This window comes from Panthera pardus, unplaced genomic scaffold (genome assembly GCF_024362965.1).
Source record: "Panthera pardus isolate Hobbes unplaced genomic scaffold, ASM2436296v1 HiC_scaffold_12, whole genome shotgun sequence".
In the NCBI taxonomy this organism is placed as follows: Eukaryota; Metazoa; Chordata; class Mammalia; order Carnivora; family Felidae; genus Panthera; species Panthera pardus.
The window spans coordinates 33,274,192-33,562,549 of NW_026526677.1; the positions used below are offsets into that span (position 1 = coordinate 33,274,192).

The 288,358-nt window shown below is 39.9% G+C and overlaps 3 protein-coding genes and 2 long non-coding RNA genes across 10 annotated transcripts; 4 read left to right on the forward strand and 1 right to left on the reverse strand.

Annotated features, from left to right (window-relative positions):
- Positions 1-12,896: 12,896 nt before the first annotated feature.
- Positions 12,897-23,814, forward strand: LIN7C (lin-7 homolog C, crumbs cell polarity complex component). The gene is made up of 5 exons (XM_019456576.2): positions 12,897-12,983; positions 16,137-16,255; positions 17,264-17,335; positions 19,531-19,740; positions 20,327-23,814. Exons 1-5 carry the CDS (start codon positions 12,947-12,949, stop codon positions 20,480-20,482), a joined length of 594 nt encoding a protein of 197 aa, XP_019312121.1. The 5' UTR covers positions 12,897-12,946; the 3' UTR covers positions 20,483-23,814.
- A 12,447-nt stretch (positions 23,815-36,261) lies between these two features.
- Positions 36,262-138,565, forward strand: LGR4 (leucine rich repeat containing G protein-coupled receptor 4). 2 transcript variants are annotated; one of them, XM_053899876.1, is made up of 18 exons: positions 36,262-36,320; positions 91,614-91,685; positions 110,712-110,783; positions 112,047-112,118; positions 120,337-120,552; positions 121,861-121,932; positions 123,673-123,741; positions 124,719-124,790; positions 124,977-125,048; positions 125,660-125,728; positions 127,253-127,324; positions 128,414-128,479; positions 129,198-129,269; positions 130,896-130,967; positions 131,262-131,387; positions 132,233-132,348; positions 132,604-132,687; positions 135,545-138,565. In XM_053899876.1, exons 1-18 carry the CDS (start codon positions 36,277-36,279, stop codon positions 136,819-136,821), a joined length of 2,715 nt encoding a protein of 904 aa, XP_053755851.1. In that variant the 5' UTR covers positions 36,262-36,276; the 3' UTR covers positions 136,822-138,565. The 2 variants fall into 2 exon arrangements, with proteins under 2 accessions (XP_053755851.1, XP_019312115.1); XM_019456570.2 differs by lacking the exon at positions 36,262-36,320 and adding an exon at positions 36,357-37,062.
- A 3,276-nt stretch (positions 138,566-141,841) lies between these two features.
- CCDC34 (coiled-coil domain containing 34) lies at positions 141,842-165,782 on the forward strand. 5 transcript variants are annotated; one of them, XM_053899879.1, is made up of 7 exons: positions 141,842-142,230; positions 147,795-147,930; positions 154,267-154,374; positions 162,379-162,537; positions 163,608-163,749; positions 164,853-164,906; positions 165,247-165,356. In XM_053899879.1, the coding sequence occupies exons 1-6, from the start codon at positions 141,890-141,892 to the stop codon at positions 164,855-164,857; spliced, it is 891 nt and encodes a 296-aa protein (XP_053755854.1). In that variant the 5' UTR covers positions 141,842-141,889; the 3' UTR covers positions 164,858-164,906; positions 165,247-165,356. The 5 variants fall into 5 exon arrangements, with proteins under 5 accessions (XP_053755854.1, XP_019312120.2, XP_053755853.1 ...); XM_019456575.2 differs by lacking the exon at positions 164,853-164,906 and having other exon boundaries at positions 165,247-165,782; XM_053899878.1 differs by lacking the exon at positions 164,853-164,906 and having other exon boundaries at positions 154,282-154,374; positions 165,247-165,782.
- Positions 165,783-275,729: 109,947 nt separating this feature from the next.
- Positions 275,730-278,399, forward strand: LOC109271277 (uncharacterized). The gene is made up of 2 exons (XR_002081909.2): positions 275,730-276,004; positions 276,306-278,399. It is a non-coding gene; the product is annotated as an uncharacterized LOC109271277 (long non-coding RNA).
- Positions 276,961-277,884, reverse strand: LOC109271276 (uncharacterized). Its single transcript, XR_002081908.2, has 2 exons — positions 277,542-277,884; positions 276,961-277,415 (listed from the first exon to the last, which is right to left on the reverse strand). It is a non-coding gene; the product is annotated as an uncharacterized LOC109271276 (long non-coding RNA).
- Positions 278,400-288,358: the final 9,959 nt, after the last annotated feature.

Sequence of the window (288,358 nt, forward strand, 5' to 3'; positions counted from 1 at the left end):
GCAGAAAGATGTCCTTAATGAAGGATTTGGATGATAGATTATGGTCCCATGGTGATCAAACCATTTCAGCCATTCCCACACAGAGGGATCACATCACTGTCAATGGAAGCAGGCCAGCCCTAGGCCAAATTAAAAAGTAGGACAAATTGGTGGTCCTAGGACAACAGGACAAGTAGGACAATAGGTCTTGGTGTGCTCAAAGCTGGGTGTTCCTACCCGCCTCCCTTCTTTCAACATGCCCCACCTTCTTTGCCTTCTCCCTACTTTCCACTCCAGCAAGGTCCAAACCCTCCTCACTGCCTCTGGTTATCCAAAGATCCCTCTCAGTAAACCGATTATCTAAAGGGAGGCCTTGCCTCACCCCAACAAACATTGTTTAAGTCTTAACTATGGGACAAGCAAAATATGATATATAAGAAAGACAAATATATGAAAAATGCTCCTGACCCTCAATGAGAACAGCCTTATAAATTCACTCAACAACATGTACTGAGTTTCCTACCGTGAGCAGGAGATAGTGTGTACAGCTAGGCACGCAGGGGGATATGGGGATGATGAATATGCATTTTCTTCCCTCAGAAATCCCTTGAACTCAAGAAAAGACTTAAGAGACAAGATGGGTAGAGCCCAGTCACTGTCAAAGCTTCTAACTGCTCTCTCTTCTTCTGCTCCTATCTCCTGGAATAATAAAAACAACAATAATATAATATAATATGATATAATATAATATAATATAATATAATATATATGTGTGTATATAGTATAATACACATATACACATACACACACACACACACATATATATAGTACAGTATAATACTATATATTAGCTGCATATATATAGCATAATATAATATAATATAATATAATATAATATAAATCTACCCACCACTCAGGAAGCAGAGTTTTCTTTGTAAAACATAAATCAGATCATGCCATGTCTACTTTAAAACTTCCCAACAGCTTCTCAGGGCACATAAAATAGAATGCAAACTCCTTCTCCATGACTGGCATAATCCTTGCCTACCTTTCCTTCATACTCACTGCAGACACATTGACTGCTTTTCTGTTCTTCAGACATTCCTGCCTCAGGGCTTTTAGCTTTGTAGTACCCTCTGACTGAAATGCTCTTCTAGATTGTGTGTGGCTGGCCTCATTTCATCACTCAGGACTCAGTTTAAATGCCCCTTTTCAGAGATGCTTTTACTGACAAGTCTGTCTAAGGAGCACTTCCCCAGTTCCTCCACAGCTATTTTCTTTTCTTCATGACAAATGTCACCAGCTGAAACTATATTATTTTTTTTAATTTGTCTAACAGAAAACTCAAACTTCAGAAATCCCAAATCAATCTGCTGATCTGCCATCTGGAAACCTGCTCTACTCACTGTCTTCCTTGTCTCTCATAAAAAGTAGCTCCACTCTTGGGGCACCTGGGTGGCTCAGTTAGTTAAGCATCTGACTTTGGATCAGGTCATGACCTCATGGTTTGTGAGTTTGAGCCCCACATTGGGCTCTCTGCTGTCAGCACAGAGTCTGCTTCAGATCCTCTGTCCCCCTCTCTCTCTGCCCCTCCCCTGCTCATGCTCTCTCCCTCAAAAATAAAAAAATAAACATTAAAAAAAAAAGAAGTAGCTCCCCTCTTCCAGTTATTCTGGTGGCACAGATAAAAACCTAGGATCACCCTGGGCTCCTTCTTTCCTTGACTATCCATCTGGAAACCCTGTTCATTCTATCTTCACTTGTTATATTTCTTACACTATAACTCCTTTATTATCTCTCTCTCTTTTCACCTGCATTAACCTCCTTCCTGAGTTTTCTGCTTCCTCCTTTCTCCCACTTAGTCTATTTTCAATACCGCAGCCAGATTAACCTTTTTAAGATGGTTCAGGGGAGAGCATGGAAAGAAGACATGAAGACTACAGATATGAACAATCTTTAGAGGAGTTCTGCTCTAGAAATGATAAGAAAAATGGGAAGGTAGCTGGAAGGAAGCATGGCATCAAGGGGAGTATTTCGCTATGAGAAATATAGCATGTTTATATGCTGATGGAAATAAACTGATAAAGAAGAAGACCACCTCTCTAAAATAGCTGGACTAAACTTGCTTGAGTAATCTCCTTGAGTAGATGTGAGGTTCTGGGACCTAGTGCATAAGAGGAGAGCTGTGCCTTAGATAGGAACATGAACAGTTGTTCATGCAAGATGGAACATGGGTATTAATAGAGGTAGGTTGGTAGAAGTGATGGAAGCACTATGTGGAAGGTCTCTTCTGTTCGCTTCCATTTTCTCAGTGAAAAAGAATCAAGGTCAATCAGCTGAAAATGATGAAGGAAGAAAAGGTGTTGAAAGTTCTAGGAGATTGAAGAAAATATTAAATAAGAATCAATAGATTAGGGAAAGAGAATTGTTGAGTCCACTTGAGTGTAGTGAGTTTCAAGGAAGGTCATTTTGGGTATTTTCTTCCAGCCAAGTTCAGCAAACAGAAAACAGGTGCAGAGGAACAAAGAAGTGAGAGAAGCTCCAGGGTGTTATGGGTGTGATAAGTGAATGATTATTAGGACAGACAATAAAATCTAGGATGGATAAAGAGGTATGTAAGGACATGTGGGGTAGGAAGGACAGTGAAAAGATGGTAAGACAAATTCATTGTCTGGTCAACAAATGTTAAAGTCAGAGTGCCAGAGACATTGCACTGGAAAGATATGGTCTGGATGTGGTCCTAGAGTACAATGCTTACGATTATGGACGGGTAGCTGTTACTGACAAAGATAAGGTCTACAGTAGGGAGTGAGTGGCCCAACTGTGGGGATGAGTAGCTGAGGTTGGGAGAGAAGGAGATCATTAGAGAAGAAGAGGCCAAGGAAGTCAGATCCCAGAATATTGAAATGATCATCAATATGGAGCTTGAAATTGCCAAGAATTGTGACAGGCATTTTGTTGGAAAGAGTGAGGTTGAGTTTGGAGCTTAAATCCTAAAGAAATGTGGAAGAGTGACTCAAAGTCAACAGACGACTGCCATAATAATGAATTGCTGGTAGTAAGGTTGTAAGCTTCATGCCAAAGTGCTTTAAGAAAGAAAAGAACTTGATCTGGTAGATGCAGTAGAAACCAGAGACATCCTCCCCATCCCAGGTCCAGAATTCTATTCCAAATTCACATTCCAGTTATAGGTTTTTGATGCCACCAGAGTTATCCTCTGTTTCCAAAGAAGCTAGTGTGATTAGAAGCTTCATGCTTTCATTCAAAGGAAACACTTACTAATTGCTGAGACTAGAGGCATTGCACACCACCAGTGTGGGAAAGATGTTTTGGAAAAGGGTCTTTAAACCATCCCTGGGCATTGTCCCATATATACAGCTGTTCCTGTAGAAAACCTTCTTCAGATCAACAGGAACAACAATAAAAACACATAAAAATCAGCCTATTAATCATTTATTAATGATTACAAGAATAAAATTTTACCTGATACTCTCAATGAGGGATGTTCATGTCAAATGAATTGAAAACCAGCAGGATGAGTCAGTGGTTAAAATCTGTAGAAGTGCTCTTAATGATTTTTACAATTGTTTCCTTAATAATGGAATCTTAATAAGCAGGTCGATGTTAAATTAATAACATGCAGGCATTCTAAAAAGCATACCGAAACATGATTTTAGCCCATTCACTCAAGGCTTAAAGCCATACTCTGGGTTTTTTTCTTCCTGATAGAATATCATCTATCAGAAGGAAAATTTTAAACTACAAGATGAAGTTTAAAACATAAAATTAATAAGAAGGAAAGGTGTAGTTTTAACAATAGCCATGCAAAGGCATTGTAGGCCCAGAGCTACAATCTTTCTGCCACCTACTGACCTCACTCCACTTCATTCAATGAATGATCACTGAGCATGGGGAATATGCCAGATACGTTGCTACCTACTGAAGAATTGGAGAAGAATAAAATACTATCCATACCCTTCCAGCAAATCTAAGGGTAAGAGGGTTCATCTAAGGGCTCATTATCTGATTGGAGAAAATAAACACTTGAGTAAACACAATACAATATTGGTAATTTGTGTAAAGTGCAGCACAAAGAATGGAACATTTGAAGAGGAAGAAGAAATTTACTAAATGGAGAAGAAAAGCACTTTGCCAGGTGGAAAGAAGGGCAGGTAAGTGTGCAATATTTGGGAAGCATGAGCAGTCCTGGGGGCAGGGCTTATAGGACCTGAAAGGAGGGTATGGGAAGTAAAATTACTTACTATGAAGCTTCCAAATCCTTTGCCCCACTTCTAGCCATGATTGCCCCTTTCTCACTGCCCTCCTCCTCTCAACATCCTGTCAACCAAAATATAGTCCTCTTCCCCAAGAAATCCAAATACAAGTATGTTGTGATGTCTGAAAACATGACTGCAGATTTAGAGGCCAGCAGGAAGAATCTCACAGTATAACATTCAATGATGCACTGTCTCTCACCCCCTTACCCTTCCTCACCTCCTTACTACCCATCCCACAGCAGTCCACACCATCATCACCACACCTGGTCCAAGTACAGAGAATTTCTCCTTCTCTGATGTTCTGGTGCTTTCCAACAATCAGAGCTTAACGACAGACAACACCCAAACAAATATGACTCTCTCCCTGAAAGGAATTTTCTTACTATCTGCTTAAATAATCAACGCTTCTCCCTTGGACTATAGTTCTAAAATAGAGTTCTAATCTAGTGCTTCAATTTTTAAAATCCTTTGGTGGCTCACTCTAGCCCAAAAAATAAATCCAAGCATCCAGGAGCCTCTACAGTCCACCTCAACCAAAATGTTAGGCTCCGTTTTCTGCCACACTTTCGCCATCCCCAGATGCACAACCTCCACCCCACTGAAGCCCTCCTCATTTCCTAAACAAGACATACATTTTCTTCCTGCATGGCTCTATTCACATAGCCCTTTCTCTGGCATTTCTGTTCCCCACTTACCCAATTGTTAAAATTCTAATCATCCCTGTGAAAATGTTTCCTCCTGGCTGAAGCCAGGTTTATCAACCTTGGTGCTACTGGCATTTTGTGATGTATAATTATTTCTTGGAGGGTGGGCAGCTGTCCTGTGCAACATGAGGTGTTTAGCAGCATCCCTGGTCTCTACCCACTAGATGCCAGTAGCAACTCTCACCCCCAACCCACTATCTGACAATTAAAAATGTCTCCAGACATTGTCAAATGTTCTCTTGGCTTCAAAATCACCCCGGGTTGAGAACCACTGCTCTTTAAAGCTTTCTCTGGTTACTCCAATGAGAAATCGTTGCACCCCACTCTACTCCACACCACTTTAGTGAAACCCTTGCAACTAAAGCAACAACAAGAGTATCAACAATAACAACAGTTAGCACTATCTCTGTTTTGTTCCTATGATTGCTTATATGTCTGTTCTCTTTTGTAGATCTGTGAGCTGAGACCAGAGTATCTTCCCTGTATCTCTAGGACCCAGCACAATGCCTTACTATAGTGTGTAATCATGACAAATTTGCTGAGTCAATGTGGTAACGCTGTTGTCATTGTCTGTCTTCTGACTAGCCATTTGGTGACCACATCACTTGCAAGATTGAGAAGCTAATAATTCCAATGGTGTTTCGCAAGATTCTGTCTAAATCTGGCAAGTGATAAAAAGCATTAAGAACAATGGATCCTGGAAAGTTTGTTTTTTGTTATTTAATATTTACATTTTGGAATGGTTTATAGTTGAGTAAAGATTAATTTTCGGATTCAGTTTAGGTTAGCAAAGTAATGTGGTTCGTTTCAGTATTTTAGTTTGAGTAAGTTTGCACACTGCAAGATTTTCTTTTTAAGTTTAAGATGTAAATATAAAGTGGTGGTCCAAACCATAAAACATAGTACTTCAATAGATGCTGGTGGATAGCAGTCTGGATTGATTCACTTATATAGGTTTCATTCGCCCAAATCACTTGGAAGTTCCTTGGGGGTAGGAACACATCCAGCATTTCTCCTATCCCTATAGCACATGCTAAGTGGATACTTTTGAGTTAACTGGCGGAAATTTTCCAATGGGGGTAAGTAAATGTATTGACCTAGAACGCCCTAAGAACTAAGTCTTGAGATAAGTTTTAGCAGCTATGATAAGGTATGGCAAAGATTCCTAGAGGACTATGTCAGCATCCATTTCCCTCTTCTTCTCGAGGGATAGAGTTGAGATTTTGCAGCTTGGCACTTTGTTGTTCAAAATGAAAGACTTTATTTACTGGTTCCACTGCAGCAAGATGGAGCCATGTAACTGAGTTCTGACCAATGACATATAGGTCAAAATATTACGTGGGACCTCTTGGAAAGCTGGCTTAAAATATGCTGACTTGAGCGGAACCTGGATGACTCAGTTGGCTGAGCAGCCAACTCTTGGTATTGACTCTGGTCATGATCTCGTGGTCAGGGGATCGCTGAGCATGGAGCCTGCTTGGGATCCTCTCTCCCTCTCTCTCTGCCTCTCCCCTGCTTGTGTGTGCATGCCCATACTCTCTCCCTAGAGAGAGAAAATAAATAAACAAATAAATAAACTTTAAGAAGAAAAAGATGCTGACTTGATTGGGAAGGGTGATTGTTACTTTTATGCAAAAACTTACTCTTTTTTTCTGGCTTGCAACTCACACATAATAACTGGAAGTCCTGCAGTTTTCTTAAATTGTGAGTAAATTTTATGATCAAAGCCATCGAGGATGGTGGTACATAATGACAGAAGCTGGGATCTCTAATGAAACTGTGGCACTGTCACACTTGCCCCAGATTATCTATCTCTGGATTTCTTTTAGTTATAAATTATTATTTATAATAATATTATTTTGGACTTTCATGCTTTAAATTTTTTTAATGTTTATTCATTTTTGAGAGAGAGAGAGAGGGAGAGAGACAGAGCATGAATTGGGGAGAGGCAGAGAGAGAGAGAGGGAGACACAGAATCCCAAGCAGGCCCCAGGCTCTGAGCTGTCAGCACATAGCCCGACGTGCGGCTCAAACTCATAGAATGCAAGATCATGACCTGAGCTGAAGTGGACACTTAAACAACTGAGCCACCCAGGTGCCCCTGGACTTTCATGTTTTTATGAAGCTGCATCCAATATTGACTGATACATAAATACTTCATTGTAATTCAACAATATTTTTGAATGACTCATATGTGCTAGGTCAGTAGTTCTCAACAAAAGAGCACATCACAATACCTTCATAATTTTCAGAAAATGAAAATGTTCATGTCATACTCAAGACTTTCTGAATCAAAATTTACATGGTGGACTTTGGCATGAACAAAATTAAATATATACACACACTATTATATATGTCAACAAATTATATAAATATATGAATATAGATAGTTGTATGTAATATATAATTATATATAATATATATTACATTTAGTATACATTATATATAACATATATGTATGTGTATATATACACGTATATAATTTTTCATACTATTCCCTTATATTCCTTTTTATTTCTGTAAGGTTGGTAGTAATTCTTGACTTTAGTAGTTTGAATTTTCACTCATTATTTCCTGGTCAGTTAGGCTAAAGTTTTGCCAACTTTGTTGATCTTTTCAAGAAACCCAGTTTTAGTTTCATTTATTTTCTTACTTGTTTTTATGTCTATTCTTTTTTCTATTCTATACTGGTTTTTGTTCTTTAATTCTATTTCTTGCTTGAAATGTTATTTTTCCTTCTTTCTACTTGCTTTGGGTTAGTTTACTCCTTCTTGAGTGTCTTAAGATAAAAGTTTAGGTTATTGATTTGAGGTCTTTCTTCTTTTCCAATATAGGCATTTTTTAGCTATAAATTTCCCTCTAAACACTGCTTTAGCTGCATCATGAATGTAATTTCAAAGTTCTGCAGAGAATTCTTGTGTATATACTTGGTGAGAATATGCTGTACTTTTTCACAATCACAACATTTTGGAGGCTGTGCGTGTGTGTGTGTGTGTGTTTCCAATTTCCAATGTGGTGCTAAACTTTTGAGTAGACAAAGCTTTTCTTACAAAGCAAAATGCCTTGGCTTGGGTTTGGTTGGATTTGCAGAAATGCCCTTGCTTGTAGCTCAAAGATTCCTTTCACAGCCTAATGTAAAAAGCAAGGGCATGTTTGTTTTTACTTGATTTTCTCTGTGAAGTGAAGATTTCCTAGGCTATATGGGCCCTTCTTAAAGGGCCCTTTCAGTTGGAAGTTTCCTTCACTGTCTGTATTTCTACCAAGCATATTTTTTGGCAGCCCTGACACAATGTTTGTGTCCTGTGAGTAGAGGTCAGCTAGGAGTGAAAACTTCCTGTGCTACCATCAGTGCTTTCCCTTGGTCTGTGTACTTTGCTATTTGCCATGCTTTGTCCACAATTTGGCAGCACTATTACCCACTCTACGTGACAAATGACATCATTGCTATAATGAGAATTCCAAGCAGCACCACTGGATCAAAGCCCATCTGTGTGCCTGCTCCCACACTTGACAAAACAAATTCCAAATTCATTCAGCATGCCGGTGCCATTTAGTCACTGTGACATATCCCAAATTTTGGACTCTGTGCAAAAACCAATCTGTGCCCACAAAATTAATCATGGAACACATTTTATGACGTTTGACAACAACTTAAAAGGTTCTCATCTCTGGCAGGTGGCTCTGCCAATCTGCAAGTATGTGCATGACAAATTCTGAACAATATATTATGTGGCTGAAAATATATCATGCAGGATGCACACCCTGGAGAGAACCAGAGTGAGTCCAAACAATCCTGAGGTCTCAGGGACACATAAGCCAGACTGCTGTCTTGTGAAGGAAGGATGATGGCCCCAGGTACACACAGAAAGCCAAAGAAAAGGCAACAGCTCGTGTGCCAGTAAATGCTGAGAACATTGGCACAATTGCCTGTGTTGGCAGGACCAAGAGTTTGAGATGGCTAATTTAAGCGACAAGATCCTGGCAAACAGATTTATTTAGGGCAAGGGTGCGTCAGAAAGATGCCAGAAAAATACATCAATCTGTGCCTTTACATGTACTGTGGAGTGATGATGAAACAGTTGACATTAAAAAAGTAAACCCTTACACTTTAATATAATCCGCAGCTCATCTTCACAACAAGTAGGGTTTACTTTAGATCTCTGGTACTCCAGGATGGGATTTTATGTTCTCATCTGAGATCTTCAACCAAGAGAATTTCTCTTCAACAGGTGTTCTTGAAGAGATCTTCCCATATGGCTGGGTTGAATTGATTAGATTCGTGTTTTTATATATTGTTTAATTTATTTAAAAATGTAGGCTATTTGGCATTTGACAATATCATTCCCTTCAAATTAAGGAAGCCAATTATCTAAAATTTTACTTTACTGAGGAGCATATGACAGGATCTCCATTAGAAAAAGAAAATTCAGACTTTAATTGTTCTGATAGAACCCTTTCCTTAAGAGTAATATTTTACTCTGTAATAAGACATACTAACTGTTTTAAACATCTATCCTGTATAGTGGTGCATATTTGTGCACTAAAATGATAAAATAGCAATAAAACAGTAAGATGCAAAAAAAGAAAAACCCAAAAAGCAAAATGTTCCACTTGGGGGTGTCTGGCTTCCTCATATTACTTTCCATTTTCCACTTTCCTTCTCTAGACAGCTTCCTACCCCCAATTTTCCCCACCTACTCCCCTTTTTTTTTTTCCTCTTACTGGATGCTGGCTTAGTACATTGTATTTGCAACATCTTGGGTTAGGAGAGCTTTCACAACCTGACAGCCTACTTAGGACTTTCATTCCTCATTCGAAGACAAAATTTGCCTAATTTAGCTTTCATGGGGATTTGCCTCAGCATTCCTATTCTGAGTCTTCCTTTCCATCTCCGAGGCAGGGAGTAATATGAGGAAGCAAAAGGTGAAGAGTTCTTCCATAGGAAGAACAATTCTTGATTAGGAAGTGAGTCCTAATAACCTGGTGAGTCAATAACCTGATGGAGGCATAAAACTAAAAGCAGCACTTCCTTATTTGTGCTCACAATTGCCTCCTTTGAGACTTAGGGCAGCAATCTGTCCCCTCTTCTGGAAAATGAAGGAGCTGGACTCTAGTCTCTCTCAACTCCAGTAGTCAGGGATTTGTGACTGATGGAGTGATGTTTTAGGGGATCTCTCCTTACACAAAAACTGATTCTTCTCTTTTGTGCATTGAATACAAATGGGTTGTTAATTGGCTCATATTTTCCCTTCTCAGTAGCTCCTAAAACTTTTTTTCTTCCTTTCCTCTGCTTAAATAATGATCTGTAACTGTTGTGATTCCCAATTCTTAGAATGTGACTTTTTAATCTTTCTATTTTCTCTGAAAACTTTTAGGATCTTCTACTTACCCCTGGAATTTTGAAATTTTATGATGATTATGTATGTTAAGAAACTACCAAGGACAAGGAAAGGATCACTCAAAAGGAGCAAACAATCTATAGTCTCAGTTACAGAGAATTGTTCCTGTTCCTGCCAGTCAAAATAGAATCACATAATTTATGGGGAAGGGGTAAAGAACTTAGAAGGGTATTGACTCAGTAGTGGGACATAATTAGCCATACACAAAGGCTGAACTGGTTCTACCTAACAAAGCTTAAAATGAAGCCTCAAAGGACAAATTTTTTTTCAAGTATCCCATCTGCATTTCAAAAAAAATTTCAAAAATATTCATAGGGATACAAAAATATCAAGCACCCAAAAAAGTAAATTTCACAATGCCTGGCATGATTATATATATATATATATATATGATATATTATACATATATATCATATATATATGATATATATATATATGATATATATATATATCACGGGTCATGCGAGAAACAGGAAATTATGATCTGTAATGAAGAGAAAAATCAATCTATAGAAACAGTGCCAGAAATAGCACAGGTGGTAGAATTAAGATAAAAACATTAAAATTGTCAACATAATAGCATTCTACATGTCCAAGAAGCTGTGGGAAAGGTTGGGCATGGTAAATAAGGACATGGAAGATTTAGAAACACACACACACCTCCTTAAATCTAACTGCCACAAATAAAAACTATAGCCTCTGAGATGAAAAGTGAACTATTGGGATTAAAAGAATATTAGATTTCAAAAAAAGGAAACACAGGGAAAGGCTTGAAAAAACAAAATGAATAGAGCACTAGGGAGCTGTAAGACAGCATTAGGCAATAGAACGTACATGAAAGTGGGGTCATCAAAGGAGAGGAGCTGGAGGATAGGGGAAGAGAAAATATTTGAAGAAATAAGGGCAATGTCTGCATTTGTCTTGTTATGGTATTCTCAGTGCCTAGCAAAACACCTGGTAGGTATTAGACATTTAGCAAACATTGAAAATATTTGTGGCATAACCATAAGTAAAAGAGAAGCACATGAGTGCTATTGCAGGGTATAAGGACCATCAGGGACCAAGGGACAACAGTTTGAAAAAAAGGGAAGCTTATTAGGGGCACCTGGGTGGCTCAGTGGGTTAAGTGTCCGACTTCGGCTCAGGTCATGATCTCTCAGTCTGTGAGTTAGAGCCCTACGTAGGGCTCTGTGCTGACAGTTCAGAGCCTGGAGCCTGCTTCCGATTCTGGGTCTCCCTCTCTCTCTGTCCCTCCCCTGCTTGCTCTCTGTCTCTCAAAAAAACAAAAAAACAAAAAAAAAAAAAGGGAAGCTTAGAAGTGGCACTTCTTTAGCAGACCTGGGGATGGGTTCAATTTGAAGGTGTATATGGTTTGAAGAATTGGAGGAGATGAACAAGGATATTCCACATGAGAACAACATGAATGAAGACTTGGAAGCAAGAATAAACATGGTTTTGAATATATCACCTCAACTAGAGAGGTGGTTGCACTTGAGGAATAATGAGAAATGAAGTTAAATGGGTAACTTAAGGGTCAGAGTATGCAAGCCTTTAGAAATAGGAAATGGTGGGGGAGAAACAATTGAAAGTTTCTAAACAGAAACTTTTGCTAATGAAATCAGGGTTCAAGGGGGAAAGAGTATAATCATGACATTCATGATGGCTTAGAAAAAATACTAGAAAGAGTGGGCTGAGGACAATCAGGAAGTTAAAACGTTCCTATCATGAGGTGTTTAAACTGTATAGGAAACCATCTAACACACTATCAGCAGAGACTAGTGCTTGAATGAATGTCAGTGGAATCTATATACTGGACAAATTAATATTCCATTTAAATTAAGTACTAAAATTTTTCTTGGTTCATTAATTTTCAGAAGTGGCCCTAAGAAATCTGTAATGCATTAAGCAAATTTGCTTCATATCTCATTTACATAAGATTTTGGATCATCTTTTTAAAATTGTTCTCTGTGGTGCAATTGTTCCTTGTTCTCTTGCTTACCCAGGTGTTTCATGTTTTTTGTACTTTCCATCCTTAACTCTCAAACAGATTGGCAGAGGAGGCTCGTGCCTTGATTTTTAAAGTTAAAACGATGCCGCCACAAAAAGAGACTGTATTCCGTTACCTATTTGTCACAGAATCCCAGAATTTAAGAGTGAAAAAGACCTCGGAGATAGGACCCGTCATCGCACAGATAGGGAAACTGAGGACGAAAGGGGTTAAGGGAGCATTCCAGACTCAGAACCATTAATGGTCAAGCCCGGAGAAAAATCCAGACTTCCACTTGGAGCCAAGGGTTCTAAGCGAGTGGGACAAGGCTTGAATCTGAGGCAGGGAGCAAGAATCGGGAAAGGCGCTTTTTCCACCTTCCGAAGCCGGTGCATTCGCCACCCTCGGTACCGCGGGAGACGCTGCGTAAGACTAACCTTGAGGGCATAGAGCCCAGGTAGCTTCCACCACTCTCTAAGCCACAGGTCCTACTCTCGCGATACTTGGCAGGCCGTTTCCCTGCCAGCTCCTACTAAGCCCCGCCCCTCCACCGCAGCCCTATGTCGTCATTTCCTGTGGGTCTGCAGGCAAAGGGAGAAGATGGCGGCGCTGGGGGAACCTGTGCGGCTGGAGAGGGGTGAGTGCGGCCGAAGCCGGGACCGAGGTGGGCGGAGGGGGTGGAGGAGTGCCGTGTGGCCGGAGGGGAGGAGGAGCGACCCAGGCTCCGAGATCCGGATCCAGGTGCCCCTCGCGCCGAAGTCGCTGCTCCTGGCCCTTGGGAGGGCGCTTGCTGTCCCCTGACTGATACTCAGACCCCTGCTCTCTTCACATGGACTGTGCCGGTGCACAGCACAGTTAAATACTAGCTGTCCGCCTTCGTAGACACACGCCGCAGACGCGCTCCCTAGGTGCGCACGGCAGACCCGGCGGCCTGAGACATGTCAACCCCAGAAGCAAACATCACACGCCCAGTTCGGAGAGACTACATGCACTGCCCTTACTTACGCGCGCACAAATCCGGTGTCCCCGCTCTCACCCCCACACATTGCAGACATCTCGGACACAACAGCACATTCACCACAGAGTCGTCCTTATTTATGCACAAACTCCGTCATTACTTTAACCACAACCTCACTTGTGTTTGTTTTGGGCTGTTTCCTGGCTTTGGTGCCCCTCCCAGGTACCGAGAAGGTGCTTTAAATACCATCCTACTGATTTGGTCCCCGGAAGAATGTTATATAACTATTTGGAATAGTGAGCGGTAGGTTGTAAAATACTTGAACGTATAGTCTTATTCCATCTTTACAAACCTTACAACTGCTAACTGTGGCTGGTTGCTTGCTTTTTAGAGCAGACTGTCAAGGAAAGTAAAATCTGTTCTGCTGAGTAATTAGATACCGAAGAGCCAGTGAAAATATATGACTGTGCTCCTGTCAGGGTCCTGTTACAGAGTTTCAGCATTCCACCCTTCCCTTCCCAAAACCTTTATTTCAAGGCAATTGCAAGCATGCTTTTGACACATCAGTATTAGATGTCATTGGTAAGTCAAAAACAAACAACATTTTGAGTGCTGGTGGTAAACAAAATATAGGGTGGAGATTGTAGATATCTTCCGAGTATTAACTCTTGCGGTTACAGCCTGAGTATTAAGTAACTTCCGCTCCAAAAAGGAAATATATTTTTGGAATTATTGTATTTAAAGAAACCTCTTTCCTCATACCTTCACACAAATAAATGCTCACTTAACATTATTTTTTCCTGATGGTGTTCACTATTTGTAAGCCTCTTTATAAATGACATTGCTTCCCTCCAGCCCACCAGACCATTAATTAAAGCATCATTTTTGACAGAGGAGTAGCTACTCTGGGAAGAATTACTAAGTTAGGCTTAAGACTGTGACATCTCCCTCCTGAGCACAATGGCACTGTGCTTTGTAGATGGGAACAAATCTGTTCGTTGTTAACAGGAGTAGGAGTTTTTTTTTTTTTGAAAGCCAGTCGTAGGATTCTAACATGTTGGCAGTCTTTTGTGTTTTTAAGCGCAGCACAAAATGTGAAACTTCACCTCTGGCATTTAGGTTTGGTAGTCATGGCTTTTTTTGCTTTTTCAGAGTTCTTTACAGTTCCACAGTAGAATGCTCAGCAACTTAGTAGGATGAATTACTAGAGGTTGCCATTTAGCTGGATAAGAAAGATTACATCACCTGTTTCTTATTTAGGATTCTCTTTAACAAATTCTATTAACAAACACTTCCAATAACCCTACAATTTAAAATTAGTGCATATGATCAAGATCGTGAATGTTTTCTAAATCATCCAAATATGATTCAGTGGAATAGCTTTGAGCACATGTTAGGTACAGTTTAGGTTCAGTAAAGAGTTTTTTTCATTTCGTTTCAATTTTTTGTTAATTGGAAATATTTATATAGCTTACATATTGTAACTTTGTAAGTCAAAATAATCAATGAACCAAAAGCTCCCATTCATCAGTCATTCATTCTAGTGGTGCAATAATCAGAAGGGGGAAAGTCGGATTCCATTGCATTTGATTAATATCAGTTTAAGCTTTTATGATCTGAAGTTGAAAAATCTACTTCTTTCTTCACTATATTTATTGCTAGTTTTGTAGTATTATACACAAAGAAGGCCATATTAATTCTATAAAGAAAAAGTTCCAGACTTGTGGTATAATATAAAGTTCAGAACTTCTTCCATTTTAAAAGGAGGCAAAGAATAATAAAATAATAGGTACTGTAGCCCTCTGGGGTACAAAAACAGTTAAGAAAAAAAAGTCAAAATACAGAAAATTACAGTGTTTTAACATGACTCGGAATCTTACAAAATATCTTAATTTATAAAATACATTTCCCAATATGCCTAATATATTTGTACAAACATGTACCACCTCTTAAGATTTCTTAGGATTAATTGGTGCCAAGGGAACATAATATTTATGCTTGCTACATACCAGACCCTTTTCCATGCTTTTTTTGGTTTAGTTGTAAAGTAATTCTCATAAGGAAGGTACTGTTACTTCCATTTTACAGTGGAGAAACTGAGACATGCACATTAAGTAACATGCCCAAGATCACACAGCTAATATTGAGACCAGATTGGCAAAACTTTTTATTTTTCTGTTTTGTAAATGTATGTGTTTGGTTGAACTTGTCTTAATTAAAACAGTGTGTTAATGATCCTGAGTTGAAAAGAGGCCACAGTTAATTTATTCCTTTATACCATTGTTACTGTGTCCCTGCCACTAAGTGCATCTGTTATTGAAAGTTCATATCTACTTATAAATTGTGATTTTCTTTGGAAAATGAAAAAGGATTTCACTAGCACACAGTGTTTTGTACTACTCAAAGCTTTGATTACTAATCATGATAGGTAACTTTTTTTGACTACTTTCAGATAGAACTGTCTGCTTTTTGAAGCAGTACAATGTTCATGTGTCTATCACATTTGAACCCGTCTTTTCCTGTGACATTTAGTATTTTATATTCAGTTTTCCTGTGTCTCAAAGATACTATTTTCTAGATCTTGCATGTGTGCAACATTAATATTTGATCCTAATCTACATAAAAGCATTCTCAGATTTTACATTCCCTCTCTCATATGTGTATTCATGTAACCCCCACCCCCAACACACACACAAGCTCACACTCTTACACATTTTTCCCCTCCATATTCTACATATTTCTAGTTAATCCTTAAGGATTGTATCCTGTTACAAGGCATTTAGAGAATATTCAGAGAAAATTATTTATCAGTGTGTGTGTGTTTAATTCTAGATATTTGTAGAGCGATTGAATTGTTGGAAAAACTGCAAAGGAGTGGAGAGGTCCCACCACAGAAACTTCAGGCTTTACAAAGAGTCCTTCAAAGTGAATTCTGCAATGCTGTAAGAGAGGTGAGTGAATGGGATTAAATTTACTAAAAACGTGAGTTAATTAGGTAAGATAGTACTCTGAAATTTGGGTTTAGAAGTTTTTAAGAAAACAAACTTTAGAAAAATACTAGAACTGGGGCACCTGGGTGGCTCAGTTGGTTATGCATCCAACTCTTGATTTCAGCTCAGGTCATGATCTCATGGTTTGTGAATTCGAGCCCCACGTTGGACTCTGTGCTGACAGCATGGAGCCTGCTTGGGATTCTCTCTCCCTCTCTCTCTGCCCCTCCCCTGCTTACACTTTCTTTCTCTCAAAATAAATAAATAAATTTAAAAAGGAGAAAAAAAATATTAGACCCTATCTCTCTCTCTCTTGAAAAAAGTATATTGTTAAATATATTTAAAAAAAGCATATATGTTAAGTATAACATACAATGTTATATTAGTTTCAGGTGTACAGCATATTATCCACCAGTTCTATTTATTATTCAGTGCTCACCACAATAAGTGTAGTCACCATCCATCATCAAACATGTTGTTACAATACTAACACTATATACCCTATGCTATACTTTTCATGTCTATGACTTATTTTATAACTGAAATTTTGTACCTCTTCATTTGTGGGGATTTTGAGTAGAAAAACATTTTACTGGATGCCTGAGGGGCTCAGTTGGTTATACGTCTGACTTCAGCTCAGGTCATGATCTCATGGCTTATGAGTTTGAGCCCCGCATCGGCTCTGTACTGACAGCTCAGAGGCTGCAGCCTGCTTCAGATTCTGTGTCTTCCTCTCTCTCTCTCTGCCCTTCCCCTGCTCGCACTCAGTGTCTGTCTGTCTGTCTGTCTCTCACTCACCTCACTCCCTCTCTCAAAAATAAACATTAAAAAAATATATTAATAATAATAATATTTTACCGGGATGCATAACTTTGCCTAAAACTTTAACACACTCCTTAACTTGACTTAGAACTCAAACGTGGTATATTCTGAGATTTTAAATCATGATGATAACTTTGGGTTTCACAGGTATATGAACATGTCTATGAGACTGTGGACATCAGTAGCAGTCCTGAAGTGAGAGCTAATGCAACTGCAAAGGTAGTTGTTTTTTTTTTTTTTTTTCATTTACTAAAAGAGACTTCATTATAAATGAGAGGTTTAGGGGCACCTGGGTGGCTCAGTCAGTTAAGTGTCCAATTCTGTCTCCCTCTCTCTGTGCCTTCCCCACTCGTGTGTACCCGTATTCTCACTCGCTCTCTCAAAAATAAAATAAAAAAACATAAGTGAAAGGTTTAAAATGTGGAGTTACTAGATATTTGATAGGCTAATTTTGAAAACTAACATGTAGTATTTTTTGAGCCACACTAAACTTCTCAAGTACTAAGACAAGACATTTTTTATTGGCTTTACAGGAGATATTTTATCATGCAGTTTAGATAATGCATTAAAAATACACTTGCAGGGGCGCCTGGGTGGCTCTGTTGGTTAAATGTCCGACTTAGGCTCAGGTCATGATCTCGCAGTTTGTGAGTTCAAGCCCCGCGTCGGGCTCTGTGCTGACAGCTCAGAGCCTGGAGCCTGCTTCGGATTCTGTGTCTCCCTCCCTCTCTGCCCCTCCCCTGTTCATGCTCTGTCTCTCAATAATAAATAAATGTTAAAAAAGTTTAAAAAAAACCACACTTGCACACAAATAATAATATACCTGTTGGTGCGCCTGGGTGGCTCAGTCAATTAAGTGTCCAACTCTTGGTTTTGACTCAGGTCATGATCTCATAGTTCATGAGTTCAAGTCCACCTTAGGCTCTGCTCTGACAGGAGCCTGCTTGGAATTCTCTCTCTTCCTTGCTCTCTGCCCCTCCCGCATGTCTCTGAAAATGAATAAATATTAAAAAAATATACATGTAATACATATTTGTTATATATGATATGCATATATCATGTAAATTTTCAAAAAAATTCTGAGGTATATGTTATCCTGACTTTATTGGTGAGGAAGCATTATATTAGGTTATTTTTCTCAAATCACACAAATAGTAAATGGTAGAACTGGGTACTCCCCTAGGTTGCTCTTTGCTTTTCTCCTTTGCCTGAACTCTGCAAATATAGGGGTAATGTCACTAATAGGTTAGCTCTTCAGAGCTGCATATGGCAAGTTTTATGTGCTTTTCTGTACCAGTGGTTTCCTCCAATATTTCCAGAATTGACCTCAGTGTCCATCATATCTTGTTTGAATAAACTAGTATCAGCAGTAAGTGACTTATACTAGAATTAGTCATTAGTAGGTAATTTTGCCTTGATAATTACCGATCCATAAAAGAAAATACTGGATTCTCTGTTGAATGTAAACACTTAAACATGTGAGTATAGTTTGGAAGAATATAAAAAAGACATGGAAACTTGGCTTGAAATTCTAGAGTTACATGACCTCACGACTTCCTGAATTTCTGAGCCTTAGTTCTATTTGTAAAATGGGGCTTCTTTCAGAGCTTGGAACCTAATGGTATTCAACAAATCTTGATTTCCTTCCTCTGCCCCTTCCCATTTTTGCTCATGCACCTTGATCTATTTATGAAAAATGGTACCAGATTACTTAATTACCTGCTTTTAAAAGCAGAAAAAAACCAAAAATCTCAACTTTGTGTTAGAATTAGTGTAGGTTAGTCTAAATTTGAAAGTTTTAAAGAAGATGTGATGTGACTCTGTTTTCATCTTCTGTGGGGTTTTAGGAGTAACTGGGTAGTTGACTAAAGCAACAAAAAAAGTTCACGTTGGTTATGTGTATCCCTCTTTTTCTCAATATTGAATTATTTCTTTAATTAGTTATTTAGTATATAGTACAGATAGTAACAGCAGCCCAAATGATTGCATATAAGGACACCTGCCTCCTTACAGGTTATTATGTAGATAGGTTGTGCCTTGCACAGACTCCTAAAGGAGCCAGGTTATCCAGCCCAAAGCCCAGGGCTGCTGGCATGCCAGGGAAGGGGTTTTCTCTGTAACATGCACCAGTGTTCATCTGCCAAGCAAGCCCGCACGCCAGTTGCTGCAGAGAAGTCCTGGGTACTGGGTGGACTGAGTGGCCTGAACAGTCTTAACACCTCCTGCGTAGGCCCAGGGTATGCTTTCTGGTCATCATCACCCCATCCACTCAGCTTACCTTCTCTTTCAAACTGCCAGTGAACTTGTGAGCATTCAAACATCAAAAGCGTGTACCTCAAAAGTAGTTTTAAAAGAGACAAAAGAACTGAAGCAAACAAAGATCATATTTGTAACTATGTGAAATTCTTTTCGAGGCTACTGTCGCTGCATTTGCTGCCAGCGAAGGACATTCTCATCCTCGAGTTGTTGAACTACCAAAAACAGAAGAAGGCCTTGGATTCAATATTATGGGAGGCAAAGAACAAAACTCTCCAATCTATATCTCTCGAATAATTCCAGGTGGAATTGCTGATAGACATGGGGGTCTCAAGCGAGGAGATCAACTTCTTTCTGTTAATGGAGTGGTATGGATGAATTTTATTTGTACTTGTAGTAATGCATTGTAACCACATGGGGGTATATTTGAGTTACAGAAACCAAAGATGTTGAGGGGAAAACCAAAGCCGCTTTGTAGTTTAGAAATCCCTTGAGGGAATCCTGGGCCGTACTATTTAGTACAGTGATACTTTTTAAAGCACTTTAAGTGTGTTTTGCTTCTTTTCCAATGTAAATTAGCAACGCTTAGTGTGATTTTTATGAAGTAATTAAGCTCTTTAGTAGTTACGGCAGTACATTAAATTAGAGAAGTCCGCCCTCATTTTCGTACAGAATGCCAGCTGCTTAATTTACTTGGGACCTAGTGAGGTAATAGGGCATATATATTGGTATCGGGAACAATTATTTGGAACTTAAAACCCAGTTGCTGGATTTGATTTGGCAGAGGATTTCACACCGATTAAAATGATAGAACCAGTTTATTTTGTAGACTTATAGTGTTGTGATGATACAACATTAAAATTCTTTTTACTTTTATGTTTTTTAAACATTTTTGCATTTTGAGCTGCTTACAAAACCTGGATACTAATTGTGTGTATGTCTGTTTTTCCCCAGAGTGTTGAAGGAGAACATCACGAAAAAGCTGTGGAACTGCTGAAAGCAGCTCAAGGAAAGGTTAAGTTAGTAGTACGGTACACACCCAAGGTCCTCGAAGAGATGGAGTCGCGCTTTGAAAAAATGAGGTCAGCAAAACGCAGGCAACAGACCTAATGCAATTCAGAACTTTATATTCCATTTTGCTTTTAGCTAGAAAAGTTTTACTTGTGACCTACTGATGGCCGCAGTGCCAACGATTGTAAAAAACAAACAGAAACTTCCCATGAGATCCTTCTTGCCATTTTATAAACACCTATTTTAACATCGTTTATGGTTCCAGAGATGCATACACTTTTTTCTGACAAGAAAAAGTGAAAGGTGATGAGGGCAATTCTGTCCTGCTGTTTTTACAGGCCTTTTTCAAATGCAGATTTTGTCATAAAGTTGTTATAGATTTTTAAAACTGCTTTTTTAATATTAAAATGTACTTTTACATTCTCAATCTTTTTTTAGAAAAAAAAGTTTTCTTCATTTGGCTGCTTATTTAAAAATAACAATTCTCCAATTCTTTTTTTGCTTACTCTGTTTTTTTTAACCTGTAAAAGTTCTTTACGGTTTTCCAAGAAATTAAACATAACAGTCTCAGCTACAGCAGTTCATTACACTATCAGTGTTAACACCACTGCTGCATTTTGTACTTTGAACACATGCATAATATATATAATCAATGGTAAATCATAACTCAACAGTGGAAATTTTTTACTTTTATTTAAACATAATGTATAATGAATATTCATTTATACTGATTTATAAAAGTTTTTAAACACTGAAACAATCATTGCTAAAATATATATTTCATAATATTTGAGCAGTGAGGCAAGAGGATGTAATTTGATTGTTGGCATTACTGATTACATCTTTTTATGTTCAACAATATATCATAAATTACAAATGCAAAAACAGGTTCAGGTTTCATTTTTTTGCAAATTTTTTTAATGCTATTCATTCTTATTTAAATATAGTTCTTATATTTTGGTTTTTCCATTCCTAGGGATGAGCCAGTTAGATTGTGTTGGGAAGTAGCAGAAGCAAAGACGAAAAAGTAATACCTTTAACCTCACTAGCCTCAAGAGTTACACACTCTGTACTAGCTCACCTTAAAGAGTTGATTTTAGAGATAGGAAGAAGATAGAAGGATATACTTAAAATATAGAGAAATTATGAGGCGATATATTCATAAGAATCTGCAGGCTCTTAGTCAAAATGAGTAGGAACTCATTCATATTGAAATGGTTGAATTTAGAGATGTAATCTTTGAAATGATGGGAATTCTGAGAGATGCTTTCATTTGTCCACTGGATGTCACTCTTACTGAAAGGCAGCTACTAGTGTAGGACTGTGACTGAGGTCTTTTTAAAGGTGGAAATTAAGAGTTGAGGTTCATTTTCAGTCACAATTTACAGGAACATTTGTACAATTTTTAAGAATTTTATGTGACAGATGCTAAAAAGAAGATAATGGGTTGAAATATATAAGGAATTTAGCCTAATTACTGACCCTGTGTAAAAAGTGGGCATTTTGTAACATTCCTTCAGGAAGAATAGAAATGTATACCTTTTCCTGCATGTTTGTGAGCACTGTGAGTCTTACAAGATTATTCCAGTTTTCAATGATTTTCAGAATAAAAGTCAATCAACATTGTTATTTATCATTTAGGTATTGAACACTGGATTGCATGGTCGAATGTGTCTTTAGTCCATTACAAAACGTGCTTGTATTGGTAGGATCATGTTGTTAAATTGTGTATTTTCAAAATTAATTGATGTTTTTAAAATGTTGAGACCAAAGTAGAGTAGAATTATGAATTTATTTTAATTTAATTGTAAAGTTATTAGAGGTATTTGTTGTAGAGCTTTACATATTAAAGAGAGATATTGGTGCATATAAAAACAGTAATATTATTATGCTCGTATTCTTGCATTACAGGGTAAGTAAATCCTGATGAAATCTTATTTTTAGTATAGCTACAGCTGTAGTAGCTTGCAAGGGTGTGTCAACATTTCATTATAAATTATAGCTTCCTGGTTCAGTATCTCCGCTGTTTCAGAACTTTCAGCCAAGTTCAGTCTTTTTTGGTGTTGAAACTTAGTAAGTTGAGTAAGCTATTTTTTTTCTCTTCTACAGTAATCCACAATCTGTTCTTTGTGTGGGTTGGCACTTATTTATAATTCTTAAAATAAGGATAGCTTAAAGGAGCCAAATACAGTAGTTTGCTTGCTACTGTTGAGCATGAGTAGCAGTAGTTTGTTTTCGTTAATGCAGTTTTCAGAGTGTATCCCAGAATTTTAAATCTCGACCATAGAAAAATTCGGTCATTTGGTGGCAGAGATGTACAGTACTGGTCTCGTATATAGTGAGGAGATGAAGGGAGGTGTCATCTTATAAATAAATGTATGACTCATGAACATAACTAGGCACATAGTAAGTATATAATAGGTGTTTGATTTGTAAATTATAAACTACTCAATTTCCATTTATTTTCTTGGTATTTCAAAATGGGTTGAGTCAGTGATTCTCAGCCTTAGCCGCACGTTAGAACCCCTGCAGAGCTTTAAAAACTATTAGTATATGAGTCCCATTCTGTATCAAGTTAGATGAGAATCTCTGAGGGTGGGGCCAGATACTTATTTTTTTAAAGCTTTCCAGTTGGTTCTAAAGGACATCTGGGTAGAGAACCACTTGTTTTCCCCTTTATAAAATGCTCTAATCACACTCCTGTCGTGAACTTAAATTCTAATGGGAAAAACACAGTTAAGTGCATAATATATTTGGAAGTATCAGAGTAGAAAGAATTTACAGCTACTGACTGTTAAGTAGTGGCAAATATAATAATCGGTTATCTTTTTTAGTAATTTCTTTAGGAATAAAAGGTACTTGGCATTCATTATTTGGGAAGTGATTATAGTTTACCTTTTATCTTTTTTTTTTTTTTTTTAATCTGCCAGTAGTTTAAATGTAAGATTTTAGTGTCTGTCATCTTTCTGCCCCCTTTGCATTTAAAACTTACAGAAATGAATGTGTATTAGTTGAGAAAGCATGTTTAAAAACTGCAGATGAGAAATAACTGTCATTGGTTATTATGTGCTGTTTTAATATGGCCACTTTATCCATTAGTATACTAGATTATAATGGCCTAGTTCTTTGGAGGTTGAGAATTCAGATGTGTTTTTAAAATCATTGTCTTCCTCTACTAAATTTTTTAGTTATTTTGTTCAAGTACTTAAGTAGTTTGGCTCAAGTACTTTGTTTACAATTAAAATGGATATTATAGCATTTAGTAGAAGAAACGGCTATGGCTTATCTGAAAAGAATGTCAGCATGACTTGGTGTAGACTTAAAAGAATACATGTTGTGAATATTTTATAATGTGGAATGATCACTGAAATATCAAGGACTCTGGTATTGTATTTCCTGAATAAATGTATGTTTATGACTTTTCTAACTTACATTTTGTTGTCTCTCCTAACAATCTGGTTTTACACTTTTTATTGTCCAAAATTTCACCAATTGTGTTTCTTCAACAGCTATTGCAGTTCTGTAATGGTTAAATAGTGGAAAAAACCCAAATTGCTTGTTCATTAATTTTCAAGAACTTGCAAACTAATTTGTATCTGGACATAGTTTTTAAAAATATTATCAAACAGTATGCTTCTACTTTAATTCCTGAGTGTGAAGCAAAGAAAAATACCCACATTGGATTTAACACTTTTTCAGTAGATGACTTCATTTATTACCAACTTAATTCTGATTCTAAGATATATTTGAAATAAACTTGTATTATATTCTTGTTATTTGGATTTGAAAAAAAATTGGTATAACTACACAATAAATGTGTTTCTGAAAACTCTGTATAAAATAACTTAAATAAGGTAAAAACACAATCTGTGGTGGTTACTGGAGTGAAACTTTGAATTCCTATATTTTGCTTTGTCTTTCATAAAATATAACTATAGAAAAAATTCTCTTGTGTTATTTTGGGAGAGGCAGTTTGACATGTGTTTGACAGCACAGCATCTGCAGGCCAACTATCCTAAGTGTGAATCCTAGATCCACCATTACTATGTAATCTTACATAAGTTACTCCTCTATGCCTTGGTACCCTCATCTGTCATGTGTAATAAGATCTTAGTAATTGTTAGGTCATTATCCGTAACACTCTTATTTAGAAAGGTGCCTGGCATAGTAAGTGCTACTTTTGTTTGCTATTATTTGCACGTAAAAGCTTCAGGGACCTTATTAGCTGAAGGAAGACATGTGGCCACATAATTAAACTTGCAACTTCTTATTTTTGATGCCTAGGAAACAGATAAATTATGCTTGAAAACTTTATAAGGAATAAGACTCAAGGAATTTTCAGATTTCTGTCCACTGAATCAAAGAAACTAATGAGATTCTAAAATTTGTCGTGTTTTGGGGTCAGAGGGTTGAGGCCATGTTGAGAATGAAAATCATACAAAGTTCAAGTGAGTGATTTGTTCAATCAGAAAAGCAATTTGTAGGAAGGATATGAGCTAGCTCTAGAGACAGTGGATTGCTGGAATGGGTGTCAGACAAATATAAGGCATGATTCATCATGAATTTTTTAAATGCATGAAAATGTACCAAGCCACAAGGAGTACAACAAAAAGCATTTATTGTTAGCACTCAGTTTCTTCAAAATGTTTGTAAGCCGGAATACCCATTCTCTGAATCTTTACATTCTGGTTTTGTTACATTCACTATCGTTAATTGTTCGGATTTTAATTAAAGAAGTGGTGACCCAGTTTTTTGTACATTTTATATATTTGGTGGCAGATAACCTCTACATGCTGGAATTTTTAAGACTTACTTTATATAGTAAGCAAAAGGTAAATTCATACAGAACCCATTTGTAAATTGTATTCCTTCAATTTTAATTTTTTTTTAAAGAGGGCAGTGCTTTATGTCAACAAGGTATGTGTGAGAGCTCTCCTGAGTCTTACCAATTACAGAAGTATATTTTGGACAGTCAAGATTTAGTCCTTTAAAAATGTGTGTGTGTGTGTGTGTGTGTGTGTGTGTGTGTGTGTGTGTGTTTAATGTTTTCTCTAGGGAAGGAAGTGTGGATGAATTCTAATTTGTTAAGAGTCTCCAGAATTGAAACCAACATGATAAAAAGAAAATGTAGCTATTGGCTGCTGCTAAGCTCCCCTTATTTGGCCCTTATTTGGCAGTTATAGAAAGTAATTCTAATCAGAGGATAACAAAAACCCAAACTTTAATTTTGTTTTTTATTTGGCAAAAAATGCAATCTGAAAGCATGAAATAGGGGCAGATTTTTATTTCTGGTATCTCTTACTTGACCTAGATTTGAGCCCAGAGTTTAGATGCTATCCAAGTTTGACTTTGGATTTTAAGGTGTTATAGACTGAATTGTGTGCCTCCCAAAAAAGATACCTTGGAGCCTAACCCCTGGTACCTCAGAATGTGACCTTTTTTGGAGATGGAGTCTTTACAGAGTTAATTCAGTTAAAGTGAAGTCATTAGGATGGAACCTAATCCAAAATGGCGAGTGTTCTCATTAAAAAAGAGAGAAATTTGAATACAGACACACAGGGAGAACACCATGGGAAAATGAATGGGGTGATGCCTCTACAGACCAAACAACACCAAAAAAAGCCAGCAAACCACCAGAAGCAAGGAGAAAGGCATCAACAGATTCTCCCTCTCAGTCTTTAGAAGGAAACAAACCTGTGGACATGTTGGTCTTGGATTTTAGTCTACAGAACTGTGAGAACAAACTTCTCTTATTTAAGCCACATAGTTTGTAGTACTTTATTACAGCAGCCCTAGAAAACGAATACGCAAGAGAATCCTTTGTTTTGGTGGCTTCACCACCAAAAATAGGTACAGAAGCAAAATTAAATGTGACTTCTCCCATGTGTGATAAAAAGGTGTCGAAGTGGTTTTGACTAAAAGAGAATGAGATTCCTCACCTTTGAGGGTGAGGGGAATGCTGAGTTTTCTGTATTTGAAACACTTCCTTAGACTCATATGCAGCTGTTATTGAGCTTGTATATCCAAATGGCCACCTGGCCTTAACTGGCCCCTCAGAACTTTGCTTTTTCCTTAGTTTAAGCTTGCCAGTTGTTACCTGGCTGCATCTTTCTCAATTGAAGGACTTTGTAGGAGTTGGCAGTGACAGGAGAAGATTTAGCACTGAGGAGAGACTTTGTGCACCAGCCCTTGCTCCACGTGGAATGTGAAGAGAATTTGCCCTTGGCCTGCGGTATTTCACCCTGTGAAGATTTGTGCTGGCTTCCTTAGTGTCTATGTGCCTGATACGAAGCATAAATTCAGCCAGAACCCATTGTGTTGCTCTCTCCTGAAAACTCTTTACTGTGCTTGGGATAGACTCTAAAAATTTTGCCATTATTGAAAAGGTTCTGCATAATCCATTCCCTACTTCCTCTCAAGCCTCATCTCATCCCACTGCTCCACTTGCTGTACCCCACACCAAATACCCCTTGCTGGAAGGTTCTCCCTCTGGCTCTCCCACTCGCTACTGCTCCTCACTCAGGTGTAAACTGAAGCCACCACCTCTGTTGAGGCTTCTGTTCACTCCATCTAAAGATAGGTTCCTCATCCTCTGTTAATACAGCCACACCTTGTTTATATCATGCACTTAATTTTGTTTCTCCCATTAGAATTTAAGTCCCGGGACAGCAAGAAGGATCACAACTGCGTCTTTACATTTGTACCCCTATCACGTAGCACGGTGATTTGTTCTACCTTGTTGAATTAGCTTACTTTCCGCAATTCCACAGGTGGATCAAGAACTTACACTGGAACTATATAAAAGCAACGGTTTGCCAGCTGATCTTGATGTTAAAACAAATAGTCCAGGAAGGACCAAGATACTAAAGGGATAGTATCTTCATCAATCTTTTATTACCTCAGTCCATTTAACATGCTGGGTCCCATTTGTGGAGGACAACAAATGTTGTTTACTCCTCTATCTTCACTCTTCGTGTGTCTCCAAACATGAGCAGCCTTTCCACTCGCTGCTCCCTCTGCTTGGAATCTCCTTTACCCTCCACTGATACATATTTGTCTATTTTGTCAGCTCCCTCTCTCCCTGACATCATAAATAACTTGAGGGCAGGCAGGACTTTGTTTTGTTCACTACTGTATATCCAGAGGTGAGAACAGTGTCTAGCATATAGCAGACAATGTTGAGAGAAAAAAAATGGAAGAATGCTATTTTAGCAAGTGAGGACAGGAAAGGTCTCTGAGGAGATGACATTTGAAGAGAAACCTGAATGGTGTGAACAGCAAGCCACCCCTGTGACTATCTGGGGAGGTGGATTTTTGACAGAGCCCAATAAATAGTATCTCTCTTCCCCACTATGGTTCTGAATATGGCAGGAAGTAAAACAAATGAGTTGGCAATCGGGGACCAAAATGTCCCCTTTATTAATTCTCCATACTACAAATGTTATTGAATGTCTGCCACGTGCCAATCATGTTCTAGGGGACAGGGATACAGAGAACAAAATGAAGCCCTTGTTTCATGGAGCTTCCTTTCTATTAGAGACTGGGCAGGTACACACATCTTAATCTTGAGAAACAAGTATCCTTCCTCAAGTTAGCCAGACTGACCCACCTAGTCTGGACCATGACTCAGTTCTCATCTTTCCATCCTGCAGTGGCAGAGTCTGCTCACTCCCTAGATGGATATGGGCCGAGCCAAGACATAAATGCTGCTGCTTCCCAGATGACAAACCGATCCTCACTCCATCTCCCATAGAGTGGGTGCTTCCATAAGTAGAAGCAGAATGAGCCACTGAGATTTAAGACCTAGAAAGTGTGGTATCCCCAGAGCAAAATCAAATCATGAACATAGAAATAATTTTATGAGAAGAATGGTTGGAAACAAAATTTTTAAATTTTTTAAAATTTGCAAATATTGGCAAAATTGGAATTTTATTATAACTATTTTCATTTTAAAACTTATTAAGGAGGGAAGGGGTCAACAGCACACACACCTTTCCCACCTCCCTCTTTCTGTAAATGCATAGAACCTCAAGGGTTAATTACTGTAGATGATCTTTTTCTCCTACCTTTTTATATTTTGCCACAAGATGGCACCAAAGTGCTGTTGTTTCTATTTTAGAAATTTCTAGCAGTTCTTGCTAAAGATCAAGCCAAAGACATTAAAATGTATCTGATCTGGCTCTCGGGTTGGGGAACAGGTGGAAATATGAGAAGACCAGCACCCCTAGAGAGGGCATGGAGTCTCCACACCCTTTCTCCATATGGTGCCCTCTGCATGCCTTCTGTCTGGCTGTTCCTGAGTTCTGTAATCTAGCCCGGCCTAAGCACTCCCCTTGCTGAGGTCTTCTGCCTCCAGACCACCCCGATGTTTTTCCTTGTGACCCTGTGTGGTCGTGCGATAACTCCCTCTCCGGAACCTAACTGCTGTTGTAGCCATGTGATTGCCTGAGGATGAAGCCAATACTGAAAAGAGCACAGAGAAGAAATGGAAAGAACCTCAGGTACTTGATGACATCACTGAGTGGCTAAATCAACCTGCCCTGAGGCCTGACCTCTCTGCAGACTTTGTGCAGTGAGATAATAACCTCTTTTATTGTTTTGGGGGGGCAAATGTACCTAATCTTTTCTTTTAAATTCAAAATTAATATTTAAATGTATTTCATAAAATGTAAAGCTTTGTAAATGTGGAAACTCTTTCCAACACACCCTAAAAGAAAACAAAACAAACCTATGCAAATTACCAAATTATACAAATATCTACCCTACCATTCAGTATATACGTTGCTAGGGATTGTGTGGACGGAGGATTCATTTAGTATTACTTTAGGGCTTCTACTAAGTATGAACAACTGTAGTTGACTGGAAATTATCTTTGGCTTTCTGCCTCTTGGTTATCTTCACCCGAGCCCAAACAGGATGTTTGATCAAGAGAAAAGTCCTTTCATAGAGGACATGGCACGTTCCTTAAATAAACCAACGACCATCTGAGGCATTGAGATTATCTTGCTTTGTCTGATACTAAATTTATGAAAAATTTTCTCTTTTCTATAAAAATTAAAAACACTAATTAAACCAATTCTAGAGTGGAAAGAGGAATTGACCTAGATATTAGTTCTAGATGTGCCACTTACTACATATGGGTAATTTAGCTGTCCTCTGTGGGTCTGATTTCTCACTGTTAAATGAGGGGATTTAACATATGCTCTCCAAATTTCTTTCTATTTCTGAGTATTTTAAAGTATCAAGGAGAAAGAGTTTGTCTCCACAGTCGATGGGACTTTCTAACAGCCCGAACTGCTCAAAGATGGACTCAGCTACCAGTGAGGATGTAAATATACTAACCCTTGATGTATCCAAGAGTGACAGGCATGTGTTACACATTCTTCAGCTTCAGGCAGGTGATTGCCTTCGGGTCCTTTATAATCCTAAATTTTCTAAATTCCATAAATTAAATTGGATTGGAAGCTGCTTGAAGGGTGGGACCCCCTGTCATACCTTCTTTTGTGAGTTTGCCAGGAAACATACCTCTGACTATAGGGAGGCTAACTGACTGACAGTCCTACTGGAATATCCTTCACCACATTTTTCCCAGGCTGGACCTAGTCAGTGACTGAGTACAACAGCAAAGGCACTAAGGCAATTGTGCTCAGGAGAGACATGGGACTCTTCTAATGGTGATTTTCTCTTGGGGTCTCCCCATTGGTCTTGCCAAACCTTGGAAGAACGCTACTTTTGTCTAAGACTCACCCAGGCTCTTGTCCTTCCTTCTCTCCTGACCTGGAGTCAAACCTGCATCTCAGTTTCATGGCTTTAAATATCTCCCTCCATCCCCTCCCCCATTTTCCCTCGGAAACATTTCCCCTAATCTCTTGTGTGAGCAATCCTGTTATCGGTGTTTGCTTCTCAAAGGATCCAAACTTGCACAGTCTCCTAGCAGAGAGTCATAAATTTGGGTGGAGGCTACATCAGAATCAGGAACTTTTTAAATCTTGAGAATCCAGGGCCTCATCCCAGACCTATGATTGAAGAATCAGTGGAGGTGGAATTTCTATTTTTAAAATCTTCCCCAGGTGATTTACATGTAGACTGACGCGCATTAATCTCACCCTTTTGTTCCCTAGCAGGGTAGATTCTGAGGAATAGGTACATGGTAAAAATTCCTCGAAAAAAAAATCCAGAAAATGTTGAAAAGCTTGACAAGTTTGTGCTATTTTGGTATAAAAGGAGCAAACTGGCAAAGTTACTATGTTTCTTTATCACCTCCAGGTCCTCCATTTGTTCTTTCATATTGCAAAATTTTTAAACTTTCCTCATTGTGTTCTACAAAATGAATTTGTATATTTCAACACTAACATGAGACCAAAAAAAAGAAAGAGAGAGAGAGAGAGTTTAGTAAATAGTACCAGATTTTGCCAACCAGACTCCAAGAAGAGCATTTTTGACATCACCCTAACTTTCAACACTGTTGATCTAGTTTCTGTGGTTTTCTTTGCTCCTTTCTCAGGTAATCTTGACGATTACAGATGGTTGGTAGTTTGCCTGTGTTTTTAAAAGCATTGCCTCTGATTTTTTTTTTACTTCAAAAAAGTTTTTAAAATCATTTTCAAAACCCCTAGGATTGTTAAAGTTTTCACCGCGACTGCCACTCCTTATTTTGAAGACAGTCATGGTAACCATCACTAGACAAAAAGAAAGGTTTTGAAATTACCTAGGAGGTGTTTAATAGTCTTTCTTGATACACAATATTAGGTGTCCAGGTCAGGAAAAAAAGAAACTACAGAATATGATATCTTCTCTCTCTGTCTACCCATAGCTTGTCTTTGAGTCTGAATTCTCTTACGGCCGTCTTCTCTAGATCTTTTTTAAGTTTATTTATTTATTTTGAGAGAAAGAGAAAGCATGAATTGGGGAGGGGCAGAGAAAGAGAAAGAGAGAGAATCCCAAGCAGGCTCTGCACTGTGAATACAGAGCCTGATGTGGGGCTTAAACTCATGAACCACGAGATCATGACCAGAGCCAAAGTCAGGCAGTTAACCAACTGAGCCACCAGGTGCCCCTTTCTCTAGGTTTCTTTTCAAATACATTCATGCAGACAAAGAAAAGCTTCCCAGGCTATGTCAGGATCCATAGCAGAGCTATCCCCAAGTTCTGGTCTTCTATAAGCACGTTTTATGGGACGCAGACATGTTGCATGAAGTTCTTTGAAATATTGTTTCATGCTAGAGTCTTCTTAAAATGTTCAAAGTTTTATCTGGAATTCTGAGAGAGTAAAAAGGAACCCAATTCTGTGACTGAACTTTGTGTTAATTCTTTGGTTTGAACAAATTCTCAGTGTGACTAGGAGATAATCTTTCTGGATTTCTATTCTGGTTTTTTTGTTTTTGTTTTTGTTTTTTGTTACTTTTACTTTTCTATCTGTTGCATTGTCTGGCTTCTGTCATGGGTTTGTGTTCCTCTTTGTAGTTTATGCGCTTAGGCCTTGGGATCCACGCGTGGTTCTGTCATTCAGAAATTGTTCCCTTGAGGGTCATTCACCTCTTGGGTTAGATCTGAAAGGGAAATTCAGGATAAGCAAATTAGATTTAGAAAGGATTGGGCATGGATAAGAAAACATTTCTGATATTTATTGAAATGTTTTGAAATTTGGGATCAATATGGGTCTTCAGAACTACCAGAAAGGACCTCTGACCCCAGGATATGCAACCAGGCCAAGAAACTAAGAACTCTTTAGCAATGTCCTGAAAAGGGGTGACTTCCAGAATGGCCGTCAGTCAGTCACACGGGAAGCCTTATGCCGGTCCTCACATCCCAAGATCTATCAGTTCTGCACATGTGGCAGTAGAGGAAAGGGGGTCAGAAGCCCACATTTGGTCACAAGTGCAACTTAAAAGGATGTTTTTAATTTGTCAACAATTTTACATTGTTGTTTTTGTGCTTCAAAATGATTGCCATTTTAAATTATCCCTAAAAACTAGGTCCTGTGCACAAGAGGACCACTCTAGGGACCTTGAAACACAGAAGAAAAGGACAAGTGGGTGAAAGCACCTATTTGAGACCAAGGTAGAAAGATTGTAAGCCTCTGAGCCCGTGTGGGAGCTCCTCCATCCTAAGGCCCCAGATGCAAATGTGGAAGAATCAGAGCATAGAAACAATAGCATTTATCTTGAGGATTCAAACTGGATACATACCAGATATCTGATGGGTGTGATATGTTTTCTTTATCCCCTGAATTGCTCACAGTTTGAAATGTTCATATATGTATACACACATAAAGATACCCATTCATATGTTTGTGTGTATATATAAACACATATATATTTTTAATATACATATTCAGCTTCTAACTTTGAGTGGCGGTTTGGCACCCTTGCTTTTATAAAGTCGGTAGCTATTTTTCATCAGCCATATGATTGTCTTAGGTCAAAAATATTTGGGGTGCCTTTTGGATGGAGAATTAGATAAACCCTAAGTGCCCCAGGACTCTTTCTGGCATTCATTCCAGAAAGAGGGTCATTTTTTTGCCTTGCAATTTGTTCTTTTTAGCTCATTCTGCAATATAATCATCAGCACGAGCTCACTCCAGAGACCAGAAATTATAGTGCTTGATCTCAACTTGCAAGAAAAGATGGTCACCTTTGAGGTATGTCCCTGTGAATTTTACATAATCCTACAAATGGTTTTCAAAAATAATCTGATCTCAATAAGGGATTAGCACCTATAAAACAGGGCTGGTAAACTATGGCCCATGGGCCAGAACTAGTCCAACATCTATTTTTGCCCAAAAATTTTTATTGGAACACAGCTATGTCTATTTGTTTATGTATTATTTATGGTGACTTTATGCTACAATGACAGAGTTGAATAGTTGTGACAGAGACCATATGGCTGACAAAGCCCAAAGTATTTACTATCTAGCCCTAAACAATAAAAGCAGATACGAAGGACCCAATAGAAAACAAACAGGCAAAGGAAATGAATAGGCAATGTACCGAAGAACACACTGGAACATTCAATAAATGCATGAAAAGATGCAGCTGTAATCAGGGGAATTCAAATTTAAAGTACACTGAGATTGCATTTCATATGCATCAGATCTGCAAATATTTAAGTCTTACAACATCAGGTGTTGGTAGGATATAGAGTAATGGGAATTTTTATTCTCTGCTGCCAGAAGCACAAGTAGGTACAATCACGTTTGAAAGCAATTTGACAACATCCGATAATGGTGAGTGCATATAATCCACCCCTAGACACACACACACATGCACACACATATAAAGGAAATGCATATTGGAGAAACTCTTGCAGGTATGAACAAAGGATACAAGAATATTCATGGTAGCGTTGTTAGAAAAAATAGAAATAAGCTTAATATTAACAATAGGATAGATATATACTGAGTACATTCTTTAAACGGAACACTGTATAGTAATAAAAATGAACTCATAATAGCCACATATTTCATAAAGATCACAGGCTGCATGAAAAAAAGCAAGTTGTACAGGAGTACAGAATATTATTTATATTTGCAAAACAATGCTATATGTTATTTAGGGATACACACATAAGAAAAGTATGAAAATGCTGAAAATATTCATGGGAATTAACTACAAAGTTTAGGAAAGTAGCCGACTTCTCAGGTGGAAAAAGATTGGAGAGAGATACAAAGGGAGCTTTGAATACATTTGTAACATTTTGTTTCTGTTTTTCTTTAATATTTATTTTAATGTTTGTTTATTTATTTATTTTGAGAGAGAGAATGTGCAAGCAGGGGAGGGGCAGATAGAGAGGGGTACAGAGGATCTGAGATGGGCCCTGTGCTGACAGCAGACAACCTGATGTGGGGCTTGAACTCACGAAGCAGAATGACCTGAGCCAAAGTCAGATGCTTAACCAACTGAGCCACCCAGGTGCCCCATGTAAGATTTTGTTTCTTAAGCTGATTGCTGTGAACTCTGATTTTTGTTCTTTTTGTAAATTAGAAGTAATTCACACACAAAAAAAATGAAATTCAATCATTATAGCATTATGGGGGAACCCCCACAATCTCCCTGTTTTTATTTCTGTAATGGGGCACCTTCGCCCAGCAGGCAGAGCCTCTGTATACCCTTATACAGTCTCCATATTTGGGCAAAAATCAATCAATCAATCAATCAATCAATCAATCAGTATAATATACAATTCTCATTTTAAAGCAGCAAAAGAAAGTGAAATCTTGGCAAGAAAAATTCTGTCATCTTTCCATGTTGTTATAAAAGAGCAATCTTGGGGCGCCTGGGTGGCTCAGTCAGTTGAGTGTCCTACTTCGGCTCAGGTCATAATCTCACGGTTCGAGAGTTCGAGCCCCGCATCAGGCTCTGTGCTGACAGCTCAGAGCCTGGAGCCTGCTTCGGATTCTGTGTCTCCCAATCTCTCTGCCCCTAACCCACTCTCATTCTGTCTGTCTCTCTCAAAAATAAATAAAAATAAAAAATAAATAAATAAAAGAGCGATCTTAAAAGAATCAACTAAAGAAACCAAATTTACAATTTTGCCTCACTTCACTTGCTCCTGAGAGCTGCTAGAAAATAATGGAAATGATTTAGACAATGGGCACCAATTTAGGGAAGGCTCCAAGGGCATCAGACAAGGACACAGGAGCCCAGGTTGTTCTGTGATGATCTTAGGCAGAGTACAATACCAGAGAGCTTCAGATGTCTTATCTATAAAACCAGAGGGTTGTCCATCTGTCTTTACGTTCTCTTTCAGACCCACAATTAGAGGAAATATGTCATTCCTAAAATCTTGAAGTCAAGGCATGTTTATATTTATTGACTTTCTAGCATATAAATAAATTTATTGTATATTAGTCGCGTGTCCAACTGGGCATTATTTTTTAAAGATAAACTCTCAAATGCAAAGATGATAGCAAGGTTTCATTTTAAACTTCTTAGGTCTGTTATCAATTTATTTCCATTTTCCTTAATTTTACTTAGGTGACATGAATGGTAAACTATAAACTAGTGGCATTTTAAACCCTGTCTGCCTTAAAGTATTCATGAAAAATGTCTCTAATGTAGAGTAAAATAACTTGAAGGCATAGTGGAAAGTAAGAAAGAAGGTGCCCACAAAGCAGAATTTGATGCAAATAATGATTCTATGGGGTCTATTAAGCCACAAAAGTCTACAAGAGAAAGGAATGCTGATAATTACCTGACACCAAAGTTGCTGCTGGCTTCTCAGTGGTAGTCATCTAGCACTCAAATGTTTTCTTGTCTGGAGAAAGTGTCCCGTGTTCAGAAACATCACCTCTTTTGCCCCTTACAAGATTCCTGGGTTTTAGGATTTTACAGTACGTGAGAAAGTCTGAATCGAGATCACCAAAACTTTGTAACGTCGCGGGTTAACCGCTCACATGTAGCCTCCCATACTAACGTGCATATCAACATAGGTATAAAGATCTCAGGTGAAGTGACAGGCTTGTGGGGGTACACTGCTTTAATTCAATACATAGCTAACACCTAACTCTGTCAGATTAAGGGAGGCTTGCCCCCTGCTCTTCAAAATCTTTTTTCCATTTCCACAGCTCCCAAAGTCCTCACCCTTTGGGAACAGTGGAGAGTCATTTGAAACTTAACTGAACGCTGGAGGCAAGTTCTAGTTTTCAGGTCGTCCAATTTAGGAGATCCAGTTTCTGCAGAGGGAAGAAGACGGGTGGGGGAGGGAAAAAAACAGAGTCTACATATTCAGATCCTTCTACCTTCCATTCACGACCTGCCACACACATCTGGCCAAACCAGGGATTTTTGCCTTGAACCACCACCACCACCACCACCACCTTGTCACTCACGCCCGATAAACACGCCCCTCTGGTCCTACTCTTGGCCTGTGGCGGCTCCCCTCCTTGCATAGTAATGAGCTCGAGACCTCCGCGGGCCAATGGCGCTCCGGGAGAAGGGTTAGTTTTGCATGTACCTAAGTGATTTGCATAACCCAGCGGCTGGGGGCTTGGGAACCCGAGCGTGCAACCCTAGAAGGGAAAAGGACGGGAGGAGATTGAGCCGCGGCGGCGAGAGAGCGAGCAGGAGCCTGGGTGTTTGTACGAGAGCCGGGCGGGGGCTGGGGCGAGGGGCCGGCATGGCTGAAGGCTGCGCTCCGCAACCTTGAAGAGCGGCTGCGGCGGGAGGCCGGGGACGGGGCGGCGGGTACGATGGCAGAGCGCGGCCCCCGCAGCTGCGCACGGCCGGGCCGGCTGGCCTGAGCCGCCGGACGAGCGGGGCTGCCTCTGCGCTTCCATGGAGCAGCGGGAAGGGCGAAACTCCGGAGCGCCGCGTCCCTGCGCTGCTGCCGCGGACTGTTGAAGGGGCCCAGCCCGCGCGACCGCCGAGAGGGGAGAGCCCCCGCCCCAGCCCTCAGGCCGGCCGCCCCGGGGCGGCGGGGGGCGTCGGAGGGCAGCGGAGGCGCGCCAAGCGAGCCGCGCCGCGGGAGAGGCCGGCGCAGGAGGCGGCCGCAGCAATGCCGGGCCCGCTGGGGCTACTCTGCTTCCTCGCCCTGGGGCTGCGCGGCTCGGCCGAGCCCAGCGGCGCGGCGCCGCCTCTCTGCGCGGCGCCCTGCAGCTGCGACGGCGACCGTCGGGTGGACTGCTCCGGGAAGGGGCTGACGGCCGTGCCCGAGGGGCTCAGCGCCTTCACCCAAGCGCTGTGAGTGCCGGGGTCCGGGTGCCGGGGAGGGGGGCAGACGGCTGCTGGGGGGGCGGAGCCGGTGGTCAATCCCACCCCACCCACAAGCGTCCCGAGGACTGGGGCGCGGGTCACCTGTGTGTGGGGTGCTGGGCACCCACTCCTGCACGGCGGGCTTTACAAACTGTGCCAGCCCGGGTCCGAGCCGCGAGTAGCTCTTTTTCCCAGACTTTTAGGGCACAGTCACCGTCCCCCCCCCCCCCCCCCCCCAAGTGCATCTGGGGCCAAGCCGGAGGGTGGAATCTGGAAACGCTTGCCCCTGTCAGCCTTTTCAGGAGACCTTCCCTTCTCACGCGGGGCCCCGCTCAGCTGGCGACAGCTTCGCAACAGGCAGGCTGAGGGCGCCTAGAACTTGGCCTGAGTCTGCAGACCTAGGCACGCTTCGTGGGGGAAACACCTGGAGCCTTCAGGGTTCCAGCATGAGGGGAGAAGACACACCTGTGCCAATGTACAGGGCGAATCCCCTTCCAGTTTGGCCTCATCCAGGTAGAGTGACTTGGCACCTCGGTCCAGTTCCGCTCTGGACTCACCGACTAACGCCCAGGGTTCTGGAGCGCGCGGGGGAACCGGGTAAAAACAAGACAGGAGGAGGGGGAGGAAACTGCAGGTTTCTTTTGGTGAAAATACTCTCCTCACCCAACTAGGCCTTTTAAAGAAGGAATGCTGACCTGAAGTACAGGCTGTGAAAGAAAATCAAAGTTCCGGAGCATAGAATCTGCCCAACCAGAATGGAAGGCAGCAGTTTTCTCTTGTACCTTTCTTTTGAGCTGCCTGAGGCTGGGAAGGCCACTCAGATGGTTCTGACTTCTAAAATCCCCACTCCTCAAAGGGGAACCTGAGGCTTTAGACATTCCCTTCAGAAAAGCAGAGGACTCTGAAATAGGTGTTGTAGGTGGTATTGGCAAATACCGCCAATAGAGAAAGAATAGGGTAATTGAATGCAGGGCTTGGTGTGCTCACTGGCTCTTGTGTTGTGTGGCCAGAGTGATTCAATCAAGAGCCGTGAAAGAGCCGTTTGAGAGAGGACGGGATTCTGAGAGGTCCTTGGGTGAAGGGAATTTCCTTTTACCTTACGACCAAGGAAAAGGAACTATGAGAAATAAACAATGTTAAAGGAATAACTGACCCTGTGAAGACATCCTTGCTGTGCAGGCCAAAGCATTGCTGTGTTTCCAGGTGGGTTCAGCTTATTGCTGTCTGCCAGTGGGGTTTTATTGAGGATTGCAGTCTGTTGCCTTAAACCTGTCTCATTCTTTGCCTCTCTTTATTTTTCCTCTTTATTTTTCCTGTGTCACGTGTTCGTTATGTATTTGAAGTCATTTTCCTCCAGTATGGTGGAGTTGAACTTTTCACTGAAAGCAATTAATTTTGCAGTGAAGAGCGGTGTGCCCACAAACAGGTACATTACACCGGCAGGTTTGCGTGGGACCCGGGAGCAGTGAGGGAAAGAAGATTGAGTAGAGGAGATAGGGCTGGTTTTCTTGTTGTTGTTTTTTTTTTTTTTTCCCCTGTTCTCTTGAAACTTAGGGAATTCATGCAGCAGAGATTCCTTACCTGAAACCTCTCAAGCCCCTCTATTCATAGAAAGCCATGTTTTTCCTATTTTGACCAGTAGTAAAGACCTTGTTTAGCAGATTTCCCCAGTTTTGATGGGTAGACTTGTCCCATAAGGAGAGAGACTGTTTTACATTAGTGCCTAAAACCACAAAGAAATGTTACATTTTTAAGAGAGCACGCTGCTGTGTAGAGCATCTTCCTTTAGAACTCACTGGAGGTGGTAAAATGCTCTCTTCTTGACGTGGAGCCTTTACAGAACTTACTGTTCAAGGCATGGGAAACAAAAATCATTGGCACCTGTCCCCCTTAGATCGTCTAAACTAGCACCATCATGGCACTTCCTGAGCTGCTGTGGTGAGCAAATGTGTAACATTTTCCTCTTCCACTTGTGACCTATAGCCAGAGTATACAGATAACTCATTTCATTCCCAGTACTCATCATTTCATCCTCAAAAGTATATATTGTGTGAGTACCCCATTTATAGGGCATTTCAAGGGCAGTGGGTTTGCATTTTGGGAAACCAGCTAGTCCAAGTGAATCTCAAAGGCCATGTTGAGCATGGGCAGGTACTGTCGGTTTGCACACTCCAATTGATTTGCGATCACCTGGGGTCTTTTCCCAAGTATGTCTGATCTGTTGTCCCACTGTAGCTTTAGTGAGCCACACACACCAAGGGATTAGATCCATGGTCCCAAACTTTTGTTTACCTATTCCTAATTTCTGGAGCATGTACACCCATAAAATTACACAGATACAAGTTAAAAAGATGAGAAAGATTGATTAATCAGAGTGATTTTATTTTCTTCTCCTGGCTCAATGGTGTAACATCCTCCCCTCTGCAGGGGAGAATGAATGCATCCCACGTTGGAGACCCTGGGCTGACAAAGAGCAGAGCTTTTATTTTACTTGGCTTGGAGTCCACAGAGCCTGGTACACAGCAGGCACTTAAAAATGTTGCAGTGATTAGAGAGGAACTTAACGCCACACTGAGGGAAGAGTCGGGGCTTGGGATTCAGACATCATTCCCACACAAGATTGCCAAATTCAGCATTCTCAGCATTTAGTCTTTTGTCCAGATTTGAGGAGGCCCCAGAGAGAGGATACCTGCGTCTTCTCCTTCAGGCTCGTTTAAACTTGTTCAGTCCAACAGTGTCTATTTCCTGCTGAAAGCTGCTTTATCCGAGTCTGGGGGCAGAGTCAGACATAATCTCAGTATTGTTGATGGGATTCCTGTGTTCACACTATTTGCTGCACCTGTAGTGATTATTTATGTTTTGCAATAGCAGTTCTCAATCCTGTGTCACAATGCACTGGCTTGTCACAATTCACCCCGAGGTGTTTTGAGGGAAGTAATCTTACTAGTATTAAAATTCCAAAGTTTATTTTATCAGAGGGATTCAAGGCAATTCCTATATTAATGGTAATAGGTCACTCTGAATCACCTACACTCCCAGAATCTAGACTGTGGTGAGAGAGGGATGAAATCACAGAGGTGGTGGGGAGGGGTTTGCATATGTGTGTCCTCTGGTTTATGTGTGGTTACCTTGACGTCTGGAAGCTGCAGACCCAGAGCACAGATTTCCACATCCTAGATTATGTCTGGTGACCAGTTTTAAGACCACACAGGCTGTTTGCGTGGCTTTGATCCCTTGGTTCGTCCTTACCATGCCACTAAATATTATGTGGCCTTGGGCAAGTCATTCTCCCTTCTTTTCTTTTCTTTTTTATTTAGTAACCATTTCCTTACCTGAAAAAATGAAATAATTGGATTCACTAGATTACATCTAAGGCTGCTTGTAGCTCCCAGAAGTTCTAATTTATAATTCTCACCTAATTTTAGGATGGCAAGCTGTCGATAATGTTATGATCCTCTCATAAAAGATCCCAGGAGCAGCAGGATTTTGTTCTATGTGAAGTTGCTCAAGCCTCTTCATTACCACTCACTTGGAGGAGGAGTTCTTTGTGTTTAGAAGTGTGTGTTAGGAAATTTGCCATGGAGACTTGCTGCAGAATGCATGACTGGCTAAGGCGCTTTGCTAGGGTAGAATAGCCTTGCTTGTTTCCTGTGGGTATGGCTTAACACTTGGAAAATAAAATCATTCGGTTTCAGTAATTTGGATACTGTACAAAAAGTTACTCAACGTCCTCACTTCCATATAATTAGTCATAATCTCTCCAACCTTCCCAGTGTGTGTACCCTGTACGTTGGGCAGGTTATCGAGCTTTCTGTACAGAATTCATGGTTACTGGAGAGGCTTTGAAGTGTTTTTAAAAATAACCTGTTGCTTTTTTTTCTGTTGGAAGCATCATCTCAGATTCTTCCTTAAGATGTGCTTTTTTTTTTTTCACTATGTGCTTTTTTTTTTTCACTACATCAAATACGTTTCTTCTTTTAATAGTATCACTTGAAAGTATTTTCTTATGCTTCCTCCGATGTCTACTGTATTCTCAGGCAGGTCAGTCATTAGTGGTAAATATTTGTATCTTTCTTGATGGTAGAGTTTTGATATCCCTCGATACCTGAATTATTTTAATGTTAGTTTGTGTGGTGGGTCTTTCTAGAGATGTATTATTATCTCGTACAATTGAACTTTCTGCTAAATGAGGCCAATGCATGAACATCTTTAAGTATAGATCCTTTATTTTTACAAACTAATGAACTACTGGGTTCTCTTTAAATACAAGAGAAGAAAGAGCATTCTGCTGGGCATATGGAGAGCCATTTCCAGACCTGCCCGCAAATCACACAAGTGACCTTGAGCTGGTGACATGCTTAACCCCTCAGGGCCTTGGTTTCTTCACCTGTAGAACAAGAAAATAAACAACTCTTAACTGCCAAGAGTTTTCTTTCTCTTGAATTTGATTATTATTTTTTATACATTTCTTGCATCCTGTCTGTTAAGGGAAGTAAATGGTCTAAATCATGGAATCTCTCACCCACCCAGGAAGCTTCTGCATTTGTCCCAACTCTCCTGGCGTATTTCCATTGAATGGGGAACTCACTGCCTTCTGGAGGCAACAATGTGCTGGGTGTGGTCTGAACAGTACCTAGGACTTGAACGCTAATTCTCATTGGGAGCCCCTAAAGGTTTTGTAGTAACCACTAATGTTTTATGATTTCTAGCCGAACCAAATGCTAGTGACAGTTATGGTATCAGGCATTTAAAGTCCAGGCACTTGGCTCTCAACATTAGAATTGTAAGGTAACATTTGACAACTTAATCTCTTAGGGAAGATCAAAGTTTTGTACTGGTAGGTGGATCCAGACAAGTTTAGGCATTTTCTTGGCCTCTGTCAGTTATCTCTCAAATTCTTATTTTAGTCATCTTTATAATAGCAAAAGTACTGACAGCCTGCAAGTTTGGAGTTTGGTTTCTGGTCTCCCTGTTTGCACCTATCCCTTCGTTCCCATTTTTCTGATCAGTAAATAGTGGATTTTGGATTAGATGATGGCACAGATCTCTGACTGCTTTGAATTTCTCTGAACCTGTGTCAACTATTAGGCAAGTTCTAGGAATCCTTTAGTGATTCATTGAAAAAATTCAATGTCTGTCTCTCACTTTTTCTCTCACTTTTTCTCTATAAAAAAGATAAATTTCCATAAAAGTACAATGTCTGTTGGTATACCTGGGTTAAAAGTTAAACCCTGCCAGATGTGCCTTTCACTCTGAAAAATGTAACTAATATAACTCAGAGTGTTCTTGATAAGACAGCTTTGCTCTTTTAATTTTTCAAGCTCGATCTCAAGGTTTTGGCTTTAGAAGGGTGTTATCCAGCTTGCCTTTAGCTGTCTTGGTCAGCCTTCAAGCTTTTGACAATGCTAACAACTTTTCACATATATAAAGAATATGGGTAACTCTTTCCTTTTTGCCCCCAACGTTGTTCAGTGAGCTGCAGGGTTTTTTTTAGAGCTTCACTAAGATGATAAAATCCTCTATTTTTAAGTCCTGCCAGGGAAGAATAAAATGCTAGGGCATTTAGCAAGTTAGTACTCTTACCAAATGGCTAATTTGTCTGCTTTTCTAGGCATTTATTTTGTGTTTAAGTACTTGACGGTCACACTGTAGGCCAGGTAGCAGCTCTATGGTCTGAAGCTGGGTGAGTTCTAAACTGAGTTTAGAAATCAGGCTTAGCAAGAGACAGATCGTGATTTTATAGTTCATAGACATTTAATAACCTCAATTTCTAAAGACTTTAGCAAGTTTGTACTCCAGTCCCCCTTTTAAATGGCAAGGTATAATTATGTGGTCGTCTACTCTGGATTTACCCACCCATAGACAAGTATTTGTTGTTAAACAGTGTAGATGCCTGGCACTCTGTTTAGCACGGTCCTTCCAGTGTAATGAAGTCAAAATTCTGAAAGTTTGGAGTGGTTGTTTTCAGTCTCTAAAGCGTGTTTTGATACCATTACATCTCTTAATTGTCAAAAGCACTCGCCCTCGGCACTGAGTCGACAGCAAGATTTGGCATTGGGTGTCTCTTTTTTTAGATGCAGGTGATTGAGGTTCAGGAATGCCCTTCTAAGAGTCCATGTCCAAGAAATGAACGTCTTTGAAAAATATTTTTTTCTGGGGGCGCCTGGGTGGCTCAGTTGATTGAGCGCCCGACTTCAGCTCAGGTCATGATCCATTGGTTTATGAGTTCGAGCCCCACATCGGCTCTGTGCTGACAGCTCAGAGTCTGGAGCCTGCTTCGGATCTTTGTCTCCCTCTCTCTCTGTCCCTAACCCACTTGCATTCTGTCTCTGTCTCTCTTAAAAATAAATAAACGTTAAAAAAAATTAAAAAAAAATATTTTTCTGGTTCTCCTAGCGTTACTGTACTGAAAGACCTTATGGGGAAGGCATCGAACCACCCCTCTGTGGCAACATGTTGGCCCATAACAATGTAAGAATAGCCTTGTAAGGAAATGTAAACCATAGATATTTTGGGAGGCGGCTGGGCCATGTATCCCAGGCTGGTCTGATGTCTGTGCTGGTGAGAAACTTGTGGAGGAAACATATCTAATATATTTCAAGTTATTTAATGACTCTTTACCCTTCATATTTAATTTGTTTTTACATATTCAGAATCAAGACAAGTAAAAGGTTGTGGAAGCCACATTGGCTGGTTTTTTCTTTTCCTCTATTTTGACAATAGAATGTAGCCTTTTATTTATTTTTTTTAGCAAAGTTTTAAATATAAAGTTGACCATTGAAAGAATGAAAATCTTAGTGCACCTTGACAACAAAATATTTTTTGATACTTGAATCAGATTTCAGAAGCCCATATCCAGAAAAATCATGAGTTAGAGTCTTCACAGTCCCATACATTTTTAAGGTTTTATTTGAGGAAAATTTTCCCTAAGAAGAGTGATGTAAATTTGGCTGGGAGATGATACCTTCAGCTTGGAGCTGTACTAGGCAGGGCTAAGGAATGAGTCTCACTTCTCCATTCCCCTCAGGCGGTGAAGTTCATCCAGGCAGTTTCTAGTAGGAACTGAAGACAGTAATTTAGTACAAATGGGTGACATCAATACATCCCTGAAGATCTTGATTGGAACTGTTTTCCCAGGAGGACGGGTAGATGTCCTCATTCTCACTCCTGTCAAGGTTCTTAGGTATAGGGGGTGTGCTTCTAAGTTGGCAGTCCTTTCTCTGAAACTCTAGAGACTGGGTGGTGCTGTTGATTAAATTCTGGGTTTCCCCTATTTTCCTAAGGGAAAATGCTAAGAGGCTCTTGGAGAAACTACATGGATCATAGGAGAAGGGCTCAGCAGATGAGATTTTTCCAGGAGGGAGGAGACCTGTGGTGGCCACTCTGTTCTATGTTGTCCCCCTTCCTGTGTGGTGGAAGCCATATCAGCTGCTTTCCTGTGGGAGAATTCTCCAGAGAAGGAGAACATGAGCTCTTGAATGATTTACACCTTAGGAACTCTGTTTTAAGGTCTACAGACTCTTGGGGCGCCTGGCTGGCTCACTCGGTAGACCGTGCGACTTTTGATCTCAGAGTTGTGAGTTCAAGCCCTACTTTGGGCATAGAATTTACTGTTTAAAAAAAAATCTACTGACTCTTTGGAGTTGGGGGGTGAGAAAAAACGTCAACTAACCTTTAGGTTTCTTACTGTTCTAGAAGACTTTTCAAACACTCTTCTGTTTTAGGCACTAGATCCACCTAGTCTTGGCATATTCCAAAGTGATAACTGCCCTTTAGTTCTCTTCAAACTTTCTTTATCTCACATAAATTGAAGCACAGACAGAATGTGTATACAATATGATCAGAATTAATTAGGAGATTTTAAGTGAATTTAATACACTTCAAATATTTTCGTATCATGTTTTAAAAAAATACACATTATGGGTTTACTGATATTTAGCAGTTTATAATAATCAGTTTTCATCCTTTCTCTGCTACTTCTGGTAGTTCATTTGATTAGTTTATTCAATTTTTATTTAATTATTTACTTTTTAAAATTTTTTTTCATTTCATTCTTTTTTTTTTTCTTTTTTTAAATCTTAGTATTTTCCTATCTTTGTAAGAAAGAAACTTTTCTTGTTGGCCTTCTGTTCTTTCCAAGGTCATTTTAAGTCCATGGTCACTAATCCAGCTCTTTATGTCACTATTCCAGAGTCTTCTTTTTATAGGCCTATCTTTATGAACAGGCCTTCAAAAATGACTTTGTTTTTGAGAGTATGGCACAAGGAATCATGACCTCGAGTTCCCAAATCAGTGTGGGCATGTCATGTAGCCACTTTGAATTGGCTTTTCCATCTGCAAAAAGAGGTAACTTCACTTTATCTTCGAGGGTGACATGTAGGAAACTTCAGCATGACCTGTTTGAGTGAGGGCGAGGACCCGATTTGTTGCCCTTTCTTTTGGGAGTGACTAAGCCATTGCATGTGTGTGTGAATCCTATTTCTCTTGTTCTTTGAATGTATACCAGGTCCACAGGCTGTTGTAGACTTCATAAGTGAGCTATTGTGCTGATGGAAAAAATGTCTACTTATCTGGCTGATCGTTTTCATTCAAAAAACTGTAAAGATCTTGGAGAGAAAGTAGTGTATACACTTTTGTCAAGATCTCCTCTCTTAGGTGGTGCTACTGCCTTTCTAACAAGAAAGCCTAATTTCTGGGGTGAGGGAAGGAGTTACAGTTTCTCCTGAGGAGAGAGCTGGGGGTGGAGGGTGGGAATCGTGTTGGCTCCCCTGGGTCTCTGTGATTCCGACAGCACTGGTCCAGTAGAAAGGTGCTGTCCTAACAGGGAACACAGTTTTTTCTCCTCACAGCCAATAGGCATGTAACCTTAGGCAGTGTCAGTGTGATCTTTAGATTCAAATTTTCTACTTCCAGACTTTGGAACACAGGATTTTCATTAAACCATGCCTAACTCTTTGGGAAGCTTCATGCCAAAGCATGCCTTCTGTAGTTTCTCAGATCATTTTCCATGTTGGGGATAGATGAGATTTACTCAGGATTGACACTTTTACTGCATTCTTTTTTCTTCATATCACGTTCTTTCTAGAAATATTCAGATGATGAGAGAACTTTTTAAGTACTTTGAAAATGGCATTTTATTGGTTATTTGGATACTTGTATATTCCTTTTTACATTTGAGATTAATGCTCGAGTTTTGTAGATAAAGAGAAGCTTATTATCTTAAAAGTAATTTTAGAGCCCATATCCATTCTTTAAGATCTTTTGCATTTCTAAAAAGTTAGATGGCATTCTTGTTAAGCAGCTAAATCATTCTCAGAAACTTTAAAAACTTTTCTAGGTTTTGATTCAGACCTGATCTGAAAATGAATGATAAAGCCAGAGCAGCAGCTAACATACGCAGCGGCGCTCACAACCTATTTAGATTGGCTGAGTGTTCCAAATACAGTTGTGCGTTTTCTACTCGGGATCTCTTTCTTTAAAAAAAAAAAAATGTTTGGGATGTTTTTCCCATTACCATCTTGACATCTGCCTGGTTACACATGAATAGCTTGACCCAGTCCCTCAGCAGGGAGACTACCGTGGCCTTGCTTTCAATAGTCATGTCACTGACAAAGAAAACATATGGAATATTTCATTCCTGGCCTTTGCAAACAGTCTGGGGCTGTGAGGGCATGCAGCAGAAGGCTTCGTACTTCATGGTAGGTTGGCAAGTTTGTGTGCTAACCACAGGCTGTGCTGCTAGCAATCAGATGTGTTTTCCAAAGCCCTGCTACATTCTGTGGAAAAGGAATCTTGTGTTTTGGATAAATCAGTTTCTACTATCAGTTTGAATTAAGTTTGTATGACCTGATTGCATGGTGGGTTTCCGACTTAATCGTATATTTCACCAAAGGAAACTTGTGTAAGTGAGTGTGTGTGTGTGGGTGTGTGTGTGCGTGTATGTGTGTGTGGGCATGCAGGACATTTGGGTGCTGTTCTCCCAGGTTTGATACGTGGTGGTGGGTTTAATGGATACACACATTGGGAATGAGGATGCTTGATTCCCAATAGAACATTCCTTGAGGACTGTCTGCCTCTATGTTTATCTTCTTGTCAGTTCAAGGTCAATTGGTCATTGTCTACTAGCTAAGTACTGCTGTATTGACCTTTATAGGTTTCTCTTGCAAAGTACCAGCCTTCTACTTGGGGACTGTGTTTCAGTTCAGCTAGCATTAGCAACTTTGCTTTGTGGCATCTGAATCTACAATGTGGAGGCTTATCCATGGGGTGGAAGTGTGGTGGGGGGGGGGGGGGGGCAGGAGAGGGCCAAGAATGTGAAGAAGAAGGGTAAATCAGTTGCCTTTTTCAAGTCTTCGGTGTTAAAAGAATTTGCCCTTGGCACAACCTTGGCTGAGGTGGCATTCCAGAAGGGGAAAATACAAAAACAAAACTCTATGACATCCCAGGATGAGAAGATTCATGACTTTGGTGAAGGAGATAATGACATACATTTCATCAGGGTCCTTTCTAACGAAGTTACCCCAGCCTGAAATTCTAGTTTTATTGTCTCCCAGACATGTGGGCTGGTTTTGACAGGAGTTGATTTATGGAAAAGGAAATGAGCTCCTGTATTATCCCAGATATAGCCAAATATTTAAATGTATGTATACATTTTTTTTTCCTGTAACGTATGTATACGTCTTATCTAGAAGCTATTTCTGATGGTTCTTGGTGTCATCACTAAACATTGCTGTAAAACAGTGTGCTGAGAGGAATTATTGCCTCTCACATTTTCTCATAAATATAATTCCCTTTTTAGTTCTTGAGTATCATAGATTTCTTTTAAATTTGTTGGCTCTTGGAAGGTTACATTTTTGAAAGCTTAGATTTTATGGTTCTTCACAAATGAGCCTATTTGAGGTCCTCCACTTCCTTTTAGTGCCTTCACATTTTTATCCTAAAATAACTAGTTTAATCTTGGGTGTTCCATCTTCTTTCTTCTACTGCTTAACTTTCATAGCTTTGAATTCATAAGGAAACTCCCCTCAAATCCCTCAATTCTAAAATGCACCCTTTTTTAGTGTATAGCATTGCCAGTGTTGAAGTGCATCCAGTAATGTGACTACTACCACTGTCCAGATCTAGAACATTTCTATCTCTTTGCCTCCACCCATGCCCTTTGTAGTCCTCCCCTGTCCCCACCCCTAGTCCTTGGCAGCTGGTGAACTGTTTTCTACCTTGGTTCTCTTCTATTGTTTTTCATTTACCAGAATGTCCTAGAAATTGAGTGAAACAGAATGTAGTCGTGTGCCTGGCTTCTTTTACTTACCATAATGCTTTTGAGATTCTACCGTATTGTTACACATGTTATTCTGTGATATTCCTTCTTATTGTTGAGGAGCAGTCCATAATGTGGATGTGCTACAATTGATTTGTCCATTTCCCAGTTGAGGAACACTTGCCTTCCTTTCAGTTTTTGGCAGTTATAAATAAAGCCAATATAATATTCACACAGAGGTTTTGTATGAATGTAGGTTTTCATTTCACTTTTGTAAACACCCAGGAGTGAGATCCTGTGTCATGTGGAAAGTGTAAATAAAATGTTGGTCTGGGTTTTAATGTCTTAGAGCTATAGTGAGGTTTGATATTACTAACTACTTATAGCCTCAATATATTATTAGCATGGTATATATTAGTAATAGCAAAAGCTGTTAAAAACAGATTTTGTTTAAATGGCTATACTTTTTAAAGGAGTGTAATTATTGTTATTATTATTATTTTAAGTAAGCTCTATGCCCAACGTGGGGCTTGAACTCATAACCCTGAGATCAAGAGTGCCACACTCTGCCAACTTAGCCAGCCAGGCACCCCAAAAGAGAATTCTTAGCCCCCTTTTTGGCATCTGACAGTTACTCTGATACCTCCAAGGACTTGTGGAGAAATGCTCCCAATGTGGAGCATTTTGCTTACAGGGACAAAATTTTGAATTTTTAGCGTGTCCATGTCTGGAAACTCTGATTCAAAAAAATGGAAATTTGGTGAGGAATTGCTGGGCTTACTTGTGTATCAGGCATGTTACATGTGTTAACTATAATTTCCACAGTAATCATCCTAGGTCCCTGACATGGTTCACATTTCATAGCTGTGTATCTGGAGACCTGAAAGGGTTCAGTAACTAGCCCAAACGTCCCACAGGTAGCGGGTGGTAGTTTGTGAAGCTCAGGTGTTCTCTGTTTGTACCTCCTGTAGTTTACTTGGGTAGTCGATAGTTTATTAGAAGAGGAGAAGGTACAATGAGAAACAAAATGGTGAGAAGCTGCAGGTTTTTACAGGGAGAGAAAAGATCAGAACCGAACATAAAGTATCCAGCAGAAGCACACAGACATCTACGTGTATGTGCACACGATCGGAGTCTGTGAGTTGATTTAGGAGTAATTTACATTAAACAATCTACTTACTGTGTAAAATTAAGTAATCTTTTATTCACAGCAGAATTTTTTGAAAAGTATGTCAGTCTCTTTACGTTTTGTATTTTGTTTGAAAGCTTTCACATCATTTTCTATGTTAATAGAGTTTTTCTGTGTCAGCAAAGTAAGTATCAGTTGTGTGCATTTTGGCTTGCTTTTTCTTTCTTTTGTGGAATTCACTTAGATGTTATATGAGGATCCATTAACATACTGACTTTACTGCTTCTTACAGAGCAAATTTCTGAATGTGCCTCTTTGAACCAAAACGATGAAGTAAATGAAAAAGCGAAGTGTGCACTATGATGGTTTCCATATAGCTGCTCCCTTTCACTCACTGGAATTTCCTGCCTCTCCTGTTGAAGATGTTTTTATAGGGAAGTCAGCATAAAAGTGCATCACCCATGAGCCTTTTTCCCCCCAAGGCATTTCATTTAGCCAACTTGGTATTAATTTAGTTGGTACTCTTTAGTTGACTTGAACACTGTGTTTGTTGATTGTGTGAGCTGATGTTTATTAAGCTGTTAATATTTTACAGACTCGATGGGCTCCTATTTGGATCTGTGTGCTCTTTTCTTTAGCAGCAGAGCTGTTCATGATTGAATCTGTGGCCACAGTTTTGACTTTGAATGGGGTGACAGCCAGCCCCATGCTGGAAGGTTATTTGGTGGCTCTAAAGGTTTTCTCCTGGAAGCATTTTCCTTTTTCATCTAATTCACATTGCGGTCTTGGTCTTCTTTATGGTCCGTCTTTCTCTACAGATAAACCATCATCATCATCTTGTTATTGACTTACATGCTAATAATAATAAATGTTATTGAGGGCCAGGCATTATGTGAAGTGCTTTACATGTGTTATCTATTTAATACTCTTAATAACCCTCTAAAGCACATGCTGTTATTCTCTCCATTTTAGAGATGAAGAAACCACAGCGGGGAAGGTCACACAGGTAATGAACGAGGTTTTGTAAATGGGGTATGAGATCTTGGTTTTTCAGATCAGCGTTGTTTGGTTGAGTGGGCGAGATGACAGTATTCTTCCCTGTGTCTCCTAGATGTAGGCATTCATCTGTCTTGCATATCGTGGATGTCGTGAGCTGCTCATTTTATAGGTGAGGAATTCGTTCTGGAGAGGTTAGATCTGTTTCGTTCTCTACTTGAAGTGTCCTCGGCCTCTTAAACTGTAGACTTGGACCCTTCCACATCTTAAAGGTCATCTGGTGCGGTGGTGCTAACACTCTTCTGTGCACTATGGGCCCCTCATTAAAGAGGCTAGGACTTTCTTTCCGTGGGGGAGACAAAAGTCCATTTTTCCCAAGGACATTTACATGTTTCTAGACCTGATATCTATTTATTATTTGCTAAACCTTTCAGTTACATAAACTGGGAACACCAGAGTCTTACATTTTTCAGACCTTCCCTCCCTTCTCAGCCCACTTCTTTTAAGACTGGTACAAAACAGTTGATCTGCTTTAAATTCTCCATCAACTGGGCAGAAGTCCAGTTACATTTATTCATATGACTTGCCCAGAACCATTGGTAGCCCTCCAGAGTATGTTAAAAACAAAACAAAGGAGGGGTGCCTGGGTAGGTAGCTCAGTCGGTTAGGCGCTGGACTTCAGCTCAGGTCATGATCTCACGGTTTGTGGGTTCGAGCTTACGTTGGGCTCTGGGCCGACAGCTCGGAGCCTGGAGCTTGCTTCAGATTCTGTGTCTCCCTCTCTCTCTGCACCCCTCCCCCTCAAAATAAACATTAAAAAACAAAACAGAGGAGAATAAAACACATTATCAGAAAAGATGGTCTTTTCTTTGATTATATAAACCTTTAACATTTAAAAAGACTTTTTTTTTTTTTAATTTTTTTTTTAACGTTTATTTATTTTTGAGACAGAGAGAGACAGAGCATGAACGGGGGAGGGTCAGAGAGAGGGAGACACAGAATCTGAAACAGGCTCCAGGCTCTGAGCTGTCAGCACAGAGCCTGACGCAGGGCTTGAACTCATGGACCACAAGATCATGACCTGAGCCGAAGTCAGCCGCTTAACTGACTGAGCCACCCAGGCGCCCCTAAAAAGACTTTTGACTTAAGTTGCTTGTGGCTTAAGCTTGTCAGATGCTAAGATTATCTGTGCTTTTTCCTGTGTTTTGTCCAATCTTTTATGGACCCAGTACTTTGTTGAAATTGTAGGAGATGTTTTGTGGAGGTGAATAAAAAGCTTTCACACAAAGTTCAAAACGATTTTTTGAGAGCTACTAATACTATATTTGTATAATGGTTCATGGAATCAGTAGTCTTTTTTTTTTTTATGTTTATTTATTTTTGAGAGAGTGCAAGTGCGGGGGGAGGCAGAGAGAGAGGGGGACAGAGGATCCAAAGTGGACTCTTGCTCTGACAGCCCTGAGCCTGATGTGGGGCTGAAATTCACAACTCCGCGAGAGCATGACCTGAGCCAAAGTCACACGCTCAACTGACTGAGCCACCCAGGTGCCTGGAATCTGTAGTCTTTCAACTTTAAAGTAATAATTATCGAGGCAATAAGTCAATACTTAAAAAATTAATTTAGCATTTATTAAGTGCTTTATGTGTTAGGAACTGTTTTTGGTGCTGGAGACAGAGTTATCAGAAAGCATCCCCGCCCTCACGTAATTTACCTGGCCTGGGATAGGGTAGGGGTGGTGGCAGACAGTATAAATACAATAAGGAGCACCTGTGTAGCTCAGGTGGTTAAGTATCTGACTTTGCCTCAGGTCATGATCTCTTGGTTCTTGAGTTCAAGCCCCATGTTGGGTTCTGGGAAGACAGCTCAGAGCCTGGGGCCTGCTTCAGATTCTGTATCTCCCTTCCCCTCCCCTCCTCACACCCTCTCTCTCTGTCTCTGTTTCTCTCTCTCTCAAAAATAAACATTAAAAGTTTAAAAAAATACAATAAACATGAGGTCAGGTAATAGGAACTGTGAAGAAAAAGAAAGCAGGGTGAAGGGGTCTCACTAAGCAGTGTAGTCAGAGAAGGTTTGAACGGGGTGATTAAGATAATTACTGATTAAAATAGTACCTATTGGAATATGAACCATCTTAATCAATGGTAAAACAAGATTTAAAAAGTTGCTCCTGGGGCACCTGGGTGGCTCATTTGGTTAAGTGTCCAACTTTGGCTCAGGTCATGATCTCACGGTTTGTGAGTTCGAGCCCCATGTTGGGCTCTGGGCTCTGTGCTGACAGCTCAGAACCTGGAGCCTGCTTCGGATTCTGTGTCCCCGCCCCTCCCCAGCTTCCTCCCTCCCTCTCTCTCTCTCTCTCTCAAAAATAAACATTAATATATATATATATATATAAAGTTTCTCCTTACCCCATAGTGATAATTAAAACATAAAAAGAATAAAATCAACATTCCATAATAACCTGGTATGTCAATGCAGTGGAATAGTACACAGCAATAAAAGATCAAATTATTGATACATGAAACAACATGGATAGATGACGTGGGTATTATACTTAGTGAAAAAGCCAATTTCAGTAGGTTCCATATCCTGTACGATTCCATTTAAAACACTCTAGAAATGATGAAATTATAGAAATGGGGAACAGGTCAGTGGCTGGTAGGGTTAAATAAAGGTGGGAGGACAGCAGTGTGACTTTGGATGGGTAGCAGGAGGGAGTGGTGGAGTAGCAGTGGCAAGGGGATGTCTTCATTTTATTTTGCTTCATTTTACATATAGGTGTAGTTGATCTAGCAAGGAATGGAGGGGAGAACAAAACTTTCCTTGAGAGTATTTTTTTTATTATTATTATTTCATGGCAACACACTATGGGAAGTTCCGCTTCATTTTCCAAGTAGTTTGTGGAACTGAAGGTGTCTTTTCTTCAAGGAATTGAAAATACTCTGCCAGGAGGAATTGGATGTATTAATTCCACCCAGGGCTTTATTTCAGGTAGAGTAATGTGCCCGTGTTTTTGTTGTTGTTGTTGTTGTTGTTTGTTTTTTGTGGTGATGGAGCAGTTTCTTATGATTGTAGTGGTGACTGCATGAATCTGTGCATGTGGTTAAAACATGAGTGCATGTAAAAAGTAGTGAAATCTCAGTAAGGTCTATAGTTAATAGTGCACCAAAAGTAAATATCCTGGTTTAGCTAATGTATTATGGTTATGTGAGGTGTTGCTGTTGGGAAAAACTGGGTCAAGAATGCATAGGAACTCTACTATTTTTGCAAATTTTGGTGAGTCCTAAGTTGTTTAAAAACAACAGATACACTAAATCAGTTTAAGGTCTTGAGAAATCTTTGTCTTGGCCTCACTCCTTAAATAAGATGGGGAGGGGCTCCTGGGTAGCTCAGCTGGTTAATAGGTTAAGCGTCTGACTCTTGATTTGGGCTCAGGTCATGATCTCATGGTTTGTGGGTTGGAGCCCCTGCATTGGGCTCCACGCTGGCAGTGTGGAGGCTGCTTGGGATTCTTTCCCTCTTTCTCTGCCTGTCCCCTGCTCATGTGCTCACTCTCTTGCGCTCTTTCTGTCTCAAAGTAAATAAACTTAAAAAAAGTTTTAAAAAATAATTTAAAAAATAAGATGGGGAAACTGAGTCTCTGAAGTGAGATGATAAACAGATTGCAGAGCCAAAGTCTGAATCTAGACTTTTTAACTTTTCAGGTCAACATTATTTTGCTCCCTTAGAACATAACCGGTTTTAATTGCTTTTAAACAGTTGTTGGGAGATCATGCTTGTGTTCTCTATCTTTCTCCCTCGCTTCCTTCCTCAAGTCCCCTCCACCTGTGTGTGTGTGTGTGTGTGTGTGTGTGTGTGTGAACTCTCTTCTATGTCTTGCAGCCTAGAAAAGTGTAAGATATAAAGTATGCACTGGGTTTATCATTTAAATGATTTTAACCATGTATTTGAATAGAACCCCTATGCCTCTTCTATTATGGAGGCATTTTGTTTCTGAGCACTTGGTATAATCTAAGTAGCATGGGGATGATGTTGGATCTCTGCCTGTGAATTAGTAGCTGAGTGGTGTTTTACTTCTGATGATTCAGTATATTTGCCTTAATTGCTGGATTAACCAATTTCTTGCCTCCCACAAAAAGCACACACATTTGTATAAAGAGAGGGTAAATGAATGAAGTTTTAGGGACTAATTTTTGTGGTATTTAAGCAACAATAGTCTAGATTACCCACAACCTTAATTTCCTTTCATGAGTCCTATAGATGGGCTTTGTCACCATTTACACTTGATTACTTCATTGTTAACCCCAGTGATGTGATTTAGCGTGCTAAGACTTAATTATTCCTTTCTGGCCTAGTGAGAAATTTCCTTCCAATAATTGCCTCCACTGTCCTTTAGCCTCTTAAGCATTTAGTTTGTTTGGAACAACATGGTTGTTCAGAAAGCATTTCCAAGCTCAGCAGTGCCTGGAGCTGTGTCTGGGCCATAATTTATACCTTTGACATAGGGACTGAGACCTCAGTTCTTGGGCAGTGTGACTGGTGGATGCTCTTCATTAGAGCAGTGAGGTGATGCATGTATCTGAAAGTTACAGGAAGAAAAGTTCATGACTGAACAGTACTGAAGAGTTCTCTTGTGGCCTCTCTTTCTCAGTTTAACATTTCCTTATTTTAACTGAACACTTATGCCAACTTCGGAAATAACATTAGGTTCCTAAAAAAAAAACAAAAAAAAAACCAACCCCCCCCCCCCCCCACCACCTATCGTGTTTTAAAGAAGTGTTTTTGTAAGGCAGTCATATGCAGTGATGGTTATAGTGTAGAAGAGGTCACTGGAGAAGGTGTCCCTGTCAACATGAGGATCAGACTTGCTGGATGAAATTGAAATTGATGAAATTTGCCAGGTTTGGCAAAGAGATGTCTTTGTTTTATTTCAGTTAGCTTTTAATATAGGCGTAGTTACATCTAGAACCCTAAAGCAAGGGATGGAGATGAGAGAAAAAATTTTCCGTGAGAGTATTTTTTTATTTCACGGCAACATCACGGGAAGTCCTGTTTCGTTTTCCAAATGGAAGTTTGTGGGATTGAAAGTGTCTGTTTTCTGCAAGGAATTGAAAATATTCTGCCAGGAGGAGTTGAAAGTATTAATTCTACACAGGGCTTTGTTTCAAGTACAGTAATATTCCCGTGTCTCTATAGGCAATTTATAAGGCATAGTTAACATTAGTTTTTGTGGGGAGGGGGGACAGCATAGTTTCAGCGCTTTACTCCTAAGCCCCCTGTCACCCAGCTTCAAAATTCTATCCCTTCCCATGTCCTTAAACAATATTAACTGCTCTGTTTTTCTCAGAGAAGGTCTAGAATAACAATGGTATCATAGGGTAATTGGATATTCTACAATAAAAATACTTACATGCCAGTCTGTTGGAGGTACAGCTACTTCATTAGGCAGTAGAATAATATCACATTCATCACACTAATAAAAATGTTTGGAGCACCTGGGTGGCTCAGTCAGCTAAGTGTCTGACTCTTGGTTTTGGTTCAGGTCATGATCTCCTGGCTTTGTGGGTTTGAGCCCCACATCAGGTTATGTGCTGGCAGCCCGGAGCCTGCTTGGGATTCTCTTTCTGAGGAGAATCTCTCTGCCCTTCCCCCCACTCGTGCTGTCTGTCTCTCAAAATAAGTAAACTTAAAGTGTTTTTATAGGAGGTGTCTTATGTAGCCAGATTCCACCTTTTAGCTGCTGTGCTTTACAGACATTTTTGCCTTAAATGACCAATTTTTAGGAGAAGCATCTCATTTTGTTAACATAAGAACTAAATGAAAGGAATACTTACTAAAGAGAGAGGTAGGTCAGAAAACAGTTGCAATTATTGAAGAATTGGTCAGAAAGCACAGCAGAAACAATTGAAACCCTTCTGTAATGTGTTTCCTATTTTTTAGAGTTTAAAATACTCAGCATAATCCACACATTTGCTATTTGATTTGATTTCTGTAAGTACTATCTCAAGTAACAGAATTTTGCTCATAAACAGTATTTTCAAAATTTCACACAATGACTGAAATAGATTTCGGTTAAACTTTATTCTGATACAATAATAAATTCAATATTATCCTTCTTAAACTCTCAGAGTTGTTTTAAAGATTCAGTATATTTAAGTAGGCATTGAGTATTTTACAGACAGCCAGTTAATATCTGGACAGTGTTCAGAGGATGGATACTACTTTCTCTTGAATGAATATTGGCTCTTGACATAGATTGATTTGTTGTTACCACTTAGTTAGATATTGTCACCTAGGTGAGATTTCCACCCTCCATTTGTGTACTTCCATGGAAAAAGAAGAAAAGCAGCCAAAATTTATCATGGTGGATTTTCTTGGTTTTGTTTGAATTTGAGATATCCATGAGGGCATGAGAAAAGGTGTCTGTTGGTGATCTAGACTGGTGAGAGGAGGTAAGAGGCAGGGAGCTTGCCTGCTTGCCTTCAGGGACCTTGCCCCAGCTGCTGGCTTAAGGAGCCAATTTCTATTGGTCTGTTGCTATTGTCTAAGGAGAAAGGTAGTAAATCTGCCTTGATGTTGTCAAATGCAAATATGTACAGATAGCTTTAACACGTTATTCAGATTTTCATGAAATTAGTGTTTTGTGACCAAAGGATTGGGGTCATGAACAAATGGGTAGCAAAATCATTTTGTTTCCATAACATTCTTTTCAGCTAAAGAACAACTGACACTCTGGATAATTTATTTTAAGTCAGTAAGGATTTTAAATTAGTTATGATTTCATTAAAGCAGGTCTGACTAAAATTGCAACATTTAAAAAAATAACTCTGTATTTAATGATAATAAAGTCTTTGAAAAGAGCATAATGGAAAGAGTGATTGTGCCACACATTTGTTCATGACCCAGATTTTAAGATTTCATGCATAAGTAGTTTTGACTCTCGCGGTGCTCCAGAGAGCAGTGACCATTATCACAGAACCAGAGGGCACGGACCTGGAACCGATGCACGCACTGTATCAATGTGGAGCATTCGTAAGAATTACAGGGTTCACTGAAGTATGTAAAATATAACATCTTTAAACTCTTATTCTCTCTTCCCTTAGCTAAATGAGACCCATTGGTTGTACATAGCTTTTTAAATATGTGATGAAACGTTTAAGGGCGCCTGGGTGGCTCGGTCGGTTGAGCGTCCGACTTCGGCTCAGGTCATGATCTCACGGTCTGTGGGTTCGAGCCCTGCGTCAGGCTCTGTGCTGACAGCAGAGCCTGGAGCCTGCTTCGGATTCTGTGTCTCCCTCTCTCTGCCCCTCCCCCACTTGTGTGCTCTCACAGGTGTGCGCTCTCTCTCAAAAATAAATAAATGTTTAAACGTGATGGCTTAATACACTGTTCAGGAAATGCACATTAGTCAAATATATTGTGAAACCTAATCAGCCATTAATGTAGTAGACATATATTTCCTGATGCCTCATGCTCAGAATTGCTTGTAAGCTCCCTGAGGGTAGTAATCAATTCTCACTCAACATGTTCTTAGCTCTTCCCTTACCTATGTTTGTGCTTTGCGTGAAACTTACTCTTAAATCGTTGAATAGATTGAAGGATATGAAACGATTACTTTTGGAAATAGTTTTTTAACTGGTGACATTTTATTAATAACTTGCTTAGCAAAAGTTGTTACCATGAACATGGAGCGCATGCCTATTATCCTTCCAGCCACGCTACTGTCTTCACTGGGGGAGAAAAGAGGAGGACTCTGCTTCCTGTTCTAACATTGGTCCTACTGTTGGTGTGCCAGGCATTGGGCAAAGAGCTTCATGTTTACATTGTTGCTGGATCATCACATCAACTGTAGGAGAAAGGTACTCTTCCTTCTCATTTTAAGCTGACAACACTGAGGCACAAAATGTTTCAGTAACAGGTCCAAGGTCATATGTTTTATAATCTCTAACCAGGATTGGAACCCAAGTAGTCTCTTCCAGAACCTGTGTCCTCCTCCACTCCACCATGGGGGCTCACAAGCGTCTATGGGGGATCTGCTTTGGTGGAGAAGACAGACCTAAACACAGAATACAGTGTGGGAGTGCCGTAAGGTGGGATGAACAAAGGCTGTGGGAGCAAAGAGGAAAGGAACTTACTCTGCTTTGAGAAGCTGGAAGACTTCGCAGCAGAGGTGACATTTGAGCTGGGTCATTCAGTCTTCTGTGGGGCAGCTGCCGGGAGTTCTGCCTTGTTTGAAATAAGCACATTTACAAGAGAATAGTGGAGCACATTCCGCTTGATGGATTGGATTGACAGTTTGGAAGTAACTCCCCAGAATGATGGCTTTGTTAGGTATTTATTCTCCAAGAACCCTACCTGCCACTCCCCTTTGGTGAATTGTGGCAAGAAAGCTGTCACATTAAGCTGTCACTCAGGATATTTGCGAGAGGGGGGAGGGAGGAACAAATTATGGGCACAACTAGATATTTTCAGAACAGCCTAAAACCCGGAAAGATTGTATTTCAGAGCATTTGAAAATGAACAGAACAGCCTTTTTTAAGTTGTGCAAAAAGAAAATCGAATAATGAAAAGTTAATTAGGCTATGGATATTTTTAAAGCTGGACATTCTGATTCTTATCCACCATAATTACTTGAAGCTTTGTGAAGGCCAAGATAGAGGGGAGAAGAAAACTTTAGAGGCAGGAATCTTACAGAACTGTACAAAGTTCTTACAGAAATTGTTTAATTGTGAAAATACTTTATCTTTTTCCATGAGATTTTTAAGGAATGTGTAAGGAGCAGATTCAGTTACGACTCATATTACCCTTTATCTCTGTTGTCTAGTTGTTTGCTTGAATAGCGTCTCACGAGTTTTGCTGTCTCTTTCAGTGTGTGTACGTTAAGCTATTGAAAGGCTTGAGAGATCAATCTAGATCTTTCTAAGTTATGTCTGCTAACAGTTTTATTTCTGGGGAGATGGTTTTGCGACCGCTTCTTCAACTTGGCACTTCCCTCTCCTCCCCCAGCTCCTGCTTTCTCCACCTCCCTTCTGAACAACCCCTCATTCACCGTCCACTCCCCAAGCCTGGAATGGGAAGAACTTGCTTTGTTACTGATGATAATATTTAAGCTCTAAAATTTTAACAGTATTTCAGTTGCAAATAAATGGAAATTGTGTATTCTGTTTAATGTGTTTCAGAAAATCCCTGCTATTTTTTTTTCTTTAAATACAAGAAAACAGGCGTGTAATGCCTCATTGAGAAAAGCCTGTGGGGGTGCTTTGTGCAGGTCTTAATTAAGGGCTTTGAAAGACCAAACAAAAGGAGAAAGGAAAATGCTACAGGGTTATTGTTATTCCACCCCCATTGGCTCAGCTAGCTGACCATCCATTGGAGCATTTTGTCCATTTTGAAACTGAATGACACTTTTGTTCGTGATTAACAGAGGTGAAAGAAGCCAATTATTGGGCCGTCTTTTTCCATAGAGCAGCTGCTGTTGGATTTAACTGCAGGCAAATATGGCCTTTTACTACCACAAGGATGTTGTGATGACAGTTTATTTTTATAGAACTATGTGGTGGAAAACAAAATCTGTCTGACTCCTGTTATGAATATGCCCTGGAATTTATCATGAAAGGATGATTTTAATGTTCAGGCTGTACCACAGTTTTCCTTTTAATAATAACGTGTGTGTGTGTGTGTAATACATATTTGTACACATTTCAAACAGTTCTTTATGGGATTCCAACACTAAAGTTATATATTTGTTAATGCGTACATTTGTAAGCTGCTTCAACTTTTCCCCAATTTTAAGTATACCACGTTCCATTACCTGTTAAAGTTGCAGAGTAAGTAATTTGGTAAGACGCAATGGTGTTGCCTGGGTCGCAAGCTATTTTGATATATAGACTATTTAGGTGGGACAAATGGGTCTCAGAGACCACCTACCCATTAGTGCAGACTTCTGGCCTGCCTCTCCAGCATTCAGTGGTAGGAATGTAACTGGAGAGGACGCTCCCATGTGCCTTGGTATTAAATGAATGTGTAATAATGGGGTGTAGCTGGAGGAGGGCCCAGGGGTCAGCTCTCAGGATTTACCCTACTCAGATATGCTTTTAGATAATAGGGCAGAAGGTGGGGTTTTAGGGGCCTGGGGGTCAGCCGTGACTTACCTCAGTAAAATTCTACCTTTTCCTTTTTATCTTTTGAGGCATGCTGGTGTAGTGGACAAAGCTCCGTGTCCGGTCTGCTTGGGCAAGTTTCTTAACCTTTCCGAGATTATTCCCTGAGTAGTGGAGTTTAAAATAGCTGTCTTCAGAATGGTCGTGAGGATTAAATGATTGAGCATGTAGGTGTCCAGCACCGTGCCTGGCACACAGAAAACGTCTGATCTGTGTGAACTCCCTTTCTCTTTGGCCGGGTGGCTCCTGATACCTAAATCCGAAGCCAAGGGGCAAGAGTGTGGCAATTTGGCTTCTTACCCAATTAATGTTTTCCTTACTAGATTTTCAAGTAGCAGAAGGTTGAGTTTCCAGGCATAAGTTAACGAGAATAAATGGTTTCCCTCCGCAGCCTTCTCTTCTTCAATGGCCTAGGATGGAACCACCATGACCCCTCTGTGCATTGTAGTGTCTGTCAACAGCCTGGAGTACTGACTTGGTCTTGAGAGCCATTGTTGCAGTTCATCTAAGAGTCTTCTCAGGCCTGGCTCCCTCTTGCTCCACAACCCTGGGAAAGCTCAATTTGTCTGTTTCTTTATTGGGAACATAGTGATAACCCTTAACTCCTTACCCACTTTCAGGTATGTCTTTGAAGATGGTTACATCCTAGGCAGTTTTTTTGTTTTTTTTTTTTTAACATTTATTTATTTTTGAGACAGAGAGAGACAGAGCATGAGCAGGGGAGGGGCAGAGAGAGAGGGAGACACAGAATCTGAAACAGGCTCCAGGCTCTGAGCGGTCAGCACAGAGCCCGATGCGGGGCTAGAACTCACAGACCGCGAGATCATGACCTGAGCCGAAGTTGGACGCTTAACCGACCGAGCCACCCAGGCGCCCCTACATCCTAGGCAGTTTTAAAGAACTCATTAGAAACCACTACATTAAAATGGAAAGGTGAGTTCCCCAAAATTGTAAAACAAAATAAATTTTTGTGACAAGCTAGGTAACTTAGTCGTGTAGCTGCATGGGATTCAGTTTCGGATGAACAAACGGTTTACAGATGTTCGATTTGTTAGGTACTAGAATCTTCGGGTAGCATTTTCATCCCCATGGGCAAGTGAGATTGCAGACTTCCCAGACGACGTGGTGTTGGACTGGGTTTTATGCCTCTTATCCTCTGATTTGATTTCCCACTCCTCCTCTCCATCCCCAGTCCTTGTGCCATGTTCTTTGGAGCTCTCCTCAGGTTGATACTCCTTCCTGCCTCCACAGCCTCTTTACTGGTTCTTCCTTGAGGACGGTGCTTGCCTGCAGCTTTTTGGTTTTCTGTTGCTCATCTTCCCACACCATTAAGATCTTAGCATTGAAGTTCTTGCCACTCCTCATTGCTGCCGGTGGGTCACTAGGCTTCGTTCTTCACTTACAACCCCTGTTCGTCCCATGCTGTGCAACCTTCAGTTCTGATGCCTTTCTGGTAACAGTCATCTATCGGCTTCTCTGTTGGTCCCTGTTAGAAAAGAATTAGGTGTTGAGCTCACGGTCTTTTCATTTCTGCCACCTCTACGCTACGACAAGTTGTATTATTTACCCCACGTGGGTAATCCTCTCAACGCCATTACCTCTCTCCATCATACTGGTGAGCCCTATTTCAATGCCATGTCAGCCATTCCTCATGGCTGCATCCTGGACCTTGCTAGTGCCCAAAACTGCCACATACCTGTTATTGTTGTTGTGGTGGTGGTGGTGGTCAGCTCAGTTTCTCCATGCCTGTCCCTAGGTGAAGTTTTCAACCTCATCATGTCCTCACATCCCTTGATTCATTTAGTTTCTCTCCATTTATTCATTTCTTTCTCTGGCAAGATTAAGGTTCACGGTCCATTCCTTCACTCTCTTGCCAGTATCCTTAATCTTCTTATCCTGTTGTCTTATCAAAGGTGACTTTTCTGATGATGAGAGCTACTTAGTCATCCTTGCTGCTTTTCTGTGAAAGATCTGGTAGGTCGCAAACTAAGTTCTTACCACACACGCCTCAGGGGAAGAAAAGCAACTCATATGGTTTAAGGAGGCACTTATTATCAGAGGCTCACTGCTCAGATGAAATGGTTTGTTGGAGAATGAGCTTTCCATTATGATGCCCTGTGATCTTATTCAGATCCTGGAGTCTTCTGGGGTTCTAGCTGCCCCATCTATGTAATGAAACTGCTTTTTTTTCTGACCCTACATGTAATACTAAAACTAATTTGTTCTAACTCTCCATTGCCTTAGCTTTGTCACTTTAGACAAAGTCCAGTGATCTGGGCCTCAGTTTCCCCATTTTTAAAAAGGGACACTACCTAGCCCTGCCTGCTTCACAAGGTCGTTGTGAAATGCAAATAATAGCAGGAGTGTGAAAGTGCTTTGTAAGGTCGAGGCAGCTGTGTTCCTTTAATGTGCATTTGAATCACCAGGAGGGAGGCTGAGTAAAACTTAGCCGCCCCCTCCCCAAGTTTTTTATTCAGTGGACCTGGGGTGGGACCCAATTATTGGCATGTCTAGTAAATTCCCAGGTGATATTGATGCTGCTTACCCTGAGAGCACACTTTGGGAACCACTGCTTTCAGGAGTTCTAGATTTGTGAAAGATTACCTCATTACCCTTTCCCCTTTTATGTAGTTATGTCTACCATACTTTTTAGTTAAAAATCAGGACAAGCCTAAAGGTCTTTGGAAAAAAAGTTATGTGTTAATTGGAATTCAGACTCTGTCTGAACATCTTGGACCTGTGGTGCCTTAGGTAAGTATGTCAAACTACAGTTCTTTAAGAATTAACTCCTGGAAATGACCGAATTTGGGTTGAATACTCAACAGTAGTACTGTGCCCTGTAAAACCAGAATCGTCAAGGTGCATGTAAATATGAAAGCTCAAAAATATTTTGACTCTTTTTCTCAAAGGAGGTGCCACATAGAAAACTCAAAATTATATGGGAATTATGTCTATAAGGTTTCACAGACTGGAGTCAGAGGTAGCTGTCAGAATGGGTTGGGGTGGTGTGCCTGGCTCGCTCAGTCAGTAGAACATGTGACTCTTGATCTTGGGTTGTAAGTTCTAGCCCCATGTTGGGTATAGAGATCAGTTAAAAATAAAATCTTTTTGGGGCGCCTGGGTGGCGCAGTCGGTTAAGCGTCCGACTTCAGCCAGGTCACGATCTCGCGGTCCGTGAGTTCGAGCCCCGCGTCAGGCTCTGGGCTGATGGCTCGGAGCCTGGAGCCTGTTTCCGATTCTGTGTCTCCCTCTCTCTCTGCCCCTCCCCCGTTCATGCTCTGTCTCTCTCTGTCCCAAAAATAAATAAAAAACGTTGGGAAAAAAAATTTAAAAAAAAAAATAAAAATAAATAAAATCTTTTTTATTTATTTACTTTTTAATGCTTATTTTTTGAGAAAGAGAAAGAGTGCAAGTGGGGAGGGTCAGAGAGAGAGGGAGAGAGACACAGAATCCAAAGCAGGTTCCAGGCTCTGAGTTGTTAGCACAGAGCCCGAAGCAGGGCTCAAACTCACGAACCGTGAGATCATGACCTGAGCTGAAGTCAAATGCTCAACTGCCTGAGCCACCCAGGCATCCCACTTAAAAATAAAACCTTAAAAAAAAAAATGGATTTGGAGAAGGGTCATCTACTGGGCATACAGATGTATTTCTTTTTGTTTTCCATGCCTTTTCACATCCCTTCACCCTGGTTAAGATGCATTGTAGAAATTGTACCTCAAGGAAAATGGACCGTGACTCTTCATAATTAAAACCTCATTCCCTCAGGTTTCTCTAATGGTACTCCAATTTAAAAAATATTGGTTCACTACCTGCTTCACAGAAGGGCCAAGGTACAGGAAGGAAGTAGAGCAGAGAGAGGTAAATAGAAGTAAACTTCAGAAATCGGTGGTCTTGACAATTCAAAATGCAATTGAAGGAATATAAAAAGGTGTAGCTACTATGGAAAATGGTATGATAGCTCCTCAAAAATTTATTTAAAGTTTATTTATTTTGAGAGAGAGAAAGAGTGTGCATGCATGTGAGCCAGGGAGAGGCAGAGAGAGAGAGAGGGAGGGAGATTGAGAATCCCAAGCAGGCTCCATGCTGTCAGCACAGAGCCTGATGCAGGGCTCGATCTCTTGAATCTTGAGATCATGACCTGAGCTGAAATCAAGAGTCTGTGCTTATCCGATTGAGCTACCCTGTTGCTCAAAAATTTTTAAATGAACCATAAGATCTAGCAGTTCTACTCCCAAGTATCTACCCAAAGATTTGGAAGCAGAGTCTTAAAGAGATATTTGCACACACGTATCATAGTAGCATTATTGACAATAGTGAAAAGCAGAAGCCACCAAAGTATCCATCAATATAGTTGGATAACGAAATATGAAAAAGGAAAGAGATCCTGACACAGGCTATAGCATGGATGAACTTGAAGACATTATGCTAAGTGAAATAAGCTAGTCACAAAAGGAGAAATATTGTATGATTCCATTCATATGGGGTACCTAGGACAGTCAGATTCATAGAGACTGAAAGTAGATGGTGGCCATCAGGGACTGGAGGCAGGGAAGTGGAGAAAGAAGAATTATTATTTAATGGGTATGGAGTTCCAGTTTTGAAAGATGAGAAAGAGTTTTGTGGTGGATTGTGGTAGTGGTTGCACAACATTGGGAATATGCTTAATGCCACAGGACTCTATACTAAAAAATGATTGAAATGATAAATTTTATGGTTTATATAACATAACATCTTTATTATAAAAATGTCAGTATTCTTATCAGAGTTTTTCAACCTTAGCATCTACAATTTGAGCTGGGTGATTTTTTTATTATGGGGGGGGGCGGTCTATATTATCTGAGTTCTCCGGAGAAATAACACAGTAGCATATATAGAAGACATTTCTTGTAAGGAACTGACTCCTGTGGTTATAGAGGCTGAGAAGTCCCAAGAGATGTGGTTGGCAAGCTAGAGACCCAGAAGAGCCGTTAGTATAGTTCCAGCCTAAGTCTGGATTCCAAGGCAGGAGAAGATTGGTGTCCCAGCCTTAAGATGGGCAGAAAGAACAGTTCCCCGGTACTCTACCTTTTTGTTCTATTCAGGCCTTCAACAGATCAGGCCAGGCTCACCCATATTGGGGAGAATAATCAACTTGACTCAGTCTGCAGATTCAAATGTTAATCTCATCCAGAAACATCCTCACAGACACATCTAGAATAATGTTTAACCAACTATTTGGGTACCCTGTAGCCCAGTCAAATTGACGCATAAAATTCACCATCACAGGGCCTGTCTGTATAGTATAGGAAGTTTAGCCCCATCCCTGGCCTCTGTTCACTAGATGCCAGTAACAACCCCCACCTCTCCAGTTGTGACAACTAAAAATATCTCCAGACATTGCCAAATGTCCCCCAGGGGACAAAATTACCCCTGTTTGAGAACCATTGCTATACATTCTTTAGTTCTTAGGTAAAGAAAATAGATAATCTTTATAGATTTGCATTTGTTTTGCTTTCTTCTATTTTTTTAGATTTACATTTTGTATGTTATACACATTAATTACCAGTTTGTATTTGGAAGAATGCAGGAAATGCTGAGACCTAGATTTTGTTTTGATTCTGGTTATGTGGCTTGGAAAAAAGCAATTGTCCCCTTTTTGGGCCTTAGATTTACTCATCAGTACAAGTTCTGGGGGCAGGGATGGGGATGGATGAACTAGATCATCTCTCTGGCTTATTTTAGCATCAACACACACAAACACACGACTCAGATGAGATTCAGGTAAAAATCTGTAGACTTGAGAAGCAGAAGCATCTTTTTTCCATGCTTAGCATGACAAGGATTGGAAGGACAGACCTAATTCCTGTCCTTTGTGGGAAATACCTGATCAGGTGGCACTCAGCAAAAATAGCCACTCCTCAATTTTAAGTCACTGTTTATTATAAAGCACTTTGCAGAAAGTGTATTATATGGAGATCATTGGCTTTAATGATTACTGCTAGGTACCATTTTGAAACGTTTTTTCATTTCTAGAAAATAGCATGTCATTGGTCTAACATCCATGGATGATTATGATTTCTTTTCAAAATAACAATTTATTAAAAAAAGGAAAAAAATTGGCCAAAACAGTAGGGTTCCTTGTCTATTTTTAAGGAAGAAATTACCAAGATGGAAAATAAGTTTTAAAATAAAAACGAGTGTGTGTATGTTTGTACTAACTTACATGTTTACATTGGTTGTCCTGGCTCAGCCACATAAGTGGCAGTTTGCACTCTGAGCCAAACATTTTAGCCTTGACATCCCCCAAATTTCAGATCCATTCCAACCTTTATGGCTCATGTTGCTGCTTAAATATTGGGTAGAAACAGCGGAAGAACAAAAATAAAATGGGGAGGGGGGCTGGTATTCGAAATTAAAGCTAGTCAGTAACCAAACAAAACAGGCAGATTGTGCGCCCAGTTTTTTAGTGTCTCCCCCTCAGCCTCCCCCTCAACACCTCCCCTCCTCCCATCACCCCCTGCTCCTGGTTTCAGTGCAAAGACTGGCTAAGGTACCGCCAAGCAAGAGGCCCATCCATCACACAGAGACAGGATTTGCAAACACACGATATTCAGGCCTGGAGTTACTTGCAAGTGTGGGATAGTCACATGAGAACATTGGGAACAAACAATATTAACACCTGTGACGAGGGTAAGTGATCTAGTGGTGATTTTCACCACCCTGTTGTAAACTATAATTGCCAGCATTGCAGGGCCCTTAGAAAACCTTCTAACTGCTATCGGACATTTTCCTGAGATTTTTCCTTTCTTTTTTTTTCCCCACATACTTGATGAAAAATTAAGGTGGAAAAACAATGCAATACATGTTTTAGTTACATAAATGGCTTCACTCTCCACCAAACCAAGTGAAGCTCCCATTCTTACAGGATAAATTTCCTGGGTAAGTGGATGGTGTTAGAACATTTCTGAAAATGATTTGTTAGTGCCTGACAGGTTTTTTGTTTTTTAAAGCATTATGGTGTAGTGATTATGGAGACAGCATTTGGAGATGGGCTGCCTGCGTGTTTGAATTCTGGCTTGACTGCTCTGCCGGGTCATTTTGATGCAGTTCCACTTCCAATTCTGTAAAATGAGAATAGCGATGGTGTCTACCTTTTCTGATTGTTGAGAAGATAAGGTATGTGAATCATTTGCTATCGTGCCTAGCGCTGAATGCCAGCTCTTTTTGTTATTGAAGGGGTAGTGTTGGTTAGTGGAAGAGGCATTTGGTCAAATGCTATCTAGAAGGGATAATTCTGTTATAGAATGATGGCTTAAGAGAAACTAAAAGAGTTTGTATCCAGTTGGAGCACCATAATCTCTTGAGTTTAAAAATTTTTAGTCATCTACTCCTGAAATCATTGTTGTACTGTATGCTAACTAATTTGGATGTAAATTAAAAAAAAATAAAAAATAAAATAACTAACATTTTTAGTCAGAAAAGCCATCAGATGGAAGGATGTTGCTTCCTACCTGCCTGTGTGATGAATTACAGGTGAAATATGAAAACGAGTGGCAATGTCATGATTTTAAGGAAGACTTCTTTTAGTCACCGAAAGGGCCATCTTTTATTCTAAGATGACGCCCTTTTGGCATTAAATCTTTCCTGCCTGCTTTTAAAATAGGTTGATGGATGATGATTGTAAATGTTCTCACATGTCAAAATAAAGAGTGGTCAGCCTTGCACTGGTTTCCCCGGTTGTGTGGGATTCAGGGCTGGGGGTTGGGTGCTTTGTTGATTTATGGTACCAGAATTCTGAGAGTCTTATCCATGGTAGGAATCTTGTCACGGGTCCTTGACAGAGGTCTTCTAGCCACTGCCTAAGTGTCTCCAGTGAGGATGTAGTGGCTTCTCCTACTGAACAGCTCTAAGGCATCGACAGTGTTCTTTTCTGTTCTATTTTGTAATATACTCTGCTGCCCAGCTCAGTATAGTGGAAAGACCACAAGCTTCTACTGCAAATATTATTTTACTTTGGGTATGGAAGGCCAGACTTCTAAATATTAAAAGGGGATGCAGATGTAAACACTGAGCATGTATGAGAGTCTTAGGGATTGTTAATTTCCTTTCTTCTTCCTTTCCCATCCGTAGCATCTTGTCACCATGCCTAACTGTTTCATCTGTGAGATGCATCTTCTCTGATTTACATGAGAGCTTCAGTTCCTTCCTTCAATCTCATCTTCTCCAGAACAGATTTCCCATATTTTTAGTGGCTCCTCTAGTCAGCATTTTGAGATCCCTTTATTTCCCAGCCTTCAGTTTTTGAGGCAGACTATGTGAATTTTCTAGGTACCAAGCCTTCTGTGTGGGCACCTAGTATGTGCAGAGAAGTAGTAATAACACCTCAAGTTCACAGAGGGCTTTATTGTTTTAAAAATGCCTTCCTGTCTTTCCCAGACCTGTGGCAGGGGCAGAGGCTTTTCTATTTGCCTGTGAGGAGCCTGGGAGTCTTCCTAAGAGCAGACAGACATCATTTAATTTTAGAATTGGGAAGACTTTGCATACCATGGCAGCCTCATATCCCAGAAGAGAAATTGGAAGCTCAAAAGAGTCAAGGGACTTATCTCAGGCCACATGGCCAGAGTTTGGCCAGGCCCCTGGGGAATTGGACTTCATTTTGAAGTTTGGTTTTAGTCCAGAAGTTGAACCATTGCACTGTGCTGCCTCTGTGTTGTGCAGTGGGTGAAGAGAAGTATAAAGCAAATAAAACAGGGCTCTTTGGCACAAGGAATTTGCACAGGAATAGGGTAAATGATTTGTTCTGCCATTCTGTTCTTAAAAAAAAAATTCAGCTGAAGTGATGATAGGTACACATTTTGGGAAGAAAGTCCACATTGAGTGCTATTGTTCAGGAAGGATTTTTTTTCTTTTAATTTTTATTTTAGGGAGAAAGTGTGTGAGCAGAGTAGAGGGGCAAAGAGAGAAAGAGAAAGAATCCTAAGTAGGCTCCCTGCTCAGCGTGGAGCCTGAGCCCATGACCCCAGGATCATGACTTGAGTGAAAATCAACAGTTGGATGCTCAACCTACTGAGATACCCAGGTGTCCTTCAGGAAGGATACTTTGTAGAGACTGTGAAGAAAATTAGATTTGGTTATGGTAGGAAACAGTAGAGAGATGTCCCATGTGAGGGGTGTAGGGCAGTATTTCCTAAAATACCTGTGGTGATGGACCAGTTTAATTTCTGATCCACAGTGGTTTGATACGTTTGTAAAACATAATAAAGATGAACTTTTCATAAAATGGAAAAAAAATACAGTGGAAAAATACCAACCCAGAGTTTTCATTATTTGATTTTAGACATAAAATGATTTTACCAAGTTGCTAGGATGTGAACTTTCAGTCTGGTCTCATTGTGGCATGTTAACGATTTATAGAACGACCCCACATTTTGAGTGGCAATGATCTAGTGTGAACAAAAGTGGGGAAAAGTGGGGTATGGTGGCAGGGAGTGGATGGATCACAGGTGGTCTGAAGGAGGTAGACCTACCCAGAGCAGGAGAGTGTAGGAAAAGCATAAGAAGAAAAAGTGAAGGTGATGGTAACTGAGAGAGTATTTCAACTTTGAGGGGGACGGGGAGCTTAAATTTGGCACCATGAGCAGTTGGGAGCCCCTGCAGGTTCTTGAGCAAGGGAATTGGCTTGTTAGTGCCATGCTGTATGATACTTTTAGATATTTGAGGTATTTGCTGCTGCTGTGTAAGCTCTGTGTATATCTAAAACTCCTTTTTTTCATGTAAAATACTCTTCCATGATTTCTGTCTTTCTTCATTTTCCTCTGTTTACATCATTCAACTAGCAGAAATGGCTGCCTTGTTTTTGCCGATGGGCCTTGTCTGTGATGGATGCTTCTTTCTGGAGCAGGTTGGCCATTTCCCCACACTCTCCCTCTCCTGTCGCTTTCCCACCTATGCAGTTGCATTCAACTGCAGGTGTCTTCCAGAAAACTTCCGACTTTTTAAACCAGTACAGTCGACCCTTGAACAATACCAGCTGTATTTTCATGAAAATGTATTTTCTCTTCCTTATAATTTTCTTAATGTTTTCTTTTCTCTGGTTTATTGTAATACAGTATTCTTACAATATAACGTATATATATTATAACATAAAATATGTGTTATGTTTATGTTATTGGTAAGGCTTCTGATCAACAGTAGGCTATTAGTCATTAAGTGGGGAGTCAAAAGTTTTAGTCGGAGTTTTGACTGTGCAGGGAATAGGTGGAATCGTCACCCCTAACCCCAGTGTTGTTTAAGGCTCAACTGTCCTTGTTTTGCTTGTGAGCATTTTGAAAGCAAGGTCAAAGATGGAGATTGTGGAGGGAGGTGGTGTTTAGGTGGAAAAAGCTCTGTGTGTGTGTGTGTGTTGCGGGGGGGGGGGGTTATTTAGGGAACTGTAAGGATAAAGTAAGATTGGTGTTCCTAATATATGGAATGCCTTTTGTATTCTTTATCCTAGAGGGAGTGGCAGTGCTTTGCTTTATAGACCAGGATTTGGGTTCTGAACTACCATGACCAAGAATTCGCCCAACACCTGAAGCCAATAACCAGTAGGACATGGACATGATGTTTTACGGCCCACATGTATGAAACAAATGGAGTCCTAAGAAGAGGCGTGGCATGGACTGTTCCATATTTGGGAAAGATTGGTGTGGGTGCTGAGTGCAGGTTGCATTGGAGAGGGACAGTCATGGAAGCAGGGAGACCACCTTGGGGGCTACTGTGGTGGTTCTTGGAGAGAGGGTGGTGGCTTGCATTAGGGAGTAGGGTGGGGGAGAATGGATGGAGCTGTTGTTTTGGCGCTTATAGCATTGGGGGCTCCTCATGGAGGCCCAGGAAACAGTTAAGTTATATTTAATATGTACCGTTAAAATTTTTTAAATTTTTATTTATTTTTGAGAAAGAGAGAGAGAGAGAGCACAAGCAGGGGAGGAGCAGAGAGAGAGAGAGAGAGAGACACAGTGTCCGAATAGGCTCCAAGCTGTCAGCACGGAGCCCATCGCGGGGCTCAAATTCAAAAACTGTGAGATCATGACCTGAACCGAAGCCAGACGTTCAACCGACTGAGCCACCCAGGCTCCCTTTTTCTTTTTTTTTTTAATTTTGTTTTAATGTTTACTTATTTATTTTTGAGAGAGAGAGAGCACAAGCAGGGGAGGAGCAGAGAGAGAGAGAGAGAGAATGTGCTGTTTGAGAAAGAGAAGGGCAAAGAGCGGTTTTTTACCAACAAAACAAAACAGCTGTTATCAAGAGGTACTTGAATGCCTGTACCTCCATTGCCCTGAGGGTGAGCCCTCAGCTATCTGGAAAACTCGGCTATCCAGGACAACTCGTTCTCTGAGAGCTCTGGTTTAGCTGTATTAATGTGGAGGATAATCTGTGTGTGTGTCATTGTTTAATTGTTGGCATGTAGTGACTCAACTGGTAATTTAAATTAATAGACTGTGCATATAAGCACCCTATTGTTCTTCTTAGATCTCTATGGAGCTTTGATTGGCACTTAAGTGATGGTGTATTTGAATTAATTACTGTAGCTGAGCAAGAGCTGGGAAAACACATTAGAAACAAAATAGATAGTTGTGATGTAGGGGTGGAAGGAATACACGCAAAGTGCGAGTGAGCCCAGAATAAACGCTCCTGGATGAAGAGAATGGAGGAGTGGAGGCCAGGTGCTCGCAGACATCAGGGGACCCGAAGGAAGCGTGCTCAGCCGGTAGCCTCAGCTGCTCACTGAAGGGGGAGCCACCCTCCTGCCCCTGCCACCCCTGCAGAACGAAGAGGCGCGGTGTGGGTCCCCCTTTCCCCATCCCTCAGGATCCCAGCCCAGCCATTTCCACCTCAGGCAGGCTCTTCCTCACATGTTTACACACATCCTCTTTAAACCTTGTGTTACTTTTCCTTCTCGCTTTTAAATCTTGCCCAGTTACCTCAGGAAATTCTCTCCCTTTCTTTGTTCTCTTCCCGGAGCCAAAATTAAGAGGGGCAGAAAAAAAAAAAAAATTCTAGTTCTGGTTAATATTCATGAGATTCATGCTGTAATAAACGTATTGACAAATGATCTAATTACCAAATCCCGTGGCTCTTATAGGTACTGATTACTTGACAGGGTAGTACTTCACCTTGAAGCTTCTTCAGATTCTTCCCTTACCTTCCTGATCATTCCTTCCTCTTTGTCTCTTAAACTGAGTTACTTCTGAGGTTTTTTTCTCAGGCATTTTCTTTATTACCCTGCACGTCCTCTTTGGGCGATGCCATTTGCTGCTGTGTCTTAATTCTCCATGTTCCCAGCTCGCACCCCCCCCCCCCCCCGCATCCCCCGCATGTCTCGGTTCTGGGCTTCAATTTACAACCACGTGTTGCATAACGCCACACAACCTGAGACCCAGTGCACGTTTCTCTCCTGTCACATCCCCAGCTCATGGTGGCATCACGGTCCCAGCTCTGTGGACGAAGCACCACGGGGCCGTCTCTAAGGTTCACCTTTACTTTTTTCTTGGCCTCTAATCACAAAGCTCTGCTGGTTCTGCCTCAGAGAGGGCTCTTCTCGTCCTTTTCTTCTCTGTCCCTTGTGCTGCCGTTTTGGTTTCCAGAGCTCATTTTCCTTCACAGGTGCCCTCCACCTCAGCCTTCTTGCCTCTGCAGTCACCCTTTCAGACCACCACCAGACACATTTGTACATTTGTCGGCCTATGCCAGGCACACAGGGGGTGCTCACAAAATGCTAGCACATTCCACTGTATTCCAAAAAAGAATTTAAGATTGCTTACAAAAACGTGTAACATAAACTACAGAAGAGGTGAACCCCAAACATAAATTGGGACAAAAAAAGATCACTTGCAGACAGGAATTACTGAAGCTACATACCTAATGTATACATTTGGGGAAAGGGGTTACAGTTTTAGCTTGGAGAAGCTTAGTGCCCACTAGGATGGGGGAGTGGTTCCATACTGTCCATAAGATAAAAAGGGCACATTGTGCAGGAGAAACACAGCTGTTCTTGGAACCAAGGTCAGAGAGAACTTTCCCCAAGGGGCTCTGGTAAAGGGAAAACTGTGTAGCTTCACAAATCATAACGTCATCTCGTTCTTAGAACACCCGTGGCGATCAGTTTCATGGGGCTTCTGCTCCCAGCTTCGCTCTGTGGAGGACGGTAGCAGAGTGCCGACACGGAATTTCAATAAAGGTATAGGGAATGGAAAAATTGTGCTCGTCCACCAGAATTTCTTTGTAAATCAGCCTTATTTATGTGCCTTTAAAAAATAGCCTCCCGTGGCTTCTTGTTTCTGTCCTCAAATTATTATGTGGGTAATCAGTGTCCTCTGTGATCTGAGTCTATATTGTCGTTCAAGGTTTGTCCCTGACCCCTGAACTCCATATGCCAGCCAGGCCAGTCTACTTGCAGTTTCATGACTGGTTCTGTCCTTTAGAATCCACCGTCCTGCAAGCTGTTCTTCTAGCTTTGGAGGACCTTCTCTTTCTGTACTTTTTTACCCAGTTTGCATTCAGCTGTCTTTTTTTTTTTTTTTTTTTTTTAAGATCAGAGGGAACACTTTATTCATCATGCCAATAAAGATTTGTCGAACAACAGCCACAAAAGGTGTAAGTTCTTTATGTACAACTGACATTATGCATCAAAGCACCCACATCTTATAAAGGTATCCAGAATTTCACTTCAGCAATTTTATTTCATTTTAAACTTACTGCTTCAAGTAAGAGACTTCTCATGCATTTACTTGGTTAAGTGCAGGTAGTATTGGTTTATTTGTTTCCATATTTTGGTTGTAACAGTTGTTCAGTAGTTGAATATATAGTGAGGGGCTCTGCCAAGCTTAGCCATTAACCTCGGAATCTAAGAACACATAGTTCCTGGGGAAGTTGTTTTCCCAAGTTCCAAAGCATATCACTGAAAACATCACTGCCACTTGCTCCGGTTTAAGACAGTAGAAAGATCCCTGGACTGTGATTTATCTTTTTGATTCTGACCTTGGTTCTTTAATTAATTATTTAACCCCTTTGGGCCTCAGTTGCCTCATTATTACAATGAGATGATGAGGTTAGATGGTGATCAGGCAGTGATAATAGTAAAAATAATAATTGGAGACTTTGATTCAGTTTTGGCTACGGGCTAGGTGCTGGGCTGGGCACTGGCTGGAAGTCACGTCATCTAATCCTCACAAGAGTGTTCTGAAGTCAGAAGTGTTATACCAATTTCGCTTGGGGAAACTGAGGCACAGATAGATGAAGGGACTTGTTATATAGCTATGTTATATAGCTGACAAGTGAGCAGAGCTGTATTCAAACCCAAGGCATTTGGTTTGGCTTCTGGGAGAAGCATTTAACCACTATGCTTTCTAGTTCAGTGGTTCTGTGAGATGCTATTTTTAGGACAAAGCCTGTATTTTAAAATTTTGAGGAAGAAAAATTAGTTTTACTGAAATCCAAATTTACATCATTCCTCCCAAACTATTTTTAAATCCAGGAACTTGTATTTAAATGAATGCTTTACTCTCTGTCTTGCTTTTCCCCAAATGTGTTTGCATGTAGGATTATTATTTGGTTATAGCAATAGACTTTGGGAGGAAATCTGTCATTAACACTCTTTGCTGTCCATAAGAAATGTTGTGTTCCTGACTGTTCCAGAAATGGGGCAGTTATAAAAATTTGTTTAAAAAAAAAAAAAGGATATTTTATGTGCCCTTTCTTTCTTTCCTCCCGCAACCAGGCCATTGACTTCCTTTAGACGACTGGAAAATTAAGCTTCTTTTGAATTTATTTTTTTGGAAATGTTAAGTATGTACTTGCTACCATGACCACTAAAGCATTTAACACAGTGTCTGGCATGCCATTCACTCAACTGTGGCCACACTGTATGCCACAGGCTTGGGACACAGTGGTGAACAAAACACACACTCCACCCTAATGGAGCATACGGTCTGGCTGGAGGAGCAGGAAGTTGATCAAAGTGATATTTGCAAATGCTACAGATGTTTGATAAGCTGTTTCTCATATTATTATTATCCATATAGTATTATACAGATGAGGAATTACAGCCTTTTATTTAAACCTTCCCAAGGCAATCCAAACCAAGATTTCCACTTTTTCCCATAACAACTAATTCACCATCATTCAGTCATTCCTCTTGCTGTTAACGGGATGATCATTTAACTTATCCTCCCAATGACTAAGAGGGAAAAGGAATGCCATTAATAATTATGCTGAGATAATAGATATGAACTGGGGTTGTCCCAGGCAGACTGCAGCTTATTGGCATCCTGCTTAATAGTATCCGAACTGACCTTCCAATCTTACAGTCTTTAATGATAGGTTAAATTCTTTTTGGAGAGAGAGAGAGAGGGAGGGAGAGAGAAAGTGTGTGTGTGTGTGTGTGTGTGTGTGTGTGTGTGTGTGTGTGTGTGTGTGTAAGTCAGGAGTGTGTATCTGGTTTCACTGGGGGTTAAGGTATTAAATACTTTCTTCCTTATAGGAGTTTATTTGCTAAGATATTATTTCTTCTCTGCTTACCAATTAATAACAAAACTGCCCCAATAAACACTGCCAAGTGCAGAATTGAGAGATTTTCTTAGATAAACATCCTAAGTCAATAAATCTGAATGTATTTTGGAGTTCCTAGAGTGTATTTGTCTCTCTTTTTTTAATAATCAAATTTCAGGGTAGCCCGTTATTTTTTGTCCAAGGTAAGAAACAAAGGACCATATGATCCATGTTGATTGCAAAAATTAAAAGGAATTAAAGTTTTTATTTCTGGAGCTTTTTGAACTTAAAGACTTGCTACAAATGGAGTTGTCCAGGAGTATTACAAAACCAAATTTGAGAGGTGCTTGGGTGGCTCAGTTGATTAAGTGTCCAACTCTTGATTTTGGCTCAGGTCATGATCTCACGGTTGTGAGATTGCCCAGCGCAGAGTCTGCTTAAGGGTCTCTCTCCCTCTCCCCTGCTCGTATGTGCACATGCTCTCTCTCAAAAACAAAACCAAAAACCAAAAAACAACAACGACAACAAAAAGACAAATCTGAGAATCTTTGCTCCCAAATACTCAGGACTATCTCAGATTTGATTGCATAGCTTATTCTATACTGAATAAGTCATTTGTGACTTTAGTGAGTTTAAGTTAAGTCATTCCCAAGGGAATATCTTGAATGATTTTTTTATAAACCATCATTATCAATGTCTGTTGTCTTATAATCAACAGAAATTGTTGAGTCATCTTGGTTACAATTTTGAGTCATTCCTTTAGGATAGAATATGTTTTATAAGCCTTTTTAAAAACGGCCATCTGAGAGAAGGGAGAGTGTGCGGTATGTGTGTTTGGAAGGGTTATTGCATGCCTCATAACCTGCAGGGAAGCAGTTGCTCTACAAAACCTGCATTAAGGGTTAGTGAAATCTCAGAAAGCCTGTCTCTCAGTTCAGGCCTTGACCTTATCATTAAGATTTTTCATCTTAATATAATGAGGTCAGTGCCTCAGTGTCTTAGACTTTGGAGGTTTTCTTGACTAGGATGATTATTGGATGTACAAACAGTGATTTATTATATACTTCTAGAAACCCCCATAGAAGAATGAATGAACATAGAACTTTAAGAAAGAGGTAAACAATATAAGAAAGTGCCAAACAGAGGGGCACCCTGGTGGCTCAGTCAGTTATGTGTCTGACTCTTGGTTTTAGCTCAGGTCATGATCTCACAGTTTTGTGTTTGAGCCCTGCACTGGGCTTGTGCTGACAGTGCATAGCCTGCTTGGGATTCTCTCTCTTTCTCTCTGCCCCTCTCCCACTTGCACTGTCTTTGTCTCTCTCAAAATAAATAAATAAACTTTTCAAAAAGGTGCCAATCAAAGCTGAAGAATACAATAACAGAAGTGAAAAATACACTAGAGGGAATAAATAGTTGGTTAGATGATACAGAAGCATGGATTAATGATCTGGAAGTCAGGGTAGTGGAAACCACTCAAACTGAACTTCAAAAAGAAATAATTTTTAAAAGTGAGGATAGTCTAAGGGATATCTGGGACAATATGAAGTGTACTAATATTCACACTATAGGGGCCCAGAAGGAGAAGAGAGAGAAAGAGAGAGAGAAAGGGGCAGAAAACTTATTTGGAGAAATAGTACCTCTGAAAACTTCCCCTGACCTGAGGAAGGAAACAGACATCAGGATCCAGGAAGCACAGAGTCCCAAATGAGATGAACCCAAAGAGATCTGCACCAAAATACATTATAATTGTAAAAAAGTTAAAGATACAGAACTTTGCAAACATCAAGAGAAAAGCAATTAGTTACATATAAGGGAACCCCCATAGACACAGCCAATTTTTCAGCAGAAACTTTGCAGACCAGAAGGAAGTGGCATGATATATTCAAAGTGCTGAAAGGGAAAAACTTATAGCCAAGAATACTCTGCCTGGCAAGGTTATCATTCAGAATTGAAGAGAAGATAAAAAGTTTCCCAGACAAATAAAAGCTAAAGGAGTTTATCACCACCAACCCAGCTTTACAAGAAATATTAAGGGGATTTCTTTAAGTGGAAAAGAAAAGGCTATAAATAGAAATAAGAAAATATATGAAAGAAAAATGTCTGGTAAATATAATGTAAAACTAGTATGTTTAAAAGACAAAATAGTAAAATTAACTATAATTACAACAAGTCATTAAGGGATAAACAAAAAGATGTAAAATGTGACTCTAAAACAAAACAAATAACAAATACACACACCTATCAATAATTATTTTAAGTGTAAGTGGACTAAATGCCTTTTTTAAAGTTTATTTTTTAAGTAATCTCTACACCCAACAAACTCATGGCCCCAGTATCAAGAATTGCATTCTCTTACAGCTGAGCCAGCCAGGCACTCGTCTCGTCTCGTCTTGTCTCGCCTCGTCTCTCTCTTCTCTCTTCTTCTCTTTTCTCTTTTTTCTTTTATTGTAAGTGGGGTAAGTGTTTTAATCAAAAGACATAGGGTAGCTGAGTGGATTTTAAAAAAAAAAACACAAAAACAAACAAAAAAACCCAAGACCCATTTATATGCTGTCCATCAGGGACTCACCTGAGATCTAAAGACACACACAGACTGAAAGTGAAGGTATAGAAAAAGGTGTATTTGCATGAAGGTATATTTCATGCAACTGGAAACAAAAATAAAGGTACAGTAGCAATACTGTATCAGACAAAATAGACTTTAAAAGGAAGTCTGTAGCAAGAGACAAAGAAGGGCATTGGATAATGATAAAGGGACTAATCCAACAAGAATATGTAACACTTGTAAATATACGCCCAATGTGTGTATATATATATATATATATATATATATATATATATATATATAAAGCGATATTAATAGAGACAAAGGGAGAAATTGACAGTAGTACAATAATAGTAGGAGACTTTAACACCCCATTTACATCAATAGATAGATCATCCAGACAAAATTAATAAGGAAACGTTTGCCTTAACATAGTTATTAGACTTAATATATACAGAACATACCATACAAAAACCAAATAGACATTCTTCTTGAATGCACATGAAGCATTTTCAGGATAGATCAGGTGTTAGGCCACAAAACAAGTCTCAATAAATTTAAGAAGCTTGAAATCCTATCAAGCATCTTTTCCTACCACAACAGAATGAAACTAGAAATCAATTACAAGAAGAAAACTGGAAGAGACACTAACACGCAGAGACTAAACAACATGCTGCTGAACAACCAGTTGGTCAATGAAGTTATCAGAGGAAATGAAAAAAAAATACCTTGAGGCCAAGGAAAATGAAAAGGCAGTGGTCCAAAATCTATGGGGTGCAGCAAAGCCATTCTAAGAGGGAAGTTTATAGATGAAGGAAGACTTTCAGGGTTACTACTAAATGCTTTGAGCCAAACTTGTGCTGGGAAAGCAGCTGTAGTTGTGACTCCATTCAGGTTGAAGAATAAGAAATATTTGGCTTTAATAGCCAAACCCTCGAATTCATGGTTCCGACTATATTTCACAGATAGTATATATGAACTTGAGACTTTGCAGTCAGTAAGACAGAAACACATGTATGCTGAACCAGAATTTCCTGAAACAGTACTTACTGTTACTACATTTGATGTGTTCCGATTTTTTCTATTCTATTCTTTCCTATTTAACTTTTGTTTTAAAAAAAAGTTGGCAATGACCCATTGAAATGATTTCACAACCCATTAATTGGTTGTGAGTTGAAGTTTAAAAAAATACGCGTCTAAATAGAAGTTTTCGTGGGTGTGCGTGTTTGAAGGCAAGAACCATGAAGTAATGTTTTCCTATCAGTGGTGTTAATAAGTGTAGCCATAATAAAGCATAAACCGTTTAGTTAATTAGAATATTTACCATAATAAATGCTGTTGGATTGATTTCTTTATGAATAGTGCATTTTGTCTGCTACGATGAAGTAATTGAGTGTTTCCAATCTGCCCAGCTGACAATCCTTACAATACTTCTTGTTGATGTTAAATGGACTATTGAAATACCATTCTGTCTGTGTGTCTTGGCTGGTAATGAGCACTGTTTTGTCATCGTTAGGGTTACCAGAACAGCTGTTGACACCCAAAGAATGCCTGAGAACACCCGTTAAGTAGCAAGAAAACAAGGAATATTAGAGTTTAACCCTTGTCTGTTCCATGGGATGCCAGAAGCTAGGGTACTTAATCAAACTATAGAAAGGAAAATAATGCTCTTTTTCTCTTTGGATTCATTTTTTCTTTGCCGTTTGATAATCATTACTCCAGATTTCAAGCATTTTATATTTTTCTCTTTAGAGCATGCCCCACACTGAAAAACTAGGCTGTTTAAAAAGACAAACAAACAAACAAAAAATCCTCCAAAAACAAGTGGAACTTATTTCAATGTTAGAAAATACTGAATTAGCCTAACTACTTTTATTTTTTCAAGTTACCCCTTTAAGGATGTATAACTTAAACCACACCTGCCTTTCGTTGTGGTATGGTATTTTCACACCAGTGTTTTGTTCTCTACCTTTTCTAACTTGTTGGGTTAGCATCTCCCTGAAGAACACACCCTTAAGTGTCTCCTTGGCCGTATTGCTTCATTGAGAGCATAAACAATTACAGCATAAAATATTACCTTTGGAAATGAAGTCATGCGTCTTTCTTAATTATGGAACCCTTGTAATTCTGAAGGGGGTATGTTTTAAAAGTCTGTGCTCATTCACACACTTGCTAACACAAGCAGATGTGCCTGTGAATATAGGAAAAACATGAATCTAAGAGTTGCTTATTTTCTACTGATTATGCATGGAATGTGCAGAATCAGGAATGCCAAAGTAGGAGTCATAATGATAGATTTGGAAAAGACCTGAGGACTAGCAAATACAAAATATTTTATAGTTGGGGAAGCTGTGTTCCAGAAGGGCTGGATTTCTTCTTTCCCTCCTTTCCTGCCATTGTAATATATGGCTGCCAGAATGATCTTTCTACAGTGAACCTGACCTGCTTAAACTTCCTCTGGCAGCTCGGATTTCTGGAGGTCACCTCAAGGCTTTTGGGGATGTACTTCCTGCTGATCTTGGTAGCGTCTCTCACCACCTGTAGCCATATTGCTTGTAATGTTCAAGTTCCTGGATAGTTTTCTCTCTTTGACAACTCTGGTTTTATTTCATTAGACCATGCTTTCACAAGTGGCAGTCCCTGGGCCTGGAAGGTACCCCCACCCAAACAAACAAGTTATCTCGTTCAGAGTCTTTCAAAGTTTTCTCCCCATGAATCCAGTGAGGACTACATTTTACATCATGAAACAGTATATATGCAAAACCTAAATAATTTTGAAACAGTACTGGTTGGTTTTCTATGTGATATACTTAATCTGATTTTAGGTGTTTATTACACATTTTCTTAAATGCCATATGCCACCTGCTAACTACATTTCATCTCCCTCTCTGCACTACCAGCTTGCTATGGGAAGGTTGGACGTGTTTGGGGAATGTTTTTAGTTGCACTAATTAGTGCGCCAAGGGGAACAGGGGTGCCAAGTGCCCTATAGTGAGCAAGGTTGTCTTGAATAATGAAGAATTAATCCTGCTCAACATGCCAATTGCGTCTCTGCTGAGAAAGAGTGCCAACCTCATGAGTGAGAGCACAGATTGAAACAGCAGCTCTCTATAAAGTAATATCTGTCCATTACACCTTGGCACCACAGCCTTTGCCTTTGGAAGCCTTTCTCCAGTTCCAAGTTTGGTTGATCATCTTCCCTGGCTGTGCCACACACATCACAATATTTACTTATCGTTCATTATTGCCTTTCTGCTGTTTCAGAACACTCTTGGAGTAAACACTGTCTTACTTGTCTTTATATACCCAGCGCCCAGCACATAGGCACAAACCTAATAGGTTTAGTAAAGAGAGAATGAAGAGGTTTGGTCTGATGTCCTACTGCAAGTGGATAGCAGAGGTTGGAAAAACAAAACAAATTAAAAAGCAACAAAACAAAACTGCATGTTTCCTGATTCTGAAGCCGGCATTGTGTGTAACAACATCCTTTGGTTTTGGGTAAAGCTGGGAAAGAGGAGCTCTTAGCCATAGGATTATTTTTTCCTGTGGGAGAAATGTGAGGGGGTAATATATTTGCCCTTATTTATAAAAACAGCTGTTGAGGTTTAATTTACATATGGTAAAACTTACTGTTTAACGTACAGTTCTAAGTGTTTTGATAAATACAATCCCATAACCCCCATCAAAGTCAAGATATAGAGTATTTTCATCACACCAAAAGTGCTCCTGTGCTCTTCTGTAGCCATCCTGTCTCCCATTGCATCTCCCAGCTGTTGGCCACCACTGATCAGTTTTCTGTCTCTAAAAGTTTACCATTTCTGGTATGCCGTATAAATGGAATACAGGGGTGCCTGGGGTGGCTCCATTGGTTTAGCGTCCTACTTCAGCTCAGGTCATGATCTTATGGTTTGTGAGTTTGAACCCATATAGGGCTCTGTGCTTGACAGCTCAGAGCCTGGAGCCTGTTCTGGATTCTGTGTATCCCTCTCTCTCTCTCTCTGCCCTTTCCCCTTCCCTCTGCACTCTGTCTCTCAAAAATAAGTGAACATGAAAAAAATTAAAAAATAAATGGAATACAGTGTGTAGTCTTTTGAGTCGGGCATTAACTTTGTATAAGGTATTTGAGATTCATCCATGCTCCTGCTTATATAAGCAGTCTCCTTTTTGTTGCTGGGTATTATTCTATTGTATAGATACACCACAGTTTCTTTATCCATTCACCAGGTGAAGGGTATTTGGGTTGTTCCGGTTTTTGACAATTATTTATATACCTAGCATTGCTGAGTCATATGGTCATAGGCACGTGTTTATAAGAATTTGCCAGGGGCACCTGCGTGGCTCAGTCGGTTAAGTCTCCAGCTCTTGGTTTTGGCTCAGGTCATGAATCTCACAATTCATGAGTGTAAGTCATATGTTGGGCTCCCAGCTGAGAGCATGGACCCTGGTTGGGATTCTCTTTCTCCTCTCTCTCTCTGTCCCTCCCCTGCTTGTGTTTCTCTCTCTCCCTCTCTCTCAAAATAAATGAAAAAACTGAATAAACTTAAAAAGAAAAAAAAGAATCTGCTAAACTGTTTTCCAAAGTGGTGGCACCATTTTGCATTCCTACTAGCAGTATATGAGAGTTCCTCTTGCTCTGTATCCTTGTCAGCACTTGATATTTTCAGCCCTTTTTCTTTCATACTTCAGCCATCCTGATAGTTGTGTGGTGTGGTATCTTGTGATATACTTTGCGTTTCCCCACTGGCTAATGTAGAACATCTTTTTATGTGCTTTCTGCCATTTGTGTCCTCTTTCGTGAAGTGTCTGTTTAAATCTTTTTGCCCACTTACAAATCTGGATTATTTTCTTCCTGAATTTTGAGAGTTCTTTCTATATTGTAGGTACAGTTCCTTGATCTTCTGTGTTTGGCAAATATTTTATTCCAGTCTGTTTCTTATCTTTTCATTTTCTTAGCAATGACAATGTACCTTTGGAAGTCTTTAATAGAGAAATTCTAAAAGGGCCTGAGGTCGAAGTTTTAATCCAGTAGAAGAGATGATCATAAAATGCATTAAACATTCTTCCCTATATCTCTTAAGGCAAAAAGTTTTCCTTTTTTTTTTTTTTTTTTTTTTTTAAGATTTGAAGTTGGCGTTTTCTCCAGCCTTTCTGTATTGTTAGGAAGATTACATACTAGGATATTCAAGTACTTTCAACAGATAATGAGTTTACAAGGTGGTAACTTTTCTCTGCAGTAAACTAAAATTTATTTTTAAGCGCCAATATGGGGCGTTTTAGCAGACATCTTCTTAAGGACTGCAAGGCTGCAGGGAAGCAAGGTTTGGATTCTTCCCACTGGAAAACAGAGTCTGCGTTTGAAACACCAAGGAAGGCGCTAGATAACATGGAGCCAATTTCTGCTGCCTAAAACTGTAGTAGAAATGTTGCACACGGTTTTAGAGGGGTGTCTGTTGTGACATCTAGTTGGATTCTAGCAGTGCCAAAAAAACATGTAAGGTCAGGAAAATCTCTCTGGAGCAAAATCTGAGTGAAGTACTATATAAACTGTTTTGGCCTCATTTCTGCCGTATAAAGAGCAGTACCTTCAAATATGCATAGCTGCCCTGATTGCTTTCAAAATGCAATAATGCATTTTTTAAAAGTTAAATTTAATTGGATGTTGCGACAAAATATAGTGATAGTAAGTGGAGAATAGAGTGATGGATTTTAATTAAAAAAAGAAAAAGAAAAAAAAAAGAACTGTGAATGTATCTTTTGACACAGAAGCCTCACCATCTTAGCACTTTGCCTTGCACGTAAGTAGCTAATGTTAAATGTATCTCCTTTTGTAGGAAAATCCCTAATTAATTTTCCTTTTGGCATAGTTGCTTTCACTGACAAAGAGTTTCTCATCTCATGATGTACAGCCTGCCAAAGATAGCATCTAGATAATATGAGATGGTAATACAGTAAAACCTTGGTTTGCGAGCATAATTTGTTCTGAAAACACGCTTGTAATCCAAAGCACTTATATATCAAAGCAAACTTCAAGAACCATTGGCTCAGTTGGGATCAGGTGATGTTGGGTGTCACGTACTACTTGTATTGCAAGACATCACTTGTTTATCAACTTAAAATTTATTAGAAATGTTTGCTCATCTTGGGGCACCTAGGTGGCTCAGTCAGTTAAGTGTCCGGCTTCGGCTCAGGTCATGATCTCGCGGTTCGTGAGTTCAAGCCCTGCGTCAGGCTCTGTGCTGACAGCTCAGAGCCTGGAGACTCTGTGTCTCCCTCTTTCTCTTTGCCCCTCCCCTGCTCACGCTCTGCTTCTCTCTCTCAAAAATAAATAAACATTAAAAAAAAAAACAAACCCAGATGTTTGCTCATCTTGCAGAACAAGTTACTTGCAGTCCAAGGTTTTACTTTTATTAAAATATATTTTCAGAGAAGTTTTTATTTTATTTTGTAAATGAAGAATCTTAGGTGCCAATAGATAAGCATGTTCAGAACTATATGATTTCAGATTTGTAAAAAATATATACCATATGTAGAAAAAAATCTATAAGGACATCCATGAAATAGGACTGTGGTTATTTCTGGCTATTAATATTGTGAATGGTTTTCTCTGTATTCAGTTTTTAAAAAATGAATGCACATGGATCACTTTTGTTATAAAAAGAAGAGTGAGAGAGGGAGAAAAAGAGATTGCTTGTCTAAAGAGACAGAATCCTTTCAGAAAAGAAGTGAACCCTTCATAAGCTTTGACTAGGATTTGGTCTTCTGTGTTTGTCAGCGCAATTGGTGGGTTAGAGAGATCTCCCCTTCAAATTTGTCCCGCCAGAGGCATCTTTCAAATTTAGTTCTAGTTTTGTTTTTTGGTTTTTTTTTTGTTCATACTGCATACATCTGTGATTGGAGACCTGAAATTTTTGGCTAATTACAGAAGACCCTAGAAAAGTCATTGGGATAGTATTTATTATCAACAGGTGCTCGTGGAGTTTAAAGACACAACCATTTCCTAGAGAACAACATGAAAGAACCCAGTGTTCTCTAGAACCTGTATGTTGTTTAGGGACTTTAAACCGCTGGGTAGTGTTCGAGATATCATCAACAATGTGGCAGTAGCAGCACACTTTTATCTAGTACAAACAGGAGGACTTATTCAAATTTAGATAACATTGGGTCAATCAGAGTATATTACAAATTAAATAATTCTGTGGCAGGAGGCCCAGACCCAGTGAGCATACAATGGCGGAGTCGAAGGTGGTACACGCTTGGCCATCAGCAAACAGGTTAGTCTTGCTTCTGGAGCATTTTACAGGGGTTTTAAAAAGGAACCTTGTTGAAACACGATGTTCCTTTTTACTCTGTAGATACTTTAGAAGTAGTGAATTTTATGAGGGAAAAAAGATGCGAGTTTAACCACTGGGGAGATTTAGCAGTTTCAATTAAACAATTGTACCCTTTAAATTTTAATTTTGAAACCAGCCACTGCTAGTGTTTGAGCATTCAGCTTCCCCCCTGACCCCCTCCTAATGAGGTAATGTGATTTTGTATTTCTGATCTCTGCGGTAAAAAATTGGGAGTATTGCATTGTGTCAGCATAATATGCTGACGTGTATTCTGTTCCAGAGAGAACTAAGTGTAAAGAAATCTGTTAGGGAACAAATATGTATAGAAAAGATACAGTCAAGCATCCCTTTAAAAGTTCTGGGTTCTGTTCACTGCTTGTCACTAAACTATGTGAAGTCATCCTAATCTTTTTGAAATTGGCTCTTGTCCTCCCTTGTCCTTCCAAAAATTTCCTATAAGAATGTAATTCCTTTTATTTCTTCTCTTTTCTGTTTTCTTTCTCCCTCTTTCTTCTTTTCTTTTTTCTTTTTCTTTCTTTCCCTTTCTTCTTCTCTCTCTCTCCTTCTCTTCCTTACTTTCAAGTGTTTGATTAGCACCTCAATGCCTATGCCTCAACTTTTTTTTTTCTTTTAAAATGAAGTATTTGACCTCAAAGGGCTCTTCTAGCTTAAAACTCTTTGACCCCTGGAGTTCTGGAGTTTAAAGTCTAGTTTTATAGTGGGCAGGACTCCAGGTTCTAGGTCTTCTGTACCATTTAATGTTTCTCTTGTGTAAAACTGGTTTTCTCTCTGAGGAAGAAAGGCCACCCACCAAAGGCAGTGTGCCACTTTGCCTGCTAGCTTTCACTGCACTGGGCTCAGCCAGCCAGCTTCCAGGAGCCGCAAAAACATGGATGATAGTAAGCTGATACTTTATCACTTATTTAGCTTCTTCTACGTGACTTGACATTTTCTGATCTTCATAGCAGTCTACGAGGTCTGGTTATTACTGCCTCTTTTTTTCCCAAGTGAAGTAGCTGGGACTCAGGAGAGATGAACAGCTTGCCCATGATCACACAGCTAGTCTTGTAAGTTCGTAAGTAGATCTTGGTCTGTGTGGCTGCCAACCCGTGCACTTCCAAATATGCCAGGCCAACTCCAGTTACAGCCATCGGCTCTCTCGAAATTGCCCTCAGAGATGTTTTGAGTTGGCGGTGCTCTGACCTTGTATGATTTTTGGTTTTCTATGTTAGATTTATTTTCTTCATAGCGACCCGGGATGGCAGATCACTGGGTTTAACTTCAGAGGTTACCACTATAAGGTTGTGCTGTTCATCTGAATGTCAAACCACTGATCTTAAGGTTTATCTTTTAGCTGAACATTTTCTATACAAATTTTTTAACTTACATGTTTTGGTAATTCATATGGCTTGTGAGCCTGAGATGTTGGTAAGTATGGTGTAGGGCTTCCATTTGTAAATTGTTACAGTTAACTTCTCACCCCCAGCATCCTTTCCAGCCATAAGCTCTCTTGTCGGTGTTGGTGATGTCAGGTCTGGAATCTTCTCCAAGGCTTGTCTGTAGGTTGTTTATCACCATTAGCCCTCATTATTTTAAATGAGTACCCACCCACCTTATAATCTGTAACCACATGTTTCCAGAACTTCTCTGGAGATAACATCTTGTAGGCTCCCCCTTCTGCTTTTTTTTTCTTTCTTATTCTCAAATGTTTTGTTTAAAGCCCTGAAAATATGAGAGAAAACACCTATAAAGATATGGAACCTCTCTGGGTGTGTGGAAATTCAGAACATTGTGGAAGCTAGTGTTGCTCCTGTGTCTAAAGCTTTGAAACAAAACCTCGCCACATGTTTAAAACATATTAGTTTGTAAATATAGAGTCCTACTGATTGCATTTATAGCTCACAGCAGAACTACCTGTCATGTCTTGTTACTCTGAGGGGAAAAAATGAGAGAAGTGTATAGGTGTCTGTGTTTTAAAAAATTGGAATGCTGAGAATAGTGTGGTGTAATTTCTAATTATGTGTCTTTTTATGGTGAGGCAAGTAATCAGTTTTTCTGTTACTGTGATGTTCACCTGACTTCAGGTGTGCCAAGCTTAGGGGCAACTGCATGGAGTGCCTCCTTTCGTAAAGTAATAAATTGTGGTCGTCCTTCTTTCTCCATTTATTGGAATGGCTAAAGAGCACCATAGTCGTGTGATATTTTAAGGATCACTGCTTACTCAGATTATTATTTTGCCTTTCAGTGTGACTAAACGTTTTGTTGTATTCTTAAGAATGATTTCATTGGGTAAGAGCAAATAGTTTTGCAGTGGGAGTGACTCAGTGGTTTTATAATGGGAAACTAATAGTCTTTAAATTTTGTGTTATGGTAAATTTTCCAGAAACATTCCTTTTCCACAAAATGAACCTCATATAATTTCATCAGGGAGGATGGGCCCCTCCATGAAAACTACAGGAAAAGGTAAATCATAGAAGTATATAGTTTCAGGCTGGGAAGCCCCTCAGCCATTCGGTTCAGTGCTCTCATTTACAGATGAGTAAACTGAGGACCAGGATTACACAGTGGCTATTGGCAGTGTCAGGAGTTGAACCTGCTTCTTTAGAAGCACCCTATTTTGGTGCTATTTCTCCAGTAAGTTGCTTGAGTGTTTATGAAAAACAAAGAGTTTCCCTTCCCCTGCCCAAGGATAATGATCACTGACTAAATTACTATCAGGGCCTGTGTTTAAAAATAATTCTTGCGGGAGGGACGCTTGGGTGGCTCAGTTGGCTGAGCGTCTGACTCCTGATTCCAGCTCAGGTCATGATCCCAGGGTCATGGGATCGAGGCCCTAGTCGGGCTCTGTGCTGAGTGAGGAGTCAGCTTGGGATTCTTTCTCCCTCCTTCTGCCCCTCTCCCCTGCCTGTGTTCTCTTTCTCTTTCTCCGTCTCAAATAATAATAATATAATAATAATTAATAATAATAATTCCTTGAAAAGTGTATTCATTTTGTTTTTCTCATAAGTTATCTTTAGTAGAATTTTAGTTATTTTCAATGATAAAATTTTGGAATGAGTGTGGAATTTTGGAATCCCTATGGACATAGAATTCATCTCTGGAGCAGTTTTATGCTCAAATTTTTATGAACTTTGGTTTCTCAATTCCTAAAGCTATTTATAATTCTTTTTTTTTTTTTTTTTTTTTTTTCAAGTTGTCAGGCAGAAGTTCTCTTAAGATATACTGATGATTGTACCTAGGTCTTAGAGGCAGTATCCCTTTCCCTTTCACCCATGGTAGGATGGTGAGTTTGCTTTGTATCTTTTTTTTTTCTTCAAACTTTTATTTATTTAAATTCTAGTTAGTTAACATATAGTATAATACTGGTTTCAGGAATAGAATTTAGTGATTCATCACTTACATACAATACCCAGTGCTCATCATAACAAGAGCTCTCCTTAGTACCCATCACCCATCTAGCCCATCCCCTGCCCACCTCCCTCCATCAACCATCATTTTGTTCTCTATCATTAAGAGTCTCTTATGGTTTGCTTTTCCTTCTCTGTCTCTTTTTCCCTTCCTATATATTCATCTGTTTTGTTTCTTAAATTCCACATATGAGTGAAATAATATGGTTTTTGTCTTTCTCTGACTGACTTAATTTTGCTTAGCATAATATACTCTGGCTCCATATATGTCATCACAAATGGTAAGATTTCATTCTTTTTGATGGCTGAGTAATATTTCATAGTATACATATGCCGTGATGGATTTTTGGACTCTTTCTATATTGATGATAATGCTGTTATAAACATCGGGGTGCATGTACCCCTTTGAATCTGTAGTTTTGTATCCTTTGGCTAAATACCAACTCGTGCAACTGCTGGGTCATAAGGTAGTTCCATCTTTAACTTTCTGAGGCACCTCCACACTGTTGTCTAGAGTGGCTTCACCAGTTTGCATGGCTTTGCTTTCTATCTTGACTACCACTGGAGAGAAGTAACAGGACTCATGTGATACTTGGGAAGGCTCAGTGTGCAGTTAAAATCATGGACTCTGGGATGCACATTTTCTGTTACACCATTTGTTGGGTAGCCTTGGGGAGTTCTGTACCTCAGGAAGCCCCAGTCTTCCCCATTGTAAAAGGAGATGTTATGTGTGGTCTTACCACAGTTTCAGTGTTCTCTATACCTTAGCTGCTACTGCTATTGCTGGTTTTGTGTCTGCTGTTGCCGTTATTCCTGAACCAGAAAGGTTTCCAAACTTACCTTGGGAAGAGCTCGTAAAGAGGAATGTGAATTCCATTTCCAAATTTCAATGAATGGAAAAGATAGGGAGAAGAGATTCACCTACTTTGGTACGGAAGGTGTCATCTTATTTATTTGTTTGTTTGTTTATTTCTGAGACAGAGAGAGACAGAGCATATGTGGGGGAGGGGCAGAGAGAGGGAGACAGAATCCGAAGCAGGCACCAGGCTCCGAGCTGTCTGCACAGAGCTGACGAGAAGCTCGAACTCAGGAACTGTGAGATCATGACCTGAGCTGAAGTTGGATGCTTAACCGACTGAGCCACCCAGGCGCCCCAGGTGTCCTCTCTTTTAAAAGAAAATTTCTCCTGACCAAATTAATAAAAGTCCTAGTGTTCTTATTGTTAGCTGATTTGGGTGTTTTATTATTAGCTGATTTCTCTTCTACCCTCATATATCAGTATGTCTAAACTAGTGATGAGGCAGTCACATTTGTGAGTTTTCATGGTGAGTTTTAGAAAAGAGAGGCCTGAGGGCCCAGCCACAGACAAGAGGCAGAGGAACCTGATTTGAGGCAACTGTCCCAGTGCATGCTGGGGCTTTCCCTCTGAGACTGCCTTAACCTGTCTTTCACAGTGTCCATATTAAACAGAGTGTGGAAAGAGAAAACCAACTGAGAAGGCAGTTGCCAGGGAGGAAGGAAATGGTTAATAAAGTATTTTTTAGCTGTTTGAATGTAGTTAATTGTCGAGTTGTATCATCAAGTGAGTTCTCTCCTTTCTGCTGCTTCTTTGAGGAAAAACTGTAAATGGACAGCATACCTGTCATGTAAGCACATGTCTCTAGGTTGCATCTCTTCGTAGGCTAAAAATTAAATCCCCTTACAGCTATTACCTGGAGGACTTTTATAGGTTTTGCAGAAAAGATGCCTGGAATACAGCTAGGACCTGTTTTATTGTCCCTGACAGTGACTTAAGAAGCCACCTATGCCTGCAAATCTTTTATCATGCCCTGGGGTATTCATTTGTTTATTTTTATCAGGTACAGCATTTGAATACCAGAGCACTGGGAAGTCAAACTGGCCCAGTCGTAGGTAGTTTGAGGCATTTTTCTTTTCTTTTTTCTTTCTGTTTTCTTTTTTCTTTTCTCAAGGATATTTGAAGAGGGAAAGGAAAATCCAGGACCTGGGTACATTTCTAAATTATGGGACATCATTTATAATAAAAGATTTAACTTTGTATTTGGAAGCCAAATTAGGATTGTCCCTATGTCTGTCTTGTGTGCTCATTTTTCTTCTTTACAGAATGTCAGCAGCTAATTATTTTTCTGAGTTGAGTTCTTTAAGTCTGGTATCACTTAGTAAAAAATATTCTTAATTTTATGTTTTCCAGGGATATCAGTATGAACAACATTACTCAATTACCAGAAGATGCATTTAAGAACTTTCCTTTTCTAGAGGAGCTGTAAGTAATATTTTGAGAAATATGTTTTATTTGTGTTTTTGTTTCCCCATTCTCTTTGGAAGCTCTTACAAAAGAGATAGTCTAATGTTTCTTAGGGAACATTCAGATTAGCTCAGTTTCAGTGAGCTTTGTGTGCAGAGGAAATCATGTTGTTTTCGGGGAAACAAACTTGATTTTTTTAAGCAGTGTAATTGCTGAAGTTATTTTTGAAAGCCAGAACTAAAAATGTTACTTTCATAGGAATTTTTTGCTGCAGTTATTATAACCATGAATGCTGCAGTGACACAAGTTAATTACAGTGTTATCCTGAGATAACAAGGCTGGGGTAATTACCATTGTTGCCAAAGGAGTTGCTGTATGGGTAACACAACCATAAAAAAATAATACAAGGCGTTTTAGGGTCATGATGCAGGAGACAATATTGTTGGGAGCGAGCAGAAAACTGAGTGTGGGTCCCCTTGGACATTTGCACATGACCTTTGGGGATTGGTTGAAGGCATGGAACATCATCCCAGTCGCTTAGAACACCTTTAAGAATGTTTCTGGACTTGTCAGCTGCAGCTCACGTTTCCAGTTTAACAGTTGACATTGTGGAAAATTTCTTTCCATCTGTTTTAACCTCCATTTTGTTTTGCTTTTCAGACTTTTTTTTAAAGTTTATGATAAAAATAGGCACTACTACATTTTAAAGTAATTGGAAACTATATAATAGGAATCCAGGTGAAAAATAAAATCAGATCTGAATCAGTTAAATATAGGTTTTTAATGGCCAGGCTAATGGATTATGTAATACATGTAGGTAAGAAGGGGACAGCTTGATACTAAGAACATCAAAGAGATACAGCCCTGAAGGAATCTAAATTCATATTACAGATTGTATCCTACAGCCCAGCTGTTGAGTGTTAGATCCAAGACTGCGAATGTCTCCTATCTTAGCTCAGCCTCTCCCCCAACATGGGGAAAAGGAATCAAATAAAAGCCATGCAGGTTATGTGTGCTCCCTTGCTTCTGACAAAAGCATTGAAATAGCAGATAAGGATTTAATAAAGTTTTGGAGAAATTTTTCTTCCCACACTACTTAGCTGAACACAGTGTTCCCACAGCAAAAATCGAACAGAGATCATTTGCCACTTCTAAGCTTGTGAACTGGGTCAAGTTATTTAACCTCCCTCTGCTCAGTTTCTTTGTCTATAAGGTACAGATAGCAACAGTCCTCCCTCTGGTGAAGACAGAATGAATTAATAGATGTTGAATGCTTAGGACAGTGCATGAAACAGAGCAAGTGTTGTGTAAATAATAGCGAGTATTTATTTTACATTTAAAGTGCATACAAAAAAGCAGTGGAATGTATAATACTAAATGTTATCTTTGGGGAAAAGAATTAAGCGTGAACATTAATTATTTTGTAACGTTATTCATTTATTTTATTGAGATATAGTTGACCAGTAACATACTAGTTTCAGGTATACAATGTAATGATTTAATATTTGTATATATTATGAAATGATCACCACAATAAGTCTAGTTAACATTCACCATTAGTTACACATTTTTTCTTGTGATGAGAACTTTTTTAAGATTTACTCAGCAACTTTCAAATACACAATACAGTATTATTAACTATATTCAGTGTGCTGTACCTTAAATCTCCATGACTTATTTATTTTATAACTAGAAGTTGGTACTTTTTTTTAATAACTTAGTGAGAATATTGAAGTTTCTTTATTTTTTTAAATGTTTTTATTTATTTTTGAGAAAGACAGAGCATGAGTGAGGGAGGGGCAGAGAGAGAGGGAGACATGGGATCTGAAGCAGGCTCCAGGCCCTGAGCTGTCAGCACAGAGTCCAATGTAGGGCTCGAACCCACGAACCATGAGATCATGACCTGAGCCGAAGTCAGACACTTAACCGACTGAGCCACTCAGACTTCCCTGGAAGTTGGTACTTTTTGACCCTCTTCACCCATTTTGCCTACCCAACTCCCTAATTATTCATTTTTTAATTAAAATTTTAAATTAAAAAGGAGTGAACTGTGTATTTGAAGCCCCCACCTCCTTGCTCAAGGTTTTAAAAGATGCTTCGCTTATTTGTTCTCATTTGTTATTGATGTATTTATAAATATATATGTATATATAACATAAATATATTTATTTATAAAGTTTTAGACTTTAGGATTAGTCTCCCTTTACAGGAGTAATTATGCAATGAAAGGACATTTGCAGGTGGTTGTCCATCCATTTTATAATCACTGCATGATGTGTGATGCACCAGATAGAAATGGACAAGTTCTCTTTGCTCTGGGTGGGGCGATTGGGTACCAGCCATCTTTGTTGATGCCTCAGATGGCCAATTCCACTCTGAGGGATTTTGTAATGAGGGCCTGGATATGGAATCAAACCTGCTTAGTCTCTGCTTTGTGAAGTTCACATCTTGGATTTCTTAAAATCTCACATGTCAAGCTCATGAATTCTATCAGTTGAGACTTTTCATTGGAACCAAATTGAATTTGAATGCTAGTTCTTTGCAGGTAGGTCACGTTCTCTCCATATTCTGCTTTGGCAGTGATGGAGCCCATCAAATCAAGCCAGCACATCTCCAAATACTGGATGGGATTTCAAAAATGAATTCAGTTAGGAAAGCTGATGGTTATTTTTAAAGAATACTGCAATATAGTCTTTAATACTCTGGGAATAACTTCAGGCATTTAAAGGAATTATTTTCCATGTTAATAAAACCATGGTAAAAAGCCCATTTCTTTCCTTATAAAACACTGTAGTTGATTTTGACATTCCAAAATGATGCTGCCACGACTATTGTAATATTTCATAAACAGTGTAACCATTTATTCAGAAGTCATCTGGAAGTCATTTAAACATGATTGTGAAGCTGAAGTGCCCTGAGTAGAAATGAATGATTTACTAAAGTTTTTTTTTTTTTTTTTTTTTCCATTATAGTTAATGAGGTACACTTTACAAGATGTGACCGGGTTGGCTAAATTTTATATGATAATCCAGAATGCTTGGAGTGTTGGGTGGAATCACTTCCCAACAATACAGAAAAAGTGTTTATAGATATTAAACATTTAATTATTCTTCCAATAAACCCTGAATCCTGCTCTGTGCCAGGTACTCTGGTAGGTACCGGGGGTACAGAGACAAGGAAGGATGGTCTTTGTCCTTGAGTTGACAGTCTGTCTATAGCTGTGTTGCCCAAAACCATAGCCATAGGCCATAGGTGACTATTTAGTTTTAGATTTAAAATAATTAAAATTGAATTAAAAAATCCAGTTCCTTAGTTAAACTAACCATCGTTCAAGTACTCAGTAGCCACTTGTGGCTAGTGACTATTGTATTCGACAGCACAGATACTAGAACGTTCCTAACGCTGCAGAAAATTCAACTGTACGACATTTGTCTAGGGGAAGGTATGGGACTACCACTTGGTATGGTGTGATGAAGGGTTTTAACGGAATATGTGCAAGGTCAGTGAAAGCCTAAAGTATTGTATTCCCTTGAGACTGTAGGATTTGGGGAAGGCTTCCTAGAATGGCTTCAGCAGAGTTTTGAAGGACACCTAGGAATTATCAGATGGGGATAAGGATGGGTAGTAAGACTGCTCCAGAAAGAACCTGATAGCAGGTGCAAAGACACAGAAGTAGACATTTCAGACATTTCAGAAGTGTTAAAACACAGTTATTCCTATTGAAACATAGAGAAATTTGAAATACTGAAAGATGGAGAAGTGTCACGATATGAGGCCAGATCATAAAGTGATGTTTTAAGCTGAGTTTAGACTTAATCCTGAAGGAACTGAATTGGATATGAGAGTGAGCAGTAGGGAGGAGACTAGGATTTTTGCCCTGAATGACTGGATGCCATTCACTGATGTCCCCCCCACACTCCGGTCTCTGAGCATACAAAAACATATTCAATTCAATACCTACAATATCTGAAACCTTGGGACGGTCTCTTGATTTTTGTGCCTTAGTTTCCCTACTCTTTAACATGGAACTCCTTACAGTAGTATTGTAAAGGGAAAATGGGGTAATTTATGTAAAGGTGCTTTGTGACCGTAAAGTGCTACGTCCACAGGAGTAAGGTAAATTTCACTAATCCTTGTACACATTTGCAGTCTTTGTTTTCCCGATTTTCTTGACTTTAGGGAGAGGTTATTTTGCTTGTGGATGGAAGTTGGAATGGGTCAATATAGATTTTTGTTAGCAATGCCAAAGGAAAGCCAGAATTCTAGAAAATATTCATTTAGCATCCACAGAATCTAGTCCAATGTGATGCTGGCACAACTATTTCTGACTTTCCTTGAGACCTACAGAGCATTGGTAGGCATCTGGGGAATGTCTGAAATGTGGAGCTGTGAAAATGATTTAATTAGAATCAACAGAAGGGATATCCAACTGCTTTTCCATAGGCTACCATGGATGTTACTTTGAGTTTAGATGTTGCAATAGCAGTAGAAACCATTGCCAGCTCTGGCACTTGTACAGTTTATTGTTTAATGCATACTAGAAGATGAGGATAATTCCATTGGTTTCAAAATATACTTTGGCTTTAGAAGACTCACAGTGCTAAAATAAAACTTAGGTCTCTGTGTCCTAATTCAAGCCTGCTCATCATTTTTTTCATCTTTAGGGCAATTAATTCTAAATTAAGGCATTACTTTATAAAAGAGGACTAGTGAATGATTCGAACAGGGAGATTTCAAATCAGATACAAACAGAGTGGATCAAAACTAAATAGTTTTAAATAGTTTAATTTGGCCAGTACTTACATATAGAACATATTTATATATATACACACACATACATAACATTTCAGACTTACAAAATATTGCAAGCATAAAGAATTTTCACACATACCATTACTCAGATTCTCCAAATGTTAACATTTTTCTCTCCATACACACACACATACACACTATGAAATCTAAAATATATGTACATTTTTTCCCGAACCATTTGAGAGTAAGTTGCGGTTATAATTCCTCTTTACCACTAAATATTGCATCGTTATTCCAAAAAAACTTGAAGAATCCATTTAAGTAACTGCAGTACGGTGTCCAAACTCAGAAAAATAGTGTTGGTACGTATTATCATCTGATCTGTAATTTTCATTCACATTTAATGGCTGTCCCATAGATAATTCTCTATAGAAGAAGAAAAATAAAATTCTGGTCCAGCATACAATCTGGAGCCACCAGTTGGACCTTGCTATGTCTTGATAATTTATTCTGTTTCGAAAACTATTCCCACCCCCCACCCCCCAGAAAAAGTAAAATAGTTTCTCAGTTGCTCTGGTGATGTTTGATAGTTAAAAATACTCTATTCTTGGGAGCATTCTCTTGTTCCACTTTATAGTGCTCTGTTGGGATGATTTGTGAGCAAAGACCACTGCCCTTACTGTTGAGAAGTACACAGTGAGCTCACAGAGAGGCACTGCTTGTCTGGTTCATGTTAGTTCCTGTGTGTCATTCAGGGAGCTCTCATATTAGGAAGTAAGGGTGTAAAAAGATAAATGGGAGCAGAGTTTATACCAATTTTACCTGCTATGTATTGGAGAGCCACCCCCGCCCCCAGAACAGACATTGTTTTGTTTTAATTCATATAACATTGAGCTATATTCAGTCCCACCTTGCTGATGAGGAAGCTGAGGTTTTCCGCAGAGTGATTGAGTAACTTGCCCAAGGTTACATAGCATATTAGTAATAGACCTGGTTTTAATCCCAGTCTATGGTCCTGTAGATGTGGAGAGGATGGGGAAAGACATGTAAGACAGTTTACTAATTCAACGAACTTTTGTTAGGTAAAGCACTGTGTTCAGTGTTGGATTAAATGGGATCTTTACTTTCAAGAGGGATGGATGGTGTAATAGTTTTGGGAGTTCAGAGGCTAAAGGAATTTCTACTTATTAAGAAAGATTAGGGAAGACCTCACCAAGAGTTGGTATTTCTAGAGAGTCCTGAGGGATGGTAGGTTAATTCATGAGGAGATGTGGAAGAAGGAGTGTACGAAGGGTGTCTTTAGAAAAGATATAAAGGCTGGTGGTAGGAATGGTCTGGTGTCTGGTTGGGTTGTAGTGTTGAGTTCCTGAAAGGAAGTTATGGGAAAGAAACCTAGAAAGGAGTCTGAGGCAAGACTTTCAGCTCCAGTCCTGAGCCTCTTTCCTGGCAGACTAACAAGGAATTTCAACTTTTGAGTGACTATTGAAGTGTTTCGAGCTAAGAAATAACTTGACCGAATAGGACCTTCAGTAAAGGTAATTCCATAGCAGACAGTAGGATATTTGGGATTGAGAAATTGCAGGGAGACACTTGAAGCAACACATGTTGCTACCGGCAACAGTCCAGCTGTGAATTATGGGAATTTGAACTAGGGCAGATGAGAGGCAATGAGAGAGAGGAGGGGATATCTGCAAAAGATGGAAATAGAATCAGGAAGACGTATCAGCTGGCATGATGAAGGAAGGTGATGTCCATAACACTTTCATTTAGGATTACCAGGAGTCTGGTGTGTTTTGATAAAAATACAGACATACAGACAATACAGAAAGAGAAATTGTTTTGGAAGAGAAGCTATTATTCTTCAATATACATATGGAATTTTGATGGGATACAGGTAGGGGCCTCTGGAAATATGGATGTGAAGCCCAGAAGAGAGATTCGTGGGTATAGATTATAGAATTAGAGTATTATGGGTATATATTTGGGAGTCTTTTATTGTAAGGTGATTACTGGAAACATGAGATTGAAAGAGCTTGCCAAGAGAGAGAGGGTAAAAGAAAAGGGAAGGAAGCCAAAGACAACTCCTTGGGAAACACTTGAATCCGGGTGTGGGAAGAAGACCAAGTGCCAGAGGAGCAGGAGAACTAGGGCAGAACTGTGCCCCAGGAGCTGTGGGAGGAGAGATTTTTCACAAGAAATGAGGGATCAACATTGACAGGCTGGAGAAAGGTGCCTGTGGCCAGATAGGGACAAAAGGCCTTGAATCTAAGTTTTTTTAAAGAATCATTTCAGTAGGGTTACTTTGGGGTAAAGACATGCATCATGAGGCAGACATTCAGGGACTGCTAGTAGGTGGTTTCTGGTTTGGGGAGAGTAGTGAAAGCTTGGAATATGTGCTGTATTTGACAGGAGTCCCCAGAGCTTAAGAGACAGAAACCCAGCTGAGACACAATAGAGGATTTATTGTTTCATGTAGAACTAGAAAGTCCAGAGGTGGAGTTGGCTTCAGACGGTACCTGATCTCAAGGTTTTAAAGATATGAGAGTTTTCTCATGCTCTCCATTTCTTAGCTTTGATTGTCTCTGATTTCGTGTTTTGGCTTCATTCTTTCCTGTTGGAAATAGCTGGTCTCCATATGGTGCGAAATCAAATGTTTGGTAGCTCTAAGCACCTCTTTGCATCTTGAGATCCAAAATGGCTATCTAAAGGCTTCCTCGCAGCTTCCAGCAGAAAATTCCAAGGAGGACTCTGGTTGGCCAGACTTAACCTCACGTGCCTGTCCTTGAACCAGTTGTCATTCTGTGTAGAATGGCATGGTCCAATCTGGGTCATGGATTCATCCCCACCCACTGGGGCTACTTGAGGTGGAGAATCCTCTCAAAGGAAGCAGAGGGGGGAAGGAAGACTAGTTATCTCAGCTCACTAGAATCTAGTAACTAGACACATTGTAGGAAATGTTTAATTGGGTCCATCTGAAATGAACAAAGAATTGACGAAGAATATAGAAAAGTCTCAGTTAAAGCCTAGGTAATATTAATGTATAGTGGAACCAATGGGCCCTGTAACTTTGCCCTGTAGTGATTAGCAGTTTAGAAGTGGACGTGAGGAAACATGGGGTGAACTCAAATTTGGGGGTTAAGTCAGGATTTCATAGGGGACTAGGGGAAATCAAGCAGGAGAATCAAGCAGTTCATTGTTAAAAAGGTTTGACTTAGGATTCAGAAAGCATAGAGAGGCAACTGAAACCACAGTTTGCTGGTTCATTTATTTATTTCATTTATTTATTTTAATCAAAGCTAATTATTCTTTGAAAATAATAGTGACTATAAGTAAGTGAACACGTATTTGATTTTCTACTAGCATAATTTAATTTTCCAGCAAGGAAATAGGCTAAGTTATTTCTTCCATGTATTGTCCACTCTTCGTCAAACCATGCTTGTTTAATATATTATTATATGCTTTAGTACAACCTTTAATTCATAATTTGTTTATTGTTTTTCCCTAATAGGTATTTTTACTACTTCTTAATTTAGACTATAGGTTTGAAATTGTTTTTTCAATGTTTCTTTTTCAGAGAGAGAAAATGAGAGCGTGAGACTGAGTGGAGTAGGGGCAGAGAGGGAATCCAAGCAGGCTCTGTGCTGTCAGCACAGTAGGCTCTGCTGACAGCACAGAGCCTGATGTGGGGCTTGAGCACACACACCGTGAGATCATGAGCTGAGTCAAAATCAAGAGTCAGGTGCTTAACCAACTGGGCCACCCAGGCACCCCCTGGCCTATACATTTATAACAAAGAAAATAATGTTGGAGGTGCTGGAAAGTCTGTATCACAGACACACTTAGCTTTTTAAGAAAATGATCATAAAGTTAATGGTTACTCGATTTTTAAAATCTGAATACATAGAAAGATAAGGGAGGAAAAAGTAAACACCCACTATCTCAAACACAAATGGGTTAAACACATAAGGCGTCTACACACACACACACACACACACACACAAAACTATGGAACTATTATGGTGCATCACAGAGTCAACAGGGACGTAGGCCCTGATACTCTGCACTTCTCATTGTATAGCTACCACGTCAAGATCACAAAACAGCTGTCTACTTAAGCTATAGCCATCATGACCCAGTTCTCAGCAACAGGAAAGATGAAGGAGGAAAGAAAGAGGGGGATATCTCTCAAAAGTCAGCTTCAAGAAGCCATCTTAAACCCTCTATACAATACTTCTGCTCACATCTCATTGGCTAGAACTTAGTCACATGGGCACACCTAAGAATAGGATGCTGGAAAGTATGGCTTTTGAACTAAGCATATTGTCTGAACCAAAATCAGAATTCTATTACTAGGTAAGAAAGGAAGAGTGGTTATTGGTTAGGCAATTAGTTAAAGTCCTTTGGTTACAAGAAACAAATTCAATTCAACATAGCTTCAACAGTAAGTAAACGTGTTATCTTATATAATAAGAAGACCTCCAGGGGCGCTTGGGTGGCTCAGTCGGTTAAGCATCCAACTTCGGCTTGGGTCACGATTTCACGGTTTGTGAGTTTGAGCCCCATGTTGGGCTCTGTGCTGACAGCTCAGAGCCTAGAGCCTGCTTTGGATTCTGTGTCTCCTCCTCTCTCTGCCCCTCCCATGCTCATGCTCTGTTTCTCCCTGTCAATAATAAATAAATGTAAAAAAAAAAAAAAAATTAAGAAAAAAAAAAAAAAGAAGATGACCTCCATAACAGGATGGTAGAACTCTTCTAGGGATAGTTGATGGAGTTAAGTCACATCCTCAAGAACCCAGATTCTTTCTGTCTTCCTAGTCTGTTCCTTCAGTAAGGGCAGCACCATAGTTGCAGTCGCTTCACTTGGTATGTTTAGACATTATGGCATCCAGAAAGAGAAGAGAGTCACTCCTCCCATTGCATCCCCATTTAGGAAGAATGCTACCTTTCCCAGAAAGCCCAGCAGACTTCCTATAACCAGAGCTGGGGTCGCAGACCCAGCCCTAAGCCAGTCACGGGAATGGGATCAGCATGACTGGTTAAAACCAATCAATAATTTACTCATGGAGCAGCGTCATGTGAAGGAGGTGGTGTTGGAACAATCCCAGGCTCAGCCAGGAAGGCATGAATGAGTATTCGACAGGTGCGGTTCCTCCCTCTCCTCTTCACATCTTACCCACTTCATAGGGTCCATTTCCATCCCTTTCTGCCATAGGAAGCTTTCCTTGGTCTTTCTTTTCCAAGTTCCTCTTGCACTTTCTTTGCGCCTCACCATGTCATGCTGGATTGAGTGCCCTGTTATTTTGTGCTCAAGGTGTGTCAGTGTGTACTTATCTCTTCAACCCCTGTGACTTTTCTCTAAGGGCAGGGCCTGCCATGATACACTTCTCCTATATGACCTGGTAAAGGTAACCACGTTTTTGAACTAGAAATTGAGGTAGAGGTGAAGATAAAGGGTTTCTTCTTATTTTGAACTTCTTGATGTCAGAAACCTTATCAGACTATATAAAAACTAAATTTGAGGTTTTGTGTTTAATGAATTATCCTTGTTTAAAAGAAATGAAATGAGAAGTGTCTTGGGAAAGCTCATTACTTACTTTGCCAAACCTACGGTGATTGGGCTGTAGTAAAAGGTCAATATTTATTGGTAGATGCTGCTGTAAAACTTTTTAAAAGTTGTAACATATTTCCTCACATGGGTAGATATTGCATGTTTACTGCCAGAGGTTGTCAGGATAACTTTGCTCAGGAAATGTAACCATTGCCAGGGTTTTATTGATTTACCTATAACATATGTAGGTATACTCAAATAGATATATGAAATAACTTTCCCCTTTTCTGTGAAGGAAGTCTACTTTAAAAACCTTGGGAGTTTCTCTAATAAGGGTTCTTAATACATGTATATTCTTAAAACATTCAGTTTTTAATGCACTTACATAAAAGTTATATGAACATGTAGGTGGAGAAATAGGGTAAGCAAAACACTGTTAGCTGACTCAGGACTCGCTGATACATGGTATCAGGTGAGGTTTATTTAACCTTGATGGGAAGAATGTCCAAGGGGAGCTATTTAGTTGTCAGCCCTGTCTATTTACTAAGAAAATAACTGCATCCTTTGGTTCTCCTAAAGTCATTCACAGAAACTAACAAAAAGCAACATTGTTCTATTTCTGGAATGTACATTATTTTCCTTTATTTACATTGTTTTATTTCTAGGATTCACATTATTTAGCTGTGCTATAGGGCCTTGGGCAAGACACTAAGGAAACAGAGGCACTTTGTTTTATTTATTTATTTTTTTTTTAATTTTTTTTAACGTTTATTTATTTTTGAGACAGAGAGAGACAGAGCATGAATGGGGGAGGGTCAGAGAGAGGGAGACACAGAATCTGAAACAGGCTCCAGGCTCTGAGCTGTCAGCACTCAGAGCCCGACGTGGGGCTCAAACTCACGGATCGCGAGATCATGACCTGAGCTGAAATCGGCCGCTTAACCGACTGAGCCACCCAGGCGCCCCAGCACTTTGTTTTAAAGACAACAGTAGGGGATGGTGTTAACAAGGGCCAATATGGTAGGGTAATGGAAGGAAGAGGGCTACAGTAATGTTCCTTTTGTCACTGTGCGGTGATACTGAATATCCATACCTGGAAACTGATGTACCTCCTGAGATCCTCACTTTTCACAGGATGCCACAGAGTTCCCAGCACATAGTAGGGCTTTAACACATAAATAAATACATGGTTAAGGGCTTATAACAGAGGTATGCATTATAATGGGTTTTGCTTTTACTTGAAAATGGTAACCAACATTTTAGAACCTGCTGATTTCAAATTATATTTTATAAGAGAATGTCACTTAACCTCCCGTTAGATGCTTCCCTGGGCCATACTTGTCCAGCTCATTTTCTTTTAAGGTTTGTTTGTTTGTTTAAAGCACGTGAACAGGGGAGGGGCAGAGAGAGAGAGAGGGAGAGAGAGAATCTCAAACAGGCTCCATGCTGTCAGCACAGAGCCTGACCTGGGGCTCGAACCTATGAACCACAAGATCATGACCTAAGCCAAAAATCAAGAGTCAGACACTTCATCTACTGAGCCACCCCGGCGCCACTTGCCCAGCTCCATTTTGAGCTAGAAATGCCTCCTCTGGAGGTAGTGTCACGGGCTGGTGGTTGTGTCTGTCATACTTTGCAGGTAGTGTAACGTAGTGCTGATCCACCCACTTGAGAGAATTTAATGGCATTGAGGGAGAGGCAGCCTGGATGGATTTGGGTACAGTGTGTGGTAGTTCGTGTGTGTGGCTTCGGATGGAGACCTGTTGGGTGGGAACATGCAGGTATGGGACGAAGTTATGAGGGGCGACAGAATATGTTGGTGTGGGGGTAGGTGAATATTGCTGACAAGGGGAGAGTGGTGCTCAAAGGACCTTTTTGTGGGAACTGGATAGGAGTGTAATGCCGGGCCATCTGGTAGCCACCTCTGCAAAAAGAAGGTAGGCACATGATTGTGCCACCCCATCCTGCCTCATCCTCCACTCCCCAACTTCCCCATCGTGTGGTACAGAAATTGTCGTGAGTAAAGCTCTCTGTTGTTTGTGTGCAAGCGTGCTTCCCACCCGGGCCTTACTGCTGCAGTTGCTTTGACTCCTGCTTTCTCCACCCCAGACTCCTCACAACAGCTGCTGGAAGCTACTGAGCCCTCATCAGCCCTCCTCCCGGCTCCGTACATATGTGTAGTCATCAGTGTGTATATTGTAGTCCTTAGTCTACTGGTCCTTGGCCAGAATTCCAGCCAAATGGCTACAGTGAAATTTCTGTAATAGGCTGGAAGAAACCTAAATCCAGGCATTTCTTAAGAGAACTAGCACCAACTGGTTTATTATCTTTTTCACACTTGCCTCTCTTCTTTCTTTAAGTTGCCTCCCAAGTGAAGAAACCTGTCTTAATCAGCACAATTCATGAAAGTGTGAACCCTCCGGCACAGATTACCTACTGAAATGTGGCCTCCTTGTTCATACACACCATTGACCGGTGCCCATTTCACCAGTGCTGTTCCTGCTTCCCTCACTGGGACGGGTGGCAGATAGAAAATATCATGTAGCACATGGATTAAGAAGAGAGGATATAATTGAAAACTCTGGCTTCCCCTGGAAAGAGGCCCTCATGTGAATCCATGGACCTTATGAATAATAAATGCACACAAAACAGATTCATAAAGACACTACACACTGAGCTGCTTGTATCCTGTTTCCTGGAATGGTTCCAAATCCAGTGGGAGAGCGGAAGTCTCATGGCTTGCCCTTTCCCTCTCCTCCACCCTTTCTCTGTCTCTCCCCTCCCTGTCTTTGCTCTCTCTGCTTCTCAGACTGTTGTAACAAGCAGCATAAATAGGAGTTGCCTTGAGGTAGACTGTGTCCCCATTTGAAGTCCTGCTAGACTTGTTTTAATTTTGTGTGATCATGTGCACAACCCAGAGTGCATGGAGATAATACTGTTGACCAGTGGACAGGTGTTCCCATGTTTAAGGTCTGCCCTCCCCTTCCCTAAGAAAATGTACTCCCAGAATATGTTAAGAAAGAACATTGTTGCCATGGCACTTTAAGATCTTGCCAAGTAGTTATTTCTTGTCTGGGAGAGTGAAGGGCAGTAGGGGAGCAGAAATTAAACAAGAGAAAACATGCAGAAAAGTAAAGATAAACAGTAAGCTTTCCCCGCTCTTTAAGGAGCAATTGAATCCAGAGCCCTACTGGGGCTTAGCTGAGGCATTACGGCAAATACCAAGTGTCTGCTACACATAGGGTCCCGTGTGAGAGAATACAAAAGGAATATGACTTGGTCCCTGCCCATAAGGGACATATAATACAACTGTAGGAGATGTAACAAGTTCATAGTAACTAGAGGCAAAATAAGATGTGCCCAATGAGAGCTTTGTTTAAGTACCGGTGGAATCAAAGGAAGCTGATATCATGATGGTTTCATATTTGTGGTAGTATCCAACTTGGACAGTGATGATGAGTAATGTTTCACTTGGCAGAGGCTGGAGTCAGGGTATTTCAGGCAAAGGAAGTGTCATGAGCGAAGAGTCGGAGGTGGAGAAGCATGGTGTGCTAAATTATAGGACACGGGGAACATTGGAGAATAAGGTAAGAAAGGAAGAGAGGATCCAGAATGAAGTTCCAGCTAAGTCAGCAGGGAAAAAAGCCTTTTGGAAAATGCTCAGAGTTGAGCTTTTTTAAGATTTAGCTCTCACAGTATTATAATTAAGTGGTTGAGGAGGAGTCTTGTAGAGGTTCATGGCGGTAATCCAGTGGAAGGTGGGGGGGAATTAAGGGCTTAGACTCAGGTGACAGCAGGAAGAATATAAGAGTGGATAGGTTGAAACCTTGCAGTGAGGCTTTCTGGTCTTTGGAGACGAGAGCTAGAGGTGCAGAAGGGAAGGAACTGATGCCTGGGACACTGTACCCTTAGCATGCAGAAAATTTTACCATGTTCACCATTCTGTTCACCCTAATGATTTTCCCCCTTAGGTCTTCACAGCCATCAGAAGAATAGTGTAAAAAAAAAAATTACATATTTTGTATATACACACACATACATATATATACATATCCTCATTTACCACATTTAATTAATTTTAATTGGCTTTGTTATTGTTAAATATTAAATTTAGCAAATTAAAAAGGTTTTCTGGAGCCAGACAGCAGGTCCTCAGGAAGTGAGGCGTTGAGGAAACTGTTGGGTCTGGTACAGACAAACCCAGGTGTAGAATAGGGAAGGAACTGGTCTTGGCTAGTTGAGGGCCATCAGTGACTCTTCAAGACCAGCCACCTCTTTTTCCTTGAGAGTTGCATTAAAGGAAGCACAACCAAGAATACTATCTATCCTAAATAAAGTCTCAGTGAGTTTCGGGTCTGTCCATACCCTGGGGTGCTCAGGGATCCATCGTTCCCCTCCTTTCCACTGGTCATCTTTAGCTATGGGAAGGATGACACTGTTGGTCTGTTGAAAATTCATCCGTAGTCACAGTTCTGAGCTCCTAAAGCCACAGTCCCTGCTTGTGAGCTCCAGTCTACTGGGGGAGAGCTGTTGATACTCAGAACAAGGCTATTGCCCAAGTCTGCCCTGTTCCACCTCTCTGGGAATTATTTCCCAACCTTTTGGTGACACACCAGAGGCAATGACATGACTAAGCCCTGGAGCCAGCCAGGGAAGAACTGGGATGCTGGCTCCTCCACTTCCCATCTGTGTGACTTATGCCCAGTCACCTAACCTCTCAGGGACTCGGAGAAGCAAGGCCATAGTAATGAAATGACTAACAGAGAAGAAGGTCTGTAAACCATGTATCTCAGTGTTTGTGACTGTTGTGGGCTCATTACATAGGTTTTTGTTCTTCCAGAGTTTTGGGGAACTTTGTCCCTAACCCTGTCACTTAATTTACTTTGCTTGCTTCCGGATCTGAGGTTTTGGACATGAAGCCTCCCAGGGTCTACTATAAGAAATACTGGCTCATGAAAGAAAGAAAATGGGAAGAGACTTTGGAGCATGTGATTGCTGGATCTGTAGAGCCTTTTCCAAGCTGCCGTGTTTATTATTCATTAACACAGCAGCTTGGGAAGCGTGGGTTGATACATTCCTCAAGACTCCACATGATATGTTTGCTTTAGTAGGAAACGAAGGAATCGCAGTAGCGTGAGGTAGTGTGCCTGCTTGCTCTGCGTTATCACCATTCACTGCGTCCTAGAAGTGTTTATTTCTCCAGAGTGTGGGCTTGCATTTCGGGACAAACCACATGCAGAGAGCTCAGTTGGTCATTTCTATGAATGCTAAGTAGTGGAGAAAAGACACTTTTTGAAGTTAGGTTACTTTAGTTTTTCCCTTGGCTTATAAAAGGGGGCAGAGATTTGGGAAAAGGGAGCAAATATCTCAGCTAATGTGGTTAAACACTCTTTTCTGTTGACGAGTAAAGGTAATCAGGCACTCTGCATTTTGCCACTTCCTTCATTATTTTATAAAATACTCTTTCATGAGCCCTGGCATAATAGACGAAACTCCTCAAGGAGAGCCCATAGATACAGGGACATTACAAATATTAGAGGCAAAAATTAAGAACCCTGTAACAACTTCGGTCTGTTTATAGTGTTTGTCTTTTGGTAGACCTGAACTTTTTTCTTTTTTTAAGATTTTATTTTATTTTTAAAGTTTATTTATTTATTTTTGAGAAGAGACAGAGACAGTGTGAGCACGGGAGGGGCAGAGAGAGAGGGAGGGGGAGAGAGAAAATCTCAAGTAGGCTTCGTGCTGTCAGCACAGATCCCGATGTGGGACTCAAACTCACAAAACCGTGAGTCTATGACCTGAGCCGAAACCAAGATTCAGATGCTTAACCGATTTAATTTTTAAGTAATCTCTATACCCAATGTGGGGCTTGAATTTATAATCCCGAGATCAAGAATATCATGCTCAACCGATTGCCAGCCAGGCACCCAGACTTGAGCTTTTTAAAGCAGCTCTTTCAGATAACTTGCAGGAGCGGTCATAGTCATGTGATTACTTGCAGCGCTGGGGGGGGGGGGCGGGTGTTGCCCCTTATGGTCCTCATGGTACAATGTAATTTTTTTTAAATGTGACCTTTTGGGGCACCTGGGTGATTCAGTCAGTTAAGTGTCCGACTTCAGCTCAGGTCATGATCTCGCAGTTGCTGGGTTCAAGCCCTGCATTGGGCTCTGTGCTGACAGCTCAGAACCTGGAGCCTGCTTGGGATTCTGTGTCTCCCTCTCTCTCTCTGCCCCTCCCCTGCTCATGCTCTGTCTCTTTCAAAAATAAATTCATTAATTTTTTTTTTTTTTTTTAATGTGACCTTTTGAACACTCCCATTTCAACTGTGAGAATTATCAACTGAATTTTGGTTAGTGAGTTTGGGATATAGGAAGGCCCCTGAGAGGGCTTGCGCTGAGCCTGCCCTAAGGTAGACTGTGGGGTGCCATGGCAGTGGAATGGCTAGCATTTTTGAGGGAGAAATTCTGAGAAAACAGTTTCTGACTAATGAGTTAACACATTGGTGGGTAGTAACAGAAGTGTGAGGTGCATGCCCTGTTCTGGGCACTGTTTGTACTTGACCCGCAAGACTAATGTGCAAGAAACAACCAGTAGAATGTAGCCTGTGACCAAGTTTAATGATGAGTTCTAGGAATTCACACACAGGTCATGTTCATAAGAACTAAAGTCTTCATGGGCAGTAATGCTGGAGTTGGGTATTCAAGGAGAGAAGGTGAGGTTGTGAGGTGAAGACATTTAAAGACATAGTGACTGTCTTAGTGACATAAAGCCAGTGACACTGGCTAGTCTAGAAGCAAGAGGATTTGCTGAGGAGAAATATTTTTAACCCTGAGGAGGTGTTAAAACCATCTTTCCCAATCCCTCATTTTACATATGGTGAATGCTTGGAGGTAAAAGGCCAAGAGACTGATGGCATAAAGTAAGCTATTGTGAGCCTGGATGTGGAAAGCCTTGAAAGGTGCCAGGGTGCTTGTGAGATCAAAATGTGTGGTGTGGCTTTTTAGGAGGAATTTAATTTAGGGGCATGAACCCTGTGTTACACCTGTGGTGTTCCTAAGAAGCCAGCATTGTGATCCTTGCTACTGAAAAAATAATTCTCAGTATTCACTCTTGGTTTCTGAGTCTTCTTGTTCTCTCCCCACCCCCATACACACCTTCTGTATACATCTATATATTAATGCTAGGTAAGGATCAAGTATCATCTTTCCCAGGGATATTTGCATTCTTAAAAGTTCCAGAGAAAATAATGCCTTTGAAAACTAGAGTGTCAGGGACACCTGTGTGGCTCAGTAGGTTGAGCATCTGACTCTTGATTTCGGCTCAGGTGATGATCCCAGGGTTGTGGAATCAAGCCCAGCATCAGGCTCCTTGCTCAGTGCTTGCTCTCTCTCTCTCTCTCTCTCTCTCTGTCCCTCTCCTCCTCTCCCCACTCTTGCTCGCTCACTCTCTCAAAAAAAATAAATAAATAAATAAGTTTCAGACCTCAGTGACTTCAAATGAAGGAGCTTTTCTTGTGTCCCTAAAGTCAGGGTATAGGAGAGAAGCAGATTGGAAGGTGGAGGGACCAGAGGTCTAAGAAGAGGATATTGTACATCTGGCGCTTAGTAGACACTCATATTTGTTAATGAATTAAACTTTTTTGTGGACAAATGAAACTTTTTAGTGAATGAGTGAATCAATGAATAAGACTCAGAGGTACAGGGTGCTTACAGAGAGAAGAAAAAGGGATGAAAATAGAACCTGTGTGATCCTAAGACATGAGGAGAGAGAGCATAAAAAAAATTAGAGATACAAAATCTTGTTGCTTGGGAGAGTATCCTGATGAAACCAGGAAACTGGGACAGTCCTGTGTTTAACATATGGGCACACAACTATCATTTTTAAGTCAGTGCTTGGAAACCTTCAGTTCACCTGTTTATAAGTTATTTACACGAGTTGGTGTCTTTCTCTCTGCTTCTTCTCCCTAAATTCCTGTTTAACTTTTTCTCTCATTTCTGTATGCCTGGGAAAATGGGAAGGAAAGTGGGGCTCAGTATGAATTGTGGGCCCAGATATCTTATAAAAGGACCCAAAGAATTCTTGTCCTTTCCTTATTCACGCTTACTCACTCTTACTCCCACTTAAATTTGTCACTTTAAATTTTCTTTAGGAAAACATTTCTTTAAAAAAAAACAACAAAAACACCCACCTATCTATTGATCGATCGATAGATAGATGCCTTTGTTTGAAAAATTATGCTTACGGTGACTTTCACTTTCTGCCTCCTTTTGCACAGAACATGTCGCCCTTGGTAATGGATAGATAACAGGTTGACTTGCCTGCAGAAGGCATTCCTCCTTAACAGACCGGTTTGCTCTGATCCGTGTAAACACTCCTGCCTGCTGACCAGTGGTCTGTATTTATGAGGCATTTGGAAAACACTGCAAGCTGCAGAGAGTGACCATGAATAGCAAACTTAATTTGGTTTAATGTGTTTTGGCTTGCTTGACCTCACCAGAATAAAAATGTGCCTGTTTGAATTATTGTATTGGGAGTTAAAAAAAAAAAAAAAAATTCTACAGACATTTATCTCATTGGAAGAATCTTGGGATCACTTTAGCAAAGGTTTAAGTCCATGTTTAATGTCAGATAGACTTGAGAAATGTTTAATGTAGAGCTTTAATCACAGATCAGTTTATTGTGAGTTCTGAATTTTAAGAGCCTGAATTACTATTTTTTTTTTTCTTGCTACTTTTTTCCCCCTAGACGATTGGCTGGCAACGACCTCTCTTTTATCCACCCAAAGGCCTTGTCTGGGTTGAAAGAACTCAAAGTTCTGTAAGTAATGCAATTTTAGAGTTTCACAGCTGGCTGTGTATTTTCTTTCTGCATAGTCAACATGCTTGGAGCTAGGGTAAGCACAGTTTCTTTTAGTTCAGGATTAAAAGATTTAAGGAGTGGCCAATGGGTAGTGTGGGATGCAAGGGTTCATTTAGGCAACCTTGCGTCGAGATAACAAAAGTTAAAACTCTAAATAATAGGTGTTCTGACCTTCAGTGTATTACCGTTGAATGTGTTAGGCTTTTTGTTGGGCTAATGCACTGAATCAAAATCATATTTAAGCTTTACTGGTAGAGCTTTGTTCCTACTTATTGTATACCTTTGAGGACTTTGAATTAGCTGACCCTAAAGGGAAAAAGGCTAACAAAAGCTCAAAGTGTTAAAATCATCTTAAAGCCAAAAGGACTTAGGATGCCTATAATTTATATAGTCTGTTGAAGGACCAGGAAATAAATTCCTGGCATTGGTTAGGCATTTAGAGTATGGCAGATTGGGGAACAGGTGAACTGACTGCCGACTCCACTTCTGCTACTACCTTGCTGAGTAACTGTCTGTAAGTCACTAGACCTCTCTGGTTCAGTGAGTTACATGTACCTTTTACTATTCCATTCTGTGGTTGTGATTCATGTCAAGCGGTCATTGTATTAAGATGACTAGAAATGGCTTTAGGCAAAAGTAATAAGGACTTCATTTTCAGTACAGATCTATGCCTTTCTTCTCTGGGTCCTGTTAGATGGTTAAAGCTCTATTTTTGCTGTGGCCCTCCATTCACTGAGGACATGTCTGCTGCTCCCTAAGAACTTAGGGTCTGCTATCTTCTTGGAAAAACTGGCTCTACTGAGTGTCCATGTTTCTGGGCTCTGCTTTATTCCAAATTGAAAAGGCACTAGGGATTCCAATAGGTTTGTTTGTTATACCTCTCCCAGTTAACTTGTTATGCTTCCTAATTAACATTAAAAGAGTGATGAATGTTAATTAAGGTGCCTTAATTCTTGAGAATGAAACACCTCTGGAAATGTGGATTATCAGTAGGTCTGTGTTAAGAGATGGCTTGGAATAGTGGCTTAGGTTTCATTTCTGGCCTTATAGCAAAATGCTTCTTGCTTTTTCTTTAGTTCTCTTTTCTTGGGTGCTTTACACCTTGACCTTTCCTCCTTTCCTGCCATTAGAAATATTTTTTAGATAGAAAAGGCTCTGAATTCTTCTAAGAAAAAATAGTAACAATTGCTTGTTATTCACTAACCAAAAATTTCCTTCCAGAACCCTGCAAAACAATCAGTTGAGAACAGTACCCAGTGAAGCCATTCGAGGACTGAGTGCTTTGCAGTCTTTGTAAGTAACTTTTTCGTTTTCTGCATTCTTGAATCATAAGTAGACCACTCGGCTGCTAAATGTGTAAAGAACTGGAATCCTAGCAAAAGGGGAAATTTATCCTCTCATCTGGGATAAAATTGGGGATAGCCAGGTGCTATTATCAAAATGCCATTTGGTGACAGAGAAGCAGGTGGATCAATTTACCCCCCCTCTTGTGTCAGATGCTGGGAGAAAGTTACAAGCATACACTGCTGGGTCTAATTCCAGGAGCTTGTAAATGGCAGGTGATCATCACCTCTTTAGAACCAGAATTAGATGTGTACAGAAGTTCTGGTGTCTGGTGCCATGGTGGTCAAGAGTCAGTCACAAAGAAGTTCCTGTTTTAGGTGGTAAGGATAATCAGAACAAACTGATTATAATTCCTCATCTGTGGACCTTGAACTCACACCTTGAACTTACACTGGGGGTGTAACTTCTTAGTCTCTTGTACTGCCTTCTTCCCAAGGTTTGTTTTTGTTGTTGTTTTGTTTTTTTTTTTTCAACGTTTTTTATTTATTTTTGGGACAGAGAGAGACAGAGCATGAACGGGGGAGGGGCAGAGAGAGAGGGAGACACAGAATCGGAAACAGGCTCCAGGCTCCGAGCCATCAGCCCAGAGCCTGACGCGGGGCTCGAACTCACGGACCGCGAGATCGTGACCTGGCTGAAGTCGGACGCTTAACCGACTGCGCCACCCAGGCGCCCCGTTGTTGTTGTTTTTTGAGGAAAGTTTGGTTTTATGTGGAGTGTTCAAGATTTCAACTCTTGGTTTTTACCATGTTCAAAAGCTTGTTTTTTATAAATTTCAAAGGCTTTCTCAAATAGCACTTCACTTTGTTCTTCTTTGCATTCTTTCCCATATGTATGTGTGTGTATATATATGAACCTGGAGAAAGGTGATCACTCCTTCCATTGTTTTGATACACATACCCCATACATCCCTTCCTCCTGTAGTGGGTGGATCAGGTAAGCAGCAGCGGTATCACAGGGACCATGCAAAATCCACAGAAGATTTTGAAGAAACAACCATTCTTATATTAAATACACATATTTGTTAATGACTACAATGAATGTTATAAACTAGTATTGTTGGGACTACAACTTTTCGTCCTTTTCATCTTTGGGATCGGAAGATCAAGTTCCTCTGTCTCTAGGGGTACCTTAAAGGAAAAAAGTGAGAAGCACTGAGCTGATGTGTGTGGTTATTGCAATTCGCTTTTTGTCAAGATTAAGAAAATCCCTTTGCATATTTATCTGTCTGAATGTTTGCAATGCTTTCAAAAGAAATTCAGATTAATTAGAATTCTGAAACAGGCTTGTCTGGTTTGGGATCCCCACTTTGTCACTTGCTAGCTGTATAATGTTGTGCAAATTATTTAAAATTCTCCATAGAGTAATGTGCTCATTACTCGCCATGTATTTTAATGCATGAAAAGCACTTATAACAATATCTGACATGTGGTAAGTGTTCAATAAACATTTGTGGAATCTATTAACAGTAATAATGGTATATTTTTATCAGTACTTTTTTTCATTACTAGTTTACCCAATTTACATAACGAGGTGATGGAGATGTCTGAAAGTAATGAGAAAGTATTCTTCAAAACAGGGAATGTAATTTGCTGTTCTACTAGAGTGACGAATACCAATGTACATTGTTTTGCTCACGTCCTAACCCCAAAGACAGCGGGGAGAAGGCGTAGTTTATCAGAGTGTGGTATTTTGTCCTCTTGGACCAGAAGCACAAGTGGGGAGATCATGAAAATGTAGACCCCTAGGCCATATCCTGGAAGTAATGGTTTTTTCTCTTTAAAGGTAGGATCTAAGAAGCTATATTTTTTAAAAAAATTTCCCCAGGTAATGCTCATGTACATGGAAGTTCTGAGAATCACTCTGAATAAAAACTCATAATAGTTATCACACTTCGCTATGTTCTGGGTTACAAAATTAGGTTTTAGCCATATCATGTAGTTGTGTAATCTACAAATCTGTCCCATACATTTTTCTTTTTATTGCCCTTTGAAATAACTTCCAATGTACACTTTTGTAGCATATGCGTATAGTAGACTTGATTGAAAATAATTGAACTGCTTGTCTCATCTGTTTGCTGATATAAAACCATTTTTAACTACACTCAGACACATCACTGGAAATTGGAAATTGCAGATTACCTTTTGATGGGGATTAGACATTCTAGTAGTTATGAGAAATGAATGTGAAAATTAAAAAAATGTACTAATAAAGCATATCATACTCTATAAAAGTTAAACTTTAAAATGTATCTAATGTCATAAAAAAGGAGTATCTGAGGTATTCATCATTCCATTTCTAGTTTCAATAGAAGTTTAAGGTAAAAATATATTAAATAGCTAATTTTGCCACAATGCCAAGTTTATGGAATATAGGATTTGTTATTTGCCATAAGTAATTGAGTAGACTCTGACTAGACTCTATCAGTGAACAGATTGGCATGAGTCCCTTCACAGATATGTGACTCACCTCTACAGACCTTCTGACCTTGGACAGATGTGCATGGAGGGAGCCATCTTATCTCCCTCAGACATTTTATTTATTTTTATTTTTATTAAAAAAAATTTTTTTTTATTCATTTTTGAGAAAGGGAGAAACAGAGGATTAGTTGGGGAGGGGCAGAGAGAGAGAGGGAGACACAGAATTCGAAGCAGGCTCCAGGCTCTGAGCTGGCAGCACAAACCCTGACATGGGGCTCGAACTACGAACTGTGAGATCATGACCGGAGCTGAAGTCAGACGCCTAACCAACTGAGCCACCCAGGCGCCCCCAGTAGACATTTTAAATAGTTGTTTTCTTTTACTTCTTCAGAATTCATTTTTTTTTTAAGAACTGCATACAGCATTATTCTTATTTCCCAAGACTAAATGATCAAAATATTCCATCATTTTGTCTAGTTGGAAGGCTGAAAAAGACAAGGAACAGAAAAACTACGAAGAAAACATGCAGATAGATTGTGGTCCATAAGCGCAGTAAAGTCCACATGACATTTATTGATAATTTAGATGATTTAAAGTGTTTTTCACAGTAGGTTTCTCCCTCTAAAATAGTGTTTTAAAGAAAGCATGTTGTGCTCATCAGTCATTGAGTAATTGCATAGTTTAAATTATCTCCATAATTGGGATGGGGGTGGGGAGTGGAGAGGAGTCAAAGCAAACTATTTTCTTAAGAAAGGCATTGGGATGTTTTTATATGCATCAGAAACACAAGGAGATAAGCCTGTTTTACTTAAGAAGGAAATGTACATGAGTTTGTTAGCATAGTGGGTGTAGCATTCAAGGTAGATACTATTGAAATTCTGTCAAGGTGTAAAACAGTCTTATCTGTGCTTGAGTTCAGTTTGCAAATCTGATCTTCAGACCTGAATTACATGAAAGGTTTCCTTGTGGTTTTGAAGTAGTGCTTAGAAAGGAGCAAAGTTCGTTAGGGGTTGAAATTGACCAGAAGTGGTTTGATACAAGTGTGTGAGGATGACTATAAAATCTGAAAGTGAATTGTCAATGTTAATATAAACGTAGCATAACAGTTTTCCACAAACCCATGGAAGTGGCTAAAGCGTTGTCCTAGCAAGCTATTAAATGACATGTCAGAATTTGCACCACCGGATTTTTTTTTTTCTTTAAATTATATCACACTTGGGAGCACCTGGCTGGCTCAGTTGGTTGAGCGTCCAACTTCAGTTCAGGTCATGATCTCATGGTTTGTGAGTTTGAGCCCCACATCAGGCTCTGCACTGACAGTTCAGAGCCTGGAGCCTGCTTCAGATTCTGTCTGTCTGTCTCTCTCTGCTCCTTGCCCCCCCCCCCCCCCCCCCCGCACGCACTCGCTCGCCCTCTCGCTGTCTCTCAAAAATAAATAAACATTTAAAAAAATAAAAAAATAAATTATATCACACTTGAATGGTAAAGGAGGATTTCAAAGACTGAATTTCCTAGGTTTTCCACAGTAATTGCATCATCTTAACAATTTATACTTGAAACTGGCAATAAAATATAACACTATAATATATATGTTACTGGTAAGTTAGAAGTAGAGAGAAAAAGGGAAAGCTTTTGATTATAGAATAGATGTTGATAACAGACATTCATCAGCAAAATGTGCATATGGAATTATTATTGTAATTTCATTTAAGACAAAAAAGTATGTGAGTACTCAGTAAGATATAAAACAGGCTTTTGAGAATAGGGAATAGAAACACATTTTAAAGACAAAAATAGTAAGGGAATTCAGTTAATAGAGTGTTAACCCTTTAACAACTAAAGTACACTTAAAGTAATAGTTCTCTCTTGATGGATTGAGTTTAAATGGTAAAATACCTTAAACAAACCCACACTTATCTCCCCACCTGGGAGATATCTGATGCTATTTATGCATCTACTGATTCAGTTATAGTATTTTCTTGGTCTCTTAGTTAGAATTAATATTAAATGTGTAAGTCCTTGGTACAAAGCCATGATTCTAAGACAGTTTCTCTGTGAAACACTGATCTTGTTATAGGGGCAAACTCTTTACATTTGTGAGTGTGCTCCCAACATCCGCATGTGAATTGAGGTGTAAGGATTAATTACTGAGTCATCACAAATCCTTTGCCTCATTTAGCTTTATTTAAGTGTCCCATTTTTCCAGAGTTCTTCTTCCTTTTGCCCTCTTTTTTTGTTTTTTTTTTTAGAGAGAGAAAGAGAGCAAGCACTCCAGTACCTGTGAGCAGGGGAGGGACAGAGAGAGAGAGAGAGAGAGAATATCTTAACCAGGCTCCATGCCCAACGTGGAGCACATTGTGGGGTTCAATCTCACACCCTAAGTTAAGGCCATCTCTTTTCTTTGATGGTACATAGTACAGAATTCTGCAGGAGCATAAATGGTGTATATAACACTGAAATAATGTTAAAAAGGTACAGATAGCTTTCTCTATAGTATTTTACCACATCTTAATGAAACCTTTTATAGAGAAGGCTTAATTTCAGTGCGGTGTTGTGTGTGTATATAGGGGAGCCTTTCTCATTATTTTATCGACTATGAATGCACATTATCATCAATATGATAACATAAGCAATTTAAACTTTTAAACTGCGCTAATGCTGATAAACTGGGAAGGGATTTCAATTTGTACTTAAAATACATTCCAAACCCCTTACCTAGCTTACAAGGTCTACATAATCCGGTCCCTGTTTGCATCCCCAGCTATGTCTCCCAGGACTCTCCACACCTTCTTCCTGTGTTCTAATCACTCCTGACCTTCTGGGAGTTGCTGGGACCACGTCCTGCTGGTTTCTGCTGAGTCTTTGCCCTCTGGATCTCAGTTTATATAGCACCTTGTTAGGGAAGCAAAAATAAGATAAAAACAGACAGGGAGACAAACCATGAGAGACTCTTAAATACCGAGAACAAACTGAGGGTTGCTGGAGGGGAGAGGAGGTGGATGGGGGATGGGCTAAATGGGTGGTGGGCATTAAGAAGGCACTTGTTGGGATGAGTACTGCGTGTTTATGTGTAAGTGATGAATCACTAAATTCTACTCCTGAAATCATTATTACACTATATTTTAACTAACTTGGATTTAAAAAAAATAATAAAGAGAAAAAAAAGAAAGAAAAAAAATAACACCTTCTTAGAGATGCTTTTCCTAACCAATACATTTTAACTAACTTCCCTCCCCCTTAGTCTCTATTGTTAGTCTTTATCTTGGGACCCTGTTTAGTTGCTTCATAACATTCTTAAGCACTCTATAATCACTTTTTAAAAAATATTTACTTGTTTTTGAGAGAGGCAGAGTGTGAACAGGGGAGGGGCAAAGAGAGAGGGACACACAGAATCTCAAGCAGGCTCCAGGCTCTAGGCTCTGAGCTGTCAGCACAGAGCCTGACCGACCTGGGGCTTGAACTCAGAAGGGGTGAGACCATGACCTGAGCCAAAGTTGGACGCTTAACCGTCTGAGCCACCCAGGCGACCCTATAAACACTTTTAAAATGTATTATATTGTGGGTCACTCTTCATTAGAATGTCAGTCTCATGAGGACAGGTCTCATGTCTGTGTTCACCATTTTTATCTCTTTTGTTCCTAACGATATGCTTAGTTTAGATGTGTTAAATGAATAGCAATAATTAAATGGTTAATGCAATTAAATTCTACTTATAGTTAGTTACGTTATATGGTTGATTATATGTTTATATGTTCAGTGTCTCTTTCTCTAAGTGGAAGTTCTACAAGGTTGTGAAGTGTGTGTGTGTGTGTGTGTGTGTGAAAGAGAGAGAGAGAGAGAGAGAGAGAGAGAGAGAGAGAGAGAGAGAGAATACTATCCACACATTAAAGCAAATCTCCTAAGCAGCTCCATGGCCAGGACTTTGGCAGTCTGTATTTAAAGGGTACCTGTTTCTTCTCAGAGGTAGGTGCTAGAAACTAAACAAGCCTAAAAATGTTTGTTTGTTTTTTAATTGTTTTTTAATGTTTATTTTTGAGAGAGACAGAGCATGAGTGGGGGAGGGGCAGAGAGAGAGGGAGACACAGAATCCGAAGCAGGCTCCAGGCTCTGAGCTGTCAGCACAGAGCCTGACGCGTGGCTCAAATGCATGAGCCATGAGATCATGACCTGAGCCGAAGTCAGACGCTTAACCAACTGAACCACCCAGGGGCCAAAATGTTTGTTTCTTAAGGCAGCTGCCCGGTTCCCTGTGTTGTCCCCTTTTTTAGTGCTTATCTCGACTTTATCAAAAAGAAGCTACCATCAGATCCTTACCGGGATCAAGGGTCTTTAACCCCTGAGATTCGGACTGGGGCCGGTGTTTCAGAGCAGGGCTCAGCATTTGCCGGGAGGGGAAAGGAGCCACTAGGGCAGGCCCAAAGCTGGAGCAGCAGAAGGAAAGAGACAGATGCAAGCACTGCTCCAAAACTCAGAAATTCCTGACCTCGCCGACTGCCAAACTCCAGGGCTTTAAAAATATGCCGTCATTTTGACTTTTCACGTTTTTTGTGTTCTCTAATTTTCACCAGGAGGTCCACGCCTGGGAGGTATGAATTTCAGTAGTGAGGTTGCTTCAACATGGGAATTGTGAAGAGGGTTGTCATTTGGCACATAACTGTCCTTTGTCATATTAACATCAGGGTGTCTTTGGGTTGGAACGTGCTTATTCCAACAATTAGGCCTGATTGTGCCAACAGTAACGTTAGGACATCATTTTCCAGATTTTTAGATGGGGACTTAATTTTTTTCTTAAATGTTTATTTATTTATTTTGAAAGAGAGAGGGAGAGTGAGAATCCTGAACAGGCTCCCTGCTGTCAGCACAGAGCCTGAGGCAGTTCTTGATCTCACAAACCGCAAGATCATGACATGAGCTAAGTCCAGAATTAACAGTTATTAAGAAAAGAGCACAATGTTCACAGGAAACATTAAATAGCTACTCTGATCAGTGTTATTGTGACCTTAAGCCTTCTTTTAAATTTTCCCCAAATTCTGGAATTAAAGACACCTTGCTAATAGGATGCCTCATACTTAAAATCGAGTCCCCATCAGGGGCGCCTAGGTGGCTCAGTTAGTTAAGCGTCTGACTCTTGATTTCAGTGCCAAGAGAAGAGGCGGTTATTTGACTAGTACATGACACCTATAGTTTTAACTTACGTGCTGGTAAGAAGGATTGTTAGAAGAATCCCTTGAAATGATTTGTTGCTGTAAACATTTTTTTTTTTTTTGTAAATATTTCCTTATGTTTTCTCCTTTGGCATCAAGTTAAAATAGCAAATTTAATATCAGATCTTAGTTGTAATGTAAAATTTTAAGTACAGTAGCTTATTTACTTAGCTTAGTTTCTTTTTTTTTTTTTCTTTCTGGTTTTGATTTATATAGATTCTGAAACATAAACTTCAATCTAGCTTTGGTCTTTGGGGGGGGGGGGTTCTTTCTTTTTTTCCAACATTGTTTTGCTATAAAGTCACACTTAGCCAAAGATTCTTGAAAGATTGTTCTGTAGGAAGGGAAAGAACAGACTTCCACCGTATAGTCTTGGAAAATTGGTGGATTTTATGAGACTTTCTAGAGAAATTGAAGAAATAAGGAATGCCATGGCTCCGGCCGTTTTTGTAACTCCTTTCCGTTTTGAAAACGGAGAGCTGTGTGACTTGGCTGCTTCTGCTAGAATTCGTTCTTGAACGTGGTGGTTTCTGTTTCTGTCAGGCGTTTAGATGCCAACCATATTACCTCAGTCCCCGAGGACAGTTTCGAGGGGCTTGCTCAGTTACGACATCTGTGGCTGGATGACAACAGCTTGACCGAGGTGCCCGTGCATCCTCTCAGCAACCTGCCAACCCTGCAGGCACTGACCTTGGCCCTCAACAAAATCTCAAGCATCCCTGACTTTGCATTTACCAACCTTTCAAGCCTGGTAGTTCTGTAAGTATCCATCCCTTTTAATACCTTATGTCTGTGTGAATCTGGGAGCAAAAGCAGATTTCTCGTGACAGATTATTAGGAAAGTACCTCATTTTTTGTTATGCTTCTGAAGAGAGAGCATTTGGGGGAGCTGCCTCTTTTTACAAAATTAAATGTGCTGACTTTTAAAAACACAAGCTAGGATCATTACAAAATTAACATCTGATAACTGTTGAACCTCTCTAAAACGTGTGGCCTTTTGTAATCATAACAAGAAATTGGGACATTCAGCAAATACTTGGACAGCTTTTACTTGTGTACCAGCAATGTATTGAGTGTTAAAAGAAGTAGAGTTGTTTTGAGATGATCACAGAAAATAAGTTTGAGTGATATTTCATGTTTTGAACATCTTGTCTTTTCAAAGAATGTATCATTCTCTGTGTTTTTAATCTTTAAAAACTTGGACATAATAAAATGGCATTTCTTTTAAAAGCTGTTACTTGGGCACACCTGGCTGGCTCAGCTGGTTAAGCTCTGACTTCAGCTCAGGTCATGATCTCACAGTTTGTGAGTTCAAGCCCCGCATTGGGCTCACTGCTGTCAGCTCAGAGTCTACTTTGGATCCTCTCTCTCTCTTTCTCTCTCTCTCTCTCTCTCTCTCTCTCTCTCTCTCTCTCTCTCTCTCCCCCCGCCCCTCCCCCACTCACTCTCTCTCTCTGAAAAAATAAAAATAAAAAAAAAAATAGGGCCGTCTGGGTGACTCAGTCAGTTAAGTGTCCAACTTTGGTTCAGGTCATGATCTTACAGGTTGTTTGTTCAAGCCCATCTCAGCACAGAGACTGGAGCTTGCTTCGGTTTCTGTGTCTGCCTGTCTCTCTCTGTCCCCCTGCTTGTGCTCTCTCTCTCTCTCAAAAGTAAATAAACATTTAAAAAAATTTTTTTAAATAATAATAAAATTAAATCTGTTACTCATTCTCACTGGTGTGAGACTCTTCCCTCCATGTTTTCCCCCACCTCCTTGCCAAGGGGAGCTCACCACAATTTTACTTCATATAATTGAAAGCTCATCAGAGCTTTTGTTCTGATATGGCTAAATATTAAAGAATCTTCAATGTGTGTACCATTTTCCCACTAGAGATACTTTCTTTTTCCATGTTCAGTGAATCCAAGTCTGTGCAGCGTATATCAAGAAATACACTATTTGTTTTCCATTAGTCAAGGGTTGCAATGTTTAGCTACACTCCTCCTTTAAGCCAATTTAGGCATATGAAACATTATAATAGTTGCTACTGGGTGATTTGAAAGTCATTGTGATGCTTTTTTCCGTAGACATCTTCATAACAATAAAATTAAGAACCTGGGTCAACACTGTTTCGATGGACTAGATAACCTGGAGACCTTGTAAGTTGATTCAGATTTCGGATGGTTATACTGTGATGTTGGTGATGCAATTTTGTATTTCATTGCAGGAGATGGAAAAAATAATGGTCTTGAGTTCAGCTCACTATTAACTGACTTTAATACATGACTAAATTTTTGCCACCAAATAACATAGTTAGGAATACTAATCTCAGTTTATGGTTAAAGATGGCACACAAGTTTGAATTTGATATTTCTTTCAAAAGTACACATAAAAAAGCAGCTCAATCTGCCAGACTGTCTACTTTCTCAAAAATTTTGGGTTTGTTAAAATGTGCGACAGTTTTGGAACACCGAGCCTTATAAAATTAATTCTGAAAAATCACCTTTTTTTGTTTGTTTTTTCCAGGATCTCAGCTGCCTTACTAATTATTAACACTGGGTTTGAGTATTATCTCTGCTTTCTTAAATGCTAAATGAAATAAAGTTTTCCATTTTGCTTAGGATACTTTTGTTGTTCATGCTAGTTAAAGTTTGGGAATTCTGGATGTTTCCACTGTACATTGCACCACTGTTTGAGCAAAAGACCTTGTGCAGCTATGCATAATCAAGAATAGGATCTTTATTTTTGTTGTTTTAGTTTATTTTAGTTGTCTTTTTTCAAAGATTTATAGCATTTGCTACTGTGGTGTAATAAATAATTCAGACAATGTCCCAATTAGGTTAGTAACATTTGATTGGAATGCTCAGGGCTTGTGATATTTTGTTTAACTGAATATTCTGGTTAGCCTAATTAGAAGACTTAAAATCTCTTAGTTCTTTATGAATCTACTTTCCTGTCTAAACAATGAAAGGATAGTGAACATCAGTGGACATTGGAAGGTGGAAGCTCTTGAAGAAGATAGTTCTAAGCTCAGTTCTCCTTTACTAAGTATGTAAATACCAGTGTAGCAGAGGACTGGATGGAACTGATCCTAGACCACATATACTCTTCCAATTACATTAAAATGAAACCTCTTCTTCCCAGCTAAATTCTTACTTGCCACTTTTCTTTCTGTGTAGAAAAAGAAAACAAAATAGGTCCCTAAAGAGCTGGACTTCTGATTTTATGTTACTCTCATTCTAAACCATACTAATCCTATCCCATCATGCTCTTTAGGTTATAAAATAAATTAAAACTTAAACACTCAAATTAAGACTTTTTCTTACATGTCACTGTGGCTTTTCTTGCTCCTAATTAATGTAACATTTTCAACAATTTATAACCTGCTTCAGGATGCTAGTGGTGTGAACCCATCCTGGTCCTCGACCTCGTTCGTACTTATCTCAGGTCATCTGCCTGATAGTAGGGCCGAGGTCAGCTGCCCTCATGCCAGAGTTTCAGGAAGCCACTCTAAACCCCAAATGGAAACCGTGCTTTCAGGTTGTTGTCATTTATAAACGGATATTCCATAAATTCTGTTTTATGGTGAACTCCCTGAAGAATGCCATTCAAATGATTTGTTTATTTAGTGCACCAATAATGGGTGATTAAGAATTTCTTGATCTTTTAAAATTAACTTAAAACCATCATAGAAGAATTATGATTCTTTTTTCTATTCACTATTCTAAGAAAGGATATAAATTCAGTTGAGCTACAGAGTTTTAAATGGCACTATGGTCAGTGGGGAAAGATTACCATCCAGAGGATGTGATTTTTGTTAAGACTACATTTGTACCAAAATGCCTTATAAATTGTGACCATTCTTCAGTGTTCTTATATATTTCCCCCATTTTTTCTAGGGACTTGAATTACAATAACTTGGGGGAATTTCCTCAGGCTGTTAAAGCCCTTCCTAGCCTAAAAGAACTGTGAGTATTGCTTTGCTCTCTCTATGAGTGCCATAGCGTCCTTAGAACTCATCACTTCATGTTCCAAGAGTGTGATTTTAAAGCCTCTTTGCTCCACTGCACATACCATAATACCCAGACACACACAAACACATATATGATCATACAGACCGGATGGTGTCAGCACAGACAGTGTGGAGCCTAGATTTCTGTACCGAGCTTGTTTTGTCTGTACTAAGGTGTCTTCCAGAAACCATAACATACAGTCCCTGCCAGTTAAGAGCTTGCAGTCTCCATGGCACTGGGGAAGCTAACCATGTGAGACTTGCAGATAGCAGTTGCCATGTAGAAATAAGTGCTAAATGCAGAGGGTAAGTAAATCATTCCAGAAAAAGACCTCATTGAGAATCAGGGTCATTAGAAAAGGCAGTGCTAACGAGGAGGAATTTGACTAGAGTTAAAAGGATGGAGATAATAAAATAAAAGAAAAGATGAGGGGGCATTTTAGATGTTGGATTTGTCAAGGGCAGAGACAGGAGTGTACATGGCATCACAGAGACCTGAGAGATAGCAGCTTTAAAAAGAATTCGGGGGGTGCCTGGGTGGCTCAGTCGGTTAAGCGTCCAACTTCAGCTCGGGTCACGATCTCGCGGTCCGTGGGTTCGAGCCCTGCGTCGGGCTCTGGGCTGACGGCTTGGAGCCTGGAGCCTGCTTCAGATTCTGTGTCTCCTTCTGTCTCTGACCCTCCCCCATTCATGCTGTCTCTCCCTGTCTCAAAAATAAATAAACGTTAAAAAAAAAAAAAAAAAAAGAATTCGGTATGGTCCCGGAAAGGATGAGATGGAATAAAAAATTCAGTTTCCTCACATTTTTGAAATTTTCATGTAGTTGTTTTCAGCTGTGTTTCACATAACACTGAATAAGACTAGATACTCGAGTTTTAACTTATTTCACAAGGGGACATGTATTTCAAAAATATTTTTCTCCTACCTTTTTAGGTTATTTCATAGTAATTCTATTTCTGTTATCCCTGATGGAGCATTTGATGGTAACCCACTCTTAAGAACCATGTAAGTAGTTCTGAAGGCTTCTTTTAATATTTAATCATGTAAAGCATGTCTCTATGATGCCAGACATTTTGATGAAGAATGAGTGAAAATTCAGGATTTTAGATCTATGGACTTTGTGAACATAGGTTTAGTGTTGGAGGGCTTGTGAACATATGAAAACTTTACTGTTTTGTGGTATTTTTACAGACATTTGTATGATAATCCTCTGTCTTTTGTGGGAAACTCTGCATTTCACAATTTATCTGAACTGCATTCCTTGTAAGTATTACACAAATTCTAAAACAAGCCTGAATCTTTGTGCAATTGCTTTAATGGAAAACTAGAATGTATTATTGTAGCTCCAGAAGACAAAACTCTCCCCACCCTTCCCCCCACTCCTTTGGGTGAAAGTCCAAAGGGCAGTTCTGAAAATTGATGATGGTTCTTATTTATGTGAACTCTTGGCCAAATTATCACACTCTCAGGTACATTCAAGAATTGAAGCTGATTTTATTTTTAATAGTGCTGTTATTTTATTTAATTAATTAATTAATTTACTTATTTTAACGTTTATTTATTATTGAGAGAGAGAGAGAGAGAGAGAGAGAGAGAGACAGAGCATGAGCATGAGCAGGAGAGGGTCAGAGAGAGAGGGAGACAGAATCTGAAGCAGGCTCCAGGCTCTGAGCTGTCAGCACAGAGCCCGACGCGGGGCTTGAACTCACAAACCGTGAGATCATGACCTGAGCCGAAGTCGGACTCTTAACTGACTGAGCCACCCAGGCGCCCCAATAGTGCTGTAATTGTAAACTGTTCAAAAAAAATAAAATGAAAATATCGTGTATGAAAATTTCTTATTTTAAATTACTTTTTCTCTCCCAATTTCCTAGAGTCATTCGAGGCGCAAGCATGGTACAGCAGTTCCCCAATCTGACTGGAACCGTCCACCTGGAAAGTCTGTAAGTGCGGCTGTTTGAAGAAGGGTAGGGTAGAAATGACATGCTGGCCTGCTCTCAGGGTGCTAGTGGTTTTGGGGGTTGGGGATGATGATGGTGTTGATTCCTGCAGTATCTCTTTGGGCATATCATGCATGGATACGGATATATTGGGTTTGGGCTCAGTCACCTCAGGTAGAATAGAGCCTCATGTATGGAGATTAGATCCAAAAAGCTCACTGAAAATATGAGGCAGTAACTAAACGCCAAATTCCAAGCAGTGCTTTAGGAATTCAGAAGTGGAGCAGTTGATGTAGACTATCAGGGAAAGCGTTAGGGAGAAGGTATAGTTTCAAAATTGAATACTGTCAAGTTTTCAGAGCTGGGTCTTTTAATTAGAAAGGCAGGATTTAGCAAAATGGGGAATACTGAAAGTTTTCTCAGGGATGATGTAACAGACATACATATGCAGCTAGAATTGCACGTCTATAATGGAATGCTGTGTGATATGGAGAAATTTGGAAAATCGTTTGGGTCACAGTTTTAAAATGGCAACCCTTGAACATTGAACATTTGGTCATGGCACAGCTTCCCAGTAAGTGGTCTGTGAATGGGGTACATACGCATCTAAGCCCTTTCTGACCTCAGCTCTCCAGACAGCCAAGAGGAGCCTGAGGCTGCTAAAGGCCTCCAGCCACAAGGAGCCTCATGTAAATGTTACGATTTTCCAATGTGCCAAAAGAAAAGAAAAAAGAGGTTGGGAAGCACTGGGCTCGGGGTTAAACTTGACTTGTTAAGGTAGTTTGGATATATCGAGTATGTTGTATCAGGTGATATGAGGAGGGTAAGAGAGACTAGAATTGGGAAGAACCGCAAGGAGGCCATGGGTATAATCCCCTTGCTAAATGAGTGCATTTAACACCGCTGGCATTCCTCCATGTGGACTGAGATTTCTCCACCTCCATCTGCTTCATTTCACGTGTGATTCGATAGTGCTAATAAAAATGAAGAGAGGGTCAGATGCTGGAGACACGAAAAAGGAAGGAAGCACAGGAATTGGGACTGACTGCAGATGGGAACATGGGAAGGGAGGGAGGAAGAGAACATTTCATTCATAACAGTGAGTCAGGTTGCCCGAAAACACAGAAACCAGGTTTGGGGGCAGGATGCCAAGGTAGCTTCGCATGTTTTGGGGGTGAGGTGGTATTGCAGGTGATTGTAGTCAGGCGGGAACTATGGATAAGTGTTTTTCTGTTGGTCCACATGAGAAATCAGGCTTGACGTCTGGACAATATAAACATCTCCTGTCACAAGCTTTTCTGCCTGACTATGAAAATGAGATCCGTAACAGAGGCTTAATCCATCTGAGGCCTAATCCATCTTCCCACATGCCTGACTTTAAGGAGTAAGTAGGCAGTGGGATACAGAGACTCTAGTTCATATGCAAATATGTGAAAAAAATGTTTCTTTTTCTATGCGAGAATAGCATTTTGTTTACCATCTGAACTTGAACGATTCCATTTCTTAGATGAACAATGTTTTCCACAGGACCTTGACAGGCACGAAGATAAGCAGCATATCCAGTAATTTGTGCCAAGAACAAAAGATGCTTAGGACTTTGTAAGTTGGGTCCCTCTTCCCTTCATATACTTTTTCTTTTATGTACTTCATGTATATTGAGTTTTATTTTTGGTCCGCTATTTTCATTAGCTGATTTTAAGGTAGAATTATGTCTTATTTGTTCCCTTTATGGAAATGAGCAGGTGTTTTAGTGACCCAAGGGTAGGTAATGTTTATTTCAATTTGGTTTTTAGGGTTATGTATATGTCATACATCTTGTGACTTTGAACAAAGTAAAACCAGACTAGTCTCTTCCTTATATTTTTCTTATCTGGGCTTTCTTGCCCTTAATTCTAGATGCCCTGGGACTGTCAGCTCTCCACCTCTTTCTATTTTATCCAGAACTTAAGCAGAGCCCAAATCTTTCTTGGATCAGGAACCAATTAAGCATGGAGCTTTCCAAAAAATTTCAACTACCCTGGAAAGTAAGGAAGTAAAAATGTCATAAGAGCAAACAATTAAGTTACTAAGTTGTTAATAAGTATTCAGGGGAGAGAGATAGTAACAAAATAAGTGACTGATTGATTAAACAAATCATTAAATCATGTCACGGAATATCAAGCACAGTGATCACTATGGAGGAAACACTGCAGTGGGATTAAGTGAGAGTTAACGAGTCCCTATATTTGGTTTAATATACATTTTTTTGAAAATGTGAGTTATGCATACCACTCCTCTTAAATCTTTATAATTAACAGAAATTATTTATGGTATAAACAAAATTATAAAAATATAAATTAAAAACCACATAAATCTACCACTTAGACATAATTTTTATATATTTTCCATATCTATATATTTTATATGCTTAATGTTTTTAATAGTTTTATTTTAAAATTTTTAAAAATTTTAAGTGTTTTTAATATATTTTATATTGTCTGTACTCAACATTATATACTTCAAGTTTGCAATCTTAAGCGTGTTATATCGCTCTAGAGACTTACAAGTCTTAGAAAAAAAAATAGATGCTTTTCTTCAGGCATCTGTCTTTATTACAGATCTTAGTGCTGTTTTCAATACTGAGTACAGCTCTTTTAATTTAGTATTCTGATAACATAGAATTAATTTGTTAATTTTCATTGTTTTAAGGGACTTGTCTTACAACAATATAAAAGACCTTCCAAGCTTTAATGGTTGCCATGCTCTGGAAGAAATGTAAGTTGATCTTGAACTTACTCTTTTTGCTGTGGTTTATGGTTGATTCATTGAACATTTCCTATTTTAAATAATGGCTTTACCATCAGGAAATTAGAAATATTAAAGAAATAAATGCATATAATCAGGTATCCCTGTGAATAAATGTCATATTGTACTAGTTGTGGTCATACAACCAGCATTTATTAGGTACTTACCAGGCATTCTATGAGACAGTACAGCGGGAGGGCTGTCTACACACACAAAAACAAACAAACAAACAAACAAAAACTGTTCCTGGTTGTTGAGGGAAATCAAACCCAGATACCTACTGTGTACCTATAAGTTTTGATGGAAGTTGGTTGGGAGATGGGGAGAGGAAGGCACTAATTCTCCCGTCACTGATCCCTTTCTTTACTTTTCCTGTAGCCTTCTTTCCATGGTACTTGGTATGGTTGTATTGTCTTGGGTCCTTTTTTACCATGTTGTCTTCCTGCTCTCCTGAATGGGGTTAATAAGGAATTTAGCTAGTGTACATTAACTCCCAGCATAAATTGGGATGGAATACCAATTAGTCTAACCCTTTCATGTTATTGATGAGGAAATGGCAGTTCTCTTACTTTCAACAAAATCAAGGTTATTTATGAATGAGTATTTAAACTTAGACAAAGTTTAAGAAATGTTATCTTTCAAAATTGAAAATAATTTTTCTCTTTTTTCCTTCATTTTTTTTCCTTAGTTCTTTGCAACGTAATCAGATCCACCAAATAAAAGAAGGTACTTTTCAAGGCCTGATATCTCTGAGGATTCTGTAAGTTTCTCTTTAGTTGTTTTAGAAACAACTAAAATTTTTATCAAGTTATAAATTAATCTATCATTATAATTCCCATGATAGATATACTTAAAGATGTGATTTGTTATGTGTAAATGTTGTTCAGATTTTACCACGTGGTACTTTATAAATAATCTAACTTTCAGTATTTTTTGCCTTAGCTGATTTAGGCTGTTGTACGTTGGTAAGTGAAATGGTGTAATGTATACAACCTGAGAGATGGAGCTTGTTGGTTTCCTAGTCACAGTGATGAGGTTTGCCAATCCATTAGAGCAGCGGGTAGGCAAACTATAGCCTGTGGGCCGGGTCCAGCCTGCCTTCTGTTTTTGTAAATTAAGTTTTATTGGAACACAGCCATGCTCTTTTAAATGTTGTCTAAAACTGCTTTAACCATACGATGGCAGAGTTGAAGAGTTGGAGTAGAGAACATATGACCTAGAGGTGAAAATATTTACTACTTGGCCCTCTACAGGAAAAATTTGCAGACCCTCACACTGGGGTATATATCATAACGAATATAGCTAATGTGCAACAGACGCACTCATTTGAAAAGTATATTTGTAGTTGAGTGTATATTTGTGCCAAGTTTTCCATTAAGCAGTTGGGGATATAGAGGTGGCTAAGACAGGCCTTGTCCCTGTATTTATAGAACATTAGTGCAGAAAACACAATATGCTAAAATAGTGAATATTTTTAAAATACAGAACAAATTTGAAAAATTGAAGGCGAAGTGAAATTACATATATTGATTCCTGTCTTCCAGTAGATCCCAGTAAGAAATAGAAAATAATTTCTACTACAAAGTATTTTATTAGAGATTGGGATCTTTTCTTGTGGCTGACAGTCTTACTGTGTGTGGGTCTGGGCAGTAGCGAGGAAGGGATCTGGCTCCTAGCCGCACTCACTTGTAGAGCACCGATAAGCGACAACAGTGAAAAGCTGGCCTTTTTTGATTCGAAATCAAGTTTGCCGATATGTCCTGTTATCCGGGAGATGTCTTTAAATTTCCCTTAATGCTCAGTTTAAGTGTGGTTGCAGATTATTTGTTTTATTAATTCTGCGATATCAGAATTTCTCAGGGTGTGTTTCTGAATACAGTACAGCTCTGGTGTTGATATGATTTTTATTTCCTGCTTGGGAAAGAATGATATCTGAAGCCCTTCTGGAATGCTCTTGTTTACATATTGATTATTTGTCTTCCCTCGGGGCCTTATCACTGACCTTTGAGAAAGCAAATAGTATGAAACCTGTTTTTATTTTCAGCTTTGTCAGGAGCTGAGTTTTTCCTCACCTACTTAATAGTACCAAAGGTTATATCATATCATTTATATTTTTGAACTGGTACCAGAAGGATAAGGTGGAGAAAATTCACAACTGTTTTGAAACAGGTGCCAACTAGAATTATTGCTCCATGGAACCCATTCCAAGAAATAGATTTTTGTGAAGGAGAAGAATTCAACATAAACATGGAGTTGTTGGGCGAGATTAATAAGATTTATTATCTTATCAGGGATACTGTGACTACCTCAAATTCCAAAGTATAGTCAGAGTAACTGCAGTTTGAATTTATTTGAAAAGATGAACATGTTATTCTTATAATTGCAGAGATCTGAGTAGAAACCTGATCCATGAAATTCACAGCAGAGCTTTTGCCAAGCTTGGGTCAATAACTAACCTGTAAGTTGATGATTTTATGCAGTAATGTCCTGAAAGTAATAGTCTACAGGAACTTGTGTTTTGGCATTGTCCTATCAAAATATTTTTTTCTGTTTAGTTGCTCCCTTGTATAAATGCTAAGCCACAGTGATATAGTGACACCTTCTAGGAAGGCAAGATGAATGCCAGAACTATTGTTTCGGCACGCCTGAACTTCCTCTTAGAGCTCTAGTATTTATGATGTTTACACATGTACAGAGGTTTTTGTGTAATTTGCATCTTTGGAGTTAATTTAAAGTCTCATTCACATTTTAGAGATGTAAGTTTCAACGAATTAACTTCATTTCCTACGGAAGGCCTGAATGGGCTAAATCAACTGAAACTTGTTGGCAACTTTAAGCTACAAGAAGCCCTAGCAGCAAAAGATTTTGTTAATCTCAGGTGCGTTTTTGCTTATTTTTCTTTTTTGTTGGGGTTATGGTGCGCCCCTAAAATATAGAGTAGGCTAGTTTTGGGCTGTGGTTCCCAGATTTTCTGGGAGGCTATAAGTTAAGAGTATTTTCTACCTCAGTCCTCACAAATTTGGTAAAAAAAAAAAAAAAAAAAAAAATAGAACATGAGCATTACGCCTTAGTTTTTGAGAACATGAATTTCTAGCCCTTGAGGCTGTCAGGAGATAATGTAGCCATTCATCAGACTGGTTTTTTATACAGTAGATTTGTCATGAACAATGTGGGGAGAACCACATAAGTGTGAACCTACAGAAAATTGATACAGTAGTGTAATACTTCATAGAGATATTTGATATAGTAGAGACAAGGCTTGGGGATATTACTGTGGGAGAAGAAAATAAATATTTTTATTACACTTATGTGAACAAAGTAAATTCATTTAATGGTGTAAAGTCGCAAATGATCTGGGACATTAATATGAAATGAAACTACCAGTGTCCTATGATAAATTAAGCATGGTAAATTCACGTATAAAGGGAGTCTGATAAGATTTCACTTTAAATTGCGGTATTACTCCTAAATTGTAAATATGGTTTGTTTTAAATTCAGCTTTTAAAAGCACATCTTATATGAAAAGAGAAATTCATGGTGTCACCTACCCAAGTTCTTTTCGCAGATGAGGAAACTGAGGCCCAGAGAGGCTAATGACCAGTTTTTAAAGCATGTGACAGTCAGGTCTGACTCCTAGGGCACTTAAACATTGAAATACTTTTTACAAAACAAAAGCATGTCTGTGAAGTTGTTCTTCAATGTAGATTTTGCAATTTTCTCCAGGTCTTTATCAGTACCATATGCTTATCAGTGCTGTGCATTTTGGGGTTGTGACTCTTATGCACATTCAAACACGGAAGATACCAGCCTCCAGGACCACAGTGTGGCAAAGGATAAAGGCGAGTGCATGTACTTTTTAAAATAGAATGTGCTTTATGGCATTAATTCAAGTCTCTGTTATTGTAATCATTTTTGAAGAATAAATAGGAAATATGTGAGAAAATGGCATAGACTGTGTTACTTGCATCTTTAGTATGTTATTAAGCCTCATGGAAGCTGAACTCAACTCATGTACAAGAGAGAATATTGCAGGAAAGTATGGTTCTTTTGAACTGCATAAAACTGGAATTAAGCAGTTTACGTTATCTATTCAGGTCCCACGGGTGCAGCGGGTGTCACGAGCAGTGCAGAGAATGAAGAACACAGTCAAATAATTATCCACTGTACGCCCTCCACAGGTATGCCCAACACATTTTGCTGTAGTGTCTTGCTCTAAATAAACATTAAGCACATAGAACTAAAACTTGGGGGCAGGATGTGATTTTTTTGTAACAGGAGTGGTGCTAGATGATCTCACAAGGCCTTCTGCCTCAAGCGGTGGTCTGCATACCAGGAGCTTAGGCGTCCCTTGCAGAATCTCTGTCCCAGACTTACTGACTCAGAGTCTCCGTGTTACCTAGTTCCCTGGAGGGTTATGCACATGCAAAATCGAGAAGCACTTTCTGAATGCTTCTTTAACTCTAGCGACCAGTTCTAGGACTTACTGATCTGCAAGGATTTTTAGTGTTACCTTTTTTTTTTTTTAATGCAACTTTGATTTTCCTTTTCTTTCTACTTTATTTCATTGAACTTTAGTGGACTTGGGAAAGTTACTAAAATGAGACCACATATTTGGTTGTGACCATAATGTTGGACTCTGCCTCATCTATCAGCGAAGATAGATTTGGAATTTTACTGTAAAAGAAAAAAATAAATAATTGGCTAACTGGTGTGCTATGAAGTAGAATTTTTTTTTAATATAATAACATGGGATGATCTGAATATTGAGTTTATAACTCAGAATCAAAAGTATTATGGACTTTCTAATGATGACTGCTGAATTGTGAGCTTTTTAAGGGGCTGTGTATGTATTCTTTTAATACTTAGCACAGTGCTGAGAATGAGCTTAAAGTGACCAGATGAGCAAATGGAATCGGCAAGAATCATTTCAGCGTAGGCAGTGTATATTATCTAGGTTCTGAATTAATTGTTGGAAGTTAAGAGGGTGGAGCTTGCTCACTGACTGATTGGGGTTCTTGTATTAGGGAATGTGCATAAGGAACTGACAACTCAATGAGAAGGGAACAGCTTTGTTAAAGAGGAGACTAGACCTGAACAGGCAGGGATTCCATTTTCTCTACACTGAATTTAAACCTTAGCCAGGAAGAAAGTTGGTCTAAGATTCCTCCCCACTCCCCCCACTGCGGTAGAGTTACACTGCGGGCTTGACTCCCCACTCAGCTGTAGTAAAACACAGACCCCCATGTGCTCACGCAGAAGCAGGGAGTAGCAGAGAGTGGGATCCATCTGTTAGAACTGGAGGAGGCAGCCAGTTTTCAGACAGTGACTGGGTGGAGCCTGCTTCCCAGGGGAGAGTATCTCCACCTACCAGACACTTCCAAAAGGATGTCCTGTTCTCTCAGGTCAGATGAGCTACTCCTTCTTCCTTGAAGGAAGATGAGTTCAGATACAGAGATAAAGGTGGAAGCTTCCTCCTAACATTTCCTAAGGGGGTGGGGGGGGGGGGGGAGGATAAAAATTTTTTTAAGTTTCTTGTGATATTTGGAAGTCAGATAGATATAAAAGTTGCTGAGCTGGCTTGTAAGGTCTGTGAATGTCTCAGCAATTTAAAATGTGGGATGTATCAAAGTTCATGACAGTTCAGAAAGATACATCAGAACATGTGTTTTAGGCAATTGTAATACATAGTTTTCTTGAGCTTTGTAAACAAAATTTAGTTTTCCTTTACTAATTTTAAAATAAAATAGTTGTCATTTGTGACATAACTAGCCCGTCAAAGTACATACAATTTAGTTACTAAATTAGTTCTTGCAATTCTAGTTTAAATTTCACAGGGTTTTATTGGATGTGGCTTTGTATGAATAGCTAACATCAGTGTGGTTTTGCCCTCACTCTATTTATTGTCTTATTGAATAACTTTTGTCAGGTCTGTTGAACACTTTGACGTCTCAATTTCTCTGGATGGAAAGTGGGTATAATTATACCTATCTTAATCTGCTTCATCAGATTGCCCTTGAAAGCCACATATATATACATGTACATACATACACATACATAATTTTTAAAAGATGTATTGGGACTGGGAAGGAAGAAGAAAAGGACCTAGGGACACCTGGCTGGCTCAGTTGCTTAAGCGGCTGACTTAAAGGTCGTAATCTCACGGTTCGTGAGTTCTAGCCCCACATTGGGCTCTGTGCTGACAGCTCAGAGCCTGGAGCCTGCTTCAGATTCTGTGTCTCCTTCTCTCTCTGCCCCTCTCCCGCTTGTGCTGTTTCTCTCTCTCTCAGAAATAAATAAATATTTAAAAAAAAGAAAGAAAAGAAAAGGACCTAGTATTTATAGAAGTCCACCTCTGTACCTAGTAACTTTCTTGCGTATCTCATGGATGTAATTTTATTTAAGCTACACAATGCTATAAAATAGGCATTATTGTCCACAAGTGAGAAAATGAAATTTATAGAGGTTTAAGTTGCTTTCTTAAGAAAGAGTAGCAAGTTATGAACCCCATATTAAAGCCCTAGTTTATCTAATTCCAAGCCTTGAGTGTATCAAGTACTTATCATGTATGAGGCACCGTCCTATATATATATATGCATATATATGCCAGTTATTTTTATTTAAAAATTTTAAAATATGCCTCAATGGTAGTAATTTTATTATTATTTTTTAGCTTTATTTATTTATTTTGAGAGAGAGAAGGAGAGAGATAATTCCAAGCCGTGTCCGCATTGCCAGCACAGAGCCCAATGCAGGGCTCAACCCCACGAACTGTGAGATCATGACCTGAGCCAAAACCAAGAGTCTGATGCTTAGCTGACTAAGCCACCCAGGCACCCCCAAATCAGTTATTTTTAAAATAGCCTAGTCCAGTGACTAAAATACCTAAGAAATAGTCATCTTTTCAGTTTGGTTCAATTCAGTTGTAGCAGCAGATTTAATTATGCTAGATTAACCATCCTTACTTTTCTTGCAGTCCAGAGCGTACAGGAATATGGTGTTTTCTAAATTGTCTTTTATTTCTCTCTCTTGTTTTAGGTGCCTTTAAGCCCTGCGAGTACTTACTGGGAAGTTGGATGATCCGTCTTACCGTGTGGTTCATTTTCCTGGTTGCAGTGTTTTTCAACCTGCTGGTCATTTTAACCACATTTGCATCTTGTACATCACTGCCTTCCTCCAAACTGTTCATAGGCCTCATTTCTGTATCCAACTTATTCATGGGAGCTTACACCGGCATCTTAACTTTTCTGGACGCCGTGTCCTGGGGCAGATTTGCTGAATTTGGCATTTGGTGGGAGATTGGCAATGGGTGCAGGATAGCCGGGTTTCTTGCAATTTTCTCCTCCGAAAGTGCCATATTTCTATTAATGCTGGCAGCTGTCGAAAGAAGCTTATCTGCAAAAGATGTCATGAAAAACGGGAAAAGCCGTCGTGTCAAGCACTTCCGGGCTGCTGCCCTTCTTGCTTTTCTAGGAGCTGCAGTGGCAGGCTGTTTTCCACTTTTCCACAGCGGGGAGTATTCTGCCTCACCCCTCTGCTTGCCATTCCCCACGGGAGAAACGCCATCTCTAGGATTCACTGTAACCTTAGTGTTGTTAAACTCCCTGGCGTTTTTATTAATGGCCATCGTCTACACAAAACTGTACTGCAACTTGGAAAAGGAGGACCTTTCAGAGAACGCACATTCTAGCATGATTAAGCACGTTGCCTGGCTCATCTTCACCAACTGCATCTTTTTTTGCCCCGTTGCGTTTTTCTCCTTTGCGCCATTGATCACTGCGGTCTCCATCAGCCCTGAAATTATGAAGTCTGTCACTCTGATCTTCTTCCCGTTGCCCGCTTGCCTGAATCCAGTCCTCTATGTGTTCTTCAACCCAAAGTTTAAAGACGACTGGAAGTCACTGAAGCGACACATTACCAAGAAGAGCGGATCGGTGTCAGTGTCCATCGGTAGCCAGGCTGGCTGCGTGGAACAGGATTTCTACTATGACTGTGGCATGTACTCGCATTTGCAGGGTAACCTGGCCGTGTGTGACTGCTGTGAGTCCTTTCTTTTGACAAAGCCAGTGTCCTGCAAACACTTAATAAAATCACACAGCTGTCCTGCATTGGCGGTGGGTTCTTGCCAAAGACCGGACAGCTATTGGTCCGACTGTGGCACGCAGTCCGCCCACTCTGATTATGCAGACGAAGAGGATTCCTTTGTCTCGGACAGTTCGGACCAGGTGCAGGCCTGCGGACGAGCCTGCTTCTATCAGAGTCGAGGATTCCCTTTGGTGCGCTATGCTTATAATCTACCGAGAGTCAAAGACTGAACTGGTGTGTTTGTAACTGTTTCCCCCATCAACCAAAATCACAGCATTTAGAGAAGAACCCTGGTCTGACCTTTCATCTGGGAAGCACTTCTGGGATCACTGCCTGGTGTGTCACTTAGAAGGAGGAGAAGGGGGGCAGTTGATTTCTGAAACCAGACGTTCTCAAGGAACAAGTGCCTAACCTGTCAGTGGATGGAAAATGCAACGTGCAAGCAATGTGTGGTCTGTTTGGAACAAGTTTATAACTTGAAAAATTTTATGTATATCATAGCAATATCATGTTAGGTTTTCCTGATCCATGAGAAGCAGATTTATACCGATTTCTGAACTAAGCACAAGGTGAACAACAGCTGTTAATATTTTTTTAAGAATATTTTAAAATGTGATTTTATGTAGCTAAGAAAAAGTCTTGCTAATTTTACCTAATGGTTCGTCATTAATCTCAGGACAACTTAACTGCAGGGCCAAAAAAGGGATTGTCTCCCAGGTAAAACTGTGAGAACAGAAGAGTAGGCATCGCCTGATTGCATTTTCTGGTCCCATCTTTCACATAACAGAATCATAAATTCTGTTTAAGTGATTTATAAACCTAAAACCTGAAGATGTTTTTAAAACAATATTAACAACTGTTAGATTTTAAAAGAATAGCTGAACGTGTGTTTTCAGTGGTCACGCTTCGCTGTGGTGCAAACCCAGTAATTTTGCCCTCAGTGTCTTGTGACCACACTAGGAAAAAGTAAAGGACTCATTGTTGTGTGGGTTTGGTAGATTTGGCTAAGCTACTAACTGATATGGGATTTTAATAGTATCTGAGGGACTTGATGGCTCTGTGGAATGTTCTCGTTAAAAAACATTTCATTTCTTAGTATCATTGGCTGAACCGACACTTTCCAATTTTGTTGGTATGTTATCTACATATAGTTTGAATTACGCAGAAAATAAACAGTGGTAAATTATTGTATTAAGTTGGAAGAAATTGGGAGTAATTATGACACAAAGCACTTATAATTATTTCTTAGTGAGCTGGATTCTCCTGAACCTGTGTTGTTACATGGTAGCTTCCATACATTTTCCCCTTACTGTGATTTAAATACGAAAGAGCCTATGCTACAGTTCAGATACTGTGTCCTTGTGAGATAAAACAAATCTGTCATTTAAGAAAAAGAATAAAGCTTAGACCTATGTCTTTAACAATTAAAAATTTTACTTGATTCTTATCCATGGACTTTTGACATGTCACTATGTGGAGTCTTAAAGTTATGTTTTTTGAACCATATGCTAAATCAATAGCAAACCCACTGCCATATTAGTTATTCAGGATATACTAAAAAACATTAAGCTAGTTTGCAGTTTAATAGTTAAACTGTATATAATGTGCATATAATGAATTTTTATCTTATGTAAATTATTTTTAGAACACAAGTTGGGAAATGTGGCTTCTGTTCATTTCGTTTAATTAAAGCTACCTCCTAAACTGTAGTGGCTGCCAGTAGCAGAATGTTAAATTGTGGTTTATATACTTTTTTTTTGCCTTGTAAATAGTCTTGGTTGTACATTGTCAGTGTAATAAAAACAGAATCTTTGTATATCAAAATCATGTAGTTTGTATAAAATGCGGGAGGGATTTATTTACAGTGTGATGTAATTTTGTAAGGCCAACTATTCACAAGTTTTTAAAGTTGCTATCATGTTTGTTTATTTACACATCTGATAAATATTAAATCATAACTTGGAAAAAAATCTAGCTAGAAGTGTTTTTTCTCCAAAATTCAAGTTACCGAAAACTTCACATTTCATTTAAAACATAGAATAGCAGATACCTCAACTATAGACTGTGCTATACATGTAGTGGGAAACACTATTGCATCTTGAGTCTGAATGATAACTCGTGGAAAACAAATTGTGAAATTTAAGAGACTACCATTAATTAGGTCTTTGTTTAAAAGCAAATGATTGGGGTTCCTAGCTAGCTTAGCTGGTGGAGCGTGCAACTCTTCATCTCGGGGTTGTAAATTCAAGCCCCACCAGCTTGGATGTAGAGATTACTTTTTTTTTAAATTTTTTTTAATGTTTATTTATTTGGGGGGGGGGCACAGTGTGAGTAGGGGAGGGGTAGAGAGAGAGGAGAGAGAGAATCTCAGGGAAGCTCCATGCTGTCAGCACAGAGCCTGATGTGGGCCTTGAACTGAACTCACAAATGGTAAGATCATGACCTGAGCTGAAACCAAGAGTTGGCCGCTTAATGGACTGAGCTACGCAGGCATCCCGGATGTAGAGATCACTTTAAAAAACTAAATAATAAAAGCAAATGATTAGTAATCCATGATACCAAATGTAGTCAGTTGCCCAAATGCTTAGCTATAAATATTCACAATCATCAAGCCCTAATTTTACAGACGAGAAAATAGAGGACTTGATGAAATTTAAGTGAATAGCTAAATCCTACACAACAGATAAGAAAGCAAACCAGTACCCAGTTCTTCTTAATGTGAGACATCGGCTTTTGGTTTTGTTCATTTGTTTTAAACTTAACTTTGTGTCTGGAATTTCCATAACAAAAAGAGTAGTATAATTACCCTTCCCATCACCTCAGCCTTCACCCCAGGTACCCATCACCCAACTGTGGCAATTATCAACAGCACATGGTAAATCTTGTTTCATCTGCGTCCCATTCACTAACTCGCTCTAATCCATCTGCCCCTTGGATTATTTCTTGTCATCTATTTATTTATTTTGAGAGAGATGGAGAGCGTAAGCAGGGGAGGGGCAGAGAGAGACAGGGACAGAGAGAATCCCAAGCAGGTTCCACACTGTCAGCTCAGAGCCTGAAGTGGGGCTCAAACTCATGAACTGCAAGATCATGACCTGAGCCTAAATCAACAGTTGGACATCTAACGGACCGAACCATCCAGGCACCCCTACCCCTTGGATTATTTTGAAGTGAATCTAAGACATGTTTCATCTGTAAAGTTTCAGTATGTCCAGGGATAAATTTTTAAAAGTTGCCTAATTATTGCTACAAGGCTAACTGGTAATGGTGTTTTTGTAACAAAGTCAGATAGGGATTTTTAAGCAAAAGTTACTCTTGTACGAGGTTACAAAATCAGCAAAAAATAAAAATTTATCTCAACTGTACCATGAAAGTGAAAATGAGTAGTAAGTAGAGAAGTTACCAAAAACTTAAGTGGGGGGAGGCCTTCTTTTGAGCTTATTTATACATGTATATATAATTCTACCAAACTTGATTATGGCTTCTCAGTCACAGTAATGACAAGGCACTGTAAGAAAGGAGACCACAGGACTCAATTATGTTCAAGCCCCAGCACCAATGCCATGGATCTCTTTGGTTCATTATCTCCAGTGTTGCTACAGCACAATGCAGTAGATGGTCATTATGACGATTCTCAAGACATCAAGGGAAGGACATAATTTGTTTAGTCAAACATTTTGAGGAGGCAGAAACGTATGACATTTTAGATTCCTATACCAAGAGGTCAAAGTGGAAAAGTTTGGGAGTTTAAATGACACAATTTATCATTTTCCATTTTCTCTGTCAGGTCCTATGCCAGAAACTTTGAGAATTAATGACACACTAATGACTGGGAGATAGGTTACCTCCCTGTTACAAAGGAGTAAGTTAGGAAAGCCAAAGAGCTTGTTTAAGGGAATCTCATGAGTAAGAAGAACATCACTGATTCAAATCCAGGTCCCCTTCATACTAACACTTTTATGGTTTTTCCTCCTCTGCTTCAGGGATGTCAGATTATGTTGGGAATAGTTTGTTACCTCCGATGAAGCCCTGAAGTGGCCCGAGGCCTTTTAATGCTGTTACTGATTCTAGGGAGGTTCTCATAAAAGTCTTAACCAGATCTGCCAATATTGAATAACAGAAGTAATTCAAGAAGTACAGAATGTAAACTCCACTAAGCCAGTTTTATTTCTTGATTGACTATATTACCACAGTTAAATTGATCTAATTTTCTGCCATTTTCATTTTGTTTTTACTGAAAATTTTAACAAAATTAACAAAAATTAGCATTCCACTAAAATAGTTTCAACCATGTCATACTTTATTAATTATAGCTACTGCCTTGTGAATTGCCCTTGGTTGCTATTATTTCTGCCGTACCTCATTCTCATGTGTCAAATTTTGCAGATCTAAATTTCATCAAAAATTTTCTATTACTCTTTGGTCAATAACAAATTTTGTGTGCTGTCTTAGCCTTTGTCACTTTTCAGTCTGATATTTCTACTAGTAATATGCACCATAAGCTGGACCAAAGCCATATTTATTTACAAGTGTGCACAGTTTTGTCAGCATGAACAAAGCATCCAGGTTTATTGTCTATCACTTCTTCTTTGCTACCTTCATCCCTATTCCCAGTACCTGAAAAGGACAGTGCTCCTTCCGAGGTCTCACCAAAAAAAATCATAAAATGCAGATCACATAATATTTTAATACGATGATTCTACTCCACAAAAGAATGAGGAACGTGTGAAGGCAGGGCTTTTACTCTATCTTTAGTGCTTAGCACAGCCCCTTGTAAATTAGAAGCTTCAAAAAGACCTCAAAATTCACATGCACCGACACACTAGTTACTTAAGATGTCAGGCAAACGAGGTGCTACCCAAAACAACGGAAGATTGCCCTCAAAGAGCATGCTTGGATACACTTGGAAACTTGGATAAAGTTCGCTCTCCTCTCCCCATAAAATATGGCTGTGTGCGGTAAGAAATGACTGATCCTTAAAACCCTGACCTGTTAAGTATACGGCGGTAGTTTTGGCTTCCGCCTCTTGCTCTGCCTCGCTCAGTGACAGCACATTTCTTGTACTACATGAACAGCAAACGAGGGACGCGCCCCGCACGCTGTCAGCGGCGGGCAGAGGGAGGCCCGGGCGCAGCGAGCCGCGCTCGGCAGGCGGGGACAAAGCCCTCGCGGCTTCCACGCGTCGCCATGGCAACGCGAGGTCTGCGCCCGCCGGGATAGGCCGGCCCGGCGCGCGCGGGGCCTGCTGGGAGAGCACGTCCCCGCCGCCACTCTGCCGGTTTGAACTTGGCGGGCCCGATGTGGGCGGCCGGGCTGTGGGGGGCTGCTTCGCCGGCTTCCGACGCTCGGTCCTCGGCCGGCTGCAGGTCCAGGTCTCGGCCTTCCTCCGGCCCCTTCTCCGACCTCATGGCGGGCGCCCCGGGGCAGGGGCCGGAGACGGTGACGGTCTGCTCGCCGTCGCCGCCGCTGAGCTGCAGCAATTCCACCATGTCACTGTTGTCTCCCCTTGGCCACCAGAGCTTCCCGTTTGACTACGACGATGGCGACGGGGAGGATGAGGAGGACGTGGAGGAAGATGCTCAGGATTCAGAAGCTAAGGTGGCGAACCTGAGAGGAGTGGAGTTACAGGGGTGCGTCAGGTAAACCCTGGGCCACGGGCCGGTACTGCCCCTCTCAAGATCCCTTAGACCCTTGCAAGCGCCTTCTTCTGGCGGCCAGACACTCTCCTGGCGCCCGCCTCGGGGCCGTGCAGGCCCCTGCATTCTGAGGTGCCGCTGCTGTTTGCACGTAGAGTTGTGGGCCAGTTCTCACACATGCCTGCAGATTTTCTAGGGTTCTAAATCTCTTTAACTGAGAATATGATCGCTACAGTCCCTGTGCAGAAAAACGTACGTAGTCTCAAAAACACAAAATTTTCCACCATTTCAGGAGTTTCCTGAATATTCACAAGTCAGATTGTGGACACCAGAACTCTTGTTCAAACCCTTAACACCAAAATTCTTTCCTGCGCCTTGGTAGTACCTGGGTTATTTTGAAAAAGATCTGATTGCCAGTGAAGGAGGTTGTAGTAAAGCAGTATTGCTTTGGGGGCCATAAATGAGGAGCTGAAACATAGATTAGCAATGTCCATCTCCGCATCCACAGACAAGGCTGGGTCTGGTCTGACCACTCACTGAACAGAATAGAAATCACCGAGTCAGTGCTAGAACCAAAGAGATTATTAAAATCACCTTTTTCTTTTTTTTTTTTTTTTTAATTTCTACAATTACTCAGCAAACATCTAGTTTGTGCCACATACTAATCTAGATACGGGGGACCATAAACAAGATAGACATGGCCTCTACTCTCATGAAATTAAAGCTTGCATGAATTTATTGTACTCATTTTACGGATAACAAAACTGTGGCTCAGGATACAAGTACAAAGTGGGATTCAGAGGCACCCACCTAGCTATTAGCAGAGCCAGGCCTAGCACTGAGGTATACCGATCAGGTTCTGTCTTCCCTATGCGACATGCCTATTATTATGAGCTGTATAGAAACAAGAACAAAGGGCCTATCCCTGCAGGAATAACTTTCTGAGACAGGCTGAGTAATGCAGGTTCCTTCTGGAGTAGGCTCGTGCATCATCTTTAGAAAACACTCACAAGTTTCTGATTATCAAGCTGTGTAAGGCACAATACAGGAGATCTCAGAAATACAGGCCAGAGAACGTATGCTTCATGTGTAAGCAGCAAGGTAGCCCGCTTGAGGGTAAGGCCGTCATACCCAGAATGCGTGGATGGAATATGGAACCATATGAGATGACTGCTATACACAGTCACAGCAGTGAGAGAGTAAAAGTAAGTACATTGGGGGAATGGAGGTCAGTAAGAGTAACCAAGCAAGCCACTTGTCCAGACTGGTTGTAGCAACAAGAAACAGGCCTCTGATCAACCTGATAGTGGTTCTTGATGATAGAGTTTCGGGAGTCCATTCTCATGTGGGTCATCATAGGCATTCTTCAGGATTGAGTTGGTCCCAAGGATTTTTGAAATAATTTTAAGGCTTTGGAAACTACCTTCTGAATCTAACCAATAGGGCTGAGCAGTGTCGACACAGTTTAGCAACCTATGGAGGAGCGATGGTTATCAAAACCACAGAACAGCTACTGAGACCTTGCGTTAGCTTCCAGGAGCCAGAGCCCTAATCAACTGGAGCTCAGGAGAGGAGCCAGACATGTTTTATGTCTCACTTTAGCCAAAGCCCAAACAAGCTGGTAGCATCTCAGGACTAAGGCTTCCCTCCTTATCGCTGCCATATCACAGCTCATTCCCTATGAACCAAAGGGAATAGGTAGGATATGGCCTGGAAGGAATACACAACTTACCAGGCCTTGTGGGTAGCAAGTGGCAGATGCCTATTAGGTGTTCAATAAATGTGCTGAATGAACGCCTAATTCCCACTCCTAGAGAACACGTAGATACAGTGGCTGTCTTCAAATGCTTCAGAAAACCTAGCATTTCCTTTCAGGAAAGTGAGTGTTTACAAAATTTCCTCATTCGTCCTCCCTACCTCCAACCTTCAGTTGGTGCCCTGGACAGTTTGGGGGTGAGGTGATGAGGAGAGCAGGCAGCCCGAGCCATAGTCCCAGCCCCGGTTCTAGCAGTGGGCATTCTCTCCACGGACCAGGGAGTATACCCAGAGCTGTGTGGGATTGTATGCCTTGTGCCCATTGTTCATCTGCCACAGGGATAGACTGAGGCATCAGGTGCGCATGGTGAGATGAGCTCTGGGTATTTTAGGTGTTCATAGAGCCATGCTTAGAGGATGGCTTCGAGCGTGTTGGACGGGACTGAGATGAAGCTCACAGTTGACTTCAGAAAAGATACTGAGAAGTATTTTCCTGGAGTCTTTCATCATATGCCTTGGGCCTTCTATTTATTCACCTTTATCCTGGTTTTTATATCACTCTGTGCATTAGGAAAACCATGCCTTAATAAATGTCTTAGTTGTAAAAAGCTGCTTATTAAGCCTCTTTTGATTATGGGTAGAGCTGTAGTGTATATGCTGCACATTTTGTAGTCTATATGATATCATTTGTTAAAAATGTTAAGGCAAGACATTTAATATTTAAAGTGTCTTTTTTTTTTTTTTTTTAAGAAAAACACTGATCTCACCCTTTCAACAAATATTTCTTAGGACCTTACTATATTCTAGGCCCTAAGCTAGACTCTTGAAATAAAAAAAATGAGTTAAAACATGCTTTCTGTTTGTAGGGAATTCATAGCCTATGGCAGAGATGGACAAGTGATAGACAGCCCAAGGCACTTAGTCCAGATATTTGCAGAGTTAATGCCTGAATTGAATGGTTTTTTTAAATGTTTATTCATTTATTTTGAGAGAGACAGAGAGGGCGAGAGGGGGAGGGGCAGAGAAAGAGAGAGGGAGAGAGACTCCCAAGCAGACTCTGTACTGCCAGTGTGGGAGCAGACACAGCACTCCATCCCATGAACCCAGAGATCATGACCTAAGCCAAAATCAAGAGTCCAGACGCTCAACCAACTGAGTCACCCAGGGGCACCCCTGAGTTGAATCTTGAAGGGAGGGTAGGATTAGTCGAACTCCTCCTCCTACAAAATGACATGCACCAAATGCTCACTGAGTGCCCGGAATCTGTGTTAAGTGCTGTAGCAGAGATTGTCTCATGCAGTAGCACCTGTGAGGGAGCCTCTACTCTCATGTCCAGGTGCTGGATGAGAACAGAGTATTCAGTAGGTTCAGAAATGTACTTAGCTAGGAGGAAGCAGGTAGAGATTCATCCCAGACATTGTATTTCCAAACCAAGCTCTTGCATGGCTCGCCCTGGGGAGGTGGAGGCATTTCAGTTTTAGACGAAACTGCGGAGCACAGGGACATGGCGCATTCATCAGTCTGCTTCAGTGCGACAAGACCGGTAGGGTCCAGAGCAGCCATTGGCAAAAGAGGCTGGGAAGACAGGCGGGAGCCAGTCCCTGGGTGTCAGGCTATAGAGTTTGGATTTCATCCTGTGGGCAGGAGCCATAGAAGACCCTTGAGGTAGGGAGTGACATGATCGCATTTGAAGGCTGAATCTGTCAAGAGTTGTGGAAAATGGTTTGAAACGAAGGCAGAAAGGCCGGCTGTGTCCACCCTGTGGTGGTAAGATTGGGAAAGAGGAAAATGGCTTGAGAAAATTGAAAGAAGCAGAAGAGACATGACTAGGTAATGGCGTAGGTGTGGGTGGTGGGGGCACTAATGTGGACAGGGAACAGGAGGAGGAACACAGGTCTGGGTTTCTGGCATGGCTGGCTGGGTGGCTCTTGGTCCTCTTCACTGAGGTAGGATTTTAAGAGAAGTAAAATTTTTCTCGGTGGAGAGGGTAGAAGAGGATTAGACGTGTTTGCCACTGATTGATATTTAGGTGGAGCTGTCTGTCAGATGGTTGGAAATATGTCTGTAGCTCAGGAGAAAGATCTGGCCTGGGATGACTGATGTGGGCACCATCCGCACCTGGTGATAGTTGAAACTGTGGGAGCCGATGAGGTGTTTCTTCAAGATGGAGAAGGAAATGTTCATATGAGAAATAAAGAACACATCAACAGTGTCTCTTTCCTGCCAGAATACAAATTGCATGAGGACATGGATGAATGAATAGCAGGAAAAAAAATGAGTAAGCCGGAGCTGTGAGGTAGAAGAAGTTGTGCAGAGCGGTGGGCAAGGCAGTTGGTTGCCTGAAGCAGGAATGTTAAAGAGACAGAGGCACTGAGTCTATAAACACCTAGTCTTTAGAGCTGCCTTGGGTCCTGAACAACCTTTCTCTCCTTGGGTCCTAATGGTTCCGCTTTTGCTAAGTTTTATGAGGCTTGTGTATCTGGCTGAGGCCCAGTATTTCTCCTCCCCTCCCCTCTTCTCTTGAGCATGAATGAGTACTTATTTTTCCACGTACCTAAAAAGAGACAGACTGACAGAGGTGCATAGTGGAGATGGAGGTCACTAAACTGGGGAGTCGTAAACACCCTGTCTGAAGAATGGCAAAAGGGAGTCAACCAGAACATTAAAGAATATAAGAACCATATATATTTTTTGGTAACTTTAACAGAAAAGTTGAGAATTTCTGGGGCAACTGGCTGGCTCACTTGGTAGAACACGGGACTTGATCTTGGGTTGCAAGTTTGAGTCCTACTTTGGGTGTAGAGATTACTTTAAAATCTTAAAAAAAAACACAAAATTCTGTTTACCCTTCACCCAAAATCCTTAATTAAAAAAAAAAACAAAAAACCTTTTTTGTTTATTTTGAGAGAGAGACAAAGCATGAGGGAGGGATAGAGAGAGAGGGAGACACAGAATCTGAAGCAGGCTCCAGACTCTGAGCTGTCAGCACAGAGTCTGACACGGGGCTGGAACCCACGAACCATGAGACCATGACCTGAGCCGAAGTCAGACACTTAACTGATTGAGCCACCCAGGCGCCCCCAAAATCCTTAATTGTTAACACATTTGCTTTATCATTCTGAGTGTGTGTGTGTATATACACATAGTCTCACCCCCACCCCCACCCCCCTGGGACTATTTAAGGGAGGAAAAGGGGAAAGTCTGCTCCAGGATCTGATTAGGTTCATTTGTTGTAATTAGTTGTCCAGATGAGAGATTTTTTTTTTTTTATGTTTATTTATTTTTGAGAGAGGGAGGGACGTAGCATGAATAGGGGAGGGGAAGAGAGAGAGGGAGACACAGAATCCGAAGCAGGCTCCAGGCTCTGAGCTATTAGCGCAGAGCCCAATGCAGGCCTCAAACCCATGAACCACGAGATCATGACCTGAGGCAAAGTCGGACATTTAACTGACCGAGCCACCCAGGTGTCCCAAGAGAGATTTTTAAGAATAGAAAAAAAAAAAAAAAATGTTGTCATTGAGCCAAATGGATTGGTATAGTTATCCCAATGGTTTTTTAAATAATGTGATTTTAGGTGATGAATTCAAAGGCAGTTTGATAGATAACTAATTCCAATATTGGACTTCCTGTTCATGATTTTTCAAGTGTATGCTTATATATAATTAAGTTCATATGTATGTATTTATAAAAATCACAGTATTATAAATACATTTAGTATATATTATGCTGCTTTTGCTGTGTAGTTTCAGTGATTTTGACTGTTAAGCCAAAGAGGTTTGAATACAGATGCTATAGTGTCCTCTCTCTTGTAGCGGTGTGGTTGGGTCAGAAGATAACCAAGAACAGAAACAGGTGTGCCTACCAGAAAGCCACCTGACACCATGGGAGGTGTGGTTTGTTGGCAAAGAAAAAGAAGAACGTGACCGTCTGCAACAGAAGGCTCTGGAGGTAAATTAGACAGTATCGTTTTTACTGAATCTATGAGTTCACAAATTAGAGCTGCTGTCACAAGTAAAATGTTAATATTATCCCTCAAAACAAAATTTTTCCGTTTCTTTGTATCAGTTTGCTATTTCCGTTTTAATCTCTCTACTTGTAGAAATAATACATTCATCATAAGAACATTTGGAAAATACAGCTAAGTATAATGAAGAACATGAAAATCTCTAATTTTACCACCTAAACATAACCAATGTTAATATTATTGCATATAGCCTTCCAGATTTTCTGCAGTGTAAATTAAAAAAAAACAAACTACAAGTGTGTATATTAAGACATATAAAATGGAGCTTCACCATATGTACATTTAACTAAAGTAAATGCAACTGCATTTATTTGGTAAAATTTTTAAGAAAAAAGAGAAACCAAAATTGAAATAGAGACAGAAACCTACCCCCCTATCACTCAGAGCATTTGGCCTAGGGTGAGTGTGTGTGGGAGACGGGAATCTGCTGGGCTTTCAGGGTTTTTCAGTTTCTCTGTGCCTCGCTGCCTCACTTGTGGGCATTTCTGTGTTTGTGATTCTCTCTGAACTCTCACTCTCCAAACTCCTAAAATAGCGTGAGATACATTTTCACATGAATCCTTTGAACTCTTCGTATTTGCTGCTGAGAACCTAGCAACGAATTTGGAGGATTTGGAGGATTTGGAGGATTTGGCATCCTGTAGTTATTCACTATCTGGATTCTCCCTATCTGAACCTAGAAACCAAGTAGATCTGAGTGGTAAGGGGTATGTCTTATTTCTAATGAAACAGCATCAAACTCTTTTGTAACCTTTTTTCCACCTGTCATATTGTTAATATATTTCTGTATCATTGAATGTGTTTATGACATCATTTCTAAATGGTTGGCTAAGATTATTAAAATGTATTTTAAGTGTATTAGATATATACTAGAATATAATTAACTGGTTCACTATTGTCATATATTTAAATGTAATCTATTAGTAACTATGTTGCCATAAAAATCCCTGGATCTAAAGCATTGCTGTCCATGATCTTCTTGTAATAAATTTTCCATATCAGTTTTGTCACTAGTTATTTCTGTGATGGATTTTGAACCGTGTAGGCAGTCACATATTCAGGGGTCGTGGCATGATTCAATGATTGTAGAAACCAGTGTATTCTGCTGTGTCCCTGTTGCATGATGTTTGTAAAACACAAATTTATTCCTGGAGAAGTGCACAGTAGTACTTGCTTCCTCTTAGAAGGGCACGGGACTTGAGAAAGATCTTAAGATTTGATGCCAGGTGGGCTTGTTTAAACTTTTTCGCTTCAATTTCCTATCTGTACGATAGGAATAAAAATAATACCTGTGTCACAGGATTTTTGTGAGGTTTAAATGAGACAGAATATGGTGACTGGTATTGTTTTATTGGTATTGTTACTGATAACATTGCTATTTGTGGCCTTTCTAAAGCTTTTTCATTTATTTTCAGAATTAATGTGATTTATTGAGACCCCAGAGTTTTAGCCTCAAATTTTAACATTTCTAATTCCATTATTTAATGCAGTAGCTTTCAAAATATTTGTTCCTGGTGAGAAATATACTTTGCTTCATGTCATACACAAATGCATACATATACGTATCTGAAACTATGTCTTGATTTTGTGCAAAATCTGGTATTCTGTCCTTCCTTCCTTCCTTCCTTCCTTCCTTCCTTCCTTCCTTCCTTCCTTTTTTATTTAGAGCGTGAGTAGGGAAGGGGCAGAGAGAGAGAGAGTACCAAGCAGGCTCCGTGCTGTCAGCGCAGAGCCCAGCATGGGGCTCCATCTCATGAACTGTGAGATCATAACCTGAGCCAAAACTAAGAGTCAGATGCTTAACTGACTGAGCCACTCAGGCACCCCTTTATTTTTTGTTTTTAAAACCCACAGATTGGTTTTAGACTCAGTTTGGAAAACACTGATCTAGTGAGCCATTGGTAAAGTGGAGTTCAGTTTATGGTATTTAGCTTTATCTCCAACCTAGAGATTCACTTATTACATTAAGGAAAGGAGGAATCCCTTCAAGTTATTTCAGAGTCAGCATACAGTAAAAGAAGTCAATTAAATTACAAAAAATTCAAAAGGGAGCCTGAACTTTGGAGTCACATAGAACAAGCCTAAAATTTTAGTTTTGCCATTCTAACTGTGACCTTGGGAGAGTTACCCAATTTCTCTGAGTCCCAGTTTCTTTATCTGTAAACCAGATGTTAGAGAGGCAATAATAGTGTGGTTAAAAGCATAAATTCTTGAGCTGTACTTTCTGGATTAAAAACTTGGGTCTTGGGCATATCGTTAACCTCGCTCTGCCTCAATTTCTTTATCAATAAAAGGGGGAGAATAATATTGACCTCATAGTGTTGTTATGAGGACCCAAGTGAACATAAGGAGATACCCTAGTATATAGGAAGCATTCAATGAAAATTAGTTGTTATTATGTATTAAAACAGATGATAATAATAAATCCTGAAGATTTGTTTTGAGAACAGATGAAAATAATGAGTATAAAGTCCCTACCACAATGATTAAGCAGGTAGCAGGGTATGCTTAGTTGAAAGATTAAAATCTCTTCATGTATTTAGTACTTTGAAGTTTCTTATGGCTCCATCATTAACTCTAAACCAATTAAAATATTTTAGCATGAATCTTGGTGTATCACTCATGCCAACGGTATAAAAACATATAGGCCCACTACTCACTTTATAAGTTTATTTTACGTTCTTGTGATATTCACATTTATTTTCATGCCTTTTCCTTGCTTTGTTTTGTTTTTCTTTTTTTCAAAGATTCTATTTTTTAAGGAATCTCTACATCCAACATGAGGCTCAAACTCACATCCCTGAGATCAAGGGTCACATGCTCCGCCGACCGAGCCATCCAGGCGCCCTATTCCTTGTTTTATTTTCTAAGTGATGCTTTTCTTATTTTTCTGTCCTACTTTATTGCATTCTCTAATTTGTTTACAAGTCGTACCATTAAAAGCACAGATTATTAGTCATAAGGAACAATTCATTTCAGATTCTTGTTGAGGACCAGAAAGTAACTTTGCCAACGTTTCAGTTCCTGGCAAAGCTGAGACTGGGTCCTCGTTCTTTCAACTTCCAATTTCTTAAGTGTTTTTTCCATAATATCAAGGTGTATTGTAGAAATGAATGGGTCAGACTTAGTATTTAATTTTGAACTTACCCTACCGGTCTTGTTTTTTTCCTTGAAAACTTAAAGGAAAATTTAAAGGATAATTGGGTCATTAAAAAATCATCTCTTCTCCTAAATTTTATTTTAGCAACAGATTTTTAGACAGGCATTTGTTTCAGACATGTCTCTAAGACTGAATTAAAAAACTATTTTAAAAAAATTAAAAATTTTTTATTATTTTTTTTAATGTTTATTTTTGAGAGAAAAAGCGAGTACACACGCAGGTGAGGGGCAGAGAGAGAGGGAGACAGAGAATGTCAAGCGGTCTCTACGCTGTCAGTGCAGAGCCTGATGTGGGGCTCAAACTGTGAACTGCGAGATCATGACCTGAGTGGAAATGAAGAGTCAGATGCTCAACCAACTGAGCCACCCAGGCACCCCTAAAATTTTTTTAAAAATTAAAAAGAAATTGCTTTAATCCATCAACATATGGTGCTTATAAAATTGGTTATATTTGTAACTAATGTTGAGTGATAAATATAGTAAATGTTGAACATTAGTATTATGAAAAACTAGCATATTGGTATTATAGATCATATACATTTTATATTTAAATTTTTATTATTTAAAAAACTTACTTAGACTGCCCTAAATTCTTTATAACCTTTAGTTAATTCTAATTTTTAACATTTGCTTTAACATTTTAATACAATCTGTTCTAAATTATAAAAATGATCTAGTGTGTGAATAATCCAGGTGCTTTTTTCTTTTTTTTCCCCATCTTGCCTATGGCCATTTCATTCATTAGCCCTTAATAAAGAAATAGGGCAGGATATATTTAGAGTTGATGAAGCTCAAAACTGTAACTTTTCCTGATTCCTACCTTAGTGATCAAAAGTTCTTCGAAAGTCAGCAAAAGCTATTGAAATAAAAATATACATTTAGGATCCTTTTTGGATTTTGGTTTTCCATAATCCAGTGTTCACTCTGTGGGAAAATAACTATAATTCTGTTGAAACTCAGTGGTCTCCCAAAAGACATCCTAGGGTCTGTGTTGGAGAGGACGCTGGCTGTGTCTGGAAAAGGCATGGCCTGGTGGTAAACAGGTGGAGGCTGTCAGGCTGGGAATTCTGAGAGGGGCCGCCTATGTGTTTGTTGGGGAGAGGGGATTGTGTCTCAGAAAGGGATGTGTATTCTGGGGTAGCCAATGACTTGAACAGACATCCTGACAGTAGAGCACTGTTTGAGTCAGTTACAACATTTTGTCAGTTATAGGTACTTTTGATCCTTCATCTTTAATTCTTACATCAACTAAAATTTGTGAAGAATAAGTCTGCTTTTTTCTCTGAGTTTTTAGTATAGTTACGTGAAGAATCTTAAAAGGGTACATAAATATAATCAATCATATTATTAGTTGTATGTTTAAATGACTACTTTCCTTAAAAATAAAATAAGAGTATTTTGGAAAATTTTGGATATGTGGTTGTCAGATCTGTATCTAGCAGTCACACACACACACTTCTTCTCAGACCTTCTTCCCCTCACTGCTCCTACACTGTGGCAGCCTCCCAGTCAGCTCCCTCAAAGTAGTTGTCCTCCCTTCAAATGCAGTCTGCAAACTTGCAGGGTTCAGAATCATTCCCTTTCCCATGTATTCGTGCTTCGTAGTGTTCAATTTTACTGTGCCTGTCTCGAAAGACCTTTTGCTATCTAGTTAGTACGACACTCTGACTTTCTAGTCTGCCCCACCCTTGTCAAGCCGTCTCCTCACTGACCCTCTTATGGTACTCATTTCCAACTACCGTGGTTCACACTGGTTCTCTCCTCTTCCCCTCCCTTCCTTTCCACTTCCTGAACTGTTAAACACAGCCCCTCACAATATGGTGCTTTAATGCTTTCGTATGTAGATTCACATAAGATTGGAGACGTCTGGAATTTTATCTGTATCTCGGTTCTTGCTGTCTTTATAGTAGGCACTGCGTAAAAAAAGTATTAGGTGAATAATCAAGGCATAGCATCCGTAGAGGTAATGAAGAATCCCTTTAAAACCAAGATGGATATTTTACTTTTGGGGTGGTGAGGGGTGTATAGTGTTGAAAAGTTGGAAGACTTTCTGAACGAGTGAGGGCAGCTATTTTCTATGCAGCAGAATTTTAGGATGAGAGGTCATGGAAGACAGGTATCCTGCGACCAGTTGTTCTAAAGTCCAAAAGGTATGTTCTTGGTGTCAAGTTTTATCTTCATTTCATGTATCACACTGGAATTGTCTGACAGTTGAAAAATTGGCCCTCCCACTAGCACCCACGCTCAGGTAGGTAGGTCTTTGGGAAAGGGAGGGCTGGGGAGGAGGAGTGAGGTCCAATGAAAGAGATATAAAAGTATCTGATTATTAGTATCTAAGGAGGGAGAAGAAAAATAACCAGTAATTATGGCAGTTGAGTCCTAGGAGTCTAGTTTGAACAGCATTCTCAACTAATGCAGTAATTTAACTGATGAGTGACAGAGTGGTGGCATTCAGCTCGAAGTTTTATTTGGCCATACCTTCTACATTCTTTCTCCTGAGGAAATGCCCAAACGTGTAGATTCGAGTGACAGCAAGGCAGTTAAATAATCTGGGATATGAATGTGGTTTTGTTTTACACTCCAGCAGCTATAAAATCAGTGAAGAAAAATCTGGATTCTTTTTTTTCTTCAAGAAAATTGAATCACTTCTCTACATTTCTTCTTTTGGTTAACTCTGAATTAAAATTTTAATTTAGGGATTATTTAACTCCTGTCCTTTATCTGCATTAAGAATCTAGAAGCTTTTTATAGCTAAAAAAGTTGCAATTCTCTTGAGCTTCTGCCAATAGCATACAGTGATGCCAAAATTTATGTGTGGGAAAGTTGATTTCAATGAGGGTAATTTAGCTGAAGTTTAGTCTAAGAACCTAGTGTTTTGCTGCCAAGCAATTATTTGCATTTCTAAAAAATGACTTATAGTTTTTACCAATGCTTTCTTTTCATCATAGACTAGTTACTGAAGTAAGTTATTGTCACTAATGGTGTACTTTCTATAAAGGAAATTATGTTCTTGTTTAATTTGGTTAATGTCAGACTTGCTTTTAATATGCGATTCAAGTACTTTTATTAAATGTTGCCTTTGTTTGAATAAAAATCTGTAGGAATTAAATCAACAGCTAGAAAAAAGAAAAGAAATGGAAGAACGTGAAAAAAGAAAGGCAATTGCTGAAGAAAAGCACAAGGAATGGGTTCAGAAGAAGAATGAACAGGTAGGGAGAAAAAGAAAATGCACACCCACATACCGCTCCTTTTGCAAAGTCTTTTTCTTTTCATTACTCCTCATAACCTAGGTTTTTGTTATTTTCTCTCAGTTTCTTTCTTCTCTGACCTGATTTTTTTTCCTCTATCTTCATGGACATTTGCTAAGTCTCTGTCTTCTACCCTTTGTTCTCTGCTTCTCTCCCTTTTTCCCTCCTGTGGCTTCCTTGTGTCTTGCTTCAGGTAGTCATGAAGTCTGTATCTCTAGGCCTGACATGCTGGAGTCTTGGGTTTCCATCTGTTCGGTTGGCAGGCAGCTCTAAGCCTGCAAGTCTAAAACAACCCATTTGTGCCCATTCTCCTTTGATTTCTGTTATGAGTACTGCTGTCAGCTCAGCCACATCAGCATAATCAGAATTATATTCATTTGTGTGTGACCCCCCCTCACCCCACCTTTCCTGTATAGTCCCTACTCTCCTGTTTGTGATCTCTTCCTATCTGGTCCTGTTGTATCTTTCAACTTATTTACTGTTTATTTCCCCACACTGGATGTGAACTCCATCAGACCAGAGATTTTTGCCTCTTTTCTTCAGTTCTCTAGCAGCTAGATCAGTGCCTGGCACATAATAGATACTCGAAAATGTTTGTTGAGTGAATGAATACAACCTCTGTGTCTTTGCCAGACTGATCTTGCTAAAAAGGCAAACGTCATTCCCCAATTCAAAATATATTTTTTATGATTCCCTACCGACCTCTGAATGTTTTCACAATTCTAGCCTGGCTGGTGAAAGATCTTCTACTCTCTGCTCTCTGAGCGGTATCTTCCTCCTGTGGTTCCCTTCCTTCTGTGCTGTTGTTTCTTACTAGCATTCTTCTGGGAGCACACATAAGATTATCGTGGCCCACCTTCTTAGAGTATTAGTTTTACTGGAAATTTTTGAGAGGAAGAGTGTTATTTTCATATTAAAGCAAGCATAGATATTTAATGGGGTAGAATATAACTTTTATATTGTGTTTAAGATACACAATAGATTTCAAGGAAATCCCAATGGACTGTGCTCCCCACTCCCCAGGGATATGTAGTCATGAGAAGTTTTGAGAACACTTCCATTCTGTTTCTTACTTCCTTATTTTTTTATATTATACTTCATCAACATGGAATCTCATCATATCCTCCACCCTACCTTTCCCTTTATTATCCAACTTGAAGTATTTCCTGCATGAATCACTCACTGATTACATGCTTGAAATAGAAACTCTTTCCCTCTCTGAATCCTTGTTCAATTTATATCACTTTGTCATACACTGCCTTGCATTATCTATATATTTTGTTGCTATTTTGTATTATGCGTATATCTTCACTTCCTTATAATTTTAAGACTCTTAAGGATAGGAATTATTTTTTACATTATAACTTTTTAATCCAGTATAAGATCTAGCATCATTCTTTGTAATATAGAAAGCATTTTTTACTGGAATGTATGAGTAAATCTATTATCTTTCAGTTTTATTTTATTATTTTTTGTTTCAAATTTTTATTTAAATTCTAGTTAGTTAATATATAGGGTAATACTGGTTTCAGGAGTGGAATTTAGTGACTCATCACTTACATACAACACCCAGTGCTCATCACAACAAGTGCCCTCCTTAGTACCCATCACCCATCTAGCCCATCCCCGCCTCCTCCCCTTCATCAACCCTGTTTGTTCTCTATAGTTAAGAGTCTTATGGGGCGCCTGGGTGGCTCAGTCGGTTGAGCGTCCAACTTCAGCCCAGGTCATGATCTCGCGGTCTGTGAGTTCGAGCCCCGCGTCAGGCTCTGTGCTGACAGCTCGGAGCCCGGAGCCTGTTTCAGATTCTGTGTCTCCCTCTCTCTCTGACCCTCCCCCGTTCATGCTCTGTCTCTCTCTGTCTCAAAAATAAATAAACATTAAAAAAAAAAAAAAAAAAAAAAAGAGTCTTATGGTTTGCTTCCCTCTCTCTCTCTTTTTTTCCCCCCTTCCCTATGTTCATCTGCTATCTTTCAGTTTTAATACATTCTTATATTGGCTCATAAATTAGACATTTTGAAAATACTTATCTTTTGTTTGTTTCCTATTGTGATTTTTACGTATTTAGAATGGTACTGCTTTTCTTATTTGATCCAATTTTATGAATTTAGTCAAATATTTAAGTTACTGGACAGAGTTTTAAATTTTTCATTCTAGTTGTCCTTAACTATTTTTGCATCTAATGCTCAATGGAATTAATAAGAGTACCTAACCAATAATTTCAGTAAGTTGAAGATGACATAGCTTTCTTCATCCAGATATTATAAGAAGGAAATTGGCTGGACGTGTGTGTGTTGTAACCATAAACATATTTGATCTTCAGAAGTAAGTTGTTATTATTTTTAAGTTGCTTCATTCCATAATATAACAAGAAAGGATTCTTTAAGTCTGTGTGACTATTTGCAAGCTCTGGGTGATAGTTTTGTGAAGTTTTTGGCTATAAAACAAAACTGTTTTGCATGTACAGAATAGTATTCTCTCTCCTCTAAAAGCTTCTCTTATCTTTTAGCTCCATTAAGCTCATTTTACCATGCCAATCAAACATAGTTGTTGTTTATCTGAGAATGTAAGATACCGCTGAGAGATGATATATTCTCTATTTTAATTAGTGTCAGTAGATCTAATCCAGTTATTTGAGAAAAAAATTTTTTTTTCTTTTGGAGGGAAATGGCTTGTCCTGACATAAGTCACCAATTATTGAAAGCAAGAGTCCATAAGTATGAGAACAGTTCAGAAATGAGCCCTGAGAAATTAAATTTATTTATTCTGCAGAATTCTTGTACAAATGAAGGAATAATTGATTACTCTAATTTTTTTTTTTCTTTCAGACCTGTCAGATTTCCTAGTTCAGTCTTAGTTAGATTTACCTCTATTTGTAAAGACTGCTCTCCTGGTTCTTCTCTTCCCGTCTGGCATCTAGCTTTTTTCTCCTCTGTTTACATTTCATGGTGTGTGGTCCCCCACTGCCTCTAGCTTCATTCACATTTTAGCTATATCTGTGGTGTAATTTTCTCTAAGTCATTTTCACTGTGTTCTATCAAGTAATCAGACAAAAAGAATTTATGTATCCATTAGCAAAGTTGGTTTCTTCTAATATGACTGTAAATTGTTAAGTCCTTTTCAAATAAATGGCTTATCTCATCTGGTACTCTTAAATTTGTGTGGCCATACTAATTCATATTTTTAGATTTATTTTTTTTTACAGCACGTTATCACATATTTTATAAAAGGGCTTTTTATTTACCTTCATTGTTTTAAAAAGATTAAAAATAAAATTACTTTTAACTGTTAAGACATGGAACTGATATTTCAATGTAAAAAATTAATTCGGATCAATAAAGCAGATGATTGATAACACTGTTGTTATTCACACACTGAATACTTTTACACTGTGGCAGATACTACTAGAGGAACCAAAATAGAACTTCAGAAACTTTAAGTAACCAGTTATTTTGTTAGTTTACTTTAGTTACAAAAAACAAAGGTTCTCTCAGGGCCCCGTCCTGAAAAAGGGAAGATTTATTATTGTGCTCTGTGTGGTATAGAACTGGAGTGCCAGAAAACCTGAAGCCACTTAGTAACGGGCTGCTCTCTCTTAGTCCATCTCTCTGAGTGCCTGCTCTGTTCTTTTGCTAACAGCTAAAGGCATTCCATTCTTTCTTTGGCATAAATTCTACAGAAAGTCTTTTTGATGTTTTAAAAGAAACATCATTGAACTATAATTTACATACAATAAGATACACCTTTCTTAATTTTGATGAGACTTGACAAACTTGTATACCTGGATAAACAGTGCCACAGTCGGCACATAGAACATTTCCATCACTCCCAAAAGTTCCCTTGCGCCCTTTTGTAGTCAGCCTCTGATCTCCACCCACAGTGGGCCTCAGCTCCAAGGAAACCATTAGTCTCCTTGCTGTGCCTTTGGATTAGATTTATCTTTTCTAGAATTTCATATAAATGGAATAAGAGAATATATATTCTTTTGCATTGGGCCTCTTTTGTTTTTAAAATTTCCTGGTATTGGTTTTGCCTTCTTTTTTTTCAACAATAAGTATTATATTCTATGTAATTTCACAAATTGTCCATCCATTTGCTAGTTGATGGGAAATTGGGTTATTTCTGATTTTGGGGTATTATGAATAAAATTCTCTGATCACTTATGTACAATTTTTTTTAAGTTTATTTATTTTGAGAGAGAGAGAGCCCAAGTGGGGAAGGGGCAGAGAGAGAGAATCCCAAGCAGACTCCATGCTATCAGCACAGAGTGCAATATGGGGCTTGAACTCACAAACCATGAGATCAGTATCTGAGCCAAAACCAAGAGTTGGACACTTAACTGATTGAGCCACCCAAGGCGCCCCTGTACAAGTCTTTCTGTGGACATTTGTTTTCATTTCTTGGGTAACTGCTCAGGAACTGAATTGCCAGGTTGTATGGTAAGTATGTGTTTAAAAGAAATTGCCAAACTTTTTTAATATGCTTGTATCATTTTACATTTTTTATGACTATTGTATAAAAGTTCTAGCTGTGCCACATCCTTACCAAAGTTTATATTATCAGTCTTTTTCATTTTAAGTCATTCTGGTGCATGTGTAGTGGGGTGTCATTGTTTTCATCTCCCTGAGATCTGAAATTTAGCATCTTTTCATAAGCTTATTGTATTAGTCTCCTAGGGCCGCCATAACAAAATACCACAGGCTGGGTAGCTCAGATGACAGAAATTTATTTTCTTATCGTTCTGGAGGCTGGTCTAAAATGAAAGTTATCAGTAAGGTTTGGTTTCTCCTGGTTTGCAAGATGGATGCCTTGTCTCCACATCATTACATGCCCTTTTCTCTGCATGAATATCCCTGATGTCTCTTTCTCCTCTTATAAGGACATCAGCCCTACTGGATTAGGACCCTATCCTTATGACTTTAATCACCTTCATTACCTCTTTAAAGGTCCTATCTCCAAAGACAGTCACTTTGAGGGTTAAGGCTTCAACATAGAATTTTGGGGGACACAATTCAGTCTATAACACTACCAACCATTTCTACATCTCTTGTCCTGTTTTTGTCTTGTGTTGTGCTTAAATTTTTGCCCATTTTGTGGAAGGATTGTATGTCTTATTCATAAATTGTAAGAATTCTTTATATATTCCTTTAATTCATTCATATATATCTATATATAGATATACAGATATAGCAAATATTTCTTCCCATTTAATTTTCCTCAGTGGTATTTTTTAAAGGGAAGTTTTAAATTTTCATAAAGTTGATATTTTATTTTTTTATAGCTTGTCGTTTTTGTGTCCTGTTTAAGAAACATTTGGGACAATGGGTAAAAATGGGAAATGTAAAATGGGGTAAAATGGGTAAAAATGTCCTCCATTGTTTTCTCTGGGAAGTTGTATAACTTTAGCTTTTATCTATATTTTAAGTTAATTTTAATGTGTGGTAAGAATTAAGCATCAGGGATTTTTTTTTTTTTTTTTTTTTTTTTTTTTTTTTTTTTTTTGCATATGGATGCTAAATTGTTCTAACACTATTCGTTGAAAAGATAATCTTTTCCCTATTTAATTACCTTGGCACTTTTGTTTAAGATCAATTAACCGTCTAAGCATAGGTCTATTTCTGCACTCTATTCTTTCCCATTGATCTAATCCTGTGCCATTACCACCCAAGCCTATTACTGAAGCTCTATAATTCTTGAGTTTATAATTCTTTTAATCAGAGAGTGTAAATCCTCCATTTTTTCTTCTACAAAATTGTTTTAGTTACTCTGCATCTTTCCATATACAATTTAGAATTTCTCTGATCATGTTTGCTTTAATAAGGCCTGCCACATTTGGGATTGCATTAAAAATATAGATCATTTTGGAGGAAATTGACATCTTAGTAATATCAAATTTTAAATCTGTAAACATGATTTTTCTTTCTATTTGCGTCATCTTTAATTTCTGTCAGTGATTTTTTTTTTTTTTTTAGTTTTCAAGGTACAGTGGTATTACACATGTTTTGTTAAGTGTATCCCTAAGAATTTCATGGTTTTGGTGATGAGAACAGTTATTTTGCTTATTCCTGATAGTATGTTAATGACTTCCATGTCTGGTTTTGATATCAGAGTACTACTGAGCTCTTAAAATGAGTTTGAATATTTACACTTTTTTTTTCTGTTTTCCAAAATAATTCATGTGGTGATTGGTATTATTTCTTCCTAAATGTGTGATGGAATCTGGCAGTGAAGCTATTCAAGGCTGGAGTTTTCTTTGTGGGAAAGTTTTAAATTCCGAATTGTTTTTACAGATAGAAGGTTATTCAGATCCTTTCTTTTCTTTTTGAATCAGTTTTGGAAAATGGAATATTTTAAGGAATTTGACATTTCATTTAAGTGGAATTAATTGACATAAAATTGTTTTTAACATTCATTCATCTCTGTGTCTGTATGATCTGTGATCTGCCACTTATCTGTGTGACCTTAGGCACATGGCTTAACCTCTTTGTGCCTTCATTTCCCATTTGTAAGGTAAGATCATAATAGCGCTCACCTCATATTGTGGTCATAAGAATTGACATAGTACAAACGTAGAAAGTATATAGAAAAGTAACAGGAAGAGTCAGCACTCAGTAAATGTTAGCTGTTATAATTGAAGACAATGTAGGGACTGGGTGACTCCTCGTTGATGAGTTGTGGAAAAGTCTCATGCGTCAGTGAGCCAGATACGCTACAAGATCCTTTTCAATCTCGTAGCTTTTCTGACAGTAGAGTAGTTAAAATCCAGTATTGTTTCCGTGGAAATCAGATTCTCAGCAAGAAAGGATTCCTTTTTGGAGCTATCATCTGGCCAGCAAGACAGAAGTACACTTAGCAACTTGGGGAATGACTCAGGCTTTGATTTTTAAGACTTGCTTTTCCTGCATAGGACTGGACATATATTGTATGTAATTGATGTTTGTTACTTGGGTGTTAATTGAATTGCTTATATTAAAGTATTCTACAAGATGCTTTCAGTGGAAGAATTTTTTTTCTTAGCCCATATTTCTTTGCTCCATGAAGGGTGATGCATATGGCATCTGTATTGCATATACTTATGCCTTGCATGTTGTTTTCTACACCTTTGATAAAGAGAGCTAGCCATGTCATTGGCTTATTTAGAATGTGACTGTGTTGGTAAATTGTATTCTGAATGAAAAAGAAAAAAACATTGAGTTATAGTCCAATTTTTTTCTGTAAAGAGCCAGATAAATAGTTTAGGCTTTGCAGGCCATACACTCTGTCGTAGCCATTCAACTTTGCTGTTGTGGTACAAAAATAGCCATAGACAACAAATATATAAATAAATTGGTATGGCTCCATTTCAATAAGACTTTATTTACAAATATAGGTGGCTAGTGGACCATATTTGGCTTGGGGACCATTGTTGGCCAACCTCTGATCTGTGTAAGACTTACAAGAATTGTATAGCTAGAGATTTGTCTGTATGTACCCTTATAGCAGTATCTAATGGTCCAAAATGTTATTTTTTTGTTCTCTGTAACTCACTGATGGAGAAGATTTTATCTAAGTGTTCATATTGGCAAACTGTCCAAGAAATGTAGGTATATCGCTCCTATTTTAGAGTGAAGGTCAACATTTATTAAAACATACAAAATTCAGGATAGTCTAACAGGTTGTAATTTCTGTTCACTATCAATATATCTGTATTGAATACCTACTATTTACTTAGCACTGTACAGGCTCTGAGTTTACTTTCATGAGCAACGTCTTTGTTACTGTTATCATGAAACTTACAGCCCAGTTGGTAGACTAAAATTGACCAGGTATGTTACATATTTTCATAAGCCACATTGTGTCGGTCGCTATGTTTCCACCTATTTTAAGAAATAACTGAAGTTTGAAAGATTACTTCATATAACACTCATTGCTTGTATGAGCATAATTATAAATATTCCAATTAAAACTCCTTCATTTTTATTTAAGAAAAAAAAAGAAAGGGAACAAAAAATTAATAAAGAAATGGAGGAAAAAGCAGCAAAGGAGATGGAGAAAGAACATTTGCAAGAAAAGGCAAAAGAAAAATATCAGGAATGGTTGAAGAAAAAAAATGCTGAAGAATGTGAGAAGAAGAAGAAAGAAAAGGTATTTTTATTAAAGTGACCAGTTGAGATGTATGGCTTTGGTGTTCATACATACCAACTATATTGTATAAAAAGTTTCTCACGGAGGGGATGCTCTCGGGTGGCTCAGTCAGTTAAGTGTCCGACTTCCACTCAGGTTGTGATCTTGCAGTCTCGCGGTGGATTTGAGCCCCGCGCCGGGCTCTGTGTTGACAGCTCAGAGCCTGGAGCCTGCTTCAGATTCTGTGTCCCCCTCTCTCTCTGCCCCTCCCCTGCTCACGCTGTTTCTCTCTCTGTCTCAAAAATAAATAACAATTTTTTTTTTAATTTAGTAAAAAAAATTTTTTTTAAGTTTCTTATGGAAAATTGGTACCATCTTAGCATAAAATAAATATATGAAGCTATCCCTACTTATTTATACTATGTGTAAGTTTCAGAAATGAATATGAATTGTGGTTTTGTTAGGTTGACAAATATTAATAAGCCTGTTGGTATATTTTCAGTCTGGTTCAAACTTTATCATTGTTTATGTTTTAAATATTTTTAATGTGTTTTTATGAAAGTCTTATTACATTTTATTAATTACTGTTCTATTTTAAAACAACAAATTGTTGGTGCGCCTGAGTGGCTCAGTTGTTAAGCATCCGACTGACTCTTGGTTTCGGCTCAGGTCATGCTTTCACAGTTCCTGAGTTTGAGCCCTGTGTCCAGCCCTGTGCTGACAGCACAGAGCCTGCTTGGGATTCCCTCTCTCTCTGCCCCTCCCTGCCTGCCTCTCTCTCCCTCTGTCTCCCTCTCTCTCTCTCTCTCTCTCTCTCAAAAGTAAATAAACGTTAAAAAAAAAAAAACCATAAAATTGCTTTTTTCTTCTTGGGTTTGACGTCTTACTGTTGTTTAGAGGCAGCCATCTTTATTTAGATCATATCCCTGATCATGTCAAATTTTGCTCTCAAATTATATAAATATGACTTAGTATTTATGATCAGTAAGCCTTTGGGGTGGGGAGCTACTGGGGAAAAGAGTCAGTGCAATTTGAATAGAATTTTTAGTTATAGAATATCACTAGAGATTCTTTGGTCTTGTCATTTTAAGGAAAAAGAAAAACAACGGCAAGCTGAATTACAGGAAAAAAAGGAAATAGCAGAGAAAAAGTTTAAGGAATGGTTGGAAAATGCAAAAAATAAACCTCGTCCAGCTGCAAAGGGCTATGGTTATGCCAACGGAAAACTTACAGGTTGGTTTTAATGTTATGTGGCTTACATAAATATGGCTTGCAGGAGCAAATATTATACATTATGTTTCCTTTTGACAGAAATAGAAATGTGTAAAAATCATTTTTCTTTCAAATTACTATTTTCTGGAAGATTATAACACACTGTGTTCCTATAGAGATACAATAAATTTATTGTCATTCTCTATAAATCAGGTATATTTTAAAGGCAGTAGTTGCGAAAGTAATGATTTGTAACATTAAGAAACACATTGAAACTTTCTTATGTTTTTGGCTTCTGAAGCCTTAAGGAGGATGCATTTAAGGGGCCTTTTTTCCCTCCCCTTCCTGTAACCCTCCCTGAGGCAGAACTTGCAGCGTCTCGGGCACATTTGTTTTGCAGGGCAGAGTACTGCGCAGCGTGTGACCCTGACACAAAACCGGTGGGCCTTCGGGCTTGCCCTTGTTGGAAATGGCGCTGCATGTTTTTCTTTGTGCCTCGTGTTGGAAGCTCAGGCCTTGCTGACAGCTGCCTTCACTTGTTTAAGTGATTTATTATTAAAAAATACTCCCATTCTGTTCTGTTCACACAATAGAACATATTCCAGACTTTGTTTTGACCATCTCGGTGAAGTGTGTGTTGACATATCTCTGCAGTCAAAGTGGGTTGCCAGTGTCTGAACGACACATTCCTGCTGTCAGGGTTCAGGCCTCTCCCACATGTCATAGAAGTCATCCATTACAGCTAGTAGGCACCGGGCATGGTCTGCTCTTTTTTCTTCTTTTCCTGTCTGAAAAAAAATAGTAATAAGCAGTGGTTTTGACCAAAGGATTGGATGGGAAAGTGAAAACTTTAGGTGGGAATATACGTATTTACTAGAAGTTATTTGCTAAAATAATGGATTATTTTATTAATTTTTTTGCAATTTAAATGAGTTTTGTTCAAATAAACTTTTGTCTGCAAATGCTCTACTGCTTTTAATAAGCAAAATTTTAGTGATATTATGAAATCTGATCAATTTGAGTGATAGTAATGTAGAATTCCAGTCATTATGAATAAGAGTTTTGTTCACTTTAGCTAAATATGCACTATTGCAATATACTTTTTTTTCTCTCTCTCTCTAAAGTTTAGTATCTGACTAGGGAAAACTAGTACAGAATCAGTGGTTTCCCAGACTGAGGTAAGAAAATGAAGATTTTGTTCAATTTAAGGGTTCAAAAAGGGATTTCCTAGTAAAATTTTTATATGAGGTTTTATTTATATAGATTTTAAGAACACTCTTTGGACTTCTAGAATTATCATTTATGTTTTAATTTTTACTGCAGTACTTACTGTATTGGAAAAATGTTACTTGTTTGAAAATATTTTAGAGTTCAAGTTTTAAATGGATTAAGTTGGCTTCTCAGTGATATTTTTGCCCTTTTGATACTGTAACATTTTTCTAGGAATTTAAAAATAAGTAGTTTCTTTGATCTTAAGAAGTTTTTTCTTGTTTTGTTCTGACTTTTTAATAATTTTAGATTTTTACAGTGGAAATTCTTATCCAGAACCAGCCTTTTATAACCCAATTCCATGGAGACCCATTCATATGCCTCCTTCCAAAGAAGCTAAGGACCTATCAGGAAAGAAGACTAAAAGGCCTGTAATAAGTCAGCCACACAGGTCATCGTCTCTGGTGGTTCAGAAAGCCAGAAACAATCTTTGCCTTGGAACTCTGTGCAGAATACAAAGATAGCAGATATGGGAAATTGCATGCTTTTACCTGGAGCTATTTAATTTTAAAATTAGAATAGTTTTTTTACTGCTCAGGCAGCAGCTCAACATTTGATGTGATTATTAACAAGTTCATGTTTTTGCATTTGTATATGTTGTCCTTAGAGTTAATTGAGGAAGATGTTTTATACATTTTCATTTTTATAAGTGCTTCAAGGTAGATCTTGGCATATTGTTTCACAGGATAGGTGACTGGATATCTAACAATTGTGTTTCTATTTAGCTTGTATTAAAACGACATTGTAATACCAGTAAAACCAACAATTTGTATGGTGTTCTTTCATACTCTGTGTTTATTTGCGTTTATGTTTATCATAGTAAGATTAAGCTTAAATTGTTCAAATAAGCTTTTGTAAACTGCATGCTCAAAATAACTCTTAGAAGAATCTAAATGGTTAGACTTCTAGAGTAATCAAACACAGTCTTCCTTGATAGCTTTTGGTGTATTTTTCCTTATGTATACATTTTTAAATAACTAGAGGCATGTTTTTTATAACAAAGAAATGAGGGTTGAGTTTTTGAAAGGGAAACTTAAAAGCATTGTTATAGGCTCTGGATCTTAGGTTAACATGTAGCAATCTTGAGACACTAATAGTATTTTGCTGTACTTCGTACAAATACTTATACATTCATTATAATTAGGTAGTTAATTTTGAAATTAAGGTTAGCAGTACATTATTTTTTAATGTTAAGGGTTAAGTGATATTTATTGAAGCTAAGATCTTACTAATGAATACATAATAAGGAAAGTAGTTCAAAGGATTACTGAACTAGCATTCAGCACTTTTTACTAAATTTTAAAAGTCTGTATCTTTTTTTAGGGACCGTCAAGAAATGAAGATTTGTTGTGGCAATATAAAGTTCAGTAAATTGATTTAACAGTGATTCCTATTTAGAATATACATATTCCATGTTTCTGCTAGGTTAGTAATTTGCCAAGTTTCTAGTGACTAACGGGCAGTGGTGTTGACCAACGCAAAGGAGCGACAGTAGAATCTTTGAAGGGCATTCACGTCATCAGAAATCTAGGAAAATTCACTTCTAAGCAGGAAACAGTTTGGGAAGCGCCAGTAGGGTTTGTCGGGACGGAATAGTGGTCAGACTTATAAGCCTGACCATCCTTCTCAGAACCTCTTAGACATAGTGATATTTTCAGACAATCATTCCACTTGAACAAATTCACCCCTGTAGAGAGAACGTGCAATTTGCCAGTGTAGTGATAAACTTGTGTGTTGCTTATCGCTAAGTATCCATAGGCCTGAATTCCTGCGAGTTTTAGATGTATGTTATATTTAAGAAACCTTCAATTTCACACAGTAGATTCAGGTGTTTAGGCAACTTCTAGCTATAACCGTAATTCTAGTAATACTTTGCTCAATCAGTCATTAATTACTTTGACCAGTATTACAGCCGTCTCTCCTTGTCTCTGGTTTCGCTTTCCATGGCTTTAGTTACCTGTGGTCAACCACTGTCCCAAAAGAGGGTAACTACAGTACAATAAGGTATTTTGAAAGAGAAGCCACATTCACATAACTTATTACAGTATATTGTTATAATTTGTTCTGTATTATTGTTAATCTCTCACTGTGCCTAATTTACAAGTTAAACTTCATCATAGGTATGTGTGTATAGGGAAAACCAGTATATCTAGGGTTTGGTACTATCTGTGGTTTCAGGCACCCACTAGGGAGGGGTCTTGGAACGTATCCCCACAGATAAGGGGGAACTATTGTAATTGAACATTTACTCTGTAACAGATGTTTTGCATACTGATTTAGGAATTTAAATGACATATTTCTTTAATTCAGTCAACATTTTCGGCCTAACCAGGAAAACCTATAACAGACTAAATGCTATAATACACTGCTTAAAAATGAAGTACAGGGGCATCTGGGTGGCTCAGTCGGTTAAGCATCCAACTTTAGCTCAGGTCATAATCTCACCGATCTCGTGGGTTTGAGCCCCGCCTCGGGCTCTGTGCGGACAGCTCAGAGCCTGGAGCCTGCTTCAGATTCTGTGTGTCCCTCTCTCTCTGCCCCTCCCCCTATCACACTCTGTCTCTCAAAAATAAACATTAAAAAAAAAAATCAAGTTCAAAGTTCATCTGGGAGCATAAATGAGAGGTAGTTCAGCCTATGAAGGGATTAAGAAAGGCTACAAAGAGAAGGTGACATTTGAGCTGGTAAAAAATAAGCAGGAGTTTTCTGGATGGTCACGAGCTGACCATACTCATTAACATGCAGCAAGAAGTATCTGGGAGAGAAGTAGGGGTCAGAGTAAAAAAGGTTCTGTGTATGCTGCAGAATTTGGACCTGATCCTAAGGACGTGTGACGTCCTTTTTTACTTCTCCAGTGATCCACTGTAAAAAGATTTTGATACCAAACTTATTTACTATTAAAATCCATTTTTTATTAATTGGAAACTTCAATCAACATATCTGATCACCAGGAGGTTAGTGTTTTTAACCTGAATCCATTTTTCTTGATGTCCGGATACTTGATATTTTATGCATTACAGACATTATAACATTTGAAATTTCTGTTGAGGTTTTTAAAATCTGTTTGACTTTTACTACCACTTTGGAAGTGTTCTGAAATATCTAGGTAACCTATAATGTCAACAAATTCATGATCCAAGGGAAAGAACACAGGTATTGTAGACCTAAGTCTGTGAGTCCTGGTTTTATGTCTGTTTACCTGGAAGATGCCTCATTTTTTCAATGTTTAATACCTTATCTAATTTAGAAACTTATGGGGTTATAAAATAATAAGTGGGAGTATGTAAAAATGAAAGTTTCTTTTTGTATGATAATTCTGATAAGATATACCAAAGATATTCTTTGTCTTTAGTGATAATTGATTTATATAATAACTGGCTTCAGTTAAAGATTTACCAACAGTAAGTTAACTGGTCAGTGCTTGGGATGGACTTTCATTTACCCCTATTCTAAAAATAAAAAGGGAATACTGTGTTCATTTCTTTCAAATCGATTCAGTAAATATTTGTTGAATATCTAATATATGCTAGTTAATATTCTAGATGCTGGAGGTTCATCTGTGCATAAGAGAGCCCCTGCATGCTGCCCTCATGGGATCTTATGTGACTGGGATGGGAAACATACTAAGCATGTAAACAAACAGCACTTTATCTGGCTCTAGGTGTTGTAAAGAAAATAAGACAGAATATTGTGATAAATAGTTAACAGGGTAGAGGAGGGAGTCCACTACTTTAGATGGATGGGCTTCTTTGAAGCCTTGCCAAAACCTTGGGAAAGAGATATCCAGTCAAAGGGAACAGCCAGTACAGAGGTCCTAGAGCAAAAATGAATTTGCTATATCTGAAAAAAGGCCAGTGTGGCTAGAGAGGAGCCAGTGATGGGGAAAATAATAGGAGTTAAGGTTAGGGGGTCAGAGTATATATAATCCTGAGTTCACTAGATCAGGTTTTATTCTAATTATATTGAGATGCCTCTGGAAGATTTTAAGAAGGGGATTGATATAATCTGGTTTATACTTTGAGATTACTCTGGCGGCTGTGAAGAAATTGGCTTGTTGGGGACAAAGAATCAAATAAGGGAGACTCATGGGAAGGATTTTGCAGTATCCAGGAAAAGAGCTCATGTAGTTTGGAGTAAGATGGCAGCCGCAGCCTGGTAAGAGGGAGAGATGGATTTGGGTTATACTTTGGTGGTCGGGCAAACAGGACTGCTAACATTTGGATGTCAGGTTGAGGGAAGGAGGAAAAATCAGATATGACTTCTAGTCATATGCCTGATCAGCTGGGTGAATTTCATATTACAGTAATCAGAAGATGTGGTAGGAGCAGGTTCATTGCTGAGATGGGGGAGAGGAGTCCTGACCTAGATCTCTTAGGTTTGCAGTACCAACTTAATAGCCTGGTGAGGATGACAGTTAGATATTTTGTGTCTGATGCTCAGGAGACAGCCAAGATTAGAGAGAAATTTAAGCGACATTAGTATGTAGGTGGTATTTAAAAGCATAGGGACTGGATCACATTACCTAGGGAGAGTTTAGATAGTAAAAAGAGAGGGCTCAGTATCCCAATATTTAGAAATTGAGCAGCCAGCAAGGATCCTGCAAAGGAGCATTCGGTGATGTCGAAGGAAACCCAGTAGGTGTGATCCAGAAGCAAGGAGTTGTGAGGTCTGTCCAGTGCTGCTTGAGAGATATGGAAAGCTGGAAAGAGCCTTCATAATTGGATGTGGTAAGAAGAAGAAAGGTCATTATTGACCTTGGTATTGAATACTTTCTGCATGCCAACAGCATTCTGTGTGCTTTTACGTGTACTAACTTTTTTAGTCCTCATGACAACCGTATGAGACAGTTGCCTTTATTATCCCCATTTTCTAGCTAAGGAAATTGAGTCATAGAGAAATTATGCTGCTTTTGTACCTAGTGACTCACAGAACAGGGATTGGAACTCAAGAGGTCAAAGTCCAAGCCTAACAACCATATTCTGTTTCCCTCCTATGTAATATGTATAATGAGAAAAACTGGTATGAGGGGCACCTGGGTGGCTCAATCGGTTGAGCGTCTGACTCTTGATTTCCACGCAGGTCACAATCTCATGGTTCATGGGATCCAGTCCTGTTTTGGGCTCCACACTGAGTGTGGAACCCACTTGGGATCCTCTCTCTAACCTCTCTGCTGCTCCTCTGCTCTTGTGCTCTCTCTCTCTCTCTCAAAATAAATAAGAGAAGTAAGTTGAAGAGAGAGTGCAGGTGAGAACATGGAGACTATACGTGAAGACAACTCTTGGGAGAAGTTTTATTGTGGAGAGGAGATAAATGGGATGGGAGCTGGAAGAGGACATAAGGTCAAAGACAGTTTTTGTTTGTTTTGCTTCAAGATGGTTGATAGGAAACATATTTCTGTGCTGATGTTGATAATCAGGGCAAAAGAGGGGACTTGAAGAGTTAGGAGAGATCAAGGATGATTGTAGGAATGCTTATATAGAAGCAAGGAAATTTCCTCCACGTTGACAGGAGAGAGAGAACACATAGTGCATCGGTTCAGATGTAGCTGGATTTAAAACTGGTGGTAGGAGGATGAGAGAGGTAGTTCTTGTCTGGCAGCTTCTGGGTTCTCAAGTGTGAAGGGAAGCAAGTAAAGGGATAGAAATTGTTGCAAGTAGGAGAGAGAAGGGAAAGGTAAGAGAATGAGCATCTTACTGGAGGTGGGGGAGGAATAAATTTACCAGATAAATTAATGGGATTTACTGATGAGCGATGCTATTGCCATTTGATATTTTTGTTCCCAATTGGGACCAATGAGCAGAACTCTGTCATGTTTTACTCCACTTCTGGAGAAAAGTTTAGCTGTTTGGGATTAAGAGCAGAGCTGGGCTTAATTGGGGTTGGACAAAGAGGGCAAGTAAGATGGAGGGAGAACAGAATAAAGCATTTAGAGAGTGTTTTCTGGGAGTGATCAGAGCACTGAAACATGGCATCTAATAGGGATGATGGTGGATGGTGAGGAAGAGGTTTTCAGCTGGTGAGTGTCTCCAGTGCTCTTGCAGAATGCTAGGTTGGAGGGGCTGGAGGGAAGCTGGAGAGCTAGGAGCATGTTGTCAGATGATGATGATGACAAGATCAGACTATCACCATGGCGGTGGGTGGCCCAGATGGAGTCTGTCGATGGAATTGAAGAAATTAAGAAACCAACAGGCCAGGATTTGAGTGGGGGCGGGGGGGTTATATATGGTTACAATTGTCAAGAATTATGACAGTAATGTTAGAAGATGGTGAGCTGGGTGCTAGAATTTCAGTAACCAGGGTGACTTGGCCATGAGACAGAAAGAGCAATATTGGCTAGTGTGGTCAGCTGACATATCCTTCAGAAGAAATGAGAGTGTTGAAGGGGGTAGGAAGTGAAGCAGTTTGAAAGTGGCAACGGGGATCAGTGCTATCTCCACTAACTCCCAGCCTTGAGGTATACCCTGAAAGTGGGAGGCTGTAAAGGAAGAGCATTTTCAGGAGTCCACTCAGGCATGAAAAGCTTTTAAAACCATGGCAATAGCAGGATGGCTTGGGCCGGGTGGGCAGGGAGTAGAGACTAAAGACAGAGCCACCAGTAATGGTATTATGTAACCAGTCCCTGGATAGGTGACAGAATCAGATGAGGACAGTGGGATTGAGAGGAGAAATGTGTGAAAAATCTATCGAAAGTAGAACTTGGAAAGGATTGTTTTCAGAGCTAACTGATGTTGACAATATTAGTGGAGAGAGAGAATACAGAAAAGGACACATTTGAAACAGGGGTTCTCTCTCCTATTAAATTGCTAATGAATAATGAAGGCAGTATATATACATGGCTTCAGAATCAAATCATACTAAAAGGTTTTTGATGGAAAACCGCTTTGCCTCACTTCTCTCTGCCTTCAGGGTCCTGCTCCCTTGGGGACATTTACTTGCATTATTTTTTGTTGCTTTCCTCCCACTATCCTCTGCTCCCTTTTTCTGCCATTTGTTCAGGCAGTTATTAGTGTTCCTGAATCAATGCTCTATTTTTCTTTTTAATTTGTCCCTTCAATCTCCACCCCCTCTCTAGGAAGAGGGACCGAGATTTCTTTGATGTTATCTTCTAATTTTTTCTTCTAAGTTTTTTTATGGCTACCTCATTTTAGATTCCAAGCATGCTCTTTTTCCTGTTTATTCCTTTCTCATGCTATCCTATACTTATTTTATGGTTGTAATATCTTTTCTTATCTCTAAGGACATTAATTGCATTTTTTGCCTTTCTTAATTGGCTGTGTTTCCTCCAGGTGCCCTTTTTTCCCCTTCATTTTCTCTCTCTCTCTCTCTCTCTCTCTCTCTCTCTCTCTCTCTCTCTCTCTCTTTTTGGTCCTCAAATGTTTGTTAATCCCTGTCTGACACTTATGTTCATAATATGAATCCCTGTCTGTTCAGACTTAAGAATAGGGCATTAAAAAGCTGAGTGGAAGCTGTGTGGGCACAGGCAGGCTTGTTGATGGTGGATTTTGTTTGTTTTTGAGGAAGCTTCCAAATACTTGGAAGTCTTCTCCTGAGGCTATTCAGTTTCTTAGAGAAGAATCTTCTAATCTTCCTGGGGGATACAAGCCAGCTGCCAGTTTTCCTGAGTAGAGTCTGGGAAGGTGGCTCCACGTATCACCATTCATAATGTAAACTATTATGTCACCGTGTTTCAGCCCAGCCAGTGCAGGAGCTCTGTCTCCCTGGTAGCTGGGGTCTCCATGTGCAATTTCAGTAGGCTGAATCAGTTCCTCTCTCCACCCCCCAGTATATATTTCAGGTTTTAGAGACCTTTAAACAGTAAAAGAGAAAAGGAAGGGAAAAATGCACCTGGAGGAGACAGAGCCAATTTAAAAAGAAGGAAAAAATGCAACTATCATTAGTATTTTTAGAGATGAGGGGGAAAGAAAATGCTACATCCATATTCTCCTAATTCGATTATTTTACCTCCATCCACTTTCTACCTTCTAACAATGCGTTGAAATCTTCAGTTAGCTATTGTGTTCTGTTCTCCTTGCCCTTGTGGATTTGTACTTTTTATTTCCCCTTAAATTCCTTTGCCATTTTAGCAGAGGTTGGAGAGGGAAAGGAGAAATTTGCATTTTATTAACCTGCTGCTTAATTGAAATCCTAACTTTAGTTGTGAGCAGATTGACATACGGGTGCTTGTGGAGACACAGGTTTGTTGCCCAGGTGAGGAATTCAGTTTAGGGATAGATTTTTAGACTTCCTTGGTTTAACATAATTATTGAAGCTATGGAGATGGGTAACACTTCCCCAGGGGAGTTTGAAGTATGGCGTCCTTTGATTCATTCGACACATATTTGTCAAGTGCCTACCGCATGCTGGCAGGGAGAAGATGCACTAGGCCAGAATGTAGGGAACTGCTAGAAAGATAAGGAAGAAGGAAAGAAGGCACCGGAAGAGCAAAGGGAAAGGTGGAAGGGGATGAGAGGAGAGTGCTCCCACTGGGGAGGGAATTTTAGGGAAGGGAGCAGAGACGTTTTGCATAATGTTAAGTGCTATGTAAGAGTTCAGACGGGTGAATGAAGCCTTCTCTTGATTATTCCACTCATACTTATTGACTGTCTAGCACAGTGCTTGATTCTGCGATTAGAGTGGTCAACAAGACTGACCTGATATGGACCTGTTAGAGCTTCCATTCTAGCCAAGACAGGGCGTTAAACCAGGACCAGGACCTATCTTAAAGCATGAGCTGTGGGGGCACATCAGGAGGAAGCTAACTTTGTGGGGGGATGAGGAAACGCTTCCAAGTAGGAGTGATTAAGGTAGGACCCAGTTTTGAGTACCTGAGTAAGTGAAACTTAGCATTTAATTACTTTGGAGGCTGGAGAGGAAGGAATAGGCTTAGAACAGGGATGGTTCCACTGGCAACTTTTTTAGAGACCAAGGATTGGTAATGTGACAGCTTTTGAACACCAAAGAACCTTTCAGATGGCTTGTATACATTAACACACTCTACAAAGTTACAAGGGAAATCTCTAAAATCTTTTTCATTTCTACAGAAAAAATCCTTAATATTCCACAGGAAAGTAAACCTTGAAGTTTGATGGTTAAAAATAGACCATCTGTGGCTTCAGGTTCTGAAGTAATACAGATGGGGCTATTTATTTAAAAAATAAATCACTAGTGATCTAATTAGCAATTCAAAGGTTGGCCTCTCACAGACTTGCTTAGTGTCATGTCCAGGACCCAGATGAAGGACAAAGTATGGAGTGGTTTACACTGCACCAGCAAATTACACTTTACGACTTAAACTAAAAACTAATTTTTCTTTATTGAAAAAAGAAAACATGGCAAATAATATTCAAGTGTTTACTGTGCCCATTAGTATTCCAAATTAAATTCATGTGTTGGCTTGACAAAAAATAAAACACACAAAGTTACTTTGCAGTGAATTTACCTACTGTTGATAATGGCAGTCTGCCTGAGAGAAAAAAATTTTTCAGAAAGGGCAGTGGTATCTTGAAATTCCTTTTAAAATTGGAAGGTGGTAGGAACACTCGAGAAGGGAAAATATTCAATTATCTGTCAATAGGGAGAAAGTTGTACCTTATGTGTGAGAGAAAGAAGTTGGCCAGGAACACTGTGCTTTTCTTTCCCAGAAACCACAGAGCCTCCTCCTTTCCCCTTCTCATTCATGTGCTCTAGGCTGATGGAACTAGCACAGAACTTGGAAAAAAGGGGGAGCCTCTCCCTTCCCACCAGCTTCATGGTCCTGGGAACCACCTGAGAGCCATAGGGAGATGGAAGCAATCTTGGTTTCTCTTTGGTGGCATGGGAGTGGAATGTTTTCAACTTTAGTTTGAATAAATTTACCAAAACTGCCCAGCACCTCCCAGTCTATGACTTCCACCTCCCTCAGCCCGGGGCTTTGCTTTGTTGGTGTGGGCTGAGATGCAAAGTGCCCACACAGGTAAATCTATAAGGCAAATCTTAAAAGATGTTTGTCTCTCAGTAAAATAGAGGAAAGTCTCACTAATTTATTTACCTGTCCAGTGAAGACATTAGCCTAGATGATCGTGAGGCCCCTTTCTGCACTGTTTCTGTTATTCTGTGTGGTTCGTTTCTGCATTTGTAGGATGAGGACTGCTTATACCTAGTAGGGATGGTGAGGGCAACATCGTCTCCTTCTTAGAGTGTGACATAAAAACGACTGACTTCAGGAATGCTTCCTCTGGTCCATGCCCAGCTTCTGCCAGGAGGCAGCCTGGCTCAGGGGAACAGTAGTCTGGCTGAGTTTGAATATGTGCTCTGCTACCTACACTGTGGGAACTAGACAAGTCTCCACCTCTCCAAGCCTCAGTGTATTCTAAAAAAATTGACTCAATACTTTCTCCAGAAGATAGTTGCAAAGATTAACATACCATGTAAAGGACCCGGCATCATGTGTGACACATAGAAGATGCTTTATTTATCATTTTGTGTCTTTTTTGATGATGGAAGTAGCATTTTATCTCCTGGCAGTAGATTATATGAGGATGCACATTTTCCAACAAGTATCATGACTTGTTAAGGAGAATTACTCATGCTACTGGCATGTTTTCTTCATCGTGATGCCAATTTGTAATCTTTTCATAGAACATTTGGCCATTGAAAGTTGCAGTAGCATTTTCAGATAGGTGTATGCTTTATGGGAGCTTTTAACGTAATGGGTTTCTTTGTTAAGATTGTGCAGAAATCTTCCACATGAATGTGATGAGGGACATTCAGGCATATTTTGGCTTTCAATTTGAAGCTTTGCTAATATGCTTCTTGGAGGCTCATTTAAGTTATCTTTGGCTGAAATTATGGAGAGTTGCTCCCATATTTCATACAAATCAAATAGAAAAATTAACTTAAAAAAAGTTCAAGCTGTGTTATGTTAGTTTGGATCCTCTGAGCAACAGGCACCAAGACAGGATAAGTCATGCAAGAGATTGGTTGAGTAGTAGCTTGTAAGGGAAATGGGGAGGGAGCCAGAAAAGTCAGGAGAACCATCAGACCATGATGTAGGTCTGATGCATGTGGAGGAGAGAGGGAGGGAAGAAAGGCTGCTAGAAAGGGCCTTAGTTGCAGTGAAGTTCTAAGAAAAATTCAGCATGGCCGATGAGGCTCCCAACCCAAGCTGCCCATCAAAGAAGTCTGCATCTTATAGCTATGGATCTGTGCTCAGTCCCTGGATGGGAGCAGCATGTGGGAAGAGTGGTATTGGCTCGAACACAGGGGTGGATTCAGAGCATAGCATCTGGGGCCCTTGGTCAATTATGCTTCTGACAGTGAATCTGGCAGGTCATTTCCATGGCCTCCAAACTTCCAGGCACTTCCATCACCTGTGTTACAAGGTCTCATGACCTACATAGTTAATGTTTTCCTCAAGTATTAGTGTCACAAAATGATTGAAAAGGAATATGCGATGCCTCACTGAGATACATCTGATGGTATTATCCAGTGCTAGAAACCTAGGCTTCATCAATCCTTGACATCCTTCTTCCACATTCTCAACTCCAGCCAATCAGCAACTGAGTTCTGCTGATTTCACTCCCTAACTCTGTGATTCCCTCCATGTGTCTGCACATTAGAACCATCTGGAGATCTTTAAAAAATTCCAAAGGCCAGGCCACATCCAGATCAATTAAATCACAGCTTTATTTATTTATTTTTTTGAACCTTCCCAAATGACTCCAGACAAATTTGGAAACCAGTTTCTTCAATATTTTCAAATCTGACTTCTCTCCATCCCTACTACCATGGCCCTAGTCCTTTCTCATTTGGATGACTGACCAGCTCCCTCTTTGGTCACTGTGCTTATAATCTTTTCCCTCTCATATTTATTCTGTCCACAGAAACCCACTGACCTCCCAGAAATGCAAATCTGATTATGTAACTACTCTGCTTCCAGCTCTCCCACAGCCCCCCACCCCCACATCTAAAGCATCGCTTCCCAACCCTTTCTTCCCCCTGCCCCCACGGCATCCACCAGCATAACACACATCCTCAGCGAGTCTTATACATGGCAATTTTCAACCCTGGGGGAGGAGCATCTGAATATTGGAGAAAGACCCACAGCTTGTGCAACTTGCAAAACAATTTTCTCCTCCACCCCCTTTTTCTTCTTTCCCCTCCCTCATTCTGATGTGTGCTGTCCAGCCAAAGGGATTAAACCTTATGTGGAATACAGGACCGCCTTTTTTATCTGCCCTATCTCCATGATCTCATCATCTGCCTTGTTACTTTTGCTACTTAGGCTCCCAACTTCTGAAAGTTCCTGGTATAAATGATGTTGTTCCCATCTTTTATGCCTTTTGCTTATTTCTGTTCTTTCTGGAATGCCTCCCCTTTAACCTTTTTCTGTAGTGCTTTCCCTTAAACTAACTTGACATTTTGAAACCAACCATTAAGTCAACCCTGTGGTCACCTCTGCAAAGCCTTCTCTGACTCACTACTCCAGCCAGGTTGGGACCGACACTTCTTTCATTATCAAAGATCCTGTGTACTTGTTTTATTAATTTTGCAATGTTGTACTAGCAATACCTGTTTTAAGGGATCCATATTCACCATTCTCTTTTTCTAGAATTGTAGCTTTTTTCTTTTTAAAAATAATTTTTATTTTTTTAATGCCATTATAATTAATGTACAGTGTTATATTGGTTTCAGGTATACAATACAGTGATTCAGCAATTCTATACATTACTCAGGGATCACCACATAAGTGCACTCTTTTTTTTTTTTTTTTTTTTTTTTTTAATTTAAATCCAAGTTAGTTAGCATATAGTGCAACAATGATTTCAGGAGTAGATTCCTTAATGTCGCTTACCCATTTAGCCCATCCCTCCACCCACAACCCCTCCAGTAACCCTCTGTTCTCCATGTTTAAGAGTTTCTTATGTTCTGTCCCCCTCCCTGTTCTTATATTATTTTTCCTTCCCTTCCCTTGTGTTCATCTGTTCTGTGTCTTAAAGTCCTCATATGTGTGAAGTCATATGATATTTGTCTTTCTCTGACTAATTTCACTTAGCATAATACCCTCTAGTTCCATCCACATAGTTGCAAACAGCAAGATTTCATTCTTTTTGATTGCTGAGTAATACTCCATTGCATATATATATATATACCACATCTTCTTTATCCATTCATCTATCGATGGACATTTGGGCTCTTTCCATACTTTGGCTATTGTTGATAGTGCTGCTGTAAACATGGGGGTGCATGTGCCCCCTTTGAAACAGCATAACTGTATCATTTGGATAAATACCTAGTAGTGCAATTACATGGTCGTAGGGAATTTCTATTTTTAATTTTTTGAGGAACCTCCATACTGTTTTCCAGAGTGGCTGCACCAGTTTTCATTCCCACCAGCAGTGCAAAAGAGATCCTCTTTCTCTGCATCCTTGCCAACATCTGTTGTAGCCTGAGTTGTTAAATTTAGCCATTCTGACGGGTGTGAGGTGACATCTCATTGTGGTTTTGATTTGTATTTCCCTGATGATGAGTGATGTTGAGCACTCTTTCATGTGTCAGTTGGCCATCTGGATGTATTCTTTGGAGAAGTATCTATTCATGTCTTTTGCCCATTTCTTCACTGGATGATTTGTTTTTTGGGTGTTGAGTTTGAGAAGTTCTTTGTAGATTTTGGATACTAACCCTTTATCCGATATGTCATTTGCAAATATCTTCCCCCATTCTGTCAGTTGCCTTTTAGTTTTGCTGATTGTTTCCTTCGCTGTGCAGAAACTTTTTACCTTGATGAGGTCCCAATAGTTCATTTTTGCTTTTGTTTCCCTTGCCTCTGGAGACTTGTTGAGTAAGAAGTTGCTGCAGCCAAGATCAAAGAGGTTTTTGCCTGCTTTCTCCTCGAGGATTTTGATAGCTTCCTGTCTTACATTGAGGTCTTTCATCCACTTTGAGTTTATTTTTGTGTATTGTGTACAAAAGTGGTACAGGTTCATTCTTCTGCATGTCACTGTCCAGTTTTCCCAGGACCACTTGCTGAAAAGACTGTCTTTATTCCATTAGATATTCCTTCCTCTTTGTCAAAGATTAGTTGACCATACGTTTGTGGGTCCATTTCTGGGTTCTCTATTCTGTTCCATTGATCTGAGTGTCTGTTCTTGTGCCAGTACCATACTGTCTTAATGATTACAGTTTTGTAATACAACTTGAAGTCCAGGATTGTGATGCCTCCTTTTTTTTTTTTTTCCCAGGATTGCTTTGGCTATTTGGGGTCTTTTCTGGTTCCACACAAATTTTAGGATTGTTTGTTCTAGCTCTGTGAAGAATACTGGTGTTATTTTGATAGGGATCGCGTTGAATATGCAGATTGCTTTGGGTAGTATCAACATTTTAACAGTATTTGTTCTTCCTATCCAGGAGCATGGAATCTTTTTCCATTTCTTTGTGTCTTCTTCAATTTCTTTCATAAGCTTTCTATAGTTTTCAGCGTATAGATTTTTCACCTCTTTGATTAGATTTATTCCTAGGTATTTTATGGGTTTTGGTGCAATTGTGAATGGGATCAATTCCTTGATTTCTCTTTCTGTCACTTCATTGTTGGTGTATAGGAATGCAACCGATTTCTGTGCGTTGATTTTATATCCTGCAACTTTGCCAAATTCATGAATCAGTTCTAGCAGTTTTTTGGTGGAATCTTTTGGGTTTTCCATATAGAGTATCATGTCATCTGTGAAGAGTGAAACTTTGACCTCCTCCTGGGCTATTTGGATGCCTTTTATTTGTTTGTGTTGTCTGATTGCCGAGGCTAAGATTTCCAATACTATTTTAGGTAACAGTGGTGAGAGGAGACATCCCTGTCTTGTTCCTGACCTTAGGGGAAAAGCTCTCAGTTTTTCCCCATTGAGGATGATATTAGCGTCGGGTCGCTTGTATATGGCTTTTATGATCTCGAGGTATGCTCCTTCTATCCCTACTTTCTTGAGGGTTTTTATCAAGAAAGGATGCTGTATTTTGTCAAATGCTTTCTCTGCATCTATTGAGAGGATCATATGGTTCTTGTCCTTTCTTTTACTGATGTGATGAATCATGTTAATTGTTTTGCAGGTATTGAACCAACGCTGCATCCCAGGTATAAATCCCACTTGGTTGTGGTAAATAATTTTTTTAATGTATTGTTGGATCTGGTTGGCTAATATCTTGTTGAGGATTTTTGCATCCATGTTCATCAGGGAAATTGGTCTATAGTTCTCCTTTTTAGTGCGGTATTCATCTGGTTTTGGAATCAAGGTAATGTTGGCTTCATAGAGTTTGGAAGTTTTCCTTCCATTTCTATTTTTTGGAACAGATCCAAGACAATAGGTGTTAATTCTTCCTTAAATGTTGGGTAGAATTCCCCTGGAAAGCCATCTGGCCCTGGACTCTTGTTTTTTGGGAGATTTTTGATAACTAATTCGATTTCTTTACTTAGGTTATAGGTCTGTTCAAATTTTCTATTTCTTCCTGTTTCAGTTTTGATAGTGTATATATTTCTAGGAATTTGTCCATTTCTTCCAGATTGCCTATTTTATTGGCATATAATTGTTCATAATGTTCTCTTATTATTGTTTTTATTTCTGTTGTGTTGGTTGTGATCTCTCCTCTTCCATTCTTGATTTTACTTATTTGGGTCCTTTCCTTTTTCTTTTTGATCAAGTGGCTAGTGATTTTTCAATTTTGTTAATTCTTTCAGAGAACCAGCTTCTGGTTTCATTGACATGTTCTACTGGTTTTTTTTTTTTTTTTTGGTTTTGATAGCATTAATTTCTGCTCTAATCTTTGTTATTTCCTGTCTTCTGCTGGTTTTGGGTTTTATTTGCTGTTCTTTCTCCAGCTCCTTAAGGCGTGAGGTTAGGTTGTGTATCTGAGACCTTTCTTCCATCTTTAGGAAGGCCTAGATTGCTATATAATTTCCTCTTATGACTGCCTTTGCTGCGTCCCAGAGGTTTTGGGTTTTGGTGTTAACATTTTCATTGGCTTCCATGTACTTTTTAATTTCCTCTTTAACTTCTTGCCTAGCCCATACATTCTTTAGTAGGATATTCTTTAGTCTGCAAGTATTTGTTACCTTTCCAAATTTTTTTCTTGAGGTTGATTTTGAGTTTCATAGCGTTGTGGTCTGAAAATATGCATGGTATGATCTCGATCTTTTTGTACTTACTTAGGGCTGATTTGTTTCCCAGCATGTGGTCTATTCTAGAGAATGTTCCATGTGCACTGGAGAAGAATGTATATTCTGCTGCTTTAGGATGAAATGTTCTGAATATATCTGTTAATTCCATCTGGTCCAATGTGTCATTCAAAGCCATTGTTTCTTTGTTGATTTTCTGATAAGATTATCTGTCCATTGCTGTGAGTGGGGTGTTGAAGTCCTCTACTATTATGGTATTATTATCAATGAATTTATGTTTGTGATTAATTGATTTATATATTTTGGGTGTTTCACATTTGGAATATAAATATTTACAATTGTTAGGTCTTCTTGGTGGATAGACCCCTTAATTATGATATAATGTCCTTCTTTATCTCTCGATTCAGTCTTTATTTTAAAGTCTAGATTGCCTGATATAAGTATGGCTACTCCGGCTTTCTTTTGTCAACCATTAGCATGATAGATGCTTCCCCATCTCCTTATTTTCAATCTGAAGGTGTCTTTAGGTCTAAAGTCTTTAGGTCTAAAGTGGGTCTTTTGTAAACAGCATATACATGGATCTTGTTTTCTTATTCATTCTGTTACCCTATGTCTTTTGATTGGAGCATTTAGTCCATTGACATTTAGAGTGAGTACTGAAAGATATGAATTTATTGTCATTATGTTGCTTGTAGAGTTGGAGTTTCTGGTGGCGTTCTCTGGTCCTTTCTACTCTTTGTTGCTGTTGCTGTTATGTATGTATGTATGTATGTATGTATGTATTTTCATCTTTTCTCCCCTCAGAGAGTCCCCCTTAAAATTTGTTACAGGGCTGATGTAGTGGTCACGAGCTCCTTTAATTTTTGTTTGTTTGGGAAACACTTAATCTCTCCTGTTTTGAATGACAGCCTAGCTGGATAAAGAATTCTTGGCTGCATATTTTTCTATTTCAGCACATTGAATATATCCTGCCACTCCTTTCTGGACTGCCAAGTTTCTGTGGATAGGTCTGCTGCAAACCTGATCTGTCTTACCTTGTAGGTTAAGGACCTCTTTCCCTTGCTGCTTTGAGGATTCTTTCCTTGCCTGAGTATTTTGTGAATTTGACTATGATATGCTTTGTTGATGGTCAGTTTTTGTTGAATCTAATGGGAGTCCTCTGTGCTTCCTGGATTTTGATGTCTGTGTCTTCCCCCAGGTTAGGAAAGTTTTCCACTATGATTGTTCACATAACCCTTCTACCCTTTTTCTCTCTCTTCATCTTCTGGGACCCTATGATTCTGATGTTGTTCCTTTTTAATGAGTCACTGATTTCTCTAATTCTTAAATCCTGTTCTTTTGCCTTAGTCTCCCTCTTTCTTCCTGCTTCATTATTCTCCATAAGTTTATTCTCTATATCACTGATTCTCTGCTCTGCCTCATCCATCCTTGCCTCCATGGCATCCATTGAGATTGCAGCTCAGTTATAGCATTTTTTATTTCATCTGGACTAGCTTTTACTTCTTTTATATCTGCAGAAAGGGATTATAATCTATTTTCGACTCCAGCTAGTATTCTTATTATCGTGTTTCTAAATTCTGGTTCAGACGTCTTGCTTGTGTCTGTGTTGGTTAAGTCCCTGGCTGTCGCTTCTTCCTGATCTTTCTTTTGAGGTGAATTCCTTTGTTTTGTCATTTTGAAGGGAGAAAAGGAATTAATGAGGTTAAAAAAATTAAAATTAAAGAATTAAAATTAAAAAATTAAAAACAATACACCCACAAAAAAAATCAAGTCAATGATGCTAGATCCTAGTTGTGTTTGGTCTGGGTGTTGAAAGGGGCTTGATAGAGAAAAAAGGGAGGAAAAAAGAAAGAAAAAATCATTTGAAAATTTGAAAAAATGAATACACTGAAATAGAATATAATGAAATGATAGAAGTAAAATAGAATTTGAAAAAGTTTACACAAAAGTAAAAAATATAGTATAAAAAAATGAAGGAAACATTTTTAATAAACATTGAAGGGGTGCCTGGGTGGCTCAGTCAGTTAAGCATCTGACCTCTGCTTAGGTCATGATCTTGCAGTCCGTGAGTTCGAGCCCCACATCTGGTTCTGTGTTGACAGCTCAGAGCCTGGACCCTGCCTCGGATTCTATGTCTCCCTCTCTCTCTCTGCTTCTCCCCTGCTCATGCTCTGTCTCTCTCTGTATCCAAAATAAATTTTAAAAAGATTTAAAAAAATTGAAAATAAAAATAATTTTTTCTCTTTCTGTATTCAAGAAAAAGAAAAGAAACAAAAAAGAAAAAGAAAAGAAAATTGAATAGATGGATCAGCGAACAGACTGAAATAAGATTGAAATTACTTCGTTTTTCCCTAGAAGTCAAACTAAGAAGTGCTTTATAGTCCGTAAACCAAGCAGGCAGAGAGACTTGTGTTCCTGAAGAGTGAGGTTGGCCCAGTTTGGCGGGGCTTAGTGCAATGGCTCCATTATCCACTAGATGGCGCTGCTTAGCTTCCTGGGATGGATTGTTGTGGCGCTTTTAGGTGTAAGTGCACATGCGAGGGAGCGGTGAAAATGGCGTCATCCAGCTACCCAGTCTCTACTATCAGAACTCTGTTCCCAGTCAGCAATCGCGCACCCATCCTTTGTCTTCAGCTTCCACCCACTCCCCGCTTTTACACTGTTTTGACCAAGCCCTAAGCAGCACCTCCCTCCTTAGTTTTATCTCAGATGCGGCTGTTTTTCCTGACCCCTGACTTCTGAAGGACTGTGGCTTTGACCTGTTCTGCCCCTCTGCGGGAGGGTCTCATGGAGCAATGGCCGGGTGCCAGCCACACCAAGGAACATTCGTGGGACTGTACTGCTGATGCCCAGAGATTGTGGCTGGGTGCCAGCCCGCCCCAGAAAAAGTTCACGCGATTGTGTAGCAGCAGCATTTCAGGGATTATGGCAAATCACAACACGCAACTGACACCAGGGTTCACCTGCAACAACCTTTTTCTAGCACCAGCAAATGTGGCTGTTCTCCCAGGTCCACTGGTGCCTTTGCCTTTGGGGGACCCAAACAGCCTCTACCAGATGTTCTTCCAGCAGGGGAACTGCCTCTTTCTGTATGGCTCGAAGACTCCGGGACTTCACTCTGCTCCTGGGGATTCGCCCTTCTCACCAGAGCACCACCAGGTATTGAGCTACGGAGTTGCAGACCTGTACTCCCCCTGTTTATAGTCTTAATCGAATTTAAACCCTCTCCTTCCTCCTTTCTCCATTTTTAGTTCAGTCCATGTGGCTGTTTCCACTTTTCCACTTTCTCTCCAGCTGCTTTGGGGGGGGGTGCTTTTCCTGTACTCTCCCCCCATCTCTGTCCTCTCTCCGCAAGCAAAAACGGTTCCCTGCCCTCCATGGCTTCTCTCTCCTCCAGTTCACCTGTCTGTGCCGCGTACCTGCTGAGTTCTGTGGTTCAGGTTGTGTAGATTGTTGTGTTAATCCTCAAATCAGTTTTCTAGGTGTGCAGGATGGTTTAGTGTTGATCTGGCTATATTTCATGGATGAGAGACACAAAAAAACTTTCATGCTGTTCTGCCATCTTGGCTCCACTGAATTGCAGTTTTTATAATACTTTGATAACACTTTTTAATACTTTGAACTCAAGTAATTTATAGCAGGACATTGTGATTACCAGAAGCTAGAGTCATAAAATATCAATATTGGAAGGGGCTTTTAAATGCAATTTTGTTCAATCACTAAAGTTTTGTTTATATCACGTTTAGTAAATTTGAGGAGGGTGCTATTTACCCAAATGGAAATATCCCAACATATTTTGGGAATAAAAAATTCTAGTATATGCTGAGAAATTAACAGAAAAGGGTAGATGAAGCCTCCAAGGGAAAGAGTTTAGACAGAAGACAAAGGACAGACAGACTCATCATTACACAAAACCTGCCTTCAGAAAACATGAAGGGATTAAGAGATACCAGTTCAGGAGACAGAAGATTTGCAGAAGGAGAACCAGTGTACCGTTATTAAAAAACAGAGAAAGGAGTGTTTTAAGAAACAGAGGGTGACTATGGGGACAGTAGCCCAAGAAGCTCAGACAGCAGTGGTACCATAAAGTTCCTTTTGGATGCGATGCCTGCTCCTAGGAAGAAGATCCACTGAGGAAGAATATGAACCTCCAAGAAATCAGACTGGACAAATTTATGGGACCCCAACCTCTCCAACCAGAACCTAAACCCAAGTAGTTCTTGCCCTTCTTTGGGGACTCAGAAACTTTTTGCAATTGTAAAAAAACCTATTGACTCTATCCTCAGAAAAATGCATGTAGGTGCATATGCACACATTTTCACATATAATTGCTCATACTTCATTCTACTACCCACCCGAAACCATCCCTAGTGAAGCTTCTACATTGACCCCCACATTAGCACACATTGTTCTCCTGTCAGTGCCAAGGCTTGCTTGAATAATGAGGACAGGTGATCTACTTGAGGATTAAGAACTACTTCTTCCTGCTCAAATCTTAGGTGGACTAAACCTGTAGAGGCCTTAGAAATTCTCTGTAGTGCTTTACTCAGCACTAGACTAACTAGATGTACCCCTAGGTGCTCCCAAGACTGCCCAGTCTGCAGATTGAACATTTTCCTAGATTCCTGTCTGTTGACCAACCACGTCACTCAGTTAGACTCGCTAGCCACCATGCTTCTCTGTGACTCAGCTTCTGAAAAGACCTCCTTGCGAATTTTAACCAGCAACCATGACGTACCTCATGTCCACCTGTCTGGCTTCTGCCTTCCACGTCTTTTAAATGACTCACCCTCATTTAGTCCTTCTTCAAATTATAGAATTTAGAGAGGCAATGAAAACATTCTGGTTTGCGGAAATAGAAAAACGGGTGTTTAAATTTTTATGAGAAAGGGAGAAGAGTTAGAGTCAAACTTTGTCAATCTCAGCCCAATAGAATTGCAGTGGCATGGAAAATTCAAAGCATTGGACAATTCTTAAAAATACTAAATTTGTGATTTATCTTGTTAAGTTATTCTGTCCTCCTGATTTTCTTAGGAATGTTTTTACAATAACTAGATGGAGAGTGGACATGTTGGGAAACTGCCCTGGGATACAACATGTACTTTGATCCATGCATGTTGTTAGTAATGGGAACTGGATTTCTCTTCAAGAGAGAATTTTAGAGTTTGATAAATAATGGCAATTTCTGGGGCACCTGGAAGGCTCAGTCAGTTGAGTGTCTGACTTTGGCTGGGGTCATGATCTCACAGCTTGTGGCTTCGGGCCCCACATAGGGTTCTGTGCTGACAGCTCTGAGCCTGGAGCCTGCTTTGGATTCTGTCTCCCTCTCCCTCTGCCCCTCTTGCAACTTGCACTCTGTCTGTCTCTCTCTCAAAATACAAATAAATGTAAAAAAAATATAGCAATTTCTTAAAGTGGAACATGAGGGCACCTGGGTGGCTCAGTTGGTTAAGTGTCCAACTTCGGCTCAGGTAATCATCTCATGGCTCATGAGTTTGGACCCTGTGTCGGACTCTGTGCTGACAGCTCAGAGCCTAGAGCCTGCTTCAGATTCTGTGTCTCCTTCTCTCTCTGCCCACCCTACCCACACTCTCTCTTTCTCTCAAAAATAAATAAACATTAAAAAAAATTTAAAAATAAAGTGAAACATGAGCTTTGGGTAAAAAAAAAGTAAAAATGTGAGTGTGAAAAAATATTAGTTTAGCAATGATTATTTTAGTTACTTGTATGTTTGATTTTTAAGGGGGTATGAATCTGGATAAAGAATTAAAAATGCTGCCCCTGCTGCACAATGAGATTTTTAGGGTGATAGCTCTGAGCTATCTGGTCCTGTGGTATTGGATTACAAAACTTATAGAGTTGTATACCATAGCCTTTACTGCCTACAAAACACAAAACAGCCCAGATGTCAAGGGAATTCAGGATGGAATGCAGACTGTGACAAATGAATCTAACTATATTATAAATATAGGGCATAGTCTCCCTGAAGGGTGTGGGAAAGAAAGGAGTTGACCCAAATAACTCAGGAAAATTGTGTTTTGCCTAGATTCTGTAAGGATAAAGGCAAAAAGAACTGTACAAAAGCACTGGTGAATTTGTTTCTCTCAGGGGGTACAGTTCAACAACTCTGACACCATTTTCCATGTTTGCTAGGGTTGAAAAAAATAAGTAAATATATTTTAGATGGTTAAGAATCAGGTGGCAGGTTATTTACTGTTAGAGAAAAAAAGTGACAAATCTGCCGGCTGGGGTAGGGGCTAGGGTTTCCTATACGAATAGGTCAGTACAGATATAAATATAGATATATGTGTTTACAGTGGTTACTATGATGCACATATTTCCCAGCTCTGTTCCTTGGGAGGGTTGAGAAGCAATGGCACCCAGTAGCAACCAGCACACCCAAGATCTTGTTTTCTTAATGCTAGTCTTCAATAAAAGGAACCAGGACTCTTTGGAGAAATGGCTGCTGGTTTTTAGGACTGGACAGGAAAGACACAAGATAAGCCTGGAGTATCTTATAGTATTAGAAAGTAAGGGGGTGAGGAGGAGATGAGGGCATATCAGAAGGACACGGGCCAACCAGAAGGAGCTGTTGATGGCCAAAGCTGTAACAACTTGAGTAACAAATGACAATCATTGGATTATCTAAAAAATAAAATAAATATCCATAGATTCATGTCCGTTGAGACTGAATAAATAAGTAAATAAAGAGTGTGCACGCTGGGGAGGGACAAATCTTATCCACAAGGAATGAGGGAAATAGAAATCAAAAGAAATCACCAATAGAACACCATAGTGGTAAATGCTGCAGGCAAGATCCCCTGATGATTGCCAAAGTCAGCCAAGGAAGCTTTAAGAAAAACCTGAATATCAGCCTAGTTTCAAACTATCTCCCCTCCAAAAAGTCATTCCCTGCTGTAGTGGTTTTCATATCGTTTCAAATGTTTTGATATTCTCCCTCCAGGAGGTGGAGACTAATTCCTCTTCCCATGACTGTGGGCTGTACTTAGTGTCTCACTTCTAGGAAAGAGAATATAGAGAAATCTGGCCGAAGTCACCTGAACCAAGTGATCACGGTTAATGTTACTGGTTGATATGGACTCCCTGGTCTGATGTTACTGGAACTGCAGTGTCACCTCCCTGGGATTCTTCCCTCCAACCCAGAACATCTGTATAATCATGAGAGAACACCAGACGAGTCTGAATGGAGAGCTGTGCTACAGGAAAGCTAATCACTACTCTTGAAAACAAAGTTACAAAAGAGAAGGAAAGACTGAGAAACCATCACAGGTTGAACCCAAGGAAAGAAACCAAATGCAACGAGGTACCATGGATTGGACCCTGGAACAGAAACCTGAATAAAACCCACAGTGTGGTTAATAGTATTGTACCAGTGTTAATTTCTTATTTTTGATACATGTACCATAATTATACAAATGTTTCTAAATGGTTGTGTAAATATACCAGAGTTATATCTAAAGGAATGATGGGTGAAAGTTATATGGAAACTCTTGATACTGTATTTTCTTTTTGTTTTGTTTTTATAACTCTAAAGTTCTTTTAATATAAAAAAAAAAAAAAACATGCTGCTCCTGAAGTTCATACATGAAAATTCAGAGATTTGGGGGTTTTTGTTTATTTTTATGAATATTGTATATTTTGTTATTTTTCCATTTTAACATGATAACTTGTCATTTGGTAGAAGAGTATTTAAACATAGTTCTTAGTACCTGGAATTTATTTAAAGTAAGGGCTTTATCCCACTTTACTTTTGGTCTTTTTTTTTAATTTAACTTTATTTTTTATTTTTTAAAATTTACATCCAAATTAGTTAGTATATAGTGAAGCAATGATTTCAGTAGATTCCTTAATGCCCCTTACCCATTTGGCCCATCCCTCCCCCGCAACCCTTCCAGCAACCCTCAGTTTGTTCTCCATAGTTATAAGTCTCTTATGTCCTCCTCCCTGTTTTTCTGTTATTTTTGTTTCCCTTCCCTTATGTTCATCTGTTTTGTCTCTTAAAGTCCTCATATGAGTGAAGTCATATGATTTTTGTCTTTCTCTGACTGACTAATTTCGCTTAGCATAATACCCTCTAGTTCCATCCACATAGTTGCAAATGGCAAGATTTCATTCTTTTTGATCGCCGAGTAATACTCCATTGTATATATATACACCACATCTTCTTTATCCATTCATTCATCGATGGACATTTGGGCTCTTTCCATACTTTGGCTATTGTTGATAGTGCTGCTATAAACATGGGGGTGCATGTGTCCCTTTGAAACAGCACACCTGTATCCCTTGGATAAATGCCTAGTAGTGCAATTGCTGGGTCGTAGGGTAGTTCTATTTTTAGTTTTTTGAGGAACCTCCATACTGTTTTCCAGAGTGGCTGCACCAGCTTGCATTCTCACCAACAGTGCAAAAGAGATCCTCTTTCTCCGCATCCTTGCCAACATCTGTTGTTGCCTGAGTTATTAAAGTTAGCCATTCTGACAGGTGTAAGGTGGTATCTCATTGTGGTTTTGGTTTATATTTCCCTGATGATGAGTGATGTTGAGCACTCTTTCATGTGTCAGTTGGCCATCTGGATGTATTCTTTGGAGAAGTGTCTATTCATGTCTTTTGCCCATTTCTTCACTGGATGATTTGTTTTTTGGGTGTTGAGTTTGAGAAGTTCTTTGTAGATTTTGGATACTAACCCTTTATCCGATATGTCATTTGCAAATATCTTCCCCCATTCTGTCAGTTGCCTTTTAGTTTTGCTGATTGTTTCCTTCGCTGTGCAGAAACTTTTTACCTTGATGAGGTCCCAATAGTTCATTTTTGCTTTTGTTTCCCTTACCTCTGGAGACTTGTTGAGTAAGAAGTTGCTGCAGCCAAGATCAAAGAGGTTTTTGCCTGCTTTCTCCTCAAGGATTTTGATGTCTTCCTGTCTTACATTTAGGTCTTTTATCCATTTTGAGTTTATTTTTGTGTATTGTGTACAAAAGTGGTCCACGTTCATTCTTCTGCATGTCACTGTCCAGTTTTCCCAGCACCACTTGCTGAAGAGACTGTCTTTATTCCATTGGATATTCTTTCCTGCTTTGTCGAAGATTAGTTGCCCATATGTTTGTGGGTCCATTTCTGAGTTCTCTATTCTATTCCATTGATCTGAGTGTCTGTTCTTGTGCCAGTACCGTACTGTGTTGATGATTACAGCTTTGTAGTATAGCTTGAAGTCTGGGATTGTGATGCCTCCTGCTTTGGTTTTCTTTTTCAGGATTGCTTTGGCTATTTGGGGTCTTTTCTGGTTCCACACAAATTTTAGGATTATTTGTTCTAGCTCTGTGAAAAATGCTGGTGTTACTTTGATAGGGATCACGTTGAATATGTAGACTGCTTTGGGTAGTATTGACATTTTAACAATATTTGTTCTTCCTATCCAGGAGCATGGAATCTTTTTCCATTTCTTTGTGTCTTCTTCAATTTCTTTCATAAGCTTTCTATAGTTTTCAGCGTATAGATTTTTCACCTCTTTGATTAGATTTATTCCTAGGTATTTTATGGGTTTTGGTGCAATTGTGAATGGGATCAATTCCTTGATTTCTCTTTCTGTCACTTCATTGTTGGTGTATAGGAATGCAACCGATTTCTGTGCGTTGATTTTATATCCTGCAACTTTGCCAAATTCATGAATCAGTTCTAGCAGTTTTTTGGTGGAATCTTTTGGGTTTTCCATATAGAGTATCATGTCATCTGTGAAGAGTGAAACTTTGACCTCCTCCTGGGCTATTTGGATGCCTTTTATTTCTTTGTGTTGTCTGATTGATGAGGCTAAGACTTCCAGTACTATGTTGAATAACAGTGGTGAGAGGAGACATCCCTGTCTTGTTCCTGACCTTAGGGGGAAAGCTCTCAGTTTTTCCCCTTTGAGGATGATATTAGCGTTGGGTCACTCATATATGGCTTTTATGATCTCGAGGTATGCTCCTTCTATCCCTACTTTCTTGAGGGTTTTTATCAAGAAAGGATGTTGTATTTTGTCAAATGCTTTCTCTGCATCTATTGAGAGGATCATATGGTTCTTGTCCTTTCTTTTACTGATGTGATGAATCATGTTAATTGTTTTGCAGGTATTGAACCAACGTTGCATCCCAGGTATAAATCCCACTTGGTTGTGGTAAATAATTTTTTTAATGTATTGTTGGATCTGGTTGGCTAATATCTTGTTGAGGATTTTTGCATCCATGTTCATCAGGGAAATTGGTCTATAGTTCTCCTTTTTAGTCGGGTCTCTGTCTGGTTTTGGAATCAGGGTAATGCTGGCTTCATAGAAAGAGTTTGGAAGTTTTCCTTCCATTTCTATTTTTTGAAACAGTTTCAAGAGAATAGGTGTTAATTCTTCCTTAAATGTTTGGTAGAATCCCCTGGAAAGCCATCTGGCCCTGGACTCTTGTTTTCTGGCAGATTTTTGATTACTAATTTGATTTCCTTACTGGTTATGGGTCTGTTCAAATTTTCTATTTCTTCCTGTTTCAGTTTTGGTAGTGTATGTGTTTCTAGGAATTTGTCCATTTCTTCCAGATTGCCTATTTTATTGGCATATAATTGCTCATAATATTATCTTATTATTGTTTTTATTTTTGTTGTGTTGGTTGTGATCTCTCCTCTTCCATTCTTGATTTTACTTATTTGGGTCCTTTGTTTTTTCTTCTTGATCAATTTGGTTAGTGGTTTATCAATTTTGTTAATTCTTTCAGAGAACTAGCTTCTGGTTTCATTGATCTGTTCTACTGTTTTTTTGTTTTTGATAGCATTAATTTCTGCTCTAATCTTTATTATTTCCTGTTTTCTGCTGGTTTGGGGTTTTATTTGCTGTTCTTTCTCCAGCTCCTTAAGGCGTAAGGTTAGGTTGTGTATCTGAGATCTTTCTTCCTTCTTTAGGAAGGCCTGGATTTCTATATACTTTCCTCTTATGACTGCCTTTGCTGCATCCCAGAGGTTTTGGGTTTTGGTGCTTTCATTTTCATTGACTTCCATATACTTTTTAATTTCTTCTTTAACTGCTTGGTTAGCCCATTCATTCTTTAGTAGGATGTTCTTCAGTCTCCAAGTATCTGTTACCTTTCCAAATTTTTTCTTGTGGTTGATTTCGAGTTTTATAGCATTATGGTCTGAAAATATGCATGATATGATCTCGATCTTTTTGTTCTTACTTAGGGCTGATTTGTGTCCCAGTATATGGTCTATTCTGGAGACCGTTCCATGTGCACTGGAGAAGAATGTATATTCTGCTGCTTTAGGATGAAATGTTCTGAATATATCTGTTAAGTCCATCTGGCCCAGTGTCTCATTCAAAGCCATTGTTTTCTTGTTGATTTTTTGACTAGATGATGTGTCCATTGTTGTGAGTGGGGTGTTGAAATCTCCTACTATTATGGTATTACTATTGATGAGTTTCTTTATGTTTGTGATTAATTGATTTATATATTTGGGTGCTTCCACATTTGGCGCATACATGTTTACAATTGTTAGGTCTTCTTGGTCTATAGACCTCTTGATTATGCTATAATGCTCTTCTGCATCTCTTGATACAGTCCTTATTTTAAAGTCTATATTGTCTGATATAAGTATGGCTACTCCGGCTTTCTTTTGTTGACCATTAGCATGATAGATAGTTCTCCATCCCCTTATTTTCAATCTGTAGGTGACTTTAGGTCAATGTGGGCGTCTTGTAAACAGCATATAGATGGGTCTTGTTTTCTTATCCATTCTGTTACCCTATGTCTTTTGGAGCATTGAGTCCATTGACGTTTAGAGTGAGTACTGAAAGATACGAATTTATTGCCATTATGATGCTTGTAGAGTTGGAGTTTCTGGTGGCATTCTCTGGTCCTTTCTAATCTTTTGTTGCTTTTGGTATTTATTCATTTATATTTATATATATTTTTTCATCTTTTCTCCCCTCTGAGAGTCCCCCTTAAACTTTCTTGCAGGCCTGGTTTAGTGATCACAAACTCCTTTAATTTTTGTTCGTCTGGGAAACTTTTTATCTCTCCTTCTATTTTGAATGACAGCCTTGCTGGATAAAGAATTCTTGGCTGCATATTTTTTCTGATTCAGCACACTGAATATATCCCACCACTCCTTTCTGGCCTGCCAAGTTTCTGCAGATAGGTCTGTTGCAAACCTGATCTGTCTTCCCTTGTAGGTTAGGTACTTTTTTTCCTTTGCTGCTTTCATGATTTTCTCCTTGCCTGAGTATTTTGTGGATTTGACTATGATATGCCTTGTTGACGGTTGGTTTTTGTTGATTCTAATGGGAGTCCTCTGTGCTTCCTGAATTTTGATGTCTGAGCCTTTCCCCAGGCTAGGAAAGTTTTCTACTGTGATTTGCTCACATAACCCCTCTACCCATATTTCTCTCTCTTCCTCTTCTGGGACCCCCATGATTCTGACGTTGTTCCTTTTTAATGAGTCAGTGATTTGTCTAATTCTTAAATTGTGCTCTTTTGCCTTAATCTCCCTCTTTTTTTCTGCTTCATTATTCTCTATAAGTTTGTCCTCCATATTGCTGATTCTCTGTTCTGCCTCATCCATCCTTGCCTCCGCTGCATCCATCTGTGATTACAGCTCAGTTATAGCATTTTAAATTTCATTCTGGCTATTTTTTACTTCTTTCATCTCTGCAGAAAGGGATTCTAATCTATTTTCGACTCCAGCTAGTATTCTTATTATCATGATTCTAAATTCTGGTTCAGACATCTTGCTTGTGTCTGTGTTGGTTAAATCCCTGGGTGCTGTTTCTTCGTGCTCTTTCTTTTGGGGTGAATTCCTTCGTTTTGTCATTTTGAAGGGATAAAAGGAATTAATGAGGTAGAAAAATTGAAATTAAAAAATTAAAATTAAAAAAATATTAAAATTAAAAATTAAACACACACACACACACACACACACACACACACAGAAATTGAATAAATTGAATAGATGATGCTAGATCCTAGGTGTGTTTTGGTCTGAGTGTAGAAAGTGGTTTGACAGATTAGAGAAACAAACAAAAAAAGGGGGGGGGGGGAGAGAAAAAAAGGAAGTCATTAGAGAATTTGAAAAAATGAATACACTCAAGTAGACTAAAATACACAAATGTAGAGAATATAGTAGAAAAAATTATAGAAAAATACTTTTAATAAAAATTAAAAAGAAATTTGAATTTTTTAGTTTTCTGTATTTAAGAAAAAAGAAAAGAAACAAAAAAGAGAAAAAAGATAAAAAAAGAAAAAGGAAAAGACAAAAAAAGAAATTGTTTGAAAATTTGAAAAAGGGAATACACTGTAGTAGACTGAAATAAAATGATGGGAGTAAGATATAAATTGAAAAAATTTACGTAAAAGCAAAAAATATAGTAATAAAAATAAATAAAAATATTTTTAAAAGAAGTTTAAAGTAAAAATGAAGTTTTTTCCTTTCTGCATTCAATAAAAAAAAGAAATGAAAAAGAGAAAAAAAGAAAAAGAAAGAAAAAAAGGAAATTGTTTGAAAATTTGAAAAAGTGAGTACACTGAAGTAGACTAAAATAAAATGATGGAAGTAAAGTAGAATTTGAAAAAAATTTACACAAAAGTAAAAAACGTAGTAATAAAAATTAAAGACAGATATTTTTTTAAAAAATTGAAAAAAAAATGAGTTTTTTCTCTTTCTGTATTCAAGAAAAAGAGAAGAATTGTAAAAGAGAAAAAGGAAAAATGGAGAGAAAAAAAATTGAATAGATGAACCTGCTAACAGATTGAAGTATGACTGAAATTGCTTCGTTTTCCCCTAGAGGTCAGTCCTTGTAGCTCTTTATTGTCCATAAAGTAAGCCGGCGGTGCGGTATGTGTTCTTGAAGAGTGAAGTTGGCCCAGTTGGTCAGGGCTCAGTGTAACAGCTCCACTCTCCCCTAGATGGCGCTGCTAGCCTACTGGGGTGGATTGTTGCGGTGCTCATTGGTGCGCATGCGCATGTGCGGGAGCAGTTCAAAATGGCGCCATCCAGCCACCCAGTCTGTTCTCCAGGATCGGCAAATCATGCACCAGTCCTCTGTCTTCAGCTCTCATCTACTCCCTGCTTTTCCACTCTCCGTGACCAGGCCCCCGACAGTACCTCTCTCCTGAGTTTTGTCTCAGATGCGGCTGTTTTCCCCGGCCCCTTACTTCCGAAGGACTGCGGCTTTGACCCGCTCCGCTCCTCTGCGGGAGGGTCTCACTGAGTAATGGTGAATGAGCAATGGCCGAGTGTCAGCTGCACCCAGGAATGCCCACTGGACCCTGCTGTTGCCGGTGCCCCGAGAGTGTAGCCAGGTGCCAGCCTGCCCCAGAAAAAATTGCGAGACAGTGTAGCCTCAGCGTTTCAGGGACCATGGAAAATTGCAACACACATCTGGCACCAGGCTTCACCCTCAACAACCTTGCCCCAGCACCAGTGAATGTGGCTGCCTTCTGGGGTCTGCTGGGACCAGGTGGCTTCAACAGTCTCTACCAAATGTCCTTCCAGCAGTGGAACCGCTTTTCCCTGTGTGGCCTGAGAACCTCCCAGACCCCAATCTGTTCCCGGGATCCACATTTTCCACCAGAGCACCGCCAGGTATGGAGCTGCGGAGTTGCAGCCTTTACGCTCCCCTTGTTTTACAGTCTTAATGGAATTTAAACCCTCTCCTTTCTCCTTTCTCCCTTTTTAGTTTAGTCCCTGCGGCTGTTTCCAGTTTTCCATTTTCTCTCCGGCTGCTTTTGTGGAGGGGTGTTTTTCCCGTATGCTCCCCCCCCCCAGTCTCTGTCCTCTCTCCACCCCAAAAGGGGTTCCCTACCTTTTGGGGCTTCTTGCTCCCCAAATTCAGCTCTTCGTATCATGTACCTGCTGAATTCTGTGGCTCAGGTTGTGCAGATTGTTGTGGTAATCTTCCAATCGGTGTTCTAAGTGTGTAGGATGGTTTAGTGTTGGTCTGGCTGTATTTCATGGACGCAAGACACACAGAAAGCTTCCATGCCGTTCCCCCATCTTGGCTCCTCCTACTTTAGGTCTTAAAAACAGAACTAAAGTCAAAATGAATAATGATTAAGACTAAGGCAAGTTAGGTTATGAATGTGCAGAGACAGCTACATTTCATTCAGTATAAAGCTTTTGCTGAGCAGAGAAGAACTTATGTTTGGAATATTTCCAACAGAGTATCATCCACAGAGAAAAATGCATAATTTCAAATTAAATACATGAAAGGAAACTGTAATTTCATGGTGTCATTGGGGGAGAGAAACAGCCTATTTTTTGCCACAGCTTCTTTTATTTTTGTAAAATGTTTATGTATTTTTGAGACAGAGAGAGAGAGGGAGAGCACAAGCAGGGGAAGGGCAGAGTGGGAGAGGGAGACACAGAATCCAAAGCAGGGTCCACACTCTGAGCCCAACGCAGGGCTCAAAACCATGAACCACGAAATCATGACCTGAGCAGAAGTCCAACGGTTAGCCACCCAGGTGTCCCTAGCGTCTTCTATTGTTTTAAAAATGTGTCTATATAATATATATATTTAGGTCAACCAAATTGTTCTTTTTAATCCATCTTTAGTGATTTGAAATCATGAAACAATAGTGAGCTTATAGACTATTGAAAATATTCTGAAATGGTTGCACAATGTTGTGCAACTACTGACTCTAGTTATAAAACTTTAATGGCCACAAAATAAACCCCATTCTAATTAAATGGTCACTCTGCATTGCCCCCTCCAGGCAGCCCCTGGCATCCACCTATCTGCTCTTTGTTCTTTGGATTTACCTGATCTGGATATTTCATATAAATGGAATCATACAATATGTGACCTTTTGTGTCTGGCTTCTTTCACTCAGCATAATGTTTTCAAGGTTCATCAGTGTTATACCATTTATCAGTACTTCTTTCATGGCTAAATGATATTCCATTTTTATGAATATACCACATTTTTTTTAATCCATTAATAGGTTGTGGACAATTGGTTGTTTCTACCTTTTTTCTCTTTTTTTTAAGTTTTTTTTTTTAATTTTTTAATGTTTATTTATTTCTGAGACAGAGACAGAGCATGAGTGGAGGAGGGGCAGAGAGAGAGGGAGACACAGAATCAGAAGGAGGCTCCAGGCTCTGAGCTGTCAGCACAGAGCCTGATGCGGGGCTCGAACTCACAAACCGTGAGATCATGACCTGAGCCGAAGTCGGTCCCTCAACCGACTGAGCCACCCAGGTGCCCCTTAAAGTTTTTTCAAAAAATATTTATTTTTGAGAGAGAGAGAGAGAGAGAGCAGGGGAGGAGCAGAAAGAGAGGGAGACACAGAATTCGAAGCAGGCTCCAGGCTCTGAGCTGTGAGCACGGAGCCTGATGTGGGGCTTGAACTCATGAACCGTGAGATCATGATCTGAGCTGAAGTCAGATGCTTAACCAACTGAGCCACCCAGGCACCTCAACCTTTTTTTTCTTTTTAAGTTTATACGTTTATTTTGAGAGAGAGAGAGAGACAGAGAGTGAGTGGGGGAGGGACAGAGAGGGAGGGAAAGAGAGAATCCCAAGCAGGCTCTGTGCTGTCGGTGCAGAGACCTATGCAGGGTTCGAACTTACAAAATGCGAGATCATGACCCAGGCTGAAACCAAGAGTCGGACACTTAACCGACTGAGCCACCCAGGCACGCTGGTTGTTTCTACCTTTTGAATATTAGGAATAATGCTGCCATCAACATCTGTGTACAAGGTTTTGTTTGAATAAATATCATATTTTTAATATTTTTTGTGGATACTAACATTGTTTCAGCCACACTTCTTGACACTGCCTATTACCTCCCACCCTGACCTGTTTTATTCACTTGCTTTCTCATCCTGTTTCCCTTGGCTTTTGTATTTACATCTTCTGGTATGTAATGGGGGTGAGCATATGCATTTCCTCCATTCTTGTACTTTCTTCCAGCACAGAACTTGAACTAATTAATGAAAACTTTTCTTCATTTTTCTCAAAAATGTGCCTCTACACTAGATTTCTTTCTTTTCTTCCTCAATTTTGGTCATTGTCTGATAAGTGTTGATTGTGGATGAGGATTATTCTTTTTTCTTCTATGTTTCACAGTAAAAAACTGGATAGTTTTAGAAGATCTAAAATTGGGGGTAGAGCTTTGCCCCTTTTATAGTAAGCATGCCTTTATGTATGCATCTGGGTTTAATTATAGTTGGCATCTCTGAACTCTGAAGGAAAATATGCATTGCTGAGATGTCATGTGTTTCTGGCAGTCTAAGAGTATAATCACTCAAATGTAAAGTCACTCCTCTGGCTTTCTTTAACCTGGCCTCAAGGGCTGTCTTACCCCCCACTCCCTGCCCCTGAACTCCCAGGAGGGCCTCTTTTTCACGTCAGTCCCTATCTACTCCTCCTCTGATTTGCCCTTCTTTGCCATTTAATCATTCACTCTAAGTAATATGACTTAACTTCTTTATGGTTGTCTCTTGCCTCCCTAACTAGATTATAAAGCTCTGCTGAACAGACTCTAGCTGTGTTTATTTTTTATATGCTTCACTGCTCAGCATATATAACAGGCGAGCAATAAATACTTGCATTGGTGACTCACGAAATCCAAAAAAAAAAAAAAACCCAGCCCTTTTAAATATACCTAACTACTCAGTATTATTAAGCTAAACAAGTTTAAAAGTGTTCAGATTCATTTTTTGTTTGTGTCCCTTTTTTATTGAAGTATAATTAACATACAGCGTTACATTAGTTTCAGATGTACAACACATCGAGGTGACAATTCTGCACATCACTCAATGCTCACCGTGGCAAGCATAGTCACCTGGAGTAAATACCCAGGCGTGCATTTGCTGGGGGTATGGTAGTCACATGTTGATTTCTTTCTTTTTTTTTAAGAAACTGCCAAACTCTTTTCCAAAATGGCCATACAACCATACAATGTTATTACAGTATTATTTCAAATTCATTTTTTAGTATAATGCTTATTATTGGGACTGATAGCAAGTTTAGAAAAAGAGTTTTGTGTGACAGGTATGGCAACTGAATTCCTTTTCAAATCTAGTTAACATACTAGTGTACCTTGGTGATTCTAAAAATGTGTGCTTCAAATCACCTGCATCAGAACTCTATGGTGTTGGTTAAAAATGAAGATCCTTGAACCCAGCCTTGAATTTATACACTAATACATTCTCATGGTGGAGCTCGGGAATCTGCATTAAAGAAAAAAAATAAAAGCTCTCCTGAGCTTTTTTGCTTTGAAATTTTGAGAACCATTGGGATTGTTTGAGAAGAAATTGATACCTTCATTTGGGATATTTCTTTTTTATCTATTAACAATTCTTAAAGCTTTATTTTTTGGGGAGAGAGAGACAGAGACAGAGACAGAGAAAGAGAATGAGCAGGGGAGCCGCAGAAAGAGGGGGAAAGAAAATCCCAAACAGGCTCTGTGCTGCCAGGGTGGAGCCCAACCGGGGGCTGGAACTCACAAACCATGAGATCATGACCTGAGCCAAAATCAAGAGTTGGACATTTAACGGACTGAGCCATCCAGGTGTCCCCCTTCATTTGGGATATTTCAGGTAGATTGAAGTTCAGCTTAAGTTGAAAACAGGGACAATAGACAATGAAATTGTATGTTTAGTGAAATTTATTTACTTATTATTTTTTTGAGGTTTTAAAAAACTTTTTATTTGGAAACGATTATAGATTCATAGGAAAAACAGTTCTGAGAGGTCCAGTGTGCCCTTCACCCAGTTTCTCCCAATGTTCCAGTTTACATTCTGCAGTATAATACCAAAAGCAGGGAACTGACATTGCTATAACGTGTGTGCGTAGTTCCATGTCATCTTGTCACATGTATAGGTTCACAGAGCCACCACCTCACTGCATCAGAACACAGAACTGCTCGGTCGCCACAAAGATCTCTGTTGTGCTCCTGCTTTGTAGTCACACCCACCTTTCAACTGCATCGCAACCACGCATCTGTTCTCTTTCGCTGTAATTTGTCATTTTGAGAATGTTATATAAGTGGAATCATGCAGTATGTGACCTTCTGAGATTGGCTTTTCTCATTCAACACAATGCCCTTGAGACCCAGCCAGGGTGTTGCCTGTATCAATAGCCTTTTTATTGCTGAGTTGTATTCCCTGGTGTGGACGCACTGTGTTTTATCTAAGTGTTCACCTATTGAAGGACATTTGCGTTGTTTGCGGTTTGGGGATATCACAAGGAAAGCTGCTATGGATAATTGTACAGGTTTCTGTGTGGACATAAGTTTTCATTTCTCTGGAGTAAATGCCCATGAGTGCTTTTGCTGGGTCATATAGTAGTTGCATGTTGATTTTTTTTTTTTTTTTTAGAAACTGCCAAATTCTTTTCCAGAGTGGCCATACATTTTACATTTGCACCAACACTGTAGGAGAGATCCAGTTTCTCTCCATCTTTGCCAGCATTTGGCGTTGTCATTATTTTTTATTTTAGCTATTCAAATAGGTATATAGTGACATCTCAGCATGGTTTTAATTTGCATTGCCCTAATGGCTAGTGATGTTGAGCATCTTTTCATGTGCTTATGTGCCATGTGGATGTGCTCTTCATTGAAATGTCTGTTCATATAGTTTGAGAGTTTGTCTTTTTTCTAGTTGGAATTTTTATTATTGTTTTGAGAGTTCCTTATGTATATGAGATACAAGTCCTTTCTTGGGCATGTGGTTTGCAAATATTTTCTCCCGGTCTGTAGCTTGTTTTTTTCATCCTCTTAACAGGGTATTTCACAGAAAAAAAGGTTTGGATTCTGATGAGGTCTAATTTATCAATTTTTAACTTTCTGTATCCTGCTTTTGGTCTATGTCTAAGAACTCTTTACCAAACCTATTTCCTGAAAGTTTTCTCCTATGTCTTCTAAAAGATTTATAATCTTGCGTTTAATGGGGCGCCTGGGTGTCTCAGTCGGTTAAGAATCTGACTTTGGCTCAGGTCATGATCTTGCCGTCTGTGGGTTTGAGCCCCGCGTTGGGCTCTGTGCTGACAGCTCAGAGCCTGGAGCTTGTTTCAGATTCTGTGGCTCCCTCTTTCTCTGACCCTCCCCTGTTCATGCTCTCTCTCTGTCTCAAAAATAAATAAATGTTAAAAAGAAATTTATAATCTTGCATTTAAATCTATGATACATTTTGAGTTAATTTTGGTGTAGGTGTGAGGTTTAGGTCAAGGTTCGTTTTGTTTTTGTTTTTGTTGATGGCTATCCAATTGCTCCTGCACCACTTGTTGAGAAGATGATCTTTCTCTATTGAATTGCCTTTGCTCCTTTGTAATTTGTATTCTTGGTTTTCTGTTCTGTATCACTGACATATGTGTGTATCTCTCTGCCAATACCTCACTTTTTTTTTTTTAACATACAGTGTTTTATTAGTTTCAGGTGTATAATATATTCAACAAATCTTTTTTTAAAAATTTTTTAATGTTTATTTATTTCTGAGAGAGACACACATAGAGTGCAAGCAGGGGAGGGGCAGAGAGAGAGGGAGACACAGAATCTGAAGCAGGCTCCAGGCTCTGAGCTGTCAGCACAGAGCCTGACACGGGGCTTGAACCCATGAACTGTGAGATCATGACCTGAACTGAAGTCAGACGCCTAACCAACTGAGCCACCCAGGCGCCCTTCAACAATTCTTTATATGACTCAGTGCTCATCACTATAAGTGTGCTTTTAATACCCATTATAATTTTAATTCAATAGTTGGGAAGTTAATTTTTTTGACATGAGTCTACAGATGAATGTTTCATAGTTTTAATGGTATGGAATTAAAGTCCTGGAAATTTAACAAATTTTAACTCACCTGAGATTTGCTGAGGTGAAACAGAATAAAATCACTTAAAAACACCACTGTGTGATTCACACTTAAGTTACCCCTAGGACATGGACATAATTATGTAACAAAATGCTACTCTCTCATCCAAAAGCTGCAAATACAGCTGAAAAATAATTACTGCACAACACTCTCCAAGTTATAGCTAGTGTTTACTGATATTTTGAAAATCCTGCATCATTTATTAGTGTTATGAAGAAGTTCTGGAATGTGTTGAGCAGAGGTTTTTCAAGGTATTGCATTCAGATAATACAGACTTTTGTGTCCTAGGAGTTAAATCAACAAAGCATTAATAAGTAATCCAGCAGTATAATGAAGTGATCGCCAGGCAAAGTGACAATGAACATTGCTTGCTGGTAGCAAGTAACTGAAATGGAACAAGTTTGTTATATTTTGGGTGACATGAGGGAATAATAGAACGCAGTTGAGAGAAGGCTTTTTGTTAGGAAAATCAGGAGTTTTGTGGTTGTGTTTTTCACCCACCTTATGATGTGTTCCTCCCTCTTGACCTTTTGACATGTTGCGCTTCTTAAATGTATCACTTTTGTAGGCACTGACTGGGTGGCGGGGCAATGCTGTTTTTCATTTTTTCTGCAAAGATGTCTACAATGTATTTCTCTTGAGGAATTATATTTAAATCTCTCTACATACTGAGAATTCCCTGTGTGACTCGGCAGATTTGGGACTTCTTTCAACTCCAAGCTGATCAAATGGAGCAGTCCTTTGTAGAGAACTAAATATGCACAAGATTGAGGCTGATGCTCCCGTCACACATCACAGTCAACCTCATTGGAATCAGCTTGTGCAGAAAGGAAAATGAGAGGACAGAGTGTAGTAGCTTAATTAAGAGCATCCAATATCTGTTTGTTTTTTTTTTCTTCTTATTTCATACTTATTTCATATTGTGTTATCCTCTTGTCACTGGAAAGGCACAATTTTCTCCCTCACTTAATGGAAGATCTAAGCCACACACATGCTGGCTGAAAAAAGGAAAGGTCTTAATGTAAATTGGTAATCCTGCAAAGGAAGTCTTTTTTTAAATTTTTTTATTTATTATTATTTTTTTTTTTTGCACGCGCGAGAGAGACAGAATGCTAGTGGGGGCAGCAGCAGAGAGAGAAAGAGACACAGAATCTGAAGCAGGCTTCTGGCTCCCAGCTGTCAGCACAGAGCCCGATGCGGGGCTCGAACTCACCGACGGCGAGATCATGACCTGAGACGAAGTCGGACATCCAACCAACTGAGCCACCCAGGCGCCCCAAGAAGTCTTTTTTTTAAATGTTTATTTATTTTTGAGGGAGAGACAGACTGAGCACAAGTGGGGGAGGGGCAGAGAGAGAGAGAGAGAGAGAGAGAGAGAGAGACTCAGAGTCTGAAGCAGGCTCCAGGCTCTGAGCTATCAGCAGAGAGCCTGATGTGGGGCTCAAACACATGACTGCCAGATCATGACCTGAGCCGAAGTCGGACACTTAACTGACTGAGCCACCTTGTCGCCCCATAGAAGTCTTGACTTCTGGTAAAATTGAAAGCAGAAAGAGCTGGGGACAAGTTCCAGGTCAAGAATCTGGACTGTTTTACCTGGTTCTTTAAGTCAAACAGCGTGATCTCATTATGTTGTGTCCCTTTTCAATCCCAGGAACTCCAGATATACCCAGGACCAAATGTAAATACCAAAACACATTTGTTTCAAAATTATATAAATGATTTTTGGATTATCTGGGTCACTGGCCCCCCTCCACTAATGTGTATAATCAAGAGCTGATAATGCCACATGTGATAAGCAATTCTTTGATGAAAGATTTGATGTATAACTCCTTGTAGGAACTTATTTTTGTTTTTACAAGTTTTAGTTTTGACACTTATTTTTGAAGAATGCCCTGTTCAGTTGTCTGGATTTTAGAATGTCATTTGAAATACTTAGCTATTTAAGAAAAGGAAAAAAGAGAGAGAGAGAGAGAGAGAGAGAGAGTCCAACTGGGAGTAACAACTTAAGCCAAATTGGACAACATAAAATATAAACTATGGCTTTTGAAATAACAAGTTTGTAATCATAAACTAGACTCCCATCGAAATGGAGAGTCACTCTTTCCCTGCCCCCCACTTTATTCTTTCTCTTTTATGTACAACTTCTTATAATGCACTTGTCAAGCTAGTCGTTAAATTCACATTTGTATGCTGACCATGAGGACTGTTTTGGCTTCCAAGTTGGTCAAGTTGAACTGCTTTGAAGCTAGTAATCTGCTGAATTAGCAGCCTTCTTTCATGGTATTCCAGAACAAACAGATCCCCTTTAAAAAATCCCCACTTTTGTTATTTCAGGTGGTTTGAGTCTGTTATTTTTACATAAAGATGTTAGGGTTCTTCCAAGAGAGGTTCAAAGAGAAATGTAGGAATAAAACGTTAAGCAGATTAAAAGGACATTTAGTATAATAATCATGTCACTGGGTGAAAGATGAGGTTAAAATTGGTCATCACTTTACTGCGTAGCTAGTCATGTGTGTGTGTGTGTGTTTTTTTTTCTTAACTTGCATAGGAGGCCTCAAGGTAGACCTAGGTTTTAGAAAGCAACGTCATCATTAGGACAAACATTAGAATAATAGTTATTTGAGTACTTACTCTAACAATGCTAGGGAGTAGGCACTATTATTATTGCCATTTTATAGATGAGGAAACTGAGGCACAGAGGGAGGAAGGACATCCCTAAGGTAAGAATGAAAAGTTGGCACACTGAGGAGCCAGTTTAGCGTGATGTATAGCATGGCCTTCAAAGACACACAGAAATGGGTTCAAATGGCAGCTGTGATGCTTATTAGCTGAATAACTTTGAGCACTTTCTTAGCCTCTGAGCCTCAGTGTTCTCATCAGTAAAATGAGATTATAATATCTGTTTCAAAGGGTGTTTTTGAGGATTAGTTTAAATAATAGTAAATAATAATAATAATACTGTACATTTATTGAATGTTTATCATGTACTAGACATTATTCTAAGTACTTTGTGTTAATTTTTACTACTCCATTATATATGTACTTTTATAATCAAGATTAAAAAAATTTTTTTAAATGTTTTATTTATTTTTGAGAGAGACAGAGGTAGAATGTGAGTGGGTCAGGGGCAGAGAGAGAGGGAGACACAGAATCCAAAGCAGGCTCCAGGCTCTGAGCTATCAGCACAGAGCCTGATGCGGGGCTCGAACCCACGAGCTGTGAGATCATGACCTGAGCTGAAGTTGGACGCTCAACTGACTGAGCCACCCAGGCATCCCTATAATCAAGATTTTTAAAGTTTATTTATTTATTTTGAAAGAGAGAGTGTGAGTGGGAGAGGGGCAGAGAGAGAGGGAGACAGAGGATCTGAAGCAGGCTCTGTGCTGACAGCAGAGACCCGGATGTGGGGCTCAAACTCATGAACTGCGAGATCGTGACCTGAGCTGACGTCGGATGCTTAACCACCTGAGCCACCCAGGCACCCCTATAATCAAGATTTTTATGCTCAAGAAAACAGGGTATATCAAAACACAAAATAGCAGATCAATGGAACTGAATAGAGAGTTTAGAAACTAGAGAGTCTAAAACCATGCTTTTATGGTCAATTAATCTATGACAAAGGAGGCAAGAATATGCAACGAGAAAATGTCTCTTCAACAAATGGTGCTGGGAAAACTGGACAGCAACATGCAAAAGAATGAAACTGGACCACTTTCTTATACCATAAAAAATTCAAAATGGATTAAAGATCTAAATGAGAGATTTGAAACCATAAAATTCTTAGAAGAAAACATAGACAGTAATTTCTTTGACATTGGCCATAGCAACATTTCTCTAGATGTCTCTTCTGGCAAGGAAAACAGGCAAAATTAAACTAGTAGGACTTTACCAACAAAACAAAACAAAGCAAAAACATTTGCATAGCAAAAAAATCAACAAAACAAAAAGGGAACCTACTGAATGGGAGAAGATATTTGCAAATGATATATCCAATAAAAGGTTAATATGTAAAATATATAAAGAGCCTATACAACTCAACACTAAAAAAACAAATAATCTGATTAAAAATGGGCAGGGGATCCGAATAGACATTTTTCCAAAGAAGACATACAGATAGCCAACAGACAAATGAAAAAATACTCAACATCTCTAATTATGAGGGAGATGCAAATTAAAACCACAATAAGGTATCACTTTATACCTGTCAAAATGGCTAAAATTAAAAAAAAAAGAAATAACAAATTTGGCAAGGATTCAGAGAAAAAGGAACGCTTGTGCACTGTTGGTGGGAATGTAAACTGGTACAGCTACTGTGAAGATTGTCTGGAGGTTTCTCAAAAAATTAAAAATAAAATTACCATATGATCTGGTAATTCCACTACTGGGTATTGGAAGAATACAAAAACACTAATTCAAAAAGATATATGCACCCCTATGTTTATTGCAGCATTATTTACAGTAGCCAAGATATGAAAGCAATCCAAGTATCTAACCATAGTTGCATGAATAAAGAAGATGTGGTATGTTATACACACACACACACACACACACATATATATATATATATATATATAGGAATACTAGCCATAAATATGTGGTATGTTATATATATACATATATATTGTATATATTCCTATATATATATATAGTATATATTCCATATATTCATATATATATATATAGTATATATTCCATATATTCATATATATATATATATATATATATATATATATGAATATTAGCCATAAAAAGAATGATAGTGTGCCATTTGTAACAACATGGATGGACCTAGAGGTATAATACTAAGTGAAATAAATAAGTCAGAGAAGGGCAGGTATCAAATAATTTCACTCATGTGGAATATAAGAAACAAAACAAAAGAACAAAGAAAAAAAGAGACAAAAGACCAGACTCTTAAAGTCAGAGAACAAACTGGTGGTCTCCAGAGGGGAGGTGGGTGTGGGAACACTTGAAATAGATAAAGAGAATTAAGAGTACACTTATCTTGATGACCACTGAGGAATATATAGAAGCATTGAATCATTATATTATACACCTGAAACTAATATAGCACTGTAAATTATACTTGAATTAAAAAAAAAAGAAAATATTAGTGTAAAGAAGATAACTTGCTAGTTAGTAATAGAACTGGGTTTGAAAATACCTAGCATAACACCTGACATATAATAGGCATTGGTAATAGTAACTATGTTATTGGTACCTAAATAAAAGGAAATATATCAGAATAACAGGATTCTTCTCTTTTCTCATGAATACTAATAAATATTAGAGAGGGACAATAGTACAAAAAATACCAGACTTATAGGGCCTATTTAGGGACATCTAAACCTATGCATCAGAATGAAATAAAAAAATGAATAAACTAATTTTTAGCAAATTCGATTTCAACTCTGTTGCACCAGATGCACTAAAACAATGCTGCTACTTTTTCATCGTTGGGGCCAGTTGGGTGCATGTGTTTAGTAGGCAGAGCAAGAAGAATAATAGACAATCATATCTAGGTATGTACCCCATGGTGTGTAACAAGGTTTTGTCATCACCTAAATGAACTTAGTAAGAATTCTAAACTTTTTTTGTTTGGGGACTGTTTTGCTTTTTCACGTTTTATTGTCTTGTTTTAATGTGAATGGTTGTCATGTGAGTTTATTTTTAAAACATAGTCCTCCAAACCCCACTTTCTCCTTCCTTCTCCTATATCTCAGCCCTATCCATGGCCCCAACACACACACACACACACACACACACACACACACACAGCCGAGTTAGCTTTTAAAACGCTATCATTAAGCATAAAAAGACCAAAGAATGTTTGTGACCAGTATGCAGGAGCCAAAAAGATTTCTCACATTCTAAAAAAGAATCTTTGGCATTAATGGAGAAACCAGAACCAATTGTAAAGCATAATTACTGCACACACATGCAGTATGTGTGAATCTACGATCATTCCTTTAATTTCTCATACCAGAGAAAACTTAGACAATGTGTCCGTTGTTTCAATTCCCACGCATACTCCTCCCAGATCCTGCTAAAACATTGCTTTGTTTATACATTTATATAAAATGCAAGCAAATACCCAAGCTCAACTTCTTGGAAATCTGGTTTGAGTTCTTGAAGGAGATTCAGAGTTTTGGCTCTTCATGCAAGTTAAAAAAAAAATGGGTCACACAGCTAGCTTCATGACTCCAATTTCAGCAACCAAATGGTCTCATGTAAATAAGTGGCTATCTTCCACTCCCAAGCAATAACCACCACTTCAGGAAGCTACGTAGTGAACTCATTTTTAGTGAGGAAACCCCTTATTTTATTACTTTTGTGAAACTACTTTCCCAGCAGTCTTTAAAAGTGTTTAGATGTCTTCCTACCACACGAGGAGTTCTGAAACATTATTCATAACCTTTTTTTGTGCTGTGATACAATTATACATAAAAATAATCATAATTGTGATAACTAAGACTAGTGGGGATTTTACTATGTTCCAAGCACCTCACTAAGTCCTTTATGAGTACAGTTGACAGAATTTGCTCAGTATCACCACTGGGCTGATATTACTAATATACTCATTTTTATGGTGACTTTTGTTCTGTATCAAATTTGCCAAAACGCTGTTACCCAACTCTTCCGTTTTTAGAGAAAACACTCTTGGAAATCATCATAATTTTTATCACTTATTAATTTCTGCTTGATTTTCATAAAACAATGTTATTTATTCAGTTCCTAGTTTTACATATATGTAATGACCTAGGAACTCCACTGTGCTATTCACTGGGCATGCAGAGATCAGTGGGGTATTATTTTCCCATCCTCAGAGCTCGTAGTGTAGGAGGGAAGGCAAAAATGTAAACAAAAATTATTGCATAATAAATTCAGTGATGCAAATATGTGCAAGATATAGAGATGGCAGAGAGGAGGAAACACAGGAGAGGGATGGGAAACATCAAAGAAGACTAGCTGATGCATGAACAGAAAATTCAAGGACAAAAAGAGATCAATAAAAGGAGAAAGGCATCACACGGAAAACAGGCAATGTGTGCGAAGACATAGAAGCATAAAACCATTAGGTATGTTTAATACATAAGAACCCATCATATAAAATGTGCCATTGGCAGTAAGATTTGAGGTGGGGGGGGCACCTGAAGGGCTCAGTCAGTTAAACGTCCAACTCTTGCTTTCTGCTCAGGTCATGATCTCACAGTTCGTGGGTTCGAGCACCACATTGGGCATTGTGCTGGCAGTGTGAAGTCTGTTTGGGATTGTCTCTCTTCCCCTTCCGCTCTCAATCTCTCTCTCTCTCTCTCTCTCTCAAAATAAATAGGTAAACTTAACAAAAAAGATTAAGTGGAAGAGGAGGAAAGGAAGGCAAGTATCTGACAGGGAAGGACCAAGGAAGCAATGCTAAAGGGTTTAGACTTTATTCCATAGGTAATGAGTGTGTGTAAGTTTCAAATGGTTGAGAGACAAGATATGCTTATGTTTGAGAAAATCTGCTTCAATAGTCACTAAGCAAAAAACATTGAGACCTTGAAGTTAACTTTAGTAGTATGAAGTGAGAGGTAAGAGAAGATTTGAGAGATATTTAGGGGTCAAAGTCAGCAGGATTTGTTTGATGTGGGAGGCAAGGAGAAGAAAAGAATCTAGTATGACTAAGTTTTCAGAGGTGGCAGGTATTACTTCAGCCTGGACCTGCTGTTTATAAAACTCCCCCGTCCTCCAGAATAGCACAGGGTTTCACTTCTCCCCGATAAGAGAAGTCCAGGGGTAGATGGTTTAGGCTGATATGGCTCCATGGGGTCAGTAGAGCACCATGCTATCTTTCTGCTTTATCATCTTACTGCATAGCTTCCAACTTGAAAGTCACTTCTAGTCAAATTAGATGTTGGAGCTCCAGTTATCATGTCCATGTTGCAGGACAGAAGATGGAAGAAAGACAGAAGCACAGAGAAGAGCCCTTCCCCAGCTGAATCAGCTTCCTTTAAGTCGTCTTCCTGAGAATCCCATATAACATCTGTACATCGTTGGCCATAACTTAGTCACGTGGCTCTACTTAAATGCTAATTTGTCTGGGGAATAAGTCATTCTGGGCACCATTGTGCCGGGGTTTTTATTAAGGAGGGAGAAAGAGAGGATGAATAGTCCTGGGATTGGCAGCTGGTAGTATATGGCTCATGAGCCTTGGTGAAAAATAATGGCACAAAGAGAAAATCAGGGAAAAAACCTTTGCAGACCTTCGAGAAGAAATAAACAGAAGAGGATTCAGTGAGAAGAATATAATTGGAGGCAGAAATAGAATTAAAAAGAATGATGCAAAAAAAAAAAAATTCAAAGAGGAGAGAATGGTCAAAAGTGCCAGATACTGCAGACACTTTAAGTAAGATGAGAAATAAGAAGTGTTCATTGGATTTGGTAGGAGGAAGTCATCATTGTTGATTTTCTAAATTAAAAAAAAAAAATTCTTTTAACATTTATTTATTATTCAGAGGCAGAAAGAGACAGAGCATGAGCAGGGGAGGGGCAGAGATAGAGGGAAACACAGAATCCGAAGCAGGCTCCAGGCTCTGAGCTCTGAGCTGTCAGCACAGAGCTGTCAGCACTGAGCCTGACTTGGGGCTCGGGCTCACAAACCGCAAGATCATGACCTGAGCTGAAGTCGGACGCTTAACCGACTGAGCCACCCAGGCGCCCTTCATTGATGATTTTCTAAAGACCAGTTTTACTGGAGTCATAGAGGGAGATACAGACTACAGTGGGTTAGAGCATGAATTAAACATTAGAAAACAGAGACAACTGTAGACAGCACCTTTTAAAAACTTGGCAGGTATGAGAGAAGGCTGTAGCCAAGAGACAGGATTCATACTTAAGCGAGTATTCAGAATCTGAACACTGAATGTGTTGTTGGCTGATGAGAGGGAATTAGGAAAGAAGAGATACAAATGGAAGTCCTGATTCTGTCAGCACATCAGAATAACATGTCTGAATTCTGGGGATGATGAGCTTTTCTTTTGATGGCTGTATGGAGTGAGGGGGACAAGGCCTAACACCTAAGTCCTGCTCATATAGTATTTCCAATAGAGGAAACATGCACAAAGTTGGGACTCCAACTGTATAAAAGTGAACAAGAAATGAACTTTGCCATGCAGAAGGAGGTAGTAAGAAAGCTTTCCTTTCTAAACAATGATGTTGAGTGGAGGTAGGAAATACCTCTTGAGAATTTGTTTGCACAACTCAAGGGAAGAATTTAATTTTAAAGTGATCCTTAACTGATTGTGTTTTCAAGTCACTGACAAAAGCAAATAAAAGTCCTTTCTAAAGGAAATCAAATCTAAATCAAGCTTCAAAGAATGACCCCAAAGTTCTAGGGAAAATTTGCAGCTCACAGTTAAAAGGCACAAAATGCATAAGGACACTCTTCAATACTTTTGCTTCCAGCCAAGAGGGAGTGGAGTGACAGGGATCTGATATATCCTGCCACCTGGAATAATTTTTTAAAATAGGGAAAAAATACATGAAACAACAATTTTTCAGACTTTGGACATCAGGCAACAGACAGTGATCTCCACGTAATGGGAAACAAACCAGGTGAGCCTTACAATTGCTCTAGTTTACTGCCTGGAGAGAATTTCCAGCTCAAGTGCAAGGTGGTGGATTCCAGGCCAGAGTTAAAGAGATGGGGCTGGAAATCTGGGGAAGCCAAGGTGATAGACATTGCAGGGAAGCACACTGGAGAGGGTAGGACTGAGCAGAAGGAGGATTCTGGAGATCTGCAGAGTCCCTCTCAAGTTTTCAGCTAAGTACTGATCAGTGCATGTCTATGAAGAAACTACCTGATGCTGAGGGAAAGAAACACCACAAAGGATTACAGGATACAATTCTCAAGGCCCATATAGTGTTGGTAATAGTTCCTGCTTCCACCAGCCAGAGTCCAAAACCTCATAATCATAGCCATCCAGTAGAGTACTCAGAAGAGCTTTGCCTCAGTGGTGGGACAAAATTAGTGTGAGAATAAATGTTTCTGTGGTCCCACATAGCAAAGCTTAAAAGCATGACCAGCAGAATCAAATAGTTTCCAAGTAATTTAACTTTAACTGCACTGTAAAAGAAAGCTCGGGGACATTTAATAGCCAAAACCTGGAAACAACTCTATGTCCATCATTGTATGATAAACAAATGGTTGTATTACACAATGGAACACTACTCAGCAATTTAAAAAAATAATGTACTATAGGCATACAATTTGGACGAACCTCAATGTAATTTTATACTGAGTAAAAGAAGCCGGACTAAAAAGAATATATACTATATAATTTCATTTATACAAATTTCTAGAAAATGCAAGTTAATCTATACTGACAAAAAGTGGTGGTTGCTTGAGGACAGGGGTGTTGGGATTGGCAGGGAAGTTCTAGAGGGAGAATTCACAAAAAGCTGGGAGCAAATTTGGGAGGAGGTAATGAATATGTCCATTATTTTGATGGTGGTGATGTTTCACAGATGAATACATATGTCAAAATGTATCAAATTATACATCTTAAATATATACACTTTACTGAAGCTCAACTATATTTCAATAGTGTCCTAAAATTTAAAAAATGACACAAGGAAAGTTCAAAAGTAGATGGGAAACTTACAAAGAAAAAGGCGTAGAGGGACTCACCTTACCAAGATTTAGGACTCTTGTAAAGCCATAATGATTCAGACATTGTGTTGATACAGAGGTAGACAAATAGATCCATGGATCGGAAGAGAGAGCATAGAAACAAACCCAACTATGCATGCAAGCTTGATTCATGATCAAGTCATTGCAGGTCACGGAAGAAAAGACCATCCATTTCATAAATGGTGCTGGCAAGATCCATGTAGATTTAAAAAAAAATTGGATCCCTACCTTGTACCATACATAAAAATCAATTTTTGGTTGATGAAAGATTTAACTGTGAAAACATAAGCATAACTCTTTCAGAAGACTATGTAGTTTAATACAGCCTTTTGATACAGAAGTTTTTTAAGACATTAAACAACAAAATGTAAATCATAAGGGAAAAGATTGATAAATTCAACTATATTACATAACTTCAGTTTTTCAAAAATCACATTCAACAAAGTCAAAAGACAAGCCATGATGTGGCATAGTATTTGTAACTTACTTTCAACAAAGGATCAGCACCTCAAAAACTTAAAGGACTTTTAAGAGTATATAAGATGTAGATATCCTAATAGAAAAATGGCCAAAATATAAACAAGCAGTTCAGGGAGGAAGAAACACAAATGGTCCATAACAGGAAAATATCTCATTAGTAACCATGGAAGTGCAACCACACTTCCACAATGAGTTGCCTATCATGCAATATCAACAAATTAGAAAAAAAAAAAAATTAAAGTTCATTTGTCATGAAGTTAGCAAGGCTAACTTGCTAAACAATGTAACTTATATGTCCTGGTGGTGCCAGTATAAACTGAGAGAGTGACATTGGAACACAGTTGATCATTGCAGAGGACAGTTAGAGCCTCTACATGCTTTGCAACCTAACAAGGTTACTCCTAGGTATATGTCCTGAAACTGTTTTAATTCCTTCCTTCCTTCCTTCCTTCCTTCCTTCCTCCCTCCCTCCCTCCCTCCCTTCTAGCCTCCCTTCCTGCCTCCCTCCCTCCCTCCCTCTCTTCCTCCCACCCTCCCTCAGTTCTCCCTCCCTCCCCCCTCTTCCTCCCTTCTCTTCCTTCCTTCCTTCCCTCCTCTCTCTCTCTTTTTCTTTTCTTTCTTTCTCCTTCCTTTCTCTCTTTCTTTCCTTTTCTTCCTCTTTCTTTCTTTTTCTTTCTTTCCTTCTTCATTCTTTTCTCTCTTTCTTTCCTCTTTCTTTTCTTTCTTTCTTCTTTCTTTCTTTCTTTCTTTCTTTCTTTCTTTCTTTCTTTCTCCTTCATTCTGTTCCTCTTTGTTTCTTTTTATTCCTTTCTTTTCTTTCTTTCTTTCTTTCTTTCTTTCTTTCTTTCTTTCTTTCTTTTGCTTTCTTTCTTTCTTTCTTTCTGAGAACATGCAAACAAGGGAGGGCAAAGGGTGAAGGAGAGAGAGAATCCTAAGCACACCCCATGCTCAGCGCAGAGCTCAATGCAGGACTTGACCTCATGACTGTGAGATCATGACCTGAGCCTAAATCATGAGTCAGACACGTAACTGACTGAGTCACCCAGGTGCCCCTAATTTTTCTTGAATATGGTCAGATCATCCTGGTGGATATTTCAGCCTTTAAAACAAAAACAAAAAGCAAAAAATGATGACCGGGATATGATAGAATTAAAGAGAACAGAATAGAAATAGAAAATATCATGATACATTGCTGATGGTAAAGTTGTGTATTATTTTCTTAAATTTTTTGGATTGCTAATAGTAAAATTTTGTATTCTATTAATCATTTTGGGTTATGTTGTAAAACATATTTTTTGTTATGAGTTGTGTTAAAATTTTTTTGAAAGCCACTTCCCTAAATAAATCCTTAGTATGCACTAGGACACAATTATAAGAATGTCTAAATGGTATTGCCTTATGAAAACAGCAAGCTGAAAACAGCTCAGATATCCAACAACAGTAACATGATAAATAAATTGTTGATTAGTTATGTAATGGAATATTGTACAGAAATAAAAGTGAAGGAGCCTTGTGGATTAGTCATGAAATGAAATACTCAACAGAAATGAAAATAAAGGAACAACATGGTACCTTTATAGATCTTAAAATTAGGTAAATCTTAAAGCATAAGATTGAGCAAAAGAAATGAGTCACAGAATATAATCAGTATAATTTTATTTATATGAAATTTGAAACTAAGCAAAACTAGATAATATGTTGTTTAAGTCTCCATACATAGGTGTTAAAACTGCAATGTGGGTGTATACAAAGCACCCCCATTTGAAGGTACTAACAGTGCTCTACTAATCTGGGTGATGGGGACACATGAGCTTGTATTTCTATTATTATTTAACCCAAACAGATATGCTGATATGCATGGTGTATTTCACAACTTAATTAAGATAGAAACAAGCTAGAGAAAGCTTAATTGGTGGAGTAAGATCCTCGAGGCAATGCGTCAGATGGGATTTAGAACACAAGTGAGTTAGACATTTTATGAACAGAAAGAAGGGCAACCCCTATTCTGAGAGCAGAGCAGGAAGAGGGAAGGATGAGAGTGGTTGCAGGTATAGTATGGAGTGAGAAGATACAGTGAAAACCTTGATGGAGTTAAAGTCTGATGGGCTGTCTTTAGAAATATCATTAATATTTAATTATTTGAGAATAGTATTATCTAATGTAACAATGATGAAAATGCTGCATATCTGGGTTGTCCAATATGGCAGCCAAAGCCACATGTGGCTTTTGAGTGTTTGTAATGTGCCTAATGTCTCTGAAGAACTAAATATTTCATTTTATTTCACTTCTATTAATTTAAATTCAAAGAGCCATATGAGACTAGTAGCTACATATTGGAGATCTCCATTCTAGCTCTTCAGTGAACTGATCTTCCTGATCTTTGGATAGCAAACTCTGAGATCCCCTATCACTGAGCAAGATGGCTGGGGAGAACTCCTTTTAGGTAAACAAATAGGTGGAACCCTCTTCTCTCATAAAAACCCAAAGTCAGCTTCCAAGGACATCTAGTAAAGCCAGCTAGTTCTCCTAGGAGAATTGTGGAATAGGGGTTTAGTACAGCAGGAAGCAGGGGCAGAGAACAGAGAAGTCAACTGAGTTCCCATCTTGGGATGCTTTGTGTATTAACTTAGCCGGGAATGTTCTTGCCCTAGATGAGAGTTTCTTAACCTCAGTGCTATTATCATTTTAGGCTGGATAATTCTTTGTTACAGAAGGCTGTGATGGATTCTTTAAGCGCCTGCTGAGAATGAAAAGGTAAATTTGGGTAGAGGCATGGGGAGGGTAGCAAAATGTCAGAAAAGTATTTCACAAAGTGAAACAGGCACAGCACTGGTGATTCCTGGAAGCGATTATCCTGGGCACATAGGCAATGTTGTCTTTAAATTGTAATAGTTATGAATTTATTTTATTGTAAAGGTTTGCTCAATTTTATAGTTTTGTTTTTATTTGGATGTTTATTAGGAAAAAACAATTAGCACATCAAACTGGATATTTGATGGATATTACGTATAAAGCAAAATGCTGTTTTAAAATGGAGTCAACTCCAGGAAGTGTAATTAGTAAACATGAACTCAGACGCTACTTTGATCAGACAAAAATTCCAAAGGTGGTGAGCAAAATTTTGAGAAACTTTGATTTAAATATGATATCCAACACGCAGCTGGGAAAAGTCAGTGACCTGCTGAGACTCCTCCTGAAATCACAGCTTTGTCGTGGCTCAGACAGTAATTCTTCATTGAGAAGCTCCTGTGCTTTCACAGGAGCAACTGGATGTTGCCGGTAACTGTTGAAAATACTGGATTTTCTAGAATCAAGGCAAGCAAGATAAACTGGAGGGTGAAATAGTCCACTTTTTTTTTTTTTTGGCTTAAAACCACACAGATTTCTTATTCTGCAATTCTGGAAATCAGAAATCTTACGTGGGTCTCACTGGGCTGGTATTGAGGTGACGGCAGGGCTGTCTTCTTTTCTGGAAGTGCTGGGGGAGAATCCATCTCCTTGCCTTTTCAGCTCCTAGAGGCCGCCTGCATTTCTTGGCTTATGGCTCCGTCTGTCTTTCAGCTGAGTCCTTCTCTGCTATCATACCTCTAGCTCTCTCCCGCCTCCCTCTCCCTGCTGTCCGTTCTCAAATTGAGCAACTCCTACCCCTCTTGCTGGTCTTGCTGTATGTGGAAGAGAAGGGGACAGCAACATATAATTATTGCAGGAACCTAGTATGGTCATAAAGTTCTGAACTCTGCTGTGAAAACAAGTGAGAGTTAACCACGAGAGCTGAGAACATCTCTGGGGTGACATTTCACCAGGCAGGCAGGGATGACAAGAAACCGAGGGAAGTGACATTATGAAAGGTCAGAGGGATGGAATGGCATGATGAGTAGGTGTTGTGTGAGATGCTCCAGAAAGGTCTTCCTAATTCCTTCCTAATAGCCTTGATGGTTGAATGGTCTAGTCACTAGAGTGCTGCATTTTACTCAAAGGTTAATACATCCCTTTTAAACTGTGCTATCCTTTTTGGGAGGACTAAGGCAGGAAGCTGTGATCATTGCTTAGGTTTGGTTACAGCCCAATCTAGACAATGGGTGTGGGTCACAGAATAGAGAACAGAACTCATGAGAGCAGCCAAGGATCTGGAACCTGACGTTGCCTGTGTGAAGTGTTCTAGGGCAATGTCTCATGAACCACAGGCCACCGATTAATTAGAAGACGGAAATGGACAGTTTCTCAGAAGGCCTCACTCAAAGATGACTATTCACATAGTCATTCATCAAATATCTACTGGAAGTATAGTTAATGTTGTGGGGGCTGTGTTGGATGTTGGGAATACAACTGATTGATATGACATGGTCCCTACCTTCATGGAGCTTACATGGAAGCAACTTACGTGAACTAGCAAACAATCACCGTTGATTTGGGCTTTTCCAAAGCCATTGGAAATGTCAGTGCAAAAACAACAGAATTTAGAGGCAATACTGGTTTATGTTCACTGAGACAAGTCCTCTATATATTCACTACGTTGCATCTTTAGATTCTCCACAGAGCCAGCCCGGGAGACTGTGGTATGCTCTTACAGTTGAAAAAATGCTTTCAAATTGCTACTTTCCTAGAAACATCTCAGTTTGCCACTAATCCCAGGCATGCCTGTGGGAAAGCTAGAATGCCTTGATGGCAGTATCCACAGGCTTTTCCTTAAATGTTAGCAAATATATACTAATTTGTTCAATCCTTTTAAATACTCCAAACAATGGGCTAAAGAAGTAACTGGATAAGCATGGAAAACATCATAATTATGGGAAAGAGTAAAGAACTTCAAAGTTCATATTCTTTGAGTTCTGGATATCTCAAGACTATATCCAGTAGATGTCAATAGCTTCTTAACTTGGGGTCCTTGGAGTCCTAGAGGGTCAGTTGACTCCCATCAGGGTAATCCATATATTTCCTGAGGTTGTATGGAAAAATGTATAGGTATGGGCCAGAACTCTCATCAGATTCTCAAAATGACTCCCTGAAAGTCAAGAATTACTTCTGTAGATCCCTAAAAAATGCTCCCATGAGTGCTCTCTATGAGAATAGTCATGGATGACTTTACACAATTGCCATAGCTCAGGAGGCAGTGCAGCAGGACCTGGGAGACCTGGTCTCTTGTCCCAGCTCTCTTGTTAGAGCCACATGACCTGTACAAGTCTTGGCCCATCTGGGCCTCAGTTTCTTGTCTATGAAATGGGAGAAAGGATGCTCTTGCTTTTAGGTTTCTGTGTGGAATGATTGGATGTATGTGAAAATGCTCTAGAGACTTCAGGGTGCTATCTAAAAACAAGAGGCTTTAGAAAATGTTTACTCTCTGTACCTGTAGCACTGTTAAGTTCTTGGTCACTAGAGGGAGCTTCAGGATTCAGGGGAGAGAAAAGCCCTTGGCGTGTCTCCTTTTTCTGAAAACTTAAGGCCTCTATGAGGAATTCTTTTAAGAAGTTTTACATTTTAAAAATGTCCATTTAGATTTTTCTTTGGTTTTTATTCAGATAAAGATCTATAAAGGCATATATGACCACAGTTCCTTGTGACACAGATTTTCCCACCCATTAGCCTATAAGTTTCTTCTGAGTTTCTCTGGCATTAAAAAAAAAAAATGGTAGAAAACAATTTTCCAGAAGGCTGTATGAAGAAAGGACTTTTCCATTAGCAAGGTTGATTCATTATAAATTTTATGACACATGGTAATGGTTGTTTGAGGATATTTGTGCCCAGGCAGGATGGGGAAGTACATTGTCTGCCTTTGGCATGAAATTAGAACTCTTACTTTGGGTTTTCTGATGGCACTTTCTGCAGTTCTTAATTGGTGTGCTTTTTTTTCATGTTAAAGCTTCCCCTTTGAAAGCAGCTACACCAGAGGACCCAGATCAGTTTAAAGGAGGAGGTATGAGAGAGTGAAAGACACTAACATTGCATATTAGGGACTCAGGATCTCACTGACTTACTGTATATTTTGGGGAAATTTTTTCCCCTTTTAAGACCTCAGTTTCTCTCTCTGCTTCTAGCCAATACCGTATCCCCTCTAGCCCATGCATATACACCCATGGTCAGATGGGTTTTCTTCATGAAATAGGGAACAATCAGTGACCAGATTCAGGCCCCACATTATGCAAGGCAAAATTTTGTAGGAGCACAAAGCTCTTATATTTATTTGATTTTCTTTTTTTTTTTAAATTTTTAACGTTTATTTATTTTTGAGAAAGAGAGCAAGAGCGGGGGAGAGGAAGACAGAGAGGGAGACACAGAATCTAAAGCAGGCTCCAGGCTCTGAGCTGTCAACATAGAGCCCAACATGGGGCTTGAACTCATGAACCTCGAGATCATGACCTGAGCTGAAGTCGGACGCTCAACCGATTGGGCCACCCAGGTGCCCCTGTATTTACTTGATTTTCAATCCAAATGTATTTGGACGAGGTAGAGTCTTGTATTTCTCTTCCTTGTGGACCTTCAGATTGTATGTATTTCAGTCCTGCAGTGAAACATGACTGCAGAAGACAGCGAACATCATTGTTTTTTTTTTTTTTTTTTTTTTCCCGCCCACGCACATTTGCATGTAAACACTTACTTGTAAAGACTTCGTTGCTAGTAACCCATTAGCAAAACTGGCCAATGAAACAGTCAGGCACAGACGTACCGCATTTTCTTGATTCTTGATTTTAATTCTTAAAAACCCGGGGCAGGTCTATGATTTATTTAAAGAACTGTTGACCACCCCGCCTGAACAGCTATTTTAAATCTATGGTGTTTCCTGTAATCAGTGGCCTTTTGGAGTTGAGGAAGTATTCTAGGAAAGACTTTATTTTCATTTTGTATATTTTTCACATCTGGATGCTGAAAAAGTTCTCTCCGCTGCCACATTCATTCCCTCGTTGCGGCTACTGGTGTCTCAGAAGTCACCCTAGCAGAAAGGATTTCCCTCTGCTGACAAAGAGGCGGGAGGCTGCAGGTTATAAAGGATGAAGTCCTGCTCCGTCCGATCTTTGCAGCTTCTGAGAAACAGCTGCCTATCCATGGACAGGCACTTGTTGCGTGCGGGCTTTCCCCCTGAAGTCTAACTCACGGAGGCTAATCAGCTGGCTTGGGTCAGAACATGTGAGCAATAGGAAATTTTTGAAAACGATGCAAAATGTTTGATCAACAATTTCATTAGTGATTATAGTCCGAGCTACTTTCTCCCCTTTTTCTTTCCCAGAGGCTACTGTTTCTTCTTATAGCTTTCAGGGAGTGAAGGTCAGAAGGTGGGTTATAGAATCACTGTTCCCTAGTTTAGGGCTTCACCAGTTTTAAGGCACCTATGCGTCATGGGGGGCATCCTGTTAAAATGCAGATTCTGATTCAGCAAATCTGGGAGTGGGGTGGGAGGAGCTGAAGGTCTGCTTTGCTGAGAAGCTCCTAGGCAGTGTCCCCTGCTGCTGGTCTTTGGAGCACACTGGGTAGCAACCCCCGGTTAATTTTTCTCTCTCTTTCCTGTTTCGAGCTGACACATGTTCATAGGATTAAGAATAATTTTTCTAATCTGATCCACAGGCACTGTCAGAAGCGAAGAATGAATAAATAATGATTTCAAAGCCTGTGGGAAATCATGAGGTCACAGATCCTATCTTCCGAATTAACAGTTAAGCTTGGTAAGCCATGACTTTGAATTCTAATTTATTGTAAAGCAAAATATGGAGAATAGACCCGCAGTGTGCACAAATGCAGAGAAGAGAACTCAGGCCGGTCTGCCTTTTCTCATGAGACGGCAAAGCAACTGTTTATTGGAGGTCATTATTATCGTTATTATTTATTGGCAAGCATTGTGTTCTGTACTGCATTGAAGTAGGAATCCGGTGAGGACTGAATGAGAAATTGTGTACCAATTCCTCTGGCTCTGAATCATCTGTGTACTTTCTCTTCATTACCAGGAACCCAGTCTAATTATTGCTTACGCAAAGGGATGAATCTTTCTCAGGTGTGAAGAAATTTGGGGTCTTGTATATTCTCAGGACAGCTATTTTTCGTGTTTTCGTACTGAGTTTTTAGACTTTTAGTTTGGTTTATTACACGTTGCTTTGGATCTGCTCTTATTTCCACAATTTCTGTTTTCTTGGTTACACTGTAAATTCATTGTAATTGGTGGTCATTTCTTCTATTTTATGGGACTGGAAAATTGGAAGTGTATTTTAAGCTCATCATTTTCAATTTCCTCGATATCTGATTTTCTACAAGCTAGCCTTGAAGCACATTTAATGATGGGGATTTTAGTACTTTACATTTTATCCTTGAATGACACTGTTAGGAAGACCTTCCTAATATTTTTTAAATTTTTATTTATTTATTTATTTATTTATTTATTTATTTATTTATTTATTTATTTATTTATTTTGAGAGAGAGGGTGAGCACAACGAGGGAGGAAGGGAAAGAAAGGGAGAGGACAATCCCAAGCAAGCTCTGCACTGTCAGCGCAGAGCCCCATGTGGGGCTAGATTTCACGAACTGTGAGACCATGACCTGAGCCAAAATCAAGAGTTGGACACTCAACCGACAGAGCCACCCAGTAGCCCCAAGCCTTTCTTAATTTTGGATCAAGACTTATCTGTGGCTTTTGCTCACTAGCCTGGTTTTACTCACTGGGGGAAATTCCTTTGTCTTGAATAGAATATGGACACAATACATGTTGTTGAGTAACTGACTTGTTCAGGCCCAGCACTTGGGGGATCCCAGTACCTCTGCTACTTCCTCATGCAGCAGGGTAGCCTTCCATGTCTCACATGAGATATAAGCCTGGGGTGAGGTCCAGAGCCACACTGTCAGCCATGGGGTGAGTCAGGGGAAGGCAGGACAGTCACTGCCCATAAAGCCTTAATGCTGCTTCATTCCAGGGGCTTAAGATTTCCTGCATCTCTTTCTTAACATTCAGCCTGACTTAAGCCCTTCAATAAAATGCAGGATAAGGATTCATGATTACTCATGAATTTTCACACAACCACATCATTTGACAGGAATCTTAGAAATGGCTCCAAATTCCAAAAACTTTATCTTTTCTTTAGTTCTCACAGAAAGCAAAATTTAAAACTGGCGAAGTTGGACTCCAGTCTTCCTCTCCCATGCGCCTTTCAGAATCATTCTACCCTTCCTATTTGATGCTCCATGGGTGACCTGATCTCCCAGGCTTCCCCCCGCAGGACCATCCTATGCCTTGGGCCCTTCACTACCTCTTCCCTGCTCCCTTTTCTCACCAAAATCTACCTGTCTAGTGTCTGATGCTCTCAGAAGCTGGTTTTAGTCAATGTGACCTTGGCTGTTAATGTGTTTTGGTCCCTTAACAAATACTTGGTAATGTGTAAGATAGCTTTTGTTGATCTGCCTGTCTCAGCACTGTAATTCCTTAATCCAGTCAAACCCATGCCTCCAGATGGCCCCTAGGTAGTAGCTTTTTAGTGGGAATGGATAGACATCATGATATGATCACACATGAGAAATTGTTTTGAGGCCCTTAGCACAAATATCTTGCTTTCTCAGAAATAGCACCAAGATGCCTCAGTCACCCAACTCCCATTAGACCATGCCATGCTTCTTGTGAAATTGTTCCTCTCCTGAACAAAACAGACACACACACACACACACACACACACACACACACACACACACACACTCAGGAACATAGTTCTTTTTAATCGGCCCTAGATAGGATGTGTTCGGATTCCTCCCTCCATAATAAATAGAGGGCCCCTTAGCACAACTTTATATCATGCATTTCCTCATTATATGGTGCTAGTTCTGTTCTCCATAAACAGTATACTGCTTTTACTGCATGGGACTATTAATCACAGCTGCTTACTTTGTTCCAGGTACTGTGACTAGGGCTTCATGGGTTTCTCATTTGGTGTTCATGACAAACCTATGATATAGGAAGAATTATTCTCATTCTACTGATGAGCAAACTGTATGGTTCAGAGAGGTTAGACAATTTGCCTAACATCACGCAGCTACTGCATTGCAGAGACAGGGCTCAAACGAATGTCTGTCTGACTGAGGCCTATGCTCTTAACCATGCAGCTTTCTTTGCTCAACAAACAGAGCAGAAACCTAAGATGAGTGAGATTTTTCAGATGAGCCCTGTTGTGTCCACCTTAAACATAGCATTCCTACTTCACAGAAGTCTAAAAAACCTACAACTTGCTCATCCCTATTCTCCCAGCTCTCTATCCCCTTTCTATGCTGGTTTCTGGATGCACAAGAATAACAAGTGTTTGTTATTTAGTTACAAGGATTTATTATGGGGGGAGGGATACTAACACATCCCATCCAGGGCTAATTAAAAATAACTGTGTTCCTGAGAATATGTGGGGAGTTTTGTTCTGTTTTTGTTTTGTTTTGTTTTTGAGAAGAACAATTCCAGCAAGAATTCTTCTCGGCACAGGAAGCATGGCATAGTTTAATAGGAACTGGATGTCTGAGGTATCTCTGCTATTCTGAGAAAACGAGATGGTTCGTTACCTTTAGTGACTAGGAAGTGGAGTTGCCTACAGTGTCAGGTTTGGGCATAGGTACCTGGGCCTGGATTTGCTATATTTTGCTAAGGACAAAATATTTGCTATATTTTGTCCTTTTTTGAAAGGACACCTCCATGAACTTCTCTTTTTGGGACAAAGAGAATAAAAACATGTCAAAATTCTGCTTTTAGCATGGGTTTGGAACTTGAATTTATCTTGTGCGCATAGTTCTGGAACTGCCTGCCACAGCTCCCCAGCTGAGAAATCAATATAAAATGTTACTTTGGGGGGTGCCTCAGTAGCTCAGTGGGTTGAGCATCTGACTTCGGCTCAGGTCATGAAATTGTGGTTTGGTTCGTGAGTTTGAGCCCCACATCAGGCTCACTGCAGTCATTGTGGAACTGGCTTCAGATCCTCTGCTGCCGCCCCCCACCCCATGCCCCTCCCCTGCTTGCACTCTCTCTCTCTCAAAAATAAATAAAACATTAAAAAAAGTTACTTCAAGCCAGTGATATCTCAGATAGTGATAACTTTGGAAGACCTGGAAGCCACTCTGAAAAATAGATTTCAAGATAAAGTACATTATTCAGGACAAAGAAGTTTATTTCATAATCTAGAACAGAAATTCACCATTTGCATGTATTTAATAATATGGCCCTCAGAGTTAAAGCAGAAATCAATTGATTTGTAAAGAGAAATTTAAAGGTCTATACATAATAGATTTTTAAAAACATGTCTCTTATTAATTGATAGATTAGGAAATCAAAAATTAGTGAAGATACGGAAGATTCAAACAGCCCAATTAGCTAGCTTATTCTAGTCTACACATATGTAAACCAACAACTGATCACTTGCTACACTACAAAGGAAATCTCATCAAATACCAAAGACTCTGTAACATACAGGATGTATTCTCTGACCACACTCCAATATAGCATGAACTCAGAAAGAAAAAGAAACTTGAAATTACTCTATATTTTGGAAAATTACTGGGGTGTCTGGGTGGCTCAGTCGGCTGAGCATCTAACTCTCGATTTTGGCTCAGGTCATGATGTCACGGTTCATGAGTTCAAGCTCCACTTCGGGTTCTGGGCTGACAGAGCTGAGCCTGCTTGGGATTCTCTCTTTCTCCCTCATTCTTTCCCTCCCCTGCTAATGCACATGTGCACACACACACACAACACACACACACACACACACACTCAAAATAAATAAACGTTTGGGAAAAAAATAAAGTTACAGGGAAGGAAAGGTACTTCCAAAGACTATTTGGTCAATGCAATAGTCAGTTTAAGTTATGCTTCAGTAATGCACAGAGCTAAAATATCTAAGTATCTTAAAACAATGAAGGTTTATTTTTCATTCATGGTACATTTCCGATGTAAGTCTGCTGGGAGCTCTGTTCCAAATTTTCCTCACTCTGGGGCCCATGCTGATGAAGCTTTCACCACCTGGCATATTACCAGTTGCAGTGGTAAAGGGAAGACTACAAGGCTCTTAACAGTTTCCTGCTCCCAAATGACATACATCACATCTACTTGTGTTGGGCAAAGCACATCTATCCTCATGGCTGATTTCAAGAGGGTGGGGATCTGACCAGAAAGAGGAGAACAGGACATGTCAGTGACCAACACTAATGATTATCACAAAGAGGAAACGATTATGAAAACAAGGAAATATTTACACCTAACGAATAATGAGGGGTGCCCAAGTGGCTCAGTCGGTTAAGCATCTGACTCTTTCGGCGCATGTCATGGTCTCACAGTTTGTGAGATTGAACTCTGTGTCCAGCTCCTTACTGAGTGTGGAGCCTGCTTGGGATTCTCTCTCTTCCTCTCTCTCTCTGCCCTGCCCCTGCTCATGCTTGCTCTTTCTCTCAAAATAAATAAACATTAAAAAAAAGAATAATGAAAAGGTACCCTATTGAAACTTGTGGGATATAGCTAAAGCGGTCCTTAGAGTAAAATTTACAGCTTTAAGTGATTATATTAAAAAAAGGAGACTGAAAATTAAGGAGTTAACCATCTATTCAAGAAAACAAAGAATCTCAAAAATCGTGGAAAAAAGATAGTGAAGATAAGAGACGCATTAATAAAACAGTCACAGGAAATAAAACTGTAAAGAATTAAAAGAAATAAAACTTATGATATGTTGGGCTCCTCAGAAGCAGACTCTGAGATAAAGAAGAGTGTGTCCTCAACCTCTTAATGCATTCCAGAGTAGTAGATCTGTTATCTATTTTCAGTCTAGGGAGAAGTATGGAAGGGGGTAGTGAAAGTCAGACAGGGAAAAAGAAGGTGAACAAATGTACAGTTTTGCATCGGGTCCCGCAGAAGACAACAGTAGCCTGATCCCATGTAGGCTTCTGAAGTATGAATTACACTTCTGGGATGTTCCACCTGGGGACTTCCATGTTCCCACAGTTTCCAGTTATTGGCCAAGGGTTAACTGGAGTGGATGTGAATTTCCCGACCCCTTGGCCTCTCTTGGGCAAAGTGGCTCCAGTAGCCTGAGTAAGGACAGTCTGCTGAAGAAGAGTTTTAGGTATTGGCCATTGGAAGCAAAACCACCTGAATCTTGTCAGGGGCAAAGGAACACTACGGGATCTGGGTAAAGCACATGTCTGCTCCAATGGACTTAAAAAAAAAAAAAAACTATTAATATGGATAAGCATTTAACATAAATGTTTTTTTTTAAAAACTCAGCATTTACAAACAATATTAGACATGAAAAAGGATTCATAACCACATGTTGCAATTGACAAGAAGATAGTATTATGCCAAAAAATTTAAAAATAACGGAAATGATCAATGTCCTAGGAAAATATGACTTGTGAAAACTATCCCAAGAAGAAATGGAAATAGGAGTACAACCTTTATCATTAAGGACATGGAATAAATTGTTAATAGTTTACACCCTACCCCTTCCTAGGACCAGATGAGTTGGCTAAACATTCTAGGAACAGGTAATCACATGCTAATGCCAATCTTATCAAAGAGTAGAAGATAGGGAACATTTTTCACCCACTACAAGGAAAGTATAAAAAAGGAAGATTACAAACCAACAACATTTATAAATATATGTGCATAAATAAGCAAAATACTAGAAAATTAATGACTGTGTTAAAATAAAGTTGGATGCTCAACATCACTAATCAGGGAAATGCAAATCAAAGCCACAATAAGATATCACCTCACACCTGTCAGGATGGCTAAACTTAAAAAGACAAGAAATAACAAGTGTTGGTGAGGATGTGGAGAAAAAGGAACCCTCATGCACTGCTGGTGAGAATGCAAACTGGTGCAGCCATTGTGGAAAACATTATGGAAGTTCCTCAAAAAATTAAAAATAGAACTACCATATAATCTGGTAATTCTACCACTGGGTATTTATCCAAGGAAAATAAAAGCACTGATTCAAAAAGATATATGCACCCGTATGTTTATTTAAGTATTATTTACAATAGCTAAGATATGGAAGCAATCCAAGTGTCCTTTCAGAGATAAATGGATAAAGAAGATATGGTATTGATGTGGCATCAATATATATATATATATTGATATATCTATATATTTATATATAGATATATAAATTTATCTATATATAAATATATAGATATATCAACATATATCTATATCTATATAAATATATAGATACATCAATATATATCTATATCTATATAAATATATAGATACATCAATCTATATCTATATCTATATCTATATCTATATCTATATCTATATCTATATGAACAATGAAATATTACTCAGCCATAAAAAAGAATGAGATCTTGCCATTGACAACAGCATGGGTAGACCTAGAGGATATAATGCTAAGTAAAATAAGTCAGAGAAAGACAAATACCATATGATTTCACTCATACGTGGAAGTTAAGAAACAAAACAAATGTAAAAACAGACAAACAGACTCTTAAATACAGAGAACAAACTGGTGGCTTCCAGCAGGGAGGTGGGTGGGGGTATGGGTGAAATAGATAATGGGATTAAGGAAAAAAATGGATTTATCATAGGAATGCAAAGATGGTTTGACATTAAAAAGATTAAAGGAGGAACACCATGTAATTATCTCAATTACAGTTGAGATAAAAATGTAATAAATGTAAATGTAATACCTATTCACGATGAAAAACTCTCAGCCAACTCTTAACAAAATAGAACAGAAGAAAATTGCTTAATTAATAAATGGTGTTTACTAAAAACCTATAGTAATTTTTTTAAGTTTATTTATTTTGAGAGAGAGTGAGAGAGCCTGAGTGGAAGAGGGGCAGAGAGAGACAGAGGGAGAGAGACAGAATCCCAAGCAGGTACTGTGCTGTCAGTGCAGAGCCTGATTCGGGACTCTAACTCATAAACTATGAGATCATGACCTGAGCTGAAATCAAGAGTCAGACACTTAACCCACTGAGCCACCCAGGCACTCCTACAGTAAATATTTTTAAAAAGGAACTGCTAAAATATTTTTCTTTAGAATCAGGAACAAGACAAAGACTCCTGTCAATGGGGAGGAAAAGGCTATAGAAATAGAGAACATCATGTTCATTGATGTCATGATTTGGTATCAAGCAGGTATCAATTCCTCCAAATTAACTTATAAATTACAACAAAAATCTCAATAGAGTTTTTCCTGGAACTTAATCAGGTAATTGTCCACTTGATATGAAAGGACAGAGGTCAATAAAAGAGAGAGAGAGAGAGAGAGAGAGAGAGAGAGAGAGGTAAGATGGGTGCAGAAAGGCATTGGAATTATTCTACCATATAAATTTATTGTAAAGCTGTAGTAATTAAGATTGTGTAGTGTTGAGACAGGAATAGACACCAGAGCCCATAGCCCAACCTACAAAGATGTGTAAACTCAACATATGAGGAATGTGACATTATCAGTGTGGAAAAGATGGTATTATTAGGGATAAGTGATACTAGAAAGATTGGCTATCCACTTGGAAAAAATATGTATTATGTTCCTACCTCATGTCTTAATCCAAAAGAATACCAGGTAAATTATAAATTCAAATATCAAAATTGAGTATTTAAACCTTGTAGAAGAAAATACAGGAGAAATATTTTTATGATTGGGGGATTTTTTTTTATTAATGTTCTGAGTTTTTGATTTCTAAACGAGAGAAAGGACTGATGAAAAGACTGATAAATATGATGGATTAAAATAAAAATAAAACTTTTGGACACTAATAGCAATAGCCGTTTGTGAGGATTAAATATGTTAATACATGAAAAGCAGTTAAGATTTACTGTGTGGCTGAATACATAGTAAGCACTACAAAGTACTTGCTATTATTATTTCCTTTATTTGGTGTTTTCCCCCATGGTAAAAAGCTAGTTTTACCATGTATTTTTTTCTCCTTAAGGCACACACCCTGAAATGCAGAAAAGAATATAACTAAAGGAAGAGCATATTATCTGAAAAACAGTGTGAAAATAAGTATTTCACTCTTAGGCAAACTTGGCTATTATTTTAATGCAGGAATCTTTTCCATGGGAATCGGGTCTTCATTTGCATAAACTCTGTAGCTTGTGGTCGTTTCTTGGTAATGTTAACATAGAGCAAATTCCTCTTGGTGACTTGTCTTGTGTGCCCAAGAATGCCGCTGCTGGCATCTCATAGGAATGTAATTGCTGGAAGCATCCCAGCAGGTCAGAGACTGCCCACTGCTGGGAACCAAACTGGTTAGTGTGGAAACCAGGACACTTCTCCATAATTCACTTTTGACCCTGGGTCATTTTACCTTTCCATCCCATTCCTTCCACATTTATCTCTTGGAGGCTCCTGAAATAAACAAGTGGACTTAAATTTCAGCTTCCATGAAAGACTGCCCAAAATATTGGTATAAGCAGAAGACAAACGTGTAGAAGTTCTGGAGGTCTTACATATTCATTTGACAGATAAAAATCAGAAGATTCTGAGCTTATGGAAAGTGAAGGGTGGCCTTTAAAAAAAAAAGTCATTCCTCAAAATATTATTTCTGGCCCCTGGGCTGAGTCCCTACTGTTTCAAAAGGCTGTCTCTCTAAAACCCAAGCTCTTCTGCATTACAAATAAAGTATTACCATGCACCCCTTCAGTAGCAGCAAGAGCTGTTTTTGCTTCAACCCATAGCACAGTTCAGAAGGTCAGACGTGACCACAGTATCTCCTGTTATTTCAGGGCTCACATGTGTTTGCCTTGGCGCCATTTCCCTGGCATTTGGTTTCCGTTATTTTTCCATGGGCTTGGCTTGCAGGAATCAAAGAAGCATATTTTTGAGAATAAGCGAAGTGCATAAAGATGAAGTATTCTGAACTGGTGGTGGCTGGACATAGTGGGAAGGAATGCACACCTCCTGGGTTACCTTTGGTAGCAAGGCTCTGACCCTGCATATGGCAAATGTGGGTAATGGTGGACACGAAGGGCTGTCCCACTCAGCAAGGCTGGACAGCGCCTCCCTTCTCTTTCCCCAGACAGAAGTCAAGTTCAGCTGTCCCAGTTCAGGTTCAGGGTGCTTAGGGAGGCCGAAGCTAAGTACCGAGGACAGTGACTCCCTCCCTAGGTGACAAGCTTTCCATTTTAGCATTGAGTGACAGCTGATTGTTGTCAATGGGAAGATACTGTGATTGGCCCTTTGCTATGGCTTGTTCTGGTTTCTGCTTGGGGCTCTCTGCAGAATGTGAGTCTGGGAAATAGGCATTCACTCTGTACAAAGCGTGATAAAGATCACTACTGTGTGGTTACACTGATGGCAGAGACCTCAGGGCCAGAGTTTATCAGCCGGTAGGTGCCATGTGGTAGAGGAGGTACTGGGCTGGGGTGGGAAGGGATGGGGTGTTGTGCAGTGGTTCCCAAGCTTGTCTGCACCTCAGGATCACCTTGGGAAGTTTCAAAAACTACCCTCAATCTGTGCTCCACCTCAAAAGGCTGTGCTTTCACTGGTATGCAGAGTCACCTAGATGTTAGAATTTTTAAAAGGTCCCCAGGTAATTGGAGAACCACTGATATGGCAGTGAAGAGCCCAGACTTTGAAGGTGCACAGCCCTACTTTGAGTCCCAGCTCCAGCATATAGTAGCTGTGTGACTTTGACCAAGCCATGAAAACTTTCCAAGCCTCAGCTTTCTCATCTTTAATATGGGGATGATCTATTCTCCCTTATGTAGTTCCTATGGAGATCAAGTATAAACATGCTACATTTTTAGTACAAAAAAGTCAGAGATCCGACCAATAGTGCCAGCTCTGCTGTTTTCTAGCTGTATACTGGAAAGGTGGTGTGGTAAACCTTCTGGAATGGTCTTTGGAGTCCTATTGGTCTGGGTTTGAATCCTGGCTCCACTGCTTGACCTTGGGTAAGTGTATTTACCTCTGTGGCTCCATTCCCCTCATCTTTAAAATAGAGGTGTGTTCTTCCCTTGCAGGGTTGATATGAGAATTAAATGACATGATACATTTATCTTTAGGTTAAACAATATGAAATTCCCTTTTTGTGTGTAGGTTAAAAATGGTAGAATATCAGCAATCTCATGTGTTTAATCTAATATTGTGTCTTCAAAGACATCAGTAGTAGTAACTACTATTATCACTATTAATCAGTATGACCTTAAGGGAATTACTTTACTTCTGAGAGTCTCAGTTTGCCCATCTGTAACATGGACACTTGATGATGTTGCTTTCTTTATAGAATCTGTTCAAAGCTTTAAATGAGATGATGTTTGTGAAATCACTTTGAAGCTTATAAGATATTGAGGAAATCATGATAACTTCAAAAATGTTCTTGGAAACTGGACATCTCATATTTACATAATGGTAAATATTCTGGGAAAAGTTAGAGGTGTGGGGAATTGAGTTACAGAGAGAAGCTCTTGGACTTTGGGATTAGGACAGATAATTAAGTCTGTTGCAAATTCGGCACCACTCTGGCATTAAGGAGAACAAAACCATGAGGCTTGTGGCTCCTATCAGAGGCAAACTTGCATTATGATTGAGGAGAAGTATTGTATTATCTGTGCAGGCATAACTCACTCTTATGTAATGCCTACCACATGCCAGACTGTGCTAAAGTTCCCTGCATGCATTATCTCATCCCATCCTTTATGAGAACTCCAGTTTTCCACATGTGAGGAGAGTGGGGCCCAGAGAGGTTAAATCATGCATCCAAGTCACACGGGCACAGGCATAATAATGAAAGACATCCAAGCAATGATGATTGTGAAAAAACCTTGTGGCAATGAATGAACTGAATCATAACAAATTGTAACAAATATCGAAATAGTTTACCCAGAACTCTTTTGTGCTTTTCTATTCTTCCCTTTTAATATAGACTTTTAAACCAGAGCATAAGCATTCTTTAAAGAAAAGGTCTCATGGCTTATACTGAGGACTGATGAACCATAGTTTTTGATTCTTGACCTCATTTTCATCCCTGACACTTTGGGTGGCCTTGGGTGGGGAAAAACTTCCCCATGTCTATAGTTAAAATGAGTCTAATAATGTCTCCCTTGAAAGTATGTCATGGAGGCTAATTATCATAAAGTCATTTTTGTGTGTGTGCTTCTGATGTAGGCTGGAAACCCAAAGGGCCACCCAGACTTAAGCCCTGTGGTAAAATCTTGGCTTCTTTTGGACATAGACAAGAGTATTGCTTCTTGGTGGGTTTCCAAACCCTCTTGGTGTCTGCTCTTTGCATAGGGCAGTGGTGATCTCTTTTTTCACATGCAGCATTACTTGGAGGAGGTTACCGTAAATCCCCTGTGGTCAAGGGGTAAGTGATACCATTTATTATAAAGTTACTCAGGAAACATTTTCAGCTAATAGAGATCATTAAGGCAGTGACGATGTCACTTGATATGTTCATGATCCAATAGGGAGAATACTGGTCCACATAGGAAAAACTTACAAAGAATTGACTTTCAGTGGAGAGACAGTGGCTCCAGTGAATTCTAGAGCCTGGCTTCTTCAAGTGTGGGCCATAGTCCACCAGCATTGTTTTATCACCCGGGAGCTTGTCAGAAATGCAGAATCTCAGGCCCCAGGCCAACACTGCTAAATCAGATTCTGCATTCTAACCCAATCCGCAGGTGGGTGGAGAGCCTGTGAAAGCATGAGAAGCTCCTGGCTGCTTGGAGCAGTGGTGGTAGCTGGGAATTTCAGATGACATTTCAGATGTCACTGCTCCTGTCCCAGCCTTGCTGCCACTCTGCCCCCTCTCAGGTGACACAGATTGGGTTTGATTTATTGCTAAAGTGCAATCTCACCTTCCCGTATGATTTCTGACCATGGCTACTACAGTGGGTTATGCACTCCTCAGTTGAGAAAATGTCTTGATAAAAGCAGCTTTTATCACAGTATTTGTAATCTTGTTTATTTTGATTTGCTACCTTTTTTTTTAAAAAAGCTCAAAATATTTCCTTACCTGCAAAAAAAAAAAAAAAAAGTGAGAGAGAGAAAGAGAGAGAGGGAAGGAGAGAAGGAGAAGAAGAAAAGAAAGCTAGGGAAAGAAGAAGCAAGCATTTGAAGAAACCAAATGTTTAATGGTACTGTTATCCATCCTCATTGTGGGGTAAATGCATTTTTTGTTAATATTTAAGGATGTTTTATGTTTTATTTCAAATTTTTTAATGGAAATCCTTTGCCAATAATTGAACAGTATCAGTGAAAGAATATGGCAAAACAACTTATTCCTTTTTTCTTTTTTTCTTCCCTTTGAACTTATAGGCTAGTTTTAGACTATTTTTTATAGACTACCTTTTTATAGACTATTAAGATGACCAAGCTATGATGAGGTACCCCAAAATCTTCCTATCATTGTGACTTGGTTTTGATTGTTATTCTCATGAAGCTGCACATAACTGTTACTTTTAGTCCTTTTAAAGATAACTTGTATTATAGCTGGAATGATCTTTGAAAAATGTAAATTCGAACTCCCGATAAATTACTTTATCTGGGCATTTGATCATCAATGGCTGTTATTGTGAAAAGACAGACAACCAGGTATTGTATCCCTCTGAATGCAAGTATACAGTACCACTTAGGAAATACTCCTACCAAAAAGATAGAAATTGAATCTCACCAAGAGTCAGTATCTAATTACCAATGTACAGGTAATGTAGAGGTCACTTACCTACCAACTGGGGATTTTGGAATGCTTGCTCTTGGGTCACTCTGTCTGGGAGTCCAGCTGCCATGCTATGAAAGGTTCAAATCACATGGACAAGCTACATGTACTCACTTTGGTTGAGAGCTCCAGCTGAGCTCCCAGTTGATGGTTGTCATCAGCTGTCAGCATACAAATGAGCCATCTTGGACATCCAGCTGACACATGACTACAACTGCATGACAAATCCCAAATAAGAACCACCCAGCTGATCCCAGTCAGATCACAGAACCAAGAGAGTTAATAATAAATATTTGGAGGCATTCAGTTTGGGGATGATGTGTTAAATAGTATTACGGACTGAATGTGTCCACCTTCCCCCTCCTCCATTCATATGTTGAAACCCTAACCCCCATTGTGATGGCATTAGGAGTGGGCCTTTTGGTAGTAATTAGGTTTAGATGAGGTTATAAAGACAAGGCCCCATTGATGGGATTAGTATTCGTATAAGAAAAAGAAGACAGACCTGAGCTCATTCTGTCTCTTTGCCATGTGAAGGCAAAAAGAGAAGGCTGCCTCCTGCAAGCCCGGAAGTGGTTCTCACCAGGAACTGAAACTGCCTGCTCAGTGTGTGTGTGTGTGTGTGTGTGTGTGTGTGTGTGTGTGTGTGTGTGTGTTTAGTGGGCCACATGCAAAATGTATTTCTTGGATGACCTGTGATCAAACAGTTTGAAAGTTACTGTACTGGACTAGAGGACTCTGTTACGGATCTGTGAGTAATTGATTAACAGTTGTGAAAATAAAGGAATTTAAGATATTTATTGCAGTGGACCCCTTTGGAATGGAAACAACTTTCTGGTGCTACAGGCAATGGGGATGGAGCTGCTTTTTCCCACTTATGCCCAAGGGACCCACTGAACCCTTATTTTCTTCTTCCCTAGCCCAACTTAATTGAGTGTATTTTTATTCTTCCCTTTTTATTACTCACTTCTTTTCTTTTTCCCTCTTCCCTTTCTTCCTTCTTTCTTTCCCCTCTCACTTTCCTCTATCTCCCTTTATTTTCTTCTCTATTTCTCCCGTTTTCTTTTTTTAAATACTGTTTTTATGATGTCTATTTATTTTAAGAAAGAGACAGTGTGTGTTTTCACGTGAGAGTGGGGGAGGGGCAGAGAGAGAGAGAGAGAGAGAGAGAGAGAGGGAGAGGGAGAGAGGGAATCCCAAGCAGGTGCTGCAATGTCAGTATAGAGCCTGTCATGGGCTCAATCTCACCAACCATGAGATCATGACTTGAGCTAAAATCAAGAGTAGACACCCAACTGATTGAGCCACCCAGGCGCCAGCTCCCCCAACCCCTGCCCCGCCCCGCCTTTCTACTTTTCCTTCCACCATGTTGCTTTTTGGGTACAGATCTAATGGGCATGCTTTCCTTCACTTCAGCACTAAAGATATCTAAGATGTCATTAAGCCTTTAAGATAAATGCTGTAGGAAAAAAAATGCTGTAGGTCTTTTATATTCAATGTGTGGCCCATTGGCCAGTAGCCTTAGTATCACCTGGAAACTTTGAGAGTGTAGAATTTTAGGCCCTGCCCCAGACTTGCTGAAACAGAGTCTGCATTTTAACAAGATCCTATGTGATTCTTATGAACGTTCAAGTATGAGAAGCACTGCTATTGCGTTGATCTTCTTAAATCAAACAACCATTTGAAAATCTGTCATCAACATGGTCATGGAAGATATTCCACTCCCTTGAAAAATAGATGGGGTTAGGGATGGAGCAGGTATACAGATGTGAGGATGTGGATGTCTGGATGGGGAGGTGGTAGCTTTCCCTGGGACACTGGACATAACATGTTTACTCATGAAGGCAAATGTCTGGCTGTCCTGATAAATATCAGGTCTTGTTTGTCAAGGAATGCTAGGTAATGTGGTTTGTGGTTTCAGGACCTGTTGTATATTGTTAGATACCAGCTGGAGGACAGGTTGGTTACTTTCAGTTGACTCAAAAAGGGGCATCATTCTGCTTGTTTTCCTTGTCTGGGAAACATGGAATGAGTTGGAGGTCATCCACTGAAAATGCATCTGTTATAAGAACGGTAGCAAGTCCTGGATTTCCTGGGACTGTCCCAGGTTAATACCTGCTTCCCAGAAAAATTAATGGTGGCCACTTTCACATTTAAATGTGTCTGAACTTGAACAATAAATTGTGGTCACTGGTTATAATACAGTCCAGTGGGAAAGAGATCTTTCTTAGGGACTGTATAAAAATTAATCTAACAACCTGGAGAGAGAAACACCCTGGATTCTATTTGTTGCTAAAGCCCAAAGCCAGAAAAAAGATTTCCCCTCAATCAATGGCCCCAACACTAGATATTTGAGGGCATTTTGGTCACCTGGAATGTTTTGAGCAATTCCCAGATTGGTGCTCATTCTAAGATTTATCCCTTGTCAGCTTAGTCTAACCTCTGACTTATCCAGTCTCGGTAATCTTTCTGGTTATGCCTCCACCTGATACCAGACCGTTTTGTTTTTGACTACCTTGAACTTCTGTTGCCACCCATGGCACAATGAAGAGTACATTTCTGTGAATTTTAGATGGCTTCTTTGGTCTTTATGTCTCCTGATTTATATTTAGGATAGAGGAGATGGTGCTCCAAATAGTTGAAATTCCTTATACCCTCGATTGGAAATAGAAGGTTAATGCATTAGTGCGAGCAAAGAGGCAAAACATTTTTAGACCAATTTATTTCATTGAAATTCTGAAACTGAAACTAGATTTGACACCAGATGGTTAGGAGAGGCAAGATGGAGAACTATCAAGACAAGCTTCCTAGGACTCCCCAGCATATTCATTGTCAGTTCTTCCTGATGCATTTCAAGGGCCGTAAAACAGGTCACATAAAGTAGATCCAAAGCTCTAGGCTCTGTAACCCTGCTTTGCTCTTGGCTCCTGCATATTTAAGGTGGGACTCAGAAAATGTGTTTTCCCCTTCTGTTCCACCCAGAAGCTGCTAGGCAAACATTCTGGTGGTGCTAATGGAATTTCAGAGCTGACTTTTGTTTGTCAGTCCTGGGGCAAGGCCCTAGCAGAGCTGGGGTGAAGGAGCATAAGCAGGTGGGCTCCAAGGGGTGTCTACACTTGGCTGGAACGTATTGTGATGCTGTCTCGGGTAGTTGGTATTTGTTTTTCCAGTCATGCTTTGTCCTGGGAGGTGTTAGATTTCTTTAAAGCCTTCGTGACTCATGACCCCAGGAGAGTTCAGATTCCACTCCCTACCTCCTCTACCCCATTTGCCTTGCTCTTCAAAATGAACATAGCAAAGTCTCTTAGAGTGGTCACTTGTTGAAAGTATAATGTGGAGAAAGCACTTTGTGTGCTGAAAAGCACTGCACAGTTGGGAGAAAGGATTGTCATTTTGAGAAATTTGTTTGTGGAGGTTGATTTTCTACACATGTTTTCAAATGACAGAACAGGGCTTATCTTTCAAAAAGGATCCATTGGAGGATTATTTCCTCTTCCACATTTTCTGCCAAAGTGTTTGGAATTACCTTCTGAGCCAGTTTTGGAGACACATTAGAGATTTGGTCTCTGTAGAGTTTCACCTCATTTTTGACCTAAACACCCCTGTCTGTCTTGGTCTCCAGACTCGTTTATCAAACTTGGTACAAAATGCCAGTAGGCTTTTCCAGCAATCAAAACCTCCCTCTGAATGTTGTAGTTTTGCCATTATTGAGGAGATCCAGTAGAATACACTGAGACTTTTCAGGTAAGTTCCAAAGAGGAGTTTTAGAATTATTGCTGTCTTTGGGATAAGGGTCCAACTTTACAAGGTGACCAGTATGGAAGTCAATATTTATTTGGAACACACACACACAGAGCAATAAATCTATTCCAAAGATCAATCAAGTCACTTTTTTACCATTTCCCTAGTGTATAAATACATAGTTTTTTTTTGTTTATTTGTTGTTTTTGTTTGCTGGGTTTGGTGGGATTAGCCAGTAAGTAACTAGTAGTTTGTATGTTAACTTACTTATAAATAAATCCATCCATCCATCCATCCATCCATCCATCCATCCATTCAAAATATGCTTGGCATTTGTATTTCTAGGGTAAAGAAGACAGGGTCACTACCCTCATTCAAATGGGAGACATAGTTGAATATGAATCAAAGAATTACCCAAATAAGTGTGAGCAAAACAAAACCCACTAGGATAAGTGCTGAGGAGGAAAGGAACATAATGGAGCTAAGAGAGAGTCTGAAGGACAACTGTCCTGGTCAGGGAGGGTCTGCAGGAGGACCAGAAGTGATCTGGTGTAAGGGGAGGAGAGTGCGGGAGTTTTCCAGCTGGAAAGGGCAGCTTATGTAAAACTTCTATAGCAGGAGGGTTGGGGAAAGGTTGGAGGAACAGAAAGAAGTCCAGCATGGCTGTGTCTCAGAGTGTGGCAAGATATAAGGATGGAAAGGGCATGTGGGACCTTGTAGGTAGGGGGACCACATAATTTTTTGTCTAAATGGAAGCACTGGTGAGAGTAAAATGAGGGGTGATTGACAATGACCAAAATAGTTGTAAATTCCAACTATCCTGGACAAAGTAGGACATGTACTCCCCTTACTTACAGACCATGCCAGGGATTTTGGTCTTTAGCCTAAAAGCAACGCTAAGCAACCTTTCAGGTTGGGATGAAATGAGGACAGGATCACATTTGCATTTTGAGAAGATCTTCCTGGGTATACTGTATAGACAGGAATGGCAGTCATTTCCTTAAATGCCAAGAGTCCTGGTTTGATTTGGATAAATTGTCTTTATGCTCCAACCTCCTTTCTCTGCTCCTGTCCCAGTGCTCAGCACACATCTGTGCAGCAGCTGCAGAACTGGGATTCCAGAGGCTCTGGCTCACTTGTAGAATTATGAGGACGGTGCCTGGCAATGGAGTGTTCCCATTAGTGCTGCTCATGTTCACATTGTAAGCGTGATGCCTTCCACATGCTCCCGTTTCATTCTGATCCTCCTGGGGCCAGGCCGGTAATTAACTCTTAGGAGGAATTGAGCCCAACCTAGTGTCTTTCATTGCTAAAATTTTCATAAAGACAGGGCCTGTGCATGCAAATCAATAGGAACAATGTCTTGAATTCTCAAGGTTCTTTGTTCACATGCCAGCGTCTCTTCTAGAATATGTCTCTTAAAGAGTTGCAGAGTTGGAAGGGGCTTTATGGGATAAGAATCCCTTCTATGACCTATTGAGGAATGGTCATCCCAGCTCTGAACACATCAAGGGATCTCAAGCTCACTCCCTCCTAGGACTCTGTCTTGGCTTTGCTCATTTGTCTCCATCTGCATTTCCACACTCTGGTCTGAGGGCCTGTCTTCTCTCCCCTAGGCTGCTGCAGTGGTCTCCTAACTGGCCTCCTGCTTCTCCTTTAGCCTCTCTCTAACCTGTGCTCCACACCTCAGTCAGACTGCTTTTCTAACAGCAAAACTCAGTCAAGGCAGTCCCTGCTTAAGGCTCTCTAACGACTTCTCATTGCATTATGGTTAACACCCGACTCTTCTTACAATGCCCACAAAGCCTTTTTCTGCCTGTTTCCCCAAACTCCTCACTCACCATCCACCTTCTTACACACTGGACTCCAGCACTGTTTGCCTTCTTTTGTTTTTCCAGACACACAAACTCTTTTGCCTCAGAGCAGTTGTCTGGAACACTCCATTACTGTTTATGTAACTGACTCCTGCTCATTCTTTAAGGTCTCTGGTAAAGTGTCAAGTACACGGAAAGGTTTTTCTTGGCTATCTGTTTACAGTTCATCCCTCTTATTAATCTTTATCTTAGGCCCTTTTATTATTTATAACACATAGTTTATAATATTTTTTAGTTTGGTTGTTTTGTTTCCTTCTTTTTCTCTGGTGCCCTTAGGGACACTTTGAGGGTGGGGGTCATGCTTGCCTCCTTCACTGCTGCTTCCTCAGTGCCTAGCAAGATGCTAGCCTCCATTTATTAGATGTGTTCAATAAATATTTACAGAAAGAATTAACAAACAACAGTGGGTTATTTTTTGTTTAATGGCTTGATTTGTTGTGCAGTAATTTTTTAATTTGGACCTTATAGTTATGATTATCTTTTATTACAGTTCTATTTGAAATTCCCTTTTCATAGTAAAGACCTCCCACCTGGCTCCAGATATTTGAGACCATTATCTTATTGTTTCTAAGGCTCCTTTTCTCTACTGCGAACACTCCCAGTCTTCTCACTCTGTGAAATGCCATCTTGTTTGATTCATGCTATTATGCTTTCAGCCAATCAAATTCTTTTTGGATTCAGAATGGGTCACCTACCATAGTTGCTATGCCTCTGTCTCATGGGCCACTTACACATTTGATAAATATGCTAGCTAAGTCCTTTTCCATTTCACAAGCAAATGTTGATTGTCTCTAGAGAGAGTCCTTTTTTTTTTTTTTTTTTTTTTTTTTTAGGCAATGATAACTTAATGAGCCCATGGAAAAAAATAGAGACCTTTGCATTAAAGAGAAAGCAAAGAGTTGAATACTTCAACCAAGAAGCACATTTTTCTATAGATATCTAGATGACATTCCAACTGGATGTGTTGCTGGCTTTATACACTCAACATATTTGAAAAGAAATTTATAAATTATGACATATTCTAGTTGGCCATTTAAATCGTTTCGAAGACTAGTAACAAAATAATGATTTAGCTATGTGATATACAGCAAATGGAAAAAGCGCAATGCAAAATTATATTATGAGCACATTGCTTTCCCTATTTTGTAATATGTGTTTTTCACATTTATAATGAAAAACATACATTTATACAAAGACTTTACTTACATCACTGTTCTAAAACTCAGTGCTTTCTATTAAGGAAATATAGATTTCTCATAGAAATAGGGATTAGGAGATGTCCTGTAAGTAATAGAAGGCATACAATCTTTTGGGGATTGGAAGAATCAACCTCTTTCTATCTTAATCACTCAGAGGGTTTAAAAATACATTTGCATCTCATTTTCTAAGTTTGTGGCTTTCTGTCTTTTGAATGGTACTGACATTGTTTTTCTATGAAGCTTATTTTTAGGAAACAAATGAAATAGATAGTTTTTAAAATTTCTCTCTTTTTTTTAACCTTTGTCTCTGTCCTGAGGTAATGAGTTCATACTGCCTCTGTGAAAGCCACCCCTTTCAGTTCAGACTCCCTCTTCAGCTCTCCTGACCTACACTGAAGCTTACCTTACCTATCTTGAGTACTGTTCCCTTGTATATCCTATCACTGTATCACTATGGATATTTCCTTGACTCCAAAAGTAATATTAACTATTATACTATCTGTAAAGTTCAGAAAAATATAACTCACTCCTTGCCCAAACACCCAGAGAAAGCCCCTCTATTTAAAAAAAAAACAACAACAACAACATATGTCAGAAGTCCATTTGGTTTAAGGAGTTTATGGGTGGTAATGCCTTGCTCCCTTCTTCCCCTGCGGTTCTTTTTCATTCTAAACTAACTAGTCTTTAAATTCCTGAGTTTCAAGCAGAGGTTTATGGGTGGACACTGTATTTACTGCCGTTGAGCTGCCAGAGCATTTTCTTAGGAAGAAGCTGTTTGCTTTTTTCAAGTGAAACCAGCAAGGCAGGCACTTACTCCTCCTTCTTGGAAATGCATCCCTTCTCTTCAAGATCCCATGTGGAGAAGATGCAGCTTAATACTCTTCTGCTGTTTCTTCATTCACTTATTCATCTCAGTCCTCACTGCCCACTCCTAGGAAGCCCTCCAACTCCCAGTGATGTTTATTAGTGACAGGCCACCCAACTAGTCTCAGTCTTCTCTGAATTCCTATTATATTTTATTGTCTTTTCTACTTGCCTTTTCCAACCTTGTATTTTTCTTTAGTTGTTTCTTATAAAGAAGGCCTGCCTTTCTTCCAGACATGACTCCAGGGTCCGAATCTATGCCTTACACAGGAAAATCTCACTTAAACAGAATGCTTGAGGACCTCAGGGCTGGTGCATTTTGCTGTAAATGTATACTCACTGTTAGTTGGAATTCCGCCCCCCAACCCCACCTCCGGAATATATCCAAGACAACGGATTCTTCTTTCATGTCTCCTAATAAAGACTAGAGATGATCATCAGATTTTCCAGCACTTCTTGAAATACTTGCAGTTTCAGCATTCTGGAAAGGGTTCTTATTGCCAAAAGTGAACTGTTGAAGCAAGAATATAGGACTCAAGTTTGCATGGTCTCTCTCATTCTTTATTCCTAAGACTTGACCTTTAGTCATCAACCACATTAGACGTGACTGAGTTGATCCTGAAGGTGACGATGAAAGATGACGTCAGGGAGGGAAAAGCATCTGAAAGTCATGGTAGGACCTCTGCCTATGATTAGGAGGGTAGCAGCTCCAGATCAAGGAGGTTGATGCAATGAGCCTCCAAGGAAGAGAGTAAATCATGTGCAACCTTCCATAGCACACAGTTGGAGGAGTGCAATGTGGTACTGGGTCCCAAAGACTCAATTCTTTTTTTTTTTTTAATTTTATTTAAATCCAAGTTAGTTAACATATAGTGTAGTATTGGTTTCAGGATTCATCACTTACATATAACCCCCAGTGCTCATCCCACCAAGTGCTCTCCTTAATGCCTATCACCCATTTAGCCCAACCCCCCACCCAATACCTCTCCAGTAATTATTAAATTGAGGGAAAACTCATTTCATTGAAAGTTTTTCTTTTCTCCCCCCCCCCCCCATCTATTCATTTACTCTCTTTTGAACATATGATTGAGAAGCTATTATTGAACATGTAGCAGGTGAAAATAGAAAATGAAGATTCAGAGTCTGGCACATAGGAAACATTCAATAAATGTTTGGTGGCTGGATGAATTAGCACACAGATATGAATCCTGCCTTTGCCTCTAATTTCTTGAGTGGACTTTGGAAAGCTGCTTAAACTAAGTCACAGTTTTGTCATCTCTAAAATGGGGATGCTAGCAATTTCCTTATAGAATTGCTGTGAAGATTAAACGAATGAATGCATGTAAAATGCAGAGTATAGTGATTTTTTTTTAAAAAGTAAAATAGCATTAATAGCAACAATCCCCATAATAATCATTATTATCGTTGTCAGTATTTAACCCAGTAGATTGGGACTCCTTCTAGTTATATTTTGGTCTAATGAAGTTTTTATTATACTTCTCTATTGTCACAGCCTCGTGGCCCATGTGTGAATATATCGCAGGGCCTCAGTAAGTGTGTGTTGCTGTACCCTTCCAAAGACAGAATTAAAACCTATTCCTTTCCTTCTTCTAGCCTTTCAGACCATACAGCCACCTTCATTATTCACTGGATTATTGGATCTGATTAATGGTGGCAAAAATGTTCCATATATGATGAATGCCAGATAACATTCAGCGGTCATGCTGAAATTGCCATTATGTCATGGGTGTATTTCTGGGGAGAAAATGTTTAATGATTTTAAGAGGCTGATCTTCCCCAGCCAGAAGCAATGACCTCCAGTGCCCAGTGGAATTTGGAGAATAAGGAAACAGGTTTCTTGAGAGAAAGGGATCAAGCTCTGCAGAAACATCTTAATCTACAAAATCCTGTCTCCATTTTGTACTTCTTTCTCTTACAGCGAGCCATGCTTCCTGGCATTCATGTTCTTGTGTAGTCCCCATCCTGCTCCTTGATTCTGGGTTTGGCCAAGGGACTTGCATTTGCCAATGAGAGATTAATAAAGGCAATGCAAGCAGGGGCTTGATGAACACTTGCACACAGGAACATGTCCTCTAAGAATACTTCCTCTTAGAATCAAGGCTCTGTGTTGTAAAGAAGCTCAGGAGAGGCAACTGAAGGATAAGAGGCCATGTGGAAAGACTCTGAAGGATAAAAGCAACATAGACATTCCTGTCTCAGCTGAGCTCCCAGTTGAATGCAGCTGAGTGACCTTAGCAATACTTTAAGGATTTTTTATCCAAACCTTCCACTTCAGCCCAGTCAACCCACAGACCTGTGAAATGTAATAATTTGTTATTTGAAGCCATTACATTTGAGTGGCTTCTTTATGTTACAATAGCTAATGGATACATAGTCTTTTCCCCCTTTCCTCCCGGACCCATGGATGGACCAAATGGAAGCATCCCTTGATATATCTCAAAAAAAAAACCAAACAAATAAACTGGTGTTCACAATTATCAGCCCTTGTTTAGCCTGGGAAGAGATTTTTTTTAAAAAATCTCCTCAGATGTCTTCATTTTACAAATGCAGTACGGAGGCTCAGAGAGTGTAAGTAACATGTATAGGTCTCCTGATTCAGCATCTAATATTCCTTCCATGAAGAGCCATCAGAATATCTTTAGTTTCAAAGGAATTTTTAAAAATTTTAATTCCATACAGAGGGATATTAGTTTCAGGTGTACAATGCAATGAGTCAACAATTCCATACATTACCTGGTGCTCATCATAACAAGTGCCTGCCTTAGTCCCCATCACCTATTTAACCCATCCCCCCCTTCCCCTCTGGTAACCATCAGTTTGTTCTCTATAATTAAGAGTCTGTTTCTTGGTTCATCTCCCTCTCTCTCTCTCTCTTTCCTTTACTTGTTTGTTTTGTTTCTTAAATTCCACATATGTGTGAAATTATATGGTATTTTTTTTCTCTGACTTATTTCAGTTAGCATTATACTCTGTAGTTCCATCCATGCTGTTGCAAAAGGCAAGATTTCATTCTTTCTTATGGCTGAATAATATTCTGTTATATACCACATCTTATTTATCCATTCATCTATTGTTGGACACTTGGGCTGCTTCCATAATTTGGCTATTGTAGATAATGCTGCTATAAACATAAGGGTGCATGTATCCTTTTGAATTAGTGTTTTTGTATTTTGGGGGTAGATTCCCAGTAGTGTGATTACTGGATTATAGGGTAGTTCTATTTTTAATGTTTGGAAGAATCTACAGATATTGTTTTGTTTTGTTTTACAGAGTGGCTGCACCACTTTGCATTCCCACCAACATCCTCTCCAACAATTGTTGTTTCTTGTGTTTTTGATTTTAGCCACTCTAGCAGGTGTGAGGTGATATCTCATTGTAGTTTTGATTTGAATTTCCCTGATGATGAGTGATGTTGAGCATCTTTTCATGTGTCTGTTGGCCACCTGTCTGTCTTCTTTGGAGAAATGTCTGTTCATGTCTTCTGCTCAAAGGGAATTTTTAACCAAAATCATGTCACAATGTCCATGTTATATATAACACTTTTTATCTACTGACACAATAATCTCTGTTGACTGGACATGGTTATTTTCTAATTTGAAAGAGAGTCATGTTGTCCATGGGAATTTGTAGCTAATCTAGCCCAGGGAATAAAGTGCTGGCAAAAATGCAAATGGATATTTTCAGAAGGAATAGAGAAATAATTCATACCGATTCTTGTTAAAAGTTACACGAGGCCTTTAAGAGTACGAATTATGCCTCACCTAGTTCTGCACACTTACTCAGAGTCAGCTCTTGTCTATTGGGAAACTTCCTTTGTGTGCCAAGTGTGAGGATGATACCAGGATCTACCGTGAATGATATAGTATTTGCCCTCAACAGCATTTGACACAAAAGTGAAGTGACTTAGCTTGACAGTGCTAAATCTGGGACTACACATGAGGACTGGTTACCCTAGTGGCTGCCAACCCAATGCCTGATTGACCTCTGGAGTTGTCAGCCATGCTTAATTTTAGTTAATTATGGCTTTAATAGGTGATATTTTCTTTGGGCCCCTATCTCCTTTTAAGATTATAGTCGTGATTTCTGTGGGCTTTACCATAGTTTATTTACTCCAAGATTCCCCTTTATCTGTGGAGGAAAGCTTTCTTATAGATTGGGTTTAGCTCTTCTCTATTCATTGGGGCAGAGGTATGATCTATGTTATAGTGTTATGGTTGCATTCCTAAGAAGCCACTTTATATTAAAAAATCACTTTAAAAATAATTATTTCAGAAAGCAAATATGGGATTAGGGTCTGGAGCATTCAAACTCACAATAATAGAGTAATTTTGCCTGCAGGCATTTCAATAATACTGGTGTTTTTATAGCTTTAAGTCTATAGTTATAAAGCTAAACATCCCTGGGAAAATCCAGCCTTGATTACATCTAGCTTTTGATCAAGAGGAATGGCCTTTGTTTTTCAATCCTCATCTTGGTGAGGAATGGCACAAGGCTTCTTAGCCATTTTTATCACATTTTTCACCCATTGTTGGATAAACATATCCCAAAGTCACTCAAACTAAGCAGCTGACAGCAAGTTTTTTCCTCTTTGTCTGAGATGATGTTCGTTCTAGCATTACAACCATGTGCATAATGAAAATCATGTGTCCCATTATTTATTCGACAAGTATTTTTTGATGCCTACATAGTAGGCCCTGAGCAAGACACTGGGGATATAGAGGTAAGCAAGAGAGACAAGTCCCTGTTGCTACGAAGCTTCTACTCCAATCGAGGAGATGGTCCTTAAACAGATAAATACACAGTATAATGTCATGTGGTGTAAGTGGTATGAAGAAAAATAAAAAAGAGTGAGAGGCTTGGGAGACACTGAAAGGACTTTAGATTTTATTCCGAATGTGATGGAAACAATTAGCAGTTTTTGAGCAGGGGGATGATACAGTATGCTTGATATTTTAGGAGACCTGCTCTGGCTGCTGTGCAACAGATTCCTTAAGGTTGAAAGGGATAGTTGGGGGAAAATAGGAGGCCGTTGTGTAGCCCATTTTCCTCCATAAACCTGAGCCTGAGGCAAGGGCTTGTGTGTAGATTGTTTGTTTTGGAAAGTGATCCAAGGAACATAAGTGGAAGATTAGAAGTGTTAGGTGAGAAAGAAGGCAAAATCAATCTAGTTTTGTGGAAGATGCTGATAAATTCTGTAGACAACTGGACCTATGTGTCACCAGGGACCTCTAAAAGGTCAGGTGGGAATACACCTCTGAATTGTTCAGCCCTGACCCCTTTGGTTCAGCATTACCCATTGAAGTGTTAACTCTCTTGCACTGCCAGACTCATACATAAGGCAGAATGACTAGTAGTTCCTATAATCATCCCGCATTGCAAGCAAGAGTTCCCACAGAAGCAAGGGTTCTGTGGAACAGCAGAGGCATAGTAAGGGCAGGTTATACTCAAGAGGTATCTGATACAGAACCTTGTGCAGTGAGAGATGATGGGAACTCAGATTTGGATGGCAGTGGAAAGGTGGTGAGAAGTGGACAGATCCACAGATTGTAGCCAAATTACTTTGTGAAAATTTGCATTGGAATAGAAACATCTCTATTTTCACAGTGAAATAGACTGCTGATCTCACACCACCTTGCATCTGGGTTGTTATATTTTCACTTTGTAGTTCTGCTCTCATTCCCGTTCACACAGCTGCCCATTTTGTAGGCATCAGTTTACCATTAACACAAAGAAATTGATGAATGAAGATTTAATAACCTGCAAACAAGTTTCTTTCACCTTGTATGTCTTCTGTGTTTAACATATTTCATAGATTGTAGAGGCAAATAAAGGTGATGTAATGGAAACAGACTTGAACTTGCTATAGATTTGGACAGGAAAATGCACTTTGCTTTAGACGAATGTCTAAAAGGGTAGAAGACTTGTGGACATTTTAAAAAAATGTCTGTTTAAACATTAAAAACCAAAAGATTATCCCTCCACTGGTCACGGATATTCAAGTTTCTTATATTGTGCTAACCCAAGGCCAGGAATAAAATGTTCATGGCATGAAACTCAACATTTTGAAAAATAATATGCGTTGGAGTGTTTCTCATGAAAAGAAAAACATCTGTAATTTGTTTTTAAACATCTCCTTGTAGATGAAGGTGCCTAGGAGAGTGATTCTGGAGAATAGTGCAGAGAATGTTGCCAAAAGCCATAGTGAAGAGGTTGAGTAGAAGTGCATTATGGTGTGAGAGGTTGCTGTGTGTCTTCTGGGAAGTGTTTCAGGATACTCTCACGGAAGCATTGTCTTCCTTGCCTAGGACTTGGCTCATTTGCCTTTTCATTATTCTCTACAGTCACTATAAGCTTTCCATTGAACCTCGGGTGGGCAAAGTGCCAATACTACTACTGCCACGACTGCTATACTTTCTACATAATGAGTCCTCTTTTGTGCCAAGCCTTCTTTTGCAGAAAAATTTCTTCAACCCACTGAAATGTAGAAGGAAGCCTCTGGGGTCAGGAGTGGTGGTGTTAGGCTATCCCCAGACTTAAAAGTAAGGAGAACTCTTTATGTTAGCAAGTGGGTCAAAAGGGAGAATATAGAGGGCCCAAGAACGACTGTATATAGAGGGTGAGGGAAAAAGAGGCACCCCAAGTCTAGAAGCAGGAGAAGGGACTCTTTCAAGAGAATCATTTCTACTCTTTGTGCTGTGAGCCCACCACTGACAGATTGTTCTGAAAATTATGAGTCATGATTTCTAGTGAAATGGCTGTGTTGTTTCAAGGTGGACTTTGGGCTGGCACACTCAGGCTTTTATGGAGAGAGAGAAGAAAAGCTAACCACTGCTATATGCCCAAGAGGCAACAGAGTGAGTGGTTTAGAATACGGATTTGAATCCCAGCTCTACTATGTTTTGGTTTTTCTCTATTTGCCCTTCCTGGTCTATTCGTAGCCTTCATCTGTACCTTGGGGGGAGGCTGTGTTCTATGTTGCCTGCGCTTCCCTGACTTCTGACTTCCAGCTGAGTTGGTTCAATGGGATGGGATGCTGACAGAACGTTACAGAATGGGAGAAAAGGGAGATCAGGATATCCTTTCCTGCCAGGCTGTGAGTTTGGCAGTGGCTAGGTTTCTCTGTCAGTGGCCATCTCTCCCACCTGGCTTCAGCCACATCAATCCCTCTTCTTGTCTCTTCAGGCCTAGAGGTGATAATGCCTTTCTGTTGGATAGTCCCTGATCCATCATTATACTTGTTCCCTTAATTCTGCCCTCACCTTTTTAAAAAAGGTGATGAACAGAACCTGTATTTAAAAAAAAATAAAGGTTTATTTAAAAAATTTAAATAATTTTAAATTATTTAAAATTTATTTATTTAAAAAATTCTTTTTCATGTTTATTTTTTTATATTTGAGAGAGAGAGAGAGAGGGTGAGAGAGAGAGTGTGTGTGTGTGTGTGAGAGCAGGGCAGGGAGAGAGAGAGAAGAGAGAATCCCAAGCAGGGTCTGTACTGCCAGTGGGGCTTGATTGAGATCATGACCTGAGCCAAAATCAAGAGTCAGATGTGCAGGGCTCCTGGGTGGCTCAGTCGGTTGAGCGTTTGACTTCAGCCCAGGTCATGATCCTATGCTTCGTGGGTTCGAGCCCCGCGTCTGGCTCTGTGCTGACCTGTTGAGAGCCTGGAGCCTGCTTCAGATTGTGTGTCTCCCTCTCTCTCTGCCCCTCCCCCATTCCATCTCTCTGTCTCCCAAAAATAAACGTTAAAAAGAAAAAAAAGAGTCAGATACTCAACCGACTGAGCCACCCAGGCACCCCTGCCCTCACCTTTATTAAACATTGTTTCCCCTTTGAACATGCTCGCCTCTCTGATTGCTTACAGCAACCTTGTGCAAGTTACTTAACTGTTTTGTGCTTCTGTTTTCATATGGGGTTGGTATTGGTATAAATAACATGGGATTGATTGTTGAGGGGGTAAGCAAATTAATATATATAAATATATATTTGGTACTTTGCATATAATAAGTAATACAGTGATAATAAATAATTATATTACTTATTACAATAATGATAAGAAAATAAAGTTTCTCATTTAATCCTTAAAATAACTCTATAATATAGGTATTATTTTTCTTATTTACATATGGGGAAACTAAGACCTGGTTAAGTTTAAATAATAAAGTTGTGATTCAAAAATCAGGTGAGACATGGAAGCTATTTTTCACCTCACTGCACAAAATGAGATTTCCCACTTAGTTAAAGGGGAGAGAATAAATAGTAAAATTAGTAGCTAGCAAAAATCATGCCGAAATGCTCATATATTTCTTTTTAAAGAAACCAATCCTTTGGAAGTGATTTGGGAGAGTAAAAAGAACATTTATCTATGTCCTACCAGTCATGCCATGAAATATGGCTTTTGTGTGTGTGTCAGTTTGTCATTTACATTTTTTTTTTAGCAAATTGTTCCCCCCCCCCCCCCCATTGGCCACAGGAAACTTTTCCTTTTAGTATGCTTTTGTGTCTTCAATCCTTGATTCTGGTAAATATTTTCACCTTTTTTTATTGCCCCCACTGAAAAAGTCTGAAATCTTACGATTAATGAGACAATTCTCACTCTTATTTTTGAAGGTAGGGCTTTTATACTGAAAGTAGGGTGGAAAAGTGAAACCAGAAAGACTCAATTTCACATTAAACATTCAATTTAAAACCTGATTGTTGTGTAAGGGGAGACGAGGAGACAATGAATGTAATCAAACTGAATTTGTCTAAGCCATTGCTATAGCATCTCCTCAAGCTTCTTCTGGAGGAAATAAATTCCTTTTGGCTTCTGCACCTTGGAGGGAGGTATTATCTTTCAGGCTGAAAACAAAATGATGGGCCTCAGACAAAGATAGCCTGGTAAATTGTGTGCCAAGTTCTATTCATCAGTCTCCTCTGGGGCAGCTGGACCAGAGGAGGAAATGCAGAGTACTGTCACAGAGGAGATTGGTCAGAGGTCCAGAATGACAGTTCTGCATGTCAGCAAGATGGCTGAATATGATGTCCTTCATTAATGTCCCCCTCAACAATTTGGCATCCACCCACAGACAAAAGTGCCTTTGTGGGGGTTGTGGGATCCAGCACCATGTGCCAAGAAATCCAGGAAAAGCATCACCCACTTCTGCATTGGGTAACAGACATACAGAACCCTGTCCCATCTATAGACCATGCCGTGTCCCATGAACTTGACTCCAGTCCCCACTGGCCATGATCTGGAGCCCTGGAAAACATGTTCTTGTACTCTTAGACTCTTAGACTTGGAAAGAGAGTCTTTGTGGATGCTCAGGAGTCGAGCGGAGAAGTTCCAGCCCAACACTGGAGCAAAAAAAATATTGATTTGAATATATTGGAAGGGATAAGAGGAACAGTTCAACTTTATTCAAGTCATGCTTCTTCCAACGCAGCACAGCTCAGATCCAAGAAAGGCCTTCTGAGATGTAACTTACCCTTTGGGGGAAAGTGAGCATGTGTAAGTGAGCACCCTGCCTCTCCAACTGTGCACAACTTTACCAAAGTGGCCCGATTCTCTTATTACTCCATCCAGAAGGATTAATATTCTTGAAATGTTCATGCATCCCAAAAACCATGCATAGATTTTTTTAATGCAACACCTATCTAAATTCCAAAGGCACTTTTCACAGAAATAGGAAATTCATATGGAAGCCCAGAAGACCTGAGTCGCTAAAGGAATCCTGAGAAAGAAGAACAAAGCTGGAGACATCATACTTCTTGATTCCAAACTATATTGCAAAGCTATAGTAATCAAAACAGTATGGTGCTGGTATAAGAACAGACACATAGACCAATGGAACAAAACTGAGAGCCCAGATATTGTGAACTAATATTTGACAAGGGATCCAAGAATACTCAATGGGGAAGGGATAGTCTCTTTAATAAACGGTATTGGGAGAATAATAATCACATGTAGAAGAATGAAATTGGGACCCCTATCTTAACACTACTCGCCAATATTAGCTCAAAATGGACAAAAGACTTAAATGTAAGACCTCAGAGCATAAAGCTCTTAGGAGAAAACAGGGAGAAATCTCTTTGGCATTGGTTTTGGCAATAGTGTTTTGGATATGACACCAAAAGCACAAGGAACAAAAGCAAAATAAGTGGTAGTACATGAAAATGAAAAGCTTCTTCACAGCAAAGTAAATGATAAACAAAATGAAAGTGCAATCAACTGAATGGGAGAAAATATTTACAAACCATCTATCTGATAAAAACTCACCAAACTCCTTCCTTTTAATATCCCCACCAAACTTGGCTAGCGTGGGGTGGTGCCTACATTAGCACATATAGACTAATTGTGATAAGAAACAATCTTCCCATCTCAGTGACAAGCACAATAAAGTTTATTTCCTATTTACTTCATGGTCCAATGATGATCACTAGAGAAGATTTACAAGATTCATTTTCTTTTGTTTAAAAAATCTACTTAACCAGACCTTTTTCCTTCCTCTAACTATAGGAGCTCTAGGATCAGAAATAGTTATTGTCAGTGTGGTCTTCATCATCATCACTGTCTCATCCTGATCGGCAACAGATGAACAAGATCAGCTACCATTCACTGAGTGTTACTGTGTATCAGTTACCATGACAAACATTGCACACAGTTCATCTCATTGATCTTTTACAAGGAATGCATTCTTTACTCCCATTGAGTAGGTTAGGAATCTGAAGCTTAGAATCACATGGTTAGTAAAGTGGAGCTGGAATTCAGACCCATATTTAATTTAAATCTTAAGTTTTATATTTTTTAACCACTTCTGTATAGTGTCCTAATATGTCTTAACTACAGAGAAGCAAATTGAAAAGGGTAGAAGGAGACTATCAATCCAATCCACTTCCACTTTGAATGGAGAAAACACTGGAAGATTTAGTCAATTCTTAGGGGTTGAAGCCAGTGTCACTTTGGTCCCAAACTCCTGCAACTGAATTTGCCAACGCACACACACAACACACACACACACACACACACACACACACACACACACACACTATCTCTTTCCCTCATTGACCCAGTAGTGAACCTCTGGACTTTCCTGGGTTTGTACAAAGGCCCTCTACACAAAGCCCTGTATATATTTACTAGATTTTACTGAAAATTTTGAGATAAGGTTGGGGGGTAGAAGAACAGTTTATATTGTCAAAAGCAAATAACTTCAGGGGCGTCTGAGTGACTCAGTCGGTTGAGTGTCCAACTCTTGATTTCAGCTCAGGTCATGGGTCGTGGGATCGAGCCCCTTGTCAGGTTCCATGCTGGGCATGGAACTTGCTTAAGATTCTCTCTCTCTCTCTCTCTCTCTCTCTCTCTCTCTTACTCTCCCACTGCCCCTCTCTCCCACTCGCTCACACTCACTCTCTCTAAAATTTAAAAAAGAAAGAAAGAAAGAAAGAAAGAAAGAAAGAAAGAAAGAAAGAACTTAAACAGGACAAGTGCACTGGGTGATTTGCCCTAGCTGCGGGCCATCTCTTCTTCTGGCCTCTTTCACCTTCTGTTCTGGATTGTTTCCTAAACTCCTCCTTTTTCTTATTCTGTTAAGTAGGGCCATTCAATTTTCTCTAGCTTCAAACTCTACTTCATGTTCACCTTTGTGAGTCCAAATCCATCAAGGTGCTCAGTAGAGCAAAATGGCTCTCTGTATTACAGATTCCATCTTTTTTAGAAGACAGATGGTAGAAATTTCCTCTCTAGGGCCACTACCCTGGGGAGACTGGGCTCATTCCTATAAGGACCTAGTAGAGCCTTAAATCAGTGCTAATGGTAATCTAGTGTCCCACACTTCTCCTAAAAGCCTGAACCAAGCAGATTCTCTGGAGACTAATTTTATTGGATCTAGGTCTGGGTCTCTGTCTTCTGCTACTTCTGGGCTAGCCTGGAGTTTCTGAAACCCAAGGGACTGGTTGGGCTTCTGGGATCCTTAAAGAACATTTGGCACCCTATAAAAACTTTGTATTAACAGAAACAGTAGGACTGCTTCCCCTTTAATAGTCTAGCCATGGAAAGTTTGACCCACTTGGGGAGGTCGGAGGTGGAAGATTGTTGACTTTAAGACAGTAGGTTGTGTCTGTTTGGCAAGGCAGTAGCAAGGCTACAGATGGAAAACATGGACCCTCGAGCTCTGAGGCCAAGTTCCTGGTGGTCAGGAAAGCCCAGTGAGGGCTCTACAAATATAATGACGGCAGTTAAGGCATTCAGTGGTTCAGCTTTGAGCTGAAATTCCATAGTTTGCTTTCTTCTTTTTTTTCCCCCCCTCACTCTTGAGGTTTGGCTCACCACTTTTTCCCCTTTTCCTGAGATCCTGTTGACACATGAGTGCATCTGGAGGGTGGGGTGAACGGTGACCATATTACATAGGAAGCCTAGTTGGCTGGAACTGCTCCCTCCCCGTCCTCTAGCTGGCCTGAGTCTCTTTGGTTTTTAGTTCTTCCTAAAGGGTCTTGGCATGGGTGGCCTGCCTCTTTTTTCAAAATAACTAAAACCAAAGGAATTCAAATTAGGTCCTTTCTTGCTGTTAATGCTGTTTTGCCATAATTTGTGAAATTATGTAGGTGGAAAATTAGGTAGGTGGAAGCAGGTTGCCATTGGGACATTTTGGTTTTCTACCTGGACCTGAATCTAGTCAAGCTCCTGCAGAGTATGCCCAGGCTGTGATATCTCCTAAAACAGCAATGGCAAATTTTGGGCACTTGTGAGGTTTACCCACTCCCAAACTTGTGACAGAAATTGCTTTTTTTTTTCCCCCCCCAGCTGAGCCTGGACAGTTCCATGATCCTTCTTAATACAACTCCCCCAGCAGCTACCACCAGTACTTGAGGTTGGCTTAGTGATTGGAATCTATTTAACATTCTTGTCCTTACCCTAAATTGCACTGAGGCCCAGAAGGCATGATCTTCTTGGTAGGGGTTCAGCCACAGGCAAGGTTAGTTGGATAAATTGTAGGTTTGCTTTTTAATCCAAAAGAAGCTCCTTCACAGGCTTTCCGGCTTCTTAAACTTTCTTTCTCCCCTCTCCTGTCTATCTCCACACTTCCTCTTCTTCAAAATGCACTCTGGTCTCCTAGAGAAAACTCTCTGCTTTCCAGGGTACCTACTATCAGTGATGAAAGGGCCCACCTAATTCAACTGAGACTCCCTTAGCCAGAAATTTGCACGACTTACAGTGAGTCTTTTGGGTTAGGCCTTCAGTTAAAATGAGAAATATGTTACCTAGAAGAAACTGAGCTGTCTGGAGTTTCTGGAATGTTGAGTGGGTGACAGCTGGTTGATAGAGTGGTTGACTCAGGGTACTAGGGTAGATAGAGTGGACTCAAATTACTGCTTGACCACTTACTTGCCGGGTGACCTTTGGGTAGTTAAGCGAACCTCTTTGAACATCCATTTCCTCATCAGTAAAACAATGAGTCCTTATCTCATGGTGTGTTGTGAGGATAAAATGAATTCATACCTGTAAGGCACCTGGAACAGTTTGGCAAATGCTGAGTGTACCTGAGGCCCCACCCACCCCCACACTGGTGGCAGATATAATTAATGGACCAAGGCACTCAATAAATTTATGCTGATTTTATCTTTTGCTTGTTGACCACTTGACAAAGAGATGATATTAGTTATCCAAGGTTACACAGCTAATAGGAGACAGAACTGGGTTTTGATTCTAGGTCCACAAGACTTCAGAGACCATGTTCTCAACTATTTTGATGTTAACTACTGGTTGACCTTAGGTAAACTACCCTAATCCTCAGTTTCCTAGAGGAAGAAGTCATCTGTAAAATGGAGACAATATAACCTATGTTACTGAATTATTGTAAGGATGAAATCAGTCAGTGCTTATAGCATGAGACTTGATCTGTTATAAATATGTACTATCACATACTTGTTGTCATTATTGTCCTTCTCCCCCTCATCATCACTGTTAGTATATATTTTTTTCTGAATCTGCTCCCTCCTCCCCAGCACCTGGCACTGTAGCTGGCATGTGACAGGTGCTCAGTATGTGTGAGCAACTCTGTGAGGGCAACATATGGTACTGTTACTCTAGTAAGGGAGGAGAAATGAACGACTTTTGGGTTGGAGAACTCTGGCTGACCTCCTGGCATCCTCATAAACAATTCCAGGAAACCTCTTTCTAGCTACCTTGGGAAAAGCCTGGAAAAGTAGCTCAGCCAAGCAAGGATCAGAAGCTCTTCCCAGTCCCCACTGGATCTGTTTGTGGGTATCCTTCAGGGGCTGGCCTTCTACATGGCCAGTGAGATAAGACCTGTTCACCTTATGTTCCTGAGAGAATAGCTACTAGGCCTTCTGTGTGTGGAAAGAACAGATGCTTGGATTATATAGGAAAGGAGATCTCATTAATTGTGTGTCCCTATTTTTAACACCCAATGCTTGAAATAGATCACTCTTGTTGAGATTATTAAGAGGGGTGTTTTTGTCACCAAGAGTTCTAATAAAAGCAGAATTTCCTGAGCTTTGGCCTGAACTATACCCAGACAAATGTTAACATAAGACTAATTATCCAGATTATTATACTTTCCCATCCTAGTAGGGAATCACTGATTCAGGCAGTCTCCCTTAAACTCTTAGTGACTACTTTCTTCTTGAAAACATGCAAATTCATGATGGCAACTTTTAATCTCTATTGGCCAAATGAAGGTGGTATACCTTGCTTCCAGTCCATATATATTTTTCCTCATAATTTACCTATTCAAAACAATTATTTAAAAAAAAATGTAATGTTTATTTAGTTTTGAGAGAGAGAGAGAGAGCACGAGTGGGGGAGGAGCAGAGAGAGAGGGACACACAGAATCCAAAGCAAGCTCTAGGCTCTGAGCTGTCAGTGCAGAGCCTGATGTGGGGCTCAAACCCACTAACTGTGAGATCATAACCTGAGCCGAAGTCAGACACTCAACCAACTGAGCCACGCAGGCACCCCTAAAAATTATTTTTAAAAGCTTTTAGTTTCTAAATAACTGGAGATTTACAGAAAAGTTGCAAAGATAGTACAGATAGTTCTCATATACCGTCACCCAACTTTCCCTAACATCTTACACAATCATGGTATATTTGCCGAAATTAAGAAACTGCCATCAGGGGGCATCTGGGTGCTTCAGTGGGTTGAGTGTCCAATTTGGTTCAGGTCATGATCTCACGGTTTGTGAGTTCCAGCCCTGCATTGGACTCTGTGCTGACAGAGCACAGCCTGCTTCAGATCCTTTGTCCCCTTCTCTCTCTGCCCCTCCCTGCTTGCACGCGTGTGCTCTGTCTCTCAAAAATAAATATAAACATTAAAAAAAAAAAAGAAACTACCATCAGTACCATCTTATTAACTAAGCTACAGACTTTTTTTGGATTTTACCAATTTTTTCACTAGTATCTAATTTTATTTTATTTTATTTTATTTTATTTTATTTTATTTTATTTTATTTTATATTTTATTTATTTATTTATTTATTTTTGGTTCCATGATCCAACCTAGGACTTCACATTGTTTTAAATTGTCATATTTCCTCAGTCTCCTCTGATCTATGACAGTTTCAGAGTTTTTCTTTGTTTTTCATGACATTGACAAATATTTTGCAGGATTTATTTCTATTTGTGTTTGATACACATATTTATTTAAATAACTTTTTAATTTTATGGTAGTTTAAGATTTACAAAAATCAAAAAGATAAAATAGAGTTCCATATACCCCATACCTAGTTTTTCTTATTATTAACTTATTACATTATTATGGTGTATTTTTCATAATTAATGAACTGATACTTTATAGTTTATAACTTTGTAGTTTATTAGATTTCCTTAGTTTTGGCCTACTGTTATTTTTCTCTTCCAGGAACCTATGTAGGATGCCAAATTCAATTTAGCTGTCATGTCTTCTTAGGTTCCTCTGCTTTGTGGCAGTTTCTTGGACTTTTCTTGTTTTTGATGAGCTTGATACTTTTGAGGAGTACTGGTTAGCCACCTTGTAAACTATCCTTCATTCGGGATTTGTCGGACTTTTTTTCTCATAATTAGACTGTGGTTTTTTGGGGAAAGACTATAGAGATAAAGTGCCATTCTTATTGCATCATATAAAGGATATGTACTATCACATAATTTATGACTGTTGATGTTTACTTTGATAACTTGGCTGAGGTAGTGTTTTTCAGGTCTACACTATAAATTCACACCTCCTCAACCATATTATACTCTTTATAAGAAAGTCACTATGGACAGTCCATATTTAATGAGTGGAGTTATTCTCCACCTTCTTGAGGGCACAGTATCAGCATACATTATTTGGAATCTTTCTGCATGTAAAATTTGTCTTATCTCTCTCATTTATTTGTTTAATCATTTATTTATATTAGTGTGGACTTGATATACATTTTATACTTTGAGTTATAATCCAATATTGTTTTACTTTTTTTTTTGCTCAAATTATTCCAACTTTGGTGTTTGTGAGCTTTGTCACTTGGCTCCTGTATCCCTCTGACAGAGCTCTATCTTTGTTTTATTTATTTATTTTAGGGAGCACTACAAGATGCTTCAGGTTTATCTTACACAATTACTACCTCAGTTCTGAAATTAGCCATTTCTCCAAGAAGCACTGTCCTTTTACTGAAGAATGGTATTAGAAACCAAAATCTGGGGGTTACGTGTGCTCATTGCTGCTGGAGTGTTGTTGCTTCTGTGCCCTCTTAGCTGACTGAACAATAAAGTATACGTGTATAATGACACATTTCTAATAGTATTTATATACTAAATTCTCTGTATCTTTATTAAGCCATACATGAATTTATACTGATATCTTTAATTCTAATTCAGTTTCCTCTCTGCTTATTTATAAACTGTCCAATAGTAAGAAACTTACATCCTACCATCTGCCATTCATTTACTTAGTTGTGAATTCCAGTAAAAATGTAGAGTGATTTGATATTTGTTAACCTATATCCTTATAGGAAATAATTTTATCACCTACAGTACAGTATTATGTACAGTTACTTTTTCCCTCACTTTTATAGACTCCACTCATTTCCAAAGTTACTTAGATCAGCACCTTTCCCTCTATCCTTTTCACTGAAGTGTGTTTCATGCATTTCCAGTTTAGTTAGATTCTTTTGTCATATTCTGCATTTCATCTGGGATTTTTCCTAACCTCACAAATGATTTGTTTTTAATTTGCACATATTAAATTCACTCTTTGTTCTGAAAAGTTCTATAGATTTTGACAAATATGTAGTGTTGCCCATTTATTTTTCTACTTACTGTTAAGGTATTCTCTTCAGGAGACTTTCGAAAATTACTTTTATTCACATGTGTATCAGAGATTATATTTAACTCATTAATCAATGAGGGAAACTCTAAGATATCTAAACCAGTCCAAAGACCATTTTAGAGTCTAAGTATCCAATATTAGATTAAGAGTATTAATTAGATATAATACTGATTATTGTTGAACAGGGCCATCAGACATAAATTCTAAGATTATATCTTCCAAAGGAAAAGAGTGATTTCCATCTCAACCAGACACAAATATACAAGGTAACTCTTGCCCCAACAGAGCTGTAAAATAGCTCAGACAGTAGATTGTCGAGAGGAACACTGCACTGGGAGAACATCCAGGCATTACTTTGTAAGTCTTAGATAATTTTTCTGATACTGAGTTGTTAGAAAATGAACTTGGGGTATCTAACAAAGCGACGTAGTTGGAAATAGGACAAAAATTGTTAATAAGGTAAATTTAAGAGAGAAAAGTCAGGATAGAGTAAATCCAGGGGTAAAATTAGACTTGGAAATTTATACCTGAAAATCTTATATGACTTCTGAGATAGGCTGGCCAATTTGACTATGAGCTTTCTAGCTCTTGAGGCACAGAGGGAGCTAGAGAACTCCTAAGATTCATCATATTCATAGAAATCCTAAGACTTGTCATGTTCACATAGATATTTCTGAATCACACAGATTTTGGGTCTCTCTTGTTTTAAGTGTTTATTATTTATTTTGAGGGGGGAGGGGCAGAAAGAAAAGGAGAGAGAGAGAATCCCAGGCTCCATGTTGTCAGCGCGGAGCCCAACGTGGGCCTTGAACTCACGAATCCTGAGATCAATACCTGAGTTGAAGTCAAGAGTCAGACACTTAACCGATTGAGCCACCTAGGTGCCCCTTGGGTCTCTTTTTTAATTGGAGGGAAAAACCCCAAGCCTGTTAGTTAAATTGTTGGCAGAAATGTCTGTAGCTTTGGAAGCTGAGAAACTTATGGGACTAGGGTTCTATGGGACCAAGGATTCTCAGGCTTTTTTGTCAAAGTACATTTTCTCTTGGATGCTTCTAGCCAGAGCCCTTTGCTAATCAGACTGAGGCCATGGGTCTAAATCTTCTATAGGCCAAAGAAGAGATTGTTCCCTGATGTTGCCCACTATAATGTGTTTGGGTGGGTTAATTTTCTACAAATATCACTTGAAGAGGTGGTAATGTTGTACTAATGATGATAGAATGTTAAATCCCCACCTAATTACCTATCGCTAAAGCTAGTACTCCCAGTCTCCTGAATAACACACACGCAAGGGCCACAGGACAAATACTTTCCAAGAAAGCTTTATAGGCAAGCAACAGTGCTCAGAACAGAACAGGTCAAACATGGAGGGATCAGAAGGCTGTTTGCAGCCTGATGTTGCTTCTGGATTGTTTTAACATTTTCTTGATTACTCTTCCTATTGTGTTTCTGCATTTTAGGCAGAAGTCCCATCAAAATGTCCATACCTTTGTTCTTTTGTCTGCATTTAAATTTCAAACACAGGGAAACACTGAATCTCTGTAGGTGGCAATGGAATTTTATGAGAGAAATCCTATAGGGGAGGAAAATATGAGAGGCCAAAAGCTGAGACTACTTGTGTAGCTGGGTCTTCCCCAAAGCTGCATTTCCAAGGAGTGCATCTCTGCTCTAGTTTTCAAAGGAAAACTTTATAATTGGTTCTTTTAAAGGTAAGGGTCTTTATGTACAGCTGGAGTTGAGATCCTTTTTGCCTGAATCATCATCTCTCAGCCAAGAGGTACTGTAGGAATTCTTCCTTATACAGGATTAATGGAAATGGCTTTTCTCTTTGAAAGTGTTGTTGGAAATACAATCCCTTCACTGGTCTCAAATTCAGGCAGATCATTTCCAAGATAAGTATTTTTTATTGAACTGTTTTCATTTTCCCAGTGAGGTCACCACTCTGCCTCCCCGGGAGGCCTCCCACACAGAGAACATCACACCATCTCACTCAGCCTTGGAGATCCTGTCTGGCTGTCCTGGCACGTGTCCCGAGCCTGAGACATGGTGAGAGCAGATATGGCTCCTCCTTGTCTCAACCACAAAGATGTAAATCTCAGTACTCTGAGTGACAGTTTTGTGGTTTACAGATGGTGAGAAGTACTCATGGAACCTAAGGAGCAATCGTTTTATCTGAGGGTGCTGTTTAAACCCTAAATATTGGGTTTAAGGCTGCAAAAACTTTGAGGAATTTTCCATTTTCATCAGTATTGCTTTATTATAAATTACTATAATGATTAGCTTCTCGAACATTCTGAAAGCCAAGGTAACCATGTCTTTCAATGGAGAGGAAATTCTAGGATGTTGTTTAGCCTCCACATGTTTGTGTTTTTTCCAGTTTTTCTCTTGTTATTAATTTCTAGCTTCACACTTTTGTGGTCAGGAAAGTTGCATGATATGGTTTCATTATTCTTAATTTTATTGAGACCTGTTCTGTCGCCTAACATGTGATCTATCCTGGAGAATGTTCTCTGTGCACTTCAAAAGAATTTGTATTCTGATGGTTTTTTTTGGATGGAATGTTCTGTATGTGTCTGTTATGTTCATCAGGCAAAGAAGAGAACATTCTAAACATCACAAAGGTCTGTCATATCTAAGCACAGATATTTATTTTTTTATTATCTCCATCATCATCACCACTATCACCACAAAAAACTACAAAACAAAACTGCCTGTAGCTGCCTAAAAATGTCTCCTTCATATTTTTGGGATTTCACCTTCAAAAGACATTTCTAAGAAATCTTTTCTCTAGCATTATAAATTGAGACAATCCTTTAAATTGAGGCGTATGAGACATCAGTCATTCAGGCTTTGATGTTGTATAATTCTGTACCTTGCTTTTTCCTGATGTTCTTCTGATTAGCCCCTAAAGAAATGGAGATTTTATCGGAAAGGAACAGAGTGGGAGAGGGAAGGACTTAAATTGGGGAACACGGAACCATACCTAAGATTCCCTTATGACTTTTCCTTTGCTTGAAATATCTTTTTCTTAAAAATATCTTTTCCGTAAAAAGTTTATGTCCTGTACTTCAGCCAATCCAGAGTATAACATGTGGCTATATTCATATGTACGTGTGGATAGTCACCTAACATAGTTAGCCAGGGTCTCAAATTCAATTTAGGTAGTGACAAGAGAGCAGTTCCCAGTGAGTGGCTTATTGCTCCTTGTCTAACTTTTAAAGCGATTTCAATCTGTTGGTGGCTGTGACTATGGGGTGAGTTTGCAAGGTGGAAAGGAAAGTGGTATCCTAAATTCTGAGGTGCTCATAGGCAACCAGCATATAGTATACTCTGAAACTCCTTTAGTTCTATGATGGTCTGTCACTTACTTTCTTTCTTTCTTTCTTTCTTTCTTTTCTTTCTTTCTTCCATAAGTTTTCTTTTTTATTAAATATTTATTTATTTATTTATTTAGAAAGAGAGTATGAGTGGGGAAGGGGCAGAGAGAAGGAGAGAGAATCCCAAACAGGCTCCATGCTGTCAGCACAGAGCCCTAGGAGGGGCTTGATCCCATGAACTGTGAAATCATGACCTGAGCAGGAACCAAGAGTCAGACCCTAAAAAACTGAGCCACCCAGGCACCCTGATCCATTACTTTTACACCCCCTTCATCATTCTCCCCTGGATAAAGTTTGACCATTTGTAACACATCCTAATTCATCCATTCATTCATTTATTCGTTCATTCCAAGAAGGTATAAATTACATTTTTTAAAGTAAAAACGACAGAAGCTGACTTTGACTAACTGTATTTAAAAGGGATATATTAGAAGATAAACAGGGAACTGAATAGCAAATTGTGGTAATATGCAGATAATGACCACATTTGCATACCCCTCTCTGTATCCACACCCTTTGCAATGTGACTTTGTAGCTCTCCCATCAAGGAATAGGACCCAGTTCCCACCCTCTTGAATCTGGTCCTGTGACTTGCTTTGGCAATGCAGTGAAGGTGACAGTGTGCCACATCTGAACCTGGGCCTCAGCAAATCTTGTATGCTCCCAGTCCCTCTCCTGGAACTCCAAGCAGCTGCATGTGAATAAATTCCGGTTAAACTATTGGAAGATGAGACACCATGTAAAACAGAGATAATTCCAGCTAAGGTTACACTAGACCAGCTAGCTTCCAGTTCACAGACCAGCCATCTTCCGGTTCACCAATGGCTGATTGTGGACCATGTATGAATCTTTCCATGACTAAGAGAGAGGCCCAGCTTAGTCAAGCCCAAATTGCTGATCTCCAGAATTTTGAGATAAGTTAATGGATACTATTTTATGCTACTAATTTTGGGGATTATTTGCTACATAGCAAAATCTTACTGGTGCAAAAGCCTTGACAAGAATAGAGTCCAGGAACCAGGGCACTTGTGGCTTCTCCACAGAGTTGCCACCAGATGACATAGCTCCAGTTGCCTTTTATTCTTTTTGAGCCCTGTCCATTCCTGGGTGAAAGAATTTGATGGACTCATCTCAGGTCATGTGCCCTCCTTAGGATGGTGGTGGAGTCCTCTGGTTTAACAGCCTTGCCTGAACCATAGGGAATAGAGAAGGGACAGTTCCTTTAAAAGTGGAGGTAGTAGCTGCTATTTCTAAGAAAAGGAAAGAGGAAGTCTTAGGTAGACCAGACACATGTCTATTATAAGCATTTATTTCGTGTACTTACTCCAGGAGGCGTAAGACATTCACTTCCATCAAGGAAGTCTTGCTCTAATGGAGGAGTCTGGCAAGCAGTAGTGTCAGCCAGGTAGCAGTGTAATTACTGCTGTCACAGAGGGGGTCAGAGGTGACTGAGAGGCCAGAGGATGGACATCTAACCAGACTTACTACTGGGAAAAGATTTTTGGAGGAGGCAACATTGGAATTGAGTTCTATGAGATACATAATGAGCTAGCTGAAGAGGCAGGGGTGGCAAGCAGCATGGAGGTCCCTCCAGGCCCTTGGAGTAGCAGGAGTCCAAACCTAGAGTCAGAATCTTAAACTTATCACCGTTGGCCAAATTTACATAATGCTTATGTCTGGTGTGGCTCAACTTCTTTGGAGAAAAAAAAAAAGGATTCTTAAGAAAAAACCCACTGTCCACCAGTTTCTGTTGTTTTTATGTCTCTCTGTTATAGACAGTCTTGTATGCTTGCTAAGGAAAGTATATTTTCTCCTATAAGCAGTGGGGAGCTATTGCAGGTATTTGGGCAAGGAGGGTGGCTAGGCTCATATTTGTGTTTCAAAAAAATTGTGTTTGCAGAAAAAAGAAGAAAGATGGTAAAGGGCAAGAGAGGTGGCAGGGAGACCAACTGGGGAGCTATTGTTTTCTAGACAAGAAGTAATGGCTTCAACTAAAGGGAGCTGAATCAGAAAGTGGCAAGGATGGGATGGACCTTCTGGTGATATCCTCAAATATATCATGGATATATGGAGACACCAGTTGCTTCTGTCTTTAAAACTACTGTTGTTTCCTCCGAGTCATAATGAAAAAGGCCTTTGTGTTTGATAACAGATCTTCCTTTATGTCAAATAAGACACACCTGTTATGAAGAAATTGGTGATAAGCTTATATCTACATGATGCAAAAATCCCTCCTTGTTCTTGCTTGGGAAAACAAACAACTCTCCTTGGATCCACTCAACATGTGAGAGAGCCAAGCTGTCTCCACACCCACTTAGAGCCACGGTGTGAGACAGAGGGCTGTCAAAGGCCAGCCCTGAACTAGAACCAGATGGGAGAAGATTCATGCCAGAGACCATCATGCAAACCTCTTGATTTTTAGTCATCAGCAGTTGAGTGTTCAGGGAAAGTGCATTTGATGCCTTAGTCACAACTGGATCAACTGAAATAACAATGTAAGGAGGTGTCTGCCCTGGGAGGGGTGAAAGGGACAGCTGCCAAGAGATCCATGCTAGCCTTCTGGGGAGGGGAGGTGGAGCAGGGGGTGGTATCCCTGCTCAAAAGGGTTGGACAGAAAGCAAAAGAGTAGGCTTGGAGAATAGATGCAGATCTCCAGGGTGTGTGCAAGTTGGAAGATAAAGAAAAAACATGAATTTACAGTGGAGAGTGTATTTTTGTTAACACTTGAAAAAACTTGATATTTAAAAAGTATCAGTAATTTGGGACACCTGGGTGGCTCAGTTGGTTAAGCATTTGACTTTGGCTCATGTCCTGATCTCATGGTTTGTGAGTTTGAGCCCTGTATTGGGCTCTCTGCTGTCAGTACAGAGCAAACTTCAGATCCTCTGTTCCCCTCTCTCTCTAGTCCTCCCTCTCCTCCTCCCCGACCCCCTCCTGTGCCCTCACCCCACTATGCACAAGCACACACTCTTTCTATCAAAAATAAACATTTAAAAAAAGTAAAAGTATCAGTAATTCATTTAGTATGTTACATGTTTGTTATAAGGATGAAAAGTCACAGCAGTATATATATATGACCTTTTTTACTCTTGTTGGGAAGTTGACAATTTGACCCAACTTTAGACTTGTTTAAAAAAAATTTTTTTGATGTTTATTTATTTTTGAGAGACAGAGAGAAACAAAGCATGAATGAGGGAGGAAAAGAGAGAGAGGGGAGACACAGAATCCAAAGCAGTCTCCAGGCTCCAAACTGTCAGCACAGAGCCTGACGTGGGGCTCAAACTCATGAACCACAAGATCATGACCTGAGCTGAAACTGGATGTTTAACCAACTGAGCCACCCAGGCGCCTCTAGCATTTCAAACGCATTGTATGTTTTATAGTCCTATTTTTTACACTTTTCTATTTTTATTTTACTTTCTTATTAAACTACGCAGCTCCAGAAAATGGAAATCAGTCTCTTGACAGCGTGGAAAACTCCTGATTTCAATGCAGGAAATGTTAGGATACTCTCTGATGAATTGCCAAGTAATAGTGATTGCTCTCTATCAAAGACCTATTATAAGGCAGTTACTTTACTTAAAATAAAAAAAATATTGAAGTCAATGCATTTATAGCAGAAACTATAGAGAAATCAACTGAGGAAGAAAATAAGTTACTTGTAATATTACAGGAAATCCCATCACTGGAGATCCCTGTTAAGAGGCAACCGTATTGTCTCAGAGTCATGATATCTCAAAGATGGATGAAGGGCCTCTCCTGTCTTGCTCCAGTCAGTGAGGCTGAGCATGACAGGAAGGTGAGGAAGACACTTTTTAAGGGAATGAAGTCAAGAGACATCTCTGCAGTACTGGGCACCACTCCTTGACAAGGGAATATAATTCTTAGTTACCAGTGAGGGGGCAAGGGCCAGGTGGAACAGAAGTGGGGATCATCATTGGGTGACTTTCTGCCTCAAAATGGCTACCCTTTAGGAAGTGCACCTTCCCCCCGCCTCCAGCCTTTCCTTTCAGACTTTCTCTTTTTCTGGCGAGATGCTCAGGGTTCTGCTAAGCCATCAGCCCCACCTTGCTCACACCAATGATGGAAGTCTGGGTGTGAGGGCAGTGGAAACCCCTGCCCAGAATTCAGAGGTCTTGCCAGATGTGCCATTGCTCAGAACCAAGCAACAGAGCACGTGATCTCTCTTTTCTCTGTGATTTTGCTCCTCTGCTGACCAGTTTCTTGTGTTTTCATTATGTGTCTCTCTCTCCCTGTCCTGATGAAGACATCTCCTTTACCTGGTGAAGATATCTCCTTTCACCAAAATGTTTCAGATGGCATATAATTTACAGGCAATGTGATGCTGTGTTTAAAGCAGGACCTTCATGAGCCCCACAAATTCTGACTTTTGGAGTCCCCACCACACAGAATATCAAATATTCCACCTGCACCCATATTCCACATTAAGTACACCTTTTGTTTTAATAATCTTTGTAGGGTTTTTATATTTGTGCTTTAGAAATTATTTGGCTCTGTATTACTCATTTAATTTATGATTGGCTATAAGTTCCCAATAATTACTTTGTACACTATAAATAGGGGAATTTGTGTCGTGAGAAAACTGAACCTGTAAGTTGTATTTGGTGGAATGGAATCCTTATGAATGCTAAATTTAACCGTGAACAAAGCTGGCATGTTGGTTCATTTTGTAGACGTTTAATTAAGTGTTTATTATTTTTTACATTTATTGTTTTCTTTTGTAGATTTGGAGCCAAAACTTTTTTCTACCTGGGTCTCATACATTTTTCTAAGGTCCTGAAAAGCTCTTACCTCTGGGATCTCATTTCAGTGGTAAGATTCTTATATAATAGTATTTCTCAAACACTTTGGCTTCAGGACCCTTTTGCACTCTTAATTATTCAGGGCCCCAAAGAACCTTTTTATGTTTTTATTTTTTTAAGTTTATTTATTTATTTTGAGGGAGAGAGAGGGAAAGGGACAGAGACAGAGGGAGAGAGAAAATCCCAAGCAGGCTCCACACTGTCAGCACAGAGCCTGACGCAGGGCCTGAACTCATGAACTGTGAGATTATGACCCGAGCCGAAATCAAGAGTAGGATGCTTAACTGACTGAGTCATCCAGGCACCCCTATGTTTTATTTTTAAATGTGGGTTATATCTGTTAATATTTATTGTATTAGAAATTATAACTGAGAAATTGAAAAATAATTTGCCTACTAATTTATTTTAAAATAACAATAATGAACTGATTACGAGTTACTTAATTAGCATTTTTTGTAGTAAATAATTATATTTTCCAAAAAAAAAATTTCAGTGAGAAAAGTGACATTTTTACAAATCTCTTTAATGGACTTTAATGGAGATTTTTACAAATCTCTTTTAATGGACTTAATGGAAGACAGAATCTCATAACCTCTTCTGCATCCAGTGTGTTGCCGTATGTCATTTTACTTGCAGTATAAAAAAAAAATAGCCTCTTGTAGATATGTACTTATAAAAGGGAAAGGTACTTTAATAGACTTTTTTTTTTGTGATACTAAATCAAAACTTGACTGTCAATGTCTTAAAAGTTAGTTGTAATGTGGAATCTGAAACCATATCAATGAAATTTTCATAGTATGTTACCTTAAAATCCATTAGCTATTTTGCACTTGAATCAGTGTTTTGCCTGTGTGCGATTTTGAAACATGACATATTGAGCATTTGGAAAATATTGATTCACTGAATTATGCAGATCATCTAGGTGTTGACATATGTTCTATATATCAAAATATCACTTTCATTAATGCCCCCCACACATCTCATCAGAAAAGGCTTTAGGTATTAAGAAGCTGGCAAGTTGATGATGGCATACATATTTTCCAAAATCCTGATTTCCACGTCAAATGTTACTACTGGCAACAAATACTGTCCGTTGTTTTCCTTTACATCCCAGGCTCATCTACTTAATTTTTGAGAACGTGGCTGTCAATGACTCAAGTTTGAATGCCCATGGTTTTCCATTTGTTCTTTCAAGTACAAATGGTAATCCATGAAAAAAGTCTAGTTTGGATTGCAATTATAACAAATGAGCAGGTGCCTTTCCTAGAGACAACCATGGTAACTGCACATGTGTACAAGTGTCTTATGCCATCTTCCGATCTCCTCACGCAGAGTCTGAAAAAAGACATATGCTCAAGGGCTGAGACTTAACAAAAATAGTAATTATTCTGCTTCATCAAAGATATGCTATTATGAATATTGTTTTGACCTTGTGGATCCCCTGTCTTGGGGATCTGGAGTTCCACAAACCTCATTTTGACAACTGCTGTGATTCACAGCCCAGCTATGTATGAGCACCTAAGACAGTGCCAGGCACATAATGCACATTCAATCACTTGTAGCTAACACCATGTTTTCTTTGCCTTATAAAGCATCATTTTGCTCTTTTAAAAACAGGGTTATCACTCACTTTATAAGGTGGTTGCAGAGATTAAAGGAAGCAAAGTCTAAGCAAAGATGCTTAATACAGTGTCCAGTGCATAATAAATGTGTGATAAATGCAAAATATTATTATTACTATTGCCAAGAAGAGGGCATCTAAAACTTTTCCTTGAGAGCACCAGCAGGATCCCTTTGTATTTCTGCTGCCAGCGCTTGACTGGACTCTCTTTCCTATTGAGACTTGTATGTGAGTGCCTCTTTTTCCTTTCTGTATTCATCCTTGAGGCCCAGCAGCAAAGCTGCTGCTGCTTCTGGGATTTGCTCCTGTGTGTTCTGGGAAAAGGCCTCTGCCAGAATCCCCACTTGTTCGAGGACCACAGAAAGCTGTTGTCTTTTCTCCCCCTCCACCCCCAGCTCTCACAATCTAGTCTAGACACCCTGCCGAAGTGAAGGATGTAATTACATCTTGAAACTCTCTGTGCACCAGTAACCCATCTCCTCACGTGTGTGACTCAAGCCCCGAGAGGTCAGTGAAATCTAATGACTCATGTGTCCAGATAAACTGAAAATGGAAACCTTGAGGTCCAGGGTCCAGTTGCTTTAAGCACACAGTGTTTTGCTTGAAACCAATTTCCCCATTCAGTTTAGTTCGGTTTAAAGCAACAACTGCATCTTGTGCATGTCCCAGATGCATACTCTGTGTCCCATGCTTTGGGTACCGTGCCGTGTCAGCTGTTGTGCTGGTTATCCCCTGGGCTGACTCACACTCATTCCTGCTTTGCTCTGCCCTGGGCTGTACTTGGGAGGTGACCTTTGTTGCAGGATCCCTGGTCTCTTGCCATCTGGCCTCTCGTTGGATTCCATGTACCGTAAGGGCTGGCAGGACAGAGATTGGAGGGTTGGAGGAGAAACAGGTTGTCCCTCCCTATTCATAGTCTGGTCTCTTTTGGCCACGGTTTCTGTTTGATGACTCCTCTTCCACCATTACTGCTGGTGATTGCTCTCAGCATCATCTGGTTATACCATTTTCTCCTCTTGTCCCTTCCATGGTGGTGACAGTCTCCCTCCAAGGCTGGTCCCTGGTATGTCACTACCCTCTCACATTCTCTTGCCCTGCCTGCCCACATTTCTGAGCACCTCCTTCATGATGCTCTTTCCAGTTAATCTTTGTGTGTGCCATCTGAGTACCCTATCCTTAGCTGATTAGTGTTTGCTCAGTGGTTGGAAGTAAGGCATAGAAAGGAGTCACATAAGCTAGCTCCAAAATGTTCCCCATGGTATAGAAGACAGCTGATTGGTGGCTGTCAGAGCCAAGAGGTTACATACTGATACCGTCATTCCTAAGCCTTTATTGTGACCCTTCCTGGCCCTTAGGTCAATATTAGACATTGGGTGACCCAACTAGAGACTGCAGGAGGTTTCCTGGAGAAGATATTTCTTAAACTGAATTCCAGAACTTGAGCATATTTTATTTTTTACTTGTTCAATTCTCCATGGAACTGATGGAACATTGAGAACTCCTGCTCCCAGGAATTCTTGGCCCCATCAGCCCTATAAGCTGTTCAGATCCCCTACCTTTCTTTCCACCATCCAATGACCTCATTATTCTAGGCCAGGGGCTGGCAACGTTTTTGTGTCATGAGCCAGGTAGTAAATATTTTAGCCTTTCAGAGCCATGGAAGGTCTGTTTCATATTCTTCTTTGTGTGAATTTTTTTTAAAGACAACCCTTTGAAAATGTAAAAACCATTCTTAACTCTCAGGCATAATTTGGCTCAGCAGCTATAGTTTACTCCCTGTTCTAGGTTCTCTTGGGAACAAATATTTATCAAACTTCAATGGGCACAAGGATATTCTGGGCAAGCTTGTTGACACCACAGACCCCCGTGTTCCTCAGATATTATGATTTATTGGCATTGGGTTAGAGTGTAGGAGCTATATGGTTGGTTTCACAGACAGTCTAAGTGACTATTCTAATGCAAATCGTCCATGGTCCACTTCTTGAGAAAATCTGTTAGAGGTGCAAGGGCACTTTGAGCTCATTCAGTGATCGGTCCCATCAACTGAGGGAATTGAGGTCCAGGGTAGGGCAGGGAAGGGAAGGGACCTGGTCTGAGAGTTTCTGGGTTAGGGCCACAAGGAGAGTGAGCTGTACGAGAAAGATGGTGCTGAAGAGCACCATGAAGGCAGAGCATGAAGCTGGAGAGAAACTCAAACTTGGGTGATTTAATTTAGCTGCTGGGAACAAACCTCCCTGTAGGTGGCCATACTGTGGTGCTTGCAACAAAATCCCCTTTATTGCTTAAGCCACTTTGACTCAGATTCTCTGTTGCTGGCAGTTGAAAGTACCCTAAAAGATACAGACCCCTCTTTCCACCAGTCTTCTTTGATCCACCTCTTTTTGAGAGAACCGTCTTTGAAGGAATACTCCCAAGGCATCATCCAAATGTTTAATCCTCGAAATGTCAAGGCCTTTGTAATAGGCTGGGTAGGTCACACATCCCTCACTGCACCTGAAGGCAGAGTGCGCAGAGTTGAATTGAAAGTGAGCCAGGTCTGGAATTGGGAGATCTGGCTTGTAATCTTGCTTCTATCATCATGTAACTGTTTGAAATGGGCAAATTACTGAATTCTCTGGGCCCAGCTTTCTCATCTGGAAAATGACAGGGGTGGAAAAAATCACTTTTTAAGCCCCTTTTGTTCTAAATATTACCATTGCCTTCTAATTGTCAACACTGCTCTCTCTCCCTGATGTTTCTAAACTCACCCTTTCCCTCTCCCTCTTCCTTCCCGTACATTCTCTTTGTATTCTTTCTCTTCCTCCCTCCCTTCCTCTCTCTCTCCCCCTTCCCTCCTTCCTTTCTTCCTCACCTCCTCCCTCCCTTCCCTTCCGTCTTTCTCCGTTCCTTCCTCCCTCCCTTCCTTCTTTTCTTTCCTTCTCTCCTTCCTTTATTTCCTTCCATCTCTTTTTCTTTCTCCGCACCCCTCCATCTCTCTCTCTCCTTTTCCCTTCCCCTCTTTTTCTTTCTTTCCAGAGAAGAAACACACACAAAAAACAAAAGCATTGACTTTGGCCGGTTCTCTTCTTTCCTGGCAGAGGTTATATCCCCAAGGAGCTCATATATATTTGCATTTGAATCAACAGCCCTCAAAGGTTTCTCTAGGGAACTTTGAACATTTCCTTCCCAGTTTGAAGAATGGAGCTAATTGACACAACATGAATTTCGATCAGGTGGCAACACATTTTTTTTTTCCATTTGGTAAAAAATAATCCGACCAGTCCATTGAACAGCACCAAGAAGATGCACTCACTGCTCAATGCGGTATGCTGGTGGAGTGAGCTACTACTGTGCTCTATACCTTGGGAGAGCAGCCATCCCCTATTGGCAGGTTTTTCTCTTCTCTGAGGAAGGACATTACCTAATTCCACCTTCAGCACGTTGTGACAGGAGCCCGAGAGGCCTAGGCGGTTGGAGCTCACACTCACGTGAAGTCATTCTTGTTTGAGTTTTAATAACGCTTATTCCTTTTTCTTTTAAATCCTCAAGCATTACACGTTCAAAGCAGAAAACAAAGTAAAACAGAAAACACACAAAGGAAAGAAGCAGAAACACAAATCACCAGTAATCCCACAACCCAGAGATGACCACAGGTTTTGTTGTTTTTTTTTTTACCGGTTTTGTTTCGACAATTGCTTTTCTAATCACCAAAGCAATATATGCTCAATGCTCAAGCAAACACTATAAAGGAAAATGAATCACTGCTAATCCCACAGCCAATGACAGTCGCATGGAGTCCCTGAATGCCCCACCCTGCCCAGCCTCCCAGCCCTCCCAGCTGGGCCCTGCACCAGGATTTCATGTTCTGTTAACTGTGGGCATTGGGCCTGGCAGAAAGGCAGAGCATATTTGGTTCAGTGCTTTGGAATGATGCCTCCCTGAGGACTGGACCCAAGGAAGGGTCCGTGCACAGGAAAACCAGCCACCAGGGCTCCCCTCCTCTCGTCAGAATTTAGTGTCTGGAACTTTCCCACAAGGGCTTTTTCAAACTGGTTGGAATGTGGGCTGTACTTACAGGTGGCAGTACGGCCTAAAACATTGTTTTATTGTTTTTTGTTTTATTTACAGAGTTCACTTCTGATGTCATAGTATAATTGACCCTCTTTCTCCTCAAACCAGTTCCCTTTTTCTTTCTTTGTTACTTCTGCCAGAAATAAAGCATCACGGTCTGTAACACCCAAGCTCCACTTTCTGTGGCCCTATCTTTTCTGCCTAGAGAAAATCCTAATTAGTTTCCTACCAGGTATGTGATAAAGAGTAGTGGGATGAATACTCCACTGGCTCCAGAATCAGTAGGACTTGGATTTAAATTCTGCTCCTGCCACTTACTAACATGTGAGCTTGGATGAATTAATTAACCTTCTTGAACCTCGGTTTCAGGCTCTGTAAAAGGTTACAGCAGCTGTACGTACTGAGTGTCTACTGTGTGCATAACACCCTTCTTACTGTTTTGCATATATCAACTCACTTAATCCTCACGACTACCTTACAGGTATCATGATTCTCATTTTACTAGATAAAGAAATTGGCCCAGAAAGGGCAAGCAACTCACCTCAGATCGCGCAGACGAGTGGCCAAGTCAGAGTTCAGACTCAGATAGTCTGTTCCCAACTATTTCTCTGCTTAGCCCTCCAGTTTACTCCAAAAGGTATGAGAGTTGAGTGAGAATGTATGTATAGTGCCTAAAGCCTGACCATTCCACATGCTTCTTTTCTCTTTAAAAAATTCTTAGAAAATTTTCCTTTCTAAGTGTTTTTATCTGTCCTTCCCCCTTTGTTTTTTTTTTTTTTTGATTAAAGTTGCAAAAATTGGAATTTTAGGCATGCAGATGGCCTATAAATTTTTAATGGCCAGGTCATAAAAATACAATTGTATACTGTGCATTTACTGTGTGTCAAGCTAGGTATTTATTTATTTATTTATTTATTTATTTATTTATTTATTGTGTGCTAAATATTTTAAATAAATGATCTTAATGAGTCTTTGTCGTAGCCCTGTGAGGCACGCACCATAGTGTTCTCATCCTATAGATAACGTGATTCTGCTTGTGTGGTTAGGTAACCTGGCTGAAGTCACGCAGGTAAGGGACAGAGCCAAGATTCAAACTGAGGCTGCTTCAGATCCTGAAGTCTTAATCAGTTTTTGCTAAAAGAACATCATTCTTTGTGGTGATAAAGCTTTTCTTGAGATGGGGTGTGGGGTTGGGCAGAAATAGGTGGGATTCTCTCTGAAGGAATGTGAAATGGTCCTCCCAAGAGGGATCCTGATAGATATTGTTCTGGCATCTGGGAGAGGGGACATCCCTTCAGAGCCCCAGTCAGGGAGACATCTGATGGAGCTGGAAGCATTTGGAGGGACTTGACAGTGTAGACCCCCCAGCCTTCTCCCTGCATCAACTAAGAGACGTCCTGACAGACAAAGGGGAGGAGAAGACTTTCAGACATTTTCTTGGCACAGGGATCAGCATGTGGGGGTGTAAGGCAGAGGCAGTGAGCTTAGGAAATGAAGGTGGAATCACAGTGAATCTTGACTGGACTGTGGCTTGGGCTGCAAGGCTTTTCTTCTTCTTTCCTTTATTTTGTTCCTTCCTTTTTTCTTTTCAAGTCTTTTATTAATAGTATTTCCTTTGCCTGGTGTGAGAAATAAGGGGGAAAGAATGAACTTTATACAGTGCCTACAATGTGCCAGCTGCTTTCTGCAGACATTAATCTCTTTTCAGCCTTATAATGATTTTTCAAGATAGATAGCACTAGCCCCACTTTGCAGATGGGAAAACCAAGTCTCACGAACTGTAGGTGACTTGTTTAGGATCATGGAGAAATAAAATAGTGGAGGTGGAATTTGGAATCAGTCCCTTGTGACTCCAAAGCCTGCTGTCTCTCTCTGGGGCCCAGGAATGAAATTAGATGGGCAGGACTGGAGACCAATGAACATGCACCAAATGCTATCCAGGTACTTTTGGTTGCAGTAGAGCAAGCCCTTGGTGACCAGAGCAGTCAAAATGCACAGTCTGGGGTCCGGACTTGTCCTCCCCGGGGGCAAGAAATAGAATTCTTGCCATGTCCACACTGTTTGCTCAAGTGGTTTTCTTCCAGAAACGACTGCTTGTTTGTTTGTTTTAAATTTTAATTGTGAGGGTCACCTGGGTGGCTCATTCAGTTGAGCATCTGACTTTGGCTCAGGTCATGATCTCACGGTCCATGAATTCAAGCCCTTCATTGGGCTCTGTGCTGACAGTTCAGAGCCTGGAGCCTGCTTTGGATTCTGTGTCTCCCTTTCTGCCCCTCCCCCATTCATGCTCTGTCTCTCTCTGTGTCTCAAAAATGAAAACATGTTAAAAAATTTTTTTAAATAAATAAATAAATAAATTTTAATTGTGACAGAGTAAGGAAAAAAAAGCTCGAAATGAATGCTAGAAAATGTTTTCAAGGAGTGAAGTACAGTTAGTGCGACGTGGTGAACTTGGTAGTGTGTGACCTCACAGGAAGGCATTCTTACTGGAAGTTTCTTCAGTTCAAATTCTGCTGGCTTCTGGATGGTTCCTCTGGGATCGGCACCTCAGCGGCTCTCCTGATGAAGTCATGCCAGATACCTTTCCTCTGACTGGGAGGAACCCCATCTTGGCTCCTGTCTACAGGCAGCTGGGGTAGTACAGCCCAGGGGATTAGTGGGATTTGTGCCCAAGCGAGAGAGATCTGCCCCTGCCTGCAGGTCAGTGACTTCTGAATGACCTACTGCCCCTAGAGGAACGGCACTGGGCCTCTGCACCCTCCCTTCCTTCTTCCTGCAGAAGCCAGCTCTCTCTCAGGCCTGGGCCGCTGCCTAGAGTTTCTTTGCTCCCTTAGTTTGCGGGGAGAAGGAAGGCGGCAGCTTGCAAGTTATCCTGGGGAGAAGAGACGCTGGGCCACACAGCCCTTCCGCCATAGGCAACCGCAGGTGGAATTTTCCCCGACGTCTGTGCTGTTCTCAAGTTTCCCAACCTGTTCACCCACACTTGGCACTCAGAGAAAATCCTCAGAGCTGCCAGGCCACCAGTTTAGCCTTGAGGCTGTGACCAAATATATAAGAGGGACCCCTCCCCCGACTGGATCCGTTTATTTTCAAAAAAAGGGCTTTCCGCAGATGTCCCCATGGAGCCAACAGGAAGGACTGTGGGCAGCGGACTGCTGCAGCCACACACGGGCAGCTGTGGGACCCTCTCCCTGACCCATTTAAGTCATGCCGTGATTGATGATTGCAATGGGAAAATAGCAACTGCAGATGGACAGGCAGCGGGATAAGCAAAAAAACAATAGTGCCTGTTCCTGGCACCTGTCCCTGCCTGAGGTGGAGGAGGCACTGTTAACTAGTCTGGTGATGAAAAACATGGGTTTTGGAGGCAGATAGGCTGAGTTCAGATCCCACCGACGTCACTTCCAGACTGGGTGAGTTTGGATGAATTTGTATCACTGTTCTGAGTTTCAGCTTCCTGGAAGGGGGGTCAGGGAGTAATACCTGTCTCTTAGGGTTGTTCTGAGGATTAAATGAGATAGGACAGGGGAGAGTACTCACAACAGAGCCTGGAAAATAGCTGTGATGGTTTTGTGATTACATAAAATACTCAGTCCAGTAACTGGCACCAAGGAAACGCTTAATAAATGGGAGCTGTTTCATGGGATACTGGAATGCCAGCATTGGGAGGGACCTTGTCTGGAGCCAAATTAATTTTATCTGCTCCTTTTGTAGGCGAGGGTCCTGAAGACCAGAGAGGGACAGTGGTGGGTCCAGGATCACACTCCTGGCTCAGGGCAGAAAGAGGGCTGACGGCATCATGCTTCCTGCCTTTTCTCTCTTCGAAGAATACCTAAGCTCCTGCGTTGCTCCTCAAACTCAGTTTGGGGCTTTATAAGTTAGAGTTGCTGGGGCAAATTCTGTTCTGCAGTGTTGCTCTGAGAGAGTCCAGTTTTGTTTGGTTTGGGAATCAGTGCCCTGGTGGGAACACAGAAAACACTAGACTTGGCAGCTGCAGAAATGGGTTCACATCTCACCTGCAACGTGTCAAGTCTTTGGTCGTGGGCCAGCCACTGAAGTCTCTGAGACTCAGAACCCACAGCCCTTACCAAGAGATCTGTCTGCCTATTTTTGGATGCACAGCTGGGTGAGAGGCCTCCTGGGTCCCTTGACATATGGTACTGGTTCCTACAACTCACTCTGAGACATCTTCATGGATGGATGTTTAATTCATTGTTAAAAGGGGAGAGAATGGAGGAATGTCTCATGCTGCCATAATGCTGACATCACTCCCCCTGAGACTCCGTTTCTCCTGTAAAATGGTGATATAAACTGTGCCTACCTCAAAATACGTTGGTAAAGATGAAATGAGTTAATATGAAGAGCTCAGAACAGTGCCAGGCACATAATCTTTAATAAACGTCACTGTTATTAGAATTAAAGGTCAGGTTACAGGGATTAGGTACTTAGAAACTCTTTCTCTGCACCCGGCCAATTTTGTGCCTCAGTGGCTGGGTTGGTGGCCTTTGTCACGAGATAAGGGGGTGACAGAGCTGCTGCCGGGCAGAGTGGTGGGAGTTACCCAGGATTCATGGGAACAGGAGGGCATTGATTTGCAATGCTGGTGTGAATTTGGGATAGGGATCTGGACACCTGGACCTTCTCCGTGGCTGGTGGCCATGAGAGACACATATTGCATCATTCTTGCTATTTTTTTGTGTGTGACTGGAGCAGAGCAGAGGCTTTTCTTGGTTCCAACGGGAGCCCCGGCAGTTCCAAGTGGAGAAGCAGGGCAGCTGTCGGGAGAATTTAGGCGGGAGCGGGCTCAGCGCCCAGGCCAGCAGCCTGTGACAGGCAGAAATGCAGTGAGACATGACATCTGCCGCCCGACCACATCCCCACGCCGCCCTCCCTCGTCCAGCTGCTCAAGAGAAGGAAGGAAACCAGGCTTTTCCCACTGCTATTGTGTACCTGACAGGTTCATCAATCTTATTCGGCTCATCCTCATGACCTCTCAAGCTGGTGATTATATCTCTTCTCTGGCAGAGGAAGAGGAAGAGGAGATTCAGAAGTGTCCCAGGGCAGAGGGAGGGGCAGAGCCAGCGTTCAAGCCTCGGGCCTCTACTCCAAAGTCCATGTGCCTTCCATGGCACCAGCTAGTTCTCGCTGGTCCGGCCACCTATCACCCGGAGAGACTGGCTTATCTTTAATCAATACGTGCATGGCCAGAGGAGACAAATAAGTGCAGAGGCACCTGGCTCCTGGTGCTAATGGCCTAAAGAAAAGAGAAGCTTGAGCCCAAGGCCCCTTCCTGGTTGAGTACTGACCCTGTTTTACCTTCCTGCCCCCTGAGCCCTAGGCAGACCTTTGGCCTGGAGGGGGCACCCTGTCCCGGGGCCAGCCCAACAGGCCTGGCCCCAAAGACAATAGCTGGAAGGGCCTCTTAGAGCAAGTACTTCCTGAAGTGCCCAGAACAGCCACTGTCCCCACAGCTCAGGAACAATCACAGCTCAGTCAGCTTCCTCGCTCTTTGCAGGGCCTCCAGCTTCTAGGCAGAGCCCTTAGGCCTACTGTTTGGGGAGGGACAAGAGGACGACAAGAGCAGTGCTCCAGAGTCTAGGACAGACCTTGGGATATAGACATTTTTTCTACATTGAAGCTGGAGGAAAAATTCCAGGTTCTCTCTTTTCTTTACTATTCTGGTAAACCAACTGCCTCATCCTTGATCTTTGTTCTTCTGTCATGTCTTTTTGGGGTTTTTAAACAGGGAGAAAAGTGGGGGGGGTGGGGGAGAAGCCAAAGGAAAAAATAAATTCTGGAATGAAACTATACACTCAGTTATTCACTCAACAGCATGGAATGAGACGTGGTAGTTGCCAAGCACAACGGGGTCCAGAAAAGAATTATTCAGCATTCACTCACTGACTTATGTGTTTATCTGCTCATTTCATAGTAAGGATAGAGCTCCTGCCAAGTTCCAAGCATTGTGGCTGCAGCAAGGACTTGGCAATGCAGGCCCCGCCCAGTGTGGGAGACAGACAGGTGAACCAGCAGTTTACATACTTGGTTTATGTGGTGAGTGCTGGGAGGGACAAGTGAGGACCATCAGGGACAAGAGCAGCAAGGCCAGCAGACCCTGACCAAGAGTCCTGGAGGATGGACAGGACAGACCAAGGGAAGATGAAGTTAGGCTGTGTGGTAGGAAAGAGTATAGGAAGATATTGGCATCTGTGAAGGCTGGAGGTGGAAGAATGCATGTTTCCCAAGAAGCGTCAAGAAGGCCCACGTGGTGGGAGAGCAGGAGAAATAGTAGCATCTAGTGGTCACAGCTGGCATACCCCAGCCTCCCTGGGTTGGAATCCTTGCTGGGCCACTTATGACTATGGGTCATCTGCCAAGCTATTCACCTTTCTGTAACTCACTTTTCTTGTCTACGAAATGGAGAGGATGCAAAGAATAGTATCTGCTTCAAAGGTTGTGATAACAATGAAAGCGAGCTAGTTCACATCGAGTGTACCTGGCATGCCGAGTTATAGAGGTGTCAGCTATGATCAGGTGGGGGACGGGCAGGGAGGTGGGAGAAGTGAGCAGTTCCACACACCTATAATGGGCTCCGATCATGGGCCAGGCACCAGTAAACCAAGCAAAATCAGAAAGGCTCAGCTCCTGCCTGCGGGGAACTTGCAATATTTCCTGCTGTTAAAAACTTGGATTTGGAATTAGAGAGACCCAGATTCTAATCTCATCTCATCTCGTCTCGTCACATCTCATCTGTGTGACCTTGGGCAAATTATTTGCTCTTTTCAAGCCTCACTTTTCTTATCTGTAAAAAGGGTATAATGATAGTCCATTTCTTATAGGGTCAATTTATAGGATTAACTGAGATAATATATGTCAACATAAATAACATAGAAAATACAAGGTTAGAAAAATAATAGCTATTAACACAGCTGGTATAAAATAAAAGAGAAATAATACAAGGAAGACTATCTTATAATAACCAGGATGGTGAGCCCTTGGATATGGTGGCTACAACCTCTCAGTGGCTTCCCATTATTCTAGAATAAAGATGTGTTTAATTCACGGGCTTCATCTCCTGTCTTCATCTTTCCTGCTCTCTCTTCACTTCCTCTATCCTATTTCTGTGTACTCTGCCTGGAGATTCCACTGCCAGACCTTCAGGTCACAGGTGAAAGAAACATCATTTACTAGGGAAGCCTTCCCTGACCCAGAAGTGGTCAGGCACACGTTCCCCTGCTATGCACCCTGACACCACTCTTCATTTTGATTAGTACCTGTTGCCTCATCTAGAGTATAAGATCCATGAAGCCAGAGATCATATCTGTTTTACTCATTATTGTGTCTCTGGCCCTTAGTATGGCTTTCCTAATAAGAAACCAATAAATATGTACTAAATGAAGAAACAAGAATGCAGCACAAGATTAAACTCTTAAAAAGGGGAGAAGCGGAAAATAAATAAAACAATACCAAAAGTTAAAGAGTTAAGAAAATTAAAAACAAAAAGGGAGAAGCTGGAACCTGTTTCCTAAAGCTCAACCACCACTCACGCAGAGCACGATTTTCCAAAGCGCCTCTGCATTCTCTAAGTCAAAACAGCAGACCCTGACACCCCATTCCTTTGCCTGGACAGCAGTGCAATCGACACATCACACTGTAATGAACCCGAGGGCTGATTAAGAGCTTATGTAAATGTTGAAACCTTTGGCAGCATTCACTTCCCTTAGATTTTGCCGTGACTCAAAGCACGGGAATTTTTCAAAAGAGAGAGCTTTCAGAGAATATCCACACCCAACGGTGGAAACTTTAGAAGAATGGAGTGTGGGGGAATGTCCCTCGGTGAGGGATTAGGGGGCTCGGAACAGGTTTTAAAGGCATATGGAGACAAGATGTCAGTGTGAGCTTGTTTCTCTGACAGAATCCGAAACGCTTTTGACCAGCCAGTTTCCAAGAGGCTTTTAAGTGAAGAGGTTAACGTTGTAGGTTTATAAATACATGGATGTTTGTGGTGACTTCATTGTGCTCGGTATGACAGCGCAAACTGCGGGGAGAGGTTGCCCTTGCGTGAACAGCTTAATCTCTCTCTTCTTCTGCCTCTTGGTTCAGCGAGCAGGAGGAGTCCTGGATGAGGAAATGGGGGACCTTTCTTTTTTATCACAGCCTTGCCCCCATGAGCTATGTGACAGTGGGCATGATAATAACTGTTCCCTGCCTCAGTTCCTTCATTTTTCCAATGACATTGAATAAAACCTCATCAAAGTGTGTAAAATTGACTTTTAGTAACAGTCCCTACAGCTTATTGAGCATTTCCTATGTGTCAGCGCCTGTCTGAGTTCTGCTGGTCTTCACAGCAGCCTGGGGGGTAGATCACTACTATCGCCACTGTTTTGTTTTTATTTTTATTTATTTAAAACATTTTTTTCTAATGTTTATTTTTGAGAGAGAGAGAGAGAGAAAGACAGAGCATGAGCAGGAAGGAGACACAGAATCCAAAGCACGCTCCAGGCTCCGAGCTGTCAGCACAGAGCCCGACGTGGGTCTTGAACCCACAAACCGTGAGATCATGACCCGAGCCGAAGTCGGACGCCCAACCGACTGAGCCACCCAGGAACCCCATTGATTTATTTATTTTAAATGCTTATTTATTTTTGAGAGAGCACAAGCAGGGAAGGGGCATAGAGGAAGAAGGAGAGAGGGGGTCTGAAATGGGCTCTGTGCTGACAGCAGAGAGCCCAACCTGGGGCTTGAACTCATGAGGTGAGAGATCATGACCTGAGCCGAAGTCCGACTTGGGAGCCACCCAAGTGTCCGTTATTGCTACTATTTTAGATGAGGACACTGAAGTACAGAAAAGCTAAACACCTTGCTCAGAGTCACATGACTGGTAAGCAGTGGAGCCAGGATTTGAACTCAGGCTGCCTGGCTCTGGAATCCATTTTAGTCACTGTGCTCTATTACACTTTCTTTCCAGGTAGGGAGTGCATGGGTTGGGGAGGGCTTGGAGAAGAAAAAAGCCCCATTTTTTGCTGGCTGGCCAGGATTTCAGCAGTCGTCAGTGGGAAGAAGGGGGAAGTGGCTGCCACAGGGAGACAAGAGGTCTGTGTGATAACTGTGCTCTCTGGAAGGTGAAGCTTTCATGTTTATGGCTAGGTTGCAGGGAATGGGAGTGCTGAGGCCCCGGACTTGGAGACAGATATGGATTTGAATCCAGACTCAGCCTCTAGATATGTGACTTTCAGACTAAATGATACCAATCTGATCTGAGTTTCATAGCTCACCTGAGAAATAGCACTGTCAGGGTTACAGAGTGTTGTATGGATTACGTGAGAAAATGTCTGGCACATGGTGGGTGTGCAATGACTTTCTTGCCTCCCCTCTTTATCATGGTCCCAAGAAGATGAATTTACCTAACCAATAATTTAATCAACTTTAATAAATTCAAGGAATTTATTAAATTTATTAGTTCAATCACATCCTGAAACTGGTTTGGGATTTTTGTTTTCTGGGTTCTTCAGATGAGCTACATTTTATGTTGAAACTCTTTCAGGTCAGGGTAATTGGTAGTTTTCAGATTCACTTCCACATTCGTATTTGTCTATCAGAGAGCAATTTCCTTGCCCTTTGATCTGAGGCAGATAACCATTTTTTATGAGGCTGTTAGCCTTGTTGAGGGTAGAGACACAGCCCCATTCCAGCAATGAGTTACAAATGGACATCAATGTGAGACCATTGCATTATGTGTACCTAGATTCTGTGTATCTGGGCACCATTTCTATGCCAGCTTCCTGAACCCAGGGCTTTGGTTGTTCAACCAGGAAACCAGCTGATTAGGTGGCTGTGGGTCTGGTTTAGGAATGTGAAGACTGGACAAGTCTTGCTGTTAAGAAGCCAGGAAGCAGGAAGCCGGGAGAGCTGGCAGATAAGCACAAGCCAGAGCCCATGATGGCTATTTGGAGTCATTCGCCAGAGAGTCCAGATGCAAAGTCCAATGAGGTTAGGAGGGATAAGGATTACACTTAAAAAAATGAAAAGCTGGATTGGATCTGGAGAAGGTTAAGATCCAAGGAAGGAAGTTTCTAGATAAGCCGAGGTAGAGATATATGACCTGAATTTATGAAAAAGAAGGTACATGGTGTGTGAGAGTGCCAGGTGTTAAAGACAGAGGGTGGAGATGGGGTTCAGGGAGTGCATTCAGCACTGGAAGACAGCCAGATAAAATCTGGAATTCCCTGGCCACACCAGCCTGGGGGTAAACATTCAGGTGGGGCAGGAGAATCACACTGTAACAGGAAGTAAAACTGACTTTGGTTCTTAACCTCTACCTAGGGGGCAATAATAATGTTTGTATGTATTGAACACTTACTGTGGGTCAGGAGCTGTGAATATGCGATCCTCTTAAATATCTATAGCAAGCCTAGGACCTATTTTTTCCATCTTATAGATGATGAATGTAGATGCCAGGAATATGAAGTAACTAACTAGTTGGTCAAAGAGAAAACAGGAGGGCTGGACCAGTGATTTCTGACTCCTTGGCTTTCTCTCGTTACATGTTTTCTGGGCTCCTGAACTTCCTCTTCCATAGGCTTTCTTCTTCCCTGGTGGGATCCTGGAAGGCTCTTATGGTCTGACTGGTAGCCAGAAAATTTTGCTGGTTATTTCTCCCCTCTTATGGTTTCATAGCAAAGGGCTGGTTTGCCTTCTTTCCCTCCACCACCTTTGGCCACCTGCTTCTGAGGAGAGCTTCCCTGACCAGTGCTGGGGTTTCAAGGGAGATGGGGACAAGATTTTTTAGTTTAGGCTAAAGAACCCTTGAGTAGAACCATACAGGGTCCCTCTCAAATCTATGGCCAATCCACTGATAATTAATGGCACTTCAGGACAGAGCCTTGGAACTTCAAATTTTTCCTTCCATTGAATAGTGTCCTTGCCCATTGAGAAGTCTTCCTTGTTGATGCCTATTTATTTATATTCTACAGCATTTGTTCCAGGACTCTGGAGAAAGCCTGTCTGTACCAGTGTCTTTATAACATTTTATTCAAGGTCTTGTGAGTTGTTATGCAAATAGAACACCTCAAGCAATGCACTGATAACTACTTAGAGGTGGGAGGGAAGATTAGACTCCCCTTTTTTGGAGAAAAAAGTGTAAGACGTGGCCATGTCCTCAAGGTGTTGATATGTTCATGAACGCAGATGGATAGAACATCAGAAATATCCCCTTGGTCAGTCCTGTCCGTCATCCTCCTTTCCAAGTTTAGGGGCCTGAAAGCCAGTTTTGGTGTCTTTCAAGTTGTAGAAGGTGGTCACTTCTCTCTACCTGATTTGCTCCTTACTACCTAATTACCTGAGGTACCTATTACATGTTAGGAAATGTTCTATATGGTGGTGACATGAGATAGACCCTGTTTTCACAGACCTTGCAATTCCAGGGGGTGACTGACATGAGTAGTAGGCGATCGCCAGTATGATTAGATCTCTCATCAAGGAAGTAGCAGGTGTTGCAGGGATTCCTAAATGGAACACCACCTAATGAGATCAGGGTAGACTTCCTGAGGGAAGTAGCAACTCAGTTGTGTCCACACATGTGAGGAGTTGGTAAACAGTAAAACATTCCATGAATTGTGTCATAAACACTTGAGGATTTCCTTACTCCAAAGGGGATAGTCATATTCACTGTATAAGTTGGGACTGAGTAGAAGTTTAAATCAAAGATGAAAAATTCTCATTAAAGACTCATGCCTAAAATTCTGAAAGGCCAGAGCTCCTTTCTTCCATCTCTTTCACATTTGGCAGTGAGCAGACTGACCAGGGGAATGGTAGATTCTTTGATTCCTGATTGACACTGACAAACAAGGGGGTATTTAAAAATGGGGGCATCACCAAAAGCTGGAGAGACTTGAACTCCTGTCATATGAGGAGTGGGTTGTATTCTGAAGAGGATATAGTTAGGCAGAGGCACAACAATAGGACTCAGAGTCATTAATAATATGACCACTTGTGCAGCCCAAAGATTAGCAGCCGAAAGCCAAGAGTCTGTTGTGTTGAAGTGGCTCTGGGTGGGAAGCACTCTCTCCAGAGACTGGGGCAGGGTATGACTTGCCAGAGGAGGGTTCACAGAATGTTTAGACTGTGAGTCATGAAGGTCTTAGATGAATAAATAGCTCTCTTTCTGCTGTGACTGTTGATATGGCTGGTGACAGCCTACCTTTGCAATTGCCAAGGAGAATCTGACTCTGAGTTTTGACAAGTTCAACTCTCCTAAGCAGCCAGACCCTCCAGAGGGACCACCTTAAACAAAGACCTAGCCAAATGAAAATGGCAATGAAGCAGTGGGTGATATTTGGAGGCATGAAATCAGAAGAGCAAATATCTCCTCCCAGCCAAGGAAGAGTCATTGTTGGGAAGAGAGGATTGGAGGAAGAAGGTTTTCTGCTTCTGGGGTTGGAGAAACGTTATCTTAGATCTTCATGTATCTAGTTGATCACTGACTATCACTTTGTTAACAGTCTTAGAGCTTCAAAATTCTGGTGAGAAGAAAGGTGTCCTCTTTCTGAAAACAACTATATAATTTAGGATATATTTGGCAACACGTAACACAAAATCTGACTGATAGTGGCCTAAGTAATAAATATGCTTGCTTATCTCACATTACAGGAAGTCTAGAGGTAAGTAGTCTAAAGTGAGAATGGCAGCTCAATAGTGCCATCAAGATGCCAGGGACTTTTCCATCCTCTAGAGGTAGGTAGATCATTGATTCTTCTCCTGGTTACCTCATGGCTGCAATAGGGCTGCCACACCTCCAGACATCACAACTGTATTTAAAGGAAGAAGGGTGTTGGGGGTAGGGGTGTTGTGTGGCAAAGTGTCCTTTTCCTGGAATGATTATGCTGTTTTATCAGTGAAGGAACAAAAATATCTCAGAAGCTTTCCTAGCTGACTTACACTTATGTGCAATTGACCAGAATATTATTAATCAGAACTGTGTCACATTAGCTGCCAGGAAGTCTGGGAAAGCGAGTGGCTGGCAAATGTTAATGGAATAGGCATGTCAGACTTAGACCCATTATGGCTCAACCCCCTCAGGTTTGGACACCTTGCTGTCTTGAATAAAACTGATGTTCTTTTGGCAAGGAAGAAGTTTACTGGGAGCAGAGAATGGTTTCTGCCATATGCCCTTAGAATGCTAGTAAAGCGTTACACTCTGAAGGCACATCATTAGTACAAAATTAAAAACCCAGAGAGAGAGAGATGTGAATTTGCAGAATTTTCACAGCAGGAAAGTCAATAGAACTGTGATGGATTCCAAAGATTGTCAGGGGCTGCTTAAAGAAGATACTCACCCTTCAAGTCCCAGGTCTTCCTTGGCTCTGTGACCCTTCCATCCCCTCAAGCAGACCTAGACAGTCCCACCTCCTTGCTCTCAACGCACTTGGCACATACCTTGACTATATGAATCGCTATACTAAAGTCAGAGTCAGTAGGTATTTATTGTGTCCCTGCTCTGTCCTGGCCCTGTGCTTGGTATCAGTCTGTATCAGAGAGACCTTCCATGGCCTCCCATTGTCAACAAGTAATGAGTGTTCATAGAAGGTAAACTCAGGTGAATTTTTAACTTCGCTCACAAGGCTCTTTGTACTCACTCCGGCTTTCTTCTCCAGTCCCACCTCTCTCCACCCCCTTCTCTTTGAATCCCATTTCCATACATTCTCAACTTGTGGAAGCTGCCCTTTCTTCTCTCCTCACCTTTGTGCTGCTATCCTTCCATACAGAACTCCCTTCTTTCCCTTGTGTGTCTGGCTAACTTTCACTCATCCTTCAGCCCCCCCTTCCCCCCCCCCCCCCCCACACACACACTTAGGTGTCATTTCCTCTGGAATGCTTTCCTAGCACCCAGGACTAGGCAAGGCAGCCTTCCTCTGTGCTTTTTCACACTTGGCTTATCACAGAGTGATAGTCACTCTGTGTCACTTGTGGGCTTCCCAGCAGGGGAACCCGGTTGTGTGCACCTGTTCATTGCCATTGCTGCTGCAGTGCCTGCTCTGTCCTGATAGATACTTGTCGAAGGCTGAGTGACAAAAGTTGTTCATCACATATGTAGTGCTGGATCATGTGGCAGGGCCCCCAGTTGCAGCCCTGGGCCAGAGGAGGAGATCTCTGAGTGCTAGAGTGGGGGCTGTAGTGAACACTGGGCCAGTTGCCCTGCAGCTCTGTGATCAAGGGCAAAGCACATCTCTCTCTGGGCACCAACATTTTCCCTCTGAAACAAAACAAAAAGAAGAGATAGAAGAATTCACTTTCAACTTTTTCTTTCTTTTAACTGGAAAATTCCTCTTTGCTTTATTTCCCAACTGAGATATCCCACTAAGTCTGAGCACAAACATGTAATAGTGGAGGGACTGACAGAAGCAGGGATATTCTAGGTTTCTGTTGCTACTGCAGCAAATTACCATAACGTTAGTGGCTTCAAACAACATGGATCTATTATCGTACAGTTCTGGGAGTTAGAAGTCGGAGAGGTTTCCCTGGGTGAAAATCAAGATTTTGACTGGGCTGCATTCCTTTCTGGAGGCTCTAGGGGGACATCCGTTTTGCTGCCTCTTTCAGCTTTGAGAGCTGAAGGGCTCATGGCCCTTCTTCTATCTTCAAGGCTAGTGATGTTGCACCTCTCTGACTATTATCTATAATCACAGCTCCCTCAGAATGCAGCTGGGAACGATTCTTCATTTTGTAGGGCCCTGTGTGATTAGATTGGACCCACTTGGATAATTCTGCGTAATCTCCTTGTCTCAAGGTCCTTCACTTAATCACACCTGTAAAGTCCCTTTGGTCACGTAAGGAAACATATAACAGGCTCTGGGGATTAGAGCACTGGACATCTTTGGGGGGGATTATTCTGCCTGCCATGAAAGGGGAAGAAATGTGGGGTGGTTAGGAGCTTTTCTCTCTGGCTCTCCCTTCTTGGGCAGCTCTTTCCCTCACAGTTGTCCCTGCAGACCCAGAGCTGAATTTGAGGCCACCTTGGTCTCTGAGATCTCTTCTGGCTTTAATGATATGGCTAAATAACTCTATGACCTTGGAAAGTTATTACTTTTCTGTACCTTCATTTTCCCATCTGGAAAATGGAGATAATAAGTCTATCAAGCTGATAGCATTGTGCTGAGGCTAAAGGAAACAGACTATGCAACGTGCTTAGTCCAGTGCCTGGAACATGGTCGGTGTTCAGCAAATGTTAGCTATTGATTATTAGGTGCCTAAGGTTCCTTTCCATTCCAATATCTGGCCCATCACCTCAATCGAAAACATGTCTGTGGCAGAGAGGATGAAAAACTGGTTTCCTGGGTAAGTTGGCCACCATGCTGAATTTTTTTTTTTTAACTTTCAGTTACTTTACCTCAATAATGAAGCATATTTTTGTGCCTGTGGGGTTAGAGACATTTTGTTCTTTTGAACATCTGGAAAAAATGAGAGATCTGGTGGGTACCAATGAGAACAAAAAGTCTGGGAGATAGCGGGGATCTGCTCATACCAGAGGCAGTGTGCAGGCCCTGGTGTTTATTTAGGAACATATAAAAAGGGCTGAGGCTGTGGCCATGAGACAGTTTATGAAACACAAACACCAGGGAAGTTTACCAAATATCAGGCTTGAATTTTATAGCTTCTGGAAGAAGCACTGTACTCCAGATGACAATAAAAATCTGGCCTCCAAACTAAAGGTGAATAGCCCCTCATGTCACTTTTGAAGAAACTAACCCCCAGGAATGTTCAAAGGAGGG

Coding starts and splice junctions, on each gene's coding strand:
- CCDC34 (XM_019456575.2), top strand. CDS start 141,890: ATGTGGGCGGCCGGGCTGTGGGGGGCTGCTTCGCCGGCTTCCGACGCT. Junction 142,231..147,794: donor GAGTTACAGGGGTGCGTCAG/GTAAACCCTGGG, acceptor TCTCTCTTGTAG/CGGTGTGGTTGGGTCAGAAG. Junction 154,375..162,378: donor TTCAGAAGAAGAATGAACAG/GTAGGGAGAAAA, acceptor TTTTTATTTAAG/AAAAAAAAAGAAAGGGAACA.
- LGR4 (XM_019456570.2), top strand. CDS start 36,878: ATGCCGGGCCCGCTGGGGCTACTCTGCTTCCTCGCCCTGGGGCTGCGC. Junction 127,325..128,413: donor CAAAAGATGCTTAGGACTTT/GTAAGTTGGGTC, acceptor CATTGTTTTAAG/GGACTTGTCTTACAACAATA. Junction 132,349..132,603: donor CAGTGTGGCAAAGGATAAAG/GCGAGTGCATGT, acceptor TTATCTATTCAG/GTCCCACGGGTGCAGCGGGT.
- LIN7C (XM_019456576.2), top strand. CDS start 12,947: ATGGCGGCGCTGGGGGAACCTGTGCGGCTGGAGAGGG. Junction 16,256..17,263: donor TCTGCAATGCTGTAAGAGAG/GTGAGTGAATGG, acceptor TGGGTTTCACAG/GTATATGAACATGTCTATGA. Junction 19,741..20,326: donor TTCTTTCTGTTAATGGAGTG/GTATGGATGAAT, acceptor GTTTTTCCCCAG/AGTGTTGAAGGAGAACATCA.